At 45.6% G+C, this 288,358-nt stretch overlaps 1 protein-coding gene across 2 annotated transcripts; it reads right to left on the reverse strand.

Annotated features, from left to right (window-relative positions):
- Positions 1-75,083: 75,083 nt before the first annotated feature.
- SLC4A1 (solute carrier family 4 member 1 (Diego blood group)) lies at positions 75,084-196,876 on the reverse strand. 2 transcript variants are annotated; one of them, XM_069237881.1, is made up of 20 exons: positions 196,746-196,876; positions 189,426-189,562; positions 180,836-180,932; positions 142,768-142,844; positions 137,843-138,023; positions 135,990-136,125; positions 133,628-133,763; positions 132,199-132,277; positions 131,487-131,671; positions 123,235-123,445; positions 108,730-108,933; positions 103,367-103,515; positions 99,526-99,720; positions 99,250-99,417; positions 90,444-90,533; positions 88,537-88,703; positions 86,113-86,366; positions 83,001-83,170; positions 82,367-82,540; positions 75,084-79,792 (listed from the first exon to the last, which is right to left on the reverse strand). In XM_069237881.1, exons 2-20 carry the CDS (start codon positions 189,450-189,452, stop codon positions 79,712-79,714), a joined length of 2,781 nt encoding a protein of 926 aa, XP_069093982.1. In that variant the 5' UTR covers positions 189,453-189,562; positions 196,746-196,876; the 3' UTR covers positions 75,084-79,711. The 2 variants fall into 2 exon arrangements, with proteins under 2 accessions (XP_069093982.1, XP_069093983.1); XM_069237882.1 differs by lacking the exons at positions 180,836-180,932; positions 189,426-189,562; positions 196,746-196,876 and adding an exon at positions 159,383-159,464.
- Between the last annotated feature and the right edge of the window lie 91,482 nt (positions 196,877-288,358).

The raw sequence follows: 288,358 nt of genomic DNA on the forward strand, positions 1-288,358 counted from the left end.
TACAAAAGTACAGGTTAGGGAAAGAACACTGGTGCTGGGGCCTGGTTAGCAGGCCTCAGCACACTTTCAATTGTAAACATAGCATCAGCAAAGGCAAAAAGTCAGGGGGCAACCATGCCAAGGAGGCATTTCCTTACACAACCCCCCCCCAAACGAAAGAGGATGAGACTAACCTTTCCCAAGAGAGTCTTCATTTTCTAAGTGGAAGAACCTGGAAAGGCCATCTGCATTGGCATGGGCAGTCCCAGGTCTGTGTTCCACTATAAAGTCCATTCCCTGTAGGGAGATGGACCACCTCAACAGTTTTGGATTTTCACCTTTCATTTGCATCAGCCATTTGAGAGGTCTGTGGTCAGTTTGAACTAGGAAGTGAGTCCCAAAGAGGTATGGTCTCAGCTTCTTCAGGGACCAAACCACAGCAAAGGCCTCCCTCTCAATGGCACTCCAACGCTGCTCCCTGGGGAGTAACCTCCTGCTAATGAAAGCAACAGGCTGGTCAAGGCCATCATCATTTGTTTGGGACAAAACTGCCCCTATCCCATGTTCAGAGGCATCAGTCTGCACAATGAACTGCTTAGAATAATCTGGAGCTTTTAGAACTGGTGCTGAGCACATTGCTTGTTTCAGGGTGTCAAAGGCCTGTTGGCATTCCACAGTCCAGTTCACTTTCTTGGGCATTTTCTTGGAGGTGAGTTCAGTGAGGGCTGTCACAATGGATCCATATCCCTTCACAAACCTCCTGTAATACCCAGTCAAGCCAAGGAATGCCCTGACTTGAGTCTGGGTTTTTGGAGCTACCCAGTCCAGAATAGTCTGGATCTTGGGTTGGAGTGGCTGAACTTGGCCTCCACCTACAAGGTGTCCCAAGTAAACCACAGTTCCCTGCCCTATCTGGCATTTGGATGCCTTGATAGAGAGGCCCGCAGATTGCAGAGCCTTCAAAACCTTCTTCAGGTGGACCAGGTGATCCTGCCAGGTGGAGCTAAAGACAGCAATATCATCAAGATAAGCTGTGCTAAAGGACTCCAAGCCAGCAAGGACTTGATTCACCAACCTTTGGAAGGTGGCAGGGGCATTCTTTAAACCAAAGGGCATAACAGTAAACTGATAATGCCCATCAGGTGTGGAGAATGCTGTTTTCTCTTTTGCTCCAGGTGCCATTTTTATTTGCCAGTACCCTGCTGTCAAGTCAAAGGTACTTAAGAATTTGGCAGCACCTAATTTGTCTATGAGCTCATCAGCTCTTGGAATTGGATGAGCATCTGTCTTGGTGACAGAATTGAGCCCTCTGTAGTCCACACAAAACCTCATCTCTTTCTTTCCATCTTTGGTGTGAGGTTTGGGGACTAAGACCACTGGGCTAGCCCAGGGGCTGTCAGAGCGCTCAATTACTCCCAATTCCAGCATCTTGTGGACTTCCACCTTGATGCTTTCCTTAACATGGTCAGATTGTCTAAAGATTTTGTTCTTGACAGGCATGCTGTCTCCTGTGTCCACATCATGGGTACACAGGTGTGTCTGACCAGGGGTTAAGGAGAAGAGTTCAGGAAACTGTTGTAGGACTCTCCTACAATCAGCTTGCTGTTGGCCAGAGAGGGTGTCTGAGTAGATCACTCCATCTACTGTGCCATCTTTTGGGTCTGATGACAGAAGATCAGGGAGAGGTTCACTCTCTGCCTCCTGATCCTCATCTGTTACCATCAACAGATTCACATCAGCCCTGTCATGGAAGAGCTTAAGGCGGTTCACATGGATCACCCTCTTGGGGCTCCTGCTTGTGCCCAGGTCCACCAGGTAGGTGACCTGACTCTTCCTTTCTAGTACTGGGTAAGGGCCACTCCATTTGTCCTGGAGTGCCCTGGGAGCCACAGGCTCCAGAACCCAGACTTTCTGCCCTGGTTGGAACTCAACCAGTGCAGCCTTTTGGTCATACCAAAACTTCTGGAGCTGTTGGCTGGCCTCAAGGTTTTTGGTTGCCTTTTCCATGTACTCTGCCATTCTAGAGCGAAGGCCAAGTACATAGTCCACTATGTCCTGTTTAGGCTCATGGAGAGGTCTCTCCCAGCCTTCTTTAACAAGGGCAAGTGGTCCCCTTACAGGATGACCAAACAGAAGTTCAAAGGGTGAGAATCCTACTCCCTTCTGTGGCACCTCTCTGTAAGCGAAAAGCAGGCATGGCAAGAGGACATCCCATCTCCTTTTGAGTTTTTCTGGGAGCCCCATGATCATGCCTTTTAATGTCTTGTTGAATCTCTCAACCAAGCCATTAGTTTGTGGATGGTATGGTGTAGTGAATTTATAAGTCACTCCACACTCATTCCACATATGTTTCAGGTATGCTGACATGAAGTTGGCACCTCTGTCAGACACCACCTCCTTAGGGAAACCCACTCTGGTAAAGATACCAATGAGGGCCTTGGCTACTGCAGGGGCAGTAGTCGACCTAAGGGGAATAGCTTCAGGATACCTGGTAGCATGATCCACTACTACCAGGATGTACATATTTCCTGAGGCTGTGGGAGGTTCTAGTGGACCAACTATGTCCACACCCACTCTTTCAAAGGGAACCCCCACCACTGGAAGTGGAATGAGGGGGGCCTTTGGATGCCCACCTGTCTTACCACTGGCTTGACAGGTGGGGCAGGAGAGGCAAAACTCCTTAACCATGTTGGACATATTGGGCCAGTAGAAGTGGTTGACTAACCTCTCCCACGTCTTGGTTTGTCCCAAATGTCCAGCAAGGGGAATGTCATGGGCCAATGTTAGGATGAACTCTCTGAACAGCTGAGGCACTACCACTCTCCTAGTGGCACCAGGTTTGGGGTCTCTGGCCTCAGTGTACAGGAGTCCATCTTCCCAATAGACCCTATGCGTTCCATTTTTCTTGCCTTTGGACTCTTCAGCAGCTTGCTGCCTAAGGCCTTCAAGAGAGGGACAGGTTTCTTGTCCCTTACACAGCTCCTCCCTTGAGGGTCCCCCTGGGCCTAAGAGCTCAACCTGGTAAGGTTCAAGCTCCAAAGGCTCAGTTCCCTCAGAGGGCAGAACTTCTTCCTGAGAAGAGAGGTTCCCTTTCTTTTGCTGTGTTGCAGTTGGTTTCCCAACTGACTTTCCTTTCCTCTTGGTAGGCTGGGTCATTTTTCCAGACTCCAGCTCTACTTTTTCACCCTGTGCCTTGCATTGTGCTCTTGTTTTCACACACACCAGTTCAGGGATACCCAGCATTGCTGCATGGGTTTTTAGTTCTACCTCAGCCCATGCTGAGGACTCCAGGTCATTTCCAAGCAGACAGTCCACTGGGATATTTGAGGAGACCACCACCTGTTTCAGGCCATTGACCCCTCCCCATTCTAAAGTAACCATTGCCATGGGATGTACTTTTCTCTGATTGTCAGCGTTGGTGACTGTGTAAGTTTTTCCAGTCAGGTATTGGCCAGGGGAAACCAGTTTCTCTGTCACCATGGTGACACTGGCACCTGTATCCCTCAGGCCCTCTATTCTAGTCCCATTAATTAAGAGTTGCTGTCTGTATTTTTGCATGTTAGGCGGCCAGACAGCTAGTGTGGCTAAATCCACCCCACCCTCAGAAACTAGAGTAGCTTCAGTGTGGACCCTGATTTGCTCTGGGCACACTGTTGATCCCACTTGGAGACTAGCCATACCAGTGTTACCTGGATGGGAGTTTGGAGTGGAACCTTTCTTGGGACAGGCCTTGTCTCCAGTTTGGTGTCCATGCTGTTTACAGATATGACACCAGGCCTTTTTGGGATCAAAGTTTTTACCCTTGTACCCATTGTTTTGTGAAGAGGCTCTGGGCCCACCCTCCTGTGCAGGTTTTTGGGGGCCTGTAGAAGACTCTTTACTATTTTTAGTTTTGGTTGTCTCATCACCCTTCCCCTGGGGAGTCTTTGTGACCCCTTTCTTTTGGTCACCCCCTGTTGAAGTCTTGGACACCCTTGTCTTGACCCAATGGTCCGCCTTCTTTCCCAATTCTTGGGGAGAAATTGGTCCTAGGTCTACCAGATGCTGATGCAGTTTATCATTGAAACAATTACTTAACAGGTGTTCTTTCACAAATAAATTGTACAGCCCATCATAATTACTTACACCACTGCCTTGAATCCAACCATCTAGTGTTTTCACTGAGTAGTCAACAAAGTCAACCCAGGTCTGGCTCGAGGATTTTTGAGCCCCCCTGAACCTAATCCTGTACTCCTCAGTGGAGAATCCAAAGCCCTCAATCAGGGTACCCTTCATGAGGTCATAAGATTCTGCATCTTTTCCAGAGAGTGTGAGGAGTCTATCCCTACACTTTCCAGTGAACATTTCCCAAAGGAGAGCACCCCAGTGAGATCTGTTCACTTTTCTGGTTACACAAGCCCTCTCAAAAGCTGTGAACCATTTGGTGATGTCATCACCATCTTCATATTTAGTTACAATCCCTTTAGGGATTTTCAACATGTCAGGAGAATCTCTGACCCTATTTATATTGCTGCCACCATTGATGGGTCCTAGGCCCATCTCTTGTCTTTCCCTTTCTATGGCTAGGAGCTGTCTCTCTAAAGCCAATCTTTTGGCCATCCTGGCTAACAGGAGGTCATCTTCACTGAGAGCATCCTCAGTGATTTCAGAAATGTGGGACCCTCCTGTGAGGGACTCACTATTTCTGACTAACACAGTTGGAGACAGGACTTGAGGGGTCCTGTTCTCCCTATTTAGGACTGGAGGAGGGACATTGGCCTCCAAGTCACTAATTTCTTCCTCTGTGATGTCATCATCAGAGGGGTTGGCTTTTTCAAACTCTGCCAACAGCTCCTGGAGCTGAATTTTGGTAGGTCTGGAGCCAATGGTTATTTTCTTTATATTACAGAGAGACCTTAGCTCCCTCATCTTAAGATGGAGGTAAGGTGTGGTGTCGAGTTCCACCACATTCATCTCCGTATCAGACATTATTTTGCTAAGAGTTGGAAGACTTTTTAAAGAATCTAAAACTGTTTCTAGAATCTAATTTCAGACTTTTAACAAACTTTTAAACTCTAAAAGAAAATGCTAAACAGGGACTTAACACACAAGGCCCTAGCAGGACTTTTAAGAATTTAGAAAAATTTCAAATTGCAAAAATGAATTTCTAATGACAATTTTGGAATTTGTCGTGTGATCAGGTATTGGCTGAGTAGTCCAGCAAATGCAAAGTCTTGTACCCCACCGCTGATCCACCAATGTAGGAAGTTGGCTCTGTATGCACTATTTCAAAGTAAGGAATAGTATGCACAGAGTCCAAGGGTTCCCCTTAGAGGTAAGATAGCGGCAAAAAGAGATAATACTAATGCTCTATTTTGTGGTAGTGTGGTCGAGCAGTAGGCTTATCCAAGGAGTAGTGTTAAGCATTTGTTGTACATACACGTAGACAATAAATGAGGTACACACACTCAGAGACAAATCCAGCCAATAGGTTTTTATATAGAAAAATATCTTTTCTTAGTTTATTTTAAGAACCACAGGTTCAAATTCTACATGTAATATCTCATTCGAAAGGTATTGCAGGTAAGTACTTTAGGAACTTCAAATCATCAAAATTGCATGTATACTTTTCAAGTTATTCACAAATAGCTGTTTTAAAAGTGGACACAGTGCAATTTTCACAGTTCCTAGGGGAGGTAAGTATTTGTTAGGTTAACCAGGTAAGTAAGACACTTACAGGGCTTAGTTCTTGGTCCAAGGTAGCCCACCGTTGGGGGGTTCAGAGCAACCCCAAAGTCACCACACCAGCAGCTCAGGGCCGGTCAGGTGCAGAGTTCAAAGTGGTGCCCAAAACACATAGGCTAGAATGGAGAGAAGGGGGTGCCCCGGTTCCGGTCTGCTTGCAGGTAAGTACCCGCGTCTTCGGAGGGCAGACCAGGGGGGTTTTGTAGGGCACCGGGGGGGACACAAGTCCACACAGAAATTTCACCCTCAGCAGCGCGGGGGCGGCCGGGTGCAGTGTAGAAACAGGCGTCGGGTTCGCAATGTTAGTCTATGAGAGATCTCGGGATCTCTTCAGCGCTGCAGGCAGGCAAGGGGGGGATTCCTCGGGGAAACCTCCACTTGGGCGAGGGAGAGGGACTCCTGGGGGTCACTCCTCCAGTGAAAGTCCGGTCCTTCAGGTCCTGGGGGCTGCGGGTGCAGGGTCTCTCCCAGGCGTCGGGACTTTAGGTTCAAAGAGTCGCGGTCAGGGGAAGCCTCGGGATTCCCTCTGCAGGCGGCGCTGTGGGGGCTCAGGGGGGACAGGTTTTGGTACTCACAGTATCAGAGTAGTCCTGGGGTCCCTCCTGAGGTGTTGGATCGCCACCAGCCGAGTCGGGGTCGCCGGGTGCAGTGTTGCAAGTCTCACGCTTCTTGCGGGGAGCTTGCAGGGTTCTTTAAAGCTGCTGGAAACAAAGTTGCAGCTTTTCTTGGAGCAGGTCCGCTGTCCTCGGGAGTTTCTTGTCTTTTCGAAGCAGGGGCAGTCCTCAGAGGATGTCGAGGTCGCTGGTCCCTTTGGAAGGCGTCGCTGGAGCAGGATCTTTGGAAGGCAGGAGACAGGCCGGTGAGTTTCTGGAGCCAAGGCAGTTGTCGTCTTCTGGTCTTCCGCTGCAGGGGTTTTCAGCTGGGCAGTCCTTCTTCTTGTAGTTGCAGGAATCTAATTTTCTAGGGTTCAGGGTAGCCCTTAAATACTAAATTTAAGGGCGTGTTTAGGTCTGGGGGGTTAGTAGCCAATGGCTACTAGCCCTGAGGGTGGGTACACCCTCTTTGTGCCTCCTCCCAAGGGGAGGGGGTCACAATCCTAACCCTATTGGGGGAATCCTCCATCTGCAAGATGGAGGATTTCTAAAAGTTAGAGTCACTTCAGCTCAGGACACCTTAGGGGCTGTCCTGACTGGCCAGTGACTCCTCCTTGTTTTTCTCATTATTTTCTCCGGCCTTGCCGCCAAAAGTGGGGCCTGGCCGGAGGGGGCGGGCAACTCCACTAGCTGGAGTGTCCTGCTGGGTTGGCACAAAGGAGGTGAGCCTTTGAGGCTCACCGCCAGGTGTGACAATTCCTGCCTGGGGGAGGTGTTAGCATCTCCACCCAGTGCAGGCTTTGTTACTGGCCTCAGAGTGACAAAGGCACTCTCCCCATGGGGCCAGCAACATGTCTCGGTTTGTGGCAGGCTGCTAAAACTAGTCAGCCTACACAGATAGTCGGTTAAGTTTCAGGGGGCACCTCTAAGGTGCCCTCTGTGGTGTATTTTACAATAAAATGTACACTGGCATCAGTGTGCATTTATTGTGCTGAGAAGTTTGATACCAAACTTCCCAGTTTTCAGTGTAGCCATTATGGTGCTGTGGAGTTCGTGTTTGACAGACTCCCAGACCATATACTCTTATGGCTACCCTGCACTTACAATGTCTAAGGTTTTGTTTAGACACTGTAGGGGTACCATGCTCATGCACTGGTACCCTCACCTATGGTATAGTGCACCCTGCCTTAGGGCTGTAAGGCCTGCTAGAGGGGTGTCTTACCTATACTGCATAGGCAGTGAGAGGCTGGCATGGCACCCTGAGGGGAGTGCCATGTCGACTTACTCGTTTTGTCCTCACTAGCACACACAAGCTGGCAAGCAGTGTGTCTGTGCTGAGTGAGAGGTCTCCAGGGTGGCATAAGACATGCTGCAGCCCTTAGAGACCTTCCTTGGCATCAGGGCCCTTGGTACTAGAAGCACCAGTTACAAGGGACTTATCTGGATGCCAGGGTCTGCCAATTGTGGATACAAAAGTACAGGTTAGGGAAAGAACACTGGTGCTGGGGCCTGGTTAGCAGGCCTCAGCACACTTTCAATTGTAAACATAGCATCAGCAAAGGCAAAAAGTCAGGGGGCAACCATGCCAAGGAGGCATTTCCTTACACAACCCCCCCCCAAACGAAAGAGGATGAGACTAACCTTTCCCAAGAGAGTCTTCATTTTCTAAGTGGAAGAACCTGGAAAGGCCATCTGCATTGGCATGGGCAGTCCCAGGTCTGTGTTCCACTATAAAGTCCATTCCCTGTAGGGAGATGGACCACCTCAACAGTTTTGGATTTTCACCTTTCATTTGCATCAGCCATTTGAGAGGTCTGTGGTCAGTTTGAACTAGGAAGTGAGTCCCAAAGAGGTATGGTCTCAGCTTCTTCAGGGACCAAACCACAGCAAAGGCCTCCCTCTCAATGGCACTCCAACGCTGCTCCCTGGGGAGTAACCTCCTGCTAATGAAAGCAACAGGCTGGTCAAGGCCATCATCATTTGTTTGGGACAAAACTGCCCCTATCCCATGTTCAGAGGCATCAGTCTGCACAATGAACTGCTTAGAATAATCTGGAGCTTTTAGAACTGGTGCTGAGCACATTGCTTGTTTCAGGGTGTCAAAGGCCTGTTGGCATTCCACAGTCCAGTTCACTTTCTTGGGCATTTTCTTGGAGGTGAGTTCAGTGAGGGCTGTCACAATGGATCCATATCCCTTCACAAACCTCCTGTAATACCCAGTCAAGCCAAGGAATGCCCTGACTTGAGTCTGGGTTTTTGGAGCTACCCAGTCCAGAATAGTCTGGATCTTGGGTTGGAGTGGCTGAACTTGGCCTCCACCTACAAGGTGTCCCAAGTAAACCACAGTTCCCTGCCCTATCTGGCATTTGGATGCCTTGATAGAGAGGCCCGCAGATTGCAGAGCCTTCAAAACCTTCTTCAGGTGGACCAGGTGATCCTGCCAGGTGGAGCTAAAGACAGCAATATCATCAAGATAAGCTGTGCTAAAGGACTCCAAGCCAGCAAGGACTTGATTCACCAACCTTTGGAAGGTGGCAGGGGCATTCTTTAAACCAAAGGGCATAACAGTAAACTGATAATGCCCATCAGGTGTGGAGAATGCTGTTTTCTCTTTTGCTCCAGGTGCCATTTTTATTTGCCAGTACCCTGCTGTCAAGTCAAAGGTACTTAAGAATTTGGCAGCACCTAATTTGTCTATGAGCTCATCAGCTCTTGGAATTGGATGAGCATCTGTCTTGGTGACAGAATTGAGCCCTCTGTAGTCCACACAAAACCTCATCTCTTTCTTTCCATCTTTGGTGTGAGGTTTGGGGACTAAGACCACTGGGCTAGCCCAGGGGCTGTCAGAGCGCTCAATTACTCCCAATTCCAGCATCTTGTGGACTTCCACCTTGATGCTTTCCTTAACATGGTCAGATTGTCTAAAGATTTTGTTCTTGACAGGCATGCTGTCTCCTGTGTCCACATCATGGGTACACAGGTGTGTCTGACCAGGGGTTAAGGAGAAGAGTTCAGGAAACTGTTGTAGGACTCTCCTACAATCAGCTTGCTGTTGGCCAGAGAGGGTGTCTGAGTAGATCACTCCATCTACTGTGCCATCTTTTGGGTCTGATGACAGAAGATCAGGGAGAGGTTCACTCTCTGCCTCCTGATCCTCATCTGTTACCATCAACAGATTCACATCAGCCCTGTCATGGAAGAGCTTAAGGCGGTTCACATGGATCACCCTCTTGGGGCTCCTGCTTGTGCCCAGGTCCACCAGGTAGGTGACCTGACTCTTCCTTTCTAGTACTGGGTAAGGGCCACTCCATTTGTCCTGGAGTGCCCTGGGAGCCACAGGCTCCAGAACCCAGACTTTCTGCCCTGGTTGGAACTCAACCAGTGCAGCCTTTTGGTCATACCAAAACTTCTGGAGCTGTTGGCTGGCCTCAAGGTTTTTGGTTGCCTTTTCCATGTACTCTGCCATTCTAGAGCGAAGGCCAAGTACATAGTCCACTATGTCCTGTTTAGGCTCATGGAGAGGTCTCTCCCAGCCTTCTTTAACAAGGGCAAGTGGTCCCCTTACAGGATGACCAAACAGAAGTTCAAAGGGTGAGAATCCTACTCCCTTCTGTGGCACCTCTCTGTAAGCGAAAAGCAGGCATGGCAAGAGGACATCCCATCTCCTTTTGAGTTTTTCTGGGAGCCCCATGATCATGCCTTTTAATGTCTTGTTGAATCTCTCAACCAAGCCATTAGTTTGTGGATGGTATGGTGTAGTGAATTTATAAGTCACTCCACACTCATTCCACATATGTTTCAGGTATGCTGACATGAAGTTGGCACCTCTGTCAGACACCACCTCCTTAGGGAAACCCACTCTGGTAAAGATACCAATGAGGGCCTTGGCTACTGCAGGGGCAGTAGTCGACCTAAGGGGAATAGCTTCAGGATACCTGGTAGCATGATCCACTACTACCAGGATGTACATATTTCCTGAGGCTGTGGGAGGTTCTAGTGGACCAACTATGTCCACACCCACTCTTTCAAAGGGAACCCCCACCACTGGAAGTGGAATGAGGGGGGCCTTTGGATGCCCACCTGTCTTACCACTGGCTTGACAGGTGGGGCAGGAGAGGCAAAACTCCTTAACCATGTTGGACATATTGGGCCAGTAGAAGTGGTTGACTAACCTCTCCCACGTCTTGGTTTGTCCCAAATGTCCAGCAAGGGGAATGTCATGGGCCAATGTTAGGATGAACTCTCTGAACAGCTGAGGCACTACCACTCTCCTAGTGGCACCAGGTTTGGGGTCTCTGGCCTCAGTGTACAGGAGTCCATCTTCCCAATAGACCCTATGCGTTCCATTTTTCTTGCCTTTGGACTCTTCAGCAGCTTGCTGCCTAAGGCCTTCAAGAGAGGGACAGGTTTCTTGTCCCTTACACAGCTCCTCCCTTGAGGGTCCCCCTGGGCCTAAGAGCTCAACCTGGTAAGGTTCAAGCTCCAAAGGCTCAGTTCCCTCAGAGGGCAGAACTTCTTCCTGAGAAGAGAGGTTCCCTTTCTTTTGCTGTGTTGCAGTTGGTTTCCCAACTGACTTTCCTTTCCTCTTGGTAGGCTGGGTCATTTTTCCAGACTCCAGCTCTACTTTTTCACCCTGTGCCTTGCATTGTGCTCTTGTTTTCACACACACCAGTTCAGGGATACCCAGCATTGCTGCATGGGTTTTTAGTTCTACCTCAGCCCATGCTGAGGACTCCAGGTCATTTCCAAGCAGACAGTCCACTGGGATATTTGAGGAGACCACCACCTGTTTCAGGCCATTGACCCCTCCCCATTCTAAAGTAACCATTGCCATGGGATGTACTTTTCTCTGATTGTCAGCGTTGGTGACTGTGTAAGTTTTTCCAGTCAGGTATTGGCCAGGGGAAACCAGTTTCTCTGTCACCATGGTGACACTGGCACCTGTATCCCTCAGGCCCTCTATTCTAGTCCCATTAATTAAGAGTTGCTGTCTGTATTTTTGCATGTTAGGCGGCCAGACAGCTAGTGTGGCTAAATCCACCCCACCCTCAGAAACTAGAGTAGCTTCAGTGTGGACCCTGATTTGCTCTGGGCACACTGTTGATCCCACTTGGAGACTAGCCATACCAGTGTTACCTGGATGGGAGTTTGGAGTGGAACCTTTCTTGGGACAGGCCTTGTCTCCAGTTTGGTGTCCATGCTGTTTACAGCTATGACACCAGGCCTTTTTGGGATCAAAGTTTTTACCCTTGTACCCATTGTTTTGTGAAGAGGCTCTGGGCCCACCCTCCTGTGCAGGTTTTTGGGGGCCTGTAGAAGACTCTTTACTATTTTTAGTTTTGGTTGTCTCATCACCCTTCCCCTGGGGAGTCTTTGTGACCCCTTTCTTTTGGTCACCCCCTGTTGAAGTCTTGGACACCCTTGTCTTGACCCAATGGTCCGCCTTCTTTCCCAATTCTTGGGGAGAAATTGGTCCTAGGTCTACCAGATGCTGATGCAGTTTATCATTGAAACAATTACTTAACAGGTGTTCTTTCACAAATAAATTGTACAGCCCATCATAATTACTTACACCACTGCCTTGAATCCAACCATCTAGTGTTTTCACTGAGTAGTCAACAAAGTCAACCCAGGTCTGGCTCGAGGATTTTTGAGCCCCCCTGAACCTAATCCTGTACTCCTCAGTGGAGAATCCAAAGCCCTCAATCAGGGTACCCTTCATGAGGTCATAAGATTCTGCATCTTTTCCAGAGAGTGTGAGGAGTCTATCCCTACACTTTCCAGTGAACATTTCCCAAAGGAGAGCACCCCAGTGAGATCTGTTCACTTTTCTGGTTACACAAGCCCTCTCAAAAGCTGTGAACCATTTGGTGATGTCATCACCATCTTCATATTTAGTTACAATCCCTTTAGGGATTTTCAACATGTCAGGAGAATCTCTGACCCTATTTATATTGCTGCCACCATTGATGGGTCCTAGGCCCATCTCTTGTCTTTCCCTTTCTATGGCTAGGAGCTGTCTCTCTAAAGCCAATCTTTTGGCCATCCTGGCTAACAGGAGGTCATCTTCACTGAGAGCATCCTCAGTGATTTCAGAAATGTGGGACCCTCCTGTGAGGGACTCACTATTTCTGACTAACACAGTTGGAGACAGGACTTGAGGGGTCCTGTTCTCCCTATTTAGGACTGGAGGAGGGACATTGGCCTCCAAGTCACTAATTTCTTCCTCTGTGATGTCATCATCAGAGGGGTTGGCTTTTTCAAACTCTGCCAACAGCTCCTGGAGCTGAATTTTGGTAGGTCTGGAGCCAATGGTTATTTTCTTTATATTACAGAGAGACCTTAGCTCCCTCATCTTAAGATGGAGGTAAGGTGTGGTGTCGAGTTCCACCACATTCATCTCCGTATCAGACATTATTTTGCTAAGAGTTGGAAGACTTTTTAAAGAATCTAAAACTGTTTCTAGAATCTAATTTCAGACTTTTAACAAACTTTTAAACTCTAAAAGAAAATGCTAAACAGGGACTTAACACACAAGGCCCTAGCAGGACTTTTAAGAATTTAGAAAAATTTCAAATTGCAAAAATGAATTTCTAATGACAATTTTGGAATTTGTCGTGTGATCAGGTATTGGCTGAGTAGTCCAGCAAATGCAAAGTCTTGTACCCCACCGCTGATCCACCAATGTAGGAAGTTGGCTCTGTATGCACTATTTCAAAGTAAGGAATAGTATGCACAGAGTCCAAGGGTTCCCCTTAGAGGTAAGATAGCGGCAAAAAGAGATAATACTAATGCTCTATTTTGTGGTAGTGTGGTCGAGCAGTAGGCTTATCCAAGGAGTAGTGTTAAGCATTTGTTGTACATACACGTAGACAATAAATGAGGTACACACACTCAGAGACAAATCCAGCCAATAGGTTTTTATATAGAAAAATATCTTTTCTTAGTTTATTTTAAGAACCACAGGTTCAAATTCTACATGTAATATCTCATTCGAAAGGTATTGCAGGTAAGTACTTTAGGAACTTCAAATCATCAAAATTGCATGTATACTTTTCAAGTTATTCACAAATAGCTGTTTTAAAAGTGGACACAGTGCAATTTTCACAGTTCCTAGGGGAGGTAAGTATTTGTTAGGTTAACCAGGTAAGTAAGACACTTACAGGGCTTAGTTCTTGGTCCAAGGTAGCCCACCGTTGGGGGGTTCAGAGCAACCCCAAAGTCACCACACCAGCAGCTCAGGGCCGGTCAGGTGCAGAGTTCAAAGTGGTGCCCAAAACACATAGGCTAGAATGGAGAGAAGGGGGTGCCCCGGTTCCGGTCTGCTTGCAGGTAAGTACCCGCGTCTTCGGAGGGCAGACCAGGGGGGTTTTGTAGGGCACCGGGGGGGACACAAGTCCACACAGAAATTTCACCCTCAGCAGCGCGGGGGCGGCCGGGTGCAGTGTAGAAACAGGCGTCGGGTTCGCAATGTTAGTCTATGAGAGATCTCGGGATCTCTTCAGCGCTGCAGGCAGGCAAGGGGGGGATTCCTCGGGGAAACCTCCACTTGGGCGAGGGAGAGGGACTCCTGGGGGTCACTCCTCCAGTGAAAGTCCGGTCCTTCAGGTCCTGGGGGCTGCGGGTGCACGGTCTCTCCCAGGCGTCGGGACTTTAGGTTCAAAGAGTCGCGGTCAGGGGAAGCCTCGGGATTCCCTCTGCAGGCGGCGCTGTGGGGGCTCAGGGGGGACAGGTTTTGGTACTCACAGTATCAGAGTAGTCCTGGGGTCCCTCCTGAGGTGTTGGATCGCCACCAGCCGAGTCGGGGTCGCCGGGTGCAGTGTTGCAAGTCTCACGCTTCTTGCGGGGAGCTTGCAGGGTTCTTTAAAGCTGCTGGAAACAAAGTTGCAGCTTTTCTTGGAGCAGGTCCGCTGTCCTCGGGAGTTTCTTGTCTTTTCGAAGCAGGGGCAGTCCTCAGAGGATGTCGAGGTCGCTGGTCCCTTTGGAAGGCGTCGCTGGAGCAGGATCTTTGGAAGGCAGGAGACAGGCCGGTGAGTTTCTGGAGCCAAGGCAGTTGTCGTCTTCTGGTCTTCCGCTGCAGGGGTTTTCAGCTGGGCAGTCCTTCTTCTTGTAGTTGCAGGAATCTAATTTTCTAGGGTTCAGGGTAGCCCTTAAATACTAAATTTAAGGGCGTGTTTAGGTCTGGGGGGTTAGTAGCCAATGGCTACTAGCCCTGAGGGTGGGTACACCCTCTTTGTGCCTCCTCCCAAGGGGAGGGGGTCACAATCCTAACCCTATTGGGGGAATCCTCCATCTGCAAGATGGAGGATTTCTAAAAGTTAGAGTCACTTCAGCTCAGGACACCTTAGGGGCTGTCCTGACTGGCCAGTGACTCCTCCTTGTTTTTCTCATTATTTTCTCCGGCCTTGCCGCCAAAAGTGGGGCCTGGCCGGAGGGGGCGGGCAACTCCACTAGCTGGAGTGTCCTGCTGGGTTGGCACAAAGGAGGTGAGCCTTTGAGGCTCACCGCCAGGTGTGACAATTCCTGCCTGGGGGAGGTGTTAGCATCTCCACCCAGTGCAGGCTTTGTTACTGGCCTCAGAGTGACAAAGGCACTCTCCCCATGGGGCCAGCAACATGTCTCGGTTTGTGGCAGGCTGCTAAAACTAGTCAGCCTACACAGATAGTCGGTTAAGTTTCAGGGGGCACCTCTAAGGTGCCCTCTGTGGTGTATTTTACAATAAAATGTACACTGGCATCAGTGTGCATTTATTGTGCTGAGAAGTTTGATACCAAACTTCCCAGTTTTCAGTGTAGCCATTATGGTGCTGTGGAGTTCGTGTTTGACAGACTCCCAGACCATATACTCTTATGGCTACCCTGCACTTACAATGTCTAAGGTTTTGTTTAGACACTGTAGGGGTACCATGCTCATGCACTGGTACCCTCACCTATGGTATAGTGCACCCTGCCTTAGGGCTGTAAGGCCTGCTAGAGGGGTGTCTTACCTATACTGCATAGGCAGTGAGAGGCTGGCATGGCACCCTGAGGGGAGTGCCATGTCGACTTACTCGTTTTGTCCTCACTAGCACACACAAGCTGGCAAGCAGTGTGTCTGTGCTGAGTGAGAGGTCTCCAGGGTGGCATAAGACATGCTGCAGCCCTTAGAGACCTTCCTTGGCATCAGGGCCCTTGGTACTAGAAGCACCAGTTACAAGGGACTTATCTGGATGCCAGGGTCTGCCAATTGTGGATACAAAAGTACAGGTTAGGGAAAGAACACTGGTGCTGGGGCCTGGTTAGCAGGCCTCAGCACACTTTCAATTGTAAACATAGCATCAGCAAAGGCAAAAAGTCAGGGGGCAACCATGCCAAGGAGGCATTTCCTTACACAACCCCCCCCCAAACGAAAGAGGATAAGACTAACCTTTCCCAAGAGAGTCTTCATTTTCTAAGTGGAAGAACCTGGAAAGGCCATCTGCATTGGCATGGGCAGTCCCAGGTCTGTGTTCCACTATAAAGTCCATTCCCTGTAGGGAGATGGACCACCTCAACAGTTTTGGATTTTCACCTTTCATTTGCATCAGCCATTTGAGAGGTCTGTGGTCAGTTTGAACTAGGAAGTGAGTCCCAAAGAGGTATGGTCTCAGCTTCTTCAGGGACCAAACCACAGCAAAGGCCTCCCTCTCAATGGCACTCCAACGCTGCTCCCTGGGGAGTAACCTCCTGCTAATGAAAGCAACAGGCTGGTCAAGGCCATCATCATTTGTTTGGGACAAAACTGCCCCTATCCCATGTTCAGAGGCATCAGTCTGCACAATGAACTGCTTAGAATAATCTGGAGCTTTTAGAACTGGTGCTGAGCACATTGCTTGTTTCAGGGTGTCAAAGGCCTGTTGGCATTCCACAGTCCAGTTCACTTTCTTGGGCATTTTCTTGGAGGTGAGTTCAGTGAGGGCTGTCACAATGGATCCATATCCCTTCACAAACCTCCTGTAATACCCAGTCAAGCCAAGGAATGCCCTGACTTGAGTCTGGGTTTTTGGAGCTACCCAGTCCAGAATAGTCTGGATCTTGGGTTGGAGTGGCTGAACTTGGCCTCCACCTACAAGGTGTCCCAAGTAAACCACAGTTCCCTGCCCTATCTGGCATTTGGATGCCTTGATAGAGAGGCCCGCAGATTGCAGAGCCTTCAAAACCTTCTTCAGGTGGACCAGGTGATCCTGCCAGGTGGAGCTAAAGACAGCAATATCATCAAGATAAGCTGTGCTAAAGGACTCCAAGCCAGCAAGGACTTGATTCACCAACCTTTGGAAGGTGGCAGGGGCATTCTTTAAACCAAAGGGCATAACAGTAAACTGATAATGCCCATCAGGTGTGGAGAATGCTGTTTTCTCTTTTGCTCCAGGTGCCATTTTTATTTGCCAGTACCCTGCTGTCAAGTCAAAGGTACTTAAGAATTTGGCAGCACCTAATTTGTCTATGAGCTCATCAGCTCTTGGAATTGGATGAGCATCTGTCTTGGTGACAGAATTGAGCCCTCTGTAGTCCACACAAAACCTCATCTCTTTCTTTCCATCTTTGGTGTGAGGTTTGGGGACTAAGACCACTGGGCTAGCCCAGGGGCTGTCAGAGCGCTCAATTACTCCCAATTCCAGCATCTTGTGGACTTCCACCTTGATGCTTTCCTTAACATGGTCAGATTGTCTAAAGATTTTGTTCTTGACAGGCATGCTGTCTCCTGTGTCCACATCATGGGTACACAGGTGTGTCTGACCAGGGGTTAAGGAGAAGAGTTCAGGAAACTGTTGTAGGACTCTCCTACAATCAGCTTGCTGTTGGCCAGAGAGGGTGTCTGAGTAGATCACTCCATCTACTGTGCCATCTTTTGGGTCTGATGACAGAAGATCAGGGAGAGGTTCACTCTCTGCCTCCTGATCCTCATCTGTTACCATCAACAGATTCACATCAGCCCTGTCATGGAAGAGCTTAAGGCGGTTCACATGGATCACCCTCTTGGGGCTCCTGCTTGTGCCCAGGTCCACCAGGTAGGTGACCTGACTCTTCCTTTCTAGTACTGGGTAAGGGCCACTCCATTTGTCCTGGAGTGCCCTGGGAGCCACAGGCTCCAGAACCCAGACTTTCTGCCCTGGTTGGAACTCAACCAGTGCAGCCTTTTGGTCATACCAAAACTTCTGGAGCTGTTGGCTGGCCTCAAGGTTTTTGGTTGCCTTTTCCATGTACTCTGCCATTCTAGAGCGAAGGCCAAGTACATAGTCCACTATGTCCTGTTTAGGCTCATGGAGAGGTCTCTCCCAGCCTTCTTTAACAAGGGCAAGTGGTCCCCTTACAGGATGACCAAACAGAAGTTCAAAGGGTGAGAATCCTACTCCCTTCTGTGGCACCTCTCTGTAAGCGAAAAGCAGGCATGGCAAGAGGACATCCCATCTCCTTTTGAGTTTTTCTGGGAGCCCCATGATCATGCCTTTTAATGTCTTGTTGAATCTCTCAACCAAGCCATTAGTTTGTGGATGGTATGGTGTAGTGAATTTATAAGTCACTCCACACTCATTCCACATATGTTTCAGGTATGCTGACATGAAGTTGGCACCTCTGTCAGACACCACCTCCTTAGGGAAACCCACTCTGGTAAAGATACCAATGAGGGCCTTGGCTACTGCAGGGGCAGTAGTCGACCTAAGGGGAATAGCTTCAGGATACCTGGTAGCATGATCCACTACTACCAGGATGTACATATTTCCTGAGGCTGTGGGAGGTTCTAGTGGACCAACTATGTCCACACCCACTCTTTCAAAGGGAACCCCCACCACTGGAAGTGGAATGAGGGGGGCCTTTGGATGCCCACCTGTCTTACCACTGGCTTGACAGGTGGGGCAGGAGAGGCAAAACTCCTTAACCATGTTGGACATATTGGGCCAGTAGAAGTGGTTGACTAACCTCTCCCACGTCTTGGTTTGTCCCAAATGTCCAGCAAGGGGAATGTCATGGGCCAATGTTAGGATGAACTCTCTGAACAGCTGAGGCACTACCACTCTCCTAGTGGCACCAGGTTTGGGGTCTCTGGCCTCAGTGTACAGGAGTCCATCTTCCCAATAGACCCTATGCGTTCCATTTTTCTTGCCTTTGGACTCTTCAGCAGCTTGCTGCCTAAGGCCTTCAAGAGAGGGACAGGTTTCTTGTCCCTTACACAGCTCCTCCCTTGAGGGTCCCCCTGGGCCTAAGAGCTCAACCTGGTAAGGTTCAAGCTCCAAAGGCTCAGTTCCCTCAGAGGGCAGAACTTCTTCCTGAGAAGAGAGGTTCCCTTTCTTTTGCTGTGTTGCAGTTGGTTTCCCAACTGACTTTCCTTTCCTCTTGGTAGGCTGGGTCATTTTTCCAGACTCCAGCTCTACTTTTTCACCCTGTGCCTTGCATTGTGCTCTTGTTTTCACACACACCAGTTCAGGGATACCCAGCATTGCTGCATGGGTTTTTAGTTCTACCTCAGCCCATGCTGAGGACTCCAGGTCATTTCCAAGCAGACAGTCCACTGGGATATTTGAGGAGACCACCACCTGTTTCAGGCCATTGACCCCTCCCCATTCTAAAGTAACCATTGCCATGGGATGTACTTTTCTCTGATTGTCAGCGTTGGTGACTGTGTAAGTTTTTCCAGTCAGGTATTGGCCAGGGGAAACCAGTTTCTCTGTCACCATGGTGACACTGGCACCTGTATCCCTCAGGCCCTCTATTCTAGTCCCATTAATTAAGAGTTGCTGTCTGTATTTTTGCATGTTAGGCGGCCAGACAGCTAGTGTGGCTAAATCCACCCCACCCTCAGAAACTAGAGTAGCTTCAGTGTGGACCCTGATTTGCTCTGGGCACACTGTTGATCCCACTTGGAGACTAGCCATACCAGTGTTACCTGGATGGGAGTTTGGAGTGGAACCTTTCTTGGGACAGGCCTTGTCTCCAGTTTGGTGTCCATGCTGTTTACAGCTATGACACCAGGCCTTTTTGGGATCAAAGTTTTTACCCTTGTACCCATTGTTTTGTGAAGAGGCTCTGGGCCCACCCTCCTGTGCAGGTTTTTGGGGGCCTGTAGAAGACTCTTTACTATTTTTAGTTTTGGTTGTCTCATCACCCTTCCCCTGGGGAGTCTTTGTGACCCCTTTCTTTTGGTCACCCCCTGTTGAAGTCTTGGACACCCTTGTCTTGACCCAATGGTCCGCCTTCTTTCCCAATTCTTGGGGAGAAATTGGTCCTAGGTCTACCAGATGCTGATGCAGTTTATCATTGAAACAATTACTTAACAGGTGTTCTTTCACAAATAAATTGTACAGCCCATCATAATTACTTACACCACTGCCTTGAATCCAACCATCTAGTGTTTTCACTGAGTAGTCAACAAAGTCAACCCAGGTCTGGCTCGAGGATTTTTGAGCCCCCCTGAACCTAATCCTGTACTCCTCAGTGGAGAATCCAAAGCCCTCAATCAGGGTACCCTTCATGAGGTCATAAGATTCTGCATCTTTTCCAGAGAGTGTGAGGAGTCTATCCCTACACTTTCCAGTGAACATTTCCCAAAGGAGAGCACCCCAGTGAGATCTGTTCACTTTTCTGGTTACACAAGCCCTCTCAAAAGCTGTGAACCATTTGGTGATGTCATCACCATCTTCATATTTAGTTACAATCCCTTTAGGGATTTTCAACATGTCAGGAGAATCTCTGACCCTATTTATATTGCTGCCACCATTGATGGGTCCTAGGCCCATCTCTTGTCTTTCCCTTTCTATGGCTAGGAGCTGTCTCTCTAAAGCCAATCTTTTGGCCATCCTGGCTAACAGGAGGTCATCTTCACTGAGAGCATCCTCAGTGATTTCAGAAATGTGGGACCCTCCTGTGAGGGACTCACTATTTCTGACTAACACAGTTGGAGACAGGACTTGAGGGGTCCTGTTCTCCCTATTTAGGACTGGAGGAGGGACATTGGCCTCCAAGTCACTAATTTCTTCCTCTGTGATGTCATCATCAGAGGGGTTGGCTTTTTCAAACTCTGCCAACAGCTCCTGGAGCTGAATTTTGGTAGGTCTGGAGCCAATGGTTATTTTCTTTATATTACAGAGAGACCTTAGCTCCCTCATCTTAAGATGGAGGTAAGGTGTGGTGTCGAGTTCCACCACATTCATCTCCGTATCAGACATTATTTTGCTAAGAGTTGGAAGACTTTTTAAAGAATCTAAAACTGTTTCTAGAATCTAATTTCAGACTTTTAACAAACTTTTAAACTCTAAAAGAAAATGCTAAACAGGGACTTAACACACAAGGCCCTAGCAGGACTTTTAAGAATTTAGAAAAATTTCAAATTGCAAAAATGAATTTCTAATGACAATTTTGGAATTTGTCGTGTGATCAGGTATTGGCTGAGTAGTCCAGCAAATGCAAAGTCTTGTACCCCACCGCTGATCCACCAATGTAGGAAGTTGGCTCTGTATGCACTATTTCAAAGTAAGGAATAGTATGCACAGAGTCCAAGGGTTCCCCTTAGAGGTAAGATAGCGGCAAAAAGAGATAATACTAATGCTCTATTTTGTGGTAGTGTGGTCGAGCAGTAGGCTTATCCAAGGAGTAGTGTTAAGCATTTGTTGTACATACACGTAGACAATAAATGAGGTACACACACTCAGAGACAAATCCAGCCAATAGGTTTTTATATAGAAAAATATCTTTTCTTAGTTTATTTTAAGAACCACAGGTTCAAATTCTACATGTAATATCTCATTCGAAAGGTATTGCAGGTAAGTACTTTAGGAACTTCAAATCATCAAAATTGCATGTATACTTTTCAAGTTATTCACAAATAGCTGTTTTAAAAGTGGACACAGTGCAATTTTCACAGTTCCTAGGGGAGGTAAGTATTTGTTAGGTTAACCAGGTAAGTAAGACACTTACAGGGCTTAGTTCTTGGTCCAAGGTAGCCCACCGTTGGGGGGTTCAGAGCAACCCCAAAGTCACCACACCAGCAGCTCAGGGCCGGTCAGGTGCAGAGTTCAAAGTGGTGCCCAAAACACATAGGCTAGAATGGAGAGAAGGGGGTGCCCCGGTTCCGGTCTGCTTGCAGGTAAGTACCTGCGTCTTCGGAGGGCAGACCAGGGGGGTTTTGTAGGGCACCGGGGGGGACACAAGTCCACACAGAAATTTCGCCCTCAGCAGCGCGGGGGCGGCCGGGTGCAGTGTAGAAACAGGCGTCGGGTTCGCAATGTTAGTCTATGAGAGATCTCGGGATCTCTTCAGCGCTGCAGGCAGGCAAGGGGGGGATTCCTCGGGGAAACCTCCACTTGGGCGAGGGAGAGGGACTCCTGGGGGTCACTCCTCCAGTGAAAGTCCGGTCCTTCAGGTCCTGGGGGCTGCGGGTGCAGGGTCTCTCCCAGGCGTCGGGACTTTAGGTTCAAAGAGTCGCGGTCAGGGGAAGCCTCGGGATTCCCTCTGCAGGCGGCGCTGTGGGGGCTCAGGGGGGACAGGTTTTGGTACTCACAGTATCAGAGTAGTCCTGGGGTCCCTCCTGAGGTGTTGGATCGCCACCAGCCGAGTCGGGGTCGCCGGGTGCAGTGTTGCAAGTCTCACGCTTCTTGCGGGGAGCTTGCAGGGTTCTTTAAAGCTGCTGGAAACAAAGTTGCAGCTTTTCTTGGAGCAGGTCCGCTGTCCTCGGGAGTTTCTTGTCTTTTCGAAGCAGGGGCAGTCCTCAGAGGATGTCGAGGTCGCTGGTCCCTTTGGAAGGCGTCGCTGGAGCAGGATCTTTGGAAGGCAGGAGACAGGCCGGTGAGTTTCTGGAGCCAAGGCAGTTGTCGTCTTCTGGTCTTCCGCTGCAGGGGTTTTCAGCTGGGCAGTCCTTCTTATTGTAGTTGCTGGAATCTAATTTTCTAGGGTTCAGGGTAGCCCTTAAATACTAAATTTAAGGGCGTGTTTAGGTCTGGGGGGTTAGTAGCCAATGGCTACTAGCCCTGAGGGTGGGTACACCCTCTTTGTGCCTCCTCCCAAGGGGAGGGGGTCACAATCCTAACCCTATTGGGGGAATCCTCCATCTGCAAGATGGAGGATTTCTAAAAGTTAGAGTCACTTCAGCTCAGGACACCTTAGGGGCTGTCCTGACTGGCCAGTGACTCCTCCTTGTTTTTCTCATTATTTTCTCCGGCCTTGCCGCCAAAAGTGGGGCCTGGCCGGAGGGGGCGGGCAACTCCACTAGCTGGAGTGTCCTGCTGGGTTGGCACAAAGGAGGTGAGCCTTTGAGGCTCACCGCCAGGTGTGACAATTCCTGCCTGGGGGAGGTGTTAGCATCTCCACCCAGTGCAGGCTTTGTTACTGGCCTCAGAGTGACAAAGGCACTCTCCCCATGGGGCCAGCAACATGTCTCGGTTTGTGGCAGGCTGCTAAAACTAGTCAGCCTACACAGATAGTCGGTTAAGTTTCAGGGGGCACCTCTAAGGTGCCCTCTGTGGTGTATTTTACAATAAAATGTACACTGGCATCAGTGTGCATTTATTGTGCTGAGAAGTTTGATACCAAACTTCCCAGTTTTCAGTGTAGCCATTATGGTGCTGTGGAGTTCGTGTTTGACAGACTCCCAGACCATATACTCTTATGGCTACCCTGCACTTACAATGTCTAAGGTTTTGTTTAGACACTGTAGGGGTACCATGCTCATGCACTGGTACCCTCACCTATGGTATAGTGCACCCTGCCTTAGGGCTGTAAGGCCTGCTAGAGGGGTGTCTTACCTATACTGCATAGGCAGTGAGAGGCTGGCATGGCACCCTGAGGGGAGTGCCATGTCGACTTACTCGTTTTGTCCTTACTAGCACACACAAGCTGGCAAGCAGTGTGTCTGTGCTGAGTGAGAGGTCTCCAGGGTGGCATAAGACATGCTGCAGCCCTTAGAGACCTTCCTTGGCATCAGGGCCCTTGGTACTAGAAGCACCAGTTACAAGGGACTTATCTGGATGCCAGGGTCTGCCAATTGTGGATACAAAAGTACAGGTTAGGGAAAGAACACTGGTGCTGGGGCCTGGTTAGCAGGCCTCAGCACACTTTCAATTGTAAACATAGCATCAGCAAAGGCAAAAAGTCAGGGGGCAACCATGCCAAGGAGGCATTTCCTTACACAACCCCCCCCCCAAACGAAAGAGGATGAGACTAACCTTTCCCAAGAGAGTCTTCATTTTCTAAGTGGAAGAACCTGGAAAGGCCATCTGCATTGGCATGGGCAGTCCCAGGTCTGTGTTCCACTATAAAGTCCATTCCCTGTAGGGAGATGGACCACCTCAAGAGTTTTGGATTTTCACCTTTCATTTGCATCAGCCATTTGAGAGGTCTGTGGTCAGTTTGAACTAGGAAGTGAGTCCCAAAGAGGTATGGTCTCAGCTTCTTCAGGGACCAAACCACAGCAAAGGCCTCCCTCTCAATGGCACTCCAACGCTGCTCCCTGGGGAGTAACCTCCTGCTAATGAAAGCAACAGGCTGGTCAAGGCCATCATCATTTGTTTGGGACAAAACTGCCCCTATCCCATGTTCAGAGGCATCAGTCTGCACAATGAACTGCTTAGAATAATCTGGAGCTTTTAGAACTGGTGCTGAGCACATTGCTTGTTTCAGGGTGTCAAAGGCCTGTTGGCATTCCACAGTCCAGTTCACTTTCTTGGGCATTTTCTTGGAGGTGAGTTCAGTGAGGGCTGTCACAATGGATCCATATCCCTTCACAAACCTCCTGTAATACCCAGTCAAGCCAAGGAATGCCCTGACTTGAGTCTGGGTTTTTGGAGCTACCCAGTCCAGAATAGTCTGGATCTTGGGTTGGAGTGGCTGAACTTGGCCTCCACCTACAAGGTGTCCCAAGTAAACCACAGTTCCCTGCCCTATCTGGCATTTGGATGCCTTGATAGAGAGGCCCGCAGATTGCAGAGCCTTCAAAACCTTCTTCAGGTGGACCAGGTGATCCTGCCAGGTGGAGCTAAAGACAGCAATATCATCAAGATAAGCTGTGCTAAAGGACTCCAAGCCAGCAAGGACTTGATTCACCAACCTTTGGAAGGTGGCAGGGGCATTCTTTAAACCAAAGGGCATAACAGTAAACTGATAATGCCCATCAGGTGTGGAGAATGCTGTTTTCTCTTTTGCTCCAGGTGCCATTTTTATTTGCCAGTACCCTGCTGTCAAGTCAAAGGTACTTAAGAATTTGGCAGCACCTAATTTGTCTATGAGCTCATCAGCTCTTGGAATTGGATGAGCATCTGTCTTGGTGACAGAATTGAGCCCTCTGTAGTCCACACAAAACCTCATCTCTTTCTTTCCATCTTTGGTGTGAGGTTTGGGGACTAAGACCACTGGGCTAGCCCAGGGGCTGTCAGAGCGCTCAATTACTCCCAATTCCAGCATCTTGTGGACTTCCACCTTGATGCTTTCCTTAACATGGTCAGATTGTCTAAAGATTTTGTTCTTGACAGGCATGCTGTCTCCTGTGTCCACATCATGGGTACACAGGTGTGTCTGACCAGGGGTTAAGGAGAAGAGTTCAGGAAACTGTTGTAGGACTCTCCTACAATCAGCTTGCTGTTGGCCAGAGAGGGTGTCTGAGTAGATCACTCCATCTACTGTGCCATCTTTTGGGTCTGATGACAGAAGATCAGGGAGAGGTTCACTCTCTGCCTCCTGATCCTCATCTGTTACCATCAACAGATTCACATCAGCCCTGTCATGGAAGAGCTTAAGGCGGTTCACATGGATCACCCTCTTGGGGCTCCTGCTTGTGCCCAGGTCCACCAGGTAGGTGACCTGACTCTTCCTTTCTAGTACTGGGTAAGGGCCACTCCATTTGTCCTGGAGTGCCCTGGGAGCCACAGGCTCCAGAACCCAGACTTTCTGCCCTGGTTGGAACTCAACCAGTGCAGCCTTTTGGTCATACCAAAACTTCTGGAGCTGTTGGCTGGCCTCAAGGTTTTTGGTTGCCTTTTCCATGTACTCTGCCATTCTAGAGCGAAGGCCAAGTACATAGTCCACTATGTCCTGTTTAGGCTCATGGAGAGGTCTCTCCCAGCCTTCTTTAACAAGGGCAAGTGGTCCCCTTACAGGATGACCAAACAGAAGTTCAAAGGGTGAGAATCCTACTCCCTTCTGTGGCACCTCTCTGTAAGCGAAAAGCAGGCATGGCAAGAGGACATCCCATCTCCTTTTGAGTTTTTCTGGGAGCCCCATGATCATGCCTTTTAATGTCTTGTTGAATCTCTCAACCAAGCCATTAGTTTGTGGATGGTATGGTGTAGTGAATTTATAAGTCACTCCACACTCATTCCACATATGTTTCAGGTATGCTGACATGAAGTTGGCACCTCTGTCAGACACCACCTCCTTAGGGAAACCCACTCTGGTAAAGATACCAATGAGGGCCTTGGCTACTGCAGGGGCAGTAGTCGACCTAAGGGGAATAGCTTCAGGATACCTGGTAGCATGATCCACTACTACCAGGATGTACATATTTCCTGAGGCTGTGGGAGGTTCTAGTGGACCAACTATGTCCACACCCACTCTTTCAAAGGGAACCCCCACCACTGGAAGTGGAATGAGGGGGGCCTTTGGATGCCCACCTGTCTTACCACTGGCTTGACAGGTGGGGCAGGAGAGGCAAAACTCCTTAACCATGTTGGACATATTGGGCCAGTAGAAGTGGTTGACTAACCTCTCCCACGTCTTGGTTTGTCCCAAATGTCCAGCAAGGGGAATGTCATGGGCCAATGTTAGGATGAACTCTCTGAACAGCTGAGGCACTACCACTCTCCTAGTGGCACCAGGTTTGGGGTCTCTGGCCTCAGTGTACAGGAGTCCATCTTCCCAATAGACCCTATGCGTTCCATTTTTCTTGCCTTTGGACTCTTCAGCAGCTTGCTGCCTAAGGCCTTCAAGAGAGGGACAGGTTTCTTGTCCCTTACACAGCTCCTCCCTTGAGGGTCCCCCTGGGCCTAAGAGCTCAACCTGGTAAGGTTCAAGCTCCAAAGGCTCAGTTCCCTCAGAGGGCAGAACTTCTTCCTGAGAAGAGAGGTTCCCTTTCTTTTGCTGTGTTGCAGTTGGTTTCCCAACTGACTTTCCTTTCCTCTTGGTAGGCTGGGTCATTTTTCCAGACTCCAGCTCTACTTTTTCACCCTGTGCCTTGCATTGTGCTCTTGTTTTCACACACACCAGTTCAGGGATACCCAGCATTGCTGCATGGGTTTTTAGTTCTACCTCAGCCCATGCTGAGGACTCCAGGTCATTTCCAAGCAGACAGTCCACTGGGATATTTGAGGAGACCACCACCTGTTTCAGGCCATTGACCCCTCCCCATTCTAAAGTAACCATTGCCATGGGATGTACTTTTCTCTGATTGTCAGCGTTGGTGACTGTGTAAGTTTTTCCAGTCAGGTATTGGCCAGGGGAAACCAGTTTCTCTGTCACCATGGTGACACTGGCACCTGTATCCCTCAGGCCCTCTATTCTAGTCCCATTAATTAAGAGTTGCTGTCTGTATTTTTGCATGTTAGGCGGCCAGACAGCTAGTGTGGCTAAATCCACCCCACCCTCAGAAACTAGAGTAGCTTCAGTGTGGACCCTGATTTGCTCTGGGCACACTGTTGATCCCACTTGGAGACTAGCCATACCAGTGTTACCTGGATGGGAGTTTGGAGTGGAACCTTTCTTGGGACAGGCCTTGTCTCCAGTTTGGTGTCCATGCTGTTTACAGCTATGACACCAGGCCTTTTTGGGATCAAAGTTTTTACCCTTGTACCCATTGTTTTGTGAAGAGGCTCTGGGCCCACCCTCCTGTGCAGGTTTTTGGGGGCCTGTAGAAGACTCTTTACTATTTTTAGTTTTGGTTGTCTCATCACCCTTCCCCTGGGGAGTCTTTGTGACCCCTTTCTTTTGGTCACCCCCTGTTGAAGTCTTGGACACCCTTGTCTTGACCCAATGGTCCGCCTTCTTTCCCAATTCTTGGGGAGAAATTGGTCCTAGGTCTACCAGATGCTGATGCAGTTTATCATTGAAACAATTACTTAACAGGTGTTCTTTCACAAATAAATTGTACAGCCCATCATAATTACTTACACCACTGCCTTGAATCCAACCATCTAGTGTTTTCACTGAGTAGTCAACAAAGTCAACCCAGGTCTGGCTCGAGGATTTTTGAGCCCCCCTGAACCTAATCCTGTACTCCTCAGTGGAGAATCCAAAGCCCTCAATCAGGGTACCCTTCATGAGGTCATAAGATTCTGCATCTTTTCCAGAGAGTGTGAGGAGTCTATCCCTACACTTTCCAGTGAACATTTCCCAAAGGAGAGCACCCCAGTGAGATCTGTTCACTTTTCTGGTTACACAAGCCCTCTCAAAAGCTGTGAACCATTTGGTGATGTCATCACCATCTTCATATTTAGTTACAATCCCTTTAGGGATTTTCAACATGTCAGGAGAATCTCTGACCCTATTTATATTGCTGCCACCATTGATGGGTCCTAGGCCCATCTCTTGTCTTTCCCTTTCTATGGCTAGGAGCTGTCTCTCTAAAGCCAATCTTTTGGCCATCCTGGCTAACAGGAGGTCATCTTCACTGAGAGCATCCTCAGTGATTTCAGAAATGTGGGACCCTCCTGTGAGGGACTCACTATTTCTGACTAACACAGTTGGAGACAGGACTTGAGGGGTCCTGTTCTCCCTATTTAGGACTGGAGGAGGGACATTGGCCTCCAAGTCACTAATTTCTTCCTCTGTGATGTCATCATCAGAGGGGTTGGCTTTTTCAAACTCTGCCAACAGCTCCTGGAGCTGAATTTTGGTAGGTCTGGAGCCAATGGTTATTTTCTTTATATTACAGAGAGACCTTAGCTCCCTCATCTTAAGATGGAGGTAAGGTGTGGTGTCGAGTTCCACCACATTCATCTCCGTATCAGACATTATTTTGCTAAGAGTTGGAAGACTTTTTAAAGAATCTAAAACTGTTTCTAGAATCTAATTTCAGACTTTTAACAAACTTTTAAACTCTAAAAGAAAATGCTAAACAGGGACTTAACACACAAGGCCCTAGCAGGACTTTTAAGAATTTAGAAAAATTTCAAATTGCAAAAATGAATTTCTAATGACAATTTTGGAATTTGTCGTGTGATCAGGTATTGGCTGAGTAGTCCAGCAAATGCAAAGTCTTGTACCCCACCGCTGATCCACCAATGTAGGAAGTTGGCTCTGTATGCACTATTTCAAAGTAAGGAATAGTATGCACAGAGTCCAAGGGTTCCCCTTAGAGGTAAGATAGCGGCAAAAAGAGATAATACTAATGCTCTATTTTGTGGTAGTGTGGTCGAGCAGTAGGCTTATCCAAGGAGTAGTGTTAAGCATTTGTTGTACATACACGTAGACAATAAATGAGGTACACACACTCAGAGACAAATCCAGCCAATAGGTTTTTATATAGAAAAATATCTTTTCTTAGTTTATTTTAAGAACCACAGGTTCAAATTCTACATGTAATATCTCATTCGAAAGGTATTGCAGGTAAGTACTTTAGGAACTTCAAATCATCAAAATTGCATGTATACTTTTCAAGTTATTCACAAATAGCTGTTTTAAAAGTGGACACAGTGCAATTTTCACAGTTCCTAGGGGAGGTAAGTATTTGTTAGGTTAACCAGGTAAGTAAGACACTTACAGGGCTTAGTTCTTGGTCCAAGGTAGCCCACCGTTGGGGGTTCAGAGCAACCCCAAAGCCACCACACCAGCAGCTCAGGGCCGGTCAGGTGCAGAGTTCAAAGTGGTGCCCAAAACACATAGGCTAGAATGGAGAGAAGGGGGTGCCCCGGTTCCGGTCTGCTTGCAGGTAAGTACCCGCGTCTTCGGAGGGCAGACCAGGGGGGTTTTGTAGGGCACCGGGGGGGACACAAGTCCACACAGAAATTTCACCCTCAGCAGCGCGGGGGCGGCCGGGTGCAGTGTAGAAACAGGCGTCGGGTTCGCAATGTTAGTCTATGAGAGATCTCGGGATCTCTTCAGCGCTGCAGGCAGGCAAGGGGGGGATTCCTCGGGGAAACCTCCACTTGGGCGAGGGAGAGGGACTCCTGGGGGTCACTCCTCCAGTGAAAGTCCGGTCCTTCAGGTCCTGGGGGCTGCGGGTGCAGGGTCTCTCCCAGGCGTCGGGACTTTAGGTTCAAAGAGTCGCGGTCAGGGGAAGCCTCGGGATTCCCTCTGCAGGCGGCGCTGTGGGGGCTCAGAGGGGACAGGTTTTGGTACTCACAGTATCAGAGTAGTCCTGGGGTCCCTCCTGAGGTGTTGGATCGCCACCAGCCGAGTCGGGGTCGCCGGGTGCAGTGTTGCAAGTCTCACGCTTCTTGCGGGGAGCTTGCAGGGTTCTTTAAAGCTGCTGGAAACAAAGTTGCAGCTTTTCTTGGAGCAGGTCCGCTGTCCTCGGGAGTTTCTTGTCTTTTCGAAGCAGGGGCAGTCCTCAGAGGATGTCGAGGTCGCTGGTCCCTTTGGAAGGCGTCGCTGGAGCAGGATCTTTGGAAGGCAGGAGACAGGCCGGTGAGTTTCTGGAGCCAAGGCAGTTGTCGTCTTCTGGTCTTCCGCTGCAGGGGTTTTCAGCTGGGCAGTCCTTCTTCTTGTAGTTGCAGGAATCTAATTTTCTAGGGTTCAGGGTAGCCCTTAAATACTAAATTTAAGGGCGTGTTTAGGTCTGGGGGGTTAGTAGCCAATGGCTACTAGCCCTGAGGGTGGGTACACCCTCTTTGTGCCTCCTCCCAAGGGGAGGGGGTCACAATCCTAACCCTATTGGGGGAATCCTCCATCTGCAAGATGGAGGATTTCTAAAAGTTAGAGTCACTTCAGCTCAGGACACCTTAGGGGCTGTCCTGACTGGCCAGTGACTCCTCCTTGTTTTTCTCATTATTTTCTCCGGCCTTGCCGCCAAAAGTGGGGCCTGGCCGGAGGGGGCGGGCAACTCCACTAGCTGGAGTGTCCTGCTGGGTTGGCACAAAGGAGGTGAGCCTTTGAGGCTCACCGCCAGGTGTGACAATTCCTGCCTGGGGGAGGTGTTAGCATCTCCACCCAGTGCAGGCTTTGTTACTGGCCTCAGAGTGACAAAGGCACTCTCCCCATGGGGCCAGCAACATGTCTCGGTTTGTGGCAGGCTGCTAAAACTAGTCAGCCTACACAGATAGTCGGTTAAGTTTCAGGGGGCACCTCTAAGGTGCCCTCTGTGGTGTATTTTACAATAAAATGTACACTGGCATCAGTGTCCATTTATTGTGCTGAGAAGTTTGATACCAAACTTCCCAGTTTTCAGTGTAGCCATTATGGTGCTGTGGAGTTCGTGTTTGACAGACTCCCAGACCACATACTCTTATGGCTACCCTGCACTTACAATGTCTAAGGTTTTGTTTAGACACTGTAGGGGTACCATGCTCATGCACTGGTACCCTCACCTATGGTATAGTGCACCCTGCCTTAGGGCTGTAAGGCCTGCTAGAGGGGTGTCTTACCTATACTGCATAGGCAGTGAGAGGCTGGCATGGCACCCTGAGGGGAGTGCCATGTCGACTTACTCGTTTTGTCCTCACTAGCACACAAGCTGGCAAGCAGTGTGTCTGTGCTGAGTGAGAGGTCTCCAGGGTGGCATAAGACATGCTGCAGCCCTTAGAGACCTTCCTTGGCATCAGGGCCCTTGGTACTAGAAGCACCAGTTACAAGGGACTTATCTGGATGCCAGGGTCTGCCAATTGTGGATACAAAAGTACAGGTTAGGGAAAGAACACTGGTGCTGGGGCCTGGTTAGCAGGCCTCAGCACACTTTCAATTGTAAACATAGCATCAGCAAAGGCAAAAAGTCAGGGGGCAACCATGCCAAGGAGGCATTTCCTTACATGGTGTTTCCTGCGGGGGGAGGTTCAGTGGTGGTTTGTGACTGTGTCAGGGGAATCAACTGTCCTGAGGTCCATGATGGGCCGGGCTGGTCATCTTGATCCAGTTGTGCAGAGCTGCTGTCATCATTGTGGGTCTCTTCTGTGGGGGGACTGGCTATGTCTGGCACCTCCTGTCCAGTGTTGTTGGGTAGGGGTCCTGTAGGGGTGATAGTTGGTTTGGGGTCTGTGTGGGTATCTGTAGTGGACATGCTTTGGTAATGGGTGTCCATGCTTTGGTGTTGCATGCAGGACTTGGTATTGGGATGGGTGGGTTGTGATCGTGGGGCATATATGAGGTGTTGGAGTGATGGGGGTGAGGGTGAGGGTGGGGGTATGTGATGGCATGCAGGTGGGGTGGGGGATATGGTAATAAAGATATGTCTTACCAGAGTCCAGTCCTCCTGCTACTCCTGCGAGGCCCTCAGGATGCAGTATTGCCAAGACTTGCTCCTCCCATGTTATTAGTTGTGGGGGTCCACCGCCAGTCCTCTGTACAGCAATCTGGTGTCTGAAGACCACGGAACGCACCTTCCCCCGTAGGTCGTTCCACCTCTTCCTAATGTCATCCCTAGTTCTTGGATGCTGTCCCACTGCGTTGACCCTGTCGACAATTCTGCGCCATAGCTCCATCTTCTTTGCGAAGGAGGTGGTCTGCACCTGTGATCCGAATAGCTGTGGCTCTACCCGGATGATTTCCTCCACCATGACACTGAGCTCCTCCTCAGAGAACCTGGGGTGTCGTTGAGGTGCCATGATGTCGTGTGGGTGATGTGTGAGGTGGTGTGCGTTGTGATGTGTGAGGGGATGTGTTGTTGTGTGTTGTTTGAGGTGCGTGGATGTTGTGTAAGTGATGATGTTGTGTGTCTGTGAATGCTGGTGTGGTAGTGTATCTCGCTGGCCTGCTTTCAAATTTCTGGTAGTAAGGGTTTGTGGGTAATGTGGGTTGTGTTTTATAGTGGTGTGAGTGTGTGGGAGTGGTGTGTGTATCTGTATCAGGTGTGTGTATTTCGAATTGTCCAATGTGGTTGTGTTTTGTATATGTGTGTGTATTTTGAGCGCGGCGGTGTGTACCGCCAATGGATTACCGCGGATGAAAGACCACTGCGTTGATTTGTAGGTCGTGATACTGTGGGCGTATTCCTGTTGGTGTGACGGTGGAGGTTTTGTTATTGCCAGTTTATCACCGACCTTTGGTGTGCGGACTTGTGTGGGTGTCTGTATTATGGCGGATTCCGAGCTGTGGGTCGTAATACCTGTAACGGAATTCCGTGGCCGCAGCGGTATGTTGGCGGTCTTCTGCACAGCGGTAAGCGGCATTTACCGCCAGGGTTGTAATGAGGGCATAAATGTGGATCTCAAATTAGTTACCAGCCGAATTGTGATAGGTTGTCAGCCATTACCATTTGTATAAAATGTTGGCAACGCTGGAGCAGGCAAAAATATTTAGTCCCTTCAATCTTAAATCTGTCTATTATCAGATTAAATTTACAAGTAAGTCCAGACACATCACCACATCCATAATGCCAGATAAGGCGTTTAGGTACACCAGAATGCTGTTTGGTTTAGTCACTGCCTCCTCAGTATTACAAAATCTAATGCATATTAAATTTGGGAATATTAAGGGGGTGGAGCCATTATGACTTTGAATACAGCCTGATTCTGGAAAAGGTGCTATCTACTCTGCAAAGCAAAGGAATGACTTGGCAAATGGAAAGATGTAAATGTTTAACCACTGAAGAGGAGCACCTTGGTCATACAAGTGCAGATAACTAATGTTATTCTAAAAACAATCTGCTGCAGCCATTAAACAAGCCTGTCACCTGATCAACAGAGATCAATTAAGGTCCTTTTTGAATTTGTGTAGTTTTTATTCTACTTCTGATAATCACTTAGCTGTGATTGATGCGCCTTTATGATCACTCCTCAAACAGGGTGACAAATTTATTTATTTGGAAGAGCAAGTTGATGCTTTTAAAATGACAAGGGGGTCCTTCTGAGTTCATTTCACATTCTGCAAAAAATATTTTGACTGTTGGTCCGGGTTGTGAGGAGATGAAAACAGCTAAGGACATTACTGCTTTTTCATCCATGTTTTTAACACAAGCTGAATCCGGTATTCCACCATAGAAAGAACAATCTTGGTGTGTCTTTAGAGTGTAGAATATTTAAAACTTGTGTACAGGGTAAAAGCTTTTTCATCAGAAAAAACTACAAACCCCTATTTCACTGTTTAATGGTAATGGGACCGTTAAGGTTTCTGCACTCCTGGTTAGGATTTTCACAAGATTATGAGATTGCAATTTCAAGGTTTCTCACATTCCAGGTGCTTTAAATGGCAGGTAATACTATTTCCAGGTTACCGTCTTGTAAGGATGAGGTTGAAGAACAAGGTTTGTTTGAAGAAGTTGTTGTAGCAACTATTGGTGATTTCACTGTTGATTCTAGCCATGTTATGAGTGTAACGCTTTGGACAGAGGCTATACAGTTGATGTGCTATTGGAAAATGCCAAAGAATATGTATTTTGTGGTCGGCTAAGGGAGAAACAGTTGGTGCCAAAATTACAAGTAATGACAAAGCTAATAAAATAAAAGTTGTGTGAAAGACAAACTTATTATGAAACTGGCCGTTGTGTGAAATCAAGGTTGATATAATATATCATTAATCTAGCAGACGATGGGCATGTTGGTGAAAAAGAACCTATAAGAAAAGGAACAGACACATTTTGTTTATACATGGATGAACAGACTTCTATTTTTGTGCAGAGGTCTACTGATTGTGTCAGCGCTGACATGTCCTTGAAAGTCTTTCTTTCAACCCTCATCACTCTGATTTCCCCAAAGCTCAGTGAAAGGAGCTTTCTGTAGAACATCTTATTCCATATGAAGGATGATCTCAAGGAATGTCTTGTGCTATTATCATTAGTGGCTACATTTCAAAATGGGGTAAGCATAAATGGATTAGAGATACCACTACACCTGCAGTTTTGGAGTTCTTGAAATAGTGTTTCCATAGAAGAGGATTTCCAAATTCTATTTCATCAGATAATGGGTTCGACATTACTTTCTTTGTTTTTGAGAGGCTTGGTCTTAAGCATAGATGTGTGTTAGCTAAGAGACTTTATGGGAGTGCGGTTGATTGGGTCCAGCCAGCCTTGTTTAGATTTTCAACAACATATTGGTAGACTCATTTGGTCATATCATCTCTTGACTCAGAAAACAATAGGCTTTACTCCATTCTAGTTGCTGAAGGGAAGGAAACGAGTACTGGTTTTAATCCAGATGGCCTACTGGAACATTCAAAATGATTTCCCTCAAAGATATTTAAGCAAGGGTAGGATGAGAAGTAACCAGGAACACATAAACATTGAAAAACATTTTATGACTCATCTTGTTGTTAATGCTTGAATCCGTGTTGGTAACCTTGTTTGGGTTAACAAAAAACTATTTTCTGTGGAAATGAAATTCCAAATTCTTGAAAGCATTCAAGATGGTTAACATAGCAAGCTTCTTTTATGTTACAAAATGAGACATGGGTAGAACTGTCAAGTACAAAAAGAATTTCATAAGCAAAACGTTCTCATGATGATGATGATGCACCTGATTATGCACTCAATAAGTATTGTACTTCAACTGAAACTAACACTTCTAGTTCTACTTCAAAGTACTGTGTTCTGATACTACCCATGTGGTGCCTAAAACTTTCTCTTCCATTAACTAGAGCTTCTTGGATTCTTTTTCTAAACCAGATATTTTGTTTTGTCTGTTTTCTTTGTCCATCCATAATTTACACTGACTTGTGTAATTTAGGCCCAATGTCATTTGTCCATTGTGGCAGTGAACCCATTTGAACTTACAACCCAAAACAACACCTCAACTATACACCCATGGGTGGATGAATCAGAGATGGTATTAAACCTCAATTTCATGAGGCAATGTGACCAGGTGAAAAGGAATCACACAGCATATCAAAACCAGTTAATTACGTATGGACAGACTAAATAAGTGAATTCTATGGCAGAATTATAAAAATGTAGAAAGATTTATTACAAACATTTACATGTTGTAAAATGCATATGCATACAGTCATTGCCATGAAGGCTGTCAGATTAAGGCAAATACAGAAACATAAGCAAAGTCAAAAAATATTCAAAGTCCCAAGAGAGCCGCAAAATTAATAAGAAACTGGACAGTATCTCTAGTAGCATTGGAAAGTCTTCAAGGATTCTCTGACTCAACTCCAACTTCAAGGATTTAAATACAGTTCTTTCTTACGTAGGGAAGTATACATTTCTCAAAATCATCATGGAATGAGCAAAAAATGTAATCTTCAGCAAATCAGAACACCTACAATTAGAGCCTCATACTGCCTTACCACCTAAGCACTATCCCAGTCCATGAATGTTGATTTTGCTCCCTCAATGCTAATGTCATCCTGAGATGGCAGAATAAACTAGTTACAAAAACTATTGTGAATTAATGCAATAGGAATAATAAGCTGTGAAAGTGGAGGATAAGACATCTATTTTGAACAAGATGACATTGAGGAAAAGCTGCGACTTAGTTATCATGAGCCAGGATAAGGCACTTTAAAATGTCACCGTAAACTCCTTTCAAGAGCAATAACATCAGATAAGTGCACACTTCTAAATTCTAGTGTAGACTCATATTCTACATGTTGTTAAACATGTACACATTTATAAATGCACAGAAAATCTTACGTAATAAAACTTGTAACAGATGGAGTTTGTTTGTAATTTCAATGATACGAGATGACAACTCTCTGAGGGCTAATTGATAGACCATCACCAAAGACTCCATGATTTCCACCTTCTTAATTGTATAATGTCTGTTACTTGAAGTTCCACCATTTACCTACCCCTGGTGTGCACCCTCTTTCTCTATCTCATGTCTCTGCTTATCATCTCTCCCCTGATTGTGCCTTTCCTTCTTCTTATAGTGCACGTCTCTTTGTATTGTGTGCATCTCACTCTCTTTCTACATTACATATCTTTCTCTCTAATAATGGTCTTTCAGTTTTCCCTTAAAATGCTTAAAAATATTGAGCTGCTCCTTGGACAGTGATAGGCCTGTATTAAGATAAGCACCCATTAACAAATGTGTAAATAAATAAAATGCATATCAAGAGGTACGTATGTAATGTGACCTGTGTTTGCTTTGGTAAAGCTTTATAACCAGTGGCAGGTCCTCGGCTAAGGGGGAGGAGCGTCGCCCCCCGCCAGCAGCAACCACTGCAAATCCTTTGATGAGGAAAGGATAATAAACATAGTTATAGCACGGGGAATGCCGAGTGACGAGTAGTGAGGGGAGTGCACTGCTCACTCCCCTCACTGCGCATGTATGTTTGGCTGGCCGACTCGGGCCGGCCAAACACACCTGTGGAGTAGGCTCTCTCCAGAGAGAGCCTGCACAGGCTCCTAGTCTGCCTGGGAGCGCCCTGGCTGGGGAATGAGGATTGGCTGCAGGGCAGGCTGGGAGCCTGTACCTGCAGCGATGGAGGAGAGGAGTGGCACGCGGAGTGGAGGTACGTTTTTTAAAATGTATTTTATTTTTCTGTTTTTAGTGTCCCCCTCCCCGCGCGCCACCCCGCCCCCTGTGAGCCCCGCAAGCCGCAACTGTTTATAACCTACAGCTCGAGGGAAATTTTGTTAATCAGAAGTGACTGGTCACAAGCATTAATATTTTTATTATCATGGTTTTAATTTTGTGCACGAAAACAAAGGGATAACACTGGGAGATATTGCAGTAGGAAAATGTTAAAAGAGAGGGTAAGGGGTATGCATGCATGCGTTTGAAGCAGATTTCTACTAACATCATTTTTTCATAGCTTTGTATAGAACATACTTGGAGCCTTGGCACTGGAGCTCTATTCACAATAAGAGAGAAACATGACTTAGACAAAAAAGGAAGTTTTTACAAGAAAGAAATACCATTGTAGGTAGGGTGTGCTAGTAAGCAAAACATCTTTCATTTCGCTGAAATTGTGTTTAGTCAGAGGTGGACTAGCCCCAAGCACGATTAATAGTTATGGAAGCTTAATATCTCACAATCATCAGTAAGGGGGCATGGGCTAGGGTTGCTGTGAGGGTTGGAGACCTCTGCAGCATTTTATCCTTTGGAGGTGCTATGTAAAATGTCTCTCTCATATTATGCAGCTGATCACTTGCACTTCTGATCGTTAGCAATGGCAATGTAGCATCTTTTGATCTGGAATTGATTCTTTTTTATTATGTTTGCTTTACATCTCTAGTTTAGCACACACACTTTCATGATTGTCTATTTTTATTGTATGTACATTTCTGTTTATTGTTTTTAATCTCTTATCCTCTTTTTTCTTCTTGCTGTGCCAGCATATTCTGGAAATGTATTGATTGTTTTATTGGGGTTTTATGGATTTTGTTATCTAAAATAAACAGAAGATTATGATGATGATTAATATTATGGTTTCAAATCATTTAGTGCAAAGGAAAAAGGGGTGTCATATGGAGATTCTGAAACAGGAAAAAGTTAAGAGGGGGGCGAAAGGGTATGTGCATGCAGCAGATTTACCCTAAAATTAACTCTATTCTATATTCGCATAGTTGCACACTTGGACTGTTGGCGTCAGAGCTCTGTACTAGGTAAAAAGAGACGAAACATATGACTAACCCAGTAAAATAATGTACTCCAAAGAAGGAAATAACATTGTAGGTAGGGTACGTTAGTAAACAAATCACTGTACTCACTTGCTCCAGTATGTGGCTGAAGGCAGGCCTGAAAATGCTATATGCCATTGAGAGGAGTCAGTAAGGCACAACTGCTAGCAGTTTCCATAATAGTATGGGGAGCAGCTGTCGTTGGTGCATGAGGTGCAGTGGCACTAGGGCTCAGATTCCGGAGGGGCCCAAGTAACCCTGGTTATTGCTGTATTTCACATTTCAAACAGCAGGCAGCAGCTCAATTTTCTACCTTGCACTACAGCCCATGACACACTGGCTACACCATTGTCCTGATGTTGATATTAAACTGTAAGTCATTCACAGTGAGGGTAAATATGGACTGAATAGTCATATTACGTGTATTTAATTAGGAGGGTGGCTCCCTTTCAGTCCACATGTCTGCCCTCTTGTTGAAAAGTTGTTTTTGCTAATGGTCTTTTGTTTTTTACTACCTAGCATAGCTTATAATAAAGGGGCCATCCAGGGTAAAGAAAAAGCTCCCACCTGCATAACTAACAATCACCATAAAAAAACAAAAGGCATTCTTGAATGTTCTTTTATGTGATGACAGCATGGGTGAACTTGTGTTTTGAGACACCCTGTGACATAATTCACTAGCTAGCCCCTTTAACATCATGACATTTCCTACATGGCTGTACAGTGCACTACTGTAACACATATACTTGCCTTTGTGTGCATGGACCTTTCACAATCCTTTATGGTTCTGCCAAATGTATGATGGAACCACGCATGCCTGAACAATGCGGTCAGAACAACGACTGCGTTGTTACCACAAATGCCTTTACCACGCATGCCTTTACAACGGTTTTTCGTTGTAAAAGCATGCCTAGTAAAGTCATGTGTGGGAATTGCATGCGTGGTTCTAGCATGCGACCCCCCCACCTGCCCTAGTGCCCGGAAGTACCCCACCCCTAATACTAAAACTACCCCAACCCCCTCCCCTAAAACAAAACAACCTCAGATACCTCCCACCCACCCTGAGCCCTAAACCTTTCCCCGACCTTCACTACCCACCCTAAAAACAACTGACCCACCCCCCTAAAAACCAAACCACCCCGATCACCCACCCCTAAAAACCAAACTACCACGATCCCCCACCCCCAAAAACCCAACTACCTCGATCCCCCCCTCAAAAACCAAACTACCCTGATCTCCCCACCCCCAAAAACCAAACTACGCCTGTTGTGTAGCCATTTTAGCTATAGTTTCACACATGTTATTTTAGCAAACTAGGCCTGCCGCTGTGCACTTTAACCTAGACATATTTTATTCAGCATTGTTTTATTATTTTAACAATAGCCACATTTGCAGTCTTGTTTTATTTTCTCTATCTAGCTGTTCTTTGCCTAGGCCAGCACTGCATTCTTAAACAAGACATTTCTTTGACTCTGTGCTTATCTCAAGGCTGCAGTAAAGATAGGTTGCCGGCAAAAGTGGTACGATTTGTCTCTAGTGTTCACAGAAACATACACACTCTAACGTGGGTATCCTTTCTTGGAACATCCGCTGTTTTATTATAAAAGCACTACTTTGACCCATGTACATTAGTGGGAGATTCCAGCCAGATGACCACAGCTGTTTGCTGATTGCTGAGTGCTTCGCTACAGCTGCTTATGTAGACTACAGGCCTCTTGCTCAGGTATGAGGGATGATGTCTTCCCAGGTGAACCTGCACTGCAGAATTAGAGCTTAACATGCTGTGCTTTAACATAGCCTAGGTAGGAGATATTTTTTCATAATTTTAGTGATAATATGATATTGTTATTGTAAGGAAATGCCTCCTTGGCATGGTTACCCCCTGACTTTTTGCCTTTGCTGATGCCAAGTTATGATTTGAAAGTGTGCTGGGACCCTGCTAACCAGGCCCCAGCACCAGTGTTCTTTCCCTAAATTGTACCTTTGTCTCCACAATTGGCACAACCCTGGCACCCAGGTAAGTCCCTTGTAACTGGTACCCCTGGTACCAAGGGCCCTGATGCCAGGGAAGGTCTCTAAGGGCTGTAACATGTCTTATGCCACCCTAGGGACCCCTCACTCAGCACATACACACGGCTTGCCAGCTTGTGTGTGCTGGTGGGGAGAAAATGACTAAGTCAACATCCTCAAAGTGCCATGCCAACCTCACACTGCCTGTGGCATAGGTAAGTCACCCCTCTAGCAGGCCTTACAGCCCTAAGGCAGGGTGCACTATACCACAAGCAAAACCTTAGACATTGTAAGTGCAGGGTAGCCATAAGAGTATATGGTCTGGGAGTCTGTCAAACAAGAACTCCACAGCACCATAATGGCTACACTGAAAACTGGGAAGTTTGGTATCAAACTTCTCAGCACAATAAATGCACACTGATGCCAGTGTGCACTTTATTGTAAAAATACACCCAGAGGGCATCTTAGAGATGCCCCCTAAAAACATAACCGACTTCCAGTGTGGGCTGACTAGTTTTGCCAGCCTGCCACACACCAGACATGTTGCTGGCCACATGGGGAAAGTGCCTTTGTCACTCTGTGGCCAGGAACAAAGCCTGTACTGGGTGTAGGTGCTTCTCACCTCCCCCTGCAGGAACTGTAACACCTAGCGGTGAGCCTCAAAGGCTCACCCCCTTTGTTACAGCACCACAGGGCATCCCAGCTAGTGGAGATGCCCGCCCCTCCGGCCACCGCCCCCACGTTTGGCGGCAAGGCTGGATGAGATCATGAGAAAAACAAGGAGGAGTCACCCCCCAGTCAGGACAGCCCCTAAGGTGTCCTGAGCTGAGGTGACTCTTACTTTTAGAAATCCTCCATCTTGTAGAAGGAGGATTCCCCCAATAGGATTAGGGATGTGCCCCCTCCCCAAAGGGAGGAGGCACAAAGAGGGTGTAGCCACCCTCAAGGACAGTAGCCATTGGCTACTGCCCTCTCAGACCTAAACACCCCCCTAAGTTCAGTATTTAGGGGCTCCCAGAACCGAGGAAGATAGATTCCTGCGACCTAAAGAAGAAGAAGGACTGCTGACCTGAAGCCAAGCAGTGAAGATGGAGATGACAACTGATTTGGCCCCAGCCCCAACGGCCTGTCTTCCTACTTCGAACAAAATTGCATCAGTGACGCATCCAACAGGGTCCAGCGACCTCTGAAGCCTCAGAGGACTACCCTGCATCTAAAGGACCAAGAAGCTCCCGAGAACAGCGGCCCTGTTCAAGAACCTGCAACTCTCTGCAACAAAGAAGCAACTTTAAAGATCCCACGTTTCCCGCCGGAAGCGTGAGACTTTCCACTCTGCACCCGACGCCCCCGGCTCGACCTGCGGAAAACTAACACTACAGGGAGGACTCCCCGGCGACTGCGAACCCGTGAGTAGCCAGAGTTGACCCCCCTGAGCCCCCACAGCGACGCCTCCAGAGGAAATCCAGAGGCTCCCCCTGACTGCGACTGCCTGCTTCAAGGAACCCGACGCCTGGAACCAGCACTGCACCCGCAGCCCCCAGGACCTGAAGGAACTGAACTCCAGTGCAGGAGCGACCCCCAGGCGACCCTCTGCCTAGCCCAGGTGGTGGCTACCCCAAGGAGCCCCCCCTGTGCCTGCCTGCATCGTTGAAGAGACCCCCGGGTCTCCCCATTGATTCCAATACATAACCTGACGCCTGTTTGCACTCTGCACCTGGCCGCCCCAGTGCCGCTGAGGGTGTACTTTTTGTGCCTGCTTGTGTCCCCCCCGGTGCCCTACAAAACCCCCCTGGTCTGCCCTCCGAAGATGCAGGTACTTACCTGCTGGCAGACTGGAAACGGGGCACCCCTATTTCCATTAAAGCCTATGTGTTTTGGGCACCACTTTGACCTCTGCACCTGACCGGCCCTGAGCTGCTGGTGTGGTAACTTTGGGGTTGCCTTGAACCCCCAACGGTGGGCTACCTTGGACCCAACTTTGAACCAAGTGTTTTACTTACCTGTGAACTTAACATTTACTTACCTCCCCCAGGAACTGTTGATTTTTGCACTGTGTCCACTTTTAAAATAGCTCATTGCCATTTTTGTCAAAACTGTAATGCTATTGTGATTATTCAAAGTTCCTAGAATACCTGAGTGAAATACCTTTCATTTGAAGTATTGCTTGTAAATCTTGAACCTGTGGTTCTTAAAATAAACTAAGAAAATATATTTTTCTATATAAAAACCTATTGGCCTGGAGTAAGTCTTTGAGTGTGTGTTCCTCATTTATTGCCTGTGTGTGTACAACAAATGCTTATCACTACCCTCTGATAAGCTTACTGCTCGACCACACTACCACAAAATAGAGCATTAGAATTATCTCTTTTTGCCACTATCTTACCTCTAAGAGGAACTCTTGGACTCTGTGCACACTATTTCTTACTTTGAAATAGTATATACAGAGCCAACTTCCTACAGTTATTTTTATGTTTCACTCTCCTTGTCACAATTTTAATCCTGTCATGCTTCATCGTCCTAGTTATTGCAATCTATGCTTTATTATCTTAGATGCAGTTACTTCAATAAAACCTTATTGAACTATACTCTGCCTCTAATTATCCTTGCATACGTGAGACTAATGTAACTGAGAGAAACGGATGAGATCTGAGTGACCATGATTTCCCTGAGGAATCAATTGTGTCATGCGCTCGGTTGCCCAATCATCCCTGCTCTAGGGTGGAGATGAGGCACTGCTAGTTAGCTGGAAAAAACCCGGATTAGGCCGACAGGTGTCACCCGTAGTGGGTTCAGACTCAGTCCCCCACAATGCAAGTGATTCTCTCGCCCAAATCCAGTAGTCTTGTTAGGATAATGAGAACCTACGCGACACCCCGATTCCCCCACCCCCAAAAACCAAACTAGCCCGATCCCCCACCCCCAAAAACCAAACTACCCTGATCCCCCCACCCCCAAAAACCAAACTACCCTGATCCCCCCTCCCCACCTCAAAAAGCTAACTACCCTGATCCTCCACCCCAAAATCCTAACTACCCCGATCCCCCACCCCAAAAACCTAACTACCCCGATCCCCACACCCCCACCACCAAAAACCAAACTACCACGATCCCCCTACCCTCAAAACCCTAACTACCCCGAACACTCCACCTACAGCCCCAAAAACCAAACTACCCGATCCCCCAACCCCAAAAACCAAACTACCCTGATCCCCCACCCCCAAAAACCAAACTACCCTGAACCCCCACCCTCACCACCAAAAACAAAAGTACCCTACCCCGCACCCCCAAAACAAAACTACCCCGACCCCACACACCCGCCCCTAAAAACAGAACTGCACCGATCCCCCGCCCCCAAAAACCAAACTACCCTGATCCCCCACCCCCACAAACCAAACTACCCTGATCCCCCACCCTCCCCCTTCAAAAACATAAGTACCCGACCCCGCGCCCCAAAACAAAACTAGCCCTACCCCGCACACCCGCCCCTAAAAACAGAACTGCCCAATCCCCCACCCCTAAAAACCAGAACTACCTCGATCCCCCCACCCTGCCCCTAAAAAAAAAAACAACCACGACCCCCTACCCCGTCCCAACCCCTTAGTCTACCCCTACCCCTAAAACTACCCACCAACCCTGCCCCAGCCCCACTTACCTGACCGCGTCCTCTCCCGATGCATTCTCTCTTTTTCTTAACCACACATGTGCGTTTTTGAGCACATACGTGGTTAAGGCAGAGAAAAAGGGAGTAGTTGCTAACACAAGCATGGTTCCGCTTGCGTTAACAAAGTAATTGTTGCTCCAGGGTCATTGTTGCGGACGTTTCCCACAGATATATTAGAAGACATTTGTTGGGGAGCAGGAGGGATTCGGCACATGGAGAACATTTTTTGTATTCAATTATATAACCTTCTCCTCTAAAAGAGCCCCTTATAAAAAAATATCACTCAGTAGGATATTGAGCTTATTGAGTCTGATTCCTGTGTCATACTGTATTTGTGTTCCAACCCCTTTCCTATCCCTGTGAGTCAGCCTTGACTAACCACAATTAGCACCTTTGGTGAGACAAGCTACAAAGTGAGTAACTCAATCATCCTAATGGGATGAAATTGTTTTAAGACCTGAAACATCAATGGTAAACAACAATATCCACTACAGTAACCACCTATTATGCAGGACCTAAAGAGGTCTCAGAGTCTAATTCTGTTATTTCTTATTATATGACAATATTCAGTTGCACTTCGGAACAGCCATAATACAAGTAGCATGTACTATTAGAAAATACAATGACATGATCCCAAGTAGGTAGGCAGCTCACTGGGTTTCGGCAGACACCACCACTAGACTTAACAACTAATCCTGGCTGTGCCATTTTACCTAAATATGCTAAAAATAAACAGTGAATTGTGAAGCTAGGCAGAGCTCACAATATAATGACATTTTCCTCAAAATGTAGTTCCTTGGAGTTCCCATCTGAATCAATGTAACTTCAGTTTAGTGTTCTGCCAGGAAACTATAACCAAGAGGCATGTGGGAGCAAGTCACAAAGGTAACCAAGTGTAGGAAAATGGCTCCCTGTTGCAGTTACTCCCCACTTTTTGCCTGATACTGATGCTGACTTGACTAAGAAGTGTGCTGGGACCCTGCTAACCATGCCCCAGCACCAGTGTTCTTTCACTTAAAATGTACCATTGTTTCCACAATTGGCACACCCCTGGAGCACAGATAAGTCCCTTGTAAAAGGTACCAGTGGTATCAAGGGCCCTGTGACCAGGGAAGGTCTCTAAGGGCTGCAGCATGTGTTGTGCCACCTTTAGGGACCCCTCACCTAACACATGCACACTGCCACTGCAGATTGTGTGTATTGGTGGGGAGAAAAAGGCAAAGTCGACATGGCATCCCCCTCAGGGTGCCATGCACACAAAATACTGCCTGTGGCATAGGTAAGTCACCCCTCTAGCAGGCCTTACAGCCCTGAGGCCGCTGAGGGTTTGTTTTGTGTGCCTACTTGTGTCCCCCCCAGTGCTCTAGAAAACCCCCCTGGTCTGCCCCCCGAGGACGCGGGTACTTACCTGCTGGCAGACTGGAACCGGAGCACCCCTGTTCTCCATAGGTGCCTATGTGTTTTGGGCACCTCTTTGACCTCTGCACCTGACCGTCCCTGAGCTGCTGGTGTGGTAACTTTGGGGTTGCCTTGAACCCCCAACGGTGGGCTGCCCATGCCCAGAAACTGAGACTTGTAAGTGTCTTACTTACCTCACAAACTAACCTTTACTTACCTCCCCCAGGAACTGTTGATTTTTGCAGTGTCCACTTTTAAAATAGCTTATTGCCATTTTAACAAAGACTGTATATATTGCTTTTATTCAAAGTTCCTAACTTACCTGTGTGAAGTACCTTGCATTTTATGTGTTTACTTCAAAGCTTGAACCTGTGGTTCTTAAAACTAAGAAAATATATTTTTCTATATAAAAACCTATTGGCCTGGAGTAAGTCTTTGAGTGTGTGTTCCTCATTTATTGCCTGTGTGTGAACAACAAGTGCTTAACACTACCCTCTGATAAGCCTACTGCTCGACCACACTACCACAAAACAGAGCACTAGAATTATCTAATTTTGCCACTATCTTACCTCTAAGGGGAACCCTTGGACTATGTGCACACTATTTCTTACTTTGAAATAGTACGTACAGAGCCAGCTTCCTACACCAAGCATTTGCATTGCAATAGGTTTTGCATTTGCTTTTCTTGCCACATAAATTGGTCATTCCTGCCTCATAATTTGCTCTTTTCCTGCCACATAATTCCAGTGGCCCTGCATACAACTAAAGCACTACCAGTTACCTTCGAAGCGGGCACGGCAAGAGCCACAGAGGTAGCAGCTACCATTTTGCCGGAAAACCAGCTGTAATTAACCAAAAAAGAAGTGAAGTCTATGAAACAAGTTACAAAGTAAATGCGCATACTGAAGTTGCTGGTAATATTACATACAGATGGTGACCAAGCAACAGAGAGAACTTTCCTTTTGCGCAGAACACTACTCTGACAACTTCATTGCTACCCAGAGCCACACTGCAGGATCTAAAGGTGAACACTCTCCACTGGTTCCTTACCACGCATCACACGGCGCATATGTACCATATCTCGTCGGATACCATTCAGAATTCAGTTACCTTAGCAACTGAACTTTGGCCTTTCTCGCATCAAAGAGCTTTTTCGGATGCGCGCTGGAAATATTCTCCACAGCTGCACAAAGAGGCACAGGTAAACAAGATGCGAGAAAGGCAGATCGTGCTTATATCTCAATTGAAGCCTCTGGATCAATCAACCAGGGAAAAAAGACTTCACACATTAGATGTTGCTTGTCCCATAAAGTGAGCAATCATTTCATGCCCGTGCACGAGAAAAGAACCTGAGCGGTGTTCGGTGTGCACATCACGATTCTATCCTTGCCAGACTCTAATGACACGTCTATTTTTAGGGAAGCCGCTACTGCATGAGCTCGGTTGAATGTGTCCTGCTGCCATCAGCAATCATCATTTGAAGTGCATCAGGAAAAAAAACCGTCAACCTGCTTGAGAGAGTTGCAGGCCTGTGGCGGTAAAGCTTTTTGAAAAAAGAGGGCCCAGAGCGGTGTCACGAGAAGATTGTTTAGAAGATTGTCCAATACATTAAGACTCATACATTTCATAGCACTACGGCAGATTTTAAAATATGAAACCCTGTACAAAGACTCAACCAACGTATAATTTTAGGTTGTTGCAAAGCAGCAGGTTAAAAAAGTTGGAATGAAAATTATCTTAGTCAAATTTGTATTTTGCCCAGTGAGGTGAAAGGTGCCAATTACACAGCATATTACTTTAAAGTGTGTCACATACAAGGCAGCAAATCACTAAACAGTTGTAGAGCAAATATAGATTAGTCTGTGCCGCCATCTATTGGTAATGTGCTGTAAGTGCTGCATTGGACAGTATGTTCTCACTCTGGCTGATACTGTTATTGCTAATACATTAACTGACCTTGAGAAGCTCCTTTTTCTTCAAATATAAAAAAGTGGCATGGCTGCCGAGGAGTGCGAAGGAAAACATGCAAAGCACTCCAATACCGCCAATTGAGTTCGCGATGCATGAAACTTCAAAGTGATATGGCTGCCATGAGCATGGGCACGAAGGACAGAGACAAAAAAAACAAGCATTTGCAGTGCAATGGGTCTCGCATTTGCTCGAGTTACAGGTATTAGCATTGTCAACTCCTAACTCTTGCCACATAAACCGATAATGAAAAATAAAAGAGTTTCACATATGCGAGCCGACGGTTGTCATGCGCGTGAAGGAGACACAGAAAAGGAAACAGAAGTTTGTTCGCAGTGAAACGTATCAGCAAAAGTAGAATTTTCCATGTAACCAGCAAAAGTAGATTTATCCATGTAACAGGGTCGATGTCATGCAAAGTGCTCAACTACTGCCCAGCGAGATCCTGCTGTGTAGGAAATAAAAAGAAATAGTGCAAAAGCCATTCGGAAAACACAGAGCCTCATATGTTTTCAATAGTTTACCAGTGCTGTAGAGGAGGGCTAAACACCGGAATAGACATGACGTATGCATGCCTTTCACTAATGAAATCGAATGAACTTTAAAAGGCAAGCCCACGAACCAACCAAACTGATGAGTGTGGTTAAAAGCCCACAGAGAGATTACAACAGGGGCCAGAGTGCTTGCACATGCTCGAACCTAAAAAGGAGTTCGCTCGCAGTAAAGCATATCGGTAATCGTGTAATTATCCATGTAGCAGGGTCGGTTCCCAAGGCGGTAACACAGCAGCCTCAAGGCGGGACGAATGTAAAACATTTACCAATGACATCAAGGGATTTTTGAAAGGCAAGCCCACGAATGAGTGAAAGCGATAGGCATGAGGTGGGCATGGTTAAACAACAGGCCAGAAGCCTTGCACGCTCAACCTAAAAATTCTGTGAATATATTTACTCATGTGTCACAGGGAGAATCTGGATTGGAAAAAGGTTAAAAGGGAGAGGTAAGGGTTTCTGCTTAAAAAGTTTTTCACTAAAATGAATTATGTTATAGCTTAGTATTGTACACGCTTGAACTCTTCGCTTCAATATGGTATTCACTGTAATAAGAGCGAAATATGACTCACACAAGGTAAAGCAGGAAGAAAATGACACTATGGGTAGGGTATGTTAGTAAACAAAACAATGTTTCTATCTCTCTTTCTCTCCCTCTGTCTGCTCCCCTCTGTCAAAACGGTGCCCTCTGGCCATGTTCTTTCAGAAATGTATTTTATTGTGGAAAATAACTGATGTAAAAATATGCACAAAGAATTGTTGCCATCTGTTACATATTAACTCCAGAACAGTAGGAAAAGATTAGCTAATTAATTTGACATTGCCTGCAAATATTTTTTCAAATATTAATATTTAAGGGTGCAGCATTGACTGCGCTGACATTTCTATCATTCAGGTTTTTCCAGTTTCAGTCATTTCTTTTAACTGACAGTTTGCCATGCTAACTTCCCAGCAATCTAACATTATTGCATATCTGAACATGCCACTTATTTAAAGGATGTCTTTGATGCAAGGTTATTCAACTCTGTAGTCCAGGATCCCTGAAGAGGTGGAATTTTGTATGTTTGCTAGTTTTTTAACCTTTAGATAGGTCCAATTACATATAAATGTTAGTTGAATACTGTTATACATTATACAGCCCAGAGAACACAAACCTCTTTTAACTTGTACTTCTGTTGGACATCTATTTACTTATATAACATTGCGTGACTTTCTCAGGTGTGTCTGTAAAAATCAGCTTTTATCAGGAAATGTGACACTTTGCCCTGAATTTTCGCTGCCCAGAATTGGTGTCCATGTCAGATGGTCGCTTTAGTTTTTTGAGTAAGACAGCTTCACCGAAGAAAATGAGAATTTCATTACGGACATTTATGTGTAATTGTAAGTTGTTATCTTGCTTATTTGATTTTTCTTTTATTTTGTTAGTATTTTCAGGCCTTGAATTATTTTATTTTAAGGAGGATAAGCTTTGTAGCTGCTAACTATTTTGATACGTTTGTTAACTCTTATAGTCTGATTTTAGACCGTTATTACCTCGAATGTTACCATTTTTCAGAAATACAGGGAGTGCAGAATTATTAGGCAAGTTGTATTTTTGAGGATTAATTTTATTATTGAACAACAACCATGTTCTCAATGAACCCAAAAAACTCATTAATATCAAAGCTGAATATTTTTGGAAGTAGTTTTTAGTTTGTTTTTAGTTTTAGCTATGTTAGGGGGATATCTGTGTGTGCAGGTGACTATTACTGTGCATAATTATTAGGCAATTTAACAAAAAAAAATATATACCCATTTCAATTATTTATTATTACCAGTGAAACCAATATAACATCTCAACATTCACAAATATACATTTCTGACATTCAAAAACAAAACAAAAACAAATCAGTGACCAATATAGCCACCTGTCTTTGCAAGGACACTCAAAAGCCTGCCATCCATGGATTCTGTCAGTGTTTTGATCTGTTCACCATCAACATTGCGTGCAGCAGCAACCACAGCCTCCCAGACACTGTTCAGAGAGGTGTACTGTTTTCCCTCCTTGTAAATCTCACATTTGATGATGGACCACAGGTTCTCAATGGGGTTCAGATCAGGTGAACAAGGAGGCCATGTCATTAGATTTCCTTCTTTTATACCCTTTCTTGCCAGCCACGCTGTGGAGTACTTGGACGCGTGTGATGGAGCATTGTCCTGCATGAAAATCATGTTTTTCTTGAAGGATGCAGACTTCTTCCTGTACCACTGCTTGAAGAAGGTGTCTTCCAGGAACTGGCAGTAGGACTGGGAGTTGAGCTTGACTCCATCTTCAACCCGAAAAGGCCCCACAAGCTCATCTTTGATGATACCAGCCCAAACCAGTACTCCACCTCCACCTTGCTGGCGTCTGAGTCGGACTGGAGCTCTCTGCCCTTTACCAATCCAGTCACGGGCCCATCCATCTGGCCCATCAAGACTCACTCTCATTTCATCAGTCCATAAAACCTTAGAAAAATCAGTCTTGAGATATTTCTTGGCCCAGTCTTAACGTTTCAGCTTGTGTGTCTTGTTCAGTGGTGGTCGTCTTTCAGCCTTTCTTACCTTGGCCATGTCTCTGAGTATTGCACACCTTGTGCTTTTGGGCACTCCAGTGATGTTGCAGCTCTGAAATATGGCCAAACTGGTGGCAAGTGGCATTGTGGCAGCTGCACGCTTGACTTTTCTCAGTTCATGGGCAGTTATTTTGCGCCTTGGTTTTTCCACACGCTTCTTGCGACCCTGTTGACTATTTTGAATGAAACGATTGATTGTTCGATGATCACGCTTCAGAAGCTTTGCAATTTTAAGAGTGCTGCATCCCTCTGCAAGATATCTCACTATTTTTGACTTTTCTGAGCCTGTCAAGTCCTTCTTTTGACCCATTTTGCCAAAGGAAAGGAAGTTGCCTAATAATTATGCACACCTGATATAGGCTGTTGATGTCATTAGACCACACCCCTTCTCATTACAGAGATGCACATCACCTAATATGCTTAATTGGTAGTAGGCTTTCGAGCCTATACAGCTTGGAGTCAGACAACATGCATAAAGAGGATGATGTGGTCAAAATACTAATTTGCCTAATAATTCTGCACTCCCTGTAGAACTTCAGCTCATTCCTGACCATCTTACATTCTCATTACCTTGTGTGTAGTTTTCGCTTGCATAGTGAATTCTGTCCTCCAAATGCAGCTCGTCTGGCTCTTCATTACTTCAGTTCCCTCCTCTCATATCCCATATAACTTCATATTGGACTGAAATGCTTCCTGGGTTCTGTTTCTTTTCGGTCACGTGTTGCGCGCCCTCTTGTGGGTATTGGACGTACTGCTAACCCAGTGGTGGTAGCCATGGTGATGTTTTCAATGGGCGCAGGTGGGAAAAACAGACTGCCCAGCTGTTCTTGAGCACTGCTGGAGGCCCCAGGGTCCATGCGCCGCAGTGTCTTGAAAGCAATCAAGCGTTTATGCAAAATATAAATGTAGAGTACTTAGGAACATTTTGGATAGTTCTTCAGACGCCCAAAGAGATTCAGGCAGTGAAGAACAGGATGATTTGTTTTCATGTCGTTAGGTTTTAATGCCCGATGAAACGTTCCCGCAGCCTCGCACCGTACTTCCGAGTGTCCTGTGGCCACAATGAGGTAGGACAGTGTGCTTCAAAACAGCCTATCTGCATAACGACGACAAACCAGAAATTACGTTACATGACTCAGCCACCTCATAATTTCACAGGAAATCACATCACAGGGCATTGGAAGGAGATTGGAGGAAATGTTAGCTTGGCTTTAAGATAAGATGACATCGTGGGAAATAAAATGCACGTCATGAATGAAGGCTTCTGAGCACTGTGCAAATCACTAATAAATGTCTTCACCAAAAAACATACCAGTGCAGTGCAGCATTGTCAGGCTGTAACTCAGCAGCTGCTGCAACAGACACATTTGAATGCACCAGTGGTCGCTGCCAATCACTGAATGTGGTGGGGCGTAATACTTGCCATGGGTTCACCTGTTTTCAAAATGTATTTTGGGTGCCCTCACACAAAATGTACCCGCACACTTACACTCACTGTTTCTCACTCACTAATGTTTTCACAATTACTGCTCACAACTACTGGTGTATTAGGGTTCTGATTTGAACTCTTGGGGTACAGGTGTTCTGCTTTAGTAGTGCAACGGGTGCAGTTGCACCAGGGCTTGTGTGCCCGGGTGCAACTGCTCCTGTTGGGCTATTGTTAGAGGAACCCCACTCCCTTCACACAATCTCCTCCACAACTCACTCATTGTAACTCACTCACACTGCTTTACTTACTCTCTCGCTTTCACTTATTGTATACTTATTCATTGATTCTCACTTTTTCATTCTCATTGACACTCTCAAACACATTCAACTAACAGACACTCTCGCTCAATCTAATTCCCTCTCAATCACTCACAAACACACTTTCAGTCACACCAGCATAGAGAAACAATACTTACCTATTGATTTACTTACCTTTCTTTCTGTGGGGTCAAGCAGAGGCTCCGTGGCGGCAGCAGAGCAGGAATCTAGCGCTGGGCATTGGAAGCAGCAAGGCGTGATTTCTAACGAGGAGCTAGACAGAGCAGCAGCGCCACCTCGAGCCCTCTCCCAGTGTCTCCATGGGACTGGAAGCACAGCCTTATCAGACGCTGGGACGGTGCTGGGGGTCCTGCCCACCGTGCTCTGCGTGGTTCCTTATTGGCCCCAGGGATGCACTGATGTGCGCCCTGACAGCCCCATGTTATCAGATACACTGTACTACCTAAGGTAGTATGTCTGGTAAATAAAAAAGGATTGTGCCTGTGTGAGGGGAGCATACTTGAACCACGCCCCTCACATGCACACTCCAGACATCTGTCTACAGAGTGCTGCGTTTTTATGCAACACTCTGTAGCTGATCGTCGCTCAGCCCCCTCCTCCCCCTGTCATCAGGAGGCTGGCAGGGACCGAGAGGGCTGACTGACACACTGCAGAGTGAGTAAACACGAAAGTCATGTTTGCATGACCATTGCTAAATGAAATGATTACAAATGATTACAAATGTAATGCAGTGGCTCCATGAAATACATGGTGGCTCACAGTGGCACTACTTTCAGGTGGTGTTGGCAATTCTCTTTCTGCTCAGGGAACTGTCTTTGGAGTCTTAACAGATTCAATCTGCAGTGTTACCAAAAGCACTGTAATGGCTTCAGTAAATCTGTAAACTGCAGTTTTGTCGAAAAGCAGCAGCCATCACCTAAACCAGTATTGTTGGAAAGTACTCTCCTGCCACTTTCAGAGCTGGTTATGTTCATAACCCCAGCCGTGTGGAAATAAGTTGTCCACCTAGTAGGGCATAGTCCAAAAGTGTGTTTTAAATTATATTTTGGACCTTGACCTGGCTGCCCTGTCTTAATTTTATTAAACGTAATTTAAAGCTTTGGTTTATGAATTTGTAATCTGGTACTAGATTATTCAAGACATACATTATTCCACCTAAACTCTCTGTTTACACATCTATGGGCCCGAGGTGCAAACATTTTTATGATCACAAACACTTCTATTCGAAGTTTGCACCTGCAAAGTTACTATCTATATGTACTAATCACTTTTTTTCTAATTTGTTAAACTTTTACTGATACTGATTGAATCATTGGAAGGGAGGTAGGTTATACATGTCCCTTGCAAATACAGGTTCAGTATGCAATGTATCAACTAAAATGCGGGCACAAAACATTGAAAAGTTACTGACTCCAGAACTGGAGCAGTAGCCCATTTGCAAAAGGGAGAGGATCCCACTAGGAATCCTTCCCGTTTGTCCCCATCAAAGAAAATCTTGTTGGGAAGTAGGCCATGGTCCAGGGGACCAGCACCAACTCTCAAACATACAAGAAAGTATTATTTTTTAAACACATCACTGTTTCCTTTAGGGAAAATGGTCTGCATTACAAAAAGTTTATTTGATTGAAACCCAATGACAGATATGACAGTGTGCTCACCTTAGCAGTCCACCATCACCGTGGTGACTTACAACTGGAGTGAGTCAATTTGCAAGCTTCCTCCTTACTATTCATGAGGTAGGTTGGATTACAACCCACTCAAAATCAGAATTTTACCAACCATTCTATTAGTAAATGGTACAGTTCGTACATTTCTTTGCTGGTTGTAAAAATACTGGTTGCAAACTGCAACCAGTTTTTTTGCAAGCAGTAAATATTACATCTGGCCTACATCCTTTCCCAATAATCAGTACTTTATACGGTGGGTAGTGTCAGACAATGAGAACATGCACTTCTTTGATTTGAAACGGAGAGTGTCTCCACTTTTCAGCAGAGAAGCAAAACTTTTTTAGCAATTCTGCTGATCACTCCTCCGTAGCAAGTAGGGAACTCTAGGATATTGAATATTTACACTTCTACATTTCATTTCAAGCACTGCCTGTTAGTGATTTACGTAAATACGTACGCTATCATGAATTAAGGGATGTGAATGTGTGAAAATTAACGAGGGAATTGCCAACCCCCCAAATATAATATTAATGTACGTGGAAGGATCATACCAGTAGCTAGCTGTTAGTTTTAAGGGAATGTGGTTCTTAGAATTATTTACTTTAAAAGGAATGACAATGTGACACTTCCCTGGAATGGAAAGAGGGAAAACGGAATTCATGAATCCCTCCCACCCAACCGAGCATAACTCATGGAGGAGATGGGATGAGACCAACTGATCACAGATCAGGGGTAGTGACACACAGAGGAAACATTTCGGCGCAACAGAGCCATCTTGTGGCCATATCAGTGATTCTTGCAATTTTAAAATAAGTGTTCTGTGCAAAGCATAGATAGATTGGCAGATCCAGGAAATAATGATGAAATAAGTGAAAGTTCTCTGTAAAGAGGTTTTGTTTGTTCGACCGAATAAACACAGAGAAAGCTGTGATACACCCCTTAAAGAAAGAAAAAAACGAGTCGCTCCTCTATTATCCAGAAGTAGGAGTATGGGGATGCATGGTTGCGAAGCCTCTCAATCAGAACTCCATGTAACTATTTTTGAAAACTAAGAATAGCTACAAAAGTGTGCAGCTATTGGTCGTCTTAAGTAATAAGAGAAAGGGCCTGCTTAGCAGGCATCCAGACTGTCCTGGGTCGGTACAGGACTTTTGTTCTGCTGGGTATCTCCCTGTTGGAGTTGGAGGCCCCCCTTCTCCCGATTCATTGCAGAAGGCATGATGAGGCTCCAAGAGAGAGAAAGTGGGACAAGGAAGGAGAGAGACAGAAAGAAAGCGATCAGAGCTGGAAAATGGAGAGAGTACGGAAGAAGAGAGACAGTATGGATGGATGGAAAGAAGGAGTTAGGTTGAGATGGCGAATGGAACGGGGCTATGCCAGGGCTGTTCCCCAGTCTGGCTCTTCCGCCCGCCCCTGCTGTGAGGTACCTACCTGCACTTAAACTCATGTCATTCAGGAGTCCACCCAAAATTAAAGTACGACCGCCATGAGGAATGCGTACACTAGGGGCCAGGTGTATCATCACAGCCCTTTGCGATTCAGAATTAGCGATTTTAAAGAAATCGCTATTTCCGACTCGCAAAGTGCCATGTATCACATTTGCGAATCGGTAATACCGATTTCTTAAAAATCGCAAATGCTATTACCGAACCGCAAATTGTGATACCGGCCCCATTCGCAGCTATGGGCCTGTTGGCCCATATCTGCAAATTTTTTGCATTCCCAAAATTGCGATTTCTGAACCAGAAATCGCAATTTTGGAAGTGCAAAGCCCCAGTGTGCTGGGGGGCTAAGGCCCCCTCAGCTGCACCCCAAAAGTTTTTGGGGGGACATGTAAGGTGTTGGCATGTGTGCTTTACATGTACAATTTAAAAATGCATTTTAAATGCATTTTTTTATTTTGCACATAGTTACCACCAAGTTCAACTTGGTGGTAATTAGCGATTCCTAAATGCCAAAATCGCATTTAGGAATTGCTTCATACATGTGCTAAGGAATCGCAAATAAGGAATCCTTATTTGCGATTTCTAATTAAGAGAGTCGCAATTTGCGACTCTCTAAACAGGATCGCAATTTTAAGGAATCGCTATTTTATCGATTCCTTAAAATTGCGTTCAGAATGTATTTCATACATTCTGAAATGGCATTTTGCATTCGCAAACGGGCATTCGCACCATTTGCGAATGCAAAATGCTTTCATACATCTGGCCACTGATCTCCAGGCCTGGCTGCAGCCTGTTCAGCACCCCAGTCACATCCTTCATGCCACTCATCCCACACAGTCCTGACTACCCTTCTTGGCAAGGCACAAGTCCTAAAAAAAATAGTGGGGGAAGTAATTAGCATGTGTAATTCACAATGACACCCTAGAGAGTGACGTCACAAAATCAATGTCTAATGTCATACCTTAATAATATTCCTCACTGAAAATTTAACAGGCCTATTGTACAAAAACAAATCAATTTAATAATGCAGAAATCTGGAAAACACTTTTATGGTTTGTTTTACTTTTATAAATATTATGTAGGTTTTCCACATACAAATATGTGACTGTTGTCAGAAATTACAGAGAGGCACTATCTATGTTCAGAGAATAAATAAAATGCACTGGGTGTATTTGTTTAGCAGTCAAGCTTGCTGTTAGTGCATCTTTGTTTTCTGCTGGTGTTTTTTCCATCTTCCCCTAACTTGTGTCCTACTCCTGAGTACCAATGAGGATTTCGGTGGGATGGTTCTACCTCCGGATGTCATTTCCTGTTCCAAGATGCTCAACCATGGGGCTTCCTGAAGCAGGAATGAGTATGTGCTGCCAGAGCATGCACAGTAAATGAAAATGGGTGAATTCTGGATGCAACATATAGCTAGAATTGTTCATTTGCAACAGCTGTACATGTGAATTTTTATTTTCACCTACCATTAAGTATAGAAGTAGAGGTTTGCAAAGGATTATCAGTTTAGGTGTTATTTGGACTCCAGTAAACGTTTGGAGGAGATCTAATAGGCCACTCATTACCTGGAAGAATCTCCCTACAGTGATGGCAGTGAAAAACCTTTGGATTAAAATATTTTTATTAAACTATCAAAAAACAGATGCAGTGTACACTGAACATCTCGTCATGAATAACACTCTAAACCTCATAACTCACCTGACATCAATAGCAATGTACTACCTGAGCATATAATTCAATTAACATAACACATCCACACGCATAAGGTTGAAAAGAATAATGGTGTGAAGGGGAAGCAAAGGAGGAACAACACTAGCATGGTCTCTGGGTGCATGATTACACAGCACCTGCCAACTTTCCGCAACCTAAATGAAGGTATTACTTGCTCAATTCCGTGGGGTAAAACAGAGAATATGTAAAGGAAATTTTGGAACACTGCTACATTTTAAGTAGGGTTACCAAATGGACATTTTGGTTAGTGAATTTCCTTATGTGGTTTCTGAGATGATTGGTTGTGTAAGAGGATATGTTCACTGTATATCTTTTAATTACAATACTTTTTCACTTATGTGCAAAGTAGGAAACATTCCATTCAGTTTACATACTGCAGTTAAGAAATAGATCGCTTATGTGAGGAAGGCATAATTGGAACTGTAGAAGCACCTGAATGGCTAGCTGGTGTTGTTGTGGCCACCAAAGCTGACTGAGAAATTAGATTATGCATAGATCCTAAACAACATAATGAAAGAGTAATCAAAGTGAAGTTTCCTTTACAAAACATTATTAGGGTGATCACAATGCTAGCTGGAGTAAAATTATTTTTTAGACTATATCTTAGTTCAGCATATTACTAAGTGCATTTGAGTGATATTTGCAAAAACCTGACTTCTTTTATCATAGCGTTTCAAGTCTATAGATTTAATTGTGTGACCTTTTCAGCCATTTCAGTCTTTCGAAGGCTCATGACTCCGTTGTTATTTGATTTAGCAAGGACAATTATTTGGAGGACGATATGTTAATTTTCAGTGACATCACTGAGCATCACATGAAAACTGTTAGGAATGTACTAGAGATTTTTAAGAGCAAGGAACATTAGCATTAAAGGTTATCAAATGGAAATTTTGTTGTTCTGAATAAGTGTACCTAGAACACGTAAGTACTGCTGAGGGAGTACAACTGAAAGATTCCTTGGTTAATTACATTTTAAATTTTCCTAGTCCCACTAACTAGGAGGAAATCTAGACATGTTTGTGAATGGCTGAATTATATTCAAGATTTTTCCAAAACTTTGCCAGCAAGCCTTCACTCATTCACAGTTTGCCGAAGAAAGAGGCCACTTTTCTAAAGAATGATGACTATCAGTGAGAAATTCAACTTATTAAGGAAACCTTAGTAATGCTAAAAATTTGACACGTTTAATTCCTGGTCCACCTCGTGTCTTGGGTATTGATGGCAATGATAAGGGCCGAGCTACGATTCTCAGTAACAATAGCAATATGAGGTTAACCTGGCTTTTTCTTCTAAATCAGAAACTTAGGCCCTCATTCTGACCCTGGCGGTCGGTGATAAAGCGGCGGCCAAGCCGCCAACAGGCCGGCGGTCTAAAATATGCAATTCTGACCCTGGCGGGAACCGCCAACACAGCCCGCCAACTTAACACTCCGACCGCCACAGCGGTACAAACAAACAGCGCGGCGGTTCCCGCCAACAGCCCGGCGGCAGACAATGTACCGCCCACCCTATTACGACCCACCAATCTGCCACCTTTTCTGGGGCGGGAGCACCGCCGATAAGAACACGGCGGAAACAGACTACGAACGGGAAAACGCTCACCTCTACGCACTCCACGCGAGATTCCGGCAGTATGGAGCCAGAGTTGCAGGTCATCCCCGCACTCCTATTCCTGCTCATATACCAGGAGCACGCCCGGCGGCGCGGAAGACATCGGTGAGTACTGCACCTACGACACAGGGGAGGGAAAAGATTACCGGCACACACCCACCCACCCACACCCACTACAACACACACATCAATGCATTCCCACAGATCACTGTCACAACCCACAAACCACCCCCCTCCGAAATAATGCAAAGACCAAAAGAAGAGATCATAAACGGGCAGATATATTGAAATATGGACACCAGTAATCCCAATAAATAAATAAACTATGTACAAAATATATACAGCTACTAAATGTAGTCCAACCACTGTCCGTGGATCACAGGGGTCCTGTGCAAAGGGGCAAGGCCCAGTCCCACGACAAGAACTCCACGGAGAGAACACTGCAGGGGCATCAGAAAGAAAATAGGACAGGCACCTCAGGGGGAAGGGAAGGGGGGGCACCTCAGCCACTTGAGTACACGACGCCAGATCCACGAGGGGACTCCATGACCACTGGCCCATCCTGGGGAGAGCAAAGCCACAGTCCAAACAGTCCATACAGTGGGTGGCCTGCCCACTGGGCCATCCTGGAGAGAGCAAAGCCACAGTCCATACAGTCCATACAGTGGGTGGCCTGCCCACTGGGCCATCCTGGGGAGAGCAAAGCCACAGTCCATACAGTCCATACAGTGGGTGGCCTGCCCACTGGGCCATCCTGGGGAGAGCAAAGCCACAGTCCATACAGTCCATACAGTGGGTGGCCTGCCCACTGGGCCATCCTGGGGAGAGCAAAGCCACAGTCCATACAGTCCATACAGTGGGTGGCCTGCCCACTGGGCCATCCTGGGGAGAGCAAAGCCACAGTCCATACAGTCCATACAGTGGGTGGCCTGCCCACTGGGCCATCCTGGGGAGAGCAAAGCCACAGTCCATACAGTCCATAACAGACCCCACTGCCACTGGAGGAGGCAAGTTGGCCAGAGGACATCCTGCAGCCCTGCCCGAGATAGATCCTGCCCTGCCACGTCTGCCAAAGGGCCAGCGGTTCTTGCCCTGAAGGGCCCAGTTCAGCGGTTCTTGAGACGGCGGGGCCCAGTTCAGCGCTCCTTGCCTTGAAGGGCCCAGTTCAGCGCTCCTTGCCTTGTAGGGCCCAGTTCAGCGGTCCTTGCCCTGAAGGGCCCAGTTCAGCGGTTCTTGAGACGGCGGGGCCCAGCGGAGCGGTGCGTGAGACGGCGGGGCCCAGTTCAGCGCTCCTTGCCTTGAAGGGCCCAGTTCAGCGGTTCTTGAGACGGCGGGGCCCAGCGGAGCGGTGCGTGAGACGGCGGGGCCCAGTTCAGCGGTTCTTGAGACGGCGGGTCCCAGTTCAGCGGTTCTTGCCCTGAAGGGCCAAGTTCAGCGGTTCTTGAGACGGCGGGGCCCAGTTCAGCGCTCCTTGCCTTGAAGGGCCCAGTTCAGCGGTTCTTGAGACGGCGGGGCCCAGTTCAGCGCTCCTTGCCCTGAAGGGCCCAGTTCAGCGGTTCTTGAGACGGCGGGGCCCAGTTCAGCGCTCCTTGCCCTGAAGGGCCCAGTTCAGCGGTTCTTGAGACGGCGGGGCCCAGTTCAGCGCTCCTTGCCTTGAAGGGCCCAGTTCAGCGGTTCTTGAGACGGCGGGGCCCAGTTCAGCGCTCCTTGCCCTGAAGGGCCCTGTTCAGCGGTTCTTGAGACGGCGGGGCCCAGCGGAGCGGTGCGTGAGACGGCGGGGCCCAGTTCAGCGGTTCTTGAGACGGCGGGGCCCAATTCAGCGGTTCTTGCCCTGAAGGGCCCAGTTCAGCGGTTCTTGAAACGGCGGGGCCCAGTTCAGCGCTCCTTGCCCTGAAGGGCCCAGTTCAGCGGTTCTTGAGACGGCGGGGCCCAGTTCAGCGGTGCGTGAGACGGCGGGGCCCAGTTCAGCGGTTCTTGAGACGGCGGGGCCCAGTTCAGCGGTCCTTGCCCTGAAGGGCCCAGTTCAGCGGTTCTTGAGACGGCGGACGGTCTATGGCCAACTGCTAATTGCCTGGTGGTGCCCTCCTGGGCAGCGGGGATGGTGCTCCTTCACTGCCCACCTGGGCTGTGGGTGGTGAGGCCCTCCTGGCCAGCTGGGCTGGGTCCTCCCTGGGCAGCGGCTATGGGGGTGGTGGGCTCTCCCGGGGCAGCTGTGCCGGTTCCTCCCGGGGCAGCGGCTATGGGGGTTGTGGGCTCCTCCTGGGCAGCAGGCCTGCTGCCTGACCTCTCCGACTTGCTGCCCTTGCCCTCCTTAGTCGTGGGCCTGTGGCCCTTTCCTCCCTTTGGAGCTGTGGCTGGTGACTGTCTCTGGGTGGTGTCCGGGGGGGATGTAGAAGGCGGGCTCCTGCGGCGACCCTTCCGCCTTCTGCTCCTCTTCCCAGGGGGTGGGCTGGCTGTCCCCTTGCTGCTGGGCGAAGATCCAGACATGCGGGCTGGCGGGCTCCAATACCCCTGCACCCTTGTCAAGGGGGCTGCAGGGCTGGTGGTGGCTGAGGTGCTCTTCTTACCCCGACGAGAAGGAGGGGGGGGCTCAGGGTCAGGAAAGAAGTTAGTAGTGGCGAGGAAGAGCTTCTTGGGACAATGGAGAGTGGTAGGTACAGTGGGAATGGGAGTGGAGGGAGAGGATGTGGTTGTAGGTGAGTCACGTTTGCTGTCTTTGGGTGCAGGTGCAGGAGGGATAGGCTGTCGTGAGGTGGATGGCTGTTGGGTGGGTGGGTGGCTGCGTTTGTGTGGTGTGGAAGAGGGGGTGACAGACACAGTGGGAGAGGACACAGGGGACGTGTAAATGGCAGTGGGGGTGGTGACTGCACGTGTGCGGACTGGAGTGGAGGGTGTGCTGGTGATGGAAACACTGGCTGATGGTGAGGTGAATGGAGGTGTGAGTGTAGACGTCACAGGGAGGGAGGAGGGAGACGAGGAGGTGGGGGTCACAGAGGTGGTAGTGACTGTTGGCATGTCTGCATCGGAATGTTACGTGTGTGAATGTCTGCGTGATCTGTGGTGCTTATGTTTGGATGAGCTTCTCTTGGGTGTTGAGGTGTGTGCAGGCTGGTCTGATGGTGTGGGTGGGACAGGCAGAGGAACAGGAGACTGGGAGGAGGGAGTTAGTAGAGGCAGGCAGGAGGCAGGGACAATGGCTGCCGTCAGTGCTGAGGCCAGAGCCTGGAACGATCGCTGATGGGCAGCCTGACCCGAATGAATGCCCTCCAGGTACGCATTGCTGCGATGAACCTCCCTCTCCACCCCCTGGATGGCATTCAAAAGGGTAGTCTGCCCAACAATGAGCGTTCGGAGGAGGTCAATGACCTCCTCACTGAGGGCAGCGGGGGTAACAGGGGCAGGGCCTGAGGTGCCTGGGGCGAAGGAGATGCCCGGCTTCCTGGCAGAGCGGGCACGGGGCGAACGCTGAGGGGCTGCTGGGAGGGCGGAGATGGTGCGCTGGGTGGCGGCTGTACCTGTAATGGCGGGGGGCACGGATGGTGCCACCCCCGCAAGGGAGCCCCCTTCCGAGGACGTGTCCGTGTCGCTGCAGGGTCCAGTCGTCCCCGTCGTGGAGCTCCCCTCGCCCTCCGTCTCACTGGTCCAGTCTGACTCTGTGGCATGGCCCTCCTGGGCCATGTGAGATGCAGCTCCCTCCTGCCCCGATGCCACTTCTCCTCCGCCTGATGATGCTGATGCACACAAGCACAGAAAGACAAACAAAAAGGGGGGGGGAGAGAGAAATAAAGGGATATTGAGTACATGGATCTCCGGTACAGTTAGCGGACATGACAGACACAGATGCCCCCTGCACTAAGTTGCGCACTTGGGGTACGCTACGCATTCCGTGGAACATGCCCTACACGCCTAGAGTTGACAACTGCACCCATGGATGACACGGCCCAGGGATGGCTGTACTGACAAACTACTGAGGGTGGTGGCTGGGGACACAGGGGCTTACGGGGGTGCCCAGCCTACAGATATCGCCCTGGCCTAGGGGGACCCCCAGCCCTCCTCCCCACCCAGACACCTCCACTGCGCGACAACAGAGTAGATAATGCTTGTACTCACCCCCTTGTGTCTGCTGTGCTGCCCTCACGCGCCCATCCAATTCAGGGTAGGCCACCGCCAGGATCCGGAACATCAGGGGGCTCAGTTGACGGCAGGCACCCCGCCTACGTTGGGAGGCCATCCCCAGCAGAGACTCGGCGGTCTTCTTGGTCCCGCGGCGGATGTCCTCCCACCTCTTGCGGCAGTGGGTGCCCCGTCGATGGTGGACCCCCAGGGCCCGGACTTCCTTGGCGATGGCACGCCAAATCCCGATCTTCTCATGGGCGCGGACCTATGTGACACGTACAGGGAGGGAGAAATACCACGTTCAAGTTTCTCAGCATTTTCCTTTCCAGTGGCCCAACGCCCCCCATCCCCGCCAGGCCCCCCGCCATGCCCCCCGCCATGCCCCCCGCCATGCCCAACATGCCCCCCATCCCCGCCAGGCCCCCCGCCATGCCCCCCGCCAGGCCCAACATGCCCCCCATCCCCGCCAGGCCCCCCGCCATGCCCAACATGCCCCCCATCCCCGCCAGGCCCCCCGCCATGCCCCCCGCCAGGCCCAACATGCCCCCCATCCCCGCCAGGCCCCCCGCCAGGCCCAACATGCCCCCCATCCCCGCCAGGCCCCCCGCCATGCCCCCCGCCAGGCCCAACATGCCCCCCATCCCCGCCAGGCCCCCCGCCAGGCCCAACATGCCCCCCATCCCCGCCAGGCCCCCCGCCATGCCCAACATGCCCCCCATCCCCGCCAGGCCCCCCGCCATGCCCCCCGCCAGGCCCAACATGCCCCCCATCCCCGCCAGGCCCCCCGCCAGGCCCCCAAGCCAGCCAGTGGCCCCAAATCCATATTGAATTAAACTCACTTGTTGGTCTGGAGGACCATAGAGTAGCGCATACTGGGGGAGGACCCCATCCACAAGTTTCTCCAACTCCTCTCCAGTGAAGGCAGGGGCCCTTTCCCCAGGCGCAGCAGCCATTGTCCCTTCCAGACCGAGGTCACAGCAACACTTGCAGTATAGGTCCTCTCCTGTGAAAGTTCAAGTCGCAAGTGGATAAGTAGATAGAAAATGGCGGTCACGTCCGCGGCGGTGCGTACCGCGGCGGTGCGTCCCGCCACCGCCGGCGCCCTTCGCCATTGGCTCCTGAAACCCATAGGCTTCAATGTTAACCAATGCGGCTTCGCGCCGCGGTCTTCGCCCGCCGCCCGCCGCGGTGTGCCACGCCAGCGCATTGACCTCACATCCCATTGTCACACTTCACAGGTCAGGCAGCCGCCATTTCCAGGGCCCACATGGCTCAATTTCAACTGCGTCACACAGGCCTAGGCCTTGCATAGCCACTCAGACACGCCATTCACTGCATAGTGAATCGTATACTGTGCTAGCTGTGAGTACGTACCTGTGGGTTGCTTGACTGTGTGCTCCATGTTGTCCTTCCTAGGCACCGTCCGCTGGGTTGGGCGAGGAGACGGATGAATCCTCCCGTGTACCGACCGCTGGTGGACCTGTCGACAATGGAAGAACGCCACATTATCCTGACCTACCGTCTTAACCGTGCCACTATCCATGAACTGTGTGCCCAGCTGGAGCCCGACCTGATGTCCCCCATCCGCCAACCCACAGGGATTCCCCCTCTGGTGCAGGTCATGTCAGTACTCCATTTCTTGGCAAGTGGGTCATTTCAGACAACCGTGGGAATTGCTTCTGGGATGTCTCAGCCCATGTTTTCGAAGGTGTTATCCAGAGTGTTGTCTGCCCTGATGAAATCCGTGAGGAACTACATCATTTTCCCTGAGGTGGGCGAATTGGCTACAGTGAAGGGTGATTTCTACGCCCTTGGACATATTCCCAACGTAATTGGTGCCATTGATGGGACCCATGTGGCTTTGGTTCCCCCAAGAGACAGGGAGCAGGTGTACAGGAACAGAAAAAATTACCATTCAATGAACATCCAGGTGGTGTGTTTGGCTGACCAGTACATCTCGCATGTAAATGCCAAATTCCCAGTGTCAGTGCATGACGCCTACATCCTGAGGAATAGCAGCATCCCTTACGTGATGGAACAGCTACAGAGACACCGTGTATGGCTAGTGGGGGACTCTGGGTACCCCAACCTGTCGTGGCTACTGACCCCAGTAAGGAATCCCCGGACCAGGGCAGAGGAACGGTACAATGAGGCCCATGGGCGTACTAGGAGGGTGATCGAACGCACCTTTGGCCTCCTAAAGGCCAGGTTTCGCTGCCTGCATATGACAGGTGGATCCCTAATGTACTCACCTAAGAAGGTGTGTCACATCATCGTGGCCTGCTGCATGCTTCACAACCTGGCTTTGCGCCGCCAGGTGCCTTTCCTGCAGGAGGATGGTCGAGACGGTGGTGTTGTGGCAGCGGTGGAACCTGAGGAGAGTGACGAGGAGGAAGACGACGGGGCTGAAACAGACAACAGGGACAGAATCATTGAACAGTACTTCCAATAGGACACAGGTAACATTTCAAAGATAATTTAGTAAATGTTAACTACTCTCCAGCATCTCTGCTGCCTGTCTATTTGCCCCAGTGTATGATGACTGAGTTTTGGCTTTTCCCTCCCTATTTCAGATCTGGGGTCCCCACTACGAGTCCTGTGCTTCGTTTCCCCATGGACTACAGCTTTGTGGCAGCTGTTTGTTGACTTCACCATGTACAAGGACATATTTGCACTGTCATGTCAATTACAATCTATTGAAATCACAGCCAGACTCCTGATATTTTGGTGCAAAATAGGTGTTTATTTAAGTGCTCAAAATGGGATGGGTGGTTGGGGGGGGGCTATGGTGAAGGAATGTCCATGGCAGAGTCCAGAGTAACAGTCACACAGGTGCATTGTCCAGAGGCCTGTGGAGAGATGGAGCATGGGCAGTTCAAGGATGGACAGGGTGACTATGTGGGACAGTGGGATGACATCAGGTGGTATCCATTGCTGGCGGGGGTCTTGACATCCTACTCTGTCTTCTTGCGAGATCTCAGGGCCCTCTTGCGGGGTGGTTCTTCTCCTGCAGGAGGTGGGGGTCTGGTGGGCTGCTGCTGTGCGGGGGCCTCCTGTCCACTAGCGCCGGCGGAGGTGGTTGGCTGTTCTTGGTCCAGGCTAGTGGCAGGGGCCCTTGGGTGTTGTTCAGTGTCCGCCCTGTTGTTGACGAGGTCTTGCAGCAGCCCTACCATGGTAACCAGGGTGGTGTTGATGGCTCTGATGTCCTCCCTGTACCCCCGATAGTGTTCCTCCTGCAGCGCCTGGATCTCCTGGAACCGGGCCAGTACCGTCGCCATCGTCTCCTGGGAGCGGTTGTATGCTCCCATGATGGTGGTGAGGACCTCGTGGAGAGTGGGTTCCCTGGGCCTCTCCTCCCCCCCCTGTCGCACAGCTGCCCTCCGAGTTCCCCTGTTTCCCTGGGCCTCTGCCCCCTGGCCGGTGTGCCCACTACCACTGCCCCCAGGTCCCTGTTGTTGTTGGGGTGGTGGGTTATCCTGGGTGCCCTGTAGTGGTAGACACACCGCAGATTGACGCGCCCTGGAGACAGAGGCATGGGCCCGCTGGGTGGGAGCTGTGCTGGTGTTCCCAGAGGGGTTTGGGTCTGTAGTGGCCTGGGCCTGTGTGAGGGGAACCGACTGTCCAGAGGTCCCCGATGGTCCGGGCTGGTCATCGGTGTCCAGGTCGACAGAGCTGCTGTCATCGCTGACGGCCTCTTGGGTGGGGGGTGTGGAGAATTCTGGCCCCTCCGCCGCGGTGTGTTGACGGTCGGGTCCTGCAGGGGTATAGAGGTATGGTTATAGTTTCAATGTGTGGCATATGGGTGTATCTGTGGGTTCTCGTGTCCCCAAGTGCTGGCATTCGTGTGTGGGGGCTTTGGTGAGGGTGGCTTGTGGGGGGGATGTGTATATGCATTGGGCATGCTTTGGTGATGGGTGTCCATGCTTAGTGGACGCATGCAGGCCTAGGTTTTGGGATGTGTGGGTTGTGATGGTGAGACATTGGCGGGGAATAGGTGTGCTGGGGGTGGGGGTGAGGATGGTGGTGGGGGTGAGGGTGGGGGTGACGATGGGGGTGGGGGTGAGGGTGGGGTTCGAGGATGGGGGTGAGGTTTGGGGTCTGATTTGGCATGCAGGTGGGGGGGGAAGCAGCATTGAAGCTTCAACTTACCAGTATCCATTCCTCCGCCGACTCCTGCGAGGCCGTCAGGATGCAGGATGTTCAAGACTTCCTCCTCCCATGATGTGAATTGTGGGGGTTGAGGTGGGGGTCCTCCGCCAGTCTTCTGCACGGCGATGTTGTGCCTGGATACCATGGAACGCACCTTCCCCCGTAGGTCGTTCCATCGCTTCCTGATGTCTTCCCGATTTCTGGGGTGCTGTCCCACTGCGTTCACCCTGTCGACAATCCTCTGCCATAGCTCCGTCCTCCGGGCAATGCTGGTGTATTGTATCTGTGTGCCGAACAGCTGGGGCTCTACCCGAACGATTTCCTCCACCATGACCCTGAGTTCTTCGTCTGTGAAGCGGGGTTGTCTTTGGGGTGCCATGGGGTGGTGTGTATGATGTGTGGGGTGGAGTATGTGTATTTAAGTGAGTTGAGTGTGGTGGTGTGTGTTGTTTTGTGTGTGGATAGTGTGTGGGTGATGGTGTTGAGTGGCTGTGGCTGTTATTTTTTGGATGCTGGTGTCTCGCTCTTGCCTTCTTGACGAATTTTTTAGCGTAGGGGTTTGTGGGTGATGTGGGTGTGTGTTTTATATTGTATTGTGTGTGTGGGAGTGGTGTGTGTATGTGTATCAGGTGTGTGGGATTCAAATCGTCCAATGTGGCTGAGTTTTGTTCGTTTGTGTGTATTCTGACCGCGGCGGTGTGTCCCGCCAATGGAATACCGCGTTTGAATGACCGCCGCGTGGATTCGTGGGTCGTAATGGGATGGGCGTATTTCTGTTGGCGTGACGGTGGAGGTTTGGTCACCTCCACCTTTCCGCCGACCGCTGGTCTGGCGGTCTGTTGTGGCGGTCGGATTTTCGGAGGTTTGCCTTCTGCGGGTCAGAATGACCGTGGCGGGTTTCCGCGACCGCGGCGGGATTATGGAGGATTTCTGACCGGCGGTAGGCGCCTTTTACCGCCGAGGTCAGAATGACCCCCTAAGTATTCCACTATTGAGAAAGAGGCATTAGTTGTATTTTGAGCTATAAACAAATTCAAGCAGTTTTGTGGAATACAAAGTTTGGGGTCACATTTTCCTTTCAAAGTTAAGGGAAAATTGTGTTTATTTTAGATTATTATCATCAGGTTGCAGAGAGCATGACCTGGTAATGAGCAGTGCTCAGTCAGATCTATGACCCAGTCTGGGGAACAGAGATGAGGAACTGAGGTATTTAACTCTTAAATAAAAGTCCTTGTCAACTCAATATTGGAGTGTGAGAACACACTGATGTTTCTGAATGCTCCTAAAGGGAAAGAAATTCAAATAAAAAGTTACCTTAGTGATTAAGTTAACTCTTCATTTTCTCCCATTTCAAAGTGTCATATTTACAAACAGCAGGCCTCCTTCTCCCAGAGGCCAGTAGACACTGTGGCATATGTATAACTGAACAATACCATCAATTTTTTAAATATAAGAAATTTAAAGTGCAGGAAAATGTTCTATATTTTGAATATTTTTGTAGAACATTTCTCTGCACTTTAAATTTCCCCAACTTAAAGAAAATGGTTGGATGTTTGTGTTATATATGTAACGCTGCCACATATGCGAAAGGTATGTCATATGTCATACAGCACAGGCTCTTAGTCACCCATAAACATATATCCCATTCATACAAACATATGCTCACACACCCCCAAAGACCATGCTCTCAATGACACACATGGCAGCCCTGTTATACTGCCCCAATCAAGTATTTTGTTCAGATCATAGTATCTGGCTGTATGGAAATTAGGCTTAAAGTCAATTAAGTTGGGTGTGGAGGTGACTGGTAACAATGCACAAGTTGTTTAGCCTTAAGTAGCTCACAACAGTTTTCACTGAGCAGAAGTAGCTTTGACTACAGAAAAGGTTGGCTGCTTTATAGGATTTCTATTTCAATGTCACGTACGTACCTGGAGTAGTTAACAAGGCAGCAGATTGCCTCACCAGATATTTGGCTGTTTAAGATGTCAATGAGGAGGAAGAAGTAAAGACTTGGTGGAAAGAAGGTGAATTCAAAATATGGGTTGTCATTGATGGTATATCTGAAGCAGAATGGCTAGTAGAGTTGAGAAATTATACTTTGCTGAAGAAAGTGTGTGAAGTTCTTCGCATAGGCACATGTGATAATAAGTATGATCAATAATGAAGTAGTGTTGTAAGATTAAGGATGAGTTCTTTGTAGAAAGTGGGCTATTATGATGTTTATGGCTAATCCCTCTGTTAGTTTAAACGAAAGGTTGGTAGACTTGTCTCATGAAGTCCATCAAAGTATGCACAAGACGAAGAAAAGATTGAGGTATTCTTATTGGTGGCCATGAATGGATGTTCAAGTGGAGAGATTGTTCCGGGATTTTTTAAATTACATTGTAAGTAATAATGACAGGAAAATCAGAACTTCCCACTTGAATTGTAGGGAACTGCTGTTCGGACCCTGGGATGCAATGGCATTTGATATTATTGGTTCAATGACCACTGAAGGGATGCCAATTTACTTGCTAATGTTGTTGGCTTGTTTTCTAGGTGGCATGAGGTTAGTTTTGTATGGGAGGTTTCTATGTCTGCTGTTTCTTGCTTATGTTTTTCCCTCTTGAGAGCTACTCAAAGTGTTTTCTTTGAGACAATGGGGTACAATTAACTTTAAAGGAAATGTCCGATTTCTTTTTTTAAGATTAGAGGCATTAGTTATAAATGTTGTGCATTGTATTACACTCAAACCAATAGAATGTTAAAGAAATTCAAGAGAACATTAAATGAATGTATCCAGTTGGCCAAAATTGTGGTTAGTAATCGGAAGAAGCCGTTTTAAAATGTGTAGAAGAGTATAGTTTCACTCCTCATTCTTCCACAGGAGTGACTTCATTTAAGTTATTACATAACATAAAATCGTGCACACTAATTTGTTCTGCTTGGTAACAGCCCTTTTTAAAAGGGAGACCAATATCAATTTGTATTATTGTAAATAATGAAAGCTGTATCTGCAGTCAAAGAGAGAAGCCTACTATGACGAGCGTAAAGAGTAAAGGAAATGTTTGTAAATGGTTAGAGTCAGAGCACCAAAGAATTCTCACAAAAAGTTTAGAAGTCCGCTTAAAGTTATAAAAGTATTTGAGAGACTGTTAAATTTGAAGACAGGTGACTTGAAGATCGGTGCATATGGAGCTTCAACAGAATTGTTAGAGAAAAGTGTTTGATAAGATTTTACTTTATGCTTTGTTGTTTCATGTGGTTTTGTCTTCTTTGTTTCTTCCTTTTAGTTTGGCTCTTCCCATTGTCGATTGCCTCTCATTTTATCTGTATAATAGGCAGGAATTTTTGTTTATAATAGCTATAATTGTTTTTATTGCTGTTAGGGTCAGGGTGTGAGGTACTCTGCATCTCTTTATCTGGAATCTAGGACTGACATGTTTTATATTCCAAGTGAAATGTTATTTTGCGAAGGGTCTGTTGGAGAAGGCTGGAGGAGATTGGAGATAGACTGAGTTGAATGGAGTTTCTTTTGTCAATAAATCATACTGGTCTTCACTTACACTTCATGTGTGTGAATCTTTGGGACAACCAGTTTCCACACCCACCTTATGGCATTTGAAGGGTCACCTGTGAAGGTAGTTTTAGGACAAGCAGAAAAGCTTACATTTAAAGCAATGTGAACCAATAACGCCTGTCAGAATTTTATCCTGAGGGTTGGAAATCTTCCATAGGAAATGTTTTGAAAATGTTGTATTTAGTGGTGCATTTTAAAGCACTTTGACAAGGAGGTTTTGCTCCTTTTTCATTGTTTACTTTTAACAGTAACACTTTTATTTTGTATTTCTTGCAGTTTTTTCTACTTTGTAGACAATCATTCTTCACCACAATTTTTTTTAGAAAATTCAGAACATGTCTCTAATTAAAGATAACATATCTCATGCCAAGCGCACAATAATTTTCAATTAAATATATAAAGTTATAAATACATTAATGACACTTTGGAATAGAAAACAACATTTTTGGTTTATACCTTGCTAAAATCAGCCAAATTTCCCCTAAAAAAATTCTGACTTTGCTCTAATCACTCTTTACAGACAAAGGGAACCCACATAATGTAGAAAAGTCACACTAGTTTGTATCAGAATAAGCAGCACATCTAGCCTTGATGCTTACCTTGCATTTTGGTATGTATAGACCAAGAAACCACTAGAATAGGATGAACTACTCACAGCTAACATGGGACAGCTTAGGATAATGGGGTAAGCAGCCCCCCCCCCCACTGGTTTTCTAAGCTGCACTAGATGCTATTTATTTAGTTATTAGTATACAGTTTTGAACTGAAGTTCTAATGGTGGATTCCTACACCACTCTAGCTTTTTTGAACATTATGAGTTGCCTTGTCACCTTTCGCACTCCCAACACAGAGTCTGTTTTGTTATGGAACTTGTTAACTAACTGCACGAGCAAAGAGACTTCAGTTTGGGGTATTGCAATGGCTTTTTGTCTAATTGTACAAGCATGAGTAACATGGTAGGCAGTTCACATATAATTCAAAATCGTCATAACTGGCATACAGGTTTTGATCCCAAAATGAGGCTTGCTTGCATGAAGTCGATTTGAATATTGTGGGCGAGTTCAAAACTATGACACAATAGTTGAAAATAATGTTCGACTCACACCACAGAATGCCTTTATTTTGAACTCCCACACATAGGTATGAATGCAGATCTGCCCACTAGCCAAATGCAAAATCTCAAACCAGGACCACCATTTCTGATAGCCTCAGCATACCCAGTGTGAACCTCGCCCTGCTTTGTAATATTTAGACAATCTCTTGCTGCCTCAGTTCGTGTAAACAAGAAAGTCTTTCCCCCATCTTCGATTCTAAGCCGGGGTGGGAACAGAAGAGAGACAATGGTTCCTAAGGTACTTAGCTCTTTTTTATTTTTAGCTACATGCCTTGCCTTTATACTAGTGTCACATCACTCCGATCTGGAATAAAATGGGATGTTGAACTGCCCACCAGCAACTTTTTCTCACCCACTATTGCCCTTGTCACTTGCCAATCTTCTCCAGTTCATCCACTACTTTGCTTAAATACAGCGGCGCAACCAAGGCACCCGAAGCCCCGCAGTGGCTAGCTCCAGGGGGTCCCCTCAGCACAGTACTACGGCCTGAGAGCTCCTGCGTGAGTTCAGAGGTGGGCCCTCCATGTACTTTGCAGGAGCCTCCTCAAGTTTAGTTAAGCCAGTGCTTAAATATACCTCCTGTCCCTGGAGACCCTTGTTGGGTAAGCAGATCACCTTCACTACAAATATGTCAGCATCCTCTGTACAATCAAACACCACCAATCTAAGAAAATGTTCCACCTCAGTCTAAAGACTCCACTCTCAGATGAAGTGCAGAAGCCAATTGATAAACTTCTATTTTCCATATTCCTCAAACTTCTAACTTCTCTAGACACGTCATCTTTTTCTATTGTATCCTTCACCACTGCCAAAACTCTAAGGTCAATGTTTTCTTCTTTTCAATACCATTGAAGAAAACACCATCTCATGTTTTCGTTAAGTCTGAAATGTTTTGAAAAACAATAATAATCTGTGAGTCACAGAGTAGACCGTCAAGGGGATCCCCTTGCAGAATCAAGCACATCGAAGTTAGGTGGGATGCCTAGCATCAATCACATGACTACATTCTCACCAAGGATACAAGCAGAGGCATGGGTGCAAGATTTAGGATGAGGCTGACGCATAACAACTGGACCAGTCAGAACTAATCTGATTGTCCAATCTGGGCTCAGACACACCCACAAACTGGACAGCAACAGGGACAGGGTGCTCCTCTTGTGTTGGAGAAGACCACAAACCTTTGAGTGTTTCTTGCAGGCACTGTCATCACGCCATCATCACCAGAGAGTTGTATGTTCTAGATCACTCAGCTAGTACTTGGTTTGTCTCCTTGGAGGATGCACATCAGTGTAGGAGAAAAAACACCGAACCAGCTATAGAATTTCTGACCTGCCAATCCTCACCACCCATTTAATTATAGGATTTTCCTTGTGGAGGTAAACTTGACTTATGCTTACTAATTTGTATTTTCATATTTTACATTAATGTACTAAATTTCTTATTCTCTGTCCCTAACAATATCTCAAAAACAACTTTATGTGTGTGTTTTTAAACGTATTGCAGTTAATATTTAATTAGTACATCTGCAGGTTAAAATTGATTGCTAAGTGCCAAATTATTTCAAATGAAATGTGGCACTTCATTTCTAAAATATGCAGATGAGATTTTGCTCTCAAACACAGCTCCTGTGAACTTTCAGCGACCTCTTGACTTGGTGCTGGGCCAGCCACACCTAATTTCTTGGCTGAATATCTTACTAAAACTCAGGTCCTATGTTTGGTAAGATACTCAAAACTCAGAACTGTTTTTTAAAGAACCAAATTGCAGAGAGAAAATAATTATAAATACCTAAGTGTAATGATCAGCCCCAAGTTCTGCTAGTGTCCTGATGATGAATAAGATCTGTAATTATTAGATGTTCTACAAGTTGCCTTTTCGTCTATTCTAGCTCTAATAGTCTAGCTCCAACAGTCTCCTGTAAAGCTTCTAGTTTTTTAAATATATTTATAGCTCTAGGAACATGTAAATATATGTATTTTTAAAAAATAACAAGCAAATGACTCTGGTTCTGCCAAATGCACGCTCCTAGCATGTTCATCAGTTCTGCAAATGTTGCATGAAATGGTGATAGTTAAGTGTATGCAAGTATATTCCTGATAGTTAAAATATCTGTATTTGAGCATACAATTATTAGGTGCTACTAATATATAGAGTCTCTGGTATGTTAGTGATTGCAAGAACGCTTTGCTGCCTGACATTCATTGTTTATTCTAACAAATGTTTAATACGCTGTTTTTAATGTTTATGCTGACACTGTCCAACAAGATCCCAAGCTGAACTCTGTTTCGTGTTTATGTTAACAATTTTCAACAGGTTCTTTATTTGATTGAACCGTATAAAACATCATGTATGAGACCATAGGTTAGAAAGGAGCTTTGCGCCAGGGGAGCGGGAGGACTTCAGCACTCACTCCACTCGAAGACTGCTGTGAGGAGGGTGGCCTTCAGAGCTGACTTACAGCCTGTGCTCCTATCTCCTGCTTTGATCGAGATAATAGGCTTGCTATCCAGACAGGACAATACTTATTTGGGAAGGTGACCCACCTTTGAAACTCAGAACTTGGCAGCTTATTTACTAACCTACTGGAACTAGCATAATGGCTAGATATAGCACAAAGAGAGTTGTAGGATTATAATATGCAAAACCCTTTGCTAGAGTTTTAGCTGTTGGTTTCACAACTGATAAATTGCTTCAATTTATTGCTGTTTGTTTTCTGTGTGATTAAAATTAATGCCATATGCACAAGGCTGAGGTTTTAAAATAAACATTTCAAATACATATTCTGATATCTACTGCATTCTAAGTGTGTTTTTTCTTTTATTAAAAAAAGGGTTTGGGTGTCCACTAATTGTCTCTGACCCATCTCATGGGACTGGACGTTACCAGAAAAATTTCTTACACAAACATTGCTCAGTACTGTTGTGTATTAGTTCCTCTCTGACATGATCCTCTGATTCAAGTTAGCACATTGGCTAGGTCCTTAGTGCTGGAGGTCAGAAAACTGAGTCCCACAACTCTAAGGGGCCCTAGAGAATGTTTCTGTAGGACTAACAACAAATCACGTCATGACCCAATATATGCTGAGCTTGGTGCAAACCTAACCAAAGCTCCAAAGGCTATGCATCCTTTTGCACCAACTGGATCACAATGCTTAACTATAGGGCTATCGAGCCTCACATATCACTTTAGTAATTTAAAGGTGAAAATACAAATGGTCACTTTTGCAAAACTATCTTAAAACAAACCTATTGCCCTGAAGAGGTCTTACACTCTATTTCTTGATCTGTGTAAAAATGCAGCTTATCAGCTAGTTGGGCAATTCCATCAATCCTATTGAGCCCATATAGGGTCTTAAAAGTCGTCTCAGCTGTCTTAAAGTTTCTGAGGATATAGGAGCCATGAGATGACTGAGCTGGTAGATTTTGTGCCAAAGTTCAATTACAAATACATGTTTTATAGAGCTACTCACAGTTTGTATAATTTTGCAAATGAACTCTTGGTGCATTTGTTGACAACGATGCCATAGCAGATGCAACATGGGTAGTTAAAACCTCCTGGAATCAGACACCAGAGTATTGAGTAGGTGGTAAATACTGGGATCGCTTTGAGTGACTTATTAGGTGCATAGTACTGTACTATATTTTACATTGATTGTTAAAGTATCCTTTCTTTAATTAGAATGAGTGATTACTGTATTTTCATATGGTTTAAGTAAACCAATAATAAACATATAATACAAATAAAAAATACAATAAAAAAGGACTCTACTGATATCCCACCTTCAGCTTCCACCCATCGGAACCCAGATTATGTATGACCACACAAATTGGTGAGTACAAAAAAAACTACAAACATTTGTTAACAAAATGTTAAAAATTTATTTCCAATATACAAGGTAGTTTTTTCTTCACAAACAAGTCCACAAGAACATTTGTTCCCATTATGATAAGCGAGCGATACATACATTTACATAAAAAGTTACTTGGAAGCAATATTTAAAAACAAATTGAAACTGGTTTGATTGTTAGTTGGGCAACAGAGCTGAGCAGAGACATGTCTTATCTTTTTCTTCTGGCTGCTTCCTGACTGTAAGTTTTCATTTGAGTACAGCCCACAACCAAATTGGCCTGTCCATGTCTAAAATATGGTAATTACCCAGTTTCTGCCCTTGACTGAGCCCAGGCACCAGATCTAGGGGTACACCAGATCAAGGAAATTAATTTAATGATGATACACTCTCCATCTTGTGACATACATATATATTACACGTTTATTTTTTCAAAAAAATAAAAATTCATATCCTATCTATTTACATTGGGTATGTAGGCTAAAGCGTAAAATCTTCCAATCTGCTCCAAAGAGAGAAATATTTCTAATATGTTGTGTGTGTACTTATAGTGGTGGAGAGGTTGTGAAGACAGCAAAGTCCTCTTTATCATTCTTTGCAAACAGACTTAGGTCGGCGTGCCAGAGTCAGCATGGCTAGCAGAACCTCAAGCTCCCCCATGAGGCTTGCCACCAACAGGATTTAAATATCTGATTTGATGGTGTCAAGGAAGATAAATGATAACTGATCCTTCATTGTGGATCTTCATTTCATTGAAAAAAATGTAATTTTATCCGCGGATCGAGAGGATTCAGATATGACATGATTAGGATACTTCTGATAGTTAACAATAGATATAAGCAAGCAACATTCCCTTTCATCGAGGATCTCTATGCAGAAGCCACAGATGAAGCCTAATAAGCACAATTCACATAACCCACTGAAAAGTCTTAAGATGGCATCAGGTTTGACATGTCTTAGTCCAGTGACCTGTGGCTAGGAGGCTCTCCAGCAGCTTTTTGAAACTTCCAGGTTGATGTTTGTTAGGAGTAATATGTGAGCTTAATTTCTCATAGCCATGCCTGTATTAGCAGAGATTTACTCAGAGGTCAGGAACACTGGGAGTGTATAGGCATCTAGATTCCTTCAAAATATAGGGGCAGAAGCTTGGCATCTGAGCTCTGGTTAGCAGGTAGGATCACGTTCCTTAGCAAGCTATGAAGAGAAGTAATTTGGCCACTTCTAAAGGTGACTTGTCGTGAAGTAATTATTTTTCCACGTTTTTCTTTCAAAACCTTAAAACGTTTGTTGTTCCAAATTGGCATATGTTCCCAACAGCACCCCTTTTGCATACAAATACTTTGCAACTTACCAATAACATTGTGATTAAGGTTATATTTCAATTTTCAATAATTTACTACTATTCACATTTAACATTACTATTGTTGACCAAGCTGGTGCAAACACTAACATGGGATGTGCAAAATATAAATCTGTTGTGAGAACATTTGTGATATTTGAGGAGCATTTAAATTAAATGGGCTTTTTATCTTACATGTACAATCGAATACTTACTGTACAAAAGTCATGATAAGCTTCAGCTCATTTGGCAATGCCTGCTGATTTTTTATATTGACAAACACATCAGTGGTGAGTAGGTGCAGAATGTCAATGTTGGTGGACTCAATCACTATTTATTGGGTAGCGGAAAAGGAGAAGGTCACACTAGGACAGTATGTTAAAAGATTCTTTCCTTACCACCTGCATTATATAAGGAAATTGAAAATATAACATGCATCCAAAGTGTGGGATCATCATCCTCACCTGCCTAGATGAAGTGTATCACTATTTGCATGAAGATGATTAAATCGCTTAGGCCAAAACAATAGACTTGGCTCGTAGGATCTTATAGAAAATGTATGAATATAATAGGTCCTGGTGATGGGATGCACTGCTCGCTTTTTCCAATGCAGCATCCTAAATATAAGCAAGGGTCCTGCATTGAGTGGTGTTGCCCTGCAGACCACACACCAGTCTATTTTAAAGGAGCTATGCACTAGAGCAAGAACACATGTGACAGGATAGTGCAACTGGGCAAGAAACGATTCTTGAAATCCTGGCTTGATCCTTTGGGTGCAGAGAGGTATAAGCAACATCATCACAGCAAATGTGAACATCTCATGGAACAACTGAAGCAACATTCTTGTAGTTGTTTACAGTAAACATTTCCAGTAGAAGTAGCTCTTCTTGAGAAGGTGGGCAAATCCAAGAGATAAACTTTTTAAAGTCACTTTCTGGAAAATTACAGTGAAAGAGAGAGGACCATAACTGGTTGGAAGGAGTAGAAAAGAGGACTGAGAGTGGACCTCACTGGCTTTGGTATGTACAAAATATGAGAGTGTACAACCATCTCCCATATGGCTAGGCTATTCATTAATGTGGGCCCACCTTCCCAGATGCCACCATCGGCCCCTTTGGGTTGGTATGTCTGGAAGGCTCTATGAAGAATAGGGGTACATAGACGATTAATTTTGGAAGAGGACTTTTCAAAGATACACACATGATTATATCACCTCTGGAAGGTGACATACTGAAAAGAGGAACAGGAAACAGTGCTATTACTGCCATAATCATGTGGTTAAGTGCTGTAACAAACACATTTTGTCAAACTACTGTAATTAGAAAAAACATTTCAGTATGTCAAATTATGGTAGCTACCACTGTTTGGAGACAAAGCAGTTGCTCAAAGCACTGATGAATCTGGGTCTATCCTTGAGTGTGTGACAGTGGATAAATAAATGCTGACTTCCGAAACGTAGTGGTGTGATCTGATCACATGTCACACGTGCCCCCTTTCTGTACACAGAATTGCATCAGCTCCCCTTTCTGCAATGCTACTGGTTTTCATGAGATGTGGATATGTGGAATTACATTATTGACCTTGTGTCATGGCCTCAAATATTGGTGATGAAGCTGTCTGCAAGTGTGCATGGCCTCCTTAAACCAAAGACTCCTATGCCCCCAGGACAAGTCTTCTGTAATTCCCAATATGGCCATTCTTGGTACTTCCAGATGGACATGTCACTGCTTAAGAGCTACTGAAAAGCCCAGGCAAGGATAGAGGAATGGTGAAGGGTACTTCTATTTCTGGTTTTCTTGTCCCATTTCTGAGGGGACTCTCAGGGAAACATTTTAAATCTCACTGTATTCTAACATTGTGAAGCTAGCAGTACCTATGGTAGCTTTAATTTTGGGAGCTCGAACACTGATACAGTGTTGCATAGCTAAAAGGTTAATGGCAGCCGTAATCTCTTGATGAAGAGGATTACTGATGCTGTAAACACTGTAATTAGAGGAATGAGTATTTTTCGCATATGATGAGAGGACATTCCCGCTATTAGTCAGTTCCCAAATTGTGCTAAGGCTTGATCACTTTCATCGAGAACTCTTTTCCTCCCTAAAGTCTCATCTCTCGATCTCTAGGAGATCCATCATTGTGATTCCTATGGACCAAATTAAGCGAGACAGCTCTAGTCCACTAGATGAGGCGAATAAAGTAATTTGGTGCTCAGATGACACTTGAGAAGAACCCTTATTGAGGAGATTTTTAATTTAATTCTCCATCCAAACTTTAGGAGTTTCTGGTATTTATTTTCACTGCAAATATCATCAAAGATGTGGCAAGCAACGCTTTGCTGACACCACTACATCCAGACAGGGTAGTGCCTTTTCCAAAGCTAATTTAAATTGTCCTTGAAGAAGGGAGTTCTCAGGCAGAGGGTCACTTTAAGAGAGAGTAACAGTTTGGTTTAGGGCTTGCTGTCAGATCACAGGGATGAGGCAAAGACTGTCTCATTCACATCCCTGATTCATTGAAAAACATATCTGCTTCTCCATGCATAATGATTATAGTTTATTGAAATGTTTGAGTTGTCCTGCAAGTACAAACTGTGTAGAGTTCTTGTTGCAAGAGAACAAAGGCAGCTAAGCGTGATTAGGATCTTGTAGAATGAAAAAGGTATCTGAGCAAATGGGCAAGTGAGGATGGTCCCTGTATTGGATACTTGTGTGGGGGAGAACAGGGCGTATTGGGATGCTGTCATCAGCAAGTTTGCATATTACGCCTAAGTAAGTACGGAGTGTGGTTTACCTATGGGTATGGGAGACTTTCAGTTTTTCTCTTGGCCAAAGCACGGGCCCATACAACCTTGTGTGTCCTCCACATAACACCCTACTATTCTGAGGGCTCAGTTAGCCCAATGATGCTAAGGGGATTACTGCGTTTTTGAAGCTTTCATGGTTCAAGGATTGTAAAAAGGGTTATTGTTATCCTTTGTAGGAGTTCACCAGCCCATGAGACATTCAGTTTTTTTTTGTCCTTCCTGTAATTGTAGGCATGTGCCCTACACTGAGAGAGAAAGGCAGGTATGTTAAAATTGGCATGTACTATAGGGAGGAGGTACATCTGCGCCTGGATTCCTAACTGCTCAATAACTGAACCACTACAAAGGAAAAATCCAGAGATATAAACAAGTCTGGGCAAAACTGCATATACAGGCGATTCCTGCTGGCATGAAGAGTGGTGGAGGTTATAGAGTGCAGTGGGGCACAAGTATCTGTAGAAGGCACTTTGTGGAAAATGTAGGCAGAGGAGGGTCAAACTGGCATTTGAACCTCATGATACACATCCTGGCCTTCGGTCTCGTCAAAGGTTGCTTCTACCTCATCGCCATCCAGCTGAAACAGGCAAGAAAGAACGTGCATTATTAAGTGGTAATCATTATTAACTTAGAATATATCAGGTCCTCTTGAAATGCGAAGCAAAATGAGAGGCATCACTAGTGATGATTATCCAGAATATCTCAGGTGCTCTAGACGTCAGAGGAGTCAGCAGTGATGGTAGCTCAGAAACTCTAGAAATAAGAGGCATCATCATAGTAACTCAGGGGCTCTAGAAATGAGAAGCATCACCAGTGATCGTAACTTTGATGCTATAGAAATGAGGCATCCTCAGTGATGCTAACCAAGGTGCTCTAGAAATGAGAGGCATCACCAATGATGTTAACTCAGGTGCTCTAGAAAAGAGAGAGACAAAATGGAAGGCATCACCAGTGATGGTAGAGTAATTTATCTCTCCTTACCAGCCACCATGCCAAATAAGACCTTTGCCCAGAGACTTTCTAAGACATGGGCAAAGTGGGCAATTGACCAGGGCCCCCACCTTCCGAGAGGCCCTCTGGAAAAGTGAACGTTCTCTCTATCACACGTCTATTTCTCCATCCACATTTTTTATGTGTTCTGCAATATTTTTGGCATAGTATGGCTTGAATTATCAAAAATGGGTTATAAAATACAAAGCTGTTTTGGGCAGGGGCCTCTAAAGTACATCTTGCCCGGGCCTCCCAAAATCCTTAAAATGACATTGCCTTTACCACCTAATCGTACCATGCTCGGACAAAGGTGCGTATGACTAGCAAAAGAAGGAAGCCAATAGAAAGGAGATATGAACATGAAAACATATCAAAATTGATGGAGAACAAAATCCCAAAAATATATTTTATGTCTCGTTTCACATTTTTTCCATGCTTTACTGTCTACCAGGTCCCCCAGTTCTAGGAGAATTTGAGGTTCAAAACTATTTGTATATCCTGTTTACACAGTTCTCTTTCCTTTCCCATGGAGAGGCTATATGAAACTCTCCACTTTTTTAAGATCCTTCACGTATCTTGAGCCAACTTCATAGACATTTTTTATCTATCATTGGTATTGTGTAGAGAATATGAACAATCCAAAACATATAAGGCAAGAAACAATGATAAACCCTTAATGAAAAAAAACATATCATGTTAGGTCTTCAATTTACAAAAGACTGTCAAGCAAAATTGATAAGGCAAGACCCAGCCTTACTAGTTACTGACTTTGTGCGACTGGATCAATTTTCGCCCACCCTTCATAAACTACTCCATCACCTCTGTTGAACCCCTGTTCTAATTTAATATCTTTGCATCTACTACAGAACCAATCACAGTGGTAAAATCAGTTCATTTTACAGCCAAACTACCCAAGTCAGAACTGCAAAAACTACTGAAGCTTCTGAAAAGAACCCTTTTTCCAAAAGCCTTCCATCACCCGAACATTGGTAGAATGACCTCACCTTATTGGGCTCCAATATTACAAAGTTATTTGCTTACAGGTCCCTAGTTACCAAACCAGTATCATAAAATAGCATAGCAGCAACATGCTCACTTATTCTAATTGTCGGTTTTCCCAAACTATTAATATAGCCAACCATGGTACCTGCAAGTACAAACACTGCTGCAATATGTGATTCCTGCAAGTACTCATTCTTTTCATATAATACAGAACCGCCAGCTGTTGTTACAGATGATCCATCTAGTTAAAACATTCGCTCCACCCCATATGGTATAGAAGAACCATTACATAATCAATCCATTTTAAAATATCAAAAACAATATACCTATGCTTCCTTTAACCCTGAACAGTTAAGGCCAGGTGAACCCCATTTGAAGATGCAACAGGTCAATTTTTCTGTTCTTGTATGTCTTGGGGTGTTTCAGTTTAAAATTACTTGAGGGTTTATTGTATTGTATTTTAATATACTGGGCACTGCCACCTTAAACTGGACTGACATCACACAGCGAATCAAGTTATAACGGTAATTAATAAAGACTGCCAGTGTACAATGATTTTCATATTTATGGAGGTTACATCCTTCAATGGTATTTGTGACATTCCAAAAAGTCCCGGTAATGAGATTGCATATATCAAATGTAATATGTTCTTGTGAAGGTGTCTTCCCAACATTACCCGGGAACGCTTTATAAAAGCATCTTCACCTCTCCTACAATCAATACACATGTGTAACTTCAGCAATTCCTTTATCTAAAAGAATGACACCATAACAGCTTACAGTGTTCAATCTATTACAACTCAAATAAACTCTGATCTGCTCACACTCCCAGTGCCTCTGCAATCCGTGTTTATCCAAAGGTCAAATAAACCTGATACTCAAGCACTGAAGGTATATCTAGGTTGAGTTGGCTTATATGCCTGGATCTCTTGCAGTCTGCACACATTCATGAGGCTTAGGGTTTACAAGACTAAAGCTCTAGTAAGTAAGCCTCCCCTCAAGATTTTTTTAAATCTAGGAGAACAAATACAACCAGACACACTGCAGTTTATTTACACTACGCTACCTGGACTTCCTGCCGTTCAAATAGAAAGTCAAAATTGAAAGCATTGGACTCTGTAGCCTCTGGAGGACCGGTGCAATTTATATACTTCACTTACACAGTTGAGTTCCACATTTCTGAAGATTTTTGGAAGCAGGAACCGGCGAAGGGGCACAGTCAGGATGAGGATGAAGGGCAGAGCCAGGGAAGCTGGGGTGGACTTCACGACCCAGAGAATCACAAGACACAACACCTGTATGAGGGTGAAGATGTGCATTCTCCAGGTTTTCACCTAAACATAAAAATATGCTTGAGGTTAGAAAATCTCTGCCTGGGCATACCGTGGACTCCTCACCATCGAACAGAAAACTTTGAAGTTCAGCCTATCCCATCCAAACCCAGCCAGGTTTGTGCTATGTAAATGGTAATACGTATATACCTTGACCCAACTCAACCCAACTTAGTCTTTGACTAAGTCCAGCTGAGCCCCCTCAAAACTCAGTCCCAGCTCAGCCCAACTTAACTCTCCATGACTCAATCCTTGCTCAGTCCCACTCAACTCTCAATGACACAGTCGAGCTTACCACTCGATGACTCAGTCAGAGCTCACTCAAGTTTCACATATGTTCCCCTACTCAGCACTGAGCCCTTTGTGCACTCAGGCTCTGTTTTCCTAGAATCGTTAACAGTATATAATGGTGTCCATGCAGTGCCTCTTAGTTTTGAGATGCTTAGCTTGTCTTCCCACTCACCCGCTTCACAAAGGGGACATCAGGGTGGTATTTGGGTGGCATAAGAGTGAGGAGTATTCTGTCGTACAACTGGATTCCATTCAGAGAGGTCACACCCATGTAGAGGAAGATCCCAAAGAGCACGGCAAGGGGTATGAGCTTCAGGATGGGCTCCATGAGGATGGAGAGACCTGAAAGAGAGAGAGAAGAGAGAGAGGGAGAGTGTCATGGTTAAAAGAGAGACTATGAGAGGGAGAAGGATGTGGGGGAAAAGAAGGAAGCAGGAGAGAGCCCTAGTGAGAGGAAGGTCAAGGAAGATATATGGAGCGGTAAAGAAAAAGAGTGAGAGATTAGGAGTGCGAAGTAGAAAAGAAAGATTTAAAGAAAAAGAGGACTAGAAACAGAGGAAGAGACAACAAGCAAAAGAGAAAAGAAGAGGCAACAAGATAGATAGCTGTAGACGCAGAACATGAAAGAGGAGGTAGAAAAAGAGAGGAAAAGAAGGGGCTGTAGACAGAGACGTAACGAGAAGTAGAGAGAGCAAGACAAAGAGAAAAAAGAGAGAACAACAGTAGGAAAGTAGGAGACAGACAGAACAATCTGAGAAAGAGAGATTAAAAGTGTGAGAGTCAGAGAGCAGGGAAAAATAAACAGGAAAAAAGAAAAGAAATGGAGAGAAAGAAATAGATACTGTTGGTAAGAAGGAAAGATAAAGAAAAAAGAGGGAAGAAGGAGAACACAAGTGAAGAAGAGATGAAGAGCTACAGTGCAGGAGAAAGAATGCAAGAGAGGTACAAATTCAAAAATCCACAGAAAAAATATGCGATAAGAGGGGAACATAACAAGAATTAAATAGAGAGAGGAATTGGGAGAGCGAGAAAGTGAAAGATAGCGAGCTAGAAAGAAAGAGAGACAGAAAGAGAGGCGAGACAGAATATGGAAGCGAGAACGTGGAGAGAGGAATGAAGGAAGACAAGAAAAACGAGCTCCTGAGATACAAAAATTTAAAACTCAAAAGCCAGCGAGTGGGAAAGACTCAAGACAAAGGGTGAAAGTGCAACTGAGACTAAAGGGGGGAAGAAGCCTGCAAGTGAACACTGGGTGAGAGAGAGAAAGGGGTGCAGAATAAAAGAAATATAATACAAGTGGGAGCGCAGTAGCCAATGGCGGCGAGCTTGTGAGAGAGACAACAGCAAGGCGAGATGGAGGCAGCTAAAAAGGCAATAGTACATGTAGAGTGGACGTTGTTAAAGAGTAAAAACGGTACAAATATAACATAAAAAATTTGGCGAGTATATGCAGCAGAGGTAGGAAAAGACAAGGTCAAAGTCATTGGATGAAATAGCAAGTAAGGATATTTATTTCTTTATTCGTGTAAGCGCGCTGTTACCAAACTGGTATTACGGTGCAGAATATTCATAATTAGAGGGAGGGATGTATGTATTAGTAGAGGGGAGAAAATAAACAGAGAATCAAAAACTGAGTCTCAAAGGCAGTGGGTCAGCAAAACATGAACATTTTCAATAAACAATGAGACCTTCACAGTAAGCTCTTGAATTCATCTCTGTGAGAGTCACTGTTCTGAGATCTGCCTGTCTCGGTGAGAGGGTGTGTGAGGTAAGTTCCACGTCACTGGTCTATCCAGATTTGCTAAAACCGAGTCTTCTCTTTTCAAGTACACATTTAACAACACAAGGTCACAAACACTGCTCACCAATCAGAAGTGGTATTTCAAATATAACATAGGACTGAGTAAAGTTGGTTTATCATTGATGACAACTTAAATGAGGGAGGGCAACGTCAAGACACGGCTCAAGGTCACCAGGAACGGCCATGACCTTCCAGAGGTATCGCTACTCAACGGAAAACTCTGGATTGGCAGTGGTGTACAAAATACAAAACAACCATAGCCATCACAAGGCCAAAAACACTCCCTGCCCCTCCTCAAGATTAAAAGATGTGATACTGTCTGGCTTTCATAATTCTCCCCTCTTGTGGAGGACTTATGGGACTCCTCTTCAATTCTTATTCAAACATAACATTGGATTCAGTCATAATTCCCCGTGGATCACATTTTCTGAAAATGTAACTAATGTTATGTTGACGTGGGTCCTATAAATGGACCTTAGTTTGGTTCTGGTTACGTTTTTTACACCTTGGCCATGTTTATGAAAAAAACCTCACATAGACCTGTTTTTCTGCTTCTTTTGAGCTCAGAGTTTCTGTCCATGGCTCAATGGATCAATTGACAAACATTATCATTCTTTTATATGAATGTATTTAATGTACACAGCGTGAACCTAGCCAGAAAGCCACATAGGGGTTAGCAAGAGATAGGTGTATTACAGGAAGACAGGCAGCACCAGGCACAGGGGAGAGTGGGAGGATGAGGTGATACTGATGTGGAGAAGCGGTGGTCTGGGTTTCTCGGAACAGGGAAAAAAAGAGCAGGGGCAGATTCTCCATTAGGGCGGAGGAGCGTCGCCCCGCCCCCGCCAACAGCAGCAACTGCAAAACCTTCACAAGAAAACCATAATAAACTGGGTTTATTATCGTTTTCTTGTAAAGGGTGGGGCATTGGGAGTGACGAGCACTGAGGGGACTGCACAGAGCACTCCCGTCAGAGTGCATGTATGTTTGGCCGTCCGTCTCAGGCTGCAGCCTGGAGCGACGAGGGACAGAGGAGCGGCCTGCCGGCAACGGAGATGGTAAGTTTTTTTTTTTATATATATTTTTTTTAGGAAATGCCCCCCTGCGCGCCGCACCCGCCCCACCCCTTCAGCCAGCAGCGAGCCATGACTGAAAAAGAGGCAGGTTGATGGCGCAAAGTGCTCCTGAGAAAGTGCAATATTGAGGCAGGTATGCTGTGGGGAGGGCACAGGCAGGGCAGTGAAACTGAGAAGGTGACTTGAGGGGCAGGATGTCGTTCAGAATGTGCAGTATCAAGGATGCTAATGATGCTATGCTGCTAGCAGGTGTTATTTGAAGCAATGATTCTTCAGCTACTTTTGGAAGTGGAGAAGGGATACGGCAGATGGATCTGAACTAGGATGGTGCTCCGCAACCTGAGCACGTAGTAGCATTTCTGCAATTAATAATCAGGTAGATAATGCCACAGGCTGGGTGGACTCACCAACGAGGATGGACACAAAAAGACCGCTAATTCTCTGCTCGATGACCTTCTCAATCTCTGGCTTCCCGCCCGTGCTGCTGGTTTTGCTCATCACAGTCAAGGCGTTGGCATGGGTGACAGTCCTCACTGTGGTCGCAGAGAGCCAGGGCATCCCAAAGAGGGCACATACACCTGCCATCCCAACAATCAAGAGCAGGTCCAGGTGGAAGCCAGACCCTTTCACCATTTTTCGCTCTGGTTTGCTTACAATGAGTCTAGAATGAAATAAAGGAAAATACATCAACAGTTACTTTCTTTGAGATTTCCCATGGCCTGCCCATAAACTCATCAACAATGCAACTCAGCCACTTTTTCAACTTCATGTTGGCAAACCCATCTGTCGATATATTAAAGGACAACACTTTGTAAGGTGTAGTTAAACAGTTTACTTACCAGATCTAACAACCCAGTTTAACAAGCTAACCTGGCTAGACCCTAACTACAAGATGGCCGCCACGAAATTGTTTGGTATTTATCAGGTGCAATAATTACCCACCATAACGAATTTATGGGAATGACATGCACAATGTGTTGCTTCCAGCACAAAATTAGAAGCATTTTGCCCTCAATAAACATCAGCAGGTTTGACCTGACAATATTTGTCACAAAACTCAGAACTGCATTATGTGCTAAAACAGTAGTTGCAGCACATAGCTCGATTAACCGTCCTTCTCATAGCGATGTCTCCAGCTGTTTCACATTTTAAATCAGAAGCATCATGCGTACTAGTTTAGGTGCACTAGCTTTTTGGCAAACGAGGCTGACCCATGCACATTCACGTCCTCCACTCTCACTAGGGATAAGTTTAGTATTCCAGAGAGGCTTGGGTGCCTGTTGCCAGGTTTAGGTACTCTATAATTGACTAATAATTTCTTTGAAGAGTAAAGGTAATTTTATCTGATCCAAATAGGATGTGAAGGTCTATGTAACATCCAAGCTACGGACGACCAATTCAGGTTTCCACAATGTTGTTTTTATTTTATTTAAAGGTCTGTTGAGTACTCATGTGAACTTTTACATTTCAAGTAGCTGGGAGTTTTCTTATTGGAAGGGAAACAGGGGCAAAACGTTTCTGAGGATGTGTGTTTTGTAATAAAACAAAACCTCACACGAACAATTGATGTGTTGTATTACAACTGAGAGTAGGGTTTTCGAAGAATCAACAAGGTAACAAAGACGAATTATAAAAGGACACATGTTCTGGAAGAAGAGTGTGAGATGTTGAAAAGGCATGTGTGTGGGCACTGGTCACCTGGGAGGCCCAACCATGCTCAGACTATCGGTTGTTGAAGTGTTACTGAGGGGCAAGGGATGTGGTTGGACACTGAGCACCTGGGTGGCCCACTCATGCTCAGATCTCTTATTTTTTTGAAGTCTTACTGCATCTGCTCTGGTACTCCCCAAAGCTTCTTGGACATCTGACACATGGAGTTAAAATGGATGGAACATAGAGGTAATACCTAATCCATGCCAACAACCAGTCTAGAATCAATCAGGCCTATTAATTCCAAAAAGCAATCCATCTATCTTACTTTGTGACTGGGCCAACCCAAATCAGGTACCTTTTGACTAGGAGTTCAGGGCGAGAGGGGTGGTAGGACTGTAGATAGAAACAATGGAGCAGATCAGTAGCCAGAACGATGCTATGATGCCGGGAGTCATGATCAATGGGCTGCTGGGTTAGGGAAGGTAAATCCACACTTAGGCCCAGATTGTGGGCGGCCCAGGAAATTTCAATATTGGCGTTAACTCTTATTATGGCTCACATCAGAGTTATGAGTTGAGTGCTAAACTCGGCACCCCCATAATTTGCCCTAGGTAAATTTCAGCAAGTTAAACCTGACATAATTTAATAGGTGAAAATGCGCAGTAAATAATGAGAGATGCAGATTTTGGTGCACACGCACCAAAACCTGCCTGTTATGTCCTATTTTCTGTGCAAAACTCATAATTAGTGCTATTTACCACACCCTCCTAAGGGTCAACTGTAATCGGGCTTTAGACTAAGCAGAGTAGGCACCCCCTGCTGCCACTATTGCTATCAGTCATTTAATGTTCTCCAGTCCATCTACCTATTCATCTTTTGTCTTTCATTTCTGTAAAATGTTCTTCACTCTACTTCTCTTCATTCATTGCATGTTTACATCTTTGCCTCTAGTCTCGCTATCTCTTGGTCTGGTGTCAATACTGGCTTCTTGTTTTTCTATCACCTTACACAGTATTTCACCATTTCTCATCACGTTGTCCATCCCCGCCTTACTCTTCAAGTTCTTCCTTTCTCTTCTTAGAGTTTCTTGCCCTCTTTCCTCTCCTTCCCCACCACATTTTTTCAACAAAGCTTGTACCATGGTCAGACATAAAAATGGATGCACGAGCTTGTCTTACGTGGTTATCTGAGACTCCATAAAGATGAGTATGAAGACCAGCAAAGCAGGTACGATAGTGGCGAACATCATCCAGATGGGGAAGTCGGTATGGAGACCAAGCGGGTTGATAAACCATTGACGGTCAGCAGGTCTGGAAACATTCAGGCCTGCAGGAACTTTCAGTTTCTGCAAAAGGGGAAGTCACAGATCAACCAGACTGTCGTGTCAAACCATTTAAGTGTTTGTAGAGCACTTATGTCAGAGGAACAGGAGATGGAAGAAGAAGACAGAGAAAGAGCCACAAGTCTAGAGTACCCTTGATAAATGTGATACACATCATCACCACATTGGGAGGGTCAGGAAAGAGGGGTGAAGGGGGAAGGGGAAAGGGTCAGGAAGCATATAGCATGCGGGTAGTGAGCATCTAGTCTTCTACCAAATCTATTTTCTTATGCTAGATACATCTTAGAGCAACAGTTGCTTATTAACTCTTTTACAACGTTTCATCTCTTTATCTGCTGCTATCTATCATTCCCCATGTCTTCCATTCCATCGAACGTGGGTGAACATGAGCATTTTCTGGGGCACATGACTCTTTTGGGCAAAGCAATACCTGTAATTCAAACCTGTTTTGGAAGAGGATCAACTGAAATTAGGGAACCTATGGCACCTAATAACTCGTTATCAAAATAAGTATGACCCACTTATGCGATAGAGAGCCAACTGCCTAAACTGGAAACCATCACCGTACTCCCAGGCCAGTTCTCTCTAGAATACATGCTCCAAAAAGACAAAGCTTGGACAGGATCAAGACATACTAGCCACTGGCAACTGGCCATGGAATGCCTTTCATGGGGGACCTCATCCATGCTCTTTTAAGTCCATCTGGCCACTGAATAATCCACCCATTATAATTCTTGCATCCTCATGCAGTTGCCCATCCATGGAATCACCTGTTTATAAGCATAAAAATAGTATCTTACCCATAAGAGTGTAAGCATGGTACCTACTCGCCTGTGTGAAAATAGAACATGCAAATGGGTGCGGGCAAGCAATACCATTAACCCAAGTGTATACAGCACCCTACTTATTGAACACGAGCCATGACATGTTGTGCACGCCATAATTAAACAGACATGCCTCCCGCTCAGCTACAGTCATGTATGCTGCCCATCTGTGGTACATCACCTCACTCTTTTGACGAAGTATTGTATTTATAAGGAGTCCCACACACCTGTACACCGAGTATGGTATACCCTTAACAGAGTGAGAGCATCACACCTTGTGTGCCTGAGCACCGGTAGGGCCATCCCAGCACCTAGACCCTTCTGACCTATCCATGCCACCTGGTGGACCCACATGATTCGGATCCCTATGCTCACTCTTTGGAATGCAGTGGTTTCTACCAGACTGGACTGCAAACATACATTCAACGACCACCTCTTTGGACTCGAAAGCCTTACAAGGTGACATTTTCCCTCCATCTCTGGACTTCAAAACCATACAAGGTGGCACTGCGCCTCCATTTCTGGACTCGAAAACAATGCCGACTGACACTCTACCTCCACCTTTCCCTACGTGCTGCGTCCTAGAAGTACGTCACGTGGTCCGTGACCCACACTACTACGTAAATGACGTATAATTGTTGGTTTCTACATATGCTGTATTGTCTGTGCCTGCGTCTCACTGCCCCACCCGAGTGTCACCGCCACCATCTCTATTTGCTACGTGCAGCACTGCCGTTCGGTAGACTCTTCAATAAATACAAACATAATGCAAATATGTAAATACCCCCGCCCCAACTTCACCCACGTGTATGCTGGGCACCAGACTCACTCTCTTGTAGGCACCGGGTCCTGCTTGCTTGAATGCAAGCACATCATCCCACATACCTCATTTAAAAGTAGGTGGTAAGCGCCCACGCACCTGAGTGTAGGTGTCCTCGATGAAGAAATCAGCGGTGACCATAATGAAGATGGCGAGAGGTACGCCAAAGTCCCCGATCATTCGACGAAGCTGTAAGCGAAGAACACAGGCATGAGTGCAGCAATAATGCAGAGAAGTGAAAGAGCAGATGTGAAGGACCAGTGAGGCCCACGCAGATGTGAAGGAGCAGCGATACACACAGATGTGAAGGAGCAATGATGCACGCAGAGGTGACGTCAGAGACTTTGTAAGGTATGGGCAAAGCGTGCTCTGGCCCAGGCCCCAGCTTTTCAGGGGCCCACTGAGAGGGCCAACTCTGCTCTGCAGAGTCTTGCCCTGATGACCTCGAATACATTTTAAGGAGTTTGTTTTAAATAACTTCCTTTAATTTATTTTTTAATTTGGATGATGTATACGTCTATTACATACATTAAGTAGAGAAATGTGTTTGTGTTTCATGCAGTATCAATAAAAATGCTTAATTTAAATCAAAACAGGACTTCACAAATGAGAAACGGGAGGGTGTCACAGATATTATTTGCAGTACATTTTTTAAAACACACATCACTGTCCCTGAATATTAGATGTGAACACATTTAAAATTTAGCCCTGTGTGCCTGTGCATTGCCAGTGACTTGACCAAAGAGGGCATGAAAAAGCTGACACTGGAACATAAATTCAAAGCTGTTCCGAACAGTGGCCCCCAAAATTCGCCTGGACCACGCCCCCCAAAATACTTAAGATGTCAATGGGTGAAATAACGACACTGCACAAAGAGATGAAGGTGCAGCAATGCGTTCGGAGATGTGAAGACACAACAATGCGCACAGAAATCCGATAGGCTACAATGCAGAGAAAAGGTAGTAGGAGGATCAGTAATGGCCCCAGATGATGTGAAGAAGCAGCAATGCACACAGATGTGAAGGAGCAATGATGCACACAGAGTTAAGGAGTACTAATGAACACAGAAATGTGACGGGGTGATAATGTGCACAGAGATGCGAAGGTGAAATTACGCAAACAGAGATGTGAAGAAGCAGCAATGCACACAGATGTGAAGGAGCAATGATGCACACAGAGCTAAGGAGTACTAAATGAACACAGAGCTAAGGAGTACTAAAAGAACACAGAGATGCGAAGGTGTAATAATGCAAACAAAGATGTGAAGAAGCAGCAATGCACACAGATGTGAAGGAGCAATGATGCACACAGAGCTAAGGAGTACTAATGAACACAGAGATGTTACAGATAGATTATGTGCACAGAGATGCGAAGGTGTAATAATGCAAACAAAGATGTGAAGAAGCAGCAATGCACAAGATGTGAAGGAGCAATGATGCACACAGAGTTAAGGAGTACTAATGAACACAGAGATGTGACGGAGTGATAATGTGCACAGAGATGCAAAGGTGTAATAATGCAAACAAAGATGTGAAGGAGCAGCAATGCACACAGATGTGAAGGAGCAATGATGCACAAAGAGCTAAGGAGTACTAATGAACACAGAGATGAGACGGAGTGATAATGTGCACAGAGATGCGAAGGTTCAATCACGGAAACAGAGGTGTGAAGAAGCAGCAATGCACACAGATGTGAAGGAGCAATGATGCACACAGAGTTAAGGAGTACTAATGAACACAGAGATGTGACGGAGTGATAATGTGCACAGAGATGCGAAGGTGCAATCACGGAAACAGAGGTGTGAAGAAGCAGCAATGCACACAGATGTGAAGGAGCAATGATGCACACAGAGTTAAGGAGTACTAATGAACACAGAGATGTGACGGAGTGATAATGTGCACAGAGATGCGAAGGTGTAATAATGCAAACAAAGATGTGAAGAAGCAATAATACCCCTAGGCATGCGAAGGAGCAACAAAGCACACAAAGATGTGAAGAAGCAGTAATGCAGACGAACGTGAAGGCTCAGTGATTTGCACAGAAGTGAATGAGCAGCAGTGCACACAGAAATGTAATGTGAAGAAGCAGTAATGCAGATACTGAGCAGTAATGCAAAATGAGATGTAAAGGAAACCAGGGCTGGTGTGAAGAAGCAGTGGTGCGCTCAGACGTGAAGGAGCAGTAATGCACAGGTATGTGACAGAGCACTCACGTACACAAATATACAAGAAGCAATAATGTAGACATAGACGCAGTCTAGTAGCATGAGACATAAGGATATGAAGAAGCAGCAATGCATACTGATGTGAATGGGAAGCAGTGTGAAGGAATAGCAATGCACACGGAGATGTGAAGGAGCGAGCAGGAATACATGCACCGTTCTGAGGTGGCATCTGTCCACACATTGGTATGAAGTGGCTAACATTCTCACAGAGGTACGAAGTGCTGTTTTTCACAGAGAAGCAACAGTCATGGAAACGGAAGGGAGAGGGCACCAATGCACACAGAGATGCGAAGGGTCAGTAGTGCACAAAGGTATCAGTGAGCAATGATTCATAGAGGAGGAAGTTGCTAATAATGCACAGAGATGTGAAGGGTCAGTAGTGCACAAAGGTATTAGTGAGCAATGATTCATAGAGGAGGAAGTTGCTAATAATGGACAGAGATGTGAAGGGTCAGTAGTGCACAAAGGTATCAGTAATGCAGAGAGGGAAGGGAACAACTCCTAATAATGCACAGAGATGTAAAGGGTCAGTAGTGCACAAAGATATCAGTTTCTGTCAGTCGCGTTTGGAGGCTTGGAGCTTGTCGGTGAACCAGGTGGTTTTTTTGCAGGCTTGGTTGTTGGGTGGGTTCTTGAGAGGTGATAGGGAGTTGGCACAGTTGGTGATCCACTGTTTGAGGTTGAGGGCGGCGGTGTCTGGGTCGGTGGGGTCGCGGGTGGGTTCTGGGTGAGGGTGTTGGTTAGTTGCTCTTTGGTGACTTTGCTCCAGCAGCGGCGAGGTGGTTGTTGGGGGCGGGTGGTGGTGCTTGGTTTGTTTCTTGAAGGTGAAATGGATGCAGTGGTGGTCGGTCCAGTAGAGTTCGGTGGTGTGGTTGAAGGTGACGTGGGCGCTTGTGGTGAAGATGGGATCAAGCGTGAGTCCTGCGATGTGGAGCAGCAACGCGCGCAGTGATGTGAAGAAGCAGCAATGCACACAAAGATGTGAAGGAGCAGCAACACACACAAAGATGTGAAGGAGCAGCAACACACACAAAGATGTGAAGGAGCAGCAACGCAGGCAAAGATGTGAAGGAGCAGCAATGCACGCAAAGATGTGAATGAGCAGCAATGCACGCAGAGATGTGAAGGAGCAGCAATGCACACAGAGATGTGAAGGAGCAGCAATGCATGAAGAAATGTGAAGGAGCAGCAATGCACGAAGGTATGTGAAGGGACAGCAACGCACACAGATGTGAAGGAGCAGCAGTGCATGCATAAATGTGAAGGAGCAGCAACGCACGCAGAGATGTGAAGGAGCAGCAACGCACACAGAGATGTGAAGGATCAGCAATGCACACAGATATGAAAGAGCAGCGACACACACAGATATTAAGGAGCAGCAATGCATACAGATGTGAAGGAGCAGCAGTGCATGCAGATGTGAAGGAGCAGCAATGCAAGCAGTGATGTGAAGGGTCAGCAATACACACATATGTGAAGGAGCAGCAGCGCACACAGAGATGCGAAGGTGCAACAACCCACACGATGTGAAGGAGCAGCAACGCACACGATGTGAAGAAGCAGCAATGCACAGAGATGTGAAGGAGCAGCACCGCACACAAAGATGTGAAGGAGCAGCAAAGCACACAGAGATGTCAAGGAGCAGTAACGCACACTGAGATGTGAAGAAGCAGCAAGGCACACAAAGATGTGAAGGAGCAGCAAAGCACACAGAGATGTAAAGGAGCAGCAATGCACATAGAGATATGAAGGAGCAGCAATGCACACAGATGTAAAGGAGCAGCAATGCACACCGAGGTGTGAAAAAGCAGAAACGCACATAGAGATGTGAAGGAGCAGCAACGCGCATAGGAGCAGCAACGCACACAAAGATGTGAGATGTGAAGGAGCAGCAACACACACACAGATGTCAAGAAGCAGCAGCAATGCAAACAGATGTGAAGGAGCAGTAATGCATGCAGAGATGTGAAGGAGCAGCAACGCACGCAGATGTGAAGGAGCAGCAATGCACACCGAGGTGTGAAGGAGCAGCAATGCACATAAACATATGAAGGAGCAGAAACTCACATTGAGATGTGAAGGAGCAGTAACGCACATAAGAGCAGCAACGCACACAAAGATGTGAGATATGAAGGAGCAGCAACGCACACAGATGTGAAGGAGCAGCAACGCACATGGATATGTGAAGGAGCAGCAACGCACATGGATATGTGAAGGAGCAGCAACACACAGAGAGATGTGAAGGATCAGCAACACTCACAGAGATGTGAAGGAGCAGCAACACAGCAATGTGACGCAGCAACAGTGCACACAGAGATGAGATGAAACAGCAATGCACACAGAGATGTGAAGGAGCAGCAACACAGCAATGTGACGCAGCAACAGTGCACACAGAGATGAGATGAAACAGCAATGCACACAGAGATGTGAAAGAGCAGCATTGCACACAGAGATGTGAAGGAGCAGCAAGGCACACAGATGTGAAGGAGCAGCAATGCACACAGCGGCGTGAAGGAGCAGCGACGCACACAGAGATGTGAAGGGACTATAATTTAAATGGAGGTTATGTTATAGAGAAATACTCATATCTGAATGAGCAGCTAGGCACACAAATGAAATGGAGCAGTGAGGCATGTAGATGTGAAGTTGCAATCATGCAAACAGTTATGAAAAGCAGTAACACACACAGGGAACATGGCGAAACAAGACACACAGGTTTAAGTTGTAGAATACTGCACAGAGAGGCATGTAGTGTCTTTAAGGCACACAGAGAGGAAGTAAATGTACGCAGATATCAAGGATTACTAAAGCATAATGATGCAAATGGCTGCAGAGCTCAGAGAGGTTTAAAGGGGTAATGTTCTTTTTTTTAAAAACGTATCTTTATCATGTTTCTTTGTGATTTTTCAACCATACATTACATTCATATACAATTTAAAACACAGCTACAGATATGTTTCTACATCTGCGTTGCGGTTTATACTATTACTTCGAGAGTGTAAAATAAAAAGAGTGCAACAAAAAATCTAAACAGTAAACAAAGTGGGTCAATGTATTGAACTACACGTGTTTGCAATAGGCAGTGGTGGGGTAAGTAGGCCTCTTCAGCTCTTCGCGTGAAAGCCCAAGTGGTTCAGGTTCTCAGTAATGTAAAGCGACTGTAATCCTGAGAGACGTGTCAAACGTGAACGTGAACAGCAGTGCAGAGTAGCTGTAGCAGTGAATGAAGGCTTCTGAATGGGCTGTTGCTTCATTTGAGCAGGTGGGCGTCGAGGGGGCGCTGGCACTCATTTTTGGAGCCCGGCACTTATTTTTCATCATCTGAGAGCAAGAGTGAGAAAGGCAGCAAGAGGGAATGCAGGAGAAAGCAACAGGCAGAGAAACAGGAGGAAGCAGGGATGAACAAGACCCCCGAGAGGGACGCAGAAGCAGGGAGTGTCTGGCAGTGCATGAAGGAGGTATAGGGGGGGGTCAAGAAAAGAGAGCCCTGGGATTCGGCACCGACTTCAGTAGCGCCAGCAGCAACCTTCAGAGGAAAAAAGCACTTTGATGCGTTTATTGTTTTAGGAATTAGGAATTAGGGCACTAGGAAGGGCTGCTCGTCCACATAAGGATGTGAAAGTGCAGCATCTCACCCATATGTCAGTGACTAGTCATGTGCATATCTGTGAACAGAGAATAAATAAAGGAGCAGCCATAGCCAGAGAGGAGACAAGAGGCAGCAGTGCACACAGAGGTGTGAAGGGGCGGGAAATTCAGTGAGAAGGAGATGTTAAGGGAGCAGTGATGCACATAGGGATGTGAAAGAAAGGAATGCACACAGGTGTCAACTAACATCCATGCACACAGATGTGAAAAGAGAAAAAAGGACCAGCAATGCACAAAGAGATGAGAAGGGGCCGTAATTCACAGATGGATGTGAAGGAACATGGACACCGGTGCATGCAGATGCCAAGGGAGCAATGATGCACATCAAAATGTGAAAGCAAAACAATGCACACACACAGAAATGTGCAGACATGTACACAGAGATGCACTGACAGTAACACACAGAGTCGTGAAGGAGAAGGAACGCGCAGGGAGAACTGAAGTGACACCAGAGCATAGGGAGTGTGCAAGGGCATGCATGCAAACAGCTGTGAGCACCAGTGCACACAGGGATGGGGAGAAGTACACGTGTACAAATGTGAGTGGGTACTAACACACACCGAGATGTGCAGAGTGTGTGCAGTTTCCTATTTTCTTTAAAATATTTATACTATTTTTAACATACTGATTATTGGGCATGTGCGCACAAATGTCTTCACCCCAACACTACCAAATTTCAAATGCAAAAGACCTGTTAATGTACTAGAATGCTAGGTTACAATGTTTTGTAAAACAAAAAAGCAGTAGCTGTGAAGGGGACAATGGACAGGCCCTGTTATGCACTGTAATCCCAATGCAGCAGGACAGAATGAAGAGACACAGTTGATATTTATCTGCCCTTTTTTAGGGGATCCATTGAATTAAAGAGGTTGTTTCTTAAGAGTGCACCTCAAAAAGAGAGGTTCGGTTTCATGTTTGCTTGAGGGCGTAGATGAACTTCAGAGTGTGGTTTTGGGTGTAAAGTCCACTAAAGTGGGACATGTCTAAGAAAATTAAGTGTAAGTGAAAAACCAGTAGTTGAGTTGTGAGTGGATAGTCAGTTGGTCAGGCCTGAGTTTCATAAGGGCTTTTTGAGTTCCATTGCACTGCCACAGTTATTAAATAGGTTTTGAGTTCGTCAAAGTTATTTTTAAAAACATGATTTTCATTTGAATTGACAAAATGAAGGAAGCATACAGTTTAAAGAGTATTGGGTACACCGATCTTTTTAAGGAACGTCGCCACAAAAGCAGAGGGTCCAGCCATGGGTGTCATTCACCAAAATGCCAGGGGCAGTGGAAGTGACATCACACACCATTTAATCTTTACTTAGGCACACACACACATGCTTATACATACACACTGTCACTCACATAAACACAATCTCATTGACAAGCATACATACATTTCAGAGCATTTTTACTTCCCTTGGCTGCCAGATAGGCTCATATTCCAGCTAATTTAATTACATTTATGTATTCCATTTTTTATTACACTTTTGTTTATTGACAGAAAGCCAGTAAAGTGGAACCCCACCCAACATCCATTAGTACTGTCTACACCTGAGTTCCAGGCACTCATCTTGCCACCTCTGAAGCAAGGGGTCGCAAAGGCAGTGGCATGGGTCGTATGGTGCAAGCCAGGGGTCACAGCTGCAACCACTGATGATCCCCAAATGACGTCCATGGGTCCAGCAGTAATGGATTGGTGACATCAGTACGGTTTAAGAACGAGCCTTCCCTAGGTGCTCAGGCACAATCGCTGTTTATTGAAATTCAAGGAGCAGTGCCAGTAACACTCCTCTTGCAGCGAGGCAACATGGTGGTAAGAAGAGAGGTACAGACTAAATTAGAAAGGCTCATAACTGATGGCATTGTTAAAGCTGTTGAGTCTACAGACAGGTTATCTCCAATGGTGGTAATGTGGAAGTGGGGGGTAAGCTAAGATTTTGCAAAGAGCTCTGAATGGTGAATAAAAATATTTTAGACACGAGTTTCTCACTTTCCAAAATAACTGAAATGTCATGGACTTTCGAAGGTGTAGAATGTATCTCAAAATTAGATCTCAAATTAACAAACCATCTAATTCATCTGCACAAAGACTCCAAGGCTGTTAAAATGTTCATAACTATGGGGATTACTCAGTTTACTCAATTGGTGTTAAACATGTCTCTTTCTAGAGGGCACACAAATGTTATCCATTTTCTAGATGACATTTGTTTTGTAAGGCCGAAGAGGGACTATGTTGAAGCTTTGCTATCTGTGATTGGAGCATTGTTGAGTTCTGGTCTAACGCTGCACATGAAAATTGTAAATTTTTGGGTGAAGAATTGTAATATTTGTTGTACAAAATGTTTGAGCAAATGTAATAGCCTGAAGAGTAAAATGGTGATGGTTATTCAAGAGTCTTGGGTTTTCAAGGATAAAGACAAATTTGTCTCAGTCATGGAATTTGCTGAGTTATAGGCTACGTTTGTGGGCATTTTGTAACTCTAAAAAGACCACATGTTGAAATAATGCACACAGGAGAGAGTGTTTGCTGGGGAGGACTAGAAGAAGTTATGTAGAAAGCTATCTGTGAAGCAGTTGCTTCGAAAACATTTTGCATAGAGATCCTTCCTTCATACCAGCTCTTATGAGTGAGGGATGGTATTGTCTTAGAAGGGTGAGACTAGTGAAACTGCTGTTACGAGGGTGGGGGAACAAAACCTTAGCATGTATGTGGGCGAGTAAGTGCTGCTCTCATGGGGAAGTGCATTTATCTTAAGATCTGGTCACATGCCACTGGTGAAAGTGTTGAATTGAAGAGGATTGACCTCTAGGGCTTCTTTGTTGCAGGAATATCAGTGTGAGATGGAGGATGGCGGTGGGTGAAGGAAATGCATGGGAGTTTTTTTGTTGAGAATGCTGTTAGCAGAAGCAGTGAATAGTTAATCATCAAAGTAATGTGAGATCATCCTGGCAAATGTTGATGATATTTTGGCTAGGTGATGGGGGCTTCTGTCAGGACGATAGAAGGTTTAAATGTTATGCGGAGGCCCAATAGTTTCCTTACCTTCCCTGGGAAGAAACTGCTGTTCTTGAACTTGCGCAAAAAGAAGGCAATGAAGAAGGTTCCTGCCATGAGAACCAGTGAAAGCAGTGCAGTGTTGGGCTGTGGGTCCGGTGGAGGTTCTACATTAGTTGAGTTGTAGTGTCTCTGCAAGGGATGTTGCTGGAAAATCTATAGATCCAAACAGGAAAGGTTTAGTAAGAGACATATGATATGCACATTATATTCCTTTTAGTTATGCATTTGGTGCTACCCTCTGTAAGTAGGAGTTCTCTTTACCTTGATAAGCTTGGAGAAGGTTTCGTAGATGAAGATGAGGGAGATGAGGATTGAGAAGATCTCCTGGGTGAATCGAGAGATATACCCCACCAGGAAACTTCCTTCAAAGGCCACAATGAGTACGACAATTAGGATCAGCCAGAAGCCAATCCAGACTCGGCCCACAATGTACTCCATGTTGTTGCTCTCGCAAAACTGTGGTATAAAAAAAACATGCAGGGTGAAGTAAATGGTGATGTCACCCAGCTCTTATGCCTCTGCATTCATAGGTAAGATGAACAAGCAAATCAGCACTTGCTGTGAAAACAAACTCTGTTGTGTGGGTCCCCCTAAAAACTGATTTCATAAAGACTGTCATCATCAATTTTAGAGACCCACAAATTGCAGGGGATTTAATCCATTGTTCATGCTCTGGGTCAGTCAGCCCAGATCGTATTGAGTTATTGCCTGATGGTTCTTTTACAGACATGAGAGACCAGCCTCATTGGAGGAGATCTAAAACATCCAGCTTGCACCCCTCTTACCAGAAGCCACCAAGAACTCTAGAAGCAATTGTTACTCTGTGTTATTAGACCTGCCTGAGAATGACTGATGAACGGGCTGCTTGGTCAATTTTCCAAACAGTAACTTATTCATGCTTTCAGGCCTGGCTGTTCTTTAATCTGCCCATTTGCCTAATACTCTTGAAACTGAGCGCAGTATAGTGGAGAATGCACCCAAGCCTCAGGACTATTCTTCACCTCACAAGCCTATGTCCCCTCCACACCTCACGCCTCATAATATCAAACTATTCAGCTAAAACATAGCTCGAGTATTGTCTAAATTATGTTTGGACAACTACATAGCATATACTAGTTTGCATGATATAGTTTTGCTGCAGGAACCTGGGCTGTAAATGATGTGTTTTGGGAGGGTTTCATTTAATGTACTGCCCCGCTATTCTCTTAGCTGCAGGGCAGACATGGGCAGGCTTAACATCCTGGTATAAAACCACCCTTAAATGCTCAATTTCCCCATTTCAGACCAATTGCGGACTGATTCAGGCTTTCTACCTGACTTGACCAAACAATTTTTGTATAGTTATCATCAATTTTTATACTGATAATTTTTCAGCTAGCGATAATCCTAATTTTTGTTTGCGTTTGGCTTGTTGCAGAACTTCATAATAAGTACTCTAACATTGGAATGGGATTTAATTTGATGCTTGCAGGTGATTTTAATGTTAAGCTTGGGGATCTGTCCACACTTACTGCAGTGAATATATTGACTTTTGTGATAGAAGAGTTTATGCCTAGTTACTTACCAGTAATCTTTACTACACCGAGTCCAAGCCTTCCTCACCATAGTAATTACCAGTGAGCAATAGTTCGTTATCCAGAACCTTACAAACAAAAAAATCATTCTAATGTTTTTCATGGCTCCCCCAAAATGGCAGATTACCCTTCCCCTTATACACATACAAAAGGAAGTCCCACCCCTTACTTTTCCTGTCTCTTCCCACGCCTCAATAAATCATGAAACTGAGCCCTAAGGGAAGGGAGGGATTATGAAACATGACCATGGCAAGGAAGGTTTGGACTCCGAGTAATGAACATTACCGATAAGTAACTGAGGCATTACCTCCTGACCAGTCTTCCTCACCACCGTAATTACCAGTGAGCTGATACCGAAGCCAAAGTTGGCTTCATATAATCCCTACCAACGATAATACACTTTAAAGGTCAATATGCAGAGAGAAAGTGAAACCTTTAATTGTATATGTTTGCATCAAATCACCACACCATATGTTCTACTTCACATATTACTGGCTAGCACTTACATAAAAAACGATGAAGCAAACGTTGCTGATGTGTTACCTTCTAACACCAGTCTAGAGTGATCCAGGAATGTGTGCGGCGATGACCATGTCACTACACTACAGATGTCTTATATTGTCACCCCTTTAAAAATGCCCATGAGGTCAACATTTGACCTGCAGTTATAGCTTGGATCTGTCTATGTAAATCTGAACAGTGAGCTTCATAGGCTACGATGACAGCTTGGTGAAGCCATCTACTCAAGGTGAAAATAGACAGTTTTAGGAAACTTTGCACTGGACCAAAGCTTCCAAACAGGCTATCCACCTTTCTGAATCCCTTGGTCATCTCTAAATAGATTACCAGAGCTCGTTTCACATCCAGGAGATGTCAAGCCCTCCTTTCCTCATCTTGCTGTGAATCTGGAAAAACCATCAAAACTACTTCCTTTGTCCGATTAGGGAAGATAATTTTGGTAAAAATGTCATATCCTCAATACACTTCTATCTACCCTTAGAAAAAGCTCAGGTAAAAAATAAAAAAAGATCCCAGTTCCTCAATCTACTTGGCTGAAGAAATTGCTGCCAAAAATAGAACCTTGAGAGTTAGAACTTTTATGTCCACTTGCTCTAATGGCACAAAAGGCATGAGCTGCAGAGCTCTCAACACTAAAGGGAAAATCTCAATTAGGAGAAGGACTTAATACTTTTGGTCTTTTAAGAGAAAAATGCCTCATTAATCTGGATATCAGTGGCTCTAAGTGATCAAGATGAGGACTTCCGAAGGCTCTAAGTAAACCCCACTGGGCCAGTAAAGTTGATGGGGCTAAACCCAAAGAGAACCAGTCTGACAAGAAATCTAAAAGCTTTATGTGATCTTCTGTAACTTGATCAAATGCTCTATCCTTGCACAAAGTATTGAAAGAGTTCAAATGCCTGGAATACAACTTTAACATTGAATGCCTTCTGGAATTTTAAAGTAACGTCCTTCAGGCAACAAACCTACCCTTTTAATATCCAATCCTAAAGGTATAACTTCTGTAACATTCAGAGCAGAAGAAGAGTCCCTACCAAGGGATATGGCTACAGAGGACTCTCCTAGTGTGGCTGTACTGCCACCTCCCGTAAGCGAGGAAACCATGAACTTCTTTCCCATCCTGAAAGTATGAGGAGAACCTTGTCCTCCCTGATGTTCTGAATCACCCGAGGTATCGTCAGAATGGGAGGAAATGCAGAAAGCAGCTGCCTTGTCCATTTTAATGAAATTGCGCCCAACTTCCTTGCTTCTGCACATGGAAGAAGGGCATCGTTCCTGCTTGCAAAGATGTCAACTAGGGTCACCTAAACCTCTTCTGCAACATCTGAAACACCTCCTTCCTCAATAATATAGCACTCATTGGTCGAAATACACAGCTCAGTTTGTCTGCTGCCCAATTCTCCCTTCCCAGAAGACATACCACTTTCAGAGATTTCAGATTAGATTCTGCTCAACTGTAAATTTCCTGGGTAAATAACCATAGGGATTTGACTTTGAAACCCCCGATGGTTCCTGTATCCTGTCACAATGTAGTTGTCTGTCCTCATTTGTACATGGCGACCCAGAAGGTGAGGTGCAACCCCCGTAGGGCTAGAAGAACCACATTCAGCTCCCTGAAGCTGGAATTTAAAAAAAGTTAAAACTGACTCCACTTCCCCTGGATTGAAATGTGCCCCCCACTCCAGTTTGCTGACATCTGTGGTCATCGCTTGTTTTGGTGTGATATGAATGGAAACCCTCTGGTTAAAATTCTGTTGCTCCAAACACTAATCTAAAAGACACCTGATCTGGTCCAGTGAGTAAGGCAGCCAGTGGGAAATCAAATGATTGATTAGAGGATACATATGAAGATGAGCCCAGGGAAGGACATTGATTGATACCGCCATCAGCCCCAGACATCTCAGACACTGTGATACTAGAGGAACCTTCTGACCCATGTGATAATAAGCTAATCAAGACACAAGTGAAAATAAAAAAGGAAATATAAATAAAAATAAATAAATACACACCGCATAAAATGCTTCTTCAAATACTAAGAGTGGACCTGAGAAGCCAAGGATGAGCAGTGGCTGGGCTCCCAGGAGGACGAAGATAGCTCCCTGCAATGATGTGGAGATGAGGAGTTCGGAAACCCCCATCCAGTTGTTAGTCTTTTCACCTAGGAGAAGAGTAGAGCAGGAAACTTGTTAGCACATTCAAACAACATACATGAAGCAAAACATGAAGGCATTCTAGGTAACAAATATGTGTTATTAATTCAACCAGCATTAATGAGACGCCTTTACTTGGCATCAATGGGAGTCCCTACCCATAACATTAAATTACTATTACTTTGAACCAGTCACTTAAAGCTGTGCCGGTACGAACACTGATGATAACCCCAAGCCTAGACCTAGCACAATCTTTAACTTTCACACTAATAGCCCTAATGTTAATGATAGTCCTAACCCTAGTTGAAACCTTAAAACTGACCTTAACACTAATTCCAAAACTAACCATAATAAATCAATTAAATTTTTGAACAAACCTAACATACATAAATTATCTCATGGTATGTAAATTTTCTCGTACACACATTCAACGTGGATATCAGGAAAATCAATTACTATTTCATGGGTTGACAAGCACACATTCAGAGGGCCACCTACTAGATCTATTCTTTTCTAATCTTGACTCATTTAAGGTCAGCACCCACCTCCCTCTGTACTAGTCAGATCACTTTGCAGTTCCATTTTCCATCCCTTTGATTATCCCCACCTCACAGCAAGACTAGATCAGCACTTGCCCTTTTTACTCGCCCTTGGCACAAGCTTAAGTCTGATAACTTCTCTGAGCTCTTGCAGCCTCAACTCCTTCTCCAATCTTGTCTATTACTGATGCAGCCGCAGCATTTGATTTATGGATTACTCTCACTCTCAATGTTGTCATGGTCCATCTAGTGATGTGCCATCCTCCTCCTGATACTCTATTGAATTAAGACTGATGGAACACCACACTATTCATTTTGAAAGGACATGGCAGGCCGTACACAGCACGGAAGCCAAAGCAGACCACAGATCAACTATTAAAGGTTACCAGCGGAAATTTCTATTGTACACGCTGATTTCGATCCCCAGCCTCCTGCGGATGTTTTGCAGAATTAGGATGTCCCTACAGCTTACTCTTCGGGGTTTTCTATCTTGGTTTCACACCCATGTCACTCCACTCTAAGATCATGTGACTGAGGTCTCTTCATTGCGTAACCATTTTAGAGCTTATCCCTCCCCACTTTTTAAGTAAAGCTATGGGCTCCACCTGTCTTGTTCTCCAAAATCTCTACGAGCTGTTCTTAACCTCCATGAAAGTCCCAAGAAGCATGCTATTGACATCTTCCATTTTGAAAAAACCCACTGCTGACCCCAACACTCTCTGTTGCTATTTTCCCGTTTGTCTTCTCCTCACCCCAGCAAAATTGATTGAGAGAAAGTGAATTCTCAAGTGTCTTCTTATATAGAGGTCAATAACCTGCTAGATTCCAATCAATGCAGTTGGAGCTCCAGCTTCAGCATTGAATTCGCCCTTCTTGCTATACAGGATAGTATCTGGACTCTACTTGTTCAAGGGGGCTCAGTGGCACAGATCCTACTAGACATCTCCCCAACTTTTGACACAGTATCTCATGTCATTCTCATTAGGTATCTCTATGATAATGGCATCTGTTGCCACACTCTAAAATGGTTCCTCTCCTTTTTTTAATCACAGATCTGCATCCATCAACCTTGCTGCCTTCCAGTCAGACCTTAGGCCTACCCTCTGTGGAGTTCTTCAACACTACACATTAAGCCTCAATCTGTTCAAACTCTATTTGCTCTGTAATTCCCTTTTTGGGGTTTGATCTCATGACCTATGCTGATGACACCCAATTTTTTTATATTTTTTTATAAAGAAGTTTTATTGGTTTTGCAATAAAATAAAGTAAAACAGAACAGATAAAGCAATTATACACATAGGTGACAAGGCGCCAATGGGCACCAAACAGTGGTCAATTCCAATGTCCCAGACAACACCTTGAACGAGTAGATTGTACATATCTATGTTGGTGCATCATTAGTGTCTCGTCCCACTCAAGAGGGGGGTGGAGGAATGTGTTCGGGCTCTCCTTCTCGTTGTGTCAGTCAGCATTGTAAGGGGTTAAGTTGTCATCATGTCCTCCCATTTCCCCCAGATCTTGTTATATTTATTTGGGCACCCTCTAGCCTCATATACGAGTTTTTCACATTGAGTACACCAGTCCATCCCCCGTCTCCATTTGGTCAAGGCCGGTGCCTTATTGGCTTTCCAGTCCGGATGACACCCAAATTACCGTCCCTATCAACAGCAACATCTCTAAGACTATGGAACATTTCTAATCTCACATGAAACCTGTCGTCAACTGGATATGAGAAAACTGTTTAAAACTAAATGGTGACAAAGGAGAGGTTCTCTTCTTTGGCCTCTTTCATTCCATCTTTGAGGGCAAAATCCTTGGGATCCTGTTTGATTGTCAACTCTTCTTTAATGCTCAAATGAACCTTATTGTATTGGTCTGCTTTCTGATTCTTCATATGCTTAAATCCTTCCTTTTCTCTTGATACCAACTTAAAAAGGGTGATCCAAGCTTTAATGTAACCCAGACTGGATAATGCAATGCAGTGTAATGTAAATTTGTAGAGTGCACAATCAAGCAGGAGGGTATTCTGGTGCTGTAAGCAGTCTGGACTAAGCCGTGGCCTAGTTGAAAAGCCACATTTTCAGGTTCTTGCAGAATTCAAGAACTGAGGAAGTGACCCTACGGTGCAAGGGCAGGTCTTTCCAGGCTTTAGAAGTGAGGTAGGAGGTGTGACCATCTGTTCTGTTCTATTTAGGCGGGGATGTGTGTGTACAGGAGCCCAGCTGAGTGGAGGTGTCTGGTAGGTTTGTGAAAACTGATGCAGCTGCTGAGGTATAGGGGGCCCACATTGTGTTAGGCTTTGAAAGCGTGCACCAGGAGTTTGAATAGTGCTTGATTGGCGATGGGGAGCTAGTGGAGCTCTTTGAGCTGTGGCGTGGTATGGGGTGGGAGGATGAGGGTGAACTTAGCTGCAGAGTTCTGTATGGTCTTGAGTTGTCAGGTCAGTTGACTGTTGATTTTGACTTTGAGGGTTTTTCTGAAGTGCTATTTGCTGGTGACAAGGCCCTGGGTGAAGGTTCTACGGTGTTGGTCAGGAGCCATTTGAAAATCTTTAGCATCTTCAGTGTGAGGAAGCAGGAGGCAGCACCTGCATTGACTTGGCCAGTCAAGGTGAATTGGTTGTCGATAGATATCCCAAGGATCTGGGATTGGTTTGTAGGGAGGAGGGTGGGCCTGAGTACTGCCAGCCTCTAGGTGGAGTCCCATGCCAAAGTGTTTCTGCGAAGATCACTTTTTGGCCATGTTTAGCCTGAGGCAGCTGTTTTTCATCGACTCAGCGACTTTGGTCATGCAGGCAGAGAAACTGGACCAGGAGTTTGGCATCTTGCTTGAGAGGGAGAATATGAGCTGAGTGTCTTCAGTGAGTATTTAATCCCTTATCTCCAGATCATGCAAAATGCAGCTGCTCAGTGAATAATCTGTCACTCCATCTCTCCTTCTCTCCATACCATCCAATGGCTTCCCATTCAGAAGATCATATTTTGCTCTTTTCTTCATCTATAAAGCCTACTTTCAACTAGCCCAAAGTTATATGAGCTGCATATTCATGCAGTACCCTCCCAGGATACTTCTATCTCCATGGAACCCATGATCAGAAGGAACCACATTTGTGGCTGTTCCTTCTCATACATTGCTGCCAAGATGTGGAATTCTGTTCCTGCACACATTCTTGAAGCCCCTAACCTCACTTGTTGTTGCTCATCTGAGCTATCTCCTCTCCCAATGATAGGGTTCCTCTTGAGGTGTTAGTGCACTTTACATATTTCATTTATTCATTCATTAATTCAAGTGAAGAACCAATCTTAGTTACTTCTGTTTGCCAGGCAATATGGACTGACATTGTTAGTACTCACGTGGAACAGCATTTTCTACTGCATACTGAAGTCTAACCCATTTTTCCAGTGTCTACGAGCCTATTCCCTGTTTCTGCTTTTGTCCTCCACCTTCATCTGCTTCCTCTGGATTGATAGTGTGAGTTTATGAAAACCCACTCAGGCTTCAGAACACGCACACTGTGCAGCAGACTGTTTGTGGAAGCTGGTTTTCACAGACAGTATCACCAGATTAGGAATACACCAATTTGTGAGTCCCGGTCCTCTTTCTCTGAGAGTGAAGCGAGAGCCTTCAATAATCCTCCAGTGAATGCAGGGCACTTGCACTGTTCCCAAATTAATGGAGACACTGCACTTCTTTATGATGTGTCTCCAAGGAAGAGGGGTGGTGTCTATTAGTCTGGTAGGTAAGGGCACTGAGTACCAATCAGAAGGTTATGTATTTGTTCTTGGGTCCTTTCTAGGCTGCTAAGAGGGGGATGCTTTGGGTTTGACATGGGTTAAAATTGCTGATGGGGGGGCGGCATAATACTCGGTCAATAGATGAGTTATGTCCCAGTATCAGAAACAATAATTCTGCAGGGTACGGTTAGTATAATGCCAGTAAACTGAACATTTTCTGTGAAGGCTGCAACTGCCCTAAATTCAATCAGGCTTTAACCAGATACCCTTCCAGGTCTACCATTCTTCTGTCAATTCTACTCTCTCAGAACCTGGAATCCCATGAATGCAGGCATGACCTGGGAGCCAAGTCCCACTCCAGTCAATTGCACGCTCTTGGAACCTGGAATCCCATGGATGCAGCTTCACCTGGAAGCTAAGTTCATCTCCTGCCAGTTCCACTATCTTGGTTCTGATATCTCACGGATGCAGCTTGACCTGGGCACCAAGCCCACTCCTATCAATTCCACTGTCTTGGATCCTGGCGTCTCATGGATGCAGTAGCTTCATGTGAGAGCCAAGTCCCACTTCTGTCAGTTCTACTCTCTTGAATCCTGGCATCCAATGGATGCAGCCTGACGTGGGCACCAAGCCCACCCCTATCAATTCCGCTGTGTTGAATCCTGGCATCCCATGGATTCAGCTTGACGTCGGAGCCAAGTGCCACTCTTTTGCTATCTAAAGGGCCTTTCCATAGTTGTTCTTGAGTCGTTTAAGAATATATTAAATACATCTGCTGACTAAGCAATCAAAAGTGCCTTCTCTATTATAAGAATCTTTGATGAAACTAGCAAGTAACAGTCAGTTTTCAGTTTAAACATATGACAATATTTTGGCTCCTAATTTAGTCCATCTTTACAACCAGACCACTCAATTATTCACCAACCCCAAACAACCATGGACTACTTACCCAACAGGCCTCCGAAAGTGATTGCAGGTGTCAGAGCAGCAAAGTAAATGAAGATGATGGCGGCCAGGCACTGCCCATTCAGGGCATCCTTGATGTCGCTTAGGTACTTGGGATATCGGCGTTTTATATCTCGGACTAGGCCCCCAAATGGCCGGCCTGTTCTACGCAGGGGATCATCTTCCAGCTCAGCTTTTCCTTTCAGCTCTGTTGGGAATAGAAGCAGAAATAAGTGGCCTGGGTGAAAGAGATAAGCAAAGTCCTACAACAGTAGAAGTCTCAAAATTCCTCGACCCATGGGTGAATAGTTCAGCCATTCCAAGTTTTTGCTTTGCATCCAGGAATTTGTAGCTCATATTTGATAATTGAATTAATAGGACTATAAAGCTTGAAATTGCAAAGGAAATACCTGGACTGAATGAGCTACTCGTGCACGGATCTGGGAAACCTCTGAGTTCACCAACAAGGTGCTCAATATAGGGTAAAGAGGGACAAATGCATGCCAGTTTGATGACCTCTGACAATGTAAATAATTTCTATTTGGACTCTTTGTATGTAAATATATGTTATGTGGATACCCTAAAAAATCTGCCAGCCTGCCAACTTTTCCCGGTCCAAGTGTGACTAGCTGTGTAAGTCCAGGTTTTGTCTTTGAATTTTTGGACCTTTGATCTTGTTTATTGCATTATAAAACCAGGACTTCAAAGCTCCAGAATTGACAGGAAAAAAAACCTAGACTGGAGCAGCTCATGACACATTGACCTAGTAAATTTGGCAGCTATGAACTGGCATGGAACCAGCTCTAGAGAGTCCGCTCAGTTGGAATAACAATGATGCTGCTTGAGTAGTACATCCATTTTAATGTATCATTAAAGGATGGACTGCTGAAACATGGGGAACCACGAATTCTGTTTTATAAATGCTGAATTGAGGGCAGTGCTTCCTTAACTGGGATCTTTGGGAGGCCGAACACGTTTTACATAAATGCAACGGCTCAACGGACTCCTTGTACATCTTATGGGTCCTATCATTGATTTGTTGATTAGACTAAAACCCACACTGGGTGTATCTCCATCTACTGTCTAGCCCATTAAGCCACACAATCTCATCATAGGAAGCACCTGGCTTCCAAGGCCCCCTTTTCTCACATCCATAAAGTAAAATTCGAAAGGTTACCAGATGACTCCACATTTTCAAAGATGCAGTGTTCATGTTCTGTGTTTTTATTAAAAATATATTGCATTCTGGGAGTCATATTTCTGGATCACTTTCATTTTTTTTCATGAATCTGTTTATTTGCATTTTATTTCTACATGACAATAAACATGAAACGTTAGTGTGCGAGGAGATAGTGTTGTGTAGTTACAATGCTCAGAAATGTCCATTCAGACTGAAACAACCAAGTAAAGAAAAATGTGGGCAGCTTGACAAGTTGCTGCTCAGTCTTCAGTCACACCGTTGGTCCATGCAAGGACTGGGCTACAACAGCATACTGTTTTCGAGAGAACCACACTGATACAGAAATAAGTGCTTACTCTGATGGCCTCAAGTAATGGACAGCAGTGACAAAGTGTTGAACAAAGGTAGAACATGGTAAGACAAGTCACTGTGCCAAGTTTCCTCCATACACACTATAGCATGAATGCGACTGGCTGGTAAGCTAATGCTGTAAACAGGTTACAAACAAACAATATAAACAATAACAATTGCTAGTTGCTAAACATACATGCAGAGAATTGTCATGCAGGCACATCCTGGCTAGATTGAGGGCCACTTCGCTTCAGTCCGGCACACCGGCGGGGGGTTAGAGCCCATCATTAACTCCAGTCAACAACTCACTGTCTAACTCCCACGTCAGTCCCCATCAGTGAGCACACACAGCGCCCCATCTCAGCGCACCACACACCTAGCGAACTCCCATCCATGCTAGACCAAGCTCGCCACTTCCGGAGCCCCATTCATGTTCCGTAATCGCGACATCAGCTCTTCCCAGCTAGCCGACAATGGAAACTGACACAGCCCCAGCACCTCTTCCCTCCTCAGCACTGCACCCTCAGCCCCGGCCCACACCTCAAAGGTGCATCTCCAAGCCTGCAACTGCGGGGGGTCAGGTGACTTCCATCTGCGGGTCACCAGCCTCTTTGCCGTAATTAGTCCCAGATCCGGGAATCGCACCGCGGCTCTATGCTTCTTGCCTCTGGGAAAGAGCCCCAGAATGCACGCCTCCCAAGTACATGGAACCCGCAGAGCCATGCACTCCGACAGACAGGCGACCACAGCTCTCCAGTAGGAGCACAAAGAAGGGCAAGACCACAACATGTGTAACAAATCTGCGCCCACAGCACGACAACGGGGACAAGCATCATCTTGACGAGCAAAGTATCTATTCACTCGGGCCGGGGTGAGATAAGCTCTGTGGACAATGTAGAACTGAATTAAGCGAAATCTGGAGTTGCGGGGTATGTTACGGTGACCAGATAAGGCTAGCCTCCACTGCGCTTCCAAAATTGAGCTGCCCGTGTTCCCCTCCCAGGCCATGCACAGCGCATCACTCTCCAGGACCGCATGCGTCTGCAGCACGTCAGCGAACCAGCTGATCAAGCATCGACCCTGACCCATAACATGCAAGTATTGAATCAGCAAATGCGTAGGGGGAGCCACCGACACATCTCCCCACTTGGATCTCAGGGCTCTCAGCAAGGAATTGTATAGCAGGAACTGTCCGGACGGCATCCCCAGCTCCTGAAGTCAAGTGAACGACAGCAGTTGGCCGTCCTCATAGAGATCGCCCAATGTGCACAGCTCCACTTCGTGCCACGCACGCAGCTCCAAGTCCGATATGATCCTGGGACCTCGTGGCGTGCCCAGCAGCCCTAAGGCTGGTGCAAACGGTACCACCTGCCTGGTGAGTCGAAGGGATCTATGAAAGCATCTGTATGCCACCCTGAGGAACATCTGCCGCGGGGTCTGTGCATGTGTAAGCGGATGAAATAAGTGCAGGATCTGCTGCGCTGACCAGGGACCACACTCAGACGCCGTATCAGTAAGCTGGGCGTCCACCAGCCACCTAGACACCCACTGAAGCTGGGCGGCCAGGTAGTAATGCTCTAGATTCGGGACCGCCAGCCCACCCCTTTCAGACGGTAAATACAGCTTCTTCAGGGCAACCCTGCAACGGCCTCCATTCCAGATAAAGTCCTGCAATTCTGACTCTAGAGACCTAAAGAATAGTACGGTAGGTTTGAAAAGAAGTACAATAAGCGCGGCAAAACCACCATCTTTAAAAGGGCTCTTCTACCAGCTACCGACAACGGCAGCGTCTTCCAGAAGGACATCTGTGACTTAATCGAAGACACCGCTCTTGTGAGCTTGCCATCAATCAGGTCCTTCTCACAATGGCAAACACAAATACCCAGATATCGGATCATGCATGGCTGCCACGGTACAGGACTCCCAGCTAGTATGAGTCCTGGATCCAGGAGCACCGGGTCAAAAGGGAAGAGACTCAATTTGGACCAATTGATTTTGAGACCGGATATTATCGCGAAGCGCTGTAGCAGCGCCCCCACCCTTGGGGACATCTGTGTGATGTCACGGAAGTACAGGAGAGGTCGTCGGCATACAACGATACTATGTACATACCATACCCCTGAGCGATGCCCCAGTCAGTCCCCTCTCCACGGAGTGCCGCCACCAGGGGCTCCATGGCAAGAGAAAACAGCAACGGTGAGAGAGGGCAGCCCTGTCTCGCGCCCCTGCACACATTGATTGGCTCCGATATCACGCCCTCGAGCTTCACTCGAACCTGCGGCCTATTATACAGCAGCCGCACCAACCGGGTAAAGAAGGGTCCCACACCAAACCGCTGCAACACTCTAAACAGGTAGGGCCACTCCAGAGAGTCGAAGGCCTTCTCCAAATCCAGGACTAGGCAGCCCGCCCTCGGCCAATCCGCCTCGCATACTGCATGACGCGAAACAGCCGTCTAATATTATGCGAGGTGTCTCTGGCCTGTACAAACCCATTCTGGTTGGGGTGGACCAGGTCCGGCACCCTCGGGGCAAGACGCACCGCAAACACTTTAGCCAGAATTTTGTAGTCGGTGTTCAGCATCTCTAGGGGCCAGTACGATCCCAGCTCCGTTGGATCCCTCCCGGGCTTAGGAAGAGACACCAGCAATGCCTCCCTATGAGAGGCTGACAAGCAGCCCCTCTGAATGGCTTCTTCGTACATGTGAAGCAACCGGGGAGCCAGCTGAGGTGCAAAGGCCTTGTAAAAGTCAACAGGCAAACCATCCGCACCCGGTGTTTAACCGGATGCAAGCTCACCTATACTAGACTTTATTTCCTCAAAGTCGAGAGGCTCTTCAAGTGTCTCCGCCTGTTCCCCCTCCAAACATGGAAGCTCCAAACCAGCGAGAAAGTCATAGCAGAGACCCTCCACAGGAGGCGTGTCCGAGCCGAATAGCACCTCATAGTGATTCGTGAACTCGGCGTGTATTTCCCGGGGGGCATATGCACCATCCCCCCCACCCGTGATCGGATCTCCACAATTGCCCCCCTGTCGCAGTCACAACGAATCAGCCAAGCCAGTAGCTTGCCCGCCCTATCGGCAGAGGCATGTGTTCTCGCGGAATGCGCGGCATAATTCAAACAGCGCAACCGCTCAAGTAATGACAGGTGTTCTGCGCGAGCCACAGACAACCTCAGATCTTCCGTCAGACCACCAGCCACCTCACCCTCCGGACGCAGCACAGAACGCTCCACCCGGACCAAGTCACACTCAACGGAGCGGCGCAGACTACACTGGGTCCCCAGGCACTGCCCGCGAATATAAAAACTTTAAACACATCCCATTCAAACAATCCTGACGAGGCTGTGCCCTCATTGTGCTCAAAGTATTAAGGGATCGCAACGCCCAGCGACGTCCAAAAATCAGCATCCTCCAACAGTTCCGGTCTCAACCGCTAGGTAGGAACAGCCAGAGGAGCAGAGTCCCAGCTCAGACTCGCGAGTAGCGGATTGTGATCTGAGTGCGTACGCCCCAAGTAATCTGTGTCTACAATCACTGGGGCCAGATTCTGAGTGCAAGATATCCTATCTAAACGCACATGCAGGGAGTGCGGAGCAGAGTAGAATGAGTAAACCCTGTCCCTGGTATGGCACTGCCTCCAAATATCAACTAACTGCCAATGCTGGGCCCATGACATCAGGCCACGCGCAGCTGTCACAACCGGAGACGTGGGTAATGGAGGGAAGGAGCGATCCAGATCAACGTCAAGGACACTATTGAAGTGCTCACCCAGCAACCATGGAAGCTCACTCCAGCCCGCTAAGTGCTGGGACAATCCGCGTAGGAAAGAGGTCTGGTCTACATTAGGAGCATAGATGGAGCCCAATACCACATCATGACCCTCCAGTCGTACACGGACCAGTACAAATCTGCCCTGCGGGTCTAGGATCCGCTCCTCTGCTGCAAAGGGAACTCCCGATCGAATCCAGATCATGGCGTCCCTAGCATACGCCGAGTAACCCGTCGCATAGAGCTGGCCCCTCCAGCGCCGCTGCAATCAGGGGATTTCCGAACCCACCAGGTGCGTCTCCTGCAGAAACGTCAATTGGATTGAGTGTCTTCTAAGATAGGAGTAAATGGTATATCGGCACTTAGGGGTGTGTATGCTGCTCACATGCCATGTGTTCGCAGTGTATGAAGACATGGCATAAATAACCGATCACCCCCTCCACAGACAGCCCGCCCCACTGCATATCGCCATAGCCCGCATTAACAGTGGCCCGCCCTCCGACCGGATGCTCTGCGTATGTCTTCCAGCATAACCAAAACATATCTAATACCATCAGGCAGTTAAACAACAGGTTGCTCCCCAAACCCAACAACAAAAACCGTAGCATGCAACAACACAATCATTCATTTTGGGACTCCACTAGTAGGAGTGTGGGGTAGGCCAATCCCACAGGTAGACAGTCCCTACGTGAATCGCACTGCCCGGCTATGGCAGATAATTGTGAGGGGGACAGGAAGGAGAATACTGGAAGAGGGGGAGACCACTCTCATCAGCTATACTCATGCACGGGGAGCGAGGGCAGACTCACACCCAGCATCCACCTGCACAAAACCCCGAGGCCAGGGGTCCATATGCGGTAATCAAGTCTGCCATAGGATCACAACTTCAAGCACACTGACTGGACTCAAACACATACAACAGGCCAGGTGTACAACCCCAGCGGTGCATAATTCCCAACACAGTTCAGGCCACTTTTTAAAAAGTTCATCCGCCGTAGCAGGCGTAACAGGTGGGCCCTTAACGAGGCTCAATTCGGAGAGTCGATTCGGTGTGGTAGGTCGGTCACTGGGTGGCTGCGAGTTTCCAGTCTCCGATTCTGACGCAAGCAGGGAGGCACTAATAGCCGTGGCCAAGTGAATCTCCTCTCTCCTCTGCTGTATGAGTTGCTCCAAGTCTGGTGCATATGCTACAGATCCTGCACCAGCATCACCCCTCTTCCAGGCACGTCTAGCCCGACTGTGTTTACTACGCGGTACCTTGACCTTTCGCTCCTCCGCACTGCCCGAAGCACGGCCGGTGGACTCGAGCCACTCCCACGCTGTCTCAGGTGTGGAAAAAAGTGTGATTTGTTCTCAGCCACGATGCGCAGCTTGGCCGGGAATAACAAGGAGTAATTTAGGCTGAGAGACCTAAGTCTGCGCTTCAAGGGCAGATAGGAGGCCCGATCTCTCTGCACTGCTAGAGTGTAGTCTTTAGAAACAGCAAAATCTGCGCATCATCCACCCGGAGGGGCGGTGAGGTACGCACAGTACGGAGTATGACATCTCTGTCCGCATAATGAAGGAGGCGGATGATGAATGGATGAGGACCACTCCCCGGAGGTCTGGGCCGCGTGGGTATCCGGTGTGCTCGCTCCACAGAAAAAAAGGATGTGAGGTGCCCGCTGGCATCAGTTCCTTCAGCCATCTCACAGAGTAGGCTACCGCATCCTGGCCCTCAGTGCCCTCTGGAAGACCTACCACCGAATATTATTCCTTCTGGAGCGCCCTTCCGCGTCCTCTACTCGGCGCTCCAATTCAGCTACACGGGCCAGCACATCCTCCATCTCCGATTTCAAGCGGGAGGTTGTTGGCTTCAAATCGTCCACCTTTGTGTCAATTTCACCAGTTCTGTCCACCAGCTTACGGTGATCAGCATGCAGTAGTACAAGGTCGCTGGTCACCTTGCCTATTTTAGCTTCTAATGACGTGCGGGTCCGCTCCAGCGAGTCTCCAATGCGCTCCACCGCGGCAAGGACTGCATCTAGCTTCTGGCTGTCTTGCACCATTGTGTCCTGTGTCCTCCCAGCTCCGGTACCAGAATGCAAGCGTCCCGCCCCTGCCATGTTCCAGGCCTCAGGTTGATAACACATACTCCTGGGGCGACGCCCTCCGTCTCACCACCAGTTGCACCTGAAATATTCCTTTTACTGACCCCGATTGGCACAGAGGGTCCAATGCAAAAATTTGCCACCAAGGGTGCAGCTGTCCGACACCGAATTGGTGCAGTCAATGTCCACCCCCAACACCGCACCCCCAACCCCCAGCGACAGCTGGGCCCGCAGCAGCAGGTACCAAGGGTGTGTGTCCACATGCCACCTTCGTCACCGGTAACTGGCGGCTTGTCCCTCAGGGTCCTACAGCTGCGCCGGGGGATGTGTCCTGAATCAGGCTGGGCCTGCCTGCTGGGGTCACCAGATCCTCACCACTCGGCAGCACGAGATGCCCGGCCATCGGGTGCAGCACCCCTGGGGTCCGCACACCCCCTCCGATTCCGCAGGCTCCACCGCCTGCCTCCAAGCCCGTAAAGGGTTCAGCCAGGTCCAGTGCAGGCGCCGGCCCAGTGCAGCAGTCGTCTCCGGGCCCGACCCAGCCCCGATCACCTCACTACCACCAGCAGCGCGGGCGTGCTCCAAAAAGAGGTGCCGGTCCCGCAAAGCGTCCTTCCTCCTCCAATGTCCCTGAGCATGCCTCGCCCAAGGACCACCGCATCTTCACCAAGCCCTAATGAGGCCGCACAGGCCCGGCACAGGCCCCGGGCCGGCCGGCCCCCCGCGGCCCGCACCTCCCGCTCAGAGTGGGGGGGGGGCAATTATGTTTGCCTTTGAGGATCAAAACCAGAGCTTCACGGTCGTGTCCCACAGTTTGAAGACTTCTGCACTAGATGGACTTTCATTTGCAGCGCTGCAAACTTTTCTAGGACCATGCCTCACTAGCTGCTCCTGTCCAGGTTTTTTTCTTTGTATCCTAGGACATGTAGTCCTGTTTGTCCTTCTACAAACCCTGGATTACAAGTCAAACAGTGCAAATGAAAAAACTGGATTTAACCAGCTAGACACATATGGACCTACGAAACTTCGCAACTATGATTTCGTAATCCCACGTATGTGTCACACATAAGATAGGTGGCCTGACATTTAAGTCTCATATTTGTAAATTTCCTTCCCCATAAAAGTTGACTTTATTTCAACACAGTGATCTCTCTAGCAGCCCTGTCAGGTTTGTCATGTATATGCATGACTAGTCTCTCCAGTCCAGGTTTTTCTTCGAATTCTGGGAATTGCTGTCTTGTTTGTTCCATTAAGAAACCGAAACCACAAGTCCCAGAATTCGAAGGAAAAACCTGGACTGGAGCAGCTCATGGAGCATGGATTTGGGAAACTTGGCAGCTCTGCTCTGTGGCTATGGGATGACAATGTCACCGGGGACACGTCCCCTGTTTCTCTCTCTCTGCAGTTTTATATGCTGCGAACTCGGCCTTAGGGCATTGGAGAGCTTTACATGAGCACCGTTTACATACCATAAGGTCAGAATATATTATTTTCAAGCACAGGGAGATTAAGTGATGGAACAAGTTGTTTCTGGTGATATGGGCTCATCTGATTAAACACAGACCTCTCAAGTTCCCTATTGCCATGCTTGTGTAGTTCTTCCAGTCCATATTTTTTCATTGCACTCGAGAATCTGTACCCCTGTCATCCCATTTTAAAATCAGGACTACAAGTTCCAGAATGCAAGGAAACCGACCTGCAATAAGTTTACCATAGCATTCGAGCGTCCCAGATCTAAGCGTGAGTAGCTTCCTCAGAGTGAGCTACTCAGGCTTGGATCTGGGAAACTCGAAAGCTGTGGTAAACCTAATCCTACAGTGCAAAGAGTCGTTTTCCAACACCTGCCCTCCCCCCTACACATATACACACTATTCTATCATGCATTATGGATCAAGACACTTAAAGAAAAAAATAAGTTACATCATTGTTTTATGTTTCACCCGTATGAGCATCCTTAGGGATATGTGTATTACAACCACAAAGCGTTTATTTGAATTGTAAAAAACACAAACTCACTCCGTGTCAACTGTGCCTCGTCGCTAGAATCCATGTCCCGCCCTCTGACGCCGTGACCATGGGACTACTAATCCCAGCATGCACCTGCCCAGCACGAACAAAAAATGCCCTGGCTCCAGTGTGCCTTAACACGTTTTAACGACTTTATTTTGATTTTTTTTAAAGCAGGAAACACGGATATTTCACCTACAGTATGGATTTAGTTCACAGCGGCAGAGCAGAGTTTTACCGCTATTATACACAATTATACATGAGATTTACCGTTGGCAATAATCCTTCCAGGGTGGTCCATTTTTTGGTCCCTAGTTTATTCCAGATGTGTCTTGTTGAAGTTCGTTGACTGTTTGAATAATATTTTGTCTAAGTTTAACTTGGGCTGTGTCATGACTGAGGCACATTTGGATTCAATGGGAGATTTCCCGCCAACATTTATAGGTTATCGCGCTAAATCCACCTTAGACTACATTTTTTGTACTACTTCATTCAGGACCAGCTTCGTTCACATGCTATAGGTCTTTCTGGTTTTAGTGATCACTTTTGTGATCGCTTTTGTATATTCAGCGGCTTTGGTTGTATTTTTTGGATTTTATCCGAAAAACACAATACACAAGCTGGATTTCACAAAAACAGACAGAGAAAGGAGGCTCAAATGGGTAAAGGTTATTCCAGACAATTTCTTGAAGGCCCTGGTTGTTGCAAAAAGGCGGGAGTTTGAAATTTGTCTAGGAGATCAACCCGACGAAGTGGCTTTTTGGAGTTCTTACCAGGCTATACTCAAGGAGGTATGTCTTAGTTTGTCTCTCGATCCCAAAAGACGTATCAACTCTAATCCTAGGTGGTTTGACAAAAAAAATTCTTATTGTCATAAACTAGTATTGTGTGCTCTTAAGGCTGCTCCTAAGAACCGTTGCCTTATATCTAGTGGGTGCAGAACCTACAAACAGGTGACTGAGGAGAAGAAAGGAAAACTTAGAGAGGCAGAATATATGTCTGAACTACGAATGCTAGAACCACGCATGTCTAAACAGCACGGTTGGAAGAACGACCGCGTTGTTACCACGAATGCCTTAACAATGATTTTTCATTGTAAAGGCATTCCTGGTAAAGGCATGCGTGGAACGGCATGCGTGGTTCCAGCATGCAACCCTCCTGACCCTCCACCCCTAAAACAATCATACCTCAACCGCCCACCCCTGCCCCTAAAAACAAAATTCTACCCCTACCCTACTCCCCCGGCCCCCACCCCTAAAACATAAACTACCCTGCTCCTAAAACTACCACGACCCTTTATTCCCCAAAAACAAAAAATACCCCCACCTGCCCCTAAAACTACAGCGAAGCCCCACCCCAAAACCTAAACTACCTGAAAAACAAAAAATAGCTCGACCCCACAACCCGCCCATAAAACTACCAAAACCCCCCCACCTCCCCTAAAACCTAAACTACACCGATCCCCCCACCCCACCCCTAAAAACAAAAAATACCCCGACCCCTCACCCCGCCCCTAAAACTACAGTGACCCACCCAGCACCCTAAAACCTAAACTACCCCGACCCCCCACCCGCCCCTAAAAACAAAAAATACCCCAACCACCTCACCCCACCCCTAAAACGACCGCTTTCCCCACCCCCTTAAACCTAAACTGCCCCAATCCCCCACCCGCACCTAAAAACTAAAGATACCCCTGCCCCACACCCCTAAAACGGCCCAAGCCCCACTTACCTGACCGCGCCCTCCTTAGAAGCCGACTCCCTTCTTCTGTGCCTTAACCACGCATATGCATTGGTCAGCACATGCATGGTTAAGACACAGAAGAACAAAGTTGTGGTTAACAAAAGCGTTGTTCCGCTTTCGTTGTTCACAACTTCGTTCTTTCGGAGTCATGGTTCGGGATGTTTCCCAGAGAGGCAGCATGGCAGGTTTTGTTGGAGGCATCCAATAGCGGAGATAGTGGTCAGTTTTGGGTGGTAGTCAATTGCCCCCTGGTCAAAAGGGATAGTGCTCAAGACATTTATTCTCACATTGCCTTAGAAGTGTGGGTTGAGCATTTTAAAATTATTCATGGTAGAGAGAGCGAGGATGGACATGATGTGCCCCCGTAACGGCTACCGCATGTGTTGGGAACCACTTAGCCTTTGAAGTTATAGAGGTTGAGCGTGCAATTGAAAGTGTGACGAGTCACAAAGTGCCCAGCCCTGGTGGCATACTGGCCGATTTGTTTAAGTCCAAGCCTGGGTATGGGCCCTGATTTTAACTAGAGTTTTTAACTTGGCTGTTCAGATGGGCCTTCCACATTCTTGGTCTGAGTCCATTATTATCCCTCTCCACTAAAAGCACTCAAGGGGTCTTCCTGGTTGTTATAGGCCTATATAATTGTTCATATCTGTTGTTAAATTGATGGGCAGGGTGATCCTCGAGAGGGCCATGACCCAGGCTGAAGAGGGGGTTGATTTTGTCAGATTTACAGTATGCATTCCGGCCTGGTCTTAGCACTTGTGATCAATGCCTTAATTTTTACATGTTGATCAACAAATATACTGTTGAAAAATCAGGGTTGCCTTTTATAGCATACATGGACCTCTGCTCTGCCTTTGATAAGGTGAATAGATCTAAGCTATGGCAGATCCTGTTGGAAAAGTTCTTGGACCAAAATATTGTTGTTTTTTTGGTTGACCTGCATAGGTACATGAGGGCGACAGTGCGTTACAATATGGATGGTGCTTGCACTAGTTTTATTAACCTTCAGACCGGTGTGCTGCAAGGTTGTATACTGGCCCTGTTTTTGTTCAAGCTGTGTGTGAAAGATCTAGGGGCCAGGTTACTTGATAAGTCCGTAGATTGCCCACCTATCGGCATACAGTTGATTCCCGCACTTTTGTATGCAGATGATATTGTTATATTAACCAGGACTGCATTGGCCTACAATCACTACTTGCTGGTTTTGTGGACTATATAAATAACCTGGATCTCTCCGCAAACTATAGCAAATTCCAGGTGATGGTGGTGGGCCCCAGAACCATCTAGAGTGAGATATTTTCATGTTTAGAGTAATAAGTTGTTCAGGGTATAAATCTACTCTTATCTGGGTGTTGTTTTTGATGCCTATATCACATGGGGCCCACTAGTGAGAGTAAAGAAGTTTGCATTATTGAAAACCATTGGTGCTCTGTTTTCTTTCTCTACAAGGATAGGCAGTAAGCCTTTGGAGGGGCATTGTTGAAAGTCTACCAGGCAAAATATGTTCGTGTTGCCACCTATGGCAGGGATGCCTGAGGTTATGCCAACATTAAAGATTTACAAGTGGCTAAAAATGTTTTTTTTTGCAGACATTTGTTAGGAGTTGCTGCCTCAACACCTGCTTTCATGGTCCTTGAGGAACTGGGGTTACCATATATCATTTGGGGAGGGAGATTCTCATGGACTGTCTGGCATGAGATGGTTGGGGATCAATTCGCTGGCTGAAATATATTAGGGACACTTTTGTTAAACTAGCTAGATCAGATCTGTTTGAGTCGCCTTTTTATATTGTTAAGGCTAATATTACCTGGACCAAGGTGATCTTTATGTAGTGGAGAAAATTAGAGAGGAAAGCACTTGAGCTAAAGAAACCCTTCAGTCCATGGCCACACATTACTTCTGACCAGTCCTGCCATTGAACCTTATTTGATCTACTCTTTTAATCTCCACCATCGTTACCTTTTAACAAGGTTTAGGTTTAATCAGTTTCATCATTTGTTGATATATCGAAAACCTGTTGGATGGAGTAATAACCTGGGCCCCTGTGTGTGTGATAACTTCTCCCCACAAAAGTTACTGCATTTTTGTAGAAAGTTTTTACTTCCATTGTTGAAGTCTACTTATTTTGTACAAGTTAGACCTGCCCTCATGTTTCTGCAGTCACTGCTACATTTACACACTACATATGCTGTTGCGTGTTTTTTATCTTGCTCGCTTAGATTGAGGAAATTGCAACATGCAGGCAGGTGATTATGAATACGTTAATTATATGCATAATGCACTTTACCCTGTGACTGATCACGATGGCCTGTTTTTTATTCTTGTTTTTTATCGTTTCATGCTGTTTGAGGCATCATCTGTTTGTGGTTGCCAGTATGTATATTGTGGGTGTAGTAGGAGGGTTTGTTTTAATTTATTTGTAATAATATTTTATATTTAGTTTTTTTACATATGGTACTCTGTGCGTTTTGTATGTTGTATTTATTCATTTTTATGCTGTTTGAGTCGCGTTTATGGTCCTAAATAGACCGAATAAAGTATTTTACTACTACTACATACCTGAGATCTCTGTAATTCTTTATGAAAATGCAGCCTGCATATAATAGGCCAGACATTGTGACTGTGGCAAGGCCAGGTTGTGGTTTCAACCCAATTGGCCCCTAAGGCAAGACCTTAGGTTTTATCTGTTCTGAGTTATCAGTCCGGCCTGAAAAGTGAAAACAATCAAACCTCCTTTGAAATGTTTCCGGTCTTGCGCAATCTGCATCAAATTTGCCAATACAAAAAGCCACTGTTCTTAAGAGTCTTTTCTCAAAGTTTGAGGCAAAGTGATTAGAGGAAAGAGGGGCAAAGTTATGAAAGGTGGAAAAATTGGGGTTTCCTTTCATTTGAGTGTTGTGTCACGTTAAGTACGAAGGGAAGTTTGAATGCCACCTATGCAATTTTTTTTATGTGGCCTTTTTTATTGTTTATAATCTCATATCAGCATGTGCCATGAAACCACTCAGGAGGTCCTTTGTTATCACTTTATAAAAAAAGAATAATTTCTCTAAATTAAATTAAAATCAGAAATATATGTGCTTCAGCCTAGTAATTATCTGATTTTTTATTTTCCCATGAACGTTTAATTTACCTTTTACACTAGATCAGTGGTTCCCAACCTGTGCTCCGGGGACCCCTGGGGTTCTGCAAAGCCTCCTCAGGGGGTCCGCGACAGCTTAGAACATTAAATGATATTAACAGATTAGGTTCCCAGATTTCAGTAATGACTCAGTTGGGGGTCCACAGATTACAATAATGATTCAGTGGGGGTCCCCAGGTTCCAGTAATGATAAAGTGGGGGGGCCATGGAGCTTCACTGTACCTTTTTCTTGGGTCCCAGGCACCATCTTGATCTCTGCCGGTGCACGGTATCTCTTCCGAAGAAGCTCCTGTTGTACTGGCAGCAGGGCCTTGAGTAGATTTTCATTCTGGATCTCTGAAGGGGGTAGAACGATACAGCAGTCCAGGAAGTCTTCCACCGCCTTGACCAGGTCTTGACGCGACCCTGCCAAGAAGGCCTCCATGCGGAAGACCTGAAGAAGGAGACAGAGCAAGAAGAAAGCTGTTAGAGAGATTTCTCTGTTAATGAGGGTTCCTTCACCACGAAGGGCCCTAGCTTGAGAGCTGAAGGTTATGCTGGTGAACGAATTTCTTCCCATGCATCAATAAGCACTGGCAAAGCCAACAGGTCTGTCTGTGGCAAGCATGCAACTTGTTTGCATGCATAAGCAATTTGCAAAGTAAACTGGAAAAATATAAAAAATATAAAAGTAAAGGCGTGTAATTTTATTATAATTTTTGGGAAAACATAATCCTGGCTGTCTCTGTGACTCACCTAGAAAGAAAATACAAGCCCTGGAACCATTTTGAATGCCACTTTCCTTTCATGTCTACCATGGCAGCTAATCAGATGCAGGAGCTGCCCTTAGTAAAAGATCCACCAGGAACCACTGGTCAAGTCTACCATGCGCAAATTTTACAGGCGATGAATGCGTCATGTTATCTTATTGTATATTTTTAAGCATATAACCACCCCCAGGGTCTCTGTGTGGTAGGAAGGGAGCAAAAGGAACCACAACAAATTGTTTGAACAATCAGGTTTCTACAAGTTTATAGAACAGAGGAATACTGAAAGTTGAGATTGTTGTTCTCTTTAACTGTTTCATTCCTTTCGGGTTTTATTTTGGAAACTCATTTTTGTGGTATTTTCCTTAGTGTGAATCCTATGCTATGGCAAATATTGGGTTACAAAACTAAGTAAGTGTAAGTTAGAAATCTGAAACAAATAATCTGGGTGGACACACGAGAGAGAAGAAAGTGCACAGAAGGCCGACGCCATGAGGTACATGGAATATGATCATTCTCTTTATACATTGAGGGGCATATTTATGAGAGGCACACGCCGCCGTTGCAACTGCAGCACAAACCTTTCAACCATATCTATGAGGCCATGCAAAGCCACTTCACATGGCTCTTAATGACCTCATGGATATGGAATAAGGCAAGGCAGTGCAAATCGCTGTGGTGCCTTACTCTGTGTTAGGGAGGCGTTCCATGGGTGTTGCGGTGGTTGTTCCTACACATTTCCTTGATGCAACCCAGGGGAGGCACAACAAGGAAAAATATCAATTTTTCCTCTTTTTATGTGTGCTGCATTTTGCAGTACACACAGAAAGAGGAATAAGCTTACCTGGATTGTTTTTGTGCAGAAAGGTACTCCTTCCTGCACGAAAACAATCCTGCCTATAATGCAGACACCCTTGTACCATGGAAACCTTGCGCCTTCCTATGTATTCCTGCCCTTTCCCTTTGACGCAGGGCAGCGCAACAAGGTGACTTGCTGCGCTGCCCTGCGCCAAAAAGTCGTAAATCTGCCCCTAAGTGTAAGTTGTCAGCTATACGTTTGTGATCGTGAACAATGAAGTTCACAAAATCATACAGTTTGCAACCACAAAATCTCCTTTTTCTATTTACTAAACCAATTTTGCTTATCAATCAACTCACAAAATAGAGTATGCAAACCATTCTGAATCACAATTAGGAGCAGGCATGGAAGGGGAGTCTCCTCCTAACTGTGAGTTGCAATGATAGGTAGCAATGATTTGGAACCAAAATTGCAGTTGAAAACCATAGATACGTTGCTAAAGGAGGTGGTAACTGACTTGTAAATGAGATGTTGTCCCCATGTGGCCACCTCCTCCCCCGTTTCAGAATCAACAGGGTGGTGAGAAGGGATAGCAGGTAATGGTCTAAGGAACTGCGTTCTGCTCTGTGTGATGTATCCCTAAATGGAAAACGTTTTTCAATGCAGTTTCAGTTCCTTTAAGGATGCTTTAAAGAACAAGTTACTTACCTTCGGCAATGCTCTTCCTTGTTGATACAATATCTAAAAGCAGATTCCTCACTTTAGGAATATTCCCCCAGCTGTAAGGCTGGATCTAGAAACTCAAAAGAAGTACTCCTGCATGTTGGTAAGTGGTGTCATGCACCTCCGAACCAATTCCATTCCACAATAAGCACCACCCAGGCATGCTGCCATCAGTTGCTTTCAAAGGCTTGTCCGAGCCCTCACATGCACGGCCCATTGGAAAATTGACTTGACCAGTGTGCAGATCTCTAGTTTTGAACCTTTTAAGGCAGAAAAACAGTCCATTCCACAGAACAGGGCGGGAGGAGGGTCAGTGGGAATTCTGAGGTTAGGTGGAGTATATCCCAGAAAGAGTGTTACCAGATGTAAGTAACTTGTTCTTCTGATGGAAATTCTAGTTGTGCATTCCTCACTCTACAATAAGATACCAAAACAGTGCTTCCCCAGGTGGTGGTACTGTGATATGGCTCAGACCAAAAAGTCCTGCAAGATCAACTAAGCAAAATACCCATCTCGAAGGACCTGACTGTCAAGGCAATAATGCTTTGTGAATGTACGCACTGATGCTCATGCAGCATCCTGACAGCTATCCAGTACAGGCAATCTACTTGCTACCACAGTAGTTGCAGCCTAGGCACGAGTGGAATGTGCCTTTAATCCTTCAGGCGGTGGCTTCTTAGTAGGCGCATAGCATATTTTTATGTAGAGGACTATTCACCTAGTGATGGTTCTTTTCTGCACTGTCTTGCCCTTTATTGCTCCCATAAAGCCCACAAAGAGTTGATCATTCCCCCAAAGATCTCTGGTACTGTCAACGTAGAAACCAATGGCTCTCTTGGGGTCCAAACAATAGAGTCTCTCCTCCTCCTTTGAGTGTTGAGGCGAGGCAAAGAAAGTCAGAACGGTGATATGATAGCCTGCCTGGCATGCAAAGGCATTACTACTTTTGACAGGAATCCAACTCGAGTTCTAAACAATAGTTTGGAAAAAATGTTCTGTATGGCAGTTGGGGTGAAACACGATGCTGTGACGTTATTGCGACCAAAAATTGTAGTGGACAAACTATGCATTGGTTCACCTAGGGTGCACATTAGGAAAGTAACAACCAAATTCAAGCCTCATTGTGGCAAAACAAAGGACTTCTGTGGAAACATATGTTGTAAACTTTAATTGATTTAAGCAAAGAAGGCTGATCTGAAACTGAAAAAGCCAACAAATAGCCTTTAACAGTGCTCAACAAAAGCCCTTACTGTGCCAAAGAGAAAACAAACAGCATCATTTTAGGCAGCTTAGCTTGCAGCGGGCCAATCTGGCGAGTGCCATACAAAGTCACAAACTTGTCCCAGCATCAGAAGTACAACGATTTTTTAGATGGGCACCTGGCTGTTAGAATAAGATTGATGACTTCAGAAGAAATATCAAAAGAGACTAGCTGCCACCCCTCAATCACCACACATGAAGGTGCAGAGTGGGACGGTTGAGGTGCAGGACCCGGCCAACAGCAGATTTTCCTGAAGTCACAGTGTGATTGAAGGACAGATGCTCATGCCTAGCCATTCTGCATTCCACACCGTCCTGGCCCAGTATAAAGCCACTAGGGGGACTTTGTTCCAGTCAGTCTTGATCTTCTTCTGAGCTCAAGACAAAAAGGGTAGAAGTGGAAGGCATACAGGAGTTCTGAGCATCACTCTAGGTGGGAAGTATCTTTAAGAGAGATCCTTATTGTGAACTTTAGTGCGCATAAATACTGACATTGTGTGTTCTCTGCAGTGGGTAAAAGATCGAACCAGGATTTTCCCCATTATTGGAAAACGTGCTTTGTCACTGCTGGGCGTAAGTGGTATTTGTGTTCCGCTAGTCATCAGTGACTGAGTTTGTCTGCTTGGGCATTTAGAGATCCTGCCAGGTGGTTCGCGACAGAGAAATGTCCTACTGAGTCAGCCACTTCCAGAGGTGCAGAGGCTTCTGGCACAGGACCCAAGACCCTACTCCATTCTGCGTGTTATAGTACCACATGGTGGTAGTGTTCTCTGTGAGAACCGGTACTTAGCATCCCCTTGATGGATGGTAGGAAGGGCTTCAACGCCAAACATTCCCTACAACTCCAAAAAAACGATGGGGAGGCAGGTTTCTGCGGCTGACCAGAGTCCTCTGATCTCTGCCTCTCTCAGATTGCCTCTCTAGCTCAGTAGGGATGCATAAGTCACCACCTGATGTTTTCCACTGGCCCAATTGTGATTTAGGAGCCACAACTGCAGATCGATTGCTGTCTCCTCTGAAACCTGGATGGAATCCGACAGGTTCCCCTGGTGCTTTGCCCACTGGGACTTCAGATCCTACTGCAGAGCCAGCATGTGCCATCTGGCATGGTTTATTAGCATGATGAAGGAGGATAATAGTCCTAGAATCCTCAATGCCATCCTCACTGAGAACCCAGAAAAGTGGCTAAAACAGGGAAATCATAGCCTGAATGTCCCGGACTCTTCGTTTCAGGGTGATGGCACAAAATGCCACCACATCCAGGATGGCTTAGATGAACAGAAGTGTCTGTGAAGGAATCAGGTGTGACTTTGTCACAATGTTAGGCAGTGTGTCACCCTCTGGGGTTGGTCTAAGGTTGCCTGGGGTGAGCCCACCTTCGTCATTCAGTCTTCGAGATAGGGAACAACTGGTACAACTGACCTCAAAGGGAGCATTTTGATCACTATCTTCACTTTCATGAGCACCCTAGGGTCACTGCTGAGGCCAGAAAGGAGCACCACAAACTGAAAATTCTCCTGGCACACTGTGAACTACAGATGATGGCTGTGGTCTGCAGGACAGAAATATGAAAATATTACTCCTGCAGGTCCAACTCTACCATCTGATAACCAGAATTAGGGCACACAAAATCTGGTCCAGTGTGAGCATCTTGAATTTGTTCTTCCTCAAGAAGGTAACAAGGGGGCAGAGGTCTATAATAGGATAAAGGCCTCTGTCCTTCTTTGGCACATGGAAGTAGCAGGATTAATTCCCAGTTCCTTCTTTTGAGGCCAGATCCATCCCTATGTAGCACTTCCTGCTACAAAATGGACATGTGTTCCGCCATCAGCTGCGCTCAAGGGGATGGAACCTGTGGTAGGGTAGAAATTAACAGGAGGGCACAGCCCAGCTTGACAACTAGGAGGCCGATGCAACCAAAGAGATGTCTTGGCGCCCTTGGAGGAAACATTTGACCCTGCCTCCTACAGGGCAGATGTATGGCAAAAAGGACACACTAAAGTGGTTTTGTGTTTGTAGTTGCTGGAGGGCTGGGGGTGTTAGATGTATGTTATCCCAGATCCCTGACACTTGTCTCTGGAAGCAGTCAACTCTGCTGTGAAATAAAATAGAAGGTTATTGTGACGATGGGGAAAAGGGTGGGGGAAATGGGTCCGGTGCTGGCGATATTGAAAACCCCTGGTATGACCACAGAAGGGGGTAAACTGTTCTGGAAATTGCCTGGTAGGGTCAGACAGTCCCTCTGAACAAGCTGGGGCACAACTGTCTTTTAAGCATTCCAGGGCTGGGTCCACTTTCTCTCCAAAGAGGTGAGTGCCATCAAGTGGCATGTCCATTAATGATATCTGGACATCCCTGGAGAAGCCCTCAGAATTCATCTAGGCAAGGCACCAAAGCAGCACACTTGTGTCCATTGCCCATCCCAAGCAGTCCGTTGTGTTGAGGCCAGACCAGATAACAATTTTGGTGCATCCCAGCCATCCTATATTGTTTGGGCTAAAGGCTCCCTTAGAATTTGGCTAAGTGCAACCTATAAAACATGAGCATAGTGACACAGGAGGCAGCTGGCATTGATTAAGAATAGAGCAAGGATAACAGAAGAGAACATACACTTGCCAAAGGTCTCCATGCATTTGAACATGTGGTCAGGAGGAATTGAAGAAAAGGTGTTGGGGCTCACTCAACTGGTGGACAGCTGGCCCAACAGACTCTCCTGTATAGCCTGTTGGGTCAAAAGATCAGGATTGCCTGGTGCTGATCTGTGGCGTCGAGTTACCAGTCTGTTCAGTGAGGGTCCGCAGCATGGTTTTGCCCAAGTGCCCACGAGAGTATCTGTCAACGCATTGTTAAATGTAAGATGAGATGCAGTAGGTACTTGACCAGGCTGAAGACCCTTCTGAAGAACATCAGTTTTGACCTCCATTGTAGGGAGCGGCAAGTCAAGGACCTTCTCAGCCCATTGCATAGCCATGGCAAAAGAAGTACTTTCATTTGTGGCAGGACCGGGGGAGAGACAAGTCTAGTGTCTTTGGGGGTGCCCGGATACTTTCATTGTATAACCCTGCATAGCAATTGTTCTCATCATATTTCAGATTAATTTGTTCCGCTTATCATAGTTGTTATTGTCAGAATCAGAACCAAAGAGGTGATGTAATGTATGAGCTCTGGAGAGTGGTAAAAGCAATAAATCATAGTCACAAGTGTTGGCTGTAGGCTGCACTTGGATGGGTTCGAAATGTGGCCTCAGTTTAGGTTGAGGTGAGGTAGGCTCAAAGTCAGAAACCACTATTGTTAGCAGATCCTCTTCCAGCACCCGCAGGTTGGCCCTGGTGTTGATGCGAAGGAAACCGGGCAGGGAGTGGTGCTGGAACCGAATTTGGCACCGCAGTCTGTGGGGAACCCAAAATGAGTTTACAGATGGCTTCAAAGGTGAACTGACTGCCGGGACCCTGATTGGAGGCCTCTGTGGATCCTTGGAACCGCAAAGAGTACCAGAGGGAGCCAGAAGTATGGCAAATATGCTCACCATGGCCGCCCTACTGGCTTCAATTTGCTGCAACATCGCCAATGGACTCATAAATTCCAGTTGCATCTGGATCAAACTTGAAATTGGCTATTCAGGAGTGAAGCAGAGAGGAGTGCAAGGGTAGTAGCACGAGGCCAATTCTCACTTTGACTTTTTGTCCTTCTTCTTTGACTTACCCGAAGAATTTAACTGTGACAACGACCTGCCACGTGACCAACTTTGGAAGCAGGAATGAGATCTTTCTTTCAAATTCCAACAATCATGGCACAGTGTCCTTTAGTGTTTGGTGGCATAGTTTTGCCTCAGGGTCCTATATGGTCTTCAGATTCACCTGAGTGCAGGAGACGCATGCCTTGAAGTCATGCTCCAACCCCAGGCACCACAGGCATAGCTCGTGCAGGTCTGTCACAGACATTTGTTTGTAACAATCCCTACAACATTTAAAGCCTTTCATTTTGGGAGGAGACTAATTACCCTTGCACACTGGTAAAAAAGAGAATTTTGGAGAAAAAGAAATCATCAAAGATGAAACGAGTAGAGCTCTATAGCCATGTGTGAAGGAACAGAAAGAAAGTTGCTTATATACGACCCAGCACATCACTTCTGGAGTGGAATGGTGTCTTTGCTAAGCCACATGATGCCACCTAGCAGGAGTACTTCTTTTGAAATTCTGGATCGAGTCTGAAGCCTGAGGAAACATTGTTAAGGTGAGGATCTGCCTTAAGAAGTATTTATCAGAAAAAAATTCTGTTTTGGGTTCTGCTGTTCCTTGCTGGCCACAATCCCTGTGCTTGTAGCCAATCGCAGGTGGTCACAAATAACGACCTGCCTGATTAATGTTCATTAGGGAGGTTATTCTGCAATCACCTGTGACTGGGTATTTTGGAATGCAACTTATTAGTACACTGGTCGCTTTGCAAAAACAGAGGCAGGTCGCAAAAAGTAATTGTGAAATTTGCGACCATTCGTGATCTGTTGCTTAGAACATCAGGCCCTTACTTCTCAGATCTTTAGAAACAACTATTCCTTATGTCTAGTTTTGTGGTTAGCATTATAAAATTCGTAACATTTTTCCAGGTCTACTATGAAAAGTAGGTCTCATTTGCTGCATTTTCAGTAACTCAGGCAACCTTTGCTGTTGACACCCATAGAACAGGCACTTTCTTGCTCTGACATTGCAGGTTATTTTACTTATCCACTTGTCTATGGTAGATTTGTTTTTGAATATCGAATTTTCTATGGCACAAGCCAGATATGTCTGGGTGTTGATGTTTGGTGCAGTGGTTACAGCAGGTACTTGAACTGGTATGCTTCAAGTCTGTCTTCAATCATGATTTCAGTAATGGTAGGCACATGTGACACATTGTTGTTGATGGCTGTCATAGCAGTAGGCTAAGGCTCAAGTCTTTCAATAACATACCCTTTCGGCCATCATGGCAGACAGAGCCCGGCCAATCTCGTGGTAGCTTGTGTGGGGCAACTCGGGTCCTAGGATCACCAATAGAAATCGGACTGGCAGGGGAACTTGCAGGACCGAATCCAACTCCACAGCTTCCTTGAGTCGCACAAAGGCCAAGGTAGGCTTCTGTAGTAAAGCGGTGCAGCCTGAGGAGGAGAGGACATTGGGAGGAGGAAGGTGTTTATAAGGACAAAGGTAAAGTGAAGAGTAGTGTGGGAAAAGGACAGAGAAAAGTGAGAATCAAAAGTGTGTGGGATAGAGGAATGTGAGTGGAAGGAAAATAGCAGGAGAAAAAAGCTAATAAACACAAAGGAAAACAAATGGCGAACAAGGCAGAAAGGTTAAAAGAAAGTGACAGAACTCAGGTAAGATATATTCTGTAAGGTTCATTTGCCAGTATCCAAAATAAAACATCCCCCACTTTTCAAGAGAGAAATTATCTCTCAGGACCACAAAGAATAGAGAGAATCAAAAGATAAAAGGATCAGAGAACACATATAAATTGGAGTGTGAAGCACATAGAAGCCCAAAACAAATTTCATTCAGATTTTCCTCAATAGACTGCAAGGTGAACTCATAACTAAAGAAGGCAAGGTCTAGCACAGCAGTAAAATGCTAATCAGTGAGAGGGGCGAGAATGCCCGCGAGCAGGTGATTCACTGGTTAAACTCACCCACAAGGACAACAGTGGCTTCTGCATTCTCTGGGATCTTGGAGGACAGTTGGTGCTTCTGCTCAGATCCAGAGAGTCCCTGGATCAAGATAATGAATAGAAACAAAGAAGGTGACTTCAGATCAGTCATGTCCAATCTCCAATTGTCCTACTTTGTGCAGTATGTGTAAGATTGTTCAGAGTGTCAATATGGTTGTAGAAGAGACCAGTACCTGACATGAACAGCATAGGTTCAAATTATAGACGACCTTCTCAGCCTTTAAAGCTTTTCAAGTGGATAAAATGTGCACCACTGAGTTGAGTAGTACCTCCTACTTATGACACTAGAAAGCTCACCACTTCAGCCATAAGCAAATATGTAATATATATATTCACTGATAAAATATATTAATGAATTTATGTTGAAGACCATTTAAATTAGCCTGTCATTGGCACTGCCTTCCCCTGAGCCTACACACATTTATGTTTTTTCTCACTGGAGTGTGATCTTGAGGGCATTGTCCAGTAGTTCCAATAACCCTAACTGGACAGTCCAAGTGGTTTATAAAGTTTAAGGAGATCCTATCCATACTATCACTGTAATATACATGGTTTCAATGAATTTCTGGGGTTCTTTAACCATATGTTTGTGTCCTCTGATTACAGTGATTACGATCAACCAATCAGATTAGTTGAAAATGTGAAATCCAGGTCTGTGGGTTGATCTGCAGATCTGAACAGATATTTATAGATAAAATTAACTGGTACATGTGTAGATTAAGAATGTATTAATAGCCCTCCTCAGTCTACAAATAGGACCTATTCTACAAATTGTTCTATCTCAATACCTAATTTCGATCAATCTATACATTTGTTTAGATTGTAGCAAAGGTTAACATGGGAATTCCGTTTGCACGTCTCCACAACTATTTTTCAATTATAACAAAAATCCAGCCCAACAAGGCTTAATTGAGTGCTTTGTAGTAAGCTCAAGTCAAAATGCTGAAGAGATTATAAAAGGAGAAAGATGTTACGAAATATGCAAAATTGTCGATCAAACACACTGAATATAAACAGAAATAATAGTGAGTGAAACTTTTTTCCTCACTCTTCAGCCATCATCCACAATCAAATCAACCACTTCTTCCAACCTGTGCTCCAAAGTGTAGACATATTATCAATATGGTGTTTGACAGTGAATAAAATAAATGAAAATGAGGAAAACAGCAGGTATGGAATGGGCTGTGCATGCCTTCCGTTATTACCAGAATTCTTTTACTTTATCTTGTGCAAAAGTTGCTCTCTCTTCCCATACTGGATGTATATCTTAAGAGTCTGGAGGAAGTTGGCATGTAGTAGTGGAGTATGTCTGTCATAACCATGAATAGTTTTGTGTTTTCTACTCTCCTTCTAGTTAATTATCTCTCCTACCTCTCTACACGTTCCATACCTGCTCCATAACAGTGAATGTTCTCATCTCGGTCGACGACTGTTCTTGTAACAATGGTTTTTTGCTTGCTGGTTCCTGTGTTTCTGCTTTTGAGGGCGGGATTAGAGTGCTCTGTTCCCCAGTGACATCCGGGTGGCTGTTAAGAAAATTGGAAAGCAACTGTAACACCTCCTTTTGCTTGGCTAGCATCACATCCATCATCTCAACACTGCTGCAAGCCTGCAATACCAGGCCTTGCAAGGACCCTGATGAGTTCAACCTCACCTAGAGATGCCAGACCTTCTCAAATGACAATCTCCTTCTGTAGATAGAACCAGTGCTGCTTTCAGTAGAGTAGCAGCAATAGAGAAGCTGGCCCATCATATGTCAGATGAGCACCACCATAACACAAGCCCACTGACCCTGTCTTTGGGTATCAACTGGATCACAAACATTTTTTCTTCTAAGAACCAATGACAGAACCACCCATGAGACTGCCTATATTGTACTGGAAATATGTCCTTGTCGCCAAGCAATGTCTATATATAGTATTTATAGACCTGCGATCTGCTTTTGATCTGGTTCCAAGAGCTAAATTATGGGAAGTGCTGGGCAGACTGGGAGCTCCAGACGACCTATTACTCCTGCTAAAACGATTGCATGAAAACACTTATGCCCAAGTGAGGTGGGGCAAACAAGGCGAATTGACAGAACAGATCCCAATCAGAAGGGGAGTCCGTCAAGGTTGTGTGTTAGCCCCCCTATTATTTACTTTATTCATCAACGAAATAGTGAAGGCTGTGTCCATATGCCAGAATGATGCACCCTCCCTGAACACACAGAAAATCCCTATCCTGCTTTTCGCAGATGATTCGATCCTCATTTCCAAGACACTGATGGGGTTACAAATCCTTGTTGATCGATTCTACTTATTTTGTCGCGATCACGGGTTGGAGGTTAACATTAACAAAACAAAACTAATGGTGTTATCCAAAGGGCCTAGTAAAAGATGTTCCATCCACATCAATGGTGTTTTCCTGAACTATTTGGGAGTTAGGTTAACTAGTAAACTATCATGGAAAGAGCAGATCACAAAAAGTGCAGGGTTGTTACAACATAGAGCTTCGCCCATATTGCGCTTTTATCAGGGCTCTTTTGCAAAAGCTGTTTCTCCAGCATTGAAGATTTATATAGCCAAGGCACAAGGTGCAGCTCTGTATGGAGCGGAGGTATGGGGTTTCTCCAACTGTAACAAGATCTCAGTGGGAGAAAACAACATTGTGAGGGCCTTGATAGCGTGTCTACGCTCCACACCCCTGCTCCCAATATTTTTGGATTTGGGGTTAAGTCGAGCTGCAGATTTAGTTACTTTAAGACCTCTCCTGTACTGGATCAGGTTATGGACTACCCCCGAACTAGATATATATAAGATCTCATTACTTGATCTATTAAAATGTCAAAATGCCAATGGATTTGTCATATGTCTCATTGGTTCCACTTGTTGGGCTTGGGTGACTATTGGGAAAATACCCACAAATTAGAGAGACGGCACAAAAATGTTTTAAAATCAACGTATTGGTCTTATGTTAGGGACAACAACATAACCTGTAAATCTCATGGCCGTTTAACTAACCTTTTTACTGATCTTAAATGGGCTCCAAAGTTTGAAGCCTATTTGGACATTATACCGGATCTGCATGGCAAAATCCTATATGCAAGGTTTTGTTTCGGATCCCTGCCCCTGATGTAATTGATCCACAGGTGGGGGCCGATTGGTCTCCCTGATATATGCCCTGCTTGTGGCAGTACCTCTGAAATCATTGAACATTTTATGTTCTTTTGTCCAGCTTATGCGAACCCGCGATCAAAATGGATTCGCAACACTTGTAGGGCTATGGGATTTAAGATCTGTTCCTTGGCTCTATGGGTGTTAAAAAGTCATAATTCAGATGATGTAATTCTCCCAGTGAGCAAGTATTTAGTAACAGCTTGGCGCATGCGTTGCCACTTCCAAAAAGCAACTTAAGGTTATTATCTCTTTTTAGAGTTTTTATGTGTAATTTGAGCTTTTATTGTTTTAATGTTTTAATGACTTCGAAATAATTTATTGATTTGTAGTTGTTGTATCCTATCAAAATGATTATTTATTCTTGTATTTTCGCTAGTTGGTTTTATGTGCTTTTATGGTCAATTGATCGAATAAAGCTGTGTGTTGAAGAAGAGATAGACTTAGAAGTACATTGGCACCTCCCAGAAGACACAGGGGCTCTCAAAACGAAACTACTTTGCAGCCCCTACCCAGAGTGTTCCCATGTTTGTGAGAAGGCTTATTGTAGATCACAGCTTCCAGAGATCACATGCCATGGACCCAGGGTCACAGTACCTGTGCTGGAGGAGCAGGGCTCGAAGGACTTCTTCTCGATCCTGGGGTTTCAGCTGACCTTCAAAGATCATCTGGTCAATTAACTGGCAGGAGATTCCAGGCAAGGTCTTCTCTGGTAGATCCAACATAACAGTACCTGCAAACAATCGGATTTCAAGTGGGTGAGTACATTTTTGAGCTGGCTAGCAGGAGAACTAAATTATTTACCTTCAATAGAATCAAACTGGTTATGGTTGTAGCAATATCTTCCCACACACATTAAAATATCTCCTATTCTTTAACTCATAGAATCCACAGAAATAGATTTATACTTCGCCAAGATCGTGAATGTCCCCTTCTCTCTGGTACAGAACCCTGCCAAATGAGGTGCACCACCTCTCTCTTCATAAAAACATCACAACATCTCAATAACATCCAACCAATCTCAAACCATCCCTTCCCAGGTAAAATCATCCACCATCTTCATGAATTCATTGATACCAACAGCATAATCCATAGCTGACAATCCGTCTTCAGAATAGCTTGAGAAATGCAACTTGTCCTGGCAGAAGGTGGAGTTTGGATACAGAAAGGGTTTTAAGGGCTACGGAATGGGTGGTGGGTTAGGCATAGAAAGGGTTTTTTAAGGTTCAGGGATAGATGAAGTTACGGGGTGTTTAGGGGTTTTAGTTAGCAGGGATCAGTGGAGTGTAGGGGCCAGGGATAGGTAGAGCATAAGTGGGATGAGGGTTTTGGGGGTTCTGGAATGGATTTAGTTTAGAGTTAGAAAGGGCTTTAGTGTACATGGATGGGTGAAGTTTAAGGTACAGGGATGGCTGTAGTTTAGGCATGTTGAGGCAATTTCTGGAGACAGGAATGGATAGTGTTTAATGGTTGCCTGGTGGTGAAGGATAGATGGTGTTCTGAGGTGGTGAAAGGTCAGCACATTAAAAGTATCCGAAATAATAGTTTGACAGTATAAGAGATGTAAATCCAGAATAATGTCCTCTAAAGTAAAGCAATGAAAAAAATATCTCTGACAAAAATGTTTATGAAAGTAATTCCCGTAACTATTGCATTTATACCTTATAAGGTGGGCATGCATAAACGAATTTCAAATAAAAAGACGTTCTATTAATTGGTTTCTATGACATGGTAAATGCCATTCACCCTGTAAATTTATGTTAGACAGTTTGGGTGAAATTGTTTCTCAGTAATGGTATTCCATGAAATCATGTTTCTATTAAATCACACACAACCAGTACAGTACATATATTGAGAGCTCCTACTTGGTTTGCAAGAGAGCAAGAGTTGACTTAATAATCTAGCTTTTCATATCTAAACATTCTGGAGAAAGGGCTCTAAATATATTCAGAAGCTAGAGCGCTACTGTTGTGCTGATATTGGGAAAAGCACAGTCGAGAACACTGATGACATATGAGGTGCTGCTTTACAGTAAGCCTGATCAAGTGCCCAATCAAGGACTCTCATCACAGCCCCCTCCCCCTATTTGCTTCCCACTTGTGACCTGGCTCATCACACAGGCCAGAGTGCAGATGGCTTTAAAAACTACCCTAAACCATCTACCTGCTCGTTCACATCACGCGTTGGCTCACTGGTCCTACTTGATACTACTAATCACATTCATTTTTATAGTTGACCAGTGAGGTTCACACATCTGAGGTACCCAGATCCAAGATCTTCTATATGGGAGCGTGGTCTGAAGTTGCTGCATATTTAATGCTCTACTAATGTTCTAATAAAAAGATATGGCCTATGAAATGGTTGCAGATGTTACTCTAAAAACATATAGACTTTTCTATTGTCCACTGCAATGGCTATGCTGGTTTCATGAATATAGGAGACAGGCCCACCTTTTGTGAAAGCTCTGCGCAGCTCCAGGAGGCTCCTGTAGGTAAGATATGATAGGTGTGGCTTCCCCCATTGGTTGACGTCCTCTTCAAAGTCCTCCTCCATCTGCACCCAGCGGGCGGCCTCCATCCAGCGCATCTCCTTGTTGTGGTCCATCACCAGCTCTTGCAGCTCGGTGTAGGCCTGGAGGGGACGGGTTAGGAACGACATGAAGAACGGAGAGGATGAAGGAAGAGAATAGAAGGCAAAGGAAGAAAGAGGGAGCAAAGGAAAAGAAGTGGAACACAAAGTAAAGAAAATGAAATTAATGCATATGAGGAGTGATAATGTGCAAAGAACAAAGAAGAGGAGTCAAAGGCGTCACAAATGGTGGAAGGTGGTGGCGTGAGACAGAACATAAGGGGATAATGAAAGCAGGTATGAGGGGAGATTGATACCACTTAAAAGAGAGGGGAAGAAGATAAAGAAGCATGTGAGCAATGCACAATATTTAAAGAGCACAGCAAGTAAGCACAGAAGGATGGACGGAAGGAGAAAACAAATTCAAAATAGAAAATGTCATAAAAGATAGCGAAAGGTGAAGAAAAGAAGAAATAAAAAAAGTAAAAAACACAAAAGAAACAGAAAGAAACAGAAACATGGGAAAGAGAAAGAGTGCGTGGTAAAAGGAACAAGGGGAAAATAGATTTGACAGATCCGTGAACCTGACAATCCACTGCATGCAGGGATTCCACCCTCGGCGGCACACAGGGGTCACCCCCGTGACATTTTCCGTGCGCAGGACAGGTTTGTTGTATTATTAGCCAGTTATTTTGGTTTGTGTAAATAACGCGACAAGGGGCCTAATTGGAGGTATTTTCTGGCTGACAAATAAATTGGCGTCTCCGCCTGATTCTAGACTTGAGTTTCCTAGAGTAAGTAAGCAGAGCTGTCCCTTTGGGACCGATTTTATGGAAATTGTGTTTGCAATATTGGTTAGCGCCTCTTGGGGGAGAGGGGCGGACACAACCCTTCAAATGGACCCCATTCAGTGCAAGGCCAATGAGTATCTGCGAAATACGGGAGACTCGGTACCCCTCACTATGTTGTGTGTGTGTGTTGGGGGGGGCATTTTGCGTTACGTCTCTGCTGCCATTCGTGTTTGCAGTGACGCAACATATCTAGCTTTCCTTCCCAGGACAGTTGACTCACATTAGACTCCGGGTCCAGTCGTTTTCAAACTAACTGTAAATTTTTGCACAGACGGTCTTAGTAGTTTAATTTAAATAAATCCTTCCCGACCCCCTCGCACCGCCCTCAGTCTATAGGTTAGGCTAGACACAACTCAAGGGCAAGGGCCGAAAGTCCCGCCTAAGGAGAGCGTGCACAGCATCTGCCGAACAATTGCCCAGCTTCACCTGGGCTGTTCTGCTAGCAGTGATGTGTATTCGCTTGCCAGGGCTCCTGGATTCATGCTTCTTCAAGGTTGCCCAAACCAGGTCACCAACGAGGTCACTGCAACTGAGACATCTTTTACAGTGAAACCATCCAGAGGTGAGCACTCAGGCAAACTATCAGGACTTGCCCGAATTGACCTTCCCAAGTGTGGGGATTGCTTTTAGAGGTCGTCATCTAGATCTCCGACCATTATGGACGCCATATTTGGGCCACTGAGACAATCAGAAGTGAAACTAATTTTGCTTCAGAGAGGTTCCTTTAAAAGGGCTTCTAAGGGCACAGGTAGCATATTTGGGAGTATTCAGACATTTTCAAGGTCAAGTCTGACATCTGGGAATTTTAAAAGAGTAAGGTTCCCTATTCTAAAATTCTACTACCTTATATTGGACATCTGAATTGACAGTTATTTCTTGAAGCTTAGGCCTTCTCGGCTAAGGAGTCTAGTCAACATCGCCTGTGAATAATACAGTGTTATAGGGTGGCTTTATTATTCAGAGAAAAAGTGTTAGCTGTCTCTGATCGCCTCTGATCTTTTTACGGCACACAATAATTGCGGGCGTGGGACACTTCAGTTATACCAAAGGAACTTTATGGAATTCACAGTTTTACACTTGCTGAAAATACTAAAATATGATTTTTTTCTAGATGCACTATTGATGAAATTATCCTGCGCGAAACACATTTACAGGAAAATCCTGTTGCAAAATGTCAATTTGCTGGGTTTTTGACCAGTGGAGTTAGTAAACAAATATATTGTATTTATTTTTCTGAAAAATAAATCCACAAAAAGTTCTTTGACGTGTTTTGACCTGCAAAATCTAATTTTCCTTGTTACATCTGTGAAATGTTCAAAGTTTTCCCTGGAGTTTATTTGCACCTTTAATCAGCTCTACATCGACATCTTAGATTCCCATAAGTGCCTTCAAGAGATCCCGTTCACAATGTGCGCTTTACAAGAAAAAAAAAACACTCCCTTCAGTCATAAAGTCTGTGACACTAAATCTCACTGTCTGGTGGCAAATGCAATACAAGGAATAGTGAACAATAGCTGTAAGTAGTCCTTGGTAGGAAAACCAAGATAAAAACCCAAAAGGCCACCATAAAGTCAGATCTGACCTTCCCTTTGGGGAAGAAGATACAGGTTGGTTCTGCAGTGCCACCCAGAACTGGTGTAGTTGTCTTCTATGAATAATACTGATACTAGGCTTTAGAGTGTGGCAAACATGAGGCTTCCAGGGTAGGTTCTAACACTTCATCATGTCCACCCCATACGCATGGAACGCCGACTGCTGATGTGCTTACAACAGAACCACTTGACACTGCTCCTGCTGGACTGTGGCCCTAAGCACACCACCAAAGTAATTAATTACATTTGAGTTCCTGCTTCTCTTGTTCAAACTCCAACATCACCTGCAAGCACCACCATACAGGGAAATAACACAGGAAGACAACATTGGAGCTGAAGGCAAGTAGGCACTGAACGAGGGCAGCGTTCAGAGATCCGGTGGGCTGTATATGTTTGCAAATTCTTCTTTGGATGGTGACCTATGATGTCTACATGATTGGGAATCTTGGTGGACTTTGCTCCTTTCTAACTCTTGCTCCTTCTCTGTTAGGTCCCACTGACTCGCCATGTCTGTTCCTCCCTTAGCCTCGATTTCCCCATCGCTTTGTGCTATGTCTGCTAGTTATTGACATGCTTCCACCCTCACTCAGTTCCCCTTAAGGCTTGCTGCACGATCCTATTGAATTTTTCTCCCTACTCTTTCTTGATCTTCCTGTCAGGGGGAAAAATAATCCTGAAATAGACCAAGTAGGTGAGCACATTTTTAATTGTGAGCCATGCTCCTTTTTATTTTCCAGGCGGCCATCCTTTCAGTGGCAAGGGCTGATGTGCCATCTTTTCCCTGAGTGGGCACAATAGACATTAATTGTAAAAGAGCTGTATCCTCAGGAGGACCCCCTTCCCTGGCATCACCATCAGATGCCTTTCAGATGCCACCTTTCGCTAATCTTAGTGAATGTCAATGAGTGGGTGCACCTCTTTCTGCATCTGTGGTTACACAATCACATTGTAGAAAGCCAGAGGAACCGTGATGCCGCCTAATCTTTTCTCCAAGGTACTGAACCCACTACCTGAGAGACATACTCGGGCTGGATTGGAGAACCAAAAGCAGACCTGCAATTAACCTCTGGGATCTGAGGAAAGTGACAGAGGTGCCGGAAGTGACTGTGCACTCAAAAACTGGAATTCAAGGGCTCCAGCCTACCAGGAAATGCTCGGTGGAATAAAAGGCCTGTCCAGTCCTGGACAACCTGCAAGGTTCCTTTGAAAATATATCTAGAGGATGAGTGGAGCAGGCTCTTGGTGTGATCTCTGCACAATGAGGAATTTCACCCTTAGGTAGCAGTGGGCATTTTGTGCATTGAATTGTGGATAAAGCACCGTTGGATTTATTTTTCTAACTATGATGATTGATTTCAAGAAAGTAACAGTGAAATGTTTAGATTGCCAAGTTTCCATTATTTTGTCACATTTGATCTTTATACTTTCTCCCTTCTGACTGTATTCTTCCACATCCCATATTTTAAGCTGCCATTTCATTATCTTTGTCCTCATCCTTTCCCTTACTTCTACCAAGGGCAAATGCCTTGTTCGCCCTCTCATGTCCTGGCAAGGCTGTTCTTCATCTCCTGCTTCCTCCTCTCAATGCCATCTTTTTCTGTTTCTGTTCTCCAGTACCTACTCCTGCTGTCTCTCAGTTGCCCGGCCACAGCCCCAGTCACCTGGGCATCTTGCCATCTCTTCACCCAGGCCTCCTGCATCAATCCCAGTTGCCTCTCAGTTGCAATGTCCCAGACCCTCTATCATTTCCACCTCCTTCTGTCTCTTTTCTCTTAACCTTTTATACCCTCTGCAGATGTGAGACACAGCCCTCATCACCTGGGCCTCCTTCCATCACCTCTCCTATGTCCTCACATGCCCACGCCTGATGTCTCCCAGTTACCCTGCCCGGCACTCCATCCCCTGGGCCTCCTTCCATCTTCTCTCTTATGTCCTCCTGCACCCACTCCTTTAGTCTCTCAGTCCTGCCCAGACACTCAGTAACTGGGCATCCCTCCATATCTATCTATCTATCTATCTATCTATCTATCTATCTATCTATCTATCTATCTATCTATCTATCTATCTATCTATCTATCTATCTATCTATCTATCTATCTATCTATCTATCTATCTATCTATCCATATATCTCTCTTCTTCCATTTCCTGTCCTATGTCCCCCTGCGCCTATTTCTTGTGCCTCCAGTTGTCCTACTCGGACTCTCCATCCCCTGTTCTTCCTTCCATCTCCTCCTCTTCTCCTATGTCCTCCTGGGTCCACTCCTGGTAACCCCCAGTTGCCCTGCTCAGACCCTCCATCCCCTGGGCCTCCTTACTTAAGTATGCTTCACCGGTACCCCTGGGCACAGGGCCCTCAGCCTCACCTGGTGAGCTGTCCTGGGTGCTGACGCTGAGCCAGGCCTGCGGATGGGCGCCAAGACCTGTGGATCCGAGGAGATGCCTGAAAATGACAAAAAATACACATAAATCTTCTCTGAGGGGGGCATGGTGACCTGGTAGCCTACACTTCCCTGCTGGCGCCTGACACTGCTGAACTGGCTCTAACGCTGGCGCGAGGAGAGCTTTATAGCAGACACGGCCGACAGATGAAGAACTCTGATCACTGCAATCACTGTTTCAAAACCGAATTGATATAATTCCTGTTTTAAATTGTTTATTTTCCATTTGCATGGCGCACGAGCTCCAGTTAGAATGGCATCGCAGTAGTCTGAGAGGGAGACAACCAGGCAGTCCTGTATCTTTTTTCAGAGACCAGAGTCTGACTCGGCTTGTGGAGATGTGCGGTCCGAGGGGTGACCCGAGAGGTGAAGGTCTGAGCATTAAAAACAGGGGAGTTTCGGAGAGCGGTACCGAGTCACTTATGACACTTTCTTAATAGCATGAACGCAACGGCCTTGCAGATATCACAACAACAAAAAACAAGTGTGTGGAAGTGGAGTGGCACCAGGTAATTGTGCACGTGACTGTATTATGTGTGTTAATCATTTCTTCTGAAGCTATTTTGTTGTAAGATAGTGTGTGATGTATTGCTGTCTGTACATGCGAGATGAATGTTTTATTAAAAACATTTGTATCGAGTTTTGATATAAAAGGTAACATCCACTTACCATACTGGTCTAATTACATTAAAGACAATTTTATACCACATATCGTTGTTTCTGGTTGGCAGACATTTATACCCCATGTACACCCTATTATGCATAAAGATGGGGCCCATTTCACTGATGCTGACCCCATGTTTCCGCCCTCTGCCCGCCTAGTGGCCACTAGGGGGCTACATCCTTGGCACTTCTCAAGAGACCCCCATATTGTCTCAAACTTTCTTGCGCAACCTCGTGTCTGATATCCCAATTTTTCTGCTCTCATGCACCAGTCTAGGTTGGATTCCCGAGCATGTATCATCGGGATCTTGTCTAGTCACCAGTTTCTGATCATATCTCGTCTTGCCAACATCAAAGCAATGTGACCAAACAAGAATGTAGAAGGATCTAGGGTTTGGTCCTCTCATATGCCCAGAGTTACCAAGTACAGAGTAAGGTTCAGCATAGTATCTAGGACTGCTGATATCCTGCGGCCCACCTTTCCCAAGTATTTTTGAATCCTGGGCAGCCCCAGATCATGTGCGCCAGAGTACCTCTGTGCTGACATCCTCTCAAACAGAGATCAGCGTCAATTCTTCCCCTGTGAAACAACCCTGGTCCTCGTGATGTATCCTCTGTGGAGTAATTCCAGCTGAATTAGTTGGAATCTGGACCCCATGGCCACCTCGCATGGGTAGCACCAAGCAACTCCCCAGTCATCGGATTCTAGTCTGCCAAATCTCGCTCCCACCTGTCCCTAAGACTATCCAGCAGAGGCAGACTACTATGTAAGAGTGGAATATAATTGAGGCACAGCATGGCTGGGTAAGGGGGACTCCTAAGGCCCTGTATTCTAGAGGTGTCTTGTCTGGCACCTCTCGCAGTAAGTCCACGTGTCTTTGCATGAGATATAGTAGATGCAGATGCCGCCAGCTCATATTGTTCCTGTATTTTGGAAAAGGTAATTATCTTGTTCCTTTGCCAAATAGCACCTACCTTGGGTATACCCTCAGGTCCCATTTTTGTGGCCCTCTTTGTGGTGCGGTCCCTTCAGTATACCAGAGTCCCAAAGTGGGGTCTCCATCATCAGTTTACCTTTCCAGCCCAGGGTCCAAGTCGCTTGGTCCATATCTTGACTAGCACCGCCATGGGGGCAGGTAATGAGGTCACCCCTTGTTTGCAACAGGCTCACCGGATACACCCTCTGGGTCCATAGACCTTCTATCTGCCATCAAACTGGGACCCTGTTGGGTAACGTTGTATGTTTGGATGTATTGTGTGTCTATTAATAATTTCATCTCAAGATGTTTTGTTGTAAGATAGTTTGTGGTGTATTGCTGGCTGCCTATGCAAGTTGTATATTAAGACGTTTTGTTGTAAGACAGTGTGTGATGTATTGCGGTCTGTATATGCACGCTGTTTATTTGGCTGTATTGAGTGTGTATTAATCATTTCATCTGAAGACGCTTTGTATTAAGACAGTGTATGATGGATTGCGGTCTGAATATGCACGCTGTTCCTTTGGCCCTATTGTGTGTGTGGTGATCATTTCATCTTTGTATGATAGTGTGTGATCTATTGAGATCTGTATATGCAAGCTGTATATTTGGCTCTATTGTGTGTGTGGTAATCATTTCATCTTAAGATGTTCTGTTGTATGATAGTGTGTGATTTATTGAGATCTGTATATGCATACTGTATATTTGATTTTCTTGTGTGTGTATTAATCATTTCATCTTAAGATGTTTTGTTGTAAGGTAGTGTATGGTCTATTGAGATCTGTATACGCACGCTGTTTATTTGGCTGTATTGAGTGTGTATTAATCATTTCATCTTAAGACAGTGTGTGTGCATTGCGGTCTGACAATGCAAGCTGCACCTTTGGCACCTTTGGCTCTATTGTGTGTGTGGTAATCATTTCATCTTAGGATGTTCTGTTGTATGATATTGAGCGCTGTTTGTGGTCTGTATTTGCAAGCTGTGCTCCCATCTCTTACGCGCCTTCCTCTACAATCCCCTTACAATACTACGTGGAGATATGAGCCACCCTTACATGTTTGTGCGCTGTGATCCGCCTCACAGCACGCTTACACTATGTCCCCAACTCTAACTCTACTCATCCAACGTGTTCCACCTGAACCTAACTACAACCAACACTCTCACCCATGCACTCGAAGGGGTCTGCTGGGACCTATTGCACTACTGAATATCGAACACAGAAATATTGTGATATAAAAATAACGTGCACAAAACATCGAGGACCAAAATACCAAAAGGGGAGTGAGAATAGAGCACATATAGATTTACTATTCCTAACTCGAAAAAATATGTACCTTGAAAATATATTTTGTCAAGGTACGTATATGTGAATTTGAGTATAGAAAATCTATACTTACTTGCCTTTCGATAGATCAATTTCAATATTCTTTCCTTGATATTTCCATGCCATTATATTCTGTCTTTGATATTCATAGGGCTCATCCCTTGGACCTCAAGCAAATCAAACTACGCTTCAAATTCATCAGGTGCACAAAGCATTTTTGAATAATACAGAGGAGCTGTTTACACAGTGACCCAAAAGTAATTTGTGCCTCCCAAAAGATAAGAAAGTGCTAAGCAAGTACCTATACAAGTACCAATACAATGCCCTGCGTAATATATACATTTACAAGTTTTGCGTGTGATCTCGTGACATGAATAAATACACTGCATGACAATCCCTCATGCTACCACCCAACTGAAATCAGGAACGGTTTGCAGGGTTTTGTTGGGGCGGGGAGGGGAGTGTGAAAGGGGGGGGTGAAATAATATTTTTTTTAAATCACTTACCTGCACCTCCACCACTCCTCTCCTGCACTGCAGGCTCCCAGCCTGCCCTGCAGCCAATCCTGATGCTGCTCAAAGCAGCGTTCGGATTGGCTGGGAGCGCCCAGCCAGGGTGCTCCCAGGCAGACTGGGAGCCTGTGTCTACTCTCTCCAGCCCGGTAACGGTGTTGCTGGGCTAGAGAGAGCCTACTGCGCATGTATGTTTGGCCGGCCGATAACTGTGCACTCCACCTCAGTTCTCATCATCCCTAATGCCCTGCCCTTTTACTGCAAAATGATAATAAACCTAGTTTATTATCGTTTTGTAGTAAAGGTTTTGCCGATGCTGCTGCTGGGAGGAAGTGGGGGCGCCTGATTGAATTGTTTCCAAAAATCTGAATTCAAGTTTGAAAACTAAAGGATTGCAAAACAAAATATGACATAGCTCAGGCAACAGCGCGCAGAAGCTCTGGGAAACATTGAAACTGAACTAATTGTTAATAATACATTTACATGTAAATAAATTGGAAACTATGAGTACGTTGGAATTTGTCACTGTCTTAAGGCAACCTGTAAAACTACATTTTCTAAAGATGAGCAATAAATAACTATGGACAATTACAGATGAAATGTCAAAAAATAAATACCAGAAAAAGGGACTATTTCATTGTAAAGCACATTAAACTCAGGTGTTTGGTAATGGTGTCAATATTAGAGGATAAAGAGACTGAAATGGGCATATATGAACTGGTGCAACGGTCACAGCAGAGGCATTGTTTCCAAAACAAGCTCCCAGAAACTGGCTGTTCGTTCCCCTTCGAGTGAAATGTTGGCTAAACACAGAGCGCCTGATTACGAGTTTGGCGGTCAGAAGACCCGACCGCCAGACCAGTGGTGAGGAGACCGCTGGGGAGCTGGTGGTCTCCCCACGGACCCATTACGAGTTTTCACTGGGCTGCCTGGCAGAAACTAACGTTTCTGCCGGTCAGCCCAGAGGAATACGTGCAGCGCCATTGGACTCAGCTCCACCTGGAGCGAAGTCCAATGGCGTCGTAAAGGGGCCCTCCCCAGCACCGTCGGAATGCGCACTGTCTGCAGAGCTGCCCCTGCACTTGTTCTCCACCAGCCTTTTAATGGCAGTTGAACCGCCATGAAAAGGCTGGCGGAGAACATGGCTGTAATCATTATGGCGGCGCTAACTTCAGCAGAACTGTGACTGATTACAACCACCGTCATTCTGTCGGGATCAGAGATCCTGACGGAGATGGTGGTCTTTTGGCGGCACAGACCACCAATATTGTAATATGGCGGTCAGACAGCCACAGGCATAGTGGTCCGACCTCCTCTGCGTGTCAGGCGGTCTTCGGACCGCCAGACTCGTAGTCAGGCCCAGAGTTTGTGCCATAAATCTGCACCGAACCCTAGTCTGGCTATTTCGTGAGAGGTGTGTGTGTTTAATGGGGGAGGCTTGAGCTCTTTGCTATTTTAGTTCGCTCATGAAACTTTACATTGGCCCATGGAGGTATAAGAAATAATAAAAACCTCCAATAAATTTGAAAGAGTGTCTGTCAACATTCTTACAGCGAACTTCCATAGCCATGTCTCTAGTTATTGTTTTATCAATGTTCTTTTATGAGAAACTTGCCAGCAATATTGTTTTTTGCACAAGGACACATAACACCATGATTAGATGACTGTCACATGGACTCCACTAGTACTACAGACCTGCCAACTCACACAGTCCCACCATGTATCACACAATAATGGCTCCCTTCACACAGTTAGCAGGTGGAGAGACAATATCACACAATGGGAGACAAAGTCAGCTGGGAACCCATACTAAGAGGGGGTTTTCTCATCCCGTGAGGCCACTCCACACAGCCGAAGTCCATTAAGAGTTTTGCAACCTCCACAGGACATTGGCAGCAGCCTCATAAGCATTTGGTTTCTGTTTTATTTGAAGGGGGGGCAACATGTGACTCTTGACCAGTGCTGGCACAGAACCGTGCCCCCTCACCATAGGCCCTCAACAACTAGTTTTACATTAACAGGCTTGAGGCTTCGTCCCCTCACGAGACCCACCTCCTACCCTCAAACAATCTTTTTTTTCAAGTTAGCGTATCTGGTACCATTCAAAACAGATACCATGTCCTTCGGTCCTTTCTTTGTCCTTCAAACTTCTCATATATCCTTCAACCGTTGATTTCACATGTCTCAGTTTCCTGATGCCCTTTTTAAAATAAGATGTTGCGGCTTATATAAGTTGAGTTTGTAACCACTTCACACCATTGTGCAGATTTTGCTTGTTTTAGGATTGCTTTCTAAGGAAATTGTGATTGATGTGCATGCTTGGACTTATAGGTACTGTATTCCCGTAGTGCAGTAGTGCTTCTACCGCACATACAAATGGAGGCTGTGCAGTAACCACCTCCACTTAAAGTGCTGTAGAAAGGCCAAAAGTATTAGGCAGTGTCAGTTATGCCAAGCAAATACCGCCCGGCACTGCCAGACTTACAGAGCGACCAGCCTGTCAAATAGAATTAAAAACCATGTTTGATTTCCGTTTGCCAATTCCTTTTGTGTCACAGGTAACATGAACTTGCAAAGCTGCTCGTGTTTGTATCAGTTTCCAAAGCCAGTTCTCAGTAGCTCCCCTTAATATTTTGAACAAGTGCAAAACAGAGGCTGGAACCGCACAGGACCTGGTGCACACACTTTCAAAACCTTTTTCAAAGAAGTTGACAACTGTGGGCCTTTTTATGGTATAGGTACTTAGGATGTGACTGGACTGCTTCATATAACAATGACCTACTAGATTACGGCTACTTTTCAATGCAGAGAAAACCAAAAAATCAACACAAACAGCAGATCTCAGAGTAGCAGCAGCTGGACTTTTCAGGATGCTGATGTGGGATATCATCTAAATAGAAAGACTCACATATTCACTCATTTATCCACCTATACATTCCTCTCAGTGAGTAAAAGCCCTGCTGCCAATGTCTATCCTTAACCTATATGTCATGTTCTGTGAGTGATGAGAGCATGACCTAGTCTGCCCTGCGGGATCCGTTTTGCAAGGAATAAACAATTGCGCTCGCTGCCTTCTGTGAGGGAGAGAAGCTTGCTTTGCTATTGTCAGGCTGTTCCTGTTCTGTGATAAAGGAAAGCTTGCACAGCTGCTGTTTTGTACATGTCATGTGAGAGGAAAAGCTTTCCCTGCTGCTGCCCGAGATCACCTTTTCTCTACAGGACTGTAGCTTGCACTGTTTCTGCGCAAGGTGTATCTGTTCTAGGATAAAGAGTTATTGCCATAGCTGTTGCCTTGTCTTCTGAAAAAACAAAGGATATTTTGAATTCTCTTGCATCAAGGTCGAACTGGCCTTTAGGGCAATCAGTCAGTAACCGAAGGGCTGGTCTGACAGGTCAGTGAGTGGGCTAGTTTTATGCTCTGCTGGACCTGTTTTTAGTGGTGATTTCCCTAGTATTTCCAAAAACATTGCCTGCAGCAAGCAAAAATGTATGCAAAACACATATACAGTGTATTTTTACCAGTTGAAAACTGCCCTCCTTTGCAAAGTGGACTACAACTTTTGGCATTCTGATTCGCAAGTGGGAGCCACATTTATTTTGGTGCTTTGGCCCATATTCTGTCCCGGTCAGACCCTAACTGTTTCACTATATTTTATGTGAATATCTAAGACCTCTAGTAACAAGGAAGGTGCCTTACCCCACAGGGGCAATATCAGAGCATAGATAGAAAACAAAAGGAGGGTTATTTGGTTGACTCCTCTGTCATCAGAAAAAACACTTAGCTCACCCACACACAATTTTAATAAAGGTCTGACAGTTTAACAAAGAGAGAACATGAATGTAGACCTAAGAGGTCGAAGCTCCCCCAAACTAGGGAATCCATAACTAGTAGACTGTACAACTAGTCAACAGCAATACTCTTGGATCCTTCCTGGTGTTAGATATGGAACTCCTTCATAAAGCATACCACACTAGGTAGGTGAGAGTTCATCGTCCTATGTGAGTACATGAAGGGATGCTCATTTTATACGAGGCTTGGCTATTTCTTCCAGGAGTGTTAATTCTCATCTTTATGCCTGTTTACAAAGGGTGTACACCAGACCTTTAGGTCCCCTCACTCTCTGTTTCGTGTGTTAGCAACCTGTGTTGCACCTGTTCTGCGTATGTGAGAGAATCAGGTGATGTCCTCCCTGCTATTGTCACCTGTCCTCTACGTCCTCATTGTGTTAGTTAAGATTGTGCTGCTGCTATCCAGGCTGTGCTTTCGCTGTGTCGTAAAACTTGGTATAATCTTTCCACTACACAAAAGACAAAACAATTTGCATTCCCTTTTTGGTTTTAATGCATGATGTGAATGAAAGTGTGTAGTTCTCATATGTCAGCAAAGTTTACTTTTGAGTTTACTTGCGAAACAACCACTTTTTTAAATGGACTAGACTGCAAATTTCTAAAACATGGCCAGGTAGTGGCTCTATGCCATCTAGAACTTAGTCTTCCAGCCAATTATAGCATTTTAGTCAGCAGCCATATTTCATGCTTGGGGTTTGAGTACATTATGGCAGTATTAAAAGCAAAAGTTTAAGCCCGACAATTCATCATATTACTGGCTGAAAAACCAGGAGTGGTTCATGATATCATATATTATAATACTACATGGCAGACATATGAAATGCACAACAAATGTAATTCCGGACTTTCTGCTCTTTAGGTTGAGCCTACCAGACAGTTCAAGCTGTCCGAAAGCAAAATGGCCATTGTGCGCTTACCAAGAACTTACAGGAGCCTATAGCACGCCCAGTGCTTACTGTTGGTTGACTTTGTAGTCACTCTCATTGTATTGCTTTGGGTTTAATGGTTTTCCTAGTCCCAGCTTGTCCATTTTGTGTGTGTCCCTCTCCCGGAGCATCTCCCCTTTTTGTTTTGTGTAAGCACTTCATGAGAGAGCATATATTTCTAGCTCTCTCACTTGTGTGCTCCTCTCGCCCACCAAATACCAGTCCTCCTGCTCCATTTTGCTGCCTTCTCTGTGTTGCAACCTCTCTCTATCGAGTGCTTCATCCCACCTTCCCTATATGTTGCTCTTCCTCATGCTGTTTTTCTGCTCTCTCGCCTGCTCCCTATTGCTCCCACTAACTGGTCCTCAGTTACCCCACTGCTGTTTTTCTTTAGTTTTAAATATCGTATGTTTTGCAGGTGATGCAGAGGACCATGCAGCAAATTGCTCCTGGCACATATGGCTTGAAAAAGCACTTTTGTGCTACTTCTTATTTATTTATTTTTATTTACTCATCCATCTCAGATCAGTTAATGAAATAAGCATTGGCAAAGCCAATAGGTCCCATTGAGACCTATTGGCCTCTGCCGTGTCTTCCCTTCATGCTGTGCATCATCGAAGTAGATGCTGTACAACATCAGGGAAAGAATTAAAGAGAGGAAAAAGAATTAGAAAATAAGCATGATGTTGCGGCGTTGGCTATTTTCAATTTGCCAGCATGCCTTTATCAGGGATGCGCGTGTCTACAAAATGATGCAGGCCAGCAATTGTGTCTTTGTGCTTTTTATTTAAAAAAATGAATGTGGCCAGGGGTTGGGTAGGTAGAGAAGCACACAGGCGAGAGACAGCAATGTGGAGCATGGGGAGGAGAATCACACGAATTAGTTGAGAGCAACATGGAGGAAGCAGGGGGCATGACGCAAGTGGACCAATGAGAGCAACGTGGGGGGGGGGGGCACAGAAGCAAATCGGCAAAAGAGGGCAACATGAGTGTGGGTGAATGACAGAAGCATAGAGATCAGACAGCAACATGGAACACAGAGGGAGCAGACAAGCACATGTGGGAGCCAACTGAAAAACACATGCCCTCTTTTGGAGTGCTTAAACAATAGTAATAGCTCCCAAAATGTGAATAGCGGAAGGGAATAAGCACTCCTTCCATTTTCTAGGGGATTGGCAAGCACAAGAGGAAGTAAATCCCACAAAAGCTAACAAATAAGAAGGAAGGAAATGTGAGTGGCAATACAGCCAACCAGTGGTAAGCAATGGGCAGGCCCTAAGCTCATTGTACTCTAACAAAATGTCTCCCAACAAACAGTACATGAGTAGTTTTAGGCAAGATCAAAGAAATGACTCCCGCACCTACAAAATGGCACAGCCTCTTTTTTCTTTTACCCATGCTGCATACATCTTGCCCATGCTGTACCATACAGCCAGCAGGTTCCAAAGAGGAGACCTATAGACTTTGCAATGGTTGTGTTTCTTCTAGGCAATCACAGGTTAAACAGCCCAGTGTAAGATCGGGCAGAGACAGCCTTTCCATCCCAAGCTATATCATTGCTAACTGGCTAACAATCCTCTGAAAAATAAACCAGCATTATAAAAGACATTTTTACTAGGCCAATGCCATCAGCAGAGGCTGAAGGTGTTTAAAGAGACAGTAAGAAATGTAAAAACAATCTGCAGGCAGCAATCCATCCTCTGCCTAGTGGTTGTGTGATTTAGATGGTGTGTCTGCAACATCACTGTGATATGCCCTGCCTAGACCAGGTGCAGCACGTGCTGCAGAGCCTTAAAACTCTCTTCAACTGGAGTCTGGGCAGCCATTTGCCAAGTGTAAGCACCGGTTTCCTCCCAAATTGTCCAACGATTGCAAAAATACTTTAAAATACGCTATTTTTTAAAATCATTGACACATTAGATTACATTGCGATTGCACTGTAAGTACACTGCCCTTCTGCTGCAACTGGCGTAATTCATAGCTAGTACAATATTTTCTTTTTGCCGTTTTAAGTTAATGCGCGTTTCACCGGCTTTATTCTCAGTGGGTTTCTGTGTTTTGATTTGCCTTGATGTGAAAAGCGACAATTTGTCTGCTTACTTACCTTTGTGTACGCGCATTTCACAATCTTTGTATACACCAGTGTCATGAAAATGGAGGAAAGGTGCAATCTGGAAACACATGTTTCACTTCACTGGCATGGCCTGGGAGAGAAAAGGTGCTGGTAGCACGAGGTTGTATCAGTGACAGTAGAGGCACGTGGTGACAGGAAGAGGCTGTTCCAGGGTCAGACCGGAACAGAAAATAGGCTCTGGCATCAAAATAAAAAAGGACCCCACCCCCTTCAATTTGCCAATCGGATAGCTAAAAAAGGGCCCAGATTTGCATATCGGGTTTGTTATGGTCTGATTTGACAACACAGCTTTTCCCAGACATTTATGTGACAATCACGTGGAGAGGGGCTTTCACTCCGCTCACATGTTGCGAGCCGAGTAAGTGTTTTGATTGGGCAGACGTTGTGTGCTTCCACAAAAAAAAATGCTTATCCACACACCTGGGATCATTTAGTTTATTTTTCCAGTTGCCTAAGCTTGACCCTTCTGGGGCACACAGGAGGCATTAGAATGCTATGAAGGTGTCTTAGATTACTAGATAATGTATGTTGTTTTTCTCTGGCAGCAGCACAGCTGGGAGGAGGGCAGCCATTAATTACAGGGATATTTAGCTCTGGCTTGACAGTGCAACTGTCACCTGACCTTTTAACCTACACCAATATTGGTGTACAGCTCTTTGGTCCCACACTAATACACATCAATTCCCATGCTACCTACTTGTAAAACTTCACGTTAGCCTACAACATTCCTGTAAAGCCAGACCTATTGGCAGTGTCAATGCTTGTTTTTAACTTGTAAAGACATGCTGTTTAAGTGTTTTGCAAGACGTGGGAGACTGCGTGGATTTGTGGTTGCTGTATCCAAATGTTTTGGTGATATCAAGGAAGTCAGCAGCACAAGCAGGCCAGCCAGGCTATAAACAGGCCCATAAACAGCCAAACTCTGACCTATCAGACCAGCCCTTCCGGCACTGCCAAGCTGCCTAGGCTGGTGAGGGCCTGACTGAGCGACAGAGAGAGGAGTGGCAATATTCCGCCCCTCCCTCCCTTCATCTCTCCTACAATTTCTCTCCTCTTTCTCCATCCTCGCTTCATTCCCCCTTTCCGGACTCCCAGCACCAAGTTCAGTTCCTATCGGTCTCGGGTGTCTCAGCACCTTCTTCCTGTCAAAGCAGCCGCCAGGGTTAGAGTTTAAGTGAAAAGGAACTGTGCAGCCTGATCGCAGCTAGATGGCATTTTGGTACTGGAGCGCCCCCGTCCACCAATCAAAAATGTGTTTTGGGCCTTTTCATTTAGTTACCGCCTCCTATTAATGTCGCCCTAAAGCTGATGCCTTACCTTGTTAAAGTGCGGGCCACCGCGGTAAGGCAGCACCACAGAGCCTTGGCACGGCCATCTGCCCCTCCGGGCCCCCTGCCAATGCCGGAGAAACTCGGGGCAGCAGTGACACGCAGAGTCGGTCTGCTGCTGAATATAATACCGGGCACCAAAGTAATGGTGGGACCACTCCATCAGCGAATCAGATAGCTAAAAAATGTGGCCCATACTTACGAAGCAGTCGAGTTTTGAACTTCTAAAGACGAGCTATACCGGTGTTTTGCAAGACATGGGTGGCTGCATGCGTCCGTGCTAGCTGCAGGCGAAGACCGTGGTAACACCAGAGAGGAGAACGCCACCTTAAAACGGGCCCCACGCTGGCCTGTCGCACCAGCCCTTCGGGCACAGCCTGATTGCCCTACGGTCCAGCCCGACCCTGCTAACGCCCTTTATTTTTTAGCTCGCTCTCAGGTCACCTTCATTTGGGGTCTGGCCTCATGCGCCCCACTTTTCGATCCAAACAAACTCTCCTTCGTTACAAAATGCTTTCCCAACCAGACTAATTAATTTTTTAAGTTATAATTTTATCAGCATTTCATTATTGAGGTAGTCACCGGGCTGAGCGATAACACCTCCAACGACACCGGCACGGGGTGGAGGGGGGATGGGTGTTCTGACCGGGTTTGCTCTAAACTCAGTACTCATTCGGGTGATCCTGCCGTCAGTGTAGCGAGTAGACTTTATGTCGAACTTCGGGGGGGGGGGGGAGAGTCGGAGGGCGTCGAGCAATATGGAGGGAGAACAGGTATAACCTGAGGGACGAAACGAACCTGTGTGGCTTCTTCTCTAAAAAGTGAATGTAAAAAAATAATACACCGAATGTAAAAAGAAATACACCGAAACAACAAAGGACCTTTAGCAAAAAAAAGAAAAAAAAGGAATGTCCTGCCAGCAACACTTCACATTATAGAACAAACAAATACGGGCTGAGTGCGCGCCCAGAGGCAGCACTCAAAGCACTTAAGCGTAAAGACCCGAGAGAGGTCCCTCCATGCGCAGTATCCCCCGGACATATAACCTATATGAGTGAACCTCGGTGATGGAGTGGTCCCTCCATGCACATTATCCTGGACATTTAACATATGAGTGACCATCGGTCATAGAGAGGTCTCTCTATGCACACTGTATCCCTGACATATGACATATATAAGTAACGTAGGGTCATGGAGTGGTCCCTCCATGCACACTATCCTCGACATATAACATATGAGTGACCATCGGTCATGGAGAGGTCTCTCTATGCATACTATATCCCTGACATATAACTTACATAAGTAACGTGGGGTCATGGAGAGATCCCTCCATGCGCACTATCCCGCGGACATATAACGTATATATAAGTGACCCTATGCTGAGGGGAGAGTGCACCATGTGGCAGAGGGAGGACGGCCAAAGCATCCACAGAGCGGGCAGACCAGGAGCCTGGCTTGGCCCTAACAGCCAGAACACACGCCGAGCCATGAAAAGATGTGATGCGTAAATGACACAGCACGTACATGAATAAACTTTTCAATTAAAAAGTTGCTTCTTCAACCTCATTGTTCTAATTAGTATATTACATTATTATAAGCTGAAGCAGAACAGCGATTAGCAGGTTTGGTCTTTTGAAAACCTCACTATGGAGGTATTTTCGCGCGGGAGTCACATGAGACCACAGGCCGAGCCAGACAACCGGCCCGATCCAGGCTCGAGCCATGAATGACTTGTCTCTCTCTGCCCAGTACCACCGAGGTGGCCGTGAAGTAGCCGGGATCTACTGAGTATGAGTCCGAAGCTCCCTGGTTACGGACAGAAGGTGCCCCGATATTTTATAGCGCTAGATTGAGAATAGCTCTCCCAGACACAGCGAGAGGTGCTACAGGCTTGTTCTGGATATTGAAAATGGGCACTGATTTTATTTCCTTGAAATATTTCATATCTTCACTCTTGCCCTCCTCAGGGTGGTAATTGTAACCCTGAAACTCGCTAAAAATAACTTCAAGGTCTATATACTGAAGTGTTTTCAGAGACCAGCGCTGAACTGCTTTTCCTCTGCCCTTTTTTCTACTGAAGATGTGCCCCCCCTCAACGAGACACTGTACTCCCGACGTGGACCTCAGAAACGCTTGCAGTACTCCTGATGTAGTCACTAGAACGAGGCAAAATAATCCAGAACTCCAGGTGTGGCCTCCAGAACTAGGCACGGGGCTCCAGGTGCAGCCCCCGAGGCGGTGTGTGGTACCCTACATGTAGCCTCCAGAACTAGACCCGGGGCTCGAGTTGCAGCCCACCGGGGCGAGGAGAGGTACTCCAGGGGTGGCCTCCAGAACCAGCCACAGTGCTCCAAGTGCAGCCCCCGAGGCGAGGTGTAGTACTCCAGATGTGACCTCCAGAACTTCACACAGTGCTCTAGGTGAAGCCGCCTAAGTGAGGTGTAGTACTCCAGATGTGACCATGAGAACTAGACACAGTGCTCCGGGTGCAGCCCCCGAGGCGAGGTGTAGTACTCCAGATGTGACCATGAGAACTAGACACGGGGCTCCAGGTGCAGCTCCCGAAGCGAGGTGTAGTACTCCAGATGTGGCTCCAGACCTAGAGACAGTGCTCTGGATGCACCCTCCGAGGTAAGATGTAGTACTTCAGATGTGACCTCCAGAACTTCACACAGTGCTCTAGGTGCAGCCGCCTAAGTGAGGTGTAGTACTCCAGATGTGACCATGAGAACTAGACACAGTGCTCCGGGTGCAGCCCCCGAGGCGAGGTGTAGTACTCAAGGTATGGCCTCCTGAACTAGACACGGGGCTCAAGGTGCAGCTCCCGAAGCGAGGTGTAGTACTCAAGGTATGGCCTCCTGAACTAGACAGGGGGCTCCAGGTGCAGCTCCCGAAGTGAGGTGTAGTACTCCAGATGTGACCATGAGAACTAGACACGGGGCTCCAAGTGCAGCTCCCGAAGCGAGGTGTAGTACTCCAGATGTGGCTCCAGACCTAGAGACAGTGCTCTGGGTGCAGCCCCCGAGGCAAGGTGTAGTACTCAAGATATGGACTCCAGAACTAGACACAGGGCTCCAGCAGGTACAGCCCATGGGGCGGGGTGCAGTACTCCAAATGTGGCCTCCAGAACTAGTCAGTCTTCCAGGAGCAGCCCCGAGGTGGGGGCAGTACTCCATATGTGGCCTCCAGAACTTGATACCGGCTTCAAGTGCAGCCCCTGAGACGAGGTGTAGTACTCCACATGTGACCTCCAGAACTAATCACAGTGCTTTAGGGGCATCCCCAGAGATGAGGTGTAGTACTGCAGATGTGACCTTCAGAACTAGACAGTGCTCCGGGTGCAGCCCCTGAGGCGAGACGTATTATCCCAGATGTGGCCTCCAGGACTAGACACAGGGCTCGAGTTGAAGCCCACCGGGGCGAGGAGTAGTACTCCAGGGATGGCCTCCAGAACTAGGCACAGGGTTCCAGGTGTAGCCCCCGAGGGTGGTGTAGTACCCCAGGTGTGCCCTCCGGAACTAGACACAGGGCTCCAGGTGCAACCCCTGAGGTGGGGTGTAGCACTCCAGATGTGGCCTCCATAACTAGACACAGGGCTCCAGGCACAGCCCCCGAGACGAGGTGTAGCACTCCAGATGTGGCCTCCAGAACAGCACACCGTCCCCCAGGGCTCCATTTTCAACCCCCAGCACTGACCAATGGGTCGTGCGGACATGTAGACACAGTACTCTAGATGGGGCCTCTCAGGCACAGTACTGTCCGCAGATGCAATGCACAGAAAAAGGAACAGAACTGCAGAGAGTACTTCAGACCTCCAGGAGTAGCCTCCAGAACTGAAGAGCGCTCCAGATGTGGCACACAGAAACAGCCCTCTAGATGTGGTGTCTAGGACTAGAAACAGCATCGACTCATCTGCAGGTCTGATGTATATAACTGGACATATACCTTCAGGTGTGAGCTCCAGAGGCCGACACAGTACTGCAGATGTGGCCTAGAGCACCGGACACAGTTCTCAAGATGGACTCCATAACGTGGCACAATGCTTATAGATGTGACCTACAGAACTGAGGACGTTATCCCAAGACGTGGCCTTCAGAAGTTGGCACTAGACTCCAGGAGTGGGCTACAGTCGGGATTGGGCAGAGTACATCAGACAATTTCAGAGCAGAGAGCTCCAGGCATAACCGTGTGGCCTTGGCAGGGCACTGGAGAGGAAGCCTGCAGAATTCAATGTCTATTTATGAGATCTGACCAATAATTTGGGAACAAGTAACATATAATTCCCCTTTTCTTTGAAGGTTGTAAAACTCCCTACGCCAATGCATGTTCCCATCATTTTCCCAACTTGAATTAAACTTGTAAGACCACACTGTGGTCTTCTACGGCAGCGTGTTTGCAACACCGTACGTCTGTCCTCTTTTTCCTCAGAATGACCGTTCCCGCATTTTTTATCTGTTCCAGGCCAGTGCTGTGTGTTTGCTTTTTAACACTATGCACTGATAAACATCTATCACATTTAGCACCATCTGCAAATTATCTCTATTTGTAGGCACCCTGCAGTGATATGTTTGAACTTATTGGTCGAATATATAGAAAAGAAAAAGTGCCTGGTATGTTGCCTGCAACATCCTTCGATACAGTCCTATATCCAGCCATAAGGCCAACTGCTCCCATACCCTTTTCACAAAAATGACAGACAAGGAGGAGAGACAGGTAGACAAGTTGCTAGAAGGGTGGAGGTATGTAGATAAATAGATAGATAGATGATCATGGTGGATGAATGGCTCGACAGAGAGAAGGATGAGAGTCAGGTACATATTGCTCACCCGTCAGTCCAATAGATATAGAAGCTGCTTGCCACAGGAGTGCACTGTCTTATCACCTTTCGAGTGCACGATCAGAGGTAATCCCAGCAGATCATTTTGGGGGCTTCCCATCCTATATATGCCTCCCCCTCCCTTGTAAAGGGGCAGATATATCATCCAATCCCGTGCAGCCTACTCCTCCGCCCATCCAATCTGTAGCCTCCTCGGGCCCGCGTTATTACCTGTTCAGAGCGGATCTACAGTGTCAGTAAATCAAATAACACTTGACCATTGCTGACTGTAAACAGCTGTGAGGGGAGAGGGCCAAGGGCGGAGAACGGGAGAGGGAGGAAAGAAAAGCGCACGAAAAAGTGAGTCCTCAGGTCGCCGGGATCGCAGCCGAGGACAGTGGCAGACACCTCAATGACATCTGAGGTGCAAGCGACTCTACCGCCGCAGGCGATGGGCGAGTAAATGAATAGAAGTCTCATGCCGCCTGGATGGTAGCAGGGGTTCTGAAAGGTCCCACTAAGTAGGGAGCAGTTACCAACGCTTATAGGACGGAACCGCTGGTGTCTGCGGAGAGTGAAGTGTCTTGGTATATGCAGAGAGGCACGAAAGTGTATGGCGAGAGGTCCCTAGGTGTATGGAGGGAGGAACCAAGGTATATGGAGAGAGGTCTCTTGGTGTATGGAGGGAGGAACCAAGGTATATGGAGAGAGGTCTCTTGGTGTATGGAGGGAGGAACCAAGGTATATGGAGAGAGGTCCCTAGGTGTATGGAGGGAGGAACCAAGGTATATGGAGAGAGTTCTCTTGGTGTATGGAGGGAGGAACCAAGGTATATGGAGAGAGGTCCCTAGGTGTATGGAGGGAGGAACCAAGGTATATGGAGAGAGGTCTCTTGGTGTATGGAGGGAGGAACCAAGGTATATGGAGAGAGGTCCCTAGGTGTATGGAGGGAGGAACCAAGGTATATGGAGAACCTTGGTATATGGAGGGATGGAGGTGTCTTGGGGTATTGCAAGAGTATCCAAGGTATATGGAGAACCTTGGTGTATGGAGAGATAGAGGTGTCTTGGGGTATGGAGAGAGGATCCAAGGTACATGGAGTGAGGTTCTTTGGTGTATGGAGAGAGTGGACCCTTGATATATGGAAAGCAGTATCAAACTGTATGCAAAGAGATCCAAGGGTGTATGAGACAGCCCACTGCGCAGAGGTCCAGTGGTTTTTGGAGCTAAATCTTTTAGAATGTGGGTCTAGATACTATTCTTGTATAGAGACGTCCTGTGGTGCTAGGAGAGGTAGCCAGAATATAGAGAGCGGTACCATGGTGCCTCGCAGTATAAAGAGGCCTCATGGTGTAGGTCTGTGAGGGGTCCTATACTACATGAACAGTCGTCCTACAATATATAAAGAATGGGTCTTGTGGTGTGTGGTCCACTGGTGCTAGTTGTCTTGGTGTTTAGAGTGGTCTCATGGTGTTAGGAAGTGCCCCACAGTATACCAAATGTGGTCCAGTGGCGTATGGCATAATGTACTGTGGTGTAAAGAGAGGTCTTATGGTGTTAGAAAAAGGACCCGCAATGTAAAGACAGAGATCCTGCGGTATGTGGTGCACTGGTGCCAGGAGGGTGCCTTGGTGTATTGAGAGGTCTCATGCTGTTAGGACAGGCCCCCTAGTACACAGAGTCCTGTGGTGTGCAATACTTTGTGCTTGGTGTATAGAGCGATCTTGTGGGGTCAGGAAAGATTCCACAGTGTAGAGACAGCGGTCCTGTGGTATGAGGTGCAATGTTGTTCTGCATTGTGGGGTGTAGTGAGGTCTCATGGTGTTAGGAAATGTCCCACAGTATATAGAGAGGAGTACTGTGTCATGTGGCGCTGTGTTCCTTGGTGTACAGAGGGGTTTTAAGATGTTAGAAAAGGTCATGCAGCAGACAGAGGACATCCCTATGTTGTGTGGCACTCCATGCCTTAGTGTATAGAAGTTTCATGGTTTTAGGAAAGGTCTTACAGTATACAGAGAGCAGTCCCTTAGTATGTGGTGCACTCCTGCTAGGTGTCCTTCTGCATAGAGAGGTCTCACTGTGTTAGGAAAGGTCCCACAGTATACAGACAGTGGTCCTGTTGTGCAATGGTGCTAGGTGCCTGGGTGTTCGGCAAGGTCTTATGTTAGGAAAAGTCCCAACCTATAGGGAGAGTAGTCAAGTGGTGTGCAGCACTACGTGCCTTGGTGTATGAGGTCTCATGGCATTAGGCTAAGAGTATTAGGCCTCACAGTATGCTGAGAGTGATCCCGCGTTGTGCAACACTACCTCCACAGGTGTATTGAGAGGTCTCATGCTGGTAAGAACTGTACCACAATATACAGAGAGCGGACATGTGGTGTTCGGCACTGTGTTCCTTTTTGTATGGAGAGGTCTCATGATGTTAGGGAAGAACCCACAGTGTACAGCGATCATGTGGTATCTTGTATGTGGTGCACAGATGCTAAGTGGCTTGGGGTATAGAGAGGTCTTGTGGGGTAGGAAAGGTCCCACAGTATTCAGAGAGTGGCCATACGTTGTGCAGCACTACATGCCTTGGGATATAGAGTGATATTGTGGAGTTAGGAAAGGTCCCGCAATACAGAGTCAGCGGTCATGTGGTATATGCTGCACTAATGCTAGGTGTCTTGCTGCATGAAGAGATCTAATGGTGTTATGAATGGTCCCTCAATATACAGAGAAGGTCCTATGGTGTGTGGTGCACTGGTGCTAGAGGTCTCAGTGTATAAAGAGGTCTCTTGGTGTTAGGAAAGACACTGTGGGATACAGAGACTGGTCCTGTGGTATGTGGTACACTGGCGCAATGTGCTTTGGTGCATAGAGTGGTATTATGGTGCGAGGAAGGATTCAATAGTACAAAAAGAGTTGGCCTTTTGTGTGCTTTACTTAGTACCATTGTGCACAGATAAGTCTCATGGTGTTAAGAATGGTTTCACAGTATACAGAGAGTCGCCCTGTGATGTAGTGCAAAGGTGCAATGTGCCTAAGTGTATAGAGAAGTCTCATGATTTAAGAAAGGTCCCACAGTTCACAGAGAGTGGTTCTGCAGTATGTGGGGAACTGGTGTTATGTGCCACTGGTGCTATGGTGTACAGAGAGAGCTCAGGGTGTTAGGACAGGTCCCATAGTATAGAGGCACACCATCGTCAAATGTTCACAGCAGGACGGGAACAAGATCTCGATAGCATCCCGGTCTTCCAAATTCCTATTTCACCAGGCTCGACTCAACAAAACCTCCCCAAATCCATCTCCACCTTCAATACCTATATCAATGCCTGTGCAGACACCCTGGTCCCTCACAAGCCAAAACAGCCAGGAGAACCAAACTGCAATGAAGCTTGTACATGGAAGAGATATTGCTCACCAAACACACTGCAAGCAACTTGAATACAGATAGAGACACAGTCACAACCATCCCAAACAAGAGCTCCCACAAACCCACCCTTAGGCGCTACATCAGCAAACTGGAGCCATCAAACACACAGTGCTCACTGATCACATCAAAAGCGGCACCAACAGCACCTAGGAAATCTTCACCATAGTGAAATACTTCACCTCTCGAGCAGCAACCTGCACTAGCATAACCCCCTCTCAGGACCTCTGCTCCCAGCTGCTTCCTATTCATCAGAACAGGATGACCAGCATCTATAACAACTTTGAGCCCCGGCCGGATACTTCTACCCTTGCAACCCTCCTGCTCATCCCAACCAACACCCAGAGGACCACTCTGACCACCTTGCCCACGATCATCACTCAAGAAACCACTGCAACTCCCATGCAGTACATACACTCTCGAGCACCCTTGGAAACCTGTCCTAACTACGTCTTCATTAAAGGATGGGATCCCATCAGTGCAGTGCTTATCCCATTCCTGAACGACTCAATCATTACAACCACCTACCCGGATGCCTAGAAACAAGCCACAGTACACCGCCTCCTCAACAAATCCTCAGCATACACAAAGATGCTAGCCAACTTCCAGCCTATCTCCTTACTACCCTACCCAGCAAAGGTCATAGAAGAATGACAAAGAAATGCCTAGCCACCTAAATCACAGGCTGCACTCAGTCAGTCAGCCTGGCCCCCTTCACCTCGGACGCCAACACCATCATCTGTGGAATTTAACTAAGATCCTCACTCAGCCCCACCCTGTTCAATGCCTACATGACCCCACTCACCAACATCATCTATGCCCATGGAATCAACATCATATCCTACGCTGTTTACACCCAGCTCATACTCTCCCTCTCCAAGACGCCAAACAACTTCAACAGTTTCTGCACCTGCACGACTGAAGTCCCAAGATGGATGAAAAACAATGGCCTCAAGCTAAACACAGGGAATGAGAAGTAGTCGCTCTAGTTCTCCACCAGGGGGCCTACCGAACTAGGACCCACACTCCCGCCAAACCAAGCAAAAAAACGCAGAATACTTATTGGCAATCAACTTACCATGCCCATCAAGTGAACGCAGTCTCCGAATCCCGCTTCTACACACTCAAGATGCTCAATAAGATCTTCAAATAGCTCGCCACCAACACTCACAGAACTGTCATCCAAGCCCTCATCACTAGCAGGTTGGACCACCACAATGCACTCTGTGCTGGAATCAGCGCTCACCTCACCAGAAGTCTCCAGACCATATAGAACTCTGCGACTGGGCTCATTCTCAACACCTCAAAGACCTTCACTTCCTCCCAGTCCACAAGCGAGCACTCTTCAAACTCCTCACTCACATATACAAAGCCTTACACCACATTGGACCCATGTACCTCAACAACCTCATAAACTTCCACAGACCTACTAGGCACCTCCGCTCAGCCAGACTCCTCCTCATACCTCCACACACACTGAACCAAATCAGGCGGTTGTGCCTTCTTGAACTTCCCTTCTAAAGCCTTGAAGAACCTGCCCCTGAACACCAGACCTGCCTCCTCAGTTGAATTCTGCAAGAAACAGAAGAACTGGCTCTTGATCTAGTCCCGGCGCTGGCTCAGCCCATACAGCTCCTGCTTCAGCGCCATGACACCTGCCTGGTGAGAAGTGCGCTATACACATAACTTAAGTGAGAGAGGGGGCCCATGTTGTGGGGCACTGAGTGCCTTGTTGCACAGAGAGGTCTCAGGGTGTTGGAACTGGTCATGCAGTATACAGAGAGTGGTCCTGTGGTGTGTGGTGCTCTGTGCCGTGGTGTGCTGAGAAGCCCCATGCTGTAAGGTGTTCGTAGAGGTGCCATGGTCTTTGTCACTGAGTAATCTGAACAGTCTTAGCTGAAGCCATAATGCCCTCTAATGGTGTGGGTTTGGAAGGTCACACCCCGCACCCAGCGAGGTCAGAGGGAGGACAAGTGACGTGTGCAGGTCGAAGGGCCGGTGTACAGCCGCGCGCCTCCCCCTCCTCGCGTGCCCCTGCGCTGCCAAAGATGTCAGCAAGGAAGGGTGAGGCTGCGAAGCTCCAGCCTCAGACGAAAGTCAGTCAGATGAGGGCGGATTGTGTCTGCACTTACAACAAATGCTTTGTTTATTATCAATAACCAGGCACTTGTACTAGAACGTTTTATATCCCGTGTCAACAGCACCGCACATTCCTGGCAATTGGAACTTTAGATTCTAGGCCAAAGCCCAGCAGGGAAACCGGTCAAAGGGCAAGAGACTGAAAGGCAGGTGAGAGATACAGAGGAGGAAAGTGGTGGTTGGGTGTGGGGAGTGCAAAGAGGAGGGGTACACGGGGGAGGCGTATAAAGAGCACAACAATAGAGCTTCACAGCCTTGGGATAAAAAACCTAGGACAGAGTTATGCTTTTAAGGCAACTTGCAATTACACTTTAATGGTTCCATGTGGTCCCTGCCTGAGGAAAGGTTCCATTATTGTCAGGTGGTGGGCTGTCTGGCCCTAGGAGACCATCCTCTCTGGTTGCTTGGAAACACATACTTAGGTTGAACAGCATAAGCAAACAAATGGGTGGTCAATGCTGAACAGCATCGGCAACACAAACCCACAAAAACGTATGCATGCATGGATTACGGCGCACGTATGCTTGTTGTGTCACAGTAATGTGACAGCCATATTTTTCTTCTAATTTCTTGTTACAATATGGTCGGAGGCACTTTCATGCGAAGCGGGAATCAAAGCACCTTTTAGAGAAAGGAGCAGTACGGTACCAAATTGTAGTTGCCAGACCCTCCAAAACAGAAACAAAAATGAAAATTAAAAAAAAAGGACATGAAGAGGCAGTGGTGGGGAACCAGCAGAGTAATGGGGCATGAAAGAGCAACTCAGTGCACCCATCAGTGGTGAGCAATGGGGACGTAGGATCAACAAAGGAGAAGGGGGATTCTTTAAAAAACTAAATGTAGAAGGAGGGGTGGAGGAGAAATACGGGGAGCGGCGGCGTTTGGGGTTCAGGAGTAAGCAGCACACAGAGTAGAGGGCAAGGAAACACATTCAGTCCCATGGAGTGCTCAAAGAAAAATAAACAAGTAGCTCCCTGAATGTGTGTAATGTAAGGATACAATTCATCAAATCAAAGGAACAGTAAAGATGGTATGCTTCAGGGAAGCACAACTAGAAGAAGGGAAGCCAGGGGATAAGAAGCAAGGAAATTGGATTGACAAGAAAGCCAGACAAAGAAATGCAATGGGCTGACCCAATGACCACTCTATGTGTAGGTATTGTACACATTATACACAAATGTCTTTCGACAAACAGGACCTAAAAAGAGTGGTTTGATGCTTTATCCAGATGCCTGTGTATTCTCCGAAATATGGGCACAGTGCAGGTACAAGGTAATATCACTACTCAATGAGTGAGAAGCCAAGATAAGCTGCAAGAGTTTAGTAGGCCTTCAGTGAATGAGAACATGTGCTTAAGTTGTGCTAGTATTTTCTGATGCATGGCACCAGCTCTCATTTCTCAACATAGTGGCACTATCAGTCTATTTTGTCAGTCTATTTTTGAGAAGAGCTCTTCCATAGATTATATAAAAATGCAATATACGTATAAAATGAAATAACATCACACCCAGGCCGTTCATGCAGCCTTAGTGACTGGATATTTCAAATGGTCCCTTTTATTGGAGTGTTTTGATTATAAGATAACAGTGGCACTGACATTTGGCAGTGCTGGCAGGTTGCACAAGTTGTAGTGGTCTGCCCAAAAATACCCTGGCACTTATTTATTTAATTTAATTATTTATTTATTTTACAAACAAAGCACTCGTGAGAACTCAAGAGAAGCTTCAATAGCTCACTTGGCCTTCAGGTAGTGGGAACACAAGAGAAGTTTCAAGCACTTATCGATCTTTCAAGGAGCTAGAAACTAAGAGAAACTCCAAGAGCTCATCTAGCCTTCAGAGGCAACCCAGGAGTATCTTGAAGTGCTCACCCACCTTTATGAAGTGAGAACCTAAGATAAACTTTAAGAGCTCACCAAGCCTTCAAGGAGAGAGAACCCTAACGAAACTTCAAGTGCTCACCTGAGGGAGTGAGAACCTAAATAAAATTTCAAGAGTTAGAAAACACATCAGGAAGCAGTAACCCAAGAGCTCACCTGGGCTTTCAGTGAGTAAAATCTCACCTGGCCTTCTGGAAGTGAAAACCCACGAGAAGCTCATGATCTCACCCAGCATTCAGCTTGGTTAGCCTTTTGAGAGGAATAATCAAAGACATGCTTCACTTAATCACCTGTTATTTATTCCTTCAGCTTGCTGAACCAATACAGTCTGAGGCTTTTCTGATGCGTCAAGTTCTTTCTCACAGTAACAATGACTTGTGCTTTCAGAGCACTCTATACTAATTTTTTATTTGCCTAAGTGATATAAATAAAAGCTGTGTCCTGGATTCTCTTTGACTATGAATCTGTTTTATCCAAAAACGGGGTAATTATATAAAATACAAATGCAGGTTGGATTACAGAATGCATTGATAATAGACCTCGGGATTACCCTATCATTGGTGTGATACTCGAGCAGCGCATTAGTTTTACTGCTATTTGTAATGCAGTCAGTGCTGTTTATGACATCGATAAGGCTGTTGGGACACACAAAAACTTTCTCATTTGATGCTTGAGATATCGCTACTTTTAGTGATATTATGTTGTAAGGGCTCATGGGCCCGGCCGAAGGCCCTAATTGCAGATCCTTCTGTGACCTGAAACGTATGTAGATCATGTGGATTTCCAAAGGCCTTTCCATAGTAAACATTTGAGTATGGTTGAAAATATCTTCAATTATGCCTTTCCAGAATTCACTGTCTGGGTCCTCACAGACATAAATGGCTTTACTACTGTGTAATTCTCTGCCACAAGTTCACAGAATTACACAATGGCAAACCACATACAAGGAGTTTGGAGTGGGGTAATATGGCATGGTTTGCCCTGTGAATTTGTGAATATCCACAAACTTGATTTTGTGGCCATGCACAAACTCCAGTCTGACCCTCAAAATGGCCAGAGACTAGTTCAACCAAATACAAGAGTAAGTTTCCTTCCACAGAGGAAAAGAGAATCAATCACCACCAAACCTGTAGGGGATGTAGAAGAAAGGGGTTTCTTCACGAGGAAACAGGTTTTCCTCATGGAGAAAAAAAGAAATCCAAATGTGCAAAAACACATAGGGCTTCAGTTCCACATTGTGTAACTGTACACTATTTACAATTAAGCATTGAGGGAATGGGAGCCCTAGAAATATGTGATATGACATTCTCAGTAGTACGCCTGGAAACCTGCACCTTGTTCAGCTTTTAAGCCACACGACTGGGAATGTTATTGAATAGAAAAAAAGTGTGGAAGCTCGTTCAAATGGAGATTTCAGTCTCTACACACACTTTCACACTTTTTTGCGGATCAGAATTGTGTAATTAGAAGGCCCAGGATGAATGCCCATCTGTCATTAGACTCAGATGCAGCTCCTCTGCTTGGGTGGAGGAGCGTCAACCCCCCCCCCCACCAGTAGCAGCAGCTGCAAACCTTTTACCAAAGAACGATAAACTATGTTTATTATTGGTTTTTTTGGTAAAAGAGGCAGGCCATAGGCTGTGACAAGCACTGAGGGAGAGTCCACCGCACTCCCCCTCACTGCGCATGTATGTTTGCCCAGCCATCTCGGGCCGGCCAAACATACATGCGCAGTAGGCTCTCTTCAGCCCGGTACTGTGTTGCCAAGCTGGAAAGAGCAGGCACAGGCTCCCAGTCTGCGCAGCGTCAGGATTGGCCGCAGGGCAGGCTGGGAGCCTGTTTGCATGAGAGGAGCAGCGCGGTGGTGACGGCACAGGTATATATATTTTTTAATTAAATCCCCCCGACAGATTTTTATTTTGTGTTATTTATAATAAATAGATAGTGCCTTTTTTCTAAGATTTATATATTCATTCAGTGTACCGTACAGCACGTTGCCGCTTTGTAACTGGGCCTGCTCTATGCAAAAATTCATACAAACACACATAGCATGCAAATTCATGTCAATTGTATTTTTCAGTAATATTAGCAGATCCGATATATTACCAGGCGATTAATTTCTACATTTACAACAATTTTGATAATTTTTGAGATAATCAAGTCCTGATTTGGTCAGCATAGATGTCAAACTGATGTACTGCTTACAGTATACACTCAGAGGACTTTGGGGCTGCCCCTTTCAACCATTGGCTTTGATTAACCTCTTGCAGTCAATACCGCCTTGACCGATCACAGTGGACTAGTCATTGCTCTCCAAATGCTATTGGCAGTTGGAGTGTACCTTTCCGCCTCCACTGTACTGCTTACATTGCACTTCAAGAGGGACTATTTTACAGCTTTAGCCCTTTCTATCCACTTCTTAGGTTGTTTGAAAAAAATAATTTGTTGTACCAAATCTTAATCGTAAATTATATGGCGTAGTATATTTCGTGTGGAGGAGGGGTGCACAGGGACGCATGTAGGCTTCAGCACAGTAAAACAAGCGGATCATAGGAAAGACACCTGCTGTAGCCCTTCAAAGCCAAATAATCATTACATCAAGGAACACACCTACTCCTCTCCAAGCCGTCAGTCTACCACAAGCTCTTCCTTTCCCATGCATTGAGATGAAAATCAAGAGCTGCCAGCTTCAGGCTGGCCCTCTGTCGCCTCCACTTCCGGTCACACTCAGAGAGTCTGTAACGATTGGCAGGATTATCAAGCCGTGGCACCTTGTTTACTTAAATGAAAAAAGATTCAACGCGACCGTGGCTGTAAGTGAATACTGATAACCTGGGGCTGACCCGAGCCTTTAAAAGTGGTTACAGCTGGTGCAACGTGGGTCAAAGTTGATCTGCAGAGTAATAAGTGACCTGGGCTAAGGGATAAGCTGCTGACTTTACGCCTGTGGACTTGGGTTCCAGTTGGTGTTTGGAGCTTTCCCGAAAATAATATCATCCCTGGCAAATCTCCCTGTGCTAAACTGCAAATATGCTAATAGCAATTATATTACACGTACAATTCTGTGCTGATGTATACCATTTTATATATCTCCCTACACCTTCCATAATCCACTCCTTACCAATGCATACACTGCCCAATAAGTGATCATTAAGTAAAAATCAGAGTACGATGAAAAAAAGCATTAGGCACTAAATTGCTGGTATATAATCCTTGCCAGCAGCGGCCTTAAAGCTACAACGGCTGGTGGAGTGGGTGAAATACTGGCCAGGTGACAACCCTACAGTGTCTTCTTTTAAGTGCCCAGGTTGCATGCTTTAACACAAACCCCAGCCGATTGGCATTTCCAGTGCTCGTTGTTTTGCTGTTACAACCAATGGAGGAGCAAACTAGGAATGATCCAGATTAGACATATGTAGTAAGGTTTTATCAGCGCAGGAGCCATACACATCTAGGAAACAACCTGGCGGACAGAAGATTTACAAGAGGCAGCCAGGGAATAGAAATATAGGAAGAGAAGTCCTGGGGAATGGACAACTCACAAAAGGCAGTCAGCAGACTGAGGGGTCACAAGCAGCAGTCCTGTGCACAGAATAGGACTCACATGGCTCAGCCTAGGTAGTGGCAGAGACACTCTGGAGAATGGAAAACTGACAGGAAATAACCAGAGAATGGAATACTCAGCAAACTCGAGAATAGAAAGACTCCTGAAATACCGGTGGACTCATAGAGGGAAGCCTCGTGAAGGTGACACACACAAAAAAACTGCGCAACATAATTCTCTCAGGACACAACCTAGAGAATGGACGACTAGCGAAACACTAGAGAGTGGGAGACTCACAATAGACAATGTGGAGAATGTAAAGCTCATGAGAGGCTCCCTGGGGAATGTGTGGCACAGAAAAGACAACTGGAAGATTTGAAGACTGAGAAGAGCAGCCTGGAGAGAGAATGGACGTCGCACAAGAGACAACCTGCAGAATGGAAATCTTAGAAGAGACAACTGAGGCAATGTGTGTCTCATAAAAGACAACTGGGACAATGGAAGACTTAGAAGAGACAACATAGAGAATAGAAGTCTCACAAAAGATAACCTGCAGAATGGAAATTTTAGAAGAGACAACTGTGACAATGTGTGTCTCATAAAAGCAAACCAGGATAATGTAAGACTTAGAGGAAACATCCTAGAGAATGGATGTCTCACAACAGACAACTTGCAGAATGGAAATGTTAGGCGAGAGAACTAAGAGAATGGGTGACTTACAAAAGACAGCCTGGACAATAGCTGGCTCACAAGAAACAACCCAGAGAATGGAAGAGTTAGAAAGGGCAACATGGAAAAAGGAATCTTAGAACAGACAACATAGATAACAGAAATCTTAGAAGAGATACCAGAAGAGAATGGATGATGCACAAGAGACAGCCCAGAGAATAGATTCAAGAACTCTTGAAGCCTTGGGGAAAAGGATCCTGGACAAACCTCTGGGGCTCATGGCCCCTTAGGGGACGAGGCACCAGGACAAACATCAATAGCTCATGGGGGGGGGGGGCCGAGGGTCTCCAAGATAAGCATCAGAAGCTCAGAAGAGACAACCAAAACAATGGAAGACTTCAAAGAAACGAATTAAAGAATTGTCGACTCATGAGAGACAACCTGGAAAATTGATTGCTCAGAAGAGACAACCAGTAAAATGGAAGACTTAGAAGAGGCAACCTAGAGAATGAATGATGTATGACAGACCACTTAGAGAATAGCATACTCAGAAGAGACAGTCAGGAGAATGTAAGATTAGAAAATGGCAGTCTAGGAAATGGATGATTCAGAAGATACAACATAGAGAATGTAATATTCACAAGAGACAACCCGGAGAAAAGAACACTGAGAAAGGACAACCAAGAGAATAGACGATTCACAATAGAATGTAACAATCAGAAGAAACAGCCAGAGAAATTGTAGATTCACAAGAGACTGTCACAAAAGCAGATCCATGTGTGAAACAATCTAAAAATCGAAAGAAGCAGCCATAAGGATAGGAGGAGCTAAAGAGACCCAGCTGGGGAATGGAAGACTCACAAAAGAAAGTTGTGAGAATAAAAAGCTATGTAAAATCACCTTGCAAATGGAAGTTTTGAAAAATCTGGAACAATAGAAAACTCACATGAGACAACCTGGTGATTGAAAGACACCAACAAAGGGCTAGAGATTGTCAGTCTCATGAAGGATTGGAGACAGGAAGGCTCCTGAGAGACAGACATAGCAATCACAAGAGACAGGCAAGTGACAGTGAGACACAAAAAATACAACATGCAGAATGCAAGATTTATATGAGACGTTGAAGGGGAAAGTACTGCAATAAAAGTCTGGTTATAAGAAGACTAACAAGAGACAGTTTAAAAGGTGGAAGACTTACACCTGACCATAGAGAAAGGCAAGCTTCCGCAAAGGAGACCATCCAAGATGGGAGAGGCACAAAAACATCCATCTATAATGTTAAAAAGTTACACCGTCTAGTGTTATCTCAAGTGTATAGTTACTGGAATGCCCATTCCAAAAGTCTTCCAAAAAACCTTCTTTATTGTAAGACCTTTATGGATTAAAATTCCATGTACACTGCCTCAGACTTATGTACAATGCTCCAGCAAATGTGTTTCATTCCACAATGGGAACTTCTTTAACACTAACCTAGTAGTTTGATTATTCCTCAAAACCAGTCCATGGATGAGAATCCCATGAAGATTTAGCAGCAAAGACTTTTTTGGAACACTTTTGGAACTGACTTTCCAGAAACTGTACACCTGAGATCACACTAAGTGACTTGCTAATAAGATAGATGGATGTTTGTGTGTCTCTACCACCTTGTCCTTATTTATGTTGTATGTCATGGTTATGATTAACTGTTGAGTGTCTAGATAGCAAACTCAGGGAGTAGAGCATCAGCTGATTGCATAGTGGAGCACACAGGGGATGGGATGCTGCCTGTTTAAATTGTGGTCAAAAGTCTCACCAAAGGCCCTTGGAGAAAAGATGCCAAAAAATCCTTGTGAGCTACAGACTCAAAAGAGACACTCTACAGATCTCAGTGCCAAACAGAAACATGGCGAACACTGGCCAGCTCACACAGGAGGCTTAAATAAGACAGCCATGAACAGGGGAGTCTCTCAGATGGACATCTAGAGAATAGAAGACTAGAATCTGTTAGGCTGAAGACTGGAAGACAAAAAAACACAAACAACTGTAAGAATCCCACATTTGTATGATATCATATTGAGGTTGATAATATTGACTTACAATAATATTGCATGGTACAATGCCTATCATTACATTGTCTTGGTAAGCATATAATTACAATTCTTACCTTCACTTGCTTTTCAATGCAGTGGTTAAGACAATGTAGTGGATGCAATATTATAGTCATGTGGCATAACACATGCCCACAAAGCAAGCTTTCCCAAAAAACAAGTTTTCACACCAAGGTCAAGAAATGTTGGGTTATTCAGTGCTCGACCTTTGGCTTCTAACCTGCAGGGTCCATGAGCTGAATAAGGAGATTTTGATTTCAAGGACTTCGACGCGGTCTAGTCCAAGGGAGCTAGACATGAGACTTCAAGTCAGTGTTTCCTAGGCATCCACTTCCCTCTACCTATGTACCTCCTGCAATTGGTTGTTACAGAGAAATGGGCCCCAGAATAAGACAAAATACAAAAGTATCTTGATTGCCTTACTGAAGGATATCTGAAGAACCCTCAACCCAGTGGCAAAGGATGGACAGGCCACTCATTTCCATGCAAACTCTGTGATTTCACAATAGAGGCCAGAGCATGGTTCCTCAGATCTCACCCTCCCACCTCAAAAACCCCAATTAAATCTGAACCTACTTCTGTCCTGCTCCAGATATCGTCCCTCCTTGCCCAAAGGGACTCCCTCCTTTCTTCTTCTCTTGCTCAGGTCATAAGTTCCACGGTTACCCCACCAGGACGCGTGCCTGAAAAAGCAGACACCGGTTGGAGGATAGAGTTAGTGCCAGTGCTGCCCTTGGGGGATATTGCATCTTTTGCTAGCTATGGGGGAAGGGCAGCCTGAAGGGGCGCCAGACATGAGACTGTAATTCTCCAGCTTTCATATAGATATGGAAAAAGGGAATTCTAGATATGCCCCAGCACCTTGAATCAGGGGAAAAGCATAGTGTGTGTCATAAGGTGTGTCATATGCAGGTCTACTCATGTATGGTTTACATGTTTCTCCCATATGGAGCAATGATTTATCTTTCAGTTAAGCTCTACCCCATCTCAACCCTCACTGATACAGACCTCCATGATTAATTCATTTGAAATCACTGAGGGCCTTTTGTTGTGTTTGGAGGGAACTGAAAATCCTCGAATTCCTGGAGGAAATTTTAAACACTGAGTATAATCCACCTGCAGAATTTTCTCCACTGTAGGGATATAATTGTGAATGAACTTCAAATGGTGGATTCTATTCCCGAGTTAGAGTTTCCTCCAGAAATTGAAGGATTTTCAGCTCCCTGCAAACTCAAATGAAGCCCTTAGTCCTACGAAGCACCTGATCTCTCTCAGCTACCCAATAATATATGTAGTTTGCGGTTCTCAAAAGGGAACATAAACATATCTCCATACGCCTTGAGTTGGAATATCTCTATGGAAGAAAGATATTATGAGCATAGACAGAACCACGCTAGGGATTTTTTTAGAGTGGACAGGACACCATGCAATTAACATGTTTCTGCCAGCTGAACCTCTGATAGCCCTGCTGGTGGAAACTGTTGTGTGGCAGCTCAATTGACATTAGACTGTTATCTAATGGACTTCAAACCATCTCGATTATTGAAGGCCGGTTTCCCGATGTCATGTTTTCCTGTTTGGTCCGCCAATGTAAGCTGCACAGTACTGAACAGGAAATAGTATTAATCACCCCATGCACTGGGGAAAAAAATCCAGGGCATCAGATCTCCAATTTTTTAAGAAGAAACTCCCACTTTGGAAATTTGTTTATGATAAACAAAAGACTTAGGCCCTGATTTAGAGTCTGGCGGATGGGTTACTGGGTCACAAACATGACAGATTTCCCGTCCACTGTATTTGGATCTCCATAACCTTTAATGGGATTGTATTACAGTGGGCGGGATATCCTTTAGGTTTGTAACAGAGTAACCCTCTCCGCCAAACTCTAAATCAGGCCCTTTGTTGTGTGTGTGCATAGAACATGGGACAGATTTACAAGAAACTGGCGCAGCGTGGTGCTGTGCCAAACTCACCAGCCCCACGCTTCACCAGTTTTGGAATGCAGGGCTGCACCATATTCACAAGAATACTGTGGAGCCCTGAGTTTTCCTCTGTGCCGACACTAAATTAAGCTGCCTGTGCCAACGCATCGTTGCACCATAGTGCATGGGTGTCTGTGTTGAGGGGAGTGATTGTTATGTGCAGGAAGGTAATCCTTCCTGCACATAACCAATCTACAATGGCGATTTGGCACTTCTATGTGTGCTGCAAAGGGACACTTTCCTGCACATAAACAATCATCCATGGCATTTTGCTTCTTCTATGTGTGCTGCAGAATGCAGCACACATAGAAAAAGCAAAAAAACGAGGCAGAATAAAAGCATCCCTCCTCGTTTTGCCTTGCTAACGCCACCCCAGGGGTGGCATTAGTTTTTGGCGCTGCCACAGATTTACGATTTCTCGTAAATCTGGGGCAGATTCAAAAGCAATGGGAGTTGTGATGGAACGCCCACTGCAACACCCATTGAACGCTCCTCTGACGCAGAAAACTGCATTTGAGGGGTCAATATTTACAAGGAGGTGTAAAGCCACAAAAAGTGGCGTTTCACCTCCTTGTAAATACGGAGCAGTGGCGATAGAGCCTTGTAAATCTGGCCCTTGGTTCCAAATTAGCAAAGTTTCAGAGCATTCATAAGAGCTGCCATAGTGGTGGCCCCTCTTAAGGCAGAGTTCTTCGCCTACCTGATGGAGAACTCTACATTTGACAGACTGTAGTTCAGAATATCACTGGAGTGCATCTCTCCACTGACCTAGCGGAACGGAGTACAGCCTGCCAAAGGATATCTAAGCTCCTTAATATTATACATTGCAATTGATGTCTGAGTAAGTGTGCAAAACGGAGGACTTGCAGATGGTCAGACAGACTCACCGGAGGAGCTTCCGCACTCCAGACTTCTTCTTTTCAAGGGAGAAGGTGCTGCTGTCCCACGACCCAGACTGAGATCCAAGCCCTACACAAAACAGGCTGCAGCATTAGCATGACCACAGCGATGAAGCAAGTACCGAGACCCAAAAGGCAGGCAGCGAATATCTTGCCAAACAGTAACTCAACAGCCAAAACCCTGCCTCACTGGATCAAGCAGACGGGTGGGTTCCTGATCTACATGGTCTGTAAACTCACCGCCAGCATGTTGACACTAAGCCCTCCTTCAACCACATATTAATTATTCGGTGCAAATTTTGAACATTCACTTGAGAACATCTTGGGGAATTGTAATCCTCTGTTGATCTTTGGTGGCAGGGGCCTGTGGAGGACTGAGGAAATCTCTCCCAACTTACGACGAGTGATAGAATCAGTCAAACTGAAATCCGAGATCCTAACTATGCCACTTGTGTTGTTATGTTATAACTGAGATGTGTGGACCCCTGTATTGTCTGACTGACTTCAAGTAGAAGTGTACTATCAGCTGAGCCATCCTGCATTCACTGTGTACCGTGCTTCACCTGGGGCCATATGTACGAACACATTTTCCCATAGACACAGAATGGGTAAAACCCTTTGCTACATCTGGCCCCTGGTCTCTTCTAAAATCTCAAGCCCATTGGAAGGTGCTCCAGTTGTTTTCTGATGCCCCAAAACGTATCCTCAGTTCTAGTTGAGAGTAGCTACTGCACTCTCACAATGCTATGGGAAAACTGATAGCTGGCGTCAGTTGGTAATGTATTAGCTGTGTATAGGCATTTTGCCTGCACTGCTAGGCGGGTAGCTTCCTAGTCATTAGGGTAAAATCCAATCCTTCTCTCATATCTGGGACTCCTCTCTTTCCTCTGAGTTCCATGTGGTGTCTTCCGTAATTTTGCAGTAACGGTATGTTTGGTTTCCATTTATAGGAACAGAGGTGACTTCTCCCCATCTAGAATATTTCCTTGGCCTTGGGCTGCCTTGGGCTGCCTTGGGCTGCCTTTCCCATGTCTACAGAGATCCTCTCCAGACAGTTTTTCTCTGTATGGTTGTGCGATCCTAATATACATACCCAAAAGCATACTCAGCAAGAAGAGCTGGGATTCTGCCTAGGATTGTGTAACCTTCCTGCATCCCCTCCTGGGTACATGAGCAGAGCCAGTAACATCTGCCAGCATCAGAGGAGTGGGCGAATGACCGCCTGTCGTGTATGGACTCTGCACACATCCTGGATCTTTTGGTGTTCTCCCTCGTTCATTTTAGGGAAACCCATGAAAATGCTCTTTGAACTGATTCAACTGTTCCCTGATTTTCAAAGGTGACAACACCTGGGTGACAGCACTTGTGGTTTGCCACTACCTTTTACTCCAGTGACCACAACAGTGGTTACACACTGGCACTCCAAAGTCAATACTTTAACCCCCTCCCACCTTGACTTATAAAGATGCTCCTTGCATTTTCCTCTTAAATACGCGGCTGCTGCAATTAAATGTGCAAACACGGAATACTGAGGCAGCATAATCCTGGAGCCATCTCAGAACTCTTCAATCCATTTACAGCCACTCCCTGTCCCTTCAGCCCACTCTTGCAGCTTTCTGCTTTCTTCTATTGTGATTCTTTTTTGTTTTTATCTTTCTCTGTCTTTCCTATATGTGTCTTTTGCTGCAGTAAATGCTTGAGGATAAAAAATAAACAATGGCCATCAAAAATAAGTGCCGGTGCTCCGCACTGGAAACAACTAGCATAAGTTAAGCACTGCCTTTGGGAAATTATGGACCAGTTGCATGAAACCGGGCCGCTTAGGCCCTTATCACCAGAACTATACCTAGAACAGCGAAGCTGCCCCAGTAGCTGTACACTTCAAGTAAGAGGTGGATGGTTCTGAGTACAGAGGGTCTGGCTCAGACTTGAGGTCTAGCTGACAGAGATCTCCTGTGAGAACATGCCTGAGGAGAAAGAACCCACCCAAGACCAGTAACATTCGGAACAGAACCTGTGGCGTAGCCCCAAAGGATTGCAGATCCTGCTTGGTGGGCGTGGTTATGGACTCTATCCCCTCTCTGTCTTCTTGTGCACCCACCACATGCAGTCCATCATTCGCAAGATGAACTCGGGGTTGTGTATGTGACAGTGTGCGATTCTCTTCTGATCTTCTATCCAATCACACCTGCTAGCAGATCATATATGTATCCCCTAATCCTTGTGCATCTGACCTAGAAGAACAACAGAACATCTACCCTCGCACTTAAGCCTTTTGGGGTGATGCTTATAATGTGAATCCCATCATGCTGATTTTTGGGCTTTTGGTTTCATCTATCAAGTCCCAACAGTGCATGAGATATAATGGTTAGAAGCTCTGTGGTTTCCACTGCAGGCCAACAGCCCTCAGTGTTCAGTGACTGCAGGAGGGCCACTGGGCAGATCCTGCGCCCAGATTCTTTTACCTCAACCAACTCATTTTCAGTTCAAGTCCTTGGAGTTTCCGAATGTTGAGAAATACTTATTTCTTCTCAACTTTTAAAATCAGATTACTCTTACTTCAAATCCTTAAACCCTCTTAGCAATCATAAAGAAAATGGTCCACTGATTCCTTTGGGTGGTGGATTTGTTGGTGGGATTTGGGCTGTTTGCAAATATCAAGCTCTACAGAACTGATCTTGTCTACTGAGTAGCATACGTAAGAATTGTCTGACAGCTTGCAGGAATATGGTTGAACACAGTCACAGTGGCTTAGAAACCTGATATTTGTATTACATGTGACGAGAATGACTTGAGAATTGGGAAAACGTCCTCTTGTCCCTAAGCAAACTGATAAGTTTAATATTTTAAAGATTATTTCAGTAATTCAGCGCAAAGTCCTGTGCCCCTGGGGCACTGCTGAGAGAATCATCAGCTTATTCCTATATAACGGGACATAATACACAATGTTATAGTGTACAGACTGTACATAGATAGCTGTTCTATAATGACGATTGAGTTGTATCTGAGCTCCAGAAGATGTGGCTCAGCCCCAGAAGGTGACATGCTGATCATTATATTTACTGTTCTGTTCATCAATGGATTAAATATATGTCTATGTAATTTCAAAAATATAACTCTGATTGACCCTGAAACGAATGAAGTTTTATTTAATTGTGTCATACTCTGTCTGATTTCCTTCTCCAGGACCGCCTCGCCTAGAATAAGAACAAGCTGTTTGTCCTCACTAGTCCAAGAGAGTCAAGAAGACTCAGATGGAACCTATGTCACTTGTAATGCAATAGTGCCAAAGGCCGTGCGGCACCAGCAGCAAATACCACTTACCCGCATTTGAACTGACCATTAACCACTGACTGCCCATGTCCTGGAGAAAAGGCCTGTCACCTACCACATCTTTGCATAGCAAAATGACTTGTTCACTGACGTAGACTACTGTCCGACTTCTAATCTTGCTACGGACAATTTTCATAAGATGTTGTGGATGCTATAGTTTCTTTGGGAGATTTTCCATTTCAGCTCAAAATTAAAAAACACTCACAGATAAGAGCTTGGTGAAGAAACATCTATTTGTTTCACCTATGACTTCCTTGTGCTTTTGGCCAAGCAGAGTTTGAGAATTATTCTAGTACATGGTGTATGGTGGGTCAATGAAAGATCCAAGTGAAAAAGGACTTAAAGGGTTTAGAATCCAGTAACACCGATGCAGATAATCACAAAACGAAACGATGGAAGAACCTAGTAGTCAGATTCAACAAGTCAATAGAAGGATGGCTAATAATATTTTGCACAATACTTTACATTGCTTATCTGGTAAGTTAGTCACAGATATACTTTCCACGCTAACCCTTGTCATCCCGGGGGATGAGTATGACCTTATATAGGGAGGAAAATATGGCAAAACATATCGACACACATGAAGGGCTTATTAGCGTTGCCCTCTTGATTTTAAACTTGAGTTTGGGGGATTAGAATAAATTTGTTAGGAACTCACACACTCAACATTTTAACTTGCTGTTTTGATAGGTGACATGAGGGTAGGGTAATAGAGACCTGTGGACTACACAGTTGATGAAACTAAAAAGAAAGAGAAAGGGTTGAGCAGAAGTTAAAGAGGAGGGGGGACAGGAACACAACAGTGCCCCTGGCTGACTCACAGACGCCTGCTGTCCACCAACTATAGCTCATCGCTTCAGGGGATGTTAGTTTGTACTCAAGAGTAAACCCAAGAATAAAGCATGAGAAAATAAGTGTGAGGCTTCAATGTTCTTTTTGCACATACATATATCATTCTGCCGCATGTTCTTGACACTTCTGGTAGGATACCCCACAGGGATCTAGGTTTTCATATAGTCATTACTTTCTTTCAAGTTCTGGTCACAGGATTATGCTTCCAGCCAATGAGCTCCACATACCAGACAAGTTCCAGCATGTCTCACCCAATCGGCTCATTCAACATCAACGTAACTTAAATGTCTCCCGATGCGCCAATGCCTCATCATCCTGTGCCCATGCATGGATAAATCAGTGAATGACTTCATGTATATATGAAATGATTTGCATTGCAATACAGCAGCCTGCCACAGTGGTACTGATGGATCTGATACAACCAGGAGGTGTTGGTCAAGTTGAGGTCTCGCTACATGTGTGTGTTGGACTCTATCAAGCACATAGAGTCATAAGGTTTGTTATGTTGATTTGTGGCTAGGCCAGCGTGTTATAAATCCATTAAAAGCACACATACTTACATACATGCATATACAAAATACATACATGTGTAGATGGCTAGCAGCAATGGACTTTGGAGTCGTGACCCAGTGACCCTGTAGTGAGAGAAGCACATCAGTTTACTTACTGGCTTCCTCATCCAGTGATCTCCTGGGCTGCTCGGGAGGCGGGTCCTCAAAGCCCTCTGCGTCCAGCATCCCTTCTAAATCAGCGTCGTAGTCCAGCTGCCAAAGCAAAGGAGTATCCAGAGAGGGTTAGGAACGCCAAGAGATGACTAGGGACTTGTTGATAGACAGGAAGCAGGCACTGGCAAACAGAGATTGATCAGCAGAGAGCAGACAGGCACTGGTGAGTAGACCCTTATCAATACGAGATGGCAGTCAGAGGTGAACTGAGATTAATTAGAGAGAGAAGGTAGTGGTTAACAAAGACTTATTAATAAAGAACAGAGAGTGATCAATAGAGGGGTGGGCACTAGTCAACAGATAATGATCAATATAGAGGCGGCAGGCAGTGGTGAACACAGGCTTGTCCATAGTGAACAGCGACTGATCAATAGAGAGGGGGTAGTCAGTAGTGAACAGAGACTGCTCGATAGAGAGAGGGCAAGCGGTGGTGAATGGAAATAAATCGATAGAGAGAGGACAGACAGCAACAAACAGAGATTTATCTGTAGACTGATCAGGAGAGAGAGGAAAGGCACTGGTAAGCAGAGACTGATCAATAGAGAGGGGTAACCAGTGGTGAACAGAGACTTATCAATAGAAAGAGGACAGGCAGCGGTGAATAAAGGGAAATCAAAAGAGATATGACAGACGGCAGTAAACAGAGACTAATCTATAGGCTGGTCAATAGAGGGTAGGCTCCAGTGAACACAGACAGATCAATAGAGACAGGAGAGGCAGTGGTAAACTACTGAACGTAATCAGGTAGACATTAGTAAACAAATAACATCTATAGGACCCTCTAACCCGAAGATATCAAAGTGCCAGCGGCAAAGACAGGACACGTGGTTCAACAGGGACCCAGAAGAGAAAGGTTTCCAATCTTTTCTTCAACTATGTTCACTCAGTACTCTCAGGTCAATCATGGAGGAGATGATTTCAGCTAAATCTTGGAGGAGAGGGTAGGTGTAGGAAAATGCCACTGTTGGCATGGTCACCCCACACTTTTTTCCTAGTGTGGATGCCAGTTTGATTGGAAGTGTGCTGGGACCCTGCCAACCAGGCCCCAGCACCAGTGTTCATTCCCTAAAACTGTACCTTTGTTTCCACAATTGGCACAGCCCTGGCACACAGTTATGTCCCTTGTAAAAGGTACCCCTTATACAAGGGCCCTGTGCCCAGGGAAGGTCCCTAAGGGCTGCAGCATGTATTATGTCACCCTCAGAGAGCCCTCATTCAGTACATGCACCCTGCCTTGCAGCTTTTGTGTGCTAGTGGGAAGAAAAGTCGACATGGCACTCCCCTCAGAGTGCCATGCCAACCAACCACTGCCTGTGGCATAGGTAAGTCACCCCTCCAGCAGGCCTTACAGCCCTAAGGCAGGGTGCACTATACCACAGGTGAGGGCATAGATGCATGCACACTATGCCCCTACAGTGTCTAAGTCAATTCTTAGACATTGTAAGTGCAGGGTAGCTAAACTGAGTATAAGGTCTGTGAGTTTGTCATTACAAACTCCACAGCACCATAATAGCTACACTGAACACTGGGAAGTTTGGTATCAAACTTCTCAACACAATACACCCACATTGATGCCAGTGTGGTATTTATGGAAAAATGCACACAGAGGGCATCTTAGAGATGCCTCCTCTATGTTAGCCCAACTGCTAGTGTAAGGCTGACCGGTCTTTGCCTTCCAGACAAGTTTCTGACCACATGGGGTGAGTGCCTTTGTGCACTCTGTGGTCAGAAACAAAGCCTGCCCTGGGTGGAGGTGCTTCACACCCCCCCTGCAGGAACTGGCGGTGAGCCTCAAGCCTGGTGTAACAGTGCCCCAGGGTACTCCAGCCAGTGGAAATGCCCCCCCCCGGACAAGCCCCCACTTTTGGCAGCAAGCCCACAAGGGATACTGAGAAAAACAAGGAAGAGTCACCTCCTCAGCCAGGACCACCCCTAGAGCTGAAGTGACCCCCTTCTTGAGAACTCCTCCATCTTGCGTTGGAGGATTAGGACCAATAGGGATGGGGATGTGCCCCCCTCCCAGGAGTGAGTGAGCCCAAGGAGGGTATAGCCACCCTCAGGGACAGTAGCCTTTGGCTACTGCCCCCTGACTCTAAAACACCCCTAAATTTAGTATTTAGGGGCGACCCTGAACCAGCTCTTCAGATTTCCTGACATCCTCAAGAAAGAAGAAGGACTGCTGAGCTGAAAACCCCGCAGAGAAGAGAAGAAGACATAAACTGACTAGGCCCCAACCCTGCCGGCCCGTCTCCTGCTTCAAAAAGCTGCAAAAGAAGAAGCAACACGCTCTGCAGGACTAGCGACCCCTCAAAAGCCTCCAGAGGCCTGCTGTATCACCGAGGACCAAGAAACTCCAGTGGACAGCGGTCCTGTCCAGGAAACCATCTTTAAAGGGACTCCCACCTCACTCCAGAAGTGTGAGTCCAAGCTACTCTGCACCCGCCGCCCCGACCCGTGTCCAGAGAAACCAACTAGCCAGAGAGCATTCCCAGGCGATTCTGACTACATGTCCACCCTGGGCTGACCTCTCCAGAGCCCCACGATGACACTTGTTGAGGGAATCCCAAGGACACCCCTGACCACGACTACCCGGGATGAAGATATCTGTCGCCTGGAGAAGCACTGCACCCGCAGCCCCCAGGCCCGAGAGAAACTGACTACTGGTGCAGCAACGACCAGCAGGCGACACTCACCCTTGCCCAGTTGGTGGGTTGCCCGAGAAGCCTCCCTGTGCCCTGCCTGCAGCTCCTAAGTGACCCCTAGATCCCTCCATAGAGTTCTTTTGGGAACCCGACGCCCTGTTTGCACACTGCACCCGAACATCCCTGTGCCGCTGAGGGTGTGGTTTTTGTGCCTACTTGGGGCCCCTCCAGTGCTTCTTCAAACCCCCATGGTCTGCCCTGTGACAACGAGGGTAGTTACCTGCAAGAAGACTGGAACCGGAGTACCCTCTGTCTCCATAGGGGCCCACGTTATTTTGGCACCTGTTTGACCTCTGAAACTGTGCTGCTGGTGCTGGGTGTTTGGGGTTATCTTGAAGCCCCAACGAGCGGCTACCTATGCCCCGGAGACTGAACCCGTAAGTTGGTTACTTATCTCAAAAACTGTACTTTACTTACCTCTCCCAGGAACTGTTGAAAATTGCAGTGTCCACTTTTAAAATAGCTTTTTGCCATTGTAAAGAAAACTGTGTACATTGTTGATGACATTCAAATTTCTAAGTTTTACTATGCAAAGTACCTTTCATTTAATGTACTTACCTCCTAAATGAATCTTGTGGTTCTAGAAATAAATTAACAAAAGAACATTTGTCTATATAAAAACCTATTGGTCTAGAGTGAAGACATTGAGTGTGTGTTTTCACTTATTGCTTGTGTGTGTACAACAAATGCTTAACACTACCCTCTAATAAGCCTAACTGCTCGACCACACTACCACAAACAGAGCATTAGTATTATCTATTAATGCCTGTCAAGCCTCTATGGGGAACCCCTGGACTCTATGCACACTATATCTCATTTTGATATAGTATATACAGAGCCGACTTCCTACAAGAGGATTCCACCATTTGGCTCTTGTTGACTGGAGGAGCTTCCCCCCAGTGTGGATCGTTTCATCCTGATAACCTGGAGCCAGTTCATACACAGAGAGCTCAATTCTTTGATAAAATCTAGGATATTACTCTGGTGCCCAGTGCAAAGCCACAGTGGGGAAGAATCTTAACGATCATGACCAGGGTGCAAAACGTGATCCTGTTTGCAATGCAAAGCCAGTAAAACCTCTACCAATGAAGTTTCTGCTAGGAGTTCACATGCTCCCAGTAGCTGAGTCCTGTTACCACTTGAGCAGAATAATTCCATATCTTTGCCGGTAACCCAGAATCTTCTTAGGGATGCCTTTAGCGATGATGCCACTGTAATCCAAGCCGAAGCCACTTATAGCTATAATTCATTTTACAGTCAATGACCAGGTGATAGCAGCATCCCCTAGGCTGGAAGTGTGTCTGCGAACTGTCCGGCTTCTTTGAAGATGCCAGAGATCCCCGCAACATTTGCTCAGTGTTGTTGGTGTTTTATACATACCAGCTTTCGCACATTCAATTGCACATCTAATCTCCTACATCAGTGACAGCGTTTACATCATAGTGGTAACCTTCATTTAGGTGAAGCATCAGCGGTGTATAATCAGCAGAGATTTGGAGCCTTACTCCAGTGCCATTACTTTAGGGAAAAATTGGAGGTCACTGGGTAGTTATAGTTAGGACCACATTTCCATTGGAAGGGTATTTTTTGGTTTGTTTATAATTTTGGTGCTCGCCTCACTTCCTTACTGGAAAATTTCAGGACAATCAGTGAAGAGGGACCTGAGAAAAAGGGAGGATCCCAAAGCGCGTTTCCCCTGCAGGAAAATTAGACATAACTACAGTCAAAAGGGCTGAATGGAATTACACCAAATTTGGCAGAAAGCTACATCTCAGTCCAGAAAGCATTTTTGTGATTTTAGTGTTAATTTGTTCAGTAGTTTTTGAAAAATTAGGGATCAAAATCATTGTATATTTCAAGCCGTGGAGCCAACTGATCTCGAGTTAAGATCTGATAGGCTGCCACCACATTATCAAACAACATCAACAAAGATATCTTAGGAGTCAGGGATTCAGTCCTTTGTCCTCTAAAAGAGTTAAACAACAAAACACTAATTAGGGGCAGGGTAGGGATACTCTGTTCCCCTAGACCTGGTGAGGGGTACCAGATGGACCTGCCACTGGGGATAAAATGATTTTGGCCCCTGGGACCCCATCCCCTGGGGTCCAGCTGTATTTGCAAAGGGGAGGAGGGTGCACGGCCCCCTTACCTTGAACCATTAATTGGCCTGGGGACCCCATTTCCCAGGGCCAGTTCGTATGCTATGTTTCAGGGTGACCACCCCCGGGGCATACCAGTTTCCTCGCCCGCACTGGCGGGCAGGCAAACATGTGTTTACTCTCACTTGAAAAATGCTCCCACTCACTGGGAGCGGACTTGAGATTGTTTTTTTCTGCTTGCAGTGATCCAGGCAGGGAAACAGATCTAAATATTGCTTCTGCTCTCAGCGAGCAGCTTTTTAGCTGCTCCCTACGGGTGGGTCCAATGCTAGTTACTGCTGGATGCGGGGAACTGGCTGGGGCCACGGGGCACGTGGCCCTCAACGAAAGTGTGGTGGTGGCCTTTGGTGTGCCCCAGGGCACCCACTCTTTATTGGTCGGATTGCAAGGGATGGGGTGGAGACAGGGAGGGGGTCTGTATGTCCCTCTCCCCTTTTCCATGTGCTGCTGGGCCCCAGGGAATGGGGTCCCTGGGCCCAAAATCAGCCCAGGAGCGGGGCCCTGTGCCCTCCCCCTCTTTAAAACTATGGGCGAGCCCCATGGGTTGGGTACCCAGGGCCAAACGCAGCTGGAGAGGAGGGCCACATGCCCCTCCCCTTTCACATATGTGGCCACCCACTCCCTTAAATATGCTGCTGAGCCTCGGGGAATGCGGTTCCTGGGGCCAAAAGCGACCCGGGGAGGGGGTCCCGTGCCCCCTTCCACAAAAACTGTGCTGGACCCTGGTGGATGCGATCCCAGGGGCCAATACAGCCCAGGGATGGGGGGCCATGTGTCCTCCTCCCCTTAATTTTAATCAGTGGCCCCAGTGATGGGATCCCAGGGCCATAATAGGTTCGGGGGGGGATGCAACCCCCCTCCTCTTTAAAACAAAGGCCCTGGGGTGCCCATGCACGGTGTGGGATTGGCTGCCTTTGGGGGGGTTGGCCACAGGCCAGGCCTTGTGGCCAACCCTCAACTGTGCTTGACCAAAAGCCATGTGCAGCATGGGGTTGGCTGTATGCAGGGGGTTGGCCACAGGGGCCTGGCCTCTGGTGAAACCTCACCATGCACAACCGAATGCCCTGAGCAGTGTGGGATTGGCTGCATGCGGGATTAACATATGTTAATTAAATATTCATTTACGTTGAATAAAACCTAGAAATTCAATGAAAAAAGCAAAGGTTAAAGTAACATTATAGTTAGGTGAAATGTTCAGTTTTAAACACTTAAAATCACTGTAATTCACTAGTTATAGTTATAGTTATCTCAAGTAACTATAACTTGTGCCCTGAGATAACTCTAGCTCGTGCCTTCGCCATACACTGCTAATTACAAGGCACTGCACAACATAGGATCAGCAAACCTCAACCACCGCCCCACATTCTATGTACCCAACAGACATCTTCGCTCCTTCCAGATCGCTCTCGCAGCTATTCCCAAGATCTGGAAAAGTACAGCAAGAGGAAGATCCTTCTCCTATCTGGCAGCCCAGACATGGAACATGCTACCTCTCAAGCTCAGGCAGATCACATCACTGAAGCAGTTCAGGAAGGACCTCAAGACCTAGCTCTTTGGCTGAGCAGCATACCCACAAACAGCGCCTTGAGACTCTATGAGTGATTAGCCGCGCTTTACAAATCTGATTGATTTTGATTGATTACCCTACATATTACATCACTCATGACCTCTTCTTTATCATCACTGATAATATCACTGTGCATTTCGCATTACTTTAACCTTTGGTGTTTTTTTAGTGACTTTGGCCCTCATTATGACTGCGACGGTCTTTTGCCAAGACCGCCACAGCCGCGGCCACCGGAAGATCGCTGTATTGTGACTGCCACTGGATATCCACACCGCCGGCGGTTGGATATCCGGAGGCATTCATCGCGGTGGTCGCAGGTGCTTAGGCAGTTCCATTGCAGGCACCACCATGCCAGAAAAAGACCCACAGAATTACAACCATTAACTCTGTATGGCGGTCTTATGGTGGCGTGGCAGTGCCGGCGGTGGGAACGCCTGGTCCCCTCCCCTCATAGAGGAGCACCTCGTTGGACGAGGTAAGTGTCGTCCGCAAGGGGAGGAGGGTGTGTGAATGGGTGTATGTGTGTGTATGCGTGTAATGAATGTGGGAGGGAGGGAGGAGGAGTGTCTGTGCGTGCGTGTGTGCCTGTGTGTATATGTGGCGATGTCGATGCATGTGTGTATGCATGAGGATGGGGGTGTGTGCATGGGTGAATTTGTAAGGGGCAAGGGTGGGTGTGAGTGAGTGTGTGCAGCTGCGTGTATTTATGTAGTTGAAGGGAGGGGGGTGGTGGGATGGTGAGTGTATACGTGCGTGTGTGCTGTGTATGGGTATGTATGCATGTCTATGGGGGTGAATATTGTGAGTTGGGGTGTGTCTGTGTGTGATTGTGGGTGCATGCATACGTGTGTGCGGAGGTGTTTGGGAGCGTATCCCAGTGACAGGAATGCAAGTGCCTGATGTCGGGATACCTTAATGCCAGCATTTTGTGGCGATGAGACCGCCAGGAAAATGCTGGCAGTGTCCCAAGTCGGAATAACCTTGGCGGTTATCCTACTCCCTCCGGACTGCTGGTGGAAGCCCTCAGACCGGCGGGCCAAGGTAAAGCGGCGGGCTGAGGGCCAAACCGCCACGGTCATGATATGGCAGTCTGCACTGCCGGTCCCGCAGCGGTGAGACCGCCACAGCAGCCCTGCCAGTCCATAGACCGCCAGGGTCATAATGAGGGACTTTGTTTTCTTAAGTGAATTTGACTATTTATACATATACAAGTATACATTTTACATATGTATATATAAATATATATATATGTTAAACAGAAACTGATCAATAGAGAGATAGCAGACTTTGGTAAGCAAAGACTTATCAATAGGAAGTATACAGTAGTAAGGATATATAAAAATGGCAGACAAGTCAAAAGGGCATGGAAAATGTGAAGAGATTGGTAAGCAGCGACTAGCACACAGAGTCAGTACTAGTACTGGCATTACTAATCAAAGACTGGTCAATAGAGAGACTAGCCAGTAGTTGCCATAGAATTGTCAAGGAAAGCTAGTGACCTATCAATACAAAGATGGCAGCAATGCCAACAAAGAAACTGGTTCATGGAGAGAGGTCAAGCATTCGTAAATAGAGAATGTGCAACAGAAGGAGGGTGCAGGAAGGTTTTAGACAGATCATTTAATAAAACCTGGTCATATGAATTGGCAGATCATTATAGAGGGGTCTGACATGGCTAGCGATTGGTCAGTAGAAAGGGCAGGCATTCATAGAAGACAGTAAATAGATTTAGGCAGGCGTCTGTACAGAGACTAGCCAACAGAGAGAGCGCAGGCATGGACATACAGAGATGCTCTGCACATTACTTGGTAAATTGACATTTAAACAGGTAAATATAAGCTATCCTTTCCTGTTGTGGCTACATTCACTTCTGTGTCTGGTACTGTGCAGATCAGGAGTTGTGGGGAGCTAAGGGGATGGGTGTTGGTGTGTCATCAGGCAGTAGGGGCAGTGACTCCGATGGCGTCAGGAACACTTGCTGTTTGTAGAACAGTTATTGTAAATAGTGTCAAAGCATTTTTATTGGCTTGCATGAGGAGCACCCCTAATATTCAATTGAAACCAATGGCTTGAAATCTCCAGTGTAGATCTTTCATCAGCTTACCTGACTCGGCCGGCCTGTGGGCTTCATACTAGCTGCTAGGTGGGGGTCCAATCTCTGTCACTGTGGAAACTTCTCTTTGTACCTTCTTCCCTGTCACCCGGGGTGGATCATCACACGATGCGGAGGACCTGCAACTGCTTCATGGAAGAGACAGAAAGAGCAACCAAGGTGACTCTGACCTGAATGTAAATTATGTCTTAACCACAAACCAACGCATGGAAAATCAAAATAATTCCTAACCATCCCTCATTTGCAAATTTGAGCAATTACATAAATTATCAATTCATGTCAACAATCCAAAAGAAAACATATTTTGTCTGATGTTCAATATATGTATTTGTTTAGGAAGGGAAATGGTCAATTTCACAGCCAGGGAAAGAGTTGACTGAACAAGGAGACTTCCTCAAGTTTGGCAAAGGTGTGAGTTTTGTGGGACAGTAATAGGTGCCGGTGGATCTTAGCAAAGCTGTCAAGATTCTGTTCTACCATTCTACACACTGTAAAATAATTTAATGCATAAGAGCTGTCACAAACAAAGTGACCCCTGGATTGAGGCAGATTATGTGAGGGTGTTGTTGGCCTTTCTATGCTGGTGAGCAGTTATAGGGATGCAAGCTGGTCCCTGAGGCCTCCTGATTGAGCCGCGACTAAGGCAAAAACTATGTGGTGGTAATGTAATGTGTTGAACTACACCACCTTCCATGTGCCTGACGAAATGCCTCATGTAGAACATCTCCACGGATAAGTGCCACTGTGTGATGCATGCCCGCTCGACCTTTAACCTCTCTCGTCAATGTGATAAATAGGGTACCAGCTAGTAGTAGCATAGTATGCACACCACCGAATTGGAAATGGGTGTGTGGCTGTGAATTCTGGGACTTCATTTCTGCAAAGCCTATAAAAGATATCACAAAAGTCATAAAATGTGCAAGTATTCTTTTTGAAATTGGCAAATATTCTTGTTAAGTTTCAGAAGAAGAAGTAAAACTCCTGAATATTGAACAGTTGAACATTTTATTTTCAGGAAAATAAGTGAATCCTCAACAGTTTTTTTCCACTTAATTGTCTGAGGCAAAACCTGCATATATACTTTTTCTGGTGGGAGAATCGCCGTCAATAATGGGAAAACTTTGCAGTTGTGTGACGAAAAAATTTACATTTAGAATCTGATGATAACACAAACAAACCAACCTAATTATGCTAGCAAAATTACAATTTGACAAATCCCAGAACTGAGCAGAGACTACACAATCATTTTAAACTGAATGACTGAAAATGTGATATTTTAATTATTGTCTGTTTTTGAGATGAGAGGTATAGGAAAATGCTCCAGTTTCTTAAGAGAGTTCTCAAACTAGAGAAGAATCCATTAATGAAATTCCCTCAACCATGTAATCCCCATGGTGTAGTAGATTCCATCTGGGAATTCTCCTCCAGATTTAACAGAAGATGAGCTTGTTACCTGTTCATGAAAGGAGTGTAGTGAGGATGGCAAACCATTATCCATCTATGTGACCTATGGAGGCCTGGTGAGCACTCTTTCCATGTGGATCTTAAGTCATTGTTACCCCATTGTACCTTGGTGATCAGTTTCAGAAAATCACCTCAAACTCTACAGAACCACATGCCTAAATACAATTTAGTTTTGTAGTGTGTGAGATTAGCCACTTCCTCAATCATATTCCAAAGCTGGCTACTCTTGCGCCTTCTCTGGCATTGAGTTGACACTGCAACCACCAATGACTGTGCTTTTTCCATCAGAGGCTGAAACTCTTCGCTTTGGAAACTCTTGTGCATGTGGAAAAATGAGATAACAGACAGGGGATGCCCTTTCCGTTGCGTGTGAGGCGTGGCATGGAAATTGATTTCCATTAGGTCAGCAGTTTCCATGCCCCTTTCCACCACATGAGGCCCCTTGGCACAATATGATTATGTAACACCCCCAAGAGATGTGTGGCTAAGACAGAGAGTGTAGAAAGCCAGAGGAGCCTCTACTACGTATTAGGACTTGAGTCCTAATTGAGATTCTTGTGAGACATCCTGTAGGCTAAGGAGGTGCTAGCATTGCAAACCATTTACACCAGGGCTAGAAAAGAAAGGGATGGTGGAAATCACCATTGGAGATGCCATTAATGATCTAGGCCAAATCTATCTTATCTTCTCATGGTTCAATTGCTCAGCCAATCAACAGAAGTTCTTACAAGGGAGAAGTCCTGTGCAACAGTGTGCATTACTGTCAGTAAACGATTTAAAATAGATAGACTGCCCCATGTCCACCACCGTGGAAAACCTCCGGGGAAAATCTAGTGATGCTCTACTCTGCATAATAACCGCTATGCAAATGATTCCTATTTAAGTCCATTGTATGAAAATACATATCATGTGGATAACCTAAATAACTGGACTGGATCTTATGATCTAATGTTGGCCAAACCTGAGTCAATAGCTACCCCCATATATTATTCACTGTATGTGTGTCTCACCCGTGAAGTGCAGTTTCACTTCTAGTCTGTTGAATGCACTACTGACTTGTATGTCTCACACAAGGGAGAGATCAGTTTCTAACAGACTTTTGGAATCTTCAAATCACTTGCCCTTTAAGTACAGCAGAACAGGAGAGGACAATATGCCAACTGGACCACTTTGGAGGGCATAAGTGTCTTTGTTCAAGAAGATCGCATACAGTCGAGAGCTGCACGAAGGCTCCTATGCTCTACCTCTTTATTTCTATCTCTCCATGCCCTACCACATATACTATTGTCAACCACAGTGTGTCGATGTAATACAGCAAGGGATGTGCTTGGAATAATAGAGTCCAAGCACAGCCCGGTTTAGCCTCTTGAAATGAGTCGATGGCAATGTCATGTTATATCATTTATGTAGTCATATGACACACAGTGTCATATAGTGTCCTCTAAGTATTGTGGGCATGGTATTGAGAAACACGCCCACCAAAGTATGTCTGAGCTGGCTTTATTAATATAAAAAGATGAGGACTGACCATATGGGCTTAAATCTTGGTGGTGAGGGTGGGAAGGGAAGTGCACATAGCAAATTATATTTTGTTACATGTGAAAAACGGATAGCTGCGCTGACGACTCCTAGTGCTACTTGGAGGGGTCTCCCATACGGAGCTGCACACGAGGTCCTATTTATCATTCACCAAATACCTTAGGAAGCAACAGCCATACAGTCATGTGCAACATGGATACACAGCAGTAGAAAATGTTTCAAACTTTGCTTTCCATATTAAGAGAAGATGCCAAATGTCGATTTTGATACCGTTTGCAAAGTTCGCTGAGCATACCAGCTTTGTCTTGTTCACTTGAGGGAGGGGTTTTCTGTGAAAAAAACATTTTGCTAGAGAACTTTGTCATAACATTTTTTTGCCATGAATACTGCCCTACTGAAAGAAATGTATTTGTTTTTAACACCCTCCTCATCCCTACTGTCAATTAATGTTTTCTATTGCTATTTCCACAGGGTTGAACAGGAAAACATTTGCTACTTTTCACATGAGGATGATAGCCCTGGTGTAACTCGTACCCAACAAGCTTCACAATAGAGGGAAAGTCCAAGCAGCAACTACTGATCTTTGCTGATAAAGAGACTTGCCCAACATACTGGCTCCTTCTAAGCAAATTTATTGAGCTATGTTTACTGCCAATGTCCTAATCCATAGCCCAAAGCCATCAATAGAAGAGCCATCCATTGATGATGGAAGCCCCTGACCAGAGGCTGCGTAGATTAAGATCAGCATGTGTGCACTTCCACAGAACGCTGATCTCTCTTTATATTTTATCTGTGCATCCTCCAGGTTTAGTCTCCATAAGTTATATGTATATGAATTTAAAAACATTCAACCAGAAAAGGCACCTGATACCATCATCAACACATCCTACTGCTCCTGTCTGCACATTCTCCAAAATGTGAGAGCTCTTGCTGTGCCGTTGACCCTGCACAATCAAGCAAGACGCTCTCTGGCCCTCCTGGATCCCTCACTTGAACATTCTTCGTAAGATACCCTCAATCAGATGATATTCTGATAGGTCCCATAGGAACCTTCACTTGAGTAAGACTGCGGGGCTGTGGCCAAGGGATAGTCTGGTAACCCCCCATTGAACCCTTCCCTCAAGCAAGAGTCTGTAAGGCTCTGTTAGACCATTTCAATCAAAGAATATTATTTTAGGCCCCAAAGGAGCCTTCCTTCGAGCAAGACCCTGCTAGGCTCACCCTCAAAATAAAACCCCATCTGTGAACTTAACCAAGGGGCATTCTGTCAAGCCCCTTTACTCCCTCATTCCCTACATACACTGCGAAGCTCCATCCTTAGTCATAGAATATCCTCTAATATTAATTCACGCTTTTTAGGCCCACATACAGCCCTCATCCAAGAGGTACTTTGCCGGGACCTTTGGATACTGTCCACAGATTGAGAGTCTTCCAGGCTGATTGATACCCCTCAATCAAGGGGTAGCCTACTGGACTCCATTAAGTCCCATTACACGAGAAAGACTCGACCAGTCCCCCCCCTTAGACTACCTCAATCATAAGGGATGTTTTTTAATGTTGTTTTGGAGACCCCTGTCTCATTGAGACCTATCTGGCCACCTTGGCCTCCCTGAGTTAAGTAAAACTCCATTAGACTTATCAAGCTCAAGCACTCCACCAGGCTTCAAAGACCAAGTCAAAAGCCACTCTGCCAAGGGCCCTCTCAGTTGAGCAGCCAGTAGTCCAGTTTACTGTCTCACTAAAAGCAGATTGTTCTAGACACACTTATATCCCTTGCGCAAGAAAATTTCTTTCTAGCCTGTTGCACCCTGTTACTCAAGCAAGATTCTGGCATGCTACATAGGAGCTCTCACTCGAAGGAGGGTGGTAGACATAATGGGAAACCTCACTCAAGCAAGGCACTGCCAGACTTCTTTGAAACCCTTACTCCAAACGTACACTGCTGAACTTTGTTCTCAATCAAAGAATTTTCTGTGCTATTGATGGACACTCTTACAGGCTCAGTTACACCCTTCAATCGAGGGACAGCTGTGTAAGGCAATCCCTCGATAAGCTCATTTACAAGTGTAGTCTATCAGTCTATATTATATTTCACTCTCTTGGGTAAGAGTACACCAGGTTCCATTAGACCGCCACCATTGGATGCCATCTTCTAATCCAACCGCCTCCATCACTAGAGTTATTTTTTTAAGTTTGACTTGGCCATCTTTTTCTAATTCAGATCTGCTCACACAATCAGGACACTCTCAGATCCATGAACCTTTGGTTAATTAGTGACACTCCTCCTGCCTTCAAAGATCACATTAAATTCGGTTTACTGTCTCACTAAAAACAGATTCTTCTCTGCACTTTCAGACCCCTCACTCAAGTAAAGCTCTATACGTCCCATCACAGTCAGTGACTCAAACAAAACTCGGTCTGACCTCATACGTACCATCACTCGACTCTAGACCCTCATAGACCTCATGGGAACCCTCACTCAAGCAGGATACAGCCTGACTCATAGAACCCTGACTTTGTGCATAACTCTAACTGGCTCATCACACTATGAAGGATGCAAGGCCCTGCCAGGCCTCAAATTCCTGGCACAGTCTTGGTCAAGCCAGGGTTCCAATGAGGGTTCTGATGAGACCTGAAGAGTCTTGTTGAGTCATACAGTGTAACAGGTCAGATGGACTCATAACACCCTTACATGAGAAAGAATCTGCAACGCCTTATAGGAACCCTCACTCAGGCGTGACTCCTGCCCCAGTAGACCGTATGACTCAAGTGAAGCTCTCCTGGTCACATCAGAAGCCTCACTGGATCAAACCTCATCGCGGCCTTTCAGAATCCTCGCTTGAAGAAGATTGTGCCAGGCCTCTTATGAACCATCACTTAAGCAAGATTCTGTCAATATAAGACCTTTGTCTGTTTCTACACTCTTGAGATCCAAGCCCAGGAATCTACTTTAGACACAGATGGCACCACTCCTTCCCACAGACCGGCTTTGAAGTTTTCTTCTGTCTTTCGCATACATCCCACTAAGTATTTGCACAGTGCTGAATGACTGATGAATATTACAAATGAAGTACTCATATTAATTAAACAGTGATGGCGTGGGCGATGATTCCATTTTGAAAGTAAGAGGCCCTCACTGAACAACAATAATGAACTCTGTCATGTTTTATTTTAAAGGTATACACTACAAGTGTAGGTACGCTGAAAGCATACTGTGTGGAAGGAAGTGTCAGATTCGGAATGAAAGAATCAAAGGGGTAGTCGGAGGTTGAGGCACGGTGAAGAAAATGGCCACAGTATTCTATTTAAACTGCCCCCACAGCTACATAAAGTGAGAGACCTCAATGTAACATTCACCTTTGAGCTCTCCCTCTGCATGCTCAACATTATCCTTGAGATAGCGCTGTGACATCCTAAAGCCTTCTTGGCACCGTTGCCGAAAAATATTACTTGCAACATGATTGTTAGCTTTTCATTAACACGCTCACATTTTCTTTAACCACCACCTCGCCGTCAGAATAAGAAACCGCACTGCTTGACGGTCCAATAAGCACTTTATCTGGGTTTCAATCCTCAAACACAATTTTCTCAGGCAACAGGAGTCTGTGTAACGCTCCATTAAATAGTCATACATGATACTAAACTTGTTTTAATGGAGTGCATGCTGCCACAGCCTTGCAGAGTTAGATTTCTGTAAATGAGTAGGATGAGAAGCTGTGCCTATCCACCGGTTTCATACTTGGCCCTGCAGATGTTATGCATGACCCTGCATCAGGCACGTTAGCACACTGAGCTGGCTTGCTGGTTGCACTATACCCTCCAGTGTGTGTTCGTGTAGGCCTTGTTGAGCTCGAATGGTTTCTAGCCTGCTGGATGAAATATTGGGCTGTCATCGGCCTATCATGACCATTCAACACAGCAGGAGAAGCCTGGAACAGGCTCAAAGAAATCCCAAGTTGTTCCATGTGAGGTCAGAAAAGCTCTTGCATTCTCGCTCCTTATAGTAAGATAAGAAAAAAACGAAAAGTGCTAGCATGAAAAGTAAAAAAAAAAAATAGACGAACTACTCAGACTTGACCTGGGGCAACTTGCCATCTCTCTCTTCTATACAAACACTCCAGGCATCAGGTGTGGGAGAAATCCCTCAACTCATGTACCATGATCTACCTGCTTTATGCTTCTCTTCCTTGTTACCCTCACCTCACTTCCTGCTTCTACAAGCTCCCCCAGTGTGCCAGTTCTCAGCAGCAATATAACACACCTGGTTTCTGCACATCCGTAGCAAAAATACAAGGCAGATTCACATACCTGATGATGTCCAGGCCTGGGGAGGCGGTCAGCACTCAAGGTCCTCGGTCTCTCCTGCTACCACAAAAGCGCCACCAACCAACTACCTCCTGCACCTCTGCAGAGTGTGAAATCCCTGAGTCAGCCCCCAGGTCCCTAATCTCTTCTACCACCAGCTCCGCATGCCCAGCCCACCCAGTCCAAGTTCTCTCCACTACCGCGTATGCGCCATGTTATCAGTCAAGTGCAGCTGAGGCCCAGTGGGCTTTCCCTCGCTCTCTGTAACGGCCCTTACCCTCGGCTCAACCAACCTTCAACTTTGAATTTTGGGCATCTCTATGGTGTCACCAATTACACACACGAAGTAGAGGTTAGACATCCCTTCCACTTTCATCACCGTGAGTTGGAGGCCACTTGAGGGCCTGCCACACGTCAGGATGCCATCTTAAGGGGGAGTTGTTGCCAGAGCGATTCCAAAAGTCAGGCAAAGATATTGTGTTTGTTTTTAAATTTTTGTGACTGCCCTCACTTTTCTTCCTTTCGGATTGGTGCCAAGCATGGGTCCGCGGAAACAGTTCTTTACTCTGTTCACTAACTACGAGCTCAAGGGGAGCAAGGGTGCCCTGTTTTTGCTTGTGACCGTTTTTAAGATAGATGCAAGTCCCGTATACAACCCCTCAAGCTCAACCTCTTCTGTAATTTACCTGCTGTCGCCCTTTTGAGCAGGGCCCCGGGTCCACTGTGGAGCTGATATTGGTCGTACCATGCATATGTAGTTGGCCAGTTTTGTGGAAGCTGACGTCGTGCACGAGGTGTGACATCTGCACTGCTGCAAATCCACCTGTAAAAGAGATGCTGGACTTTACATCAATACAGATGGAGCGCGTGCTGCGTCTGTGACCCAGACGGCATGCATTTGCAGGAGTTACCCAGCTTTTACCTCACTCTTCAACTCCAGACTCTATACCCTGATGTGTGACGTGGGTACGCACATTCCTGTGCAGGTGCTCGCTCATGCAGGGCAGCCCATAAACCATTCGGACAATGCACGCGTGCCTGGCCGCGCACACACAGAGCTCACACGCAACATGCAGATTATATGTGCACAACACACATCGAACGCAAGCCACAACTTTGAGTGGTACGAACATCTTGCGCACTTACACACCTGCCACTGCAGCATCATACAGCCCTGCTCATGTTCGCCATTGTGGGCCTCTTTTCTGCCCCATTTCTTGGTTCTGTCTGTTCCACTGTCACTGAAAATCACCCTAGATGTGTGTCATCTCGCTCTCTTGAAAGTCAGGTCCTGGTTATCAATGCTAACCAATCAGATTCCAACCTTATCCTCTCACAGTATCCCTTAATGGCTCCACATCTTATTCTCTCGCAAGATGACCCCCAGGATTCTGCTCTTGGCCTTCTGTTTTCCTCTGTCTCTACTGCGCCACTTGTGCCTTTCTTTTGCATTGAGTCACAGATCTCTGCTTCATGAGTCACCGGTGAGACCTGACCTAGAGTTTTATGTCTGGTGGCCTGAGATATAACCCCGACTTGTTGTCCTTCCATTCACAGTTAAATACTCACCTGCTCAAATTATATGTAATTATTTATACAATTTATAAAGTGCCCTGGCCTAGAAACCTGCTGAAGATCCTGTGCCCTGCACTAGCAGTTGAGTCTAAATATGAAACAGTCACATTTATATAGCATCTCTGAAGTGCTCGCCTAGAGTGTTGTGTTCAGCAGTGATGACCTCACCTAAAGTACTCTATCTAGTTCTGGAGCGCTCACCTAAAATATTGTACTGAGGTCTGCAGTACTCGAGTAGGATGCTATGTCCAGGTTTGGAGGTCTGACCTAAGTTTTATATCTAGTACTGAAGCCCACGCCCAACATATTATATCTAAGTCATTAGGCCTAACATACAATTCTGTGTGTATATGTATATATGTGGGTGTGCATACAAAGCAACGATAGTATAAGTGCGTGGTAACAGCAAGGACTACTATATTTCGATTAGTTACACTGGCAGATCTTGCGTGAGGTGCAATTAATAGAATAGTATGAGGGTCTTATATCATTGCACTGATGTGCATTAACAGAGCTTTTGTTTCGCCAGTGTGGCCAAGCATGGGGAGCAATTTATAGGCAATGAACTCAGTATATAGGATAGAGGTGGGTGAGTGACTGAAAGCTCGAGCCAGATGCCTAGCTTAGCTCAAGGCCATCTTGGACCCTCGAACCCAAAACAAGGCAAGCTTTCTTGTGGGTTCTGCCTGTCATTCACACGGTAACATAATGCTCCAAACATTAAAAAGAATGCATTAACCCTTTGATGTCAAAGAGAGAGCTACCCATCTAGTGATTAAATTACACAAATAAACCACTGGCACTGAAATCAATCCTGGCTTTCCTGGTTGACCAAATTATGTGATCCTAGGCAGATATTTGCTTTTACTAAACCTCCTTTTTAGGTTTCACCTGCACAGTGCTTGCAAAATTTCTTGTTAAAGAAAAAAAAGCTTTAAAAAGGACTTAAAGTCCACCCATTACTTACCATTGGTTGGCTTCCCTGTCACTCTGGTTTCCCAGCTTCTGATTCAGCAGTGTCTTCCACTTCCTCTTTTGCCATCAAGTGTTTGTCCATTCTGCGGAGCTTGGACCAAATACAGTTTCCTGTCCAGGGCCAATATTTTTCCGCTGGCCGCATGCTTCCCAACGTACTTTTTTCTTTTTTACCTATTGCCTAGCAATCTACAGAAGTGCATGTCGATGTAGGCAGTCTCGTCTGCGTTGGCCCCATATCTTAATTGGGTCCTCCCGCATCGCACGTTGCCACCTTCTTCGTCCTCCATTGCTCTTTGCCTCCTTTCCCGTCCTTTGCTATACATGGTCACAATCATTCGTTTTTTTCAATTTTAGCTCGAACTTTACCTGAAGGTATTGGAGCCTAACATGAGCACCAGTTACATTACACAAGGATACAATTTTTTTTTTTGTAGGCACAAGGATACTAAGTGATATTCCCAGAATCACAGAATGTTGAGCCGACGCTGAGACTCGTACCTAAAATTCTGCAGTTACAAAGTTGGCAGCTTTGACCATTACGCAACATTCTCTCCCCTCTTAGTAAACAGATCTCTAAGGCTGGTTCATGCCTGGTGTGACAAACTCACTAATTCCAGGTTTTTATCCTTGCATTCTGGCACTTGTCCTGCATTTTCGCCTTTTAATGTGGAAACTATATGTCCTGAAATGCAAATAAAAAGAAGTACTGTATGAAATATTAACATCTTCGATGTTACAGCTGGAGAACTCCAGGCTCTGCACTCCAAGATAAGAGCACTTCTCTGGTCAGCCGCTCATGACACCAAAAGGCTTCTTGTATAGGAGCACAAAAAATCAAAACTGTGCCAACAATGTACTGTGCCACCTAACTGAAAATGTGCTTTGACTTCCCACATCAGAGTATGAAGAGCTATAAGAGCTTTATACTTACAATAAAAATACAACTCGGACTGAAAGGTGAGTCTCACTCAAACAACTCCACCAGTTAGAACTCTCCATCATAACAGTGATGCACAGTCACCACTACTATTGAGCAGGCCCAATATTACCAATCCCTCTTCTAAATCTCCACCCACCAGGTGGTCCACTGTACCACTGAAAAAAAGGAGGGACCACTACATCCACAGAAGTAGACTGTTTTCAAGTGGCCTCCCTCCAAGAGTTCATCTTTAGCTGCTGCACTGTGCACGCTGGGCTGTATTACTCCCTAAAAAGAATAATAACCATGAAACTACAACTCCCAGAATGCAGTCAGTGAAATGCTGAAAATCCAGGAACCCATGGTATGAGGTAATTTGCTAGTTCTATCTGTGAACCTTGTACTAGAAATCATCCTCAATCTACTTTAATGAGCACCTTCCATTAACACTCACCCTTCCACACAAGCAGCCCCTCACGTTGCAGCATGCATGCCTTTAAATAGCCCTCCTCAATTGCTGATGAATCACAGAAGCAGAGGCAGAAATAGAGCCACAGTGCTTGGTTTGAGTATTTATGAAGGCTTCTTGGCAAATAGGCAGGCAGGCTCGGCCACGCATGGGTGGCTGCGTGCATTGCCATCATGGGTTGTTTACATGGAATGCTGCAGCATTTTCGCAGATTAAACAAATCAAAAGTGAAAAGGCATTTACAATTCACCAAACAGTGAGACAGCTCGAAAAAAAAAGTATTTGTAAAACCAATAGGTTTCGCCTATGCCGAACAAAACACATATTACTCACATATCTGTGATGGAAAGTCCGGGAATCTTAGGGGAGACACAAACTTCCTTCCACCTAGCATTCCCCCAAGTCTCCCGATAGAAATGATTCCTCACTTGTGTGGGTAAGCCTAGTTTCCGCGACACGAAATGGCCAAAAACAAAACGTGGACCCATCACAATTTTCCATCCAAAACTGACCCTTTTTTGCAATGTGCCTAGCTGTAGATTTTGAGCCCTGGCTCAGCCGGCACCAAGAGAAACTTAGCAAATCTGTACATTTTTGAAAACTAGATACTTGTTTTTTGACTAGTGTGGCTCTCACTAGGTTCTGTTACTCAGAATCCCTTGCAAACCTCAACATTTGTCTAAAAAACACCTTTTTCTCACATTTCTGTGAAGGAAAGTTCTGTAATCTTAGGGAAGCCACAAACTTTCTTCCACCCAGCATTCCACAAAAGTCTTATGATAAAAATGTTAAACCAATACAATGAAGAGGAGTGCTCAAATATATACAAAAAGTCCTCTCAAATGAGTAATGATAATCCAACCAAGAAGATCATGTCATGGAAACAAAAGTTATCCAGTTCGTTATTTAATGATCCAACGAGGAGCCATGTAGTAGTGTGACATCTAGACTTTATTGGTCTTCCTTATAACATAATTCAGCCCAGCCAACGTGTTTCATCCAGGACTGGACTTCATCAGGGCTGTAAATTAAAAACAAGCATGTAAATCTAACATCACTTTGCAATACCAAAAAACTCACAATGACAATGTTCTAACCTTATAATACATACTTGCACATCACAAAAAAATCTTCTTATGTACGTGGCCCCTTCACCCCAACACTACAAATCACATAATCAACATCCAAGCTATCTTGTTGCTACAGCATAAGAAATGTCATCCTGTTACTGTTATTTTCCCATCACAGTTGTTTAAAAATGCTGGTCAATACCCTTATAATGAACATTGGTTCTAAAAAATGTAATTAATTCAGTGCCTTAAACATTTGAATTGCAATGATTTCATGTCAATAACATTAAAAAACATCATATTTAACAAACTGAAAACTCAAATATTGACATAAGAATACTGTAAAAAATATCACTATTGAATATGTTGGTCAATATCCTTATAATGAACATCAGTAATAAAAAATCGAATTATTTCAGTGCCTTAAACATTTGAATTATAATGACTTAATGTCTGTAACATAAAAAAAAAATCATATTTAACAAACTGAATACTCAAATATTGGTATAAGAATATTGTAAAAAATATCATCGAACACAACCAGAAAATCCCAAGTTTAGAAAAAGAAAACATTAAAAGAGCCTATTCCAAAACTCATACTCTACTTACTCAGTGTGTTCACTTTCTCATATTGATTGCAGTCATCATATTAATCCATTTTCTCACAACCCAGTGTGCAGGAGTACTGTTATGTTACCTAATGGAATCTAAACACAAACAAAGTTTTTTAAGATCCTCATTTCAATAGCAGCAATATAGCCTTAACCATTCACTTAGATATTTCACATGCAAAAATGTCCCTCATTAATACTAGTCTAATACCGAGCATTATCAACAAACATAGCTTGGACCACATCCTTTCCCCGTGGCCCACACTGACCTGCGTGACTGTAGAATTGTCACCAAAAAACAAAGATTCACTCCAGTCAGCCATGTCACCAAAATCACTATTTATAGCCTAATCTGACCAATCACCAACAGTCTAAAATCAAATGATCCTATCCCATAAGAGGCTTGAAATTTTCCAATCAGAGCTTTCCGCATTTCCACCAGTCATCATGAACGACTTGTCACATTGACTCCAATGTCATCCAGATTCTGATAGGCCCAGTGCTTTGTATTCCCACCAATCAGCATGTACCAAAACGTAATGTCATGATTTACATGTGCTTTCACTCTGGTCAAGTGAATTTCCACAACCACTATCATCCAATGCCCCATATTTCCACCGATCACCTTGTACCACAGGTTGTATTGTCTCCAATGTAATTTAAATCCTCAATGGCCCACCTTGCGTTATTCGTCCTCCAATGTTATTTAAATTTTCAATGGCTGATCAAGCCCACCTAATGTATTCCATACACAGTTGCTTGAGTACCTGAGTAGCTCACGGCTGTCCAATCACAATTCACCCTACCCACCCCAGTCAACATATATTTTCCTGCTTTTCAGTAACACCAAGATTTGCACGTTTCCACTATGGTGTGAAGCATTCCCACACCAATGCAAACTCAAAGCTCCACCATCATTGGTTGAAGAGCTGTCCAATCGCAATTCACCATAACCATACTCATAATCATATGTTTATTGTATTGTCAGAAAATGCTATTATTCATGAATGCTTCTGCTCCGGTCTGGAAACTTTTTGCAACAAAATATAAAGCTGTGTATCAACTTCCTTGAATTGTGGTTTTAATACGTTAACCCTGCAGTCCAATATAAAAACAACTTCAAAGAAAGTAAAGAAAATAAATCGAAACCGTCCAATCACAACCCATCCCCATCCAAACCCATCATCACATGATTACCTGTTTTCAAGTAACCATATAATTTAGATATGCTTCATCTCCAGTTCGTTTAACTCCCACATGCAAATATGAAGTTAAAAGTCAATTGTTGTTGATTGAATTGCTCAAAGCTATCCAATCGCAACTCTTCATATCTATACCCATCACTAAATGGCTAACTTATTATCGGGTAGTGCCATTTTACCCTATCCACATCAATCTTCACATGCTTCGCTGTTTTCCAGTAACACCATAATTTATATGTTACTACTCCAGTCCGGTGAATGGCCATAACCAGTACCAAGTTAAAGATCAGCCGTCATTGGTTAAATTGTTCAAAAAAGTCCAATCGCCACTCATCAAATCCATACTTATCACCAAATAGTTAACATATTATCAGTTGACACTATCAATTAAATATTCTTCAGTTGGAGGAAGAAAACATTTTCTGAGCCTATATGAAGTAATAAATCAGTCACCCTCCCCTATTACAGTTCACCAACTTGTCCATATAAACTATCAAATACCAGGATCATTCCTGTTCTCAAAATGGCAAAACATGCAGAATTTAAAACAACAAGGAGTCAATTCCCATAGTCATTGCTGCTCTACAAGACAGCAGAATCAAAAAAATTGTAACAACCATTCAGGGTGGAATAAACAGTGAAGAGTAAACTATATCTCAGTAAGTCACTGCATTAATGTCAGCAAATTCAGGGCTCACTATTACATAACCTAAACTTATTTACATAGTATCATCCCTTAGCTTGCTCTAACAATGCTTACAAAAAACAATTAGTGTCGTCAATAAAGACAACAAGATGTAAGTCAAGAATGTTCTCATACACTTTGGATCACACAATCCTGCCATTACAAAAGTAATGCAATTCATTTTCCAAATTAAAACACAACTCAGTTGCTCTCAGACTACTTATTCACTTAGCCTCCTCTTGGTGAAGCTTAAGTTCTGTATCCCTTCCCCTAGAATTTTTAACAATCTTTTGAATCTCATTAAATTTAAATTCTACATTGTCAGGCTGGCATTGTTCCATATGTAGGGCCAGTGAGGACCATTCATCCCTATTCAACACCGCTCTGCGATGTTCCAGCATTCTAAATTTTAGCTGTCTCTTAGATCTCCCAACATAAATCCTGGTGCAAATGCAAATGATCACATAAACCGCAAAAAAACGTTGCAGTTAATAGCCTGCTGTATTTTGTATTTGAATTTTTTCAATTTATTGAGACCATAACTGCACATGAGGCACCCACCACAAACCTTTCTGATGGCCTGGCAACCAACTCAAATTGGGCTTGATTCCTCATTATTTTGTCCCAAATAGTGGGAGTCACAGTTGGTCTATCAGATATTTCATCAATCAATCCAGGTACACCCTTAAGTAGAGACCAGTTCTTACATAGTATTGTATGGATCAACATATGCTGCTGGCTATATGTTGTTACCAATGCCAATCTACAAAGTTTTTCCTTATTTAAGGACTTAGGTTTTTGTATCAGTGTATCAGATCTACTCCTACGGCAAATCCTTTGCTTTGCTTTACTGAGCACACCATCCCGGTAACCTCAACTCCTAAGTCTATTCTTCAAACTAGCCAGACCTTCTTCAAAGTCCTGCTTCTGATTCCAGTTCCAACGAAGTATGACCAACTCTCCATATGGGATCCAGTTGATCATGGTAGACGAGTGAGCACTATTAGCATGCAAAATACTGTTTCTAGACGTGTCCTTCCAATACATCTTACTCCGAATATTCTCTCCCATCACATTCAACTGTACTTCTAAAAAGTTGATCCTTTCAGGATTATGACACATAGTAAATATGACATTGAGGCCCATATTTATACTTTTTGACGCAAAACTGCGCTAACGCAGTTTTGCGTAAAAAAAATTAGCGCCGGCTAACGCCATTCTGAAGCGCCATGCGTGCGCCGTATTTAAGCAATGACGTTAGCCGGCGTTAGCCGCCGGCGCTGCCTGGTGTGCGTTGAAAAAAACGACATACACCAGGCAGCGGCGGCGTAGGGGGATATGGGGCTTGGGCGTGAAAAAATGGGGCAAGTCAGGCTGAGGCAAATTTTTCGCCTCAACCCGATTTGCGCCATTTTTTTCCACTCCCAACCCCCATAGAAATGACTCCTGTCTTAGCGAAGACAGGAGTCATGCCCCCTTGCCCAATGGCCATGCCCAGGGGACTTATGTCCCCTGGGCATGGTCATTGGGCATAGTGGCATGTAGGGGGGCAAATCAGGCCCCCCTATGCCACAATTTTTTTTTTAAAAAAATACTTACCAGAACTTACCTTATTGTCCCTGGGATGGGTCCCTCCAGCCTTGGGCAAGGGTGACAGGGGGTGTCCCTGGGGGCATGGGAGGGCACCTCTGGGCTCCTTCAGAGCCCACAGGTCCCTTAACGCCTGCCTTTTACAGGCACTAAAAAACGGCGCAAAAGCGGCCGTACGTCATTTCTTTTGACCTGCCCACTCCCAGGCGTGAATTTTGCCCGGGAGTATAAATACGACGCACATGCCTCGGAGTCAATTTTTTAGACGTGAACGCCTACCTTGCATCTCATTAACGCAAAGTAGGTGTCCACGCTAAAAAATGACGCAAACTCCATGGACTTTGGCGCTAGACGCGTCTAACGCCAAAGTATAAATATGGAGTTAGTTTTGCGTCGGAATTGCGTCAAAAAAAACGACGCAATTCCGGCGCAAACGGAGTATAAATATGCCCCTGAATATATTGCTATTCAGATATTCCACACATATTCATTTAGAGCCCCCACTCTTCCTGTCCAGATGATTAATATGGCATCAATAAAACATCCCAAGAAATTAATGTGTTGCGTCCCTTTTCCAGCTCCAAAGGACCAGGCATGCTCCTTCACAAGCCAACCCGTAAAAAGGTTGGCATGAGAGGGAACAAACCTGGATCCCATTGCAGTCTCCTGAACTTGATGATACCAAACACCATCATACAGAAAGAATTATTGGTCAAAACCAATTCACACATTTCAAACAATATTTTGGAATGTTCAATTAGGCTAGCACTTCTGTTTGACAAAAAATGCTGCACTGTCCAGAGACCAAACTCCTTTTGAATACACGTATAAAGTCCTACTACATCTAGTGAAAGAAAGCTCATACTGGAATCCCATGTCACATCACTGAATTTGTCAAGAACATCCATAGTGTTCTCAATGAATAAGGGTAATTCATGACCAATGGTTTAAAAAATAAGTAAACATATTCTGAAACATGCTCTGTGAACCTAACAAATCCTGAAATAAGAGGCCTACCCTGAGGTCAATCTTTAGACTTGTGAATCTTTGGTAAAATATAGATGAACGGAAACCGGAGATTCACATCTCTCAAATATCTGTACTCATTTTCATCCAATAAACCGTTTTCCTTCCAGGTATACAATTTGGCCCAAATAAGTCTGCTTGCTTCACCTCACCAATAGGATTGCTTTGCAGTTTTTTGTAGCATTGACCATCCCCCAATTGTCTCCTGATTTCTTTGTCATCATCACTTCTACACATGATGACTATATTGCTCCCTTTGTCTGTCTCGCGTATTACTATTGAATTGTCAGAGCCTAAATGAGTCAGGGCCTTTCTTTCCTCTTATGATAAATTAGCCCCCCTTAGCCAAATGTTCATTTCTCTTGTGTTTGTCATCCTCAAATTTGTGGAGTTCCTCCACTGTCTTCTTTACAAACAAATTTATAGCCTAAAAGTGGTTCCCCTGTGGAACAAATTTAGAAGGCAAAGACAAGCCACTAGTGCACTAGTGCAGGGTTCTGCAAAGTCGGTCCTGGAGAGCTGGGTCCATGCCAGATTTTTAGCATATCCACAGTTAGAAAAAAGATGTTTCAGAAATCTACATTTTTCTAAATGTGGATATGCTAAAAATCTGTCATGGACCCGGCTCTCCAGCACCGACTTTGCAGAACCCTGCACTAGTGCACTCATAATCCATCTCAATATCAAGCATGGTATATAAATCCTCCACCCCTAACTGATTTTCTTCTGAAAAGGATAACAGAGTATGCACATCCTAGACATCGGATATAGTGAGATCAGATCCCTTTATTTTATTTGCTGCCCAGACAAAAAAACAGGCCAAGTCATAAAACCCTCAATTCAGTTTCATTTAGGAGTCTATCTGAAAGATGTACTATATGTAATGTTATAGGAGGCTGGCCTGGCTTGTAGTGGGTACCAGGGGTACTTACACCTTGTGCCAGGTCCAGTTATCGCTTATTTGTGTAGAAGATGTGTTTCTAGCAGCTTAGACTGATAGAAGGTAGCTATGGCAAAGCAGTTTAGGCTGAACTAGGAGACATGTAAAGCTCCTACTATACCACTGGTGTCATATGCACAATATCATAAGAAAACACAATACACAGAAGTACTAAAAATAAAGGTACTTTATTTTTATGACAATATGCCAAAAGTATCTCAGTGAGTACCCTTAGTATGAGGATAAGATATATACACAAGATATATGTACACAAACCAAAATTAGGTAAGTAATAGCAAGAAAAGTAATGCAAACAGTGTAGAATTACAGTAGATTGCAATAGGAGCACATAGGTATGGGGCAACACAAACCAAATACTCCAAAAGTGGAATGCGAACCACAAATGTACTCCAAACCTATGTGAGCTTGTAGAGGGTCGCTGGGACTGTAAGAAAATAGTGAGGGTTAGAAAAATAGCCCACCCCAAGACCATGAAAGGTAGGTGTAAAGTGCACCTACTACCCCCAGAGAGCACAGAAGTCATGATAGGGGGATTCTGCAGGAAGAACAAACACCAGCAATGCAACAACAGTGGATTTCCGGACCTGACTACATGTAAGACAAGGGGACCAAGTCCAATAGTCGCGACAGTGTCGAGAGTGGGCAGGAGCCCAGGAAATGCCAGCTGAGGGTGCAAGGAAGCTGCCACCGTATGGAAGAAGCTTGGAGTTCTGCAAGAAAGAAGAGAGCTAGAGACTTCTCCTTTGGAAGACGGATGTCCCACGTCGGGATAAAGCTTGCAGAGGTGTTCCTAGGCAGAAAGACCACAAACAAGCCTTGTTAGCTGCAAGGGTTGCGGTTAGGGTTTTTGGATGCTGCTGTGGCCCAGGAGGGACCAGAATTTCGCCATTTGGAGGAGGAGACAGAGGGGGCGCCCAGCAACTCAGGGAGCCCTCACAAAAGCAGGCAGTACCCGCAGAAGTACCTGTACAGGTACTTGGAACAAAAGTGAACTGGAGTCCACGCGAAGTCACAAAAGGGAGTCCCACGACGCCAGAGGACACCTCAGAAGGTTGTGCACTGCAGGAAGGAGTGTCGGGGACCCAGGCTTGGCTGTGCATGAAGGAAATCCTGGAAGAGTGCACAGGAGCCGGAGCAGCTGCAAATTATGCGGTACCCAGCAATGCAGTCTAGCGTGGGTAGGCAAGGACTTACCTCCACCAAACTTGGACTGAAGAGTCACTGGACTGTGGGAGTCACTTGGACAGAGTTGCTGAGTTCCAGGGACCACGCTCGTCGGGCTGAGAGGGGACCCAGAGGACCAGTAATGCAGTCTTTTGGTGCCTGCGGTTGCAGGGGGAAGATTCCCTCGACCCACTGGAGATTTCTTCAGAGCTCCTGGTGCAGGGAGGAGGCAGGCTACCTCCAGAGCATGCACCACCTGGAAACAGTTGAGAAAGCCGACAGGATGAAGCGATGCAAGGTTGCTAGTAGTCGTCTTGCTACTTTGTTGCGGTTTTGCAGGCATCCTGAGCAGTCAGCGGTCGATCCTTTGGCAGAAGGTGAAGAGGGAGATGCAGAGGAACTCTGATGAGTTCTTGCATTCGGTATCTGGTGAGATCCCCAAAGCAGAGACCCTAAATAGCCAGAAAAGGAGGTTTGGCTACCTTGGAAGGAGGATTGGCTACCAAGAGAGGTAAGAGCCTATCAGAAGGAGCCTCTGACGTCACCTGCTGGCACTGGCCACTCAGAGCAGTCCAGTGTGCCACAAACACCTCTGTTTCCAAGATGGCAGAGGTCTGGGACACACTGGAGAAGCTCTGGGCACCTCCCCTGGGAGGTGCAGGTCAGGGGAGTGGTCACTCCCCTTTCCTTTGTCCAGTTTCGTGCCAGAGCAGGGCTGGGGATCCCTAAACCGGTGTAGACTGGCTTATGCAGAGATGGGCACCATCTGTGCCTATCAAAGCATTTCCAGAGGCTGGGGGAGGCTACTCCTCCCCAGCCCTGACACCTATTTCCAAAGGGAGAGGGTGTTACACCCTCTTTCAGAGTAAATTCTTTGCTCTGCCTTCCTGGGCCAGGGCTGCCTGGACCCCAGGAGGGCAGAAACCTGTCTGAGGGGTTGGCAGCAGCAGCAGCTGCAGTGGAGACCCTGGAAAGGCAGTTTGGCAGTACCCGGGTTCTGTGCTAGAGACCCGGGGGATCATGGAGACAATTCCATGATCTTAGACATGTTACATGGCCATGTTCGGAGTTACTATTGTGACGCTGTACATAGGTAGTGATCTATGTACAGTGCACGCGTGTAATGGTGTCCCCGCACTCACAAAGTCCAGGGAATTTGCCCTGAACGATGTGGGGGCACCTTTGCTAGTGCCAGGGTGCCCACACACTATGTAACTTTGCACCCAACCTTCACCAGGTGAAGGTTGGACATATAGGTGACTTATAAGTTACTTAAGTGCAGTGGTAAATGGCTGTGAAATAACTTGGGCGTTATTTCACGCAGGCTGCAATGGCAGGCCTGTGTAAGAATTGTCTGAACTCCCTATGGGTGGCAAAAGAAATGCTGCAGCCTATAGGGATCTCCTGGAACCCCAATACCCTGGGTACCTCAGTAACATATACTAAGGAATTATATGAGTGTACCAGTATGCCAATGTGAAATGGTAAATTTAGTTACTAGCCTGTTAGTGACACATTTTAAAGTAAAGAGAGAGCATAACCACTGAGGTTCTGGTTAGCAGAGCCTCAGTGAGACAGTTAGGCATCACACAGGGAACACATATAGGCCAAAAACTTATGAGCACTGGGGTCCTGGCTAGCAGGGTCCCAGTGACACATAACAAACATACTGACAACATAGGGTTTTCACTATGAGCACTGGGCCCTGGCTACCAGGATCCCAGTGAGACAGTGAAAATACCCTGACATATACTCACAACAGGCCAAAAGTGGGGGGTAACAAGGCTAGAAAGAGGCTACTTTCTCACACAACCCCCCCCCCCCCCAAACAAAGGACAATAAGGCTAACCTTGGCCAGTTGAGTCTTTATTGTCTAAGTGGTGATAAGTGGAGAGTAGCTCTGCAATAGACTAGTTACTCCCTTCATCATCCACTATATGGTTACTTCCCTGTGGGGATGTAAACCACCATGTTTGAAGTTTTTTAGCTAACCAACAATGTGAAGATACATTCTCAGAGTTCCTATCAGTAAGTTTTAGTTTAGAACAGTGGAAATTGTCCACTGGACCTATTTCTAGTGATGAGAATGCCAGACAGGGATGCTGTCTCAGTAAAGCCATAGCTGGGCAAAACATTTGTCCATATGGCTGTAAGAGAGAACAGGGATGCTGTTTCTCTTGTTTTAGAGCAGGGCAGGGATGCTGTCCTATGAGCTCCACACTAGGGCAGGGCTGCTGTCCTAAGTGTTTTGAGGCAGTGCAGGGTTGCTGCACTAAAGTTTCTCTGGGAGGGTTGGAGGGATGCTCCATGTTATCTACAATGGTGGACTTTTTATCGCCAATATCAGTTATCCCACAGAGAGGTACTTCCATCTCAGGGAGTACAGCTGTGCCAGCTGATGTTTCCCTTGGTACAGGTGCCACCCCAGGAGAGGTTTCTCTTACCACAGGAATGATATCCTGAATGGCAGGGTGGGTAGGGGATACTGTGATGCCCTTTTTACCTGTTGTTGGAGAAGGATCCTGAGTTTTCAGGCCTGTTCCTCTCCTTTGCTTTTTCATTTCAGTAGAAATGAGAGGAAGCAATTCCTCAGGGATACCCAGCATGGTTGCATGGGTATAAAACTCTACCTCAGCCCAACCTGAGGTCTCTAGGTCATTACCTAAGAGACAGTCTACAGGTAAGCTAGGTGGCACTACCACCTGCTTAGGGCCAGTAACTCCACCCCAACTAAGCTCAACTATAGCTAAGGGAAGAAACTTAGTGGAGTTATGGACATCAAGAATCATGTACTGTTGTCCAATGATGTGTTGTTCAGGGGGCACTAGGTTTTCAGTCACCAAAGTGATACTGGCACCTGTGTCCCCGTAGGCCTGGGCCTCAACACCATTTATTGAAACTGTCTGCCTGTACTTATCCATTGTAAGGGGACAAGCAGCCAGTGTGGCAAGGCCAATGCCACTAGGTGTGACAGAAACTGTCTTGGGACTGACTACCCCAGTTTCTATGATGGAGCCATAAGTGAACCCAACTACACCCTTACTTTGACTGTTGCCAGCAGTCCCACCACTATTACCACTACTGCTAGGGGCACTAGAGTGTGATGTATTAGTGGTGGTTGGCTCAGGGGGTTTACCTGGACAGGACTTATCCCCTTGCCAATGGCCTTTATTTTTACACACATAGCACCAGGGCTTTTTAATGTGTGTATGTTGTGAAGAAGAGGAAGAATTTGATTTATCCCCACCCCTTGAAGAGTGTTTAGGATTTGAGAAGGATCTTTGGTTTTACTCTTATCCCCATGCTTATCCTGAGATTTCTCACCATCTTTCTTCTTGCCATCCTTGTCACCTCCTGTATGAACTTTTCTGTTCACTCTTGTTCTGACCCATTTGTCTGCCTTCTTTCCCAATTCTTGGGGAGAGGTCAGATCTGAGTCTATCAAGTACTGGTGTAACAAATCAGACACACAATTGTTAAGAATATGCTCTCTCAGAATAAGATTGTACAGCCTTTCATAGTCAGATACCTTACTGCCATGCAACCATCCTTCCAAGGCCTTCACTGAACAGTCCATAAAATCTGTCCAGTCTTGAAGACTCTTTTCTGGTGTCTCTGAACTTAATCCTGTATTGTTCAGTGGTTAAGCCAAATCCATCCAAGAGTGCATCTTTCAAAACTTTAAAATTGTTAGCTTCACTTTCTCTAACAGTAAGGAGCCTATCCCTACCCTTTCCAGTGAAAGATAGCCGCAAAATAGCAGCCTACTGCCTTTGAGGAACCCCCTGTACCATACAGGCCCTCTCAAGTGCAGCAAACCACTTGTTGATGTCATCCCCCTCCTTATAAGGGGGGACTATCTTGTGCAGATTCCTGGAATCATGCTCTCTAACAGGATTACTATCAGGAATACTGCTGCTGCCACCATGGGGTCCAAACCCCAATCTCTGTCTCTCCTTCTCCAAGTCTAGGGATTCCCTATCTAAGGCCAGCTGTTGCTGTTTAAGCTTCAGTCTGGTCTCTTCAACCCTCAACTTTTTGAGTTCCCTTTCTAACATGTTGTCTTCAGGGTGGGTGGGTTGGGAATGCTTGGACACAGAAGATAAATTGGAAACAACAGAGGGGGATCTGTCCCTAACTGACTGAACCCTAGCAACTTGGCCTCTAGGAATAAAGACTTCCCTACTGTGATGGGAACCTCCATTACTACCAACATTACTGGGTGTCTTGTTAGAGGGCAAATCCTGATCAGAACCCTCCCTACCTCCCTCAAGGAGATCCCTTGAGTCAGATTGTGAACCTTCTATTAACCTCTCATTTGAAGTGCCTGCTTGCGACTTATCATTCACAATAAGCATGTTAAATAGAAATTCGTTGGTAGGGTTCTTTCCCATCACTAAACCTCTCTCTAAGCAGAGACTCCTTAGGCTCTCATAATTCAAATTGTCATAAGTAGTATTGACCATTTTAAAAGTAGAATCTTCTGTAGACATGATAGTAAAAGGTTTAGAAATAGTGAGAAGGAAGAAAAAAATGCAGAACTTTTTAAAGAATAGAGAAAATAACTTTTTCTAACTTTTTAGAAACTTTTAGAAGTTTTAGAATACTTTTCAACACTTTGTAAAAAGTTTAAGAGGAGAAAAGCAAAACTTTTTGGTTAGGTGTACATACACTGAACTTGTTTTGTATATTATTCTCTTATGAAAAGTACACAATGACAAAGTGGTAAGTAGTTACTAGTACTTATCCCACCGCTGCACAACCAATGTAGGAGGCTAGCCTGGCTTGTAGTGGGTGCCAGAGGTACTTACACCTTGTGCCAGGTCCAGTTATCCCTTTTTAGTATAGAAGAGGTGTTTCTAGTAGCTTAGACTGATAGAAGGTAGCTATGGCAAAGCAGTTTAGGCTGAACTAGGAGACATGTAAAGCTCCTACTATACCACTGGTGTCATATGCACAATATCATAAGAAAACACAATACACAGAAGTACTAAAAATAAAGGTACTTTATTTTTATGACAATATGCCAAAAGTATCTCAGTGAGTACCCTCAGTATGAGGATAAGATATATACACAAGATATATGTACACAAACCAAAATTAGGTAAGTAATAGCAAGAACAGTAATGCAAACAGTGTAGAATTACAGTAGATTGCAATAGGAGCACATAGGTATGGGGCAACACAAACCAAATACTCCAAAAGTGGAATGCGAACCACAAATGTACTCCAAACCTATGTGAGCTTGTAGAGGGTCGCTGGGACTGTAAGAAAATAGTGAGGGTTAGAAAAATAGCCCACCCCAAGACCATGAAAGGTAGGTGTAAAGTGCACCTACTACCCCCAGAGAGCACAGAAGTCATGATAGGGGGATTCTGCAGGAAGAACAAACACCAGCAATGCAACAACAGTGGATTTCCGGACCTGACTACATGTAAGACAAGGGGACCAAGTCCAATAGTCGCGACAGTGTCGAGAGTGGGCAGGAGCCCAGGAAATGCCAGCTGAGGGTGCAAGGAAGCTGCCACCAGATGGAAGAAGCTTGGAGTTCTGCAAGAAAGAAGAGAGCTAGAGACTTCTCCTTTGGAAGACGGATGTCCCACGTCGGGATAAAGCTTGCAGAGGTGTTCCCAGGCAGAAAGACCACAAACAAGCCTTGTTAGCTGCAAGGGTTGCGGTTAGGGTTTTTGGATGCTGCTGTGGCCCAGGAGGGACCAGAATTTCGCAATTTGGAGGAGGAGACAGAGGGGGCGCCCAGCAACTCAGGGAGCCCTCACAAAAGCAGGCAGTACCCGCAGAAGTACCTGTACAGGTACTTGGAACAAAAGTGAACTGGAGTCCACGCGAAGTCACAAAAGGGAGTCCCACGACGCCAGAGGACACCTCAGAAGGTTGTGCACTGCAGGAAGGAGTGTCGGGGACCCAGGCTTGGCTGTGCATGAAGGAAATCCTGGAAGAGTGCACAGGAGCCGGAGCAGCTGCAAATTATGCGGTACCCAGCAATGCAGTCTAGCGTGGGTAGGCAAGGACTTACCTCCACCAAACTTGGACTGAAGAGTCACTGGACTGTGGGAGTCACTTGGACAGAGTTGCTGAGTTCCAGGGACCACGCTCGTCGGGCTGAGAGGGGACCCAGAGGACCAGTAATGCAGTCTTTTGGTGCCTGCGGTTGCAGGGGGAAGATTCCCTCGACCCACTGGAGATTTCTTCAGAGCTCCTGGTGCAGGGAGGAGGCAGGCTACCTCCAGAGCATGCACCACCTGGAAACAGTCGAGAAAGCCGACAGGATGAAGCGATGCAAGGTTGCTAGTAGTCGTCTTGCTACTTTGTTGCGGTTTTGCAGGCATCCTGAGCAGTCAGCGGTCGATCCTTTGGCAGAAGGTGAAGAGGGAGATGCAGAGGAACTCTGATGAGTTCTTGCATTCGGTATCTGGTGAGATCCCCAAAGCAGAGACCCTAAATAGCCAGAAAAGGAGGTTTGGCTACCTTGGAAGGAGGATTGGCTACCAAGAGAGGTAAGAGCCTATCAGAAGGAGCCTCTGACGTCACCTGCTGGCACTGGCCACTCAGAGCAGTCCAGTGTGCCACAAACACCTCTGTTTCCAAGATGGCAGAGGTCTGGGACACACTGGAGAAGCTCTGGGCACCTCCCCTGGGAGGTGCAGGTCAGGGGAGTGGTCACTCCCCTTTCCTTTGTCCAGTTTCGTGCCAGAGCAGGGCTGGGGATCCCTAAACCGGTGTAGACTGGCTTATGCAGAGATGGGCACCATCTGTGCCTATCAAAGCATTTCCAGAGGCTGGGGGAGGCTACTCCTCCCCAGCCCTGACACCTATTTCCAAAGGGAGAGGGTGTTACACCCTCTTTCAGAGTAAATTCTTTGCTCTGCCTTCCTGGGCCAGGGCTGCCTGGACCCCAGGAGGGCAGAAACCTGTCTGAGGGGTTGGCAGCAGCAGCAGCTGCAGTGGAGACCCTGGAAAGGCAGTTTGGCAGTACCCGGGTTCTGTGCTAGAGACCCGGGGGATCATGGAGACAATTCCATGATCTTAGACATGTTACATGGCCATGTTCGGAGTTACTATTGTGACGCTGTACATAGGTAGTGATCTATGTACAGTGCACGCGTGTAATGGTGTCCCCGCACTCACAAAGTCCAGGGAATTTGCCCTGAACGATGTGGGGGCACCTTTGCTAGTGCCAGGGTGCCCACACACTATGTAACTTTGCACCCAACCTTCACCAGGTGAAGGTTGGACATATAGGTGACTTATAAGTTACTTAAGTGCAGTGGTAAATGGCTGTGAAATAACTTGGGCGTTATTTCACGCAGGCTGCAATGGCAGGCCTGTGTAAGAATTGTCTGAACTCCCTATGGGTGGCAAAAGAAATGCTGCAGCCTATAGGGATCTCCTGGAACCCCAATACCCTGGGTACCTCAGTAACATATACTAAGGAATTATATGAGTGTACCAGTATGCCAATGTGAAATGGTAAATTTAGTTACTAGCCTGTTAGTGACACATTTTAAAGTAAAGAGAGAGCATAACCACTGAGGTTCTGGTTAGCAGAGCCTCAGTGAGACAGTTAGGCATCACACAGGGAACACATATAGGCCAAAAACTTATGAGCACTGGGGTCCTGGCTAGCAGGGTCCCAGTGACACATAACAAACATACTGACAACATAGGGTTTTCACTATGAGCACTGGGCCCTGGCTACCAGGATCCCAGTGAGACAGTGAAAATACCCTGACATATACTCACAACAGGCCAAAAGTGGGGGGTAACAAGGCTAGAAAGAGGCTACTTTCTCACACAACCCCCCCCCCCCCCCCCAAACAAAGGACAATAAGGCTAACCTTGGCCAGTTGAGTCTTTATTGTCTAAGTGGTGATAAGTGGAGAGTAGCTCTGCAATAGACTAGTTACTCCCTTCATCATCCACTATATGGTTACTTCCCTGTGGGGATGTAAACCACCATGTTTGAAGTTTTTTAGCTAACCAACAATGTGAAGATACATTCTCAGAGTTCCTATCAGTAAGTTTTAGTTTAGAACAGTGGAAATTGTCCACTGGACCTATTTCTAGTGATGAGAATGCCAGACAGGGATGCTGTCTCAGTAAAGCCATAGCTGGGCAAAACATTTGTCCATATGGCTGTAAGAGAGAACAGGGATGCTGTTTCTCTTGTTTTAGAGCAGGGCAGGGATGCTGTCCTATGAGCTCCACACTAGGGCAGGGCTGCTGTCCTAAGTGTTTTGAGGCAGTGCAGGGTTGCTGCACTAAAGTTTCTCTGGGAGGGTTGGAGGGATGCTCCATGTTATCTACAATGGTGGACTTTTTATCGCCAATATCAGTTATCCCACAGAGAGGTACTTCCATCTCAGGGAGTACAGCTGTGCCAGCTGATGTTTCCCTTGGTACAGGTGCCACCCCAGGAGAGGTTTCTCTTACCACAGGAATGATATCCTGAATGGCAGGGTGGGTAGGGGATACTGTGATGCCCTTTTTACCTGTTGTTGGAGAAGGATCCTGAGTTTTCAGGCCTGTTCCTCTCCTTTGCTTTTTCATTTCAGTAGAAATGAGAGGAAGCAATTCCTCAGGGATACCCAGCATGGTTGCATGGGTATAAAACTCTACCTCAGCCCAACCTGAGGTCTCTAGGTCATTACCTAAGAGACAGTCTACAGGTAAGCTAGGTGGCACTACCACCTGCTTAGGGCCAGTAACTCCACCCCAACTAAGCTCAACTATAGCTAAGGGAAGAAACTTAGTGGAGTTATGGACATCAAGAATCATGTACTGTTGTCCAATGATGTGTTGTTCAGGGGGCACTAGGTTTTCAGTCACCAAAGTGATACTGGCACCTGTGTCCCCGTAGGCCTGGGCCTCAACACCATTTATTGAAACTGTCTGCCTGTACTTATCCATTGTAAGGGGACAAGCAGCCAGTGTGGCAAGGCCAATGCCACTAGGTGTGACAGAAACTGTCTTGGGACTGACTACCCCAGTTTCTATGATGGAGCCATAAGTGAACCCAACTACACCCTTACTTTGACTGTTGCCAGCAGTCCCACCACTATTACCACTACTGCTAGGGGCACTAGAGTGTGATGTATTAGTGGTGGTTGGCTCAGGGGGTTTACCTGGACAGGACTTATCCCCTTGCCAATGGCCTTTATTTTTACACACATAGCACCAGGGCTTTTTAATGTGTGTATGTTGTGAAGAAGAGGAAGAATTTGATTTATCCCCACCCCTTGAAGAGTGTTTAGGATTTGAGAAGGATCTTTGGTTTTACTCTTATCCCCATGCTTATCCTGAGATTTCTCACCATCTTTCTTCTTGCCATCCTTGTCACCTCCTGTATGAACTTTTCTGTTCACTCTTGTTCTGACCCATTTGTCTGCCTTCTTTCCCAATTCTTGGGGAGAGGTCAGATCTGAGTCTATCAAGTACTGGTGTAACAAATCAGACACACAATTGTTAAGAATATGCTCTCTCAGAATAAGATTGTACAGCCTTTCATAGTCAGATACCTTACTGCCATGCAACCATCCTTCCAAGGCCTTCACTGAACAGTCCATAAAATCTGTCCAGTCTTGAAGACTCTTTTCTGGTGTCTCTGAACTTAATCCTGTATTGTTCAGTGGTTAAGCCAAATCCATCCAAGAGTGCATCTTTCAAAACTTTAAAATTGTTAGCTTCACTTTCTCTAACAGTAAGGAGCCTATCCCTACCCTTTCCAGTGAAAGATAGCCGCAAAATAGCAGCCTACTGCCTTTGAGGAACCCCCTGTACCATACAGGCCCTCTCAAGTGCAGCAAACCACTTGTTGATGTCATCCCCCTCCTTGTAAGGGGGGACTATCTTGTGCAGATTCCTGGAATCATGCTCTCTAACAGGATTACTATCAGGAATACTGCTGCTGCCACCATGGGGTCCAAACCCCAATCTCTGTCTCTCCTTCTCCAAGTCTAGGGATTCCCTATCTAAGGCCAGCTGTTGCTGTTTAAGCTTCAGTCTGGTCTCTTCAACCCTCAACTTTTTGAGTTCCCTTTCTAACATGTTGTCTTCAGGGTGGGTGGGTTGGGAATGCTTGGACACAGAAGATAAATTGGAAACAACAGAGGGGGATCTGTCCCTAACTGACTGAACCCTAGCAACTTGGCCTCTAGGAATAAAGACTTCCCTACTGTGATGGGAACCTCCATTACTACCAACATTACTGGGTGTCTTGTTAGAGGGCAAATCCTGATCAGAACCCTCCCTACCTCCCTCAAGGAGATCCCTTGAGTCAGATTGTGAACCTTCTATTAACCTCTCATTTGAAGTGCCTGCTTGGGACTTATCATTCACAATAAGCATGTTAAATAGAAATTCGTTGGTAGGGTTCTTTCCCATCACTAAACCTCTCTCTAAGCAGAGACTCCTTAGGCTCTCATAATTCAAATTGTCATAAGTAGTATTGACCATTTTAAAAGTAGAATCTTCTGTAGACATGATAGTAAAAGGTTTAGAAATAGTGAGAAGGAAGAAAAAAATGCAGAACTTTTTAAAGAATAGAGAAAATAACTTTTTCTAACTTTTTAGAAACTTTTAGAAGTTTTAGAATACTTTTCAACACTTTGTAAAAAGTTTAAGAGGAGAAAAGCAAAACTTTTTGGTTAGGTGTACATACACTGAACTTGTTTTGTATATTATTCTCTTATGAAAAGTACACAATGACAAAGTGGTAAGTAGTTACTAGTACTTATCCCACCGCTGCACAACCAATGTAGGAGGCTAGCCTGGCTTGTAGTGGGTGCCAGAGGTACTTACACCTTGTGCCAGGTCCAGTTATCCCTTTTTAGTATAGAAGAGGTGTTTCTAGTAGCTTAGACTGATAGAAGGTAGCTATGGCAAAGCAGTTTAGGCTGAACTAGGAGACATGTAAAGCTCCTACTATACCACTGGTGTCATATGCACAATATCATAAGAAAACACAATACACAGAAGTACTAAAAATAAAGGTACTTTATTTTTATGACAATATGCCAAAAGTATCTCAGTGAGTACCCTCAGTATGAGGATAAGATATATACACAAGATATATGTACACAAACCAAAATTAGGTAAGTAATAGCAAGAACAGTAATGCAAACAGTGTGGAATTACAGTAGATTGCAATAGGAGCACATAGGTATAAGGGCAACACAAACCATATACTCCAAAAGTGGAATGCGAACCACGAATGGACCCCAAACCTATGTGAGCTTGTAGAGGGTCGCTGGGACTGTAAGAAAGCAGTGAGGATTAGAAAAATAGCCCACTCCAAGACCCTGAAAGGTAGGTGTAAAGTGCACCTACTACCCCCAAAGAGCACAGAAGTTGTGATAGGGGGATTCTGCAGGAACAACAAACACCAGCAATGCAACAACAGTGGATTTCCGGACCTGAGTACCTGTAAGACAAGGGGACCAAGTCCAATAGTCGCGACAGTGTCGAGAGTGGGCAGGAGCCCAGGAAATGCCAGCTGAGGGTGCAAGGAAGCTGCCACCAGATGGAAGAAGCTTGGAGTTCTGCAAGAAATAAGAGAGCTAGGGACTTCTCCTTTGGAAGACGGATGTCAAACGTCGCGATGAAGCTTGCAGTTGTGTTCCCACACAGAAAGACCACAAACAAGCCTTGCTAGATGCAAGGGTTGCGGTAGAGGTTTTTGGGTGCTGCTGTGGCCCAGGAGGGACCAGGATGTCGCTACTTGGAGGAGGAGACAGAGGGGGCACCTAGCAACTCAGGGAGCCCTCACAAAAGCAAGCAGCCCCCGCAGAAGTACCTGAACAGGCACTTGGAAGAAAAGTGAACCGGAGTCCACCCAAAGTCACAAAAGGGAGTCCCACGACGCCGGAGGACAACTCAGAAGGTTGTGCACTGCAGGAAGGAGTGTCGGGGACCCAGGCTTGGCTGTGCATGAAGGAAATCCTGGAAGAGTGCACAGGAGCCGGAGCAGCTGCAAATCACACAGTACTCAGCAATGCAGTCTAGCGTGGGTAGGCAAGGACTTACCTCCACCAAACTTGGACTGAAGAGTCACTGGACTGTGGGAGTCACTTGGACAGAGTTGCTGAGTTCCAGGGACCATGCTCGTTGGGCTGAGAGGGGACCCAGAGGACCAGTGATGCAGTCTTTTGGTGCCTGCGGTTGCAGGGGGAAGATTCCGTCGACCCACGGGAGATTTCTTCAGAGCTCCTGGTGCAGGGAGGAGGCAGGCTACCCCCAGAGCATGCACCACCTGGAAGCAGTCGAGAAAGCCGGCAGGATGAAGCGATACAAGGTTGCTAGTAGTCGTCTTGCTACTTTGTTGCGATTTTGCAGGTGTCCAGAGCAGTCAGCGGTCGATCCTTTGGCAGAAGGTGAAGAGGGAGATGCAGAGGAACTCTGATGAGCTCTTGCATTCGTTATCTGGTGAAATCCCCAAAGCAGAGACCCTAAATAGCCAGAAAAGGAGGTTTGGCTACCAAGGAAGGAGGATTGGCTACTAAGAGAGGTAAGAGCCTATCAGAAGGAGCCTCTGACATCACCTGCTGGCACTGGCCACTCATAGCAGTCCAGTGTGCCACAAACACCTCTGTTTCCAAGATGGCAGAGGTCTGGGACACACTGGAGGAGCTCTGGGCACCTCCCCTGGGAGGTGCAGGTCAGGGGAGTGGTCACTCCCCTTTCCTTTGTCCAGTTTCGCGCCAGAGCAGGGCTGGGGGATCCCTAAACCAGTGTAGACTGGCTTATGCAAAGATGGGCACCATCTGTGCCCATCAAAGCATTTCCAGAGGCTGGGGGAGGCTACTCCTCCCCAGCCCTGACACCTATTTCCAAAGGGAGAGGGTGTTACACCCTCTCTCAGAGGAAATCCTTTGTTCTGCCTTCCTGGGCCAGGGCTGCCTGGACCCCAGGAGGGCAGAAACCTGTCTGAGGGGTTGGCAGCAGCAGCAGCTGCAGTGGAGACCCCGGAAAGGCAGTTTGGCAGTACCCGGGTTCTGTGCTAGAGACCCGGGGGATCATGGAATTGTCCCCCAATGCCAGAATGGCATTGGGGTGATAATTCCATGGTCTTAGACATGTTACATGGCCATGTTCGGGTTACCATTGTGACGCTGTACATTGGTAGTGACCTATGTACAGTGCACGCGTGTAATGGTGTCCCCACACTCACAAAGTCCGGGGAGTTTGCCCTGAACAATGTGGGGGCACCTTGGCTAGTGCCAGGGTGCCCACACACTAAGTAACTTTGCACCCAACCTTCACCAGGTGAAGGTTAGACATATAGGTGACTTATAAGTTACTTAAGTGCAGTGGTAAATGGCTGTGAAATAATGTGGGTGTTATTTCACGCAGGCTGCAATGGCAAGCCTGTGTAAGAATTGTCAGAGCTCCCTATGGGTGGCAAAAGAAATGCTACAGGCCATAGGGATCTCCTGGAACCCCAATACCCTGGGTACCTCAGTACCATATACTAGGGAATTATATGGGTGTACCAGTTTGGCAATGTGAAATGGTAAATTTAATCACTAGCCTGTTAGTGACAAATTTTAAAGTAAAGAGAGAGCATAACCACTGAGGTTCTGGCTAGCAGAGCCTCAGTGAGACAGTTAGGCATCACACAGGGAACACATATAGGCCACAAACTTATGAGCATTGGGGTCCTGGCTAGCAGGGTCCCAGTGACACATAACAAACATACTGACAACATAGGGTTTTCACTATGAGCACTGGGCCCTGGCTAGCAGGATCCCAGTGAGACAGTGAAAACACCCTGACATATACTCACAAACAGGCCAAAAGTGGGGATAACAAGGCTAGAAAGAGGCTAGTTTCTCACAAATGTATTTTCACTCACCAAAATGTCCCTATCCTCTACATTTAATTTGTGGAAATGGTACCTCACTTGTGTGGTTAGGCCTAGTGCCCATGCCACAAAACAGCTGAAAACACAACATGGATCCATCACATTTTTCCATTCAAACTGACCCTTTTTTTTGCAATATGTCTAGCTGTGAGTTTTGGGCCCCAGCTCAGCTGGCACCTAGGAAAAGCTAGCAAACCTCTACATTTTTTAAAATTAGACACCCAGGTTGGGGTGATCTGTGTGGCTCTCATCAGGTTCTGCTACCCAGGATCCCTTGCAAACCTCAAAATGTATCTAAAAACACATTTTTCTCACATTTCTGTGATAGAAAGTTCTGGAATCTGAGGGGAGCCACAAACTTCCTTCCCCCCAGCATTCCCCCAAGTCTCCTGATAAAAATGGTACCTCACTTGTGTGGATAGGACTAGAGCCCAAACATATTGTGGAGATATCAAAATCATTTATCACAAAATTACCTGTTTTTGCAAGGGGGGCACCTGCATTTATGGTCCCGGGCTTGGCAGCCATCTAGGGAAACCTACCAAACCCAGCCATTTCTGAAAACTAGACACCTGAGGGAATACAGGGAGGTGTGGCTTGCATGGATCCCTCAGCGTTTTCTTACCCAGAATCCCCTGCAAACACCAAATTTAGTTAAAAAATCTGATTTTCCTCACATTTCTGTGTAGGATCACTGCACTGGTATACATTTCTTACCATACAGTTTCCCCTTGGCCGTCCAATAAAAAGTTATACCTGACTTGTGTAGGTGGTCCAAGTGCCTGTGACAGGGACGGGCCAAAAACATGTAGAAATTGAGGGAGAACCAAAGCAGGTCCAAAAGGCTGACTCTCCTTAAGGCACCCGCAGAGGTGTGGCAGAATTTTTATTGGTACAGATGAAACAGTGCTGGATGTTAGGAATTTTTGTGGATTCCAGAAGTTTCCATCAGAGAAATGTAGGGAAAATGTGTGATTTCAGACAAAGTTGGAAGTTTGCAGGGCATTGTAAGTAAGAAAATGGCGTAGGGTGCATGTGAAGCACACCACCTTGGACTACCCTCGATGTTTAGTTTTCAGATGTGTCTGGGTCTGGTAAGTTTTTCCAGGTGGCAGCGTGCCCAAGTCCGAAAAGTGCAGCTGCTCACCATTGCAAGTGGGACGATATTGGGAGTTGGCCAAGCTTTCTTGGCTCATATGTAAAATCAAAACCTGAAAGAGTCAAGTGGCCTCTTGCTTGCCATTGGGATAAGATGCTTTAGTCTGCAGGGGGGCTGAAAGACTGTTACCCCTTTCAGTTAGGGTGGGGAGTATAACCATGCCCATGGTGGTGGGCAGCCCCACTCTTTTTATTTTTATTCTCTGGCATCTAGTGGGCTGTCTGCCATCCCGGGGGAGGATCAGGAGTAATTACCCTGTCTGTCCAGCAGGGGGAGAAAAAAGTATTTGTCCCCATTTATTTGGGGTGGGAGCATGCCATATCCCACTCCTCTTTTAAAAAAAAACATCTTCCCTGGTGTCTTGTGGGCTTTCTGCCCCCGGGGGCAGGGGGAGATCAGGGTAATAATACCCATTCACCGCTCTAGGGGGCAGAAAGACTGTTTACATGTTTGGGGCAGGTGGGGGCATTGGCTAGCCCATTTTGGGCAGCCCCCCGACCACAAAGTTTTTAAAAAAAATCCCTGGTGCCTAGTGTGCTCACCCCCCTCCCAACAAGGGTAGACGGGGGGAGAGAAAGACTGTTTACATATTTGTGGTGGGTGGGATTGGTAAGCCCATTTTGGACAGCCTTCTACCCCAAATTTGGAAAAAACTAAATAATCTCTGGTGCCTAGAGGGCTTTCTGCCCCCATCAGGGGCTATTGCCACTATCGGCCCTCAGAAAGGCAGAAAGACTGTTTACATATTTGGGGTGGGTGGAGTGCATTGGTAAGCCCATTTTGGGCAGCCCCCACCCCTAAGTTTGAAAAAAATAAGCCCTAGTGCCTAGTGGGCGTTCTGTCCCCTCCCCGCCCAGGGCAGAATTGGGGCTATATCCCCCATCAGCCCTGAGGGGTCAGAAAGACTGTTTGAATATTTGGGATGGTTTGGGGCATTGGTAAGACCCTTTGGGCAGGTCCCCACCCCAAAGTTTGAAAAAAAAAGTAATCCTTGGTGCCTGGTGGGCTTTCTGCCCCCTCGGGGCAGATCAGGGGTTATTGCCCCCATAAGACTGTTTACATATTTGGGATGGGTGGGGGGCATTGGTAAACCCATTTTGAGCAGCCCCCAACCCAAAGTTTGGGAAAGAAAAAGTAATCCCTGGTATCTACTGGCCTTTCTCGCCCCTCTCCCCCCTTTCCCCTCCTGGGAATGGCAGATCAGGGGCTATTGCCCGCATCTGCCCCCCAGGGTGGGACAAAAAGACTGTTACATATTTGGGGATGGGTGGGGGCATTGGCATGCCCATTTTGTGCAGCCCCTCCACCCCCTATACAATATAAACAAATGTCCCTAGCACCTAGTGCGCTTTCTGCTCCACCGTCCCCCAAGGGGAGGGGCTGATCAGGGGCTTTTCCCCCATCTGCCCGAAAGACTGAAATATTGCCCAAAAAATAATGGGAGAGCAAAAGCCCTTGCCCAAGGGGCCGGTCCTCCTTCCTGGTGACGTTAGAGCGCCCCACGTGCTGATCGTCGTTTCAATGAAAACTAAGAAACGGCCTTGGGAGATGGGGAAGCTCTCCCCCATTTCCAGAGGCTGTTTCTTTGTAAAATAAATCCCTCTGGTGCCCGCACCAAACGGATTTCAATCGCTATGTGTGTGGATGGCCAGATTATTTGCTAAATGTGGATATGCAAAAAATCTGGCATGGACCCAGCTCTCCAGGACCGACTTTGCAGAACCCTGCACTAGTGCACTCATAATCCATCTCAATATAAAGCATGGTATATAAATTCTCCACCCCTAACTGATTTTCTTCTGAAAAGGATAACAGAGTATGCACATCCTAGACATCGGATATAGTGAGATCAGATCCTTTTATTTTAGTTGCTGCCCAGACAAAAAAAACAGGCCAAGTCAATAAACCCTCAATTCAGTTTCATTTAGGACTCTATCTGAAAGATTTACTATATGTAATGTATCTTCACTCACCAAAATGTCCCTATCCTCAACATTTAATTTGTGTTCTTGTTCTCATTTCTGGTCACTATGCTTGTACCTTCTCCTGATGAAAATGGTACCTCACTTGTGTGGTTAGGCCTAGTGCCCATGACACAAAACAGCTGAAAACACATGAGCACTGTTACGTCGGATGGCTCCCGGCTGTACTATGCCTTGAAGAGACTAACATTGGGGGTTGGCACTAGAAGATACAGGCTTTCCAGCCAGTGTTGAAGACCCCAAAGGGACGAATTCCTTCCCAACACCAGTACCTCTGTCTTTTCTTTGTTAAGCTAGAGTGACTAGTTATTCATCCACTCCACAATCAAGCCCATACAGGACTTCAAGGCCTCTGAGTAGTGTCTCTGTCCAGATGACAAAGAGAAGATGATATGCGTGTCATCCCCATAAGAAGAAAAAAAGTGTGACTATAACTTTCCACCAAATCTGCCAGTGGGGGCACACAGATGTTAAACAGTGCCCGACTTAGGGACGATCCTTGAAGAATTCCTTAAGTCATGGAATGCCGCTCGGAGGAGGCAGTGCCTGAGAACACCTAACAAAAACTGTCCCTTAAGAAGGATTTTTTCCAAGAAAGGGCTGTTCCCTGAAGACCCAACTCGACCAACCTCTCTAAGAGAGTCACATGCAACACAGTGTTGAAGGCCACGCTGGGATAGAGTAGGATCAGCGCAGCAGTCTTGCCCCATCCAAGAGTCATCTAAGATGTTCTGTCCCTCCTAGCAGGGTGGACTCAGTACTGTGTCCCCTCCTAAACTCAGATTGAGAAGGGTGAAAGCAATCTTGGACTCAATAAAACCGGAGAGTTGTCTATTGACATGTTTCTCCTTTATCTTGACCATGAAGGGAAGTATGGAAACTAGTCTATAATGAGGCCAATTATCAGGGCCTAAATTAGGTTTCTTCAAAAGGGGCCGGACTATGGCATGTTTCCATGCCTGTGGAATCTGTCCCCGCTTTAAAGAAGAATCAAGGAGCCCCACCGGGAACTGCAAATTGTCCGAATCTAGGACACTGATCTTGACAGCAGGAATAGGATCTCCAGGTGAACCAAATCTGATTGATGTCAGTAGTGTTAGGATCCCAGCCAAATCCAGTGTGTCCCATACCATTAATTTATGACACACTCCTGTGGAGGCTGGACCAGTCAGATCCTTGGCAGCTGGAATTTCTACAATACTACGTGGTGGGGAACCTGTTTTTAGTGCAAGCTGAATATCTACCACCTTTTAACAAATAAACATGCCAGTTCCTCACACTTAGGTTGCAACAATTCTGATTCTGGTAGAATCTTATTAGGATCAGAAAATTCCTTCACCACTCTGAAAAGACTTTTTGAATAATTATTAGCCACGTTAATTAGGTCCAAGTAATACATGGCAGCGCCACAAGATCATGGTACGTGAGTGCAAGATGTGCGCACTACCACAACTCCTTGTGTTTTTTATTTAAGGTATAATTCAGTCTACCCTGCTGTACATAACGATGGACTAGCCTCTTAGGCCCATATTTATACTTTTTTAGCGCCGCATTTGCGTCATTTTTCGACGTAAAAGTGGAGCTAACTTACTAAAACCGATTGTATTTTGTAAATTGACGCCGCTTTTACGTTAAAAAGCGTTGCAAATGCGGTGCTAAGAAAAGTATAAACATGGGCCTTAGTTCACTAAAGACATTGTCATCAGGGCTGGGGGGAGTGGGCATGTTTCTAAGGCTGTGTTTAAAAACTATCGCTTTTATTAGCTTCTTTTCAATGCCGTTTCTGATGCACTAAGGAGAAACGCATTTGCAAGTTACAGAAATACACTTTTTAAAAAAAATTCAAAGGACGGTACAATATTTTTGCCTTATGTTTTTTCATGTACATGCCAAATATTTCAGTGGCTGGCTTGAACACGGGCTCTCAGAGCCAAGCCAGACAATGGGCTTGGCTTCCCCTGTTAATTTTCTGGCTCGCCCACTACTAGTATAGGGGTGTGTTGCACTTATTTTAAACAACGCTTGCCGCCACAGCCGTTGGTGCTCTGGGCGACGTCCCTGAGGTGGAAGGGCCGCCTTGACACACACTTCTCGGAGGTGGCACTCTGTGATTAAGCCTATCTTCTCTTCAGAGCCCAGAGACCCGAATGCTATCTGTCAAAGACAGCGGCCAGGCCCCGCCCTGCGCAGTGAGAATACCACGCTGGTGCCCCTGGGGCACAGCTAGGCCCAGCACACAGAGGGCAAGAGACCGGCAACACAGAGCTCTGGGGCTTTTTAGAGGGGGTGCCAGCGCATACATGCCAACAGACTCGATTCAGGCGGGAGACACTGACTCCGATAGACGAAGCCAAAAATGGCTACCTCTCGCCCGAAGTTGCTTTCCTTCAATAAAAGTCAATCGAGGGAATGAATACATTCTGTCTGTTATATATTTTTTTAAATCTTCCACTTTCCTCTCGTAAAATGTTTGCATGCATGCCAGTGATCTATGTGGGTGACTGGTTAAGGAGGGAAGGCGCTTTTGAGGCTAAACTCTTTTTTAAATTGTCTTCACACGGAAGATGGATCTGTCCTAAAGGTCTATGAAAAAAACCTTTGGGTTGGAGGTGGTTCATGCTGATAAAAACGTTTATGTTGCCCTTATGTCACGAAGTGGACCAGGATCCTCCAGTGAAACATATGCCTTCCCCTTGTACCTAACAATGGTTGTATACCTTTTGGTCAGTTCTATTCTAAGGTGTTCGTTACTTTAAAGGATGCCCCTCCAAGTGGGCCAAGCCCATAGAATATCCTCCCCTCTTAACGCCCCCATCGCACTTTAGATGGCTCACAAATAATTTTACGTAAGCTAATTTACAGCTCACTCGACCTCAGTTTGGGTAGTATTCGATTTATTCGGGGTGGGCCCCGTCTGTGGGTTTTTGGAAATGATCAATGTTTTCTTTATGCTCTGGGCTGCTCTTAAATGCTCTGAGGCTGCCAGGCTCCCAGCAGCTTTTGCTCCCTGCAGGCACCTCTCACCATCACCACCACAGCACTATGATCATATCGTTTTCAGTATCGAGCAGGCGTCTCCCCGCTGCAACATACTCGTAACTGCATGGCAGTGGCACCTCTCAACAGTACTATCCTGGCCCAGTGCTTAATTTGTAAATAAAAACGTGCCGGTGCCCAAAGCCCCTCTCTTAAACACGCGGCTGCTGCATTTAAATGTGCGAGCACGAAATACTGGGGAGGCGTAATCCTGAAGCCATCTCGGGCTTCTTCAATCCATTTAAAGCCACTCCCTGCCCCTTCAGCTCACTCTTGCAGCTTTCTGCTTTCTCCTTTGTGACGCTTTTTCGTTTTTCTCTTCCTCCGTCTTTCCGATATGTCTCTTTAGCTCGCAGCAAATGCTTGAGGCAGAAGAAGAAGCGCCGGCCCTGAAAAATAAGTGCCGGTGCTCGGCACCGTAAAGAATAAGCACAAATGAAGCACTGTTCTGGCCTCAGCATGACAGAGCAAGCAGCTATATTCAACGCCCTCACACCTTTTAAGAGAACAGTACAGGTCCCTCTGAGCAGCGATTCTATGCCTCAGATAGGACAGTGCAGGCGCCTCTTAACAGCACCGTCATTCATTCTCTAGGACAGTATAGACTCCCCACAGTTCAGCTTCCTTGCCTTTAATAGGATAGAGCACTGTCCTACATTTATTAGGGCAGTGCGGGGACTTCTTATCCGCGCCAATCTAATTTTAATAGGATTGTTTAGATAACTGTTAGCAGTGCTAGCATACCACTGTTAGGACAATGTAGACAGCACTATCATATCTGTAATAGGACAGTTCAGAATGTTCTCTGTACTATCATTTTTAACAGACAGTGCAGGCGTGTCTCAAAAGCACTACTGGTACCGTTATTACATCCCGACCCTCCCAGAAGAGGGAGCATACCTCGAATACAGCCCAGCACAGGTTCCTCTCAACACCAGCATGTCTAGTAGGACAGTACAGGCACGTACCAGCAGCCCTATTCTGCATTTAATTGGACAGTTCAGGCACTTTCATGCCCTTAACTGGATATAACAGGCACCTCTCTGCAGGTCAGCCTGCTACTAGTACGACAATTCAGACGTTTTCTTCCACTGCCACATCTTCACATGGATCAGGCAGCTACATTCTGTCACTAAGAGGACAGTGCAGGCATCCCCAAGCAGCTATTGCTTAGAATTAGTAGAACCAAAGCAAAATACAAACGCTGTGGGATAGCGTAACTGATGAGGGGTGAAACCCCGAAACCGGTCCCAGGTTGATTGTTTCCAGTCCAGGGAAGACCTGGCCTAGCAGTTCCGGCTGGACTGTTCCCATGGGGAACAGGGTCAAGACTGATTTGCATATGGCTGGGTCCAAACTGGAATGGCACGGGCAGCAAAAAACCGATGGATTTAGGCCCAGATTACTGTACTGGGGGTGAATGTTTGACAATGTTCAGCATTCCGTCCATCACTTGTTGTTTTTGCTTAGAATTAGTAGAACAGCATATGCTGTTATCGCCAGCTGTTTCATATCTTTGATACAGGGCAGCCATCTCTCAGCAGCACTGTCATACTGTTAATACAATAGGTGAGTGCACCTCCCAGCAGTGCCAGCAGAATACTAATAAAAAGGCAATGCAGACTCAACAGCGCTATCAAAAATTAGTTTAGTGTAGACACCTCTCAGCATCACTTTCACATCTTTAACATGGCAATCCTGACACCTCTCAGCAGCATACCACTAATTGAACATTGTTAGTGCCTCTCAGCGCTATCATACCCTCGAACAAAAAGTGATGGTGTTTCTCATCAGTGAAATCATACATTTAAAAGGACAGTGCAGGGAGCGCTCAACAGCTTATTGTATTGTAGCATTTCTATAGTGATGTCTTTACTTCCTGTAGATGCCTCAAATCCCTCTCCAGCGGTGACCTGGTAGGGCCCAGTCTTCCATTGCACAGATGTTTAATGGTGTTGATTGTAGAGTCAATCAGTGCGCAACGCACAGAGAATGTGCTCCAAAATTGTCGCAGTAGCACTGCAGGATTCAGTGGATTTCACAATAATTATGGTATACTAACAAAGGTCTTTAAGAAGGGCAATGAGTGACCTGAACTCTAAAAAGCAGTTTTTGCAGATTTCACTACAAAGAACATTGGAACCAGTTTTCGCCACCTCACCTGCGCCCTCAGTTCCCGGTTTCTGCTGCCTACAGTTTTGGGAGGAGCAGCCCAGTGGGCTTCTGGGAGCAGCTGATCGCCTGGGGAGTCACAGCCCTTGGCCGGTAACCGTGAGGCTTCTTGACTCCACCATTCGTAGAGACACTGTAGTGGGCATTACCTGCAGTGGACTTGGGGGTGGTAAGCTTTATGTGGACCATGGATAGAGCACTGGCTTCTTTTGTACTCATTCTCAAACTTCAGATGTAAAGAGGAGCTTATACTGCATTTAAGGATGGGTAGTGTGTAGGAGTAGGAAGGGGGGTTCTAGGTTTCAGGGATGGATGGGATATAGGGATAGTTAGGATTTTTACTCAGGTGATGGGTGAGGATAAAGAGACACTAAGGGGCTTTTAGGGTTTAGGGATGGAATATGGGGTAATAAGTCGTTTTTAGGCTTCATGAATGGGTGAGGTGTAGGGGCTGTAAGGGGGTGTTAGGTTTGATGGATGGGTAGGGTAAATGGGTAGTAAGGAGTATTTAGGTTTCAGGGATGGGAGCTGTAAAGAGGAAGTATGGGGTTTCAGGGATAGGTTGGTTAGAGATATAGAAAATTATATTAGGTTTCAAGAATAGGTAAGGTAAAGGGTAGTAATGTTTTTTTTAGGTATATTTGTTGGTGAATAAAGGAGTAGTAAGGATGTTTTAAGGTTCAGGGATGGGTGGGCTACCCGGGTAGAAAGAGGCTCGTAGATTCCAGGATTCCAGGAACGTGAGAGATACAGAGGCAGTAAGGTATTTTGTTTAGTTTTCATGGATGGGTGGGGTAAAGAGGCAGTAGGGAGTTTTTGAGTAGAAGCAAGGGTGTTTTACATTTCTGGCATGGTAATAGTCACAAGGTTGTAAGGGTTTATAGGTTTCAAGGATGGGTGGGATGAAAGGGCAGTAAGGAGTTGCGGGGGTATGCGTTGTAGTGGTAAATGTAATTGAAATTGCTGTGTATGTCATGTAAGTGTAGTCATGGTAGTGGCTGCATGGTAAATGTACTGCGTGGTGTTTGACTTCTTAGTAGTAAGCTATATTTCTCCATCTGACAGACAATGCAAAATCACTTGGATTCCTTCTTGACACATATGTGATCTTAAACGAGCACATTACTAAGAAAGCCAAGCTGGCAAGGCACCTAGAAAGGAAAAACCTTTCTGACCAGAAGCCAATTTCAGAACAAAAGTGAAGGCTCTGATTGTGTCCCACATGGATGGCACCAATGATCTGCCTAATGCTCTCACCAATGCCAAACTGGCACTCTGGTTATTCATCCATTATGTGGTGTGCATGTCTTGTGAAGCGTGTATGACACCTTACAACTGAAAGAACTACACTGACCCCCTGCAAACCTGCGTCATCTTCAAAGATAACTGCATCACCTCTAAAGCTATCAGGAATGCAGTGCTTAATTTGTAAAAAAAAAATGGAGTGCTGGTTCTCTTCTCGGAAGGCCACTGCAGCCTGCACCACCCATTGCCCATGCCAGCGCGACCAATGACATTACCAACATAACACCTAACCATCGCCCTCCTACAAGTGGGACAATTCAGACTATTTCAGAGGACCCAAAGCTATAGTCATGATGTGAGAGGCCACTATTATTCAATTTCAGTTGAAATTGACTTAATAAACAGTTGCTGTGCTCACCTCAAAATGAAACAGCGCCACCATGTGATAGACTGTCAGTAGAGCCGGTGCTGACAATTAAGTGCTGGTGCCAAGCACCGGAAACAATGTCTCCCCATGAGCTAGGAAATTGCTACACCATTCTGATCTAAGTGATGTGGCATCTGACCGCTTCTCTATTGTCTTCCATTTGGATTATATAAAAGGTTGGATTATCTCTAATTATCTATGCTTACTTACTTCTCTTTTTTCTTCCGTTTGCATGATATAAAAGGTTTGATTACCTCTAAATACCTATGCATACATTCTGGAAACTTTGACATTTCTTTAGTTGTCATAGAACATTCAATCTTCTCTGGTTTGTTTGACCTGTAGTATTTTGAGATCCATCTGTGCAGGTCAGTCTGCCAGGAACCTGGGAGTCGTATTAGATTCATAGCTGTATTTTGACCTTCAAGTACTTGCTCACTTCCATGTATATAATCTTAAAACACAGGTCATGCCCTTTTAAAATGATCTAGACTGTTACACATTAAAGGCTGTTTCATTGTGCTGCAATATATCCAAATCGCCAACAGATTGTAGAGTGTATGCAATTCATCAAACAGAAATATCTTGGGACACAGAAAACACTACCATGTTTCTGTTTCCTGTCACCCTGATTAGCTGGGCTGGCTGTCAATCAACGAGCACATAACGTTCAGAGTACTGCGTGTAGTTTAGAAAGGTGGACCTGCTCCATTTATCTGTCTGATGTATTCCATTTAAACTCCAAACCAGGATACTTTGACCTGCTGCGGATCCTAGATGGCTAATTCCCACATGACATTTGTAGAGTGCAGAGGGGGAAACTCATCAGCATTGTTGGGCTTCTCTGCACCACATGGGAAATCTGCAAAGGTTTAAAATTAAATTAAAGCAGTATTTAAAGGCTTTGTGCCCGACTCACAAAGGTAAGTCACACTTCTGAGTACATTTACACTATGTAGTAAATTCACTACTTTCAGTATTCATAAACTCCTAGTGTAAACATATTACAAGGGTATAAGTTAGATGTCTCCACCACAGAGAAAATCAATTTACTTTCTCTTGCGTGGGTGGTTGACATCCCTGCCTAACCCCTCCCTGCTCCTCCATAAACCCCTGTTATTACTCCCCTACCCGTTCCTCTTTAGTAGTAAGTCTACCCCATTCCCACCCACTCACCTGCCTCCCTCCCACATTTACTACCAAAATCTACGCTTACATGGGGGGAGACTCTGCAGTCTGGGCAGACAACTCCACCCACATAACTACAGGCAAAGCTTTTATTTTGTAGTATTTTTTTTTAGTATGTTTTGTAGTACTACAAAACACACTACAAAGTGCAATTTCAGAATCAGACCCTTTGTCTCAATCTTGTTGGCAATATTTAACATGTTGTTGACGCCTCTTAGTTTTACGCACTGCTTAATTTATAAAAGAATACGTGCCAGGCAAAAACATTTCCTCAAAAGTCGTCTGCTGGAGCTGCTGAATGTCAGTGTTGTCGATTACCAACGCTGACTAGCCTTGACTCCACCCATTTCTCTTTCATTCACCACTATACACTCTGCCTGTTTTCTCACCATTGCAGTTTCTTTTTTATCTCTGCTTTCTTCCTTTGTTACCGGTTTTCAGCCTTGCTCTTCCTCCTTCTTTCCCTGTTTTCTGCCTTTTCTTTTTCTTGTTCAGGGTTAAAGCCTGATAATAAAAAGTAAGTATTGATCCCCAGAAAACAGTGCCGGGTGGGACCAACCTTCAATCAGTGGCTCAAATTAAGCATTGTGTGATATAATTCATGTAGTTTTATGGTTTTCTGTTTTAATTATTTGTTATACTTTGTTTTATTCATTGTTGTTTTGGTTCTTATAAGCTGGATGGCTGTCTGGCAGGTGATGCGGAAGATCACATCAATGAATACAAATACCAATAGGCTGCAGAAAAGAAAGTACAGAAGAATTGTCTCCTCCACACATGCCCTTAGTATCTGGTAGAACATGCCCATCACCTTCAGAACTGCACCGAACTTCTTCCAGTTCAGAAAGAACCAAATTAACATCTCTTCAAGGAGTACTAACCCTCCACCCACACTTAAAAAGAGCTTGGTACAGGCCACCGTGTAAATGATCTTACAAGCAAGCCAAGCACACCATATAATTAACCATAACATAACAGTTGTACTCCAGGGCTCGCACTGGCTGATCAGCACGCCTTGCTGCTTCCCAGCTAGGTTTGCACTGCATATGTACACAGAAAGCACGTTTACATATATAATCATCAAAAATCAAAAGTTAGCAAACCTATTCAATGAACAAAAAATGAATAAAAAAACAACAGACATGAGGGCATGTAACAGCACAGACATCGTCATTAGGCAACATCCCTTGAACGTTTGTATGAAGTCGAATGCCATGGACTATGTTCCATCTGAGAAGGTGCAAGAAGAAATCAGTCTCCTCAACAAGAAGACAAAGGGCCTCATTGCGAGTGTGGCTGTCTGGGAACCGCCACTCTCGCATTGATGGTTGGACCACCACACTTCGGGCAGTCCGACTGCCCAATTACAACTCTGGCAGGTGGATCCGCCAGGGATCGCCTTCCCCACCGGCAGCTTGGTTCCCGATGTGGTGACGGCGTGCTGAGTTGTACTTAGCCAGGGCGGCGCTGAACTCAGAACTCAAAACACATATGTCATTTATCTATGGGGAAAGATGAATGAGCACTGAAAATTAGTACTGAAAATGTATTTTATTAGAATAATCTGAAATACCACTTCACAGACATAGCTCATAGGAAGAGAATATTTCCCACAAGTACTTAAAAGCAAACATATTATCACTCAATCAGCAACTCATATTCTAAACACATTTTATAGAATAAATAACAGAACCTTCGACTGATTACTGAAAGCCAGAAGGAAGAAATAATATTTTCAGGGTACGAGAATTGCAGTATTATTTCAGGGAAGTTATGATGTTGTAGGATTGACAACAATGTTTCTGCGTTGCAACATTCAAAATGCCTTATCAAGGTCAAACATTTGCTTTATGTGTTTCTATATTTGAAAAATAAACAAAGGGGTAAGAATGTCACATATAACTATACTCCTTACTTTTAATAATAACCAAGCACTCATCTTCTTCCAATCTGCGGTTAACCATCAACCATAAGTACTGCTGCGATATTAGTCACCCAGTGGCAACTACGTAGTGTAGGAAATCACCCGTGAGTGAGAGGTTCCTGCTTGAGTGAAAAGGACCACAGTCAACAAAATGATTCTAGTAAAGCACTGATTAGCAAAGGATTATTACGTTTTCATTTTTGTATACTATCTGAAAAAATATACCCAGCTCCTAATCCTAGCCTAATCGGAATACCCGGTGATCCATAAAAAAGCACTATGGCAAGACAATGATGTACTCAAACTCCTTATTGCATCCTACCTAGGACTTCCTAAAGCCACTACACCAGAAGCCAGAAACACAAAGAATCCTCTACAGCATCTGTGTTGTTTCTCTCACCATTTGTGCCATTACTTGCACACACTTGACCATTGAGAAGTCAAGTAGATGCACCTTTGTCTTCTACATCCCCAAATGTCACACACGCCGTAATATAGAGTTGCTCTGTGATGGGTTTAAGAGGTAATGTGTGTCGGAGGCTGGCCCTCTATATAGTTGCAAAACCAGGCACACTGTGTAGGGGGTCCAGACAACCACATGTTGGTTCACAGAGATAAATATGAGGCCACCTAATGCTCTAATTTTTATGGTAGCTTGGTCGAGCATTTAGGCTAATCTTGGAGAAGTGTAAAGCATTTGTTGTACTCACAGTATCAATAAAGCAAGACACATGCACAAAAGAATAACTCAAGACCAATTTACAAAAATACTTCAGATTGTTTTAACATTTTTAAGACCAAGATCATCAAAATCAGATAAGTACTTTTTAAGTTATGAATTAAAATGTCTCAGTTCTGTGCGTAATTACGCACCATAGGAATCAATGGAGAAATATTTTAAACATGCATATAAAATCAGGCAATGTGTTTACCAATGTGTCATTTTGCAGATAGGTCGAGGTCATCAGTGGGCCCTGTGGACCAGCTGGAGAAGTTTGGGTGGCTCCTGGTTTTGGCGGGAGAAGCTGCAGAAAGTAGTTGAAGCTGGTGCAAGGCCACTGCGGGTAAACAGTTGGAAAAGCACTGAACAGGTGGACTTGAAGTTGAGTCCGGTAGGTCCCCTTGAAGTGTCGAGGTCACAAGGGGTTGCCGACCCTTAGAACACAGCTGAATCTTTGGTGCAGGGCACAGGACGGCCAGGTGCAGAGTGAATCGGTGAGCTAGGAGCTGTGCGCAAAGGTGCACTTGGAAGCAGGAGGTAGGTCACTTTGAGGGTTACTTGCAGGTCAGCAGGGGCACTCTGATGGGTGGTCCTGGTGTTTTCTGAAGTTCCTTGACTGGGGTTTCCTCCTGGTCCTTTTTCAGTTGGGAGTAGACTGTCCTTCTGGGTGTCCGATGTGGAGTGACCAGTATCTAGGGCTATTGCGCGGTTTGGCCACTTGAGGTCACAGTGCCACCAAACGAGGCACACTGGTAGGTTTGGTCCTCTTGATCTGTTGAGTGGAATTTGGCCTGGCTGTGCCTACCGTTTCCTTGGTCAACATCCGGTCAGTGAACTAGACTTCACTGGTCTTTTGGTCTTTGTTGCAGGAGAGTGATGCCTTCACTCTGGAAGGAGATCTTTAGCTATTTTTAGAAGAGTGGACATCCTCTGAGGGTGTGTAGAGTCCATCCAATGTCCCTCAGAAGCAATTGGTGAGTCCTGCGTGCAGCAGACAGGGTTTGGTGCCATTTTCTTGGTGCAGCAGGACTTCTGTTCTCAAGCCTTGGGTCTTATTTTGTTGCTGATCTTCTTTTGTCCTTGGAATCTAAATCTCTGGTCTAAGGCACCCACTAAATACTGTATGCACTGGGCATTTAGGGAAATACCTAGTAGTGACCTATGGGTCATCCACCTTAGGGTGGCTACACCCAGTAAGTGACTACTTCCTGTGGACAGAGGTCCCTTCCCTACATTCGATTGGCTATTTTCCTTTCAGGCAAGATGGAGGAAAATGAAATGGAGGGGTCACCTCATATGCACCACCTTAGGGGAGGTGCAAGCTGGGGCTCACCACTCCTCCTGTCCTTTGTGTGTTTTCCCGCCGTTGCTCCCGCCAAATGTGGGGGTTTGCAACAGGGTTGGTCATCTGCTGCTAGCAGCAGCCTTGGGGGTCAAGGTTCAAAGGTGGTAAGCCCTTTGAAGCTCGCTAGCAGGGCAGTGCACATTCCTGAGGAGAGAGGTATGACACCTCCACCCAGGAAGGGCTTTGTTCTGGGACCCAGAGAGCAGAAGCTCTAACTCCAGGGTTCCAGAATCTTGTCTAGTGATGGCAGGCTGATTGTAACTGGCCAGCAACCATGCCAGTATTAGCTTTGCAGGGTCACCTTTAAGATGACCCCTGGGTACATTTTGGAATAAATCCAATACTGGTATCAGTTTGGATTTATCATTCTTAGTTGTTTGATACCAAACAACCCAGGGTTGAGAGTAGCTATCATGTAGCTGTGAAACTCATACTGACCAGTGTTCAGCACATGCATGTAATATGGCTGCTCTGTTCATTTACTATGTCCCAGGTTTGCCGTGGACACAGCAGGGGCATATTGCTCATGCATCAATGCCCACACATACAGTATAGTGCACTCTGCCTTAGGGCTGAAAGGCCTGCCAGAGGGGTGACTTACCTATATTGCATGCAGTGTATAGTAGACAGGGCACACAGGTTGTGGGCTATGTTGAGTTTGAATTTTTGGATTGCACCAGGTTACTCATCCTGCAATGGCAGTGTTGGGTGCGTCTGAATGCATGGCCCTAGAGGGTGGCACAATCAGTGCTGCTGCCCTCAGGAGCCTACCCTTAGTACCCCATGCCCTGGGTACGTATGTATCATTTACTAAGGACTTATGTGTCAGCTAAAGGTGTTGCCAATTGTGCCAATGCATCACAACAGTTATGGGAAAGAGATCTGGCCCAGGGAACCTGGTTGGCAGGGGCCCTGGGCATGAACAACTTTGAGACCATATCAAATAACAGGCAACAAGTGGGGGCTAACCATGACTAAAAAGGAATTTTCTCACAATGTGGTGCACAAAATACATGTGTAGCATAATGGTCAGCTATTACATAAATCAATTAGTAGATTTGTAGAGCGCTACTTATCACCCGTGAGGGTATCCAGACCCATTATGTGTGGGCTTCAGTGTGAATTTGCACCACCAAGTGGCTTTAACAGCATGACTTTAGGTTTGTTGCTGCACCCCTAACTCACTCAAAAGCCTGAATCTATGACCAGCACACATCAACCTAAACCATGCAAAAAGATATGGATAGTGCGTCACTGCGCAAAGTCAGTAAAGTCCAGTAACACAACGTTGTCTTTTAAATATCTTCATATTTTATTATTGCTTTTTCTTGAACAAACGAGCAATCAGCCAAAGTGTTTCGTCCTACACAAAAGGACTTCTTCAGGGCTTATATTTGCATGGTCTTTAAATTGATTGTCAACCTAAACCATGTTGCCATGTGGAAAAGCCTATGTTCAACATTAGCAAGGACACTCCTAATTAGTGTTGTGGATCCCACAAGGTCTTGTGTGTGACCTGTAAAAGTAGGACTAGCCAAAAATGTGATTGACTTGGTCTTGCAGCGACATAATAAAATGATATTCCACTGCGTAGCCTGCAGTAGCCTTTCCTATTGTAAAAGACTACTTTGAATAAGATCACTGCTTTCCTAGGTTGCCTTGGGGAACAGCAATGGAGACACTGTTTGAATATTGTTCAAACATCGAATTCAGTGATCAATCTAGATGGTTGGTAAATTTACTCCAAGGCTGAACTTACAAAAGGTTGTTCATTTCTGTATGAAACGTGGTCAGTGATTAAATCCACCATGCCAGGCTTTCTCTCTTCAGGTGACAGTAATTAATCCCCAAACTCGGCTGATCAGGCGTAATATTGCTCTCCTGGAAGAAAAAAGACTCCTTTGCAAGCCAGCAGATCTCTGGCAGGAAGGCAGGGGGAGCCTAATTACTGAACAGTTATTTTGGAATGTGAGGGGAGTGAACAAGACCAGCATATGGGCACCACAAATGACTGTGAGGAACCATCAGATATAGCAGCAGTGCTTAATTTGTGCTTGTTGTTTCCGGTGCAGAGCACCAGCACTTATTTTTGAGGGCCGGCGCTTATTCTTCTGCCTCAAGCATTTGCTGCGAGCAAAAGACACATATGGGAAAGACGGAGAGAGAGAAAAACGAAAAAGTGTCACAATGGGAGAAAGCAGAAAGCTGCAAAAGTGAGCTGAAGGGGCAGGAAGTGGCTTTAAATGGATTGAAGAGGCCCGAGATGGCTTCAGGATTACACTGTCTCAGTATTGTTATTTAGGCACAATTGTTGTTTAGACAGTAGTTGTTCAGTACTTAGTTGTAGAGACTTTTCAGTTGTTTAGCAGTAGTGGTTTAGGCTACAGTTGTTTAGGACCTAGTTGTTCTGTCACATATTCATCGCCACCACAATAGGCATGGCTTTAGCTGACTGCAAATTGCCAGCCCATCTCCTTGCACGTGGCCCTTGGTATCCTACCCGAAACCCCTCTCTGAAACCCCATTCCAATTTGAACACCATGTCCATATCCAGATACAGGCGCAACCAGGGCAGTAACCTAACCAACTTAATTGGAGTAGGTGCCTTTCAACCCAGGAGCACCTTGCCCTCCTCTGCCCCTGGTAGATCTCCACTGTTCCGCCAGACTGGCAAGGGAAAAACATTGCATAACTGGGTGTCTCCCTCCACATTTGAAACACTCATGTTTAAATTTGCAGGGATGTCTAGAGCAAAACACCTTGTTAAAGTTCCAACATGCTCCTGAGCTAGGCACGGGGGCCCTTTGTGTCGTACCCGCCCCTCCTTGAGCGGGATGCTGCTGAAAAGGCTTGTAGACCACTGGGAGACCACTAGCTGTGTGGGTGGATGCCGCAGAATGCGAAGAGGCCACCCACTGCATCCATAACTCCGAGTCCACATTACCCCATGGCTTTTCAGGATTGACACTCAATCTGGCCCTAAACTCCTCATCGTAGCTCAGCCATGCGAAACCCCCAAAATGCATTTGGGCCTTGTCAAATAATGTCCATCTACTTAAACATGGCAATGGCCCTGTCCGAATATTTTTTGCAGTAGATACTAGCATAAATCAAAAATGCAGAGGTCCAATTGTCCATAATTATGGGGACCCTAGGCCAACGTACCAGTTCCCACTCCTCCTCCTTAAAGCCTTCCTTCGCCTGAATATCTCTATGAAGGAGCTTGAATATGTCAACGTACTTGTGTCTCCAGATCCTTGCTTTTGTCTTGCCTGCTTCATGAGACCCCAATGGCATAGCTAGTCCCATATATGGGAGTCGCTTCTTATGACCGTCTCGTCCTTGGCATCACCCTCTTTGTCCCCGCTTGCTGCTGTCTCCCTTTCCCCACTCTGTGGCGGCAGCACTTTGTCCCCCACCTGGTCCTAGCTGCCTGCTTGTACCGCACCTGTACTGGGCATGCTGTGTATCGAGTCCTCCCCCTCTCCAATAGACTTATATTGAGCCGTGCCAGCCTTGCCCCCCCCCGATTACCCCATGGGAACCACCATTCCCCCTTACCTTGGACACCTTGGACATGAGTGCCAGCTTCCAACAGTGACTTGCGCCCGCAACCTTCCTTGCATGAACCCTCGTACCCTTGCGTGCCAGACTTCGATGCCTGCAAAACATTCAGAAAAGAGGGGGTTGCACCGCTCTTGCGCCTCTTCCCTCTCCCTTGCTCCCCGTTCACCTCTTTTTCACAAATCTCCCCATCTTCCCATTCTTCCAAGTCTTCCTCATGAATCAGCTCAACCACATCCTCTTCGTCTACACCCCACTCCTCATCAGCACCTGCTGCATCCACAACGTCACGCTCTTCTTCCATCTCCTTATAAGGAACCCACACCCAACTGCCCTGCCCCAAACTACGCCCCTCCTAGTGGCACCCACTTACCCCCACCGACGTGCGCTTCACCTATCTGGACCTCCCTCCCGCCTCCCCCCTCTCTTTGCACAACAGGGCCCACCTTTCCTGTGTCTCAACCACCAGCCTCCTCTGCTTCTGAATCCTGGCTTCAATATCCACTGCTGACCAGTCAGTGAAGGGTTGCTGCTGGGACTCATCCCCACCCTGCCCATGGCCACATGCCTCTAATTGCTCCCCAGCATGCCCCAATTCTACTCCCCCCCCATTACCAACCTGTGTTCCCCCAGGAGTCCCCCCTGCTAGTACATGTGCCTTCTTCCCCTTGCTACCACCCTGCCCATGCACCTTGCCTTTCTTACCAACCGTGGCTGTCTGCCCAGCCACAGAGAGGTCCAGGGGTTGATCCAGTCCCCCGGGCCTCTGCCCTCCCTGCTGCTCTACTTGCCCAGCTAGCAGGCTCTGCACGAAGGGCCCTACCCTGCCACCAGCTGGTTCTTCCCTTCCAGGCTCTACCCCACCTGCACTGATTCTTGTTGAGGTTCCCCCGTGCCTCCTCCATCGCACTGTGCTGCGTCCCCGCCCCCCCTTTGGCTTCTTCCTTGCCCCCTTAGACGGAGAGCGGCAGGCGGTGACCGCCGAAACTAGCCCGTGAGCTGCCATGTGTGTTATGCACGTCATCCCTACCCAGGCCTGGTCAAGCACAGCAGGCCTGTAGTCGGTGCGGGCAGCTTCGCCTAGCACACGAAGCGCGGCCCTCACCGCTTCCGCATTGTGGCCCGCAGCCATGATGCAGTGTAACTAATCTCACCGCAAAACTTCCCTAACAGTATCAGCAACCTCAGCGCAGCGTGACAGGCTGGCTCTGAAGAAGCCGATCCAACCCCAAAGCCCCTCCCTATATACTCCATCCCTTAGACCCTCCCTTATAACCCCCAGCCTATCCTGACCTTGGCCTTCTCCTTCCGGCCCGAATGCTCCCGTGGAGAGACTGGACTGCGTCCTGCTCTCACTGGGCCCTACATTGCAGCAGCCGCTTGTTTAAGGGGAGGGCTTTGAGCACCGGCACGTTTTAATTTACAAATTAAGCACTATATAGCAGGTTTATCCAAAAGAGAACTTTGATGCCCTTAATAGTGCTCCACTCACGACCAGTTTGTCTCCTGTCCAAGAGGCTTCCTGAACCAAGAAATAGTATGAGTGAGTCTCCGGTTGGAAGAGAAAGGTATAATCCTATTTCCAAAGGACGACCCTTGGGAGGGTTGGGGGAGATTTATAAGATGGCTCTGGGGCCTCTCCTTTCCTTGGGGTATGATAACAGTGCTTTCAAAGAAGATTGAGTGGCCATGCAAACTGTAAGGGGATAGGGTTAAAACATATCACCAATTATTAGCTAGTGATCAAAATTCCACCACAGATCCTCAGACTACAACAGGAGCAGGAGATCAGAGGAGGAAGAATCTGCTGTTTGCGTCTGCCTGAAGGAGAGGGCAGAGGCCTGACCTGCTTTGCACTTGTTTATAAGAACTGGAAGTACTTCTCAAAGGTCAGACCAGTTCGCTTCTTGTGGGTTGATCAGTGTGCCTAGCTGAGTTCACAGTGAGAGGGTGCCTGTATGAGTGCAGATTGGAGAGTGAGCCTGTCTGCATGCAGGGTGAGAGGTGTGGCTGTGCGAGTGCAGGGTGAAGGGTATGCATCTGCAAATGCAAGATGAAAGGTGTGCATGTGTGAGTGCAAGGTTGGAGGTTTGCCTGTGTGGGGGCAGGGTGATTGAAATGCCTGTATCAGTTGTTTGCCTTTGAAGGTAATGAATGTGTGTTCTTTTGAGTACCATATCGAGCAATACAAGTCACTGCTGCCTTCGGATGCAGAACCATCTTGGCCCTCTGCCCTGTTGTCTTTTAATGGTCAATGTGGCATGTGTCACATTTCACAGGCCTCAGAATATCTCCTCACCTTCTTGTAAAGTCAAAAAGGTTTATTTAAGAGCTAGCTATCAGTGGCCTGGCTCTGAACTCTTCTCTGTATAATTATATTTCATCTGCTGCATGGATTTGACTCACTCCATGTATGAAACTGAAAGTATGAATGCATATTGTATATATGACTACCGCTCCCTAACTTGTCTCCAACTGGTTGACAAGGGAGATTGTCAGCCTGTCACATATCTGTATAGAGACCACATATCAAATGTGATTAGCAAGCACCACTTCATAGGCAAAGACTAAAGATTGCACATATATACTGGAAAAAAGCAACATTTCAAGTCCCAAAAGGTAGAGTGCAGCGCTCTATATAATCTGGTCTGATTGAAGGTCTGACTCAAAGCATAGGGCAATTTGGCAGTACTGATGTCATGATCATCTCTGAATGACAGACAAACTTTGAGAAACGTATATCACATCAGCATTATCTTGTCAGGGTGGCAGGAGTAAGCAATGACATATCAGAATTAAGGATACCCTGTAAAAGATCGATAAAACTAGGTAATGATCATTCCATAATAAATTTGCCTCTTGAAGGCTGGTAAGGCTTTTTCAGGTTCAATCACATCAGACCAGTATTCAGTTAATGTAGTGCTGGCACAATCAGTCACATGTCAGGATCACAAATGAAAGGACGGTTGGTCCAGAGTAGAGTTAGCCCAATATCAGAGTTGCAAAAGGCAGTTGAGTTGGATAAGAGTCAGCCATGTTCCAGCCACTCTCAAACATCCGATTGACTTCATCCAGCACTACTGCATCAGATTATGAAAATTAAGAAAACATTCATGTAACAGGTGCATTTTTTGAATGTGTGTTCACTCTGAGGGTCACTTGGTGATATTCACAGATAACCAATGTTTATCATTACCCAGGATGAAAGACTGAGTAGACCCACTGGGATCTAAACCTGATCTCGTACGGTCAAACTCTCACCCCGCAATAAGTGCATTAGTCTATTGAGCTACTAGCCCCAGATACCCAGTTTCTCAGAACATCTCAAACATCGCAGATACAAATATGAACATACCAAAATATTGTGGGCAAAAGATCAACAACCAGAAAATTCTGAATGTAAATCATATGTAGGTAATTTACTGAACTCCATATCTATGTATTTTGAAGACTTCTACTTATATATAAGAGGAGTTAAGTATAGTATACCTACATTTACCTAGATTTAGGTTCCAATATACTGGAAGTCAGTAGTTGGGTCATGGTATTTTGTCACATCAATATTTCAATATCTATATTCCTGTAGAGATATGCATAATGCATAGGCAGGATTTTGATGGTACCCAATATCAAAGTCACAATATCGTAAGTACCATTACCTGAAAAAGTTTGAATTTGGATGGTAAGTATATAATTTTTCTTTTTGTAGCAATAATATGAATGTTTTAAGTATCTATTACTTTAAAAATATTTTTTAACATCTGTTTTCAGTGCTTTTGATGTTTTGATGTTAATAGTGTTAAATTTATTTTGTTATTTTGGAAATGTTTTTAATTTGTAGAAACTTTCCATTTTGTTTTTTCTAAACCTTTTTAGTTTATTTTTTCATTTATTTTAAATTTTGATTAAGTGAGTAATAGTATATTTTTTCAGAATGTTAGCCAGTATAGAGGGTTTGGGTGAGTAGTGTTTTAATTTTTTTTTTTTTTTATGAAAAAATGGTTTATATTATTAAATAAGTTGTCAAATAGATATATTTTCTAAGTTTAATGTTCTTTGTTTGGGATGTTTAGTTTTATAAAGGTTTTGGATGAGGGTTTTTAAAATAATGTTTTCACACTGTATTGCAGATAATTAAATGTTCAATATCGCTATATATTATATCTAATTATAATTTTTAATAATTTTTAAATTTTAGTTAAAATATTCCTTTTTGTGGTTTTTTTTTAGATTTTGTGTTGTCGGGTGTTATAGGGAGTCGGGGTGTGTAGTGTTATAAAATGTAAATATTTTATAAAGTGTCTCTGATATATTTGTGTTTTGTTCCTATTAAATTTTTTTTAAAATAGCTGCCAGATATTTTTAAACTTTAAAATTATTTTAATATTTTAATTTACATTACTCATAGAGGTTTTGTTTTTAAATATTTTTTTCTCATTAGGTTTTTTGATTTTAAGTAATATATATGACTGTTATTTTGCTTTTTAATTTATATTTATTTAAATAAACATATATATATATATTTTTTATGTGTTTGCAATGATTTTTAAATATGATCCTCTGAGAGGCAAATATTTTTCACAATGTAGCATATTTTGGATTGGGAACACTTCATTTGTCCAACTGTTTAATACTTTCTCCAATGTTGTTTAGTTTGAAGCATGAATAGTAAATCTGACCACTTCAGACTGTAACAGTTTTTCCAATGTTGCTTATTTTGGACGTAGGAATCGTAAATCTTCTCCCCTTCCCCCAGGTCCAACTCATTCCCTAATATTGTGTACTTTGGGGTAGGAATATTAATTTGACACTCCAGAGTCCAACACTCTCCTCAAAGTTCCTTAGGTTGGAGTGTAAATAAATAAATCTGACCCCCCAAAAGAGCCCAACACTTTCCCCTAAGGTTGTTTTATTTGAATTGGGAATAGTGAGTTACACCACCATGGAGTCCACCCCTTTCCGAAATTTCACATAGTTTGTTGTGTGGATAGTAAAGCTGATCTCTGAAGAGACCAATACTTTCACCAATGTTGTTTAGTTTGGTGTGAGAATAATAAACTTGACCCTCAGCTTCCAACATTTTTCCCACATGCTGCTTAGTTTGGAGTGGGAGTAGTAAGCACAGCCCCTCTGACCCTAAAATCAAAACACTTTTCCCAATCTTGTCTAGTTTGGAGTGAAAGTAGTAAATCTACGTCTTCCCTCCAGGTCCCATCATTTTATCCAAGGTTGAATAAGTTGGAGTGGGAATAGTAAGCACAGCCCCTCAGAGTCCATCACTTTCCTCAATGTTGCTTGGTTTGTTGTAGGCAAATTAGATGTGGTCAACTTCTTCCTTGTTTCCACCATAATTTCAATTGGTTAACATACAATTAAGTGGGTCTGTAAATAGTTATTCAAAACATTATATTGTAATAAAATGCATATGTTTTATCATATTTGCTCTATGATAATATAGAAGTTTTAAAGCAGCCATTTGTATTAAATCATTTTGGGCCACATGTACGAAGCTAAAGAATTGCGAGTCGGAAATAGTGAATCGCTATTTCTGACTCGCAAAATGGATGTAGGTAGAAATCGCAATACCATTTTGTGATTTGGTGCAGAGCCGCACCGCAATTTCTGAAATCGCAAATTGCGATATCGAAAATTGCACAAGGGTGTGGTCCGGAGTCGCAAATTGCGACTGGCTCGCAAATTGCGCGCGGGTGCAAATAAAATAGGAGAAAACACACTTCCTGGTTCTGAGTGATGACATCAGAACAAGGAAGTACCCCCCATGGAACAGGGAGGCGTCTACCCAGCACAGACAGCAGAGGCACACCCAGCTTAGAGGAGCAACTACAGCCATGCCAGCTTAGGACAAGGAGACACCCACTGCAGTGAGGAAGAGGAAACTAAAGTTTTCAGAAAAGGAGCTGGAGGTCCTGACTGAGGAGTGCTGCCTGCACCATGATGTCTTGTTCGGCAAGGCATCAATGAGTGTCCCTGACACACAAAAGAAGAAGATCTGGCAGGATATCCTCAGTAAAATCAATGCGATTGGAGTCAGCCATTGCACCATTGATGAGGTCCGCAAAAGGTGGGACGACCTCAGGTCCAGGACCAAAGAAATGGTGGCAGAGCGGATGAGGGAGGTGCACGGAACTGGAGGAGGACCAGCAACAGTACAATCTCCTACAGCCATTGAGAGCATGGTGGAGGCCACTCTGAAGCCAGAGGCTGTGGTAGGAATTGGAGACCTGGACAGTTCTGCACCGGGAACATCCAAAAGTAAGTAGCAAAAATCGCTTATTTACACACCTCAATGCACCATGCACACAACCACAGTACACAAAAGCATGCTTCCTCCAGATTTGCTCCATGCCTATATTGCAACCTACAGAACAATGCATTATGGGCAATGTAGTACAGTAGTCCAACTTTTGATGAATATTTATCGTGATACACCACACATATGAGAGGCACTGACAGTGTATCCCCTGTGTCCCACAGGTCTCCCACAAGTACCCACCAATGACCCTACTGTGCAGGGAGAAGAATCTGCCACCATCACAGCAGATGAGGCAGCCAGTGAAACAGCAGGGGATTGCATGACCACACCACTTGTCTACCATGCACGTGGGACCACCGAGGAGACAGATATCAACACTGAGACAGGCAACCTAACACCGGAGCCACAGATGAGTGTGAGTCGGCCACATAGGTCAGCTGGGTCTGGGCGGAGATGGTAACGTCAAACACAGTCAGCAGGTGAGGAGGATGTCACAGGTGAACAATTTCTAGGACTGGAGGCATCCTTACTGAGCAGTCACTGCCTGCAAAATAAACAAATGCGGGTAATGAACAGAAACCTGCACAGACTGCAACAGACCCTCTCACAGGATTTTGCAATGTTTACACGCAGTTCATTACCATGAACAACAACATGGCAAACCTCACCACCTCCATCAATGACCTGGTCAGGGAAATGGTGGCAGATAGGGCCCATGCAAGGCGCAGAGAGCGCAACACTGCTGCCCGTTTGGACCAGCTGAGTCAGTCGATTGGCCGCCTTGCAACCACTACTACCTGCCTGTCAACGCGCACCGTAGAGCTACAGGTGGAACTTGAGCATTTTGCCGGTGATGTAGAAAGGGTACTAGGGCGCATCAGTCATTCAGTGGACCTAATAGAGACCACCCAGGCATCAAGGGGCATTGGCGATACCCCGCAGGATAGTGAGGACATCTCCAGCGTGAGCAGTGTTTCTGCCTCAGATGCACGCATCCTGCAGAGTAGCAGTGCCCGCCAAGGATCGGGGGACCAAACAGGATCGGGCAATGGTGGCTATAGTCGCAGGAGGGTGTGATTTTGCTAATCTGGGATTTGCCTGAGGCACATGATGTAAATGTGTCAGACATTACATTTTACTTTTTTCTTGCTGTCTAGCGGTCAACAGTTCATTATTACACTCCTGACATTAAAGGGATTTTTTTTTTTACTTCACAACCTGGCTATGTGTGTCTTACATTTGTGAGTGTTGTCACGGTTGCCACACACCTGCCAAAGTAGTGAGTTGCAATGTGGTCCCGTCTCTGTCTGCCCTCCAATGCGATGCTACCATCCCCAGGCTGTCGGTGTGGTAGCTCTTGCTCCTCATCCTCTGAATCAGTGTCGTCAAGGGTGAGATGTAGCCCACGTCTGGTGGCGATGTTGTTGAGGATGGCACATGTTGCCACGAGCTTGCATGCAGTCTCTGGGGCATACTAGAGTGCCCCTCCACTTTTGTGCAGGCATCGGAAGCGTGACTTCAACAAGCCAAAGGTCCTCTCAATGACAGTTCTGGTTCGCCGATGTCCTATGTTGTAGCGCCTCTCATTCAGATTGGCAGGTGTTAGGTATGGGGTGAGTAACCATGGGCTCAGAGCATATGCACTGTCACCTGTGTGACAAAAGAACAGATATGAGCATGGCTTCAAATGGTTATGCAGTGACATGTATTTAAGACATCAGAGTGTACTAAACAGTACCTAATAAATATCCTTCGCCAAACTCCCCACGTTCTAGGCATCGGTGTATCCCACTGTGCCTGAATATGTATGCAGCATGTGTACTCCCTGGAACTTTAGCCACCATGTCAGTAATGACATTATGGGCATCACATACCACCTGGATGTTTAGTGAGTGGGTACATTTCCTATTGCGGAACACATATTCCAGATTTGCTGGTGGGCAAATTGGTATGTGTGTCCTGTCCACACACCCTATTACATGGGGGAAGTTGGCAATTCTGTAGAAGTCCAACTTGGTGCTGTTAATTTCTGCCTCATTCCTGGGAAGGTATATGTATCTGGACATGTGTGCAAGTATGGCATCTAAGAACCGTCTAAAGAATCGTGACAGGGCACTTTGGGACACCCCACCAGCAAAAGCAATCACCCCCTGGTAGCTACCCGAGGCCAAGAGGTGCAGTGAGCAGAACACTTACACATGTGCGGGGATAGAGCAGCTGCACATTGTCTAGTGTTCTAGCTGAGGTTTCAGCAGTTCAATAATCTCCAAGATAACTGCGCTGCTCAGTCTGTATGTATCATAAATCTCGTCTTCAGTTTGTTGAATTAGGGTCTGCCTGGTTCGGTATATCCTCTCCTGTCTCTGCCTCCTCCTCCTCCTCTGCTGGGCAGCCTGGACTCTCCTCCTCCATGCAATCAAATATAGTGGAGCCATTTTGAGAAACCCTGATGCCTTCTGGGTCTGCTTTTCAACTTTGGTACTGGTTACCACCTGTTGGGAACCAGTGCTAATCTGTGTGTGCAAAACTGGCTTTTTGCGACTACTCGCAATTTGCGACTGCCTTGTACATTCGGTTTGCGACTCGCAATTTTTGATTTCTTAATTGCGAGTCGCAATTTCAAGTCGCAATTTTTGCGAGTCGGTAATGAGTCGCATCGCTATTTGGGATTCCGAAATGGCATTGGAACATACCATTTCGCTTTTTGTGAGGTCCCAAATAGCGCTGCAACCAATTTTCGACTCACAAAACTTTCGTACATGTGGCCCTTTATTACTTATAAAATGAAGTCTTCATATGTTTTCTCTTTAGCAAACATTCATTTTATATTTAAAAATCAAAACAGTTTTTATTTGTTATTTGTAGACTTTACATAGGCAATAAGAATAGAACATTTCTAAACGTGAAATGACAACTTAAATTAAATCAAATACATACATTGATTTCTTATTACATTTCAAGTATAAGCAATTCAAAATGTATGTTTAAATAAAAAATGTATACATTATTGTTGCTAAGTTTTGCATAATTTGTAAGATAAATATACCTTTTTTAATTTATTCCTCAACATATTTACATCTTTATTTTTATTTTTTTCACAAATACATTTTTAATATTAGTACACAGCTGTAACATTTGCCATTTCAAATATTTTAACATTTGTAACATGCAAGTTTTGCACTTTTTTACATTGTAACCTTTTCTATTGATTTGTTTGATATGTTTAACATTTTTCAAAACAGTTTACAAATACCTGAACATATTTTTCACATAAGAAACATTATAGAAACGTTTTTTTTATTTTTATTAGGATGCCATTTTTACCACATACATTACTTTCTAGTCTTTGTTTTTTTCATAAATGATCAGTAATTGGTGAGGAGGTCAGAGGTGGGATTGCATTTGTACATATAAACTAAGGATTATATTAAGTTTAATTTTAACATTAGTCAAAGTTTTGGGGTTGGGTTGCTTTATATATTGTTATTTTAAGGAAGGTCTTTGGGTGTTGTAAGTAGGTTATTTTTGTGTCAGTGTAAAGTAAAGTAATGTGTATTGTGTCTTAATGTTGAAATGCATTTAAGTTTAAGGTGATAGTATGTCATAATGTTGTTTATTATTATACTGTTAATATGTTTGTGGGTTGGAGATGGGATCTGTATTTTGTGTTTATTTTACAGGACAAATAAAGACTCCTATCAAGTTCTTTTTTCCTTACCTCCCTAGTTTGGGGTTATCTATTAAAGAGATTATTTTAGGCATTTTATAATCAGGAGTTCAGGGCGCCTTGCTGACTCCTGCAGGTCACCTGCAGGATCGCAGAAAACCCCAAAGATAGGGTTTTCTTTATTAAGCTTTGGGCCTAGGGGTCTCAGTGTGTCAGGGAACCCCAAACTTGCTTCCTTATGCTTCGTTTGATTTCTGTTTTCTGTACATAGTGATAGGAGTCCCCATGTCCTAAATGGCGACTTCAAAATGTGTCTTCATGTTGTGGCCAGCCAATCAAAGTATGAGTTCTTGCAGAAGCGAGACAGCCAATGCAAAAAAAGCCCTCTTCACCAATCAAATGTCTCTCTTTTTGATTTCTGAACTCACGCAAGATTCTTGGGAAGTCAACCGTCCAGATATACAAATATTTTCATACCTTATTTCTCAAAAACTACTGAATGGATTTACACCAAATTACAAAAAAGCACACTTTCAGAAGCAAGCTCGAGATTTTTGCTAAATTGTGTGGTATTGTTTTCCAAAAAAGCCTATGGAAAATGTATGGAGATTTTGCTTTTTCGAACCCCCTTTTTCTCTGCTCCTGCTTGACAGGTCACCCTATAACGTTTTATGAAGGAGCTGATCAAGAAGGAGCACCTTTTGGGAAATTGATTTGGAGATTCGTAAAATGACACCAAAGTAATAGGAAACCAAAAAAGGCACTTCCTTTGGAAACTCAGACCTAACTATCCCTTCCCAGAGGCAACTGCCACTGGCTAATATATATGTACATATAATTTTTTATATAAAATGTTGGAGTGATATTATCAATGATTTCATTGAAGATGTCACGACTGATGTAAATGTGGGGCAATTAGCAGTACATTGCGAGGGTGCGAGAGGCAGAGAGAAGAAAGCAGAGACGAGCGCAATTAGATTAAACACCACTTTCTCTGTGGAGTCAAATAACTTGTGCCAAATTCTAAGAAAACATTGGGGCCTGCTCAAATTGTAACCAACAGAATACAACATTATAGGGAATCACCCAGAACAGTCAGAAGATTGACCAATCTAAAGAACAAATTGGTCCACAGACACTTTATGACAAAAAAAGAGAATTGGAAGGAGCGTCCAGAACTCTGGAACTGCAAACAATGTAAAGCATGCAAGACTGAAGTCAACACACAAGAGTTCTTCACAGCTAACAAACAGAAGTGGAACATCAGGCAAAACATCACATGTAAGAGTAAATATGTTGTCGATGTGATAGAGTGTCCTAGTGGATTAAGATACATTGGACACACCATCTGTGAAATAAGGAAACAAAGCCTGGAAAATGTTAAAGCAATAGTAAATAGGGATAGGAGTAATTCAGTTGCAAAACACATGGAAAAACATAATCAAAGTGACTGTGAACAATTGACATTGTATGCCATTGATTGAGTCGAGAAATCAGAGCGTGGTTGAGATAGAGAAGTCATACTAAGGTAGAAAGAATCGTGCTATATTTTGTTCCTTCACACACTGACCGCAAAGGGTTTAAAAAAGATGAAGAATTGTATGTCCACATGTAGCAAGAGAACCAATCAATAAGAGAAAGGATAAGAGAGCCGTAAAAAGCTGTAGCACCATTATGATACCCCACTGTAGGGGAAAGGAATTACCGTGACACTTTCTAGGGCCAGAGACCAATCATCTGATTGCATAATCATAACCCAATAGGAGCATGGTTAAGGATTTGCAGGGAATTGTTTACCAAAAGGGTCATTCCAATTAACTTATTAGAGACCACAGCAAATAAAACAACTTGAAATGGAAAATATGTCATAATGATGGAAATAGGAATGAACCTCTACACAAAAATGGCAAAAATCAATGGAAGACAATAATCACAGCATGAGAGCCAAGTGCCCCATTGAAGTTTGAGTGTGCAGAGGAAAACCATGGCCATGGATCAGGGCAATGAAATGATTAACCATAAAGATCATCATGCTTTTTATGGACAGTACATAAGGGTTTCAAACATGTGCACAAGCCTAAATCCCTGGAACTTGTGAGCGCACACAAGTAAAAGACCTGAATATCCCAATACACTGTGCTCGCTGTATTGAAATAAGTGTCTGACTACAAAGACCAGAATCCATAGTGTGGACTGTGACAGGGATTTTATACGAGATAAATACACATATATTTGTGCGAGCAGCATGTAAATGACGAATTGTAATGCTTTGTGTCTTTTATATTTTTAAGTACTTTGGCACATGAACTTTCATTTACTCGTAGTTCACGTACACAACACTAACCTCTTCTATAGCACTTATTAGCACTTGGAGCACTTTTTTCAGGAAAACTACAAATCACAACTTGGGGGAAGCAGAAGAAATTGAAAAATTGTTGATGAAGGATATTAAACAGTGAAGTAGGACTGTAACATCTACCTGTGATCAAGATATATATATATATATATATATATATATATATATATATATACACACACTTCCTCCTCTCTCTAATGTAGAAGATAGGCACTCTAAGTGAGCATTGAAGGCACAGAATTTACTGCAGTCTCAGTGAAACAGAACGCGTTTCTGCACATAGTGCCTTTGTTAGCATGTCCAACGCCATTTTTAACCTCTTTAAATAACCATCACATGGCAGTATTCTGCTTCATTTTAACGTGTGAAGAAACCTTTTTTGGGATTACAAAACACATCTAAACATAGGAGCTATTTAGCAACATAAAATATTCAATTTGGTCAAAAAACTGAGAAAGCCATACTATTTTTAGAATTTTTAGCAATCACTCGTGAAATGACCCAACAACATCTGTACATAATGAGGCTAGGCTACAGCATTTTATTTCAAATACGGGCTAACCTCAATCAAAATTTTATCATAATGGACTTATTCAAACAAACAATTAAATCATTCTTATCATCATGTTGGGGTGCCGCCCAATGTTCAATACACACTAGTCAGAACCAAAATTAAATCAATGTGGGCTCACCACACAGCTCTCAAAAAACAATAAAACTATGAAACTATACTTATCGTAGCACCGGGATACCGTCCAAGTGGGCTATTTCTCTCGACAATTAGATAAGTTTCAGATATGATAGCTCTTTCACATCTACTGATACCTTTCGAAGCTCCAGCTCTAAAACAAGAAATTATAAAACACTTATAGCAGAACAACAAAAGGGGCCAACAGCTAATAAGACTGCTCTATAAAAGACTGTGCTGTTAAAAAGAGGGGGGCAGGGAGAGGAGAAGGGGGGATTCTTCTGAGTTACTATCTAAATTAATTGCCCACATGCACATGTAAATCTTCCCAACAGTTCATAGCATGTGGCTCTTTACTATCAAACATCAAAATGTACTTAGATTCCAGCACTCTCAATTTTTTTCTCTGCTCCCACCACGTATATCATGATTGACACCACCAATCACTGCATATTTCAACTCTTCAATTTTGCCTGCATGGATCTCATTCATATGCCTCACGACCAGATAGGTAATATCCTCATTCATGATAGCTCATACGTGTCGTAGAATTCTCTTATGCACCTGTAAAGTCGTACTCCCCACATACAATTTAGGACAACTGCATCTTAAAATGTAAGCCACAAACTCATTCCTTCAGTTGTACAAACCCCTTATCTTGTGTAAGACTTTCGATACAACCATCAAATTTTTTGATATTTTTCCCATTCCTGCATGGTTTACATTTCCTACACCGCACAAAACCATCACTATGGCTGTTCAACCATAACCCACCAGCTCTCTCACTTCGTATATCACTGCAGACCAAACAATCCCTCATCAATCTACCTCTCCGGAATGTCAATATTGGTCTGCGTGGCATTTCCTCCCCAATAACCGGGTCACTTTTTTTTAGCAAATGCCAATGTCTGTTTAACACCCCCCTGACCATTAAATGAGCCCTATTATAAGTAGTGATAACTCTAGGTTGTGGCTTACACTTCTTCTTGGTTTTGGAATTACTAAACTGTCTCTGCTTACATTCTCCAACTTCCTACAAGCACCCTCCAGAATCTCTATTTTTGTATCCTCTACAGTTGAGTCTCTCCAGCATTTCCTTTCTCACTTTATCAAAATCATCTTGTAGACGACAGATTCTTTTTGCCCTCAAAAGTTCTCCATAGAGTATACTTTGTATCAGAGCCCTGGGATGAAAGCTAGAGGCATGTAGGATACTGTTTCCTGCACTGGGTTTCCAATATAGGACAGTTTCCAATTTTCCTTCAATTACCTTCACCGAACATCCAAAAAGTCAATTTCATTGGCACTGATATTACTTGTGAACTTCAAATTTAAGTCATTTTCAGTAATCTCCTTCACACATAGTATAGCATTGTCGCCAGGAGGTAGTTAAAGTTAGGACCATGTTTCCATAGGAAAAGGTTTTTTGACTTACCTATGTCTTTGGCACTGATTGACGGATCTTCATGAAAGTTTCCATAAAAAAGTGTGCCGGTGATTCTTATTGCGCATAGAAAGTTTCAGTCAGGATGCTCCGTCAAGCGGGGGCTGAGAAAAAAGGGGGAAGAGGGGTAAAAAAAATGCACTTCCAATGTTAATTCTCATAGGAGTTTTGTACACAAATACCGCCTGAACTGCTGGACGGAATTACACCAAATTTGACAGGAAGCTATATTTTGTTCTGCAGATTGAGCTTTTTGTTATTTGGTGTAAATATGTTCAGTAGTTTTTGAGATATTAAAGAGAAAATAAATGTGTATATCTAGGGCATCGGATCCGTCACAATGATTTTGTGGCGATCGCAGCGAATTTGCGAATGCCCACGCAAACAGGAATGCTGTGATTGGCTGACCGCAACCTGACCAGAAAGTTGTGGTCACCATTTTAGGTTACCTGACACAGTCCCTGGGGCTGAAAAATAAAATAAAATGAGGCATAAAGAGTAGGTTGGAGGTACCCTGACCCCAGGGGTTTGATATTGGCATATTTGAGGGCCAAATCATGACCTTAAAATGATTTGTTTTCACAATGCCCAATATTCACGAATACCTTGTGATGCTCAGGGTGGCCCCCTGTGTAACATCACAACGAATTTGCGAATATTGGTGAAAACATTATAAAAAGAAGCATTCACAGACTCAGTCATACACTGAATTATTCACTCATAGAAGCACTCAGTCGCTCATGTACCCACTCACAGTCCCACTGAGAGGCATACACGCACTTTCAGACCCACTCAGACCGTCATTCACCCACTCACAGACCCACTCAGACACTGATGCACCCACTCACAGACCAACTGAGACACTGATGCACCCACTCACAGACCCACTCAGACACTGATGCACCCACTCACAGACCCACTCAGACCTTCACACATCCACTCACAGATCCATTCAGAACATCATATATTCACTCACAGACAGACACTCTCACACCCAGACACACCCTCTCACACCAATTCTCATACCCAGAGAGGCAAACCCTTTCGCCATGCAGGGTTGCAGTGTGGGTGGATATGGGGGTTGGCTTCAGGGCCTTGTGCAGGCCGTGCACAATGGTAGTTGGATTAACGTATAGTAATTAAAATGAATATACCTAAAAAAAGCATAGAAAACCATGAAATTCAGCAGTTATAGTTATTTCAAGTAACTGTAACTCACACCCTAAGGTACCTATAACTTGCGCTCCTGCCATGCACAGTTTTTCTTCATTAATTTGATTGCTAATGCTCTATTTATATTTTCAAAACGTTATAGGAGTTGTCATGAGTGCTGTATTATCTAGAGTAATTAGCAGTGCATGGCGAGGGTGTGAGTTATAGTTACCTTAGGGCGTGAGTTATAGTTACTTGAAATAACTCTAACTATAATGGCTGAATTTCTGTGGTTTTGTGCAAGTAAATTCAGAACCTAACTGTAATGTCCCTGAAGACTTTTGTATTTTGCATAGCGCATACATATTGGGGAGTGCAGATGATTCTGTTGGGTACTGCAGGTAAGTAGAGTAAGAAAATCTTAAGTTATAAGTTTTTTCAACTTAAGGCCCCATTATGAGGCTGGCAGTCCTTGCCTCGCGGTGACGGTCGGACTGTCGCAACTGTGGCAGTCCGACCGCCACATTACGACGCTGGCAGTCAGACCGTCAAGGGACTGGGGTCCCTGCTGGGAACATGGTTCCTGATGGTCTGACGGCAGTCTGAGTTGTACTCGCTGGTTACAACTCAACTACTGCCAGCTGTCCATTGCGGTCTGACTGCCATGGAAAGGCTGGCGGTAAGCAAGTGCTGGGGGCCACGGGGGACCCCTGCACTGCCCATGCCCAACAGACAGTGCTCATTCCAAGGGTGCTGGGGGGAACCCCCTGTGTGACGGCATTGGCCTCGGCTCCATGTGGATCCGACACGAATGCCACCACACAGTTTCCACTGGACCAAGGTTTCCGCCCGTCGGCCCAGTGGAATCCTTGTAATGAGGCTGGTAGGGAGACCATCAGCTCCACGGCAGTCTCTTCACCACTCTATGTCACTCCACTGTAAGCCAATCCAGGCTATGCTACTCCAGTCTACGCCATTTCACTTTATGCCACCCCACTGTACGCTGTTCCACTCTACGCCACTCAAGTGTACTGTCTTCCACTCTGCATAGTTCCATTCTACAAAACTCTACTGTACTCTATACACTAATGTGTTCTGGGAGTTTTAGTCTTGGTGTACTGTCATTAAACCAATTGGCTGAAGGCACCTGGTTGTAATGAGTTGTAAAAGGAAAACCAGGAGTGGAATCCTGGCAACCTGGAGCAAGGTCACAAGGCATTTAGTAGCCTAAAAGTTTAACCTTGTGAGGAATGTGGTGTTGTTTCATTAGAAAGAGGGCATATTAAAGCATTTTTCGTTATGTGATCGGTATCTTTTGGCCAGATTGTTATCAACGTAGCATGGACCTAAATTATAATGCCATTGCATGTGTATGTTCAACTTACTCCTGCAAACGGATTAATATAGGCCTAAAACCTCACTTTTGTAATTGTCACTAGATGAATTTTCAAGGCGAACTAGTGAAGTGATTTCATTATGTGTAATATTACCGCAGTATCGTGTAATTTTAAGCCCAAGTAAATCTCTTGTAGGAGCAGGAAGTAGGTGCTTACCGGGTGGAAAAGTCCTGAAAGGTCTGGGACATACACAACCTCATCAGGTTTTGTGGATTCACAAAAGTGTCTATAAACCACTCCGACCTTAGAAACAAAGACCAGATTTATGAAAAAGTGGCACAGTACTGTTCAGCTAGTCACTTTGCTACAATGCACTGCATCACTTGGAAAGGGCAGGAATGCACCAAATTTATTCAACATGGCACATTCCTGTCCTTTCCTCCTGCACTAGCACACAATGGGCTTCCTAGCGCCAACGCAAGCACCCATGCACCATATGCTGCAAGGGTGTCTGCGTTGCATGCAGGATTGTTTTTGTGCAGGAAGGGGCACCTTTTTCCTCTTGCTATGTGTGCTTCAGAATGCTGGGAGTCTTTTTCCTCTTTCTACGTATTCAGCAGAATGCAGCACACATAAAAAGAGGGGGAAAAAAGGAAAAATAATGATATTTTCCCTCTTTGCACCTCACATTGGGGTGGAGTAAGATTTTGCCGCTCAGGTTTACCAGGGATGGTAAATCTAGGGATGCATCAAAATCTATGGGTGTTGCGTGGGAACACCCACCACAGTGCCCACGGAATGCCTCCCTTACACAGAGTAAAGCAACTCCGCAATTTGCGGTGCCTTGCCTTACTACGTATCTATGAGGCCATCCAATGCCACTCAAAGTTTCTTTGCATGGCCTCATAGATATGGTTGCAAGGAATGCGCCGCCATTGCGTCACAAAAAGTGACACAATGGCCGCCCAAGGGTGTCAAAAATATGCCCCAAAGTTTGTTTGTACTATAGGAAGGCATGTCTGTATGCCGACCAACATACTACATACAATTACGCATAGTGAACTGGCTTCACATGGACCAGTAAAAAAATCACAAACGTGCTCATAAATGCTTGTGGAGACGAAAAATGTGTAAATCTCTTTCCCTGTGAATAAGTAATTCACATGATTGTAGATTTACACACATTATTGCGAACTGAGACTCATTTCCCCAGTTATAAAGTTTTTTTCATTTACAAATTGTCATTCGGACAATTGGTTTACTCGAGGTAAACAAATGCTACAACTCCTAGAATGGAATGGTTTTTTACAAAAAACAAGACCTGCATTCTTGGGCCCTGATTTGGTGACTCATGCCATTTGGTAACTTTGCATATGTAAATTCAGCTTACATGCACAAATGACTTGATTTAGAATTTAAAAATCTACATTTTATATTCACAAATGTGGGATTTACACCTGTAAATCCCTTCACTTATCTGTGTTGTTGCAATATTATTGTATGATTTTTGGGATTAATGGCCTCATTACGAGTTTGGCGGTCCCAACGAGGGACAGCCAATCTCGCAGGGACGACGCCACCACCATGACAGTGGCGTTCCCCCACCCTATTACAATGTCTGACCGACAGGAACATTTAAATGCCTATCAGGTTGGTACACTCCAATGTGGAGTTGTCAAAGGAGGTAATTTTAGTAGGATGCATTGTTCTGTTATTAATGATAGAGAAACAGTGCCCGCTGGGACTTTTAGTGCTGTCAATCCCTGAGGTACACCCAGTATTCACAGATGTTGTTCCCCCAGATGAGTGTACTCGACATGTTTGGAGGCCATAGAGGGGTCTATGGGCAGGTGGACACTAGGCTGTTGAGTAGGGTGGGATTGTGGGTGGGTAAAAGTGATCAGTGAGCATGGATGCCAGTACATTTTGGTGAGCTAATTTTCGTAGTTGTTATTTACCCGACTCCACTCCAACAGGTATTCCTATCAAGCCCTCATCAAGGAAGATGGTTAAGACCTTCAAGTCACTGCTGCCTTCGGATGCAGAACCATCTTGGCCTTCTGCCATGTTGTCTTTTTATGGTCAATGTGGCACATATCACGTTTTACAGGCCTCAGACTATCTCCTCACCTTCTTCTAAAGTAAAAAATGTTTATTTGAGGGCCAGCTATCAGTGACCTGGCTCTCATCCCTTCTCTGTATAATTGTTTTTCATCTGCTGCATGGATTTGAATCACTCCATGTATGGAACTGAAAGCATGAATGCATATTTTATGTATGACTGCCTCTCCCTAACTTGTCTCTAACTGGTTGACAAGGGAGATTGTTGGCCTGTGACATATCTGTATAGAGACCACTTATCAAATGTGATTAGCAAGCACCACTCCATAGGCAAAGACTAAAGATTACACACATATATACTGGAAAAAAAATAACATTTCAAGTCCCAGAATGTAGAGTGCAGTGCTTTATATAATCTGGTCTGATTGAAGGTTTGAGTCAAAACATAGAACAAATTGGCAGTACTGATGTCACCTGTCATGATCATTTCTGAATGTCGAACAAACCTGGAAAAACGTATATCACATCAGCATTATCCTGTCAGGCTGGCAGGAGTAAGCAAAGACATATCAGAATTAAGGATACCCTGTAAAAGATCGATAAAACTAGGTAAAGATCATTCCATAATAAATTTGCCGCTTGAAGGCTGGTAAGGCTTTTTCAGGTTCAGTCACATCAGACCCGTATTCAGTTAGTGTAGTGCTGGCACAATCAGTCACATGTCAGGATCACAAATGAAAGGACGGTTGGTCCAGAGTAGAGTTAGCCCAATATCAGAGTTGCAAAAGGCAGTTGAGTTGGACAAGACTCATCCATGTTCCATCCACCCTCAAACATCCGATTTACTTCATCCAGCACTACTGCATCAGATTCTGAAGATTAAGAAAACATGAATGTAACAGGTGCATTTTTTGAAGGTGTGTTCACTCTGTGGGCCACTTGGTGATATTCACAGATAACCAATGTTTATCATTACCCAGGATGAAACACTGAGTAGAGCCATTGGGATCTAAACCTGATCTTGTATGGTCAAACTCTCACCCTGCAATTAGTGCATTAGTCTATTGAGCTACTAGCCCCAGATACCCAGTTTCTCTGAACATCTCGAACATCTCAGATACGAACATGAACATACCAAAATATTGTGGCCAAAACATCAACAACCAGAAGCATCTGAAGGTAAAGCATATATAGGTAATTTACTGAACTCCATATCTATTTATTTTGAAGATTTATAGTTATATATAAGAGGAGTTAAGTATAATAAACCCACATTTACCTATATTTAGTTAGCTTACAATATTCTGGAAGTCAGTAGTTGGGTCATGGTATTTTGTCACATCAATATTTCAATATCTATATTCCTGCAGAGATATGCATAATGCATATGCAGGATTTTGATGGTACCCAATATCAAAGTCATAATATCATAAGTACCATTATCTGAAAGGTTCTAATTTGGATGGTAAGTATATAATTTGTCTTTTTGTAGTAATAATATGAATGTTTTAAGTATCTATTACTTTAAAATAGTTTTTAAACATCTGTTTTCAGTGCTTTTGATGCTTTTATGTTAATAGTGTTAAATGTATTTGATTCTTTTGGAAATGTTTTGAATTTGTAAAAACTTTCCATTTTCTTTTGTTGAAACCTTATTAGTTTATTTTTTCATTTATTTCAAATTCTGATTAAATTAGTAATAGTATCTTTTTTCAGAATGTTAGGCGATATAAGGGTTTTGGGTGAGTAGTGTTTTAATTGTGTTTGTTATTTATGAAAAATGATTTATATTGTTAAGTTAAATACGTTGTGAAATAGATACATTTTATAGGTTTAGTGTTCTTTGTTTGGGATGTTTAGTTCTATAAATGTTTTGGATGAGGGATTTTAAAATAATGCTTTTACATTATATTGTAGATAATTAAATGTTCAATATTGTTATATATTGTAAGGAAATGCCTCCTTGGCATGGTTACCCCCTGACTTTTTGCCTTTGCTGATGCTAAGTTTTGATTGAAAGTATGCTGGGACCCTGCTAACCAGGCCCCAGCACCAGTGTTCTTTCCCTAAACTGTACCTTTGCTTTCACAATTGGCACAGACCTGGCACTCAGAAAAGTCCCTTGTAAATGGTACCCCTAATACCAAGGGCCCTGATGCCAGGGAAGGTCTCTAAGGGCTGCAGCATGTCTTATGCCACCCTGGGGACCCCTCAATCAGTACATGCACACTGCCTCACAGCTTGTGTGTGCTGGAAGGGAGAAAATGACTAATTCGACATGGCCCTCCCCTCAGAGTGCCATGCCAACCTCACACTGCCTGTGGTATAGGTAAGTCACCCCTCTAGCAGGCCTTACAGCCATAAGGCAGGGTGCACTATACCACAGGTGAGGGCATATGTGCATGAGCACTATACACCGACAGTGTCTAAGCCAAACCTTAGACATTGTAAGTGCAGGGTAGCCATAAGAGTATATGGTCTGGGAGTTTGTCAAACATGAACAGTTTCATAATGGCTACACTGAAATCTGGGAAGTTTGGTATCAAACTTCTCAGCACAATAAATGCACACTGATGCCAGTGTGGAATTTATTGTAAAATGCACCCAGAGGGCATTTTAGAGATGCCCCCTGAATACCAATCCGACTTCTAGTGTTAGGCTGACCAGTTTCTGCTAGCCTGCCACAACCAGACGAGTTGCTGGCCACATGGGGAGAGTGCATTTGTCACTCTGTGGCCAGGAACAAAGCATGTACTGGGTGGAGGTGCTTCACACCTCCCCCTGCAGGAACTGTAACACCTGGCGGTGAGTCTCAAATGCTTACCCCCTTTGTTACAGCACCACAGGGCAACCCAGCTAGTGGAGATGCCCGCCCCTCCAGCCACTGCCCCCACTTTTGGTGGCAAGGCTAGAGGAGATAATTAGGAAAATAAGGAGGAGTCACTCACCAGTCAGGACAGCCCCTAAGGTGCCCTGAGCTGAGGTGACCCCTGCCAACTTAGTTTTGGAGGATTCACCCAATAGGATTAGGGATGTGCCCCCTCCCCTCAGGGAGGAGGCACAAAGAGGGTGTAGCCACCCTCCATGACAGTAGCCATTGGCTACTGCCCTCTCAGACCTAAACACACCCCTAAATTTAGTATTTAGGGGCACCCCAGAACCCAGGAAATCAGATTCCTGCAACCTGAAGAAACAAGAAGGACTGCTGACCTACGAGCCCTGCAGAGAATACAGAAGACAACAACTGCTTTGGCCCCAGCCCTACCGGCCTGTCTCCAGAATCAAAAATCTACAACCAACGACGCATCCGACAGGGACCAGCGACCTCTGAAGCCTCAGATGACTGCCATATACCCCAGGACCAAGAAACTCCTGTGAGCAGCGACTCTGCTCAAGAAACAGCAACAATATTGGAACTTTTCTGCAACTTTCAAAGACCTCACCCTTCCCGCCGGAAGCGTGAGACTTCACACTCTGCACCCAACGCCCCCGGCTCGAGAACCAGAGAACCAACACCACAGGGAGGACACCCCGGCGACTGCGTCCCCGTGAGTAGCCAGAGACTACCCCCCTGGACCTCTGCAGTGACGCCTGCAGAGAGAATCCAGAGGCTTCCCCTAACCGCGACTGCCTGTAACAAGGGACCCGACGCCTGCTCCAAGCACTGCACCAGCAGCCCCCAGGACGTGAAGGAACCAAACCTCAGTGCAGGAGTGACGCCCAGGTGACCCTCTGCCTAGCTCAGGTGGTGGCTGGCCCGAGAAGCCCCCCCTGTGCCTGCCTGCACCGCTAGATTGACCCCCGGGTCCCTCCATTGAAACCAATACAAAACCCGATGCCTGCTTTGCACACTGCACCCGGCCGCCCCTGTGCCACTGAGGGTGTGTTTTGTGTGCCTACTTGTGTCCCCCCAGTGCTCTACAAAATCCCCCTGGTCTGCCCCTGAGGACACGGGTACTTACCTGCTGGCAGACTGGAACCGGAGCACCTGTTCTCCATAGGTTGTGTTTTGGGCACCTCTTTGACCTCTGCACCTGACTGGCTCTGAGCTGCTGGTGTGGTAACTTTGGGGTTGCCTTGAACCCCCAAAGGTGGGCTGCCTATGCCCAGGAACTGAGAATTGTAAGTGTCTTACTTACCTCACAATCTAACCAATACTTGCCTCCCCCAGAAACTGTTGATTTTTGCACTGTCTACTTTTAAAATAGCGTCTTGCCATTTTAACCAAAACTGTATATGTTATTGCTCTAAATCAAAGTTCCTAACATACCTGTGTGGAGTACCTTGCATTTTATGTATTCACTTCAAATCTTGAACTTGTGGTTCTAAAAATAAATTACGAAAATATATTTTTCTATATAAAAACTATTGGCCTGGAGTAAAGTCTTTGAGTGTGTGTTCCCTATTTATTGCCTGTGTGTGTACAAGAAATGCTTAACACTACCCTCTGATAAGCCTACTGCTTGACCACACTACCACAAAATAGAGCATTAGAATTATCTAATTTTGCCACTATCTTACCTCTAAGGGGAACCCTTGGAGTCTGTGCATACTATCTCTCACTTTGAGCTAGTATATACAGAGCCAACTTCCTACATATATATTATATATATTTATAATTTTATATAATTGAAAAATGTTAGTTAAAATATTCCTTTTGTGTGTTTTTTTAGATTTTGAGTTGTTGGGTGTTGTAGGGGATTGGGTTGGGTAGTGTTATAACATGTCTACATTTTATAAATTGTCTCATATATTAGTGTTTCATTCCTATTAACAATGTTAAATGACGCCATTAATGTATTGTTATAAATGTAAACATTACATTTTGTGTTAACATAAATTTATCTGCCAGATATTTTTAAACATTTCAAATTATTTTAATTTACTATACTCATCGAGGTTTTGTTTTTCAATAATTTTATCTCATTAGGTTTTTTTATTTTAATTAGTAATATATTACTGTTATATTGCTATTTAATTTATATTTATTCAAATACACATTTTCAATTTTTTTATTTATTGATGTGTTTGCAATTATTCTTAAATATGATCCTCTGAAAGGCAAACATTTTTCACAATGTAGTATGTTTTGGATTGGGAACACTTCATTTGTCCAACTGTTTAATGTTTTCCCTAATGCTATTTAGTTTGAAGCATGCATAGTAAATCTGACCATTTGAGAATCTAACAGTTTTCCCAATGTTGCTTAATTTGGAGGTAGGAATCGTAAATCTTCTCCCCTTCCCCCAGGTCCAAATCATTCCCTAATATTGTGTACTTTGGAGTAGGAATATTAATTGTGACCCTCCAGAGTCCAACACTTTCCTCAAAGTTCCTTAGATTGGAGTGTAATAAATAAATCTGATACCCCTAAAGAGTCCAACACTTTCCTCTATGGTTGTTTTGTTTGAATTCGGAATAGTAAGTTACACCACCATGGAGTCCAGCACGTTTCCGAAATTTCACATAATTGTTGTGTGGATGGTAAAACTGATCCCAGAAGAGACCAACACTTTCACCAATGTTGTTTAGTTTGGTGTGAGAATAATAAACTTGACCCCAGCTTCCAATATTTTTCCCAAATGCTGCTTAGTTTGGAGAGGGAGTAGTATATCTGACCCTAACGTCAAAACACGTTTCCCAATCTTGTTTAGTTTGGAGTCCAAGTAGTAACTCTACGTCTTCCCTTAAGGTCACATCATTTTATCCAGGGTTGATTAAGTTGGAGTGGGAATAGTAAGCACAGCCCCTCAGAGTCCAGCACTTTCCTCAATGTTGCTTAGTTTGTTGTAGACAAAGTAGATGTGGTCAACTTCTTCCTTGTTTCCACCATAATTTCAATTGGTTAACATATAATTAAGGGGGTCTGTAAATAGTTATTCAAAACATTATATTGTAATTAAATACACGTTTTATCATATTTGCTTTATGATAATATAGAAGTTTTAAACCAGTCTTTAGCAAACATTCATTTTATATTTAAAAATCAAAACAGTTTTTATTTTGTTATTTGTAGACTTTACATAGGCAATAAGAATATAACATTTCTAAACGTGAAATTACAATTTAAATTAAATCAAATACATAAATTGATTTCTTATTACTTTTTTTACATTGTAACCTTTTCTACTAATTTGTTTTATATTTGTAACATTTTTCAAAACAGTTTACAAATACCTGAACATAGTTTTCACATAAGAAACATTACACAAAAGTCTTTTTTATTTTCATTAGGATGCCATATGTTATCACTTACATTACTTTCTAGTCTCTGTTTTTTTCTTAAATGATCAGTAATTGGTGTGGAGGTCAGAGGTGGGATTGCATTTGTCCGTATAAGCTAAGGATTATTTTAAGTTTAATTTTAACATTAATCAAAGTTTTGGGGTTGGGTTACTTTATATATTGTTACTTTAAGGAAGGTATTTGGGTGTTAGGTGTCTTGTGTTGTAAGTAGGTTGTTTTTGTGTCAGTGTAAAGAAAAGTAATGTGTATTGTGTCTTAATGTTGATATGCATTTAAGTTTAAAGTGATAGTATGTCATAATGTTGTTTATTATTATACTGTTGTTATGTTTGTGGGTTGGAGACAGTATCTGTATTTTGTGTTTATTTTACAGGACAAATAAAGATTCCTCTCAATTTATTTTTTCCTTATTTCCCTATTTTGGGGTTATCTGTTAAAGAGATTAGTTTAAAATAGTTCAAAATGTGACTTCATTTGCAGCCAGCCAATCAAAGTATGAGCTCTTGCAGGAGCGAGACAGCCGATGCAAAAAAAAGCCCTCTTAACCAATCAGATGTCTCTCTTTTTGATTTCTAAACTCAAGCAAGATTTTTGGCAAGTCAACCATCCAGATATACAAATATTTTCATACCTTTATTCTAAAAAACTACTGAATGGATTTCCACCAAATTGCAAAAAAGCACACTTTCAGAAGCAAGCTCGAGCATTCTGCTAAAGTGTGCGGTATTTTGTTCCAAAAAAGTCTATGGCAAATGTATGGAGGTGTTGCTTTTTGGGAACCCCTTTTTCTCTGCTCCTGCTTGACAGGTCACCCTAAAACTTTCTATGAAGGAGCTGATCAAGAAGGAGCACTTTTTAAAAACAATTTTGGAGATTCGTAAAAAAAACACCAAAGTAATAGCAAACCAAAAAAGTCACTTCCTTTGGAAACTCAGACCTAACTATAACTACCCAGAGGCAATTGCCACTGGCTAATATATATATATATGTATCCGTATCATTTTTATACAAAATGATGTCATAGAAGATGTCATGACTGATGTAATATGTGGGGCAATTAGTTGTACATTGTGAAGGTGCTAGAGGTAGAGAGAAGAAAGCAGAGACGAGCACAATTAGATTAATCACCACCTTCTCTGTAGAGTTAAGTAACTTGTGCCAAATTGTAAGAAAACATTGGGGCCTGCTCAAATTGGAACCGACAGTATACATCATTATGGGGAATCACTCAGAACATTCAGGAGATTGACCAATCTGAAGAACAAGACACTTTTTGACGAAAAAAGAGAATTGGATGGAGCGCGCAGGACTCTGAAACATCAAGCAATGTAAAGCATGCAAGATTGCAGTCAACACACAAGAGTTCTTCACAGCTAACAAACAGAAGTGGAACATCGGGCAAAACATTGCATGTAAGAGTAAATATGTTGTCTATGTGATAGAGTGTCCTAGTGGATTAAAATACATTGGACGCACCATCTGTGAAATAAGGGAACAAATCCTGGAAAATGTTAAAGCAACAGTAAATTGGGATAGGAGTAATTCAGTTGCAAAACACATGGAAAAACATAATCAAAGTGACTGGGAACAATTGACGTTTTATGCCATTGATTGAGTGGAGAAATCAGAGCGTGGTTGAGACAGAGAAGTCATTCTAATGCCTAAAGAATCATGCTATATTTTCTTGCTTCATACACTGACCCTAAAGGGTTTAAAAAAGATGAAGAATTGTATGTCTGCCTGTAGCAAGAGAACTGATTAATAAGGGAAAGGAAAAAAAAGCTGGAAAGAGCTACAGCACCATTATGATACCCCACCAGAGGAGAAAGGAATTACAGTGACACTTGCTTGGGCCCGAGGCCAATGATCTGATTGCATAATCATAACACAATAGGAGCATGGTTTACCAAAAGGTCATTCCAATTAACTTATTAGAGACTACAGCAAATAGAACAACTTGAGACGGAAAATATGTCATAATGATGGGAGTAGGAATGAGCCTCTACTCAAAAATGGCAGACATCAATGAAAGACACTAATCACAGCGTGAGAACCAAGTGTCTCATTAAAGTTTGAGTGCACAGAAGAAAACAATGGCCATGGACCAGGGCAATGAAAAGATTAACCATAAAGATTATCATGCTACTTGTGGACAGCACATGAGGGTTTCAAACATGTGCACAAACCTAAATCCCTGGAATTTGTGAGCACACACAAGTAAAAGACCTGATTATAACAATACACTGTGCTCGTTGTATTGACACGCGTATCTGTCTACAAAGACCGTCATCCATAGTGTGAACTGTGGCAGGGATTTTATACAACATAAATACACATATATTTGCGCAAGCAGCATGTAAGTGATGAATTGCAATTCTTTGTGTCTTTTATATTTTTAAGTAGTTTGACATATGAACTTTCATTTACTCATAGTTCACGTACACAACACTAGCCTCTTATATAGCACTTATTAGCACTTGGAGCACTTTTTCAGGAAAACTACAAATCACAACTTGGGGAAAGCAGAAGTAATTGGAAAATTGTTGACAAAGGATATTAAACAGTGAAGTAGGACTGTAAGATCTGCCTGTGATCAAGGTATCTCTCTCTCTCTCTCTCTCTCTCTCTATATATATATACATATACACACTTCCTCCTCTCTGTAATGTAGAAGATAGGGACTCTAGGTGAGCATTGAAGGGACAGAATTTACTGCAGTCTCAGTGAAATAGAACACGTTTCAGCACATAGGCCCTCATTACAACCCTGGAGGTAACTCCCGCCTACGGCCGTGCCGACGACCGTCAACATACCATGACCGCGGCGGAAATCCGCTACGGGTATTATACCCCACACTGAGAAATCCACCACTATACAGACACCCACACAAGTCCGCCACACCAAAGGTCAGTGATAAACTGGTGATAGCATTACCCACACCGTCACGCCAACAGGAATACGCCCACAGTATCACGACCCACGAATCAACGCGGCAGTCTTTCAACCACGGTAAACCATTGGCGGTACACACCGCCACACTCAAAATACACACACACTTATAAAACACAACCACATTGGACGATTCAAAATACACACACCGGACACACATACACACACTACACCCACACACTCACACCACTATAAAACACACACCCATATTACCCATAACCACTTACAGCGAACAATTCTGAAGAAGCAGAGAAGAGAAAAGCAAAGACCATACCATCATCCAGAGGCACAGAACACCATCACACATACACCATCCATGCACCTCAAAGCGCACACCCCAACCCATCAACCCATCTATCCACTCCGGCGCCCCTTCGGACCCTTGCCTGCACTTCATCTTTAACAAAGCCGACGACATCATCGCCCCGCACCTCCAGACCGTCATCAACTCTTCTTTTTCTTCTGCTACCTTCCCCGAATGCTGGAAACACGCCGAAGTCAACGCCCTACTAAAGAAACCTACGGCTGACCCGAGCAACCTGAAAAACGTCCGCCCCATCTCTCTTCTGCCTTTCCCAGCCAAAGTAATAGAGAAGACCGTCAACAAACATCTGACCACCTTCCTGGAAGACAACAACCTGCTCGACCCCTCACAAACCGGATTCCGAACCAACCACAGCACTGAAACCGCCCTCATCTCAGTCACAGACGACATCAGAACCCTGATGGACAACGGTGAAACAGTCGCCCTCATTCTCCTCGACCTCTCGGCTGCCTTTGACACCGTCTGTCACCGCACCCTAATCACCCGCCTCCGCTCCACCGGGATCCAAGGCCAGGCCCTGGACTGGATCGCCTCCTTCCTCGCAAACCGTTCACAAAGAGTTTACCTCCCTCCGTTTCGCTCAGAACCCACTGAGATCATCTGCGGCGTACCTCAAGGCTCATCACTCAGCCCGACACTCTTCAATGTCTACATGAGCCCCCTCTCACGACATCATCATCACCTCCTACGCCGACGACACCCAACTTATACTCTCCCTCACCAAGGACCCCGCCAGCGCCAAGACCAACCTACAAGAGGGTATGAAGGACGTCGCAGATTGGATGAGGCTCAGCCGCCTAAAGCTGAACTCTGAAAAAACGGAAGTCCTCATCCTCGGCAACACCCCGTCCGCCTGGGACGACTCCTGGTGGCCCACGGCCCTCGGCACCGCACCGACCCCCACAGACCACGCCCGCAACCTCGGCTTCATCTTGGACCCTCTTCTCACCATGACTAAGCAAGTCAACGCCGTGTCCTCCGCCTGCTTCCTCACCCTCCGCATGCTCCGTAAGATCTTCCGCTGGATCCCCGCCGACACCAGAAAGGCCGTGACCCACGCCCTCGTCACGAGCCGCCTGGACTACGGCAACACCCTCTACGCCGGGACCACAGCCAAACTCCAAAATCGCCTGCAACGCATTCAAAATGCCTCGGCCCGCCTCATCCTAGACGTACCCCGCAGCAGCCACATCTCCGCACACCTGAGACACCTGCATTGGCTCCCAGTCAGCAAAAGGATCACCTTCCGACTTCTCACCCACACACACAAAGCCCTCCACGACAAGGGACCGGAATACCTCAACAGACGCCTCAGCTTCTACGTCCCCACCTGCCACCTGCGCTCCTCTGGCCTCGCACTTGCTGCTGTCCCTCGCATCCGCCGCTCCACGGCGGGTGGGAGATTTTTCTCCTTCCTGGCGGCCAAGACCTGGAACTCCCTCCCCACCAGCCTCAGGACCACCCAGGACCACTCCGCTTTCCGGAGACTCCTAAAGACCTGGCTGTTTGAGTAGCGTTACCCCCCCCCTCTTTTTCCCCTAGCGCCTTGAGACCCGCACAGGTGAGTAGCGCGCTTTATAAATGTTAATGATTTGATTTGATTTGATCACCCCACACATCACATCACACATCACCTCACACATCACTCACACCACATCATGGCACCTCAAAGACACCCCAGGTTTTCTGAGGAGGAGCTCAGGGTCATGGTGGAGGAAATCATCTGGGTAGAGCCACAGCTATTCGGATCACAGGTGCAGCAGACCTCCATTGCTAGGAAGATGTAACTGTGCTGGAGAATAGAGGGCAGGGTCAACGCAGTGGGACAGCATCCAAGAACAAGGGATGACATCAGGAAGAGGTGGAACGACCTACGGGGGAAGGTACGTTCCGTGTTATCAAGACACCAGGTAGCTGTACAGAGGACTGGCGGTGGACCCCCACCTCCTCCCCCACAACTAACAACGTGGGAGGAGCAAGTCTTGGCGATCATGCATCCTGAGGGCCTCGCAGGAGTAGCAGGAGGACTGGACTCTGGTAAGTCAAATCTTTACTACTTTCAACCCCCTACCTGCATGCCATCACATACTCCCACCCTCACCCTCACTCCCATCACTTCACCACCTCACACACACCCCACCATCACAACCCACCACTCCCACAACCAAGCCCTGCATGCAACAACAATGCATGGACACCCATCACAGACCTGCATGGGCATCCATCACCGCTGCATGCCCAATAGAGAGACTCACCCAGGCCACAAAATCACCACTCACACAAGGCGATAGTGTAAGCACATTAATACAGGGAAACACACCCATTGCACAAGCTGGCACACACAGATACAATAACAATGCATTTACATCCCAACAGGACCCCTACCCAACGTCACCGGACAGGAGGTGCCAGCCATATCCAGTCCCCCCACAGGAGAGGCCCACAGTGATGACAGCAGCTCTGCACACCTGGATCACAATGACCAGCCTGGCCCATCTGGGACCTCTGGACAGTCGGTTACCCTGTCACAGTCCCAAACCACCACAGAACCTCCCCCCTCAGGAAACACCAGCACAGCACCCCCCCAGCGGGCCCATGCCACTGTCCCCAGGACACGTCAATCAGCAGTGTGTCCACCACTACAGGGACACCAGGCAAACTCACTAACCCAGGATGATCAGGGGCCTGGGGTCAGTGGCAGTGGGCACACGGTTCAGGGGACAGAGGCACAGGACAACAGGGAAGATGGGAGGACTGCTGTGCGACAGGGGGAGGACAGGCCCAGGGAACCGACCCTCCACGAGGCACTGACCAACATCATGGGAGCATACCACCATTCCTAGGAGACCATGGGCACGGTACTGGCCAAGTTTCAGGAGACCCAGCGGCTGCAGGAGGGACACTACATGGGGATCAGGGAGGACCTCACCAACATATACACCATCCTGGTCACCATAGCAGGGGTGCTGGCTGACATAGGCAAGACCATGAGGGAGGCAGTGGCACAACAAAGGGCCCCTGACACTAGCCAAATCGAGGAACAGCCTTCCACCTCTGCCAGCGCTAGTGGCCAGGATGCCATGCCACAGGATCAACAGGCCACCAGCACCCCACCCCCTGCAGAAGGAGAACCACCCCGCAAAAGGTCCCTGCGATCCCGGCAGAAGACAGAGAACATTGCCAAGACCCTCGCCAGGAAATAAGACTCTCCTGATTGTCACCCTTCTGTCCCACTTTGTCATCCTGTCCAAATAGAAGTGCCATTACTCCTCTTCCTATGCTCTATTGGACAATGCACCCGTAATACCAAGAGACTGGACTCTACTATGGACCTTCTTCTACCATCACCACAGCCCCTTGCACATACCCCTATACTCATTAGCCCCTAAATAAACACCCTTTAAGCACAAACCAATCTGGAGTCAGTCTGATCTTTCACAAATGTATAATGACAACATTAGTAACAAATAGCAATGTAAATGTTAATTTACTCATACCAATGTATGACAGTTGTTGGGCAGCAGTACATATAGCAGAAGGCAGAATGGGGTACCCCGATCTGAAAAATGGAAATCCAATGTGAACAGTCATTGTCCATAGACAGAGGTTAAGAGGCTGACTTGTACAATGTCCTACAGTATTCTGAAATGTGAGAAGGAGTTACAGTCTCTTACCTGTGTGTCACTTGAAGTACTGCATGATGATGTTCGTTCTGTTGTCAATATCTTCTTCCTCTGCCTCCTCTTCCTCGCTGTCTACAGGCTCCACCGCTGCCACAAGACTATCACCAGGCTCATCCTCCTGTAGAAAAGGCACCTGGCATCTCAATGCCAGGTTGTGCAACATGCAGCATGCCACGATTATCTGGCACACTTTCTTCTGTGAGTAGTATAGGGAGCCACCTGTAGATGGAGGCACCGGAATCTGGCCTTCAGGAGGCCAAACGTCCTCTCAATAATACACCTATTTTGGCCATGTGCCTCATTGTAGCGGTCCTCTGCCCTTCTCCTGGCATTCCTCACTGGGGTCAGTAGCCATGAGAGGGTGGGGTAACCAGAGTCACCTGCAAATGTTGAGGGATACCTGCTAGACACACACTTACACTTAGGGTCAACCCCATACCCAGACACCTACTCATACTGTCTGGTGACCTTGGGCTCACCTATTAGCCACACCCGGTGCCTCTGGAGTTGGCCCATCATATAAGGGATACTGCTATTCCTCAAAATATAGGGGTCATGCACAGAGCCAGGATACTTGACATTCACATGGGAGATGTACTGGTCCACCAAACACACCATTTGCACATTCATCGAATGGTAGCCTTTTCTATTTCTGTACACTTGTTCATTTTGCGGGGGGAAAAATGCTACATGTGTACCATCAATGGCACCAATGATGTTGGGGATATGTCCCAGGGCATAAAAGTCAGCCTTCACTGTGGGCAAATCCTCCACCTGGGGGAACACGATGTAGCTGCACATGTGTTTCAGCAGGGCAGACAACACTCTGGTCAACACATTAGAAAACATTGGCTGAGACCTCCCTGATGCCATGGCCACTGTTGTTTGAAAGGAGCCACTTGCCAGGAAATGGAGCACTGACAGGACCTGCACTAGAGGGGGGATTCCTATAGGATGGCGGATAGATGACATCAGGTCTGGCTCCAATTGGGCACACAGGTCTTGAATTGTGGCACAATCAAGTCTGTAGGTGATTATGATGTGTCTGTCTTCCATTGTCGACAGGTCCACCAGGGGTCTGTACACCGGAGGATGCCGGCATCTCATCATCTGCCCCAGCGGGAGTAGCCTATGGAGGAGAACGGTGAGCAGAGGGTCATTTACCACATAGGTTGCACAAGTGTGTCTGCAGTAACGTTAGTAAATCCGTGTGTGACGTAGTTAGACCGTATATGTGCCAACATGTGCTGTGATGCAGTTAGGTGCCATGCCATGTGCCCCCCTGAAATGGCAGCTGCCTGACTTGTGAGGAAGGACAAGGGGAAATGAGGTAACTGCGCTGGCGTTGTGCTGCGCCGCCGTAGGTGGTCGAAGACCACATCGTAACTCAGCATTGGTTATCATTGGGCCCTATGGGTTCCAGGAGCCAATGGCCATGTACACCGGTGGTGACGGTATGCACCGCCGCGGACGTTACCGCCATTTTCTATCTGTTCACTCACTTGATACCTGACCTTCAACAGGAGAGGACCTACTCTGCAAGTGCTGCTGTTACCTGAGTCTGGAAGTGACAATGGCTCAAGTGTCTGGGGACAGGGCCCCTGCCTTTACGACGGAGGAGTTGGACAAACTGGTGGATGGGGTCCCCCCCCAGTACACGCTACTCTACGGTCCTCCAGACAAACAGGTGAATACAATGTGAGCCTGATGCGTGGGCAATGCCTGTTTGAAGTGGTGTGGATGGAAGACACATGTTGGGGGGGCTGAGGGCTGCATGTGAAGATGGTCAGTGTATGTGCGTCAGGGCATGGTTGGGAACTGGTGGGCAATGAGTCTGACGGTCCGGACGGGTGACTAATTTCCTTTCCTCCTGTACCTTTCCTCTAGGTCAGCGCCCACCAGAAGAAAGGTATTTGGCGTGCCATCGCCAAGGAAGTGCGGACCCTGGGCGTCTATCATAGACGGAGCACCCACTGCCGCAAGAGATGGGAGGACCTGTGCCGCTGGAGCAAGAAGAGTGCGGAGGCCCAGCTAGGGCTGGCCTCCCAATGTGTGAAGGGGTGCCCGTCGCACCTTGACCCCCCTGATGTTCTGCATCCTGGAGGTGGCCTATCCGGAGTTGGATGGGTGCTTGAGGGCATCACAGCAGCCACAAGGGGATGAGTACAGAGCCATAAAGCTGACTGCGTGGTTTAGGAAGTATCTGGGTGGGGGATGTGGGCTGTGGGTGCCCCTAGGCCAGGGCGAACATGGCATTGCAGGTCCCTTGTTGGGCAGGCTCTGAAGCACTCCAACCCCAATAGTGTTAGTGGGCATCTACTACTGGGCCGGGTCCTGTTGGTTTCAGGTGTGCAGCTAATGGTGTTAGGTATTGCAGCCCATGGGCTGGTGACTTTCTTAGTAACTGGTAGTGCATGGCCTAGTGCATAGGGCTGCTCCCTGTGTGTTGTGTCCGCCAACGGTAGTGGTGTTGTTGGCATTGACCATCTGTGTCCTCTGTCTTCCCCCCCTTCTTGTTTTGTCACCCTGTCCTTGTGTGCATTAGCATCATCTGGCGGAGGAGAGGAGGCACCGGCGACGGAGGGAGCTGCATCCCACATGGCCCAGGAGGGTGAATCCACGGAGGGTGAAGGCACCAGTGGGACGGAGGGCGAGGGGAGCTCCACGATGGGGATAGGAGGGGATACCAGCAACAGCGACTCCTCCTCTGATGGAAGCTCCTTGGTGGAGGCGGACACCTCTGTGCCCACCCTAACAACAGGTACAGCCGCCACCCCCCCTACTAGTACTGCCCTCCCAGCAGTCCCTCAGCGAGTTTCCCGTGCCTGCTCACCCAAGAGGGTGGGCATCTCCTTCGCCCCAGGCACTTCAGGCCCTGCCCCAGCCAGCCTTGCTACCCTCAGTGAGGAGGCTATTGACCTCCTGAGATCCCTCAGTGTTGGGCAGTCAACCATTCTGAATGCCATCCAGGGTGTCGAGAGGCATTTGCAGCAAACAAATGCATACCTGGAGGGCATTCATTCTGGCGTGGCGGCCCAACAGAGAGCATTTCAGGCTCTGGCCAGAGCACTGATGGCAGCCATTGTCCCTGTGTCCAGTCTCCCCCCTCCAACTTCCACTACCCAGACCCAATCCCCTCTACCTCAGTCTATCCTAAGCACACCATCAGACCAGCATGCACACGCACCAACACACAAAAGTGGCTCAGGAAAACATAAGCACCACACATCCCACAGGCACTCACACAAGCACCATACCCATGCACACATACCAACATCCACTTCCTCCACTGTGCCCCCCTCCTCCACGTCCTCCACCTCCCTCCCAGTCTCGTCTCCACTCACACCTGCATGCACCACATCATCAGCCACTGCCTCCATCACCACACGCCCATCACCACACACCGCTCACATGCAATCACCACCCCCTCTACCATTCACCCGTCCCCTGTGTCCTCTTCCAGTGTGTCTGTGAGCCCTCCTCCCAAAGTACACAAACGCAGGCACACACCCACTCAACAGCCATCCACCTCACAACAGCCACCAGCCCATGCACCTTCACCCAAACTCAGCAGACGTACACCTCCTACAACCACTACCTCTTCCTCCACTCCCACACCCTCTCCATCTTCCCATCCCAGTGTGTCTAAAAAACATTTCCTAGCTAACATTAACCTCTTCCCTACACCCCCTGTTCTTCCCCTAGTGCCAGGATGTCTAGATCCCAGCCCAGCACCTCAGCCACCAAATCTGCATCCGCTGTCGTCCCTGCAAGTCCGGGAGGCTCGAAGGGGGGACCCGTCAGAGCTGCCAGTGTGCCACCTACAGATATAAAGGACCACCCTATTCCACCACCTGCAAAGGTCAAAAAGGGCCCGGCTTCCAGCAGGGGAAAGTCACACCACCCACCCAACAAGGCCTCGCCCAAACACAAAGAGGACAGTACCAATGTCCCTGCAGCGACTGCCAAGGTGGGGAAGGGCCACAAGCCTAAGGGCAAGTCACCTCAGAGCACGATGCCTCCTGGTGAGGGGCTGGTGACCACTATATCATCAGGGATGGCAGCTACCGGCACCACAGTCACCACCGCCGCCCTGACCGCCACCTGCACCGCTGCTGCTACAACGTCAGGCTGCAGCATCCTTCCCAAGGATCAGCCATCCGAGGCTGCCGGAGATGGTATGGTGTCTCCCTCCACCACAACAGACTCTTGCACCACGGCCAGCAGCATCTCCACTACAGCCACCGCCACCTGCACCACCATCTGCACTGCCACATGCCCAGCCAATACCACTCTGTCGGACATCAGCACCATCCCCAGTGGGCAGCCGTCCGAGTCTGCAGGTGACGTCCTGGACCCTGAACACGCCACTTGAGGCACCACCTCCAGCACTGGCACGAACAGCAATTGGCAGCCTAAGTCACCACAGGATGGAGTGTGGCTCTGCCTCCATGGAGTATCATGCTACCTGTTCCAGGTACATTGCGTGGCTCAGACACCCAGATGAGAGGATGTCAACTGCCACATCCCAGGTGCAGCAACACTGGGCACAAAGCCCACTCCAGGACCAGTAGAGAACTGCATCCACTAACCCAGTCCATGGCAGGATGAAGCACCCTGGGCACAAAGCCCCCTCCAGAACCAGTGGAGAAATGCATCCACTAACCCAGTCCTTGGTAGGATGAAGCACTCTGGGCACAAAGCCCACTCCAGAACCCGTGGAGAACTGCATCCACTAACCCAGTCCTTGGCAGGATGAAGCACTCTGGGCACAAAGCCCACTCCAGAACCAGTGGAGAAATGCATCCACTAACCCAATCCTTGGCAGGATGAAGCAATCTAGGCACAAATCCCACTCCAGAACCAGTGGAGAACTGCATCCACTAACCCAGTCCTTGGCAGGATAAACCACTCTGGGAACAAAGCCCCTTCCAGAACTAGTGGAGAAATGCAACCACTCACCCAGTCCTTGGCAGGATGAAGCCCACTGGGCACTATGCCCCCTCCAGAACCAGGGGAACATGTCACCCACTAGAGAGACTGTGGCCTTGCACTCCCCAGGACCAAGCAGTGGGCAACCCACCCACTTGAGAGACTGTGGCCTTGCACTCCCCAGGACCAAGCAGAGGGGCAACCCACCCACTTGAGAAAATGTGGCTTTGCACTCCCCAGGACCAAGCAGTGGGCAAAGCACCCTCTTGAGAGACTGTGGCTTTGCACTCCCCGGGGCCAGGCAGTGGGAAAACCACCCACTTGAGAGACTGTGGCTTTGCACTCCTCAGGACCAGGTAGTGGGCAAACCACCCACTTGAGAGATTTGAGAGACTGTGGCTTTGCACTCCCCAGGACCAAGCAGAGGGTAACCCACCCACTTGAGAGACTTGAGAGACTGTGGCTTTGCACTCCCCAGGAGCAAGCAGTAGGCAAGTCACCCACTTGAGAGACTGTGGCTTTGCACTCCCCAGGACCAAGCAATGGGCAACCCACCCACTTGAGAGACTGTGGCTTTGCACTCCCTGGGACCAGGCAGTGGGAAAACCACCCACTTGAGAGACTGTGGCTTTGCACTCCTCAGGACCAGGTAGTGGGCAAACCACCCACTTGAGAGATTTGAGAGACTGTGGCTTTGCACTCCCCAGGACCAAGCAGAGGGTAACCCACCCACTTGAGAGACTGTGGCTTTGCACTCCCCAGGACCAGGCAGTGAGCCTGGAGCCTCCTCGAAGAGCAGTGGTGTCATACCATCTTCCGGCTGAGGTGCCTCCCCTTTCCCCTGAGGTGCCTGTTTTTTTTTTACCTGATGCCCCTGCAGTGTTCTCTCCATTTTGAGGCAGGTGTCATGTGTGGGCTTCGCCCATGCTTTTTGGGACCACTGGTCCATGGACATTTACAAGGGACAGTGTACGGACTTGTGTACTTGATGTGAATATTTGTGTATACTGATTATTTGCTTTTCTCTTGATATATCTGATTGTGCCAATATAACTCTAGTTAAACTCATTTCCTTTTGTCCTTGCGTTCTTCCAGGGGGTGACGGGGTATATCTGTGATGTTGTTGGATATGTGTGTGTGTATGTTTTTGTGGGTGAGGATGGGGGTGGGGGCGTTGCGTGCCACGTGTGTCACTCTCTTTTCCCTTCTCCCCTCCCTTGTGTGCTAGGTGCAGTACTCACCATCGTCGCCACCTCCACCTTCTTTCTACTTCAGGGTGTATTAGTAGATACACCAACATGGGTAGGATCTGAAATTCGGGCTCCATGGCATCCTGGTTCTTCGTGGAGTGTCGAGAGGTGAGTGGTTCCCCCTCGTTGTTCAGTTTCCACCATGCTTTTGATGGCGATGGTACAGCCCCGGAAAAGCTGGCGGATTCGTGCATTGCAATACGGTGGGCAGTACATTGTCTTCCACCTGTCTGTTGGCAGTGACCGCTGCGGTGTTTGTTGCTACCGCCATGGTGGTCGGAGTGTTAAAGTGGCTGTCTATGTTGGCGGTATCCGCCATGGTCGTGATCCCATTTTTTTTACCGTCTGCCTGTTGGCGGTATTACCACCACTTTAACACTGACCGCCAGGGTTGTAATGAGGGCCATAGTGCCTTTGCAACCTGTCCAACGAAATTTTTAACCTCTTTAAATAACCATCATGTGACAGTATTCTGCCTCATTTTAACAAAACCTTTTGGGGATTATAAAACACATCGAAACATCGAAGCTGTTTAGCAACATAAAATATTCAATTATTTGCAAAAACCTGAGAAAGCCATACTATTTTTTGAATTTTTAACAATCGCAGGTGAAATGACCCAACAACATCTGTACATAATGAGGCTAGGCCACAGCATTTTATCTAAAATACGGGCTCACCTCAATAAAATTATATCATAATGGACTCATTCAAACAATCAATTAAACCATTCTTATCATCATGTTGGGGTGCCGCCCAATGTTCAATACACACTAGTCACAACCAAAATTAAATCAATATGGGCTCACCACACAGCTCTCAAAAAACAATAAAACTATAAAACTATACTTATCGTAGCACCGGGATACCGTCCAAGTGGGCTGTTTCTACTGACAATGATATTAGTTTCAGATATGATAGCTCTTTCAGATCTTCTGATACCTTTCGAGGCTCCAGCTCTAAAACAAGAAATGATAAAACACTTAAAGCAGAATAACAAAAGGGACCAACAACTAATAAGACTGCTCTATAAAAGACTGGGCTGTTAAAAAGAGGGGGGAACAGGGAGAGGAGAAGGGAGGGTTCGTCTAAGTTACTATCTAAATTAATTGCCCACATGCACATGTAAATCTTCCCCACAGTTCATACCAGGTGGCTCTTTACTATCAAACATCAAAATGTACTTAGAATCCAACACTCTAATTTTTTTCTCTCTGCTCCCACCACATATAGCATGCTTGACACCATCAATCACTGCATATTTCAACTCTTCAATTTTGCCTGCATGTATCTCATTCATATGTCTCGCCACCAGATAGGTAATATCCTTATTCTTGATAGCTCATAGATGTTGTAGAATTCTCTTATGCACCTGTAAGGTCGTACTCCCCACATAAAATTTAGGACAACTGCATCTTCCTGCATCTTAAAATGTAGTCCACAAACTAATTCCTACCGTTGTATCAAACCCTTATCCTGTGTAAGACTTTCGATACAACCATCCCATTTTTGGTATTTTTTGCATTCCTACATGATTTACATTTCATACACCGCACAAAACCATCACTACAGCTGTTGAACCATAATCCACCAGCTCTCTCACTTCATATATCACTGCAGACCAAAGAATCCCTCATCGATCTACATCTCCGGAAGGTCAATATTGGTCGGCGTGGCATTTCCTCACCAATAACTGGGTCATTTTTTAGCAAAGGCCAATGTCTGTTTAACACCCCCTGACCACTGAATGAGCCCTATTGTAAGTAGTGATAACTCTAGGTTGTGGCTTACACTTCTTCTTGGTTTTGGAATGACTAAAAAGTAAACCATCTCTGCTTACATTCTCCAACCTCCTACAAGCACCCTCCAGAATCTCTATCTTGATTCCTCTACATTTGAGTCTTTCCAGCATTTCCTTTCTCACTTTATCAAAATCATCTTGTAGACTACAGATTCTTTTTGACCTTAAAAGTTCTCCATAGAGTATACTTTGTATCAGAGCCCTGGGACGAAAGCTAGAGGTATGGAGGATACTGTTCCCTGCACTGGGCTTCCTATATAGGTCAGTTTCCAATTTTCCTTCAACTACCTTCACCAGAACATCCAAAAAGTAAATTTCATTGGCAGTGATATTACTTGTGAACTTCAAATTTAAATCATTTTAATTAATCTCCTTCACAAATTGTATAGCATAGTAGCCAGTAGATAATTAAAGTTAGGACCGTTTTTAATAGGAAATGTTTTTTTTACTTACCTATGTCTTTGGCACTCATTTTCGGATCTTCACTAAATTTTCAACAAAAAAAAAAGTGTGCCGGTGATGCTTATAACACATGAAAAGTTTTAGTTGGGGTGCTCCGTCAAGCGGGGGCTGAGAAAAAAGGTGTGGAGTAAAAAACATGCACTTCCCATGTTAATTCCCATAGGAGTTTTAACACGAATACAGCCTGAACCGCTGGACGGAATTACACCAATTTAGCAGGAAGCTATATTTTGTTCTGCAGATTGAACCTTTTGTTATTTGGTGTAAATCTGTTCAGTAGTTTGTGAGATATTAAAGAGAAAATAAATGTGTATATCTAGGGCTGCAGACCCGTCACAACTTTTTCGCAGCGATCGCAGCAAATTTGCGAAAGCCCACGTCAACAGGAATGCTGTGATTGGCTGCCCGCAACCTGACCAGAAAGTTGTAGTCACCATTTTAGGTTACCTGACACAATCCCTGGGGCTGAAAAATAAAATAAAATGTGGCATAAGGGGTAGGTTGGAGGTACCCTGACCCAAGGGTTGTGATATAGGGGTTTTTGAGGGCCAAATTAGGACCTTTCAATTATTTTCTTTAACAATGCGCAAAATTCACGAATACGTTGTGATGCTCAGGGTGGCCCCCTGTGTAACATCACAACGAATTTGCTAATATTGATGACATTTTATTAAAAAAGAAACATTCACTGCCTCATTCATACATTAAATCATTCACTCATAGAAGCACTCAAACGCTCATATGCCCTCTCACAGACCCACTGAGGGAGTCATACGCCCACTTTCAGACCCACTCAGACCCTCATGCACCCACTCAGACACTGATGCACCCACTCACAGAACCACTCAGACCTTCATAAATCCACTCACAGACCAATTCAGACCATCACACATTCACTCCCAGACACTCTCACACCCAGACACATCCTCTCACACCTATTCTCATACCTAGAGAGACAAACCCTTTCAACATGCGTGGTGCAGGGTGGGTGGTTATGAGAGTTGGCTGCAGGGCCTTGCCGCAGGCCGTGTACAATAGTGGTTGGATTAACGTATATTAATTAAAATAAATGTATGTAAAAAAAAGCATAGAAACTCACTGAAAAAAACAAAGGTTACAGGCACATTATAGTTAGGAAATATAATTTTTTTAAACATAGAAATGCACTTAAAAACCAAAGGTTACAGGGAGGTTATAGTTAATTTCTAAACTTACTCGTATGAAATTCAGCAGTTATAGTTATTTCAAGTAACTATAACTCACACCCTAAGGTACCTATAACCATGCACAGTTTTTCTTCATTAATGTGACTGCTAATGCCTCATTTATATTTTTAAAACGTTATAGGAGTTGTCATGAGTGCTGTAATATCTAGAGTAATTAGCAGTGCATGGTGAGGGCGTGAGTTATAGAGACCTTAGGGCACCATTCTATGTCACTCCACTGTAAGCCAATCCAGTCTATGCTACTCCAGTCTACGCCATTTCACCTTATGCCTTGCCACTGTATGCTGTTCCACTCTACGCCACTCAAATGTACTGTCTTCCACTCTACATAGTTCCATTCTACAAAACTCTACTCTGCTCTATACCACTCTACTTGACTCTACTCCACTCTATTCCTGTACACTCCACTGTCCAAAATTGCACACAACTCTAAACCCATACAATCTATTGTACAACACTCTACTCCACTCAACAACAGTTTCCAACGTTGTATGACCCTGCAGTCCACTCTTCTATATGAGACACCATTCCATTTTACAACAGTTTCCTCAACTCTGCGCTATGCCACTTCAATGTATGTCACCCAACTCTATGCTAATCCACTCTATCCTACCCCATACTACACCACTCCACTTGCATTGTACACCAACGCACTCTTCGCGATTCCACTCTTCTACACTCCACTGTAAAGTATTATACTGTACGCTATTCCACTGTATGCTACTCCACTTTACGGTAATCCACCCTACTCCACTACAGTGTACACCACTCCACTCTTAATCTCTCTATTTTATGACACTCTCTTCCACTCTATATAACTCCACTCTGTAAAGGTCTACCACACCTTCATGGCACTCTACGACATTCTACTCCACCCTATCCCCGTACACTCCACTGTCCGCTTCTATCCTCCACTCTATGCCTGTACACTTCAATGTATAACACTCTATTCCACTATACAACACTTTTCAATGTGACAGCCCTCTACTGACTGTCATGAGCACCTCTTGGACCTGACTTGGTTTCCCCATTTCTTAGCTTCATTTTAAATTTTATATTTTACACATTTTAGCTGCATTGTTTTTAGCAATGACATTTCACACATTTCTGTTCACTTCTCTTTGCCTGCATGATATTATTCTAGGATATACTGTACCAGTTGCTTGTTTTAGTTAGCCTTTTCTCAACATCAGTACATTCTGTCCAAGGCTAGGAAGACAGTACACAGTATCCTAGTGCTTGCATTCCCTGTTCAGGAGACAACTTCTAACACTGCATCTGACTGTGCTTCTAACACAGTGTGGTTTTATTGCATACATGATGCACTGACCCTGAAGGAGCAGAGGGGCATTCCAGCCAAGACCATCCTGTGATGAACGCTGTGTTCGACATGCAACTCTGCTGGAGCTAATCTATCAGCTTCCCAAATGGATTACTATCCACACTAAAGGATGATTCCTGATACCATTTCCAGATCTGGGGCTAAGCATAATCCTACAGATGGAGTACCCAGAAGGGTATACCCACGATGCTCTCTGTATAGTCTTAGGGTTAGGTAGGAACCTATAGGACCTCTAGAATTCATTTACCGTTGTTGGATTGTTGATTATCATTACTATGTTCATAATGCTGGTAACTTCTCTCTGTTTCATCTGCCTAATCATCTCAGCTCATTCTCAGTCTGCAAGATTATTGTTGTTTCAATAAATGTATTGAAACCTTAACTTGTATCTTTCTTGGGTTTCATCTGGGCATGCATGAGTAATATGACAAAATGTTGATAACTGTTTCCACGACTTCCCTGGGGAGTCAGAGTGTCATATTCAGGGTGCCACAATAACCTTTCACCAAGGCAGGGTTGGGGTGTGTAAGGGAGGCACTGTGAGTTAGCCAGGAGTTGGACCGGTGGTTTCTGATTGTGTGGACAGACTCAGGCCCTCATTACAACATTGGCGGTAAAAGCCGCTTACCGCCGTGCAGAAGACCGCCAACACACCGCCGCGGCAGCGGAATTACGCCACAGCTATTATGACCCACAGCATGTAAACCGCCAAAATTCAGACACCCACACAAGTCCGCCACACCAAAGGTCAGTGATAAACTGGTGATAACAAAACCTCCACCATCACGCCAACAGAAATACGCCCACACTGTCACAACACACGAATCCACGCGGTGGTCTTTCAACCGTGGTATTCCATTGGCGGTACACACCGCTGCGCTCAAAATACACACACACATACGAAACACAGCCACATTGGACAACTCGAAATACACACACCTGATACACATACACACACCACTCCCACACACCCAATACAATATAAAACACACACCCACATCACCCACAAACCCCTACTACCAAAAATTCCGAAAGAAAGCCAGAGAGAGACAGCACCAGCAAGAACAACAGCATCCACAGGCACACAACACCATCACCCACAGAACTTCCATGCACCTCACACAACACACCACTACATATCAGCACACTTATCACCACACACTCCACCCCACACATCACCTACACCACCCCATGGCACGGCAAAGACACCCCAGGTTCTCGGAGGAGGAGCTCAGGGTCATGGTGGAGGAAATCGTCTGGGTAGAGCCACAGCTATTCGGATCACAGGTGCAGCACACCTCAATTGCAAGGAAGATGGAGCTATGGCAAAGAATCGTGGACAGGGTAAACGCAGTGGGACAGCACCCCAGAAATCAGGAGGACATCAGGAAGAGGTGGAACGACCTACGGGGGAAGGTGCGTTCCGTGGTCTCAAGACACCACAAGGCGGTTCAGCGGACTAGCGGCGGACCCCCACCTCCTCCCCCACAACTAACAACATGGGAGGAGCAGGTCTTGGCGATTCTGCATCCTGAGGGCCTCGCAGGAGTAGGTGGAGGAATGGACTCTGGTAAGACAAATTTTAATTATTACATCCCCCACCTTACCTGCATGCCAGTACATACCCCCACCCTCACCCTCACCCCCAGCATCCCAACTCCTCACATATGTCCCAACATCACAAACCACCCAACCCAACACCAAGCCCTGCATGCAACAACAAAGCATGGACACCCATCACTAAAGCATGCCCACTGCACATATCCATACAACCCCCTAAACCATCATCACACAAGGTCCCACACAGAAATGCAAGCACTGGGGTACACGGTCACCCACCCATTGCACACCATGACACACACAGATGTAATAACCATCCTTTCATACCCCTGCAGGACCCCTACCCAACGTCACCGGACAGGAGGGTCCACACATTTCCACACAACCAACAGAAGAGGCCCACAGTGATGACAGCAGCTCTGTCCAACTGGATCTAGATGATCAGCCCAGCCCATCGGGGACCTCGGGACAGTCGGTTCCCCTCACCCAGTCACAGGCCACCACAGACCTTCCCCCCTCTGGAAACACCAGCACAGCACCCACCCTGCGGGCCCATACCTCCGTCCCCAGGACACGTCAATCAGCTGTGTGTCCACCACTACAGGGAACCCAGGCTAACCCACCACCCCAACAACAACAGGGACCTGGGGGCAGTGGCAGTGGGCACACAGTTCAGGGGACGGAGGCCCAGGAACACAGGGGAACTGGGAGGGCTGTTGTGCGACAGGGGGCGGACAGACCAAGGGAACCCACTCTCCACGAGGCCCTCTCCTCCATCATGGGAGCCTACCACCACTCCCAGGAGACGATGGCAACGGTACTGGCCAAGTTTCAGGAGACCCAGCGCCTGCAGGAGGAACAGTATATGGGCTTCAGGGAGGAACTCAGAACCATCAGCTCCACCCTGGTCACCATCATAGGGGTGCTGAAGGAAGTACTCAACACCAGGAGGGACACTGTGGCACTACAAGGGGCCCCTGACATTGGCATGGACGATGAACTGCCCACCACCTCCGCTAGTGGACAGGATGCCCCGCCACAGGACCACCACACCAGCACCCCACCCCCTGCAGAGGGAGAACCACCCTGCAAACGGTCCCTGAGATCCAGGAACAAGACAGATCACGATGCCAAGACCACCGCCAAGAAATGAAACCACCCTGATTGTCATCCTACTGTCCCACTTTGTCACCCTGTCCATACTTAAACTGTCCCAGCTCCACTTCCTATGCCCATATGGGCAATGCACCCGTGAGACTAATAGACTGGACTCTGCCATGGACATTCCTCCGCCATCACCCCTCACCATTTCACTACCCTCTCCAATATTGAGCACTTAAATAAACACACTTAAAGCACAAAACAATCTGGAGTCTGTCTGTGATTTCAAAATAGTGTATTAGCAATTACAGTGACAAAATGCTCTTTCAATTGTAATGTCAACATACCTATGTCACACAGCTCTAGTCCATGAGGAATCTAAGCAGATGTCACACAGTGGGACCCACATCTGTGAAATCGTAAGAGAAAGTGACAACTCAGTGACCATACACTGGGTGAAAACGACAGACATTAGAGAGGTAGTAGTGTTAAAGTACATGTAGTAGGCAGGTCTGTACTCTTACCTGTGTCTCACTGGAAATATTGCTGGATCACTGAGTCCCTGTTGTTCATGTCTTCTTCCTCTTCTTCCTCTTCTTCACTGTCCACAGGCTCCATAGCTGCCACAACACCGCCATCCGGACCATCCTCCTGCAGAAAAGGCACCTGTCATTGCAAAGCCAAGTTGTGAAGCACACAGCAGGCCACGATGATCTGGCACACCTTCTTTGGTGAGTAGAATAGGGATCCACCTGTCATATGGAGGCACGTGAACCTGGCCTTCAGGAGGCCGAAGGTCCGCTCGATCACCCTCCTAGTTCGCCCATGGGCCTCATTGTAGCGTTCCTCTGCCCTTGTCCTGGGATTC

The sequence above is a fragment of the Pleurodeles waltl genome, chromosome 6, assembly GCF_031143425.1.
Source record: "Pleurodeles waltl isolate 20211129_DDA chromosome 6, aPleWal1.hap1.20221129, whole genome shotgun sequence".
In the NCBI taxonomy this organism is placed as follows: domain Eukaryota; kingdom Metazoa; phylum Chordata; class Amphibia; order Caudata; family Salamandridae; genus Pleurodeles; species Pleurodeles waltl.

Bases quoted from the DNA above. Each gene is read 5' to 3' on its own strand.
- SLC4A1 (XM_069237881.1), bottom strand. From the start codon at position 189,452: ATGAAGCCCACAGGCCGGCCGAGTCAG. The intron at 142,845-180,835 runs GTAAGTAAACTG...TGTCATTTTCAG, and splicing joins ATCACTGGATGAGGAAGCCA to GCATCTCCTCGGATCCACAG. The intron at 83,171-86,112 runs GTGAGTCCACCC...TCTCTCTTTCAG, and splicing joins TTTTGTGTCCATCCTCGTTG to GTCTCTCCATCCTCATGGAG.